The sequence below is a fragment of the Oreochromis aureus genome, linkage group 3, assembly GCF_013358895.1.
Source record: "Oreochromis aureus strain Israel breed Guangdong linkage group 3, ZZ_aureus, whole genome shotgun sequence".
Lineage (NCBI taxonomy): Eukaryota > Metazoa > Chordata > Actinopteri > Cichliformes > Cichlidae > Oreochromis > Oreochromis aureus.
Genome location: NC_052944.1, coordinates 65,433,886 through 65,722,243, shown reverse-complemented (window position 1 = coordinate 65,722,243; position 288,358 = coordinate 65,433,886). Strand labels below are relative to the sequence as shown.

Genomic DNA, 288,358 nt, shown 5'->3' with positions numbered 1-288,358 from the left:
GCACACTTAATAAATCTGTCGAATAGTAATAAGTGTGCCATTACATAGGCACACTTAACTAGAAAGCGAAAATTTCCGAAGAAATTTTAAGTGTGCCTATGCTACTGCCGGATCTGTTGTCCAAAGACATCAGGATGTATGTATTTGGAGCAAAAAACTGCTGAGTTTTAAGCAGAGAGTCATCAGCTGTTCCTGCACTCAGCTGTAAGGGCCTGTTGCTATAGTAACTCCTGTGAGTGGCAGGAGGGGATGGGACACACACACACACACACTCTGCAGTTGGGCTCAGACAGAGAGATGGGCAAACAGGAATTAAGCTCTGAAACAAATGCTTGCCAAGAGAAAACTGTAGGTCCGATCGCAATAATTCTTTCACCGTGAGTGGCAGGAACTTCCCGACTACAACATATTAAATTTTCATGCCTGTAGAGTGTATTATACTGACGTGGTGACAGTGTAAAAACACCCTTCGATGTTAGGTTTGAGCTGAAAATTGAGAGCAGTTTTAGAATGGTCGTCTATGGGGACAGAGAGGAGGAGGCTGCGCTTTGATGGCATTTGTGAGAAAACCGTAAATCTGATCTTGATAAGAAACACATTGGATGAAAGAAGACAACGATAGCTACGTTTTGATGTATAAATTATTGATGTAGGGTAAACGGTTTGGGTGGGACAGGACGAGAAAGACAAATTTTTTAAATTATTGTCCACACTCTGTTTTTTTGGCAGTTGACAGTGGGGCGAACATTCCGTGAAAATCTCAATTTTCCTAAAACTTAGAATGGCCGAGCGGTAGGCCTTCAAAGTGGCCTGGGTTGGCGCCTTTTTTCGGGCCCTTCCCAATCGAAATGAATGGGGAAAAATTGGGTCTTTTTTGGGGAATTTCGGGAAAACTGTGCGACGAATCCCTACCAAAAGTCATAGCACCCTATTCCCGATCGAGCCACACGAAACGGTGTAACATACGTGGGGGTCATCTCAAAGCTGCGGGCCGTGAAAAAGTTCATAATTTCAGGCGGAAGAAAAATAATAATAAGTTTATGAATAAGAATAATAAATCTGTCGAATAGTAATAAGTGTGCCATTACATAGGCACACTTAATAAGCAGAATAATAAATCTGTCGAATAGTAATAAGTGTGCCATTACATAGGCACAATTATTACTATTCGACAGATTTATTATTCTGCTTATTAAGTGTGCTATTACATAGGCACACTTAATAAAGAGAAACAGGAACTCAATAGTGTGGAAGCCCTTTTAGGGCATCCACACAATAAAGTAAAGATAAAGAATAAAGAGAAACAGGATCTCAAGAATAAAGAGAAACAGGAACTCAATAGTGTGGATGCCTCCAGCATCCACACAATAAAGAGAAACAGGAACTCAATAGTGTGGAAGCCCTTGAGGGCATCCACACAATAAAGAGAAACAGGAACTCAATAGTGTGGATGCGTCCAGCATCCACACAATAACAATCCACCAGATCCTCATGTGCAACAAGAGAAATTTCCTTTGGAGATGGGTCAATTTTGAAGGATCTATAGTGTTCAGTGTACCACGAGCTCAGTTTTTTTACTATAAACACCAACGAATCTGCCAAAATACACATCTGCAGGATTTCAAGCAAACTCTGGCAGACCCCCCAGTGATCCATGTACTATTAACATGCCCTTCCTGTAGTAGATGCCCGCAACAGACACACTCTGGGCAAGGCTAACTACAGCTGTGTCAGGGTACTTTTCAGCAAGACAATGTGCAATTTCACGTTTGAGAAGTTCTACTGGGACTGCCGAGACTCGTGAAACCTCAAAAGTGGCTTTGCTACAGCCTGATGAATGCATGTAATGGCCAATCATGAGCTGGTGTTTGGTTGACAAAGACAGGGTTATGTTTTTGAAGCAGTTTGTGTGTCTAGCAACTTTTTAAAAAAATGTGTGCTTTGCCTCGAATCTGATTGTCCATAATAAGGCAAGTGGACCAAAATGGCGAATTATTGAGGGATAATGAGCCAGAAAGTGATGTTTTGGCAATGGTCTTCTATCTGGGCATACTTCTTTGTACCTTTGATGGTGGTCTAAAATCTTACTCTCCAGGTATGCAACTGAGTCACTGTTATGAACAGGACACACAACAAGCTTAACAATATCCTTCAAATCTAGTAGAAGTTCCCAAGCTGGTTCATTTTCAGGTATGTGTTGTCCAATAATAAGTGGCAGAAGTCTTAGTAAACACCAATTTTCATGTGCATTGCCACCAACGGTTTTTTTACTAAGAAAATTGTGAGGCAATTTCTGATGGCGATTAGTCTGATCCCCCCCCCTTTGTAGGGAAATGACTGAACAAGTCTATTTAGATTTTCAAAAGTGATGTACTTCTTGCCTATTAGTATTCAATTCAATTTTATTTATATAGCGCCAAATCACAACAAAAGTCGCCTCAAGGTCCTCACTTTTGCACAAAAGAGCCAAATAATAATAGTATTCGAAGGCACTCAGCTATCTCAAAAGGCACAATACCTTCAAAAAGGTCATGTGCAAGATCAGGGGGGAATCCTGCAGTGACCTTGAAGAAAGACAGACTGTCTGCCAAGACACACGAGCTTTTCACACCACAACAAGCTACCCCTGTCTCACGTGCAGTTGCTATATGTACACGATGGAGCTCCTCAGTTCTCAGAGAAAAGTCACTATTTGTAGCTTTTGATTCAATCTCTGAGCGTGTAGCAGTACAAAACCTGCAAAAGTAATCTCCAGAAAAACTTTCCACAAAACCGGCCAATCCATGAGCTCCGAGGCTGTCTGCCACTACATATTGGACAGTGCCTTTAAAGTTGACCCCTAAATTGTCAATAAACACTCCCTGCTGCTCTAAAATGACAAGGTCTTGCAAAAGTGGCTCAAATATTTTTGGATAGCCAAAGGTCCTAAGGTCCTCACTTTTGCACAAGAGAGCCAAATAAATAGAAGAGAGGGATGAATGACTACCTGGTGGCAAGTTACCTAAAATCCAATAAACTGAGCAAAGTTTATGCTTTTTCCGTGATGTCCCCAATGGATTGCAAATTTTAGGGATGCACCGATACTGGTATCGGGTATCGGCGCCGATACTGTAAAATGTGTGCGTACTCGTACTCGTAAAAGTTAACCGATACCATGAACCGATACTAATGTAGCCCGGATGGGAATTTGGGAGTGGATACTCATAATTCCCATGGACTTAAACGCCACGGTAACATAAGGTGTTCACAGTTGATGTTATGTGATGTAACTCTACCCTGAATGTAATTTGCCCTGTAATATGTCACAAGGTAAATACAGGTAATTAGAGCAATCAAACTGTTATGTTAATCATAAAAGTATTATTTTATGGTATGTAACTCTGAAGGGAGTTAAAATATTTTTCAGAGTTCTCATTTTCTGGAGGCCCATGAAGGTAGCATAAAACGGGACCTGTGTATCTGTTGCAATGGAGGAGGAGAACAGAACGGCATGGAGGTTAGCTGAACCAAAGTGAGAGACTCGGCTAGTTTTACTGAGGTTAACCAGCACAAAAGAGTGTGTGACTAGAAAACTGACCGTGTGAGAGCTTCACAACAGAGTGTGGGTGAAGTGACTTTTTGTTTCAATGGTCGCACCACCGTGCTGTGTTTCCAGCTACGATCGCCGAGGCTAAAGGCTAGCCCGGACTGCTTGGCTTCGCCAAGGAGGCAGCCGCTATGGACTGTCGGAGAGCTGGACAGTGACTCGCTAACGCGCTGTAGCAGAGACAGCATCGGGTCCGCAGGGAGTGGATTTAGTGTGGGACTGGTGAACGGCGATCTACCGAGCAACGGAAATGTAAGTCAGACTTTTGTGCTCTTACTGGGGAGAAGAGGATTTTTCTCCATCGTCTGGCGTGAGCAGCAAACAGGCCTGCAACAAGTGTGAATGTGAGTGTGTGGAGCCCATGTGTGAATATTGTGTGTTTAGTGGATTTATATAACGTGTTTTGGAGTGTATATTAGTGAGTCACTTACCAAAAGGTGATAACATAAGTTGGGTTGTTTAATATAATTTGAAAGGGAATTATTTCATTTATACAGTGTATTTCATTTGGTTAAGGAATTGGAATATCATTTGAGTTTAAAAAAGGGATGTGTTGTACAGTATTTGTCTCTGCCCTTACGTTCAGTGAACGTTTCGTTTGGGTTAAAGAGTTGTCTGGGGTCGTTTCTTTACTACTGGTTAAGTTTAACTTGTGCGTGGTAGAAGTATCGGTTTTTGTACTCGGTATCGGCAAGTACTCAGATCCAAGTATCGGTATCGGATCGGTTTGAAAAAATTGGTATCGTTGCATCCCTAGCAAATTTCGAAATCATCAACATAAAGACAAATAGAGATTCTTAGTTCACCGCCTGAGAAAAACTCATTATTTTGAAAATGTAGACCATCTTTATATGATGTATACTTTTCCTTATTTACAAAAGCATTCTGATTGTGGCTAGTGACAAATTTGTTCAGTATGTTTTCTTGTTTAAATATCTGCTGTAATGATTTTAGAATAGGAATATACTGAAAGGTCCTCTTGCTTTGGGAGTCGAGAATGTATTCAATTGGATCAATTACTTCAAAATGTTTTCTGTAATACTGTCTGCGTTTGAAGGCAGTGGCAAGTGTGCCGTCCTTTTCTATGGCTTTTAACAAAGGGTTAAAAGAAACTGCCTTTGTCAGTTCTTCAATAACACGCTGGTCTAGACAAAGGTTATGATTCTTGAGTATGTCTACAATTACTTGATTTGTCAAAGGCACTGATGCACAGCTTATCAGGTAGTGCAATTCTGAAAGCAACTCGTCAATTGCTATGCTGGGAACATGAAAACAGTTTTCCAACTTAAGTAAAAGAGATGCAAAATTAAGTTCTATTACATTTGCCAAATCTTCAGTCTCACTTGTAGTTGTATCGTGATCAATATTTGCACTTATGTCCTCTTCTACAATAGTGTCTGTACTGTCATCAGCTGATGTTTGGCCTACAATAGTGTTAGCAATACCGATTTTAAAGTCTTTTAAGGTATAAGGATTGTGTTTCCTATTTCGATGAGACTTGAATGTACCATAGATATTTGTTTTGAAAGAACAACCCTCAAACATGCAATGCACAGTCTCGTCACATTTTAGATGGTTGTTAATGTGAGAAAAATACTCGTGCTCTGAAGCTATGTTGCAGCAGGAACACAAATGGCAGTTAAATGTTGCCAAACTCACAGACTTGTCTAGAGTTCTTTGGGTATGTGATCTGCTTAAGTGGCTATGTAGAGCATTCCATGTTTTGAAAACACAGACACAATCAGAATAGGCACATGGATACTGCTGTCTACTATGAACTAACCTGTAGTGTTTTAATAACAAAGCTCGTGATGACTCCACTTTTTTGCACAATTTGCACTGCCACATCAACGTATCTGGGGGAGAAGCACAAAAGACATTTTCATTACACTGTCCCTGAAAAAACTAAATAATTTGCACATTGTTAATGTTTCATATTAATCAGTTTTATTTTTAATATTGTATGCTACAACAATGAATTTATTGATCTACATCATCACTACTGCATATTGTCTAAATGTGTGTGTAATCTGACATTAAAAGTCGAGTGAGAAATCCCATGGACATTGTACAACATTAATGCAGTTCATCTTACACCAGCTTACTAAATGCTTTCTGCAAGCTACATCAAAACGTAAGCTGAAATATTAGACAGAAAATACACCCTAACCTGTCTGCTAGCGAGGAGCGTTTTTCCACTGTTGTTGGCTAAAGTGCAACGCAGTCAGGCGTCCGAGTATAAACTCGGCGCGAAAGTGCGTGCCGGACCGAATGCGCTGTCTGTACCGACGCATACCGACGCTAGCGCTACACTACATTTGGGCTGAAAACAGAGCTTTGCTATTGCAATGGAGTCCCCTCCAAAATCATTTGGAAACTCACGTGCAGCAAGTCCACGTTAGCAAACCTTTACCGGGCAAAACCCTGCCTGTACTCTTTTCTTAGTAGCACTTGCGACATTAGCACTTGTGAACATATATATGTAGACGGGCTTTACAAGAAAAATGACTTCTTACCTGATTTTTGGACAAAAATGCGGCTGAACCAGTCCACATGCCGAAGAAAAAGCAAGCTTGAGAAAGAGGGTGGTGCGCATGCGCATTGGCCCTTAGGCGGCTCTGCACGCAGCAGTATGTGCAGAGGGACAAACCTGTGAATTTACTCAACAATGTTACGTTGACACAGTTCAACGACTTTGTGTAACAACAAAAAGTAACAACATTAAATTAAATTTGCACAAACACTTTAAGAATTTTTGCAAAATCGAGTTTATTAAGAACAAACAACAAAATCTACTTTAGTAAAAGCAGAGATAGGCTGAGTTCATTTTTTTGAGTGTACATTTCTGTCTGTTCACTTTCCGAGTAAACATACCACACGTGTCTCATCTTGAAGTTTTCCACTGATGTTTTTAAGTTGGGTTAGGTTGCGACTACATACTGTTAGCTAGCAGGATGTGAGTGTGGGTTAACCTGTCAGAACAATAACCCAGATCTGTGTTTGCACCTGAACACAGCTGCTGGCTTTTGATGGGCTTTAGTGCATGCTGGAGCTCAAGAGTCTGTCAGGCTGCACTTTGAAACATGAGTCGTTTATGGATTTATGCAAAACCTCTCATATTTGACTGGTTTGGCACTTTTTAACGAGTCAGTCTCAACTGTTTGTGAAAATGTGGTTCACAGTTTTCAAAGACTGACTGTGTATAAGGAAGCAGAAACAAGAGCTAATTTGAATCTGCCGATTTACAGATTAAAAGAATAAAACTAATCGAAACGTGCTTAACTGTGTGACCAAGACTTATAAATGAAATATCTGCCCTGCCCTGTTCTGCGTTCAGACCACAAAGAAACCAAAATGGAGAAATTCAGGCGGAGTTTGTGGTTTGTTGCCGTTTCACACTCTGCTGCATTTCCTCTGTAACAACAACAGTTGACCGTTTGTGCTCACATAGGAATTCTCTGTTGCCGACACCCACAAGCAAATTCCTGAGTGTCACATTTACCCCTACAGGATCAGAGTACTCTAACACCACGTGACGTTGGTGCTAATCTGAGCAGGAATCATATTTCTTCTTGGGATCAAATAAACATTACCTCTGTATCCATGAATATTACCAACACGCCCGGCTGCTGGTTGCTCCTCGCTCTGTTTTGTGAAACAGTGATTAGTCTTACCTGACTTTTGCGCAAGTTCACCAGTAACTTCGGCAGTTTGAAACTCGATCATTATCTCAGTGTGAACTTTTTATCTTTCATTTGCAGCCTGTGACCACAGCTGAAACACTGCTGATGCAGTTGTGAACACAGACATCATGTGTTTGTGTTTATCTGCAGTTGTATGGACATAGTTTAAGACCTACTAACCCGATGAAGTGAAACGTTTTTAACTATGTCCTGATAAGTAAAACTTTAGAACTGAAAGAGAGTTTTTTTTTTTTACACCCCACACGTTTTAATGCCAGCCAGACGGATAAAGGTGACAGTCTGTACTTTGACTCCACAAAGCTGTGGTGGAGTTCACTTCGCTCTGTTTTACATGAAGATAATAAAAATAAAAACGAGCAGCGCCGAAGTTTCAGGGTTAAAGAGTGTGGTATGTAGGAGTAGGAGTTTTGCCTGATGTGTTGACTTTAATCAGTTAGAGAGCTAAATTCTCTTAACTGTCTTTGAATTTTCTTTTCTAAGTTTCTATGAGTTCATTTTGTGTTTATTTTGTGCGTCGTTGTTATTTAGTGGAGTCCCTGACAAAACCTGACAGATCCTTTTCACGATCATCGAGCCACAGTGACTTTACTTTCAGGGCGTGACTGACTGCAGAGCTGTTTCCTTATTTGTTAGAGTTAGTGTTAGGTTTGTGATCTGTAAGTTAAACCTGCCTGGTCGTTTTTCTTTTGTTCTCTGGTTTAATTATTTTACTTAGTTTGGCTGTTCCTCGGTTCGTCTTTTCTGTAAACGTGGTGCATAACCTACTGCTTCGATTAGAAAACAGGAAAGAAAAAACAGACCTACGACAGCCATTTTTTTCTGCCTACCCCCACAGCCAGGAATAAAGCATAAAGCACGCAGCAGCAAGCTGAAAACAGACGCACAGGTCATTATCCGAACATACAGTCATAAAGAAACTATGTTTACTTGATCTCAGTAAAGACACTCTTGTAAATTAGGCTTCTTAATAATTATATGCTGGCTTACAAATAACCAAGAAATGTAAGATATCTGAATATGAACTCATATTCAGATGGTTTAGAGTCAAACACCGCACATTAAAAGTTTAATACAGGCGTATCTGTACTTTGAAGCTAATCTGAGGTTCTCTAAAACCTTCAACATGGTTTCAAAGGAGAGCAGAGGATCTCTTTAACGAGAAATCGTATTTAATGAAGAGAAACGAGGCATTTCCTTTTTACTTTGTCTAATGCAGCAGCTGCTCTGTGGTACCTTGACTGACAGACACACAGGGGAAGTCCAGAGTCTCAGTACTCTTGTGACTGCGATTGTGTTTTGTGAGTGTAGATGTGATATTATTTATAGTAACATCCCCAGAATCCAAACCCATAAATGTCGGACTTTCTTCGTGCTGTAACAGAAAGCAAAGTGTATGTTCTACTTAAACGTTTCCTGTAACCCAGACAGAGTCTCCACTTCACCGAGAATAGAAGGAATAAATAAATCTAAACACCAAAATACGTATTTGTGTGTACTTTCTGTCGTTTTGTAGTACGTCTTAACACATGAACATAAATTGCGTTTAGGGTAAAAAGTCATGTGAATCCTTCCATGGTTTTAGCTCTGTGGGAAAAGTTGAAGGGGACGTGCTGCCACCTGGTGGCTGAATTTAAATAAAACCGTGTGCGTCAGCAGCATTGTTTAATCTCAATCATTGTTGACCTTAGCCATGTTTTTAGTCTTCTGAGAGCACTGAAGCTTCTCTCAGCCTCAGTACATGCATTTTATCCTCAGATTAAAATTATTATTATGTGCTTGATGTGCCTCACCTTTGGCCCAGGCTCTTCCCCTCTGACTGCACTAGGACATGCTGCTACCTGATAAAATAACACATTGATCCATGCCATATAAAAAGTGAGACTTGTCAATTCAGATTCTTTGTTAAATCTACACTAATGAATCAATTTACATCAGCAGCCTGACAATTGTCATGATAATAAATAATAATTAGTTTATAGCACCACATCATCAGTCAGTCACCTGTGACCTCGCCTCTCCACTTCTGTCTGAGCTACAACATGGCAGAGCTGCCTCTGTCACCTGATAAATAACAGCGAGACATTCCAAATACATGCAGTCACACATGTGCTTCAAATACAGTCGTGAACCACCAGGTCAACATCCAATTTCACCTGTGATTTTGTGTCACCATCTTGTGTCTTGCTCTCTGAGCTTTGTGTTGGTTCTTCTGTCACCTGACAAATAGGACATACATGACAATAAGAATAAAATGTGGAGCTGCTTCAGTGTTTCTGTCAATTTGTGCAGATCTTGACTCGTCAGTAATGTTTGTAGGATGAGTGCATTTTTAAAACAATTTGTGCAAACTGCACTACAAGGTGGAATATTTGCAAAATCATGACTATCTCATGATATATTGTCTCAAAAATTAACCCTATGAATATGTCAGTGCCATTAGGATGAAATTATTGTGTCACCAACATTTTAACGTTAGACATATAATTTTAACAGCCTCTGTAAACTAATATCCTGGCCTGCTCGAGGCTGCCGTTTTCTCTGACAGTTTCAATCAAAATTAGAAATGTTACTCTGAGACTGAGAGAACTAATAGTGCTAACTGTTGTGCAGTTAGTGTCCAAAACACGTTATTCATGGTGACACACAATTTTAGACTGATGCGGGCCAAAGCCTTGCATAGCCTGTAACGTTATCATGACGGATTCATTTTATAAGTGAACTTTAAGTGACTTACAGGTTTCTTTGAAAAATACTTTCTTATATCCAGGTTCTTCCTTTTTGCTGCCATCCTCCTCTCCTCCTTGCAGCCAGGTTTGCCGCTGCTAAAATTAAACAGAGATCCCAGAAAGGCACAGCCAATCACATTGGCCTTATTTGTCACATGAGGTAGGACTCCAGTAGAGAACGTAATTTAACTCTTTCTGCACCGCTGGGTGACTGAGACGCTGACAGATCTTTTTTTTTTTTTCTATCGGGTTTGTTTTTCTTTACTCGAAGAGATCAAATTATTGGTGGGGACAATTCAATAATTGCTGAATATTGGTGGGGACATGTCCCTTCCGTCCATGCCAAATCTACACCCTTGCCTTACAGTGTATAAAAGTATGACATGGTCATTGAGTCAGTGTCTGTTGTGAGTCTCAAGTAAGTTGCCTGTTTTTTTTAAGGTTATTTAAGGTTATTTATTTAAGGTCCAGCAGGTGTCATTATGGAGCAAAACAGCAACACTGTGTCGACACAGTATCGATACAGTTTGGGGAATGTGCTGAAACGCTTCACGGGGCCTCATCTACCTATCACTACAAACAAACAAACAAAAAAAAAACAGTTAAGATGGAACACGGGGGCTGTGAGCTTGGTACACTCTGTCAGCTGACTGTTAGCGGAGCTAGTGACATCTGAGACCACAGACTGATCAACCTCAGCCACTAAAGTCTGCATTTTACCTGTCAACACCTCTTTCTTTACTAATGCAGCCTTTAGCACTTCTTTAATATCATCTTTCAACCGCTTATCTCCAACATCAACATCATAATGCTCAGCAAGTTTCAATAGTTGATCTTTGGTACAGCTATTCAAGAGTTCCTCTGATGGAGACTGAACAAAAGCATCAACTGTAGCCATAACAGCAAAGTGTTGATCCTTGACATGCAATTGAAATCAGCACTTCCCAACTAACTGCCTAACCCCAAATCTATTGAACTTAAGCCTAGTCTTCATACAGTTACTTACAGTGGGTACTTATGCAGTAAAAACCACCAGAAAGAGAAAGGCAACTGCACAAACAGCGACCCCCTCGATTCTGGGGACGTGCTCCAGAGACAACAGCTCTAACCATGTTCACTGCAACAGAAATTTCATGAATGATTCTCAAGAGAGAAACACTCCTTCAACCTAACAGGGAAAGCACTGATTTTAACTTATGCATATTCATTAATCAATACAGCTCATGCGCTCCAAAGTCAACACCAGCACCACTAAACTTACAAACAGAACTTTATAGAAAAACATCAGTGTTAATATGACTGCCTCCACTTTAATCTTCCTAAACAATGTGGCCTCCCAAAAACAATACACAGCAAACTCAGAATATCAAATCACCACAAATAACCAAACCTATCAACAATTAACTCAACAATTGCCTACAAGGCAAGTCCTAGCCAAGACACAACTAGAAAAAGACATCTGAACAGATATAATGAAACAACACTAAAACAGTCTAGCTCTCAATCAAAATTTAGAGAGCTTACCAAACCAAGATAATTGCACAGACGAGCCCCCATTTGTCACAACCCGGCTCAAGGACGTGACAAACAAGTGGGAGCCCACACTTTTAAAAGCTGTAAGTAGTGATGGCCCGCTTGAAGCAGACGCTCTGGCGCGTGTGTCAAAAAAAATCAACACACTGATTCAGAAGCACAGTGTCGAGGCTTGATTCGTTTGGCCAGAGTCATGTGATCAGTGACGTCTGAAGCTTCACTTAGAAGTACCTGATTCAGTGGTTTATAGAAGTGAATCATTCACGGAATTTGTGGAGTGTTTTGATGGTGACAGAGAGCGAACCACTAATATTTCTACTGACAGATTTGGAGCCAGCGAGGAATAGAGGAGGTTCTGTTGTGTGGGAGTATTTTGAGTTGATTTTGGTCAATCGGGTGGGTTTTCCAGCTTTGTGTTCTTGTTGTTTGCTTCTGTTTAGAGCGTGTTTATTTTATCTGAAAACAGGAAAAACTTAAAATGTCCAAAATCTGCTTTTCATAATATAAATGTCATTAAATAACTTTAGAAAGACTTCCATTTGACTCGTAACATTTAATGTTATAAAAAGATATATTTTATTTTTTTAATTATCTTAAAATGTTAGTCTGCAAAATGTGCAGCAACTTAATTATTTTCTTTAGCTGATAGTTTGTGGGGCCCATGTAGACTGTATAACTGCATCTCTACCAGTTTTTCTGCACTCCAGCCTCTTCTGTGCCATGTGAAGGGATTTTCCTTAAGGCAGGACAAATTATCTCCACGAAAAGGAACAGACTCGGCCATTGCACAGTGGAACAAATTCTCTTCTTAAATAAAAATTAGAAAGGGCTACCCTAAAGTCATCATGTATTTAATTTACAAGTTCATAAGCATTTTCCCTTTCCAGTTCACAATCAATTCTGCCCCCAGGTCAAAAATATGTATAGGAAACTGTCCCTTATATATTATTATTTATAACTATACCCGTCCAGCGATTAATTGCGTAAGTACATGGAGGCAGGACCTCACAGCAGAAGCAAACTACATATTGTGTTGTACATTATTATATGTAAAGTGTGTGTAGTGGTATTTTTCAATTATTGTATTTAACAACATCAGGGACTCAAAAGTAAAAAAAGACCAAACCATGGGGCATGTTTAAACAAGGAGAGTTTGCTGGTCAAAATGATTTATTAAACAAATAAACAACAATCCCCCCCCGCAAAAAAAATAATAAAAAAATACACGTTCAAAGCAACACTACGGTGGTCCAATATCAGACAGAAATGTGAACTCCACTCTGCAGAGTGGGCAGTCATAATGAAGCAGTTCGTTTTAGTTCATTGTAGATTCAAGCTGCTCTTCATATTTTCGGCAACCAGATGTTACCAGAGAGGACGAAAAGCTTCGAGTAATGAACCGTTTTTCAATACAAGCTTCCATGCTTCAGAAAACTTCATTTGGCAAACACTAGCTGTAGGGTATTTTAATGAAAATAAGGTGAAGAAACTTAAAGCAAGCAAGCAAATTAACACTTTCAGATCAGCCCCCTGCTGAACACAAAGTGCATTTTTACATTTAAAATAATAATCACATTAGATAAAAACAATAAAATCAGGATCAGACTGTGTCATAAGCCAAGGAGTAAAAATGGGTTTTAAGACGCGTTTTAAGAGTAGGCAGCAAAAGGGGGCCTCTCTAATCTGCTAGGGAAGATTGTTCCACATATTAGGAGCAGCAATAGAGAAGGCCCTGTCCCCTCTGAGCTTTCTTTTGGACCTGGGTACATCCAGGAGCAGATTGTGAGCTGACCGGAGAAACCTGGGGGGTGAGTAAGGATGCAGAAGCTCAGAGAGGTAAATTGTGGCAAGACAGTTTAAACATTTAGAAACCAACATGAGAATTTTAAAATGAACTCTAAGATATACAGGCAGCCAGTGGAGTGAAGCAAGGATGGGAGTGATGTGCTCTCTTTTACAAGTTCTGGTTAAAAGTCGTGCAGCAGCATTTTGGACCAGCTGCAGACGAGAGAGAAGAAACCAACTAACTCCAAAATACAGTGCATTACAGTAATCTAAACGAGATGAAATAAGAGCATAGATTACCGTTTCAAAATGCGGCCGAGATAAAATAGGTCTCATCTTTGCCAAGCTCATTAAATGATAAAAACTGGACTTGACAGTAGCCCCAATTTGACTAATTTAAAATCACTGTCCATCTTAAAACCCAGGTTTGTAACAACAGATTTAAAATACACTGCCAGTTTAAACACAATTCAAATGATATAACAGCCATAAATCAAGCCTCAAATGAACATGATGGATGCCAGGCGAAGAGAGACCGAGAGACACATGGTTCAGTCAAGAGCCGTTTATCAATGCCCAAGAACGTGAGTACGTACTCGCGTTCTCGGTGAGTACGTACTGGCCGAGAACACACGGGAGTACGTACCTGCCGAGAAGGCGAGCACGGACTCACGATATGTACAATTGGAACACCTGCGTACGTGATGATGTCACAGGTCCGGAGTTTCTACTGCCGTCCCCTCTTAATTTAACTGTGAGTAACATGTTATGAAGCTTAACTTTCATCACAGCCAAACCGGTTTACTCAGGAACAAATAAAACACTGAAATAAACCAAACATTAACATTTAGAAGTGATCTAAGTGACTTATATATCATTTTTAACCTCAGTAGTGAAACCTCTATTAATAAAAATAGTGTACATGTACATACGTGTACGTACCTTAATAAAAACAAGCAGGTGAGATGTTAGAACGCTTTTATTTCTATTCTAGTGGACACTCAATACTATAGACAGCTGTTGAGTTTTGGACGAAATGCATTCTGGGATATATAGCTGTACCAAGTGCACACCGATGCATGCTCGATAAAATGGGCGGAGCGAGAACACATCCGGGACTTTTTCGCGTTCTCGGCAGGATGCGTACTTCGAGTTGGAACAGTACTTGGTCTCCGACTGATGACGTATCACGAGTACACGAGAACGCAAGTACGCACAAGTACGCATATTGATAAACGGCCATGGTGTCTTTATACACTGGGACTGGCCTTCTCAGGTGTGCTGCATCTATAATTGGGTCAGCTCCACCTACCTGCAAGAAACAGGCAACAAGAATGCAAGAACAAGGCCAGCCCACTGGGTGTCACAGGTGGAAAAATTCTATGATGTTTTAAACATGATTCATTTCAACAGGAGGTTGGTATAATTGGCGATCATGCTTCTTACATTTTTGGTAGATCAAAAAAACAGCAACAGCAGCAACAAGAAGCACAGCAGAAACTACCACACCAGCTATTAGTCCAACAGATCCATCCTCCTTCCCTCCATCCCCTGGGTGTCCTCCTGTCTGACCTGCAGGTGAGAAACAGGTGTGAGGTGTCAGCTGTCAGGTAGGTGGTGAGTGAAGAACAGAACAGAATCCATTTCCTCTTCAAACTGCTGTCAGACATTATCTACTGCACTCTGATCACATCACTCAGACCAGCTGCTTTCTACAAAGTCTCATCAACAACATCTTTAGAAACAAACATCAACAACCAAGAAGCAGCTTCACCTCTGATCACACACACACTCAACTCTACTCACTCACCTGGAGGATCAACATGAAGGTAGATGACGCTGATGGGGTCAACACCCAGATGAGCTCTCTTCCCGCGGCTTGTTTCTTTCTGGATGACACGACACTCGTAAGTTCCAGCATCAGCAGTCGTCACATTGTTCAGAATCAAAGACACGTCTTCATCCTTCATCTGTTTGTCCTGCAGATCCACTCGGTTCTTAAAAGATGGATGCTGGTTTTCTGGATCAAATTGCTCATCGCGGTAAAAAAGGACATATTCCGCGGGCAGGTCAGCTCTACTCCACTCAATAGCTATGATGATTTTGTTGTTGTTTGAAGCTTGACATGGCAGAGTGACGTTCTCTCCAGCTGTGATGTTCATCTGGACTGAGACATTCAAAGTTTGGTTATTCTTTTCTGCAGTCCTAATCATCATGAGCTACAAACAGACTGCCATCCGATCAAATACAGCACACACTGAATGTTGAAATTAAGCGCACTGATGTATGGTATCAGGCATGACACAACCTGAGACATACAAAGTGATTTTCAGGTCCCAGGCAGGAGGCCAGAGGATACAAAAATAAGGAAATGAGAAAAGCCGAACAAGTCCTCAGTTTAAATCTGTGGAGAATTCAGCAACATTAAAGTCTGTGTTTACTACTTTCTGTAGTATGAATGGCCATAAGGGAGGTTTTTATCAGTAGGAAAAATCAAAAATTTCTGCTTGTGCTGGTTTGTGATGAACAGCAGATCAACCAAGTTAAGAATTATAAATGGCTTCTAGTGCACATTCAGGCATGTCAGAGACTCACGGGCCAAGGCTTTGTGCTACATGCACACATTTCTCCATCTCTGGCATCCAAATAAATTTTGAAATTTACAGAAAATAAACTATATACAATGCATCACTTTATTCAGCTCCTAATTTTGGTAGGCCTACTCGACTCAAACAGTGACACATTTTTTTCAACACCTTAGGTCACATTGATTGTCCTCATCAATTTTGCAAATGAGTTCTCATTGTTCATACAAGGTGAAAATGTGTCTTACCTGGGTGCTTCTGAGCTATCGAGAAGATGAATTTGCAGTTTGTTTTTGAAAAATAACCAACAACATAAGAGGATGGAACCAGAAGAGTACAAGAGTTTGGTCACGTGTAAACTACTTTGAAACTTTCGTGAAAAAGGGAAATTCCTCCTCTGATGAAAAGTTGCTACTTACGACATTGTAAATAATAACAGCAACAGCAATTAATCAGAACTAATAAGAGTTTTTTGTCCTATTATATCTTAACTAGAATATATTAAGTCATAATTCACCAGTAGGTGGTGGTCAGAGGGCCCGGTGGCGCTAGTGTCCGGCAGCCTCGCCTCTGTCAGTGCGCCCCAGGGCAGCAATGTAGCTTGCTATCACCAGTGTGTGAATGTGTGTGTGAATGGGTGGATGACTTAACTTGTAAAGCGCTTTGGGGTCCTTAGGGACTAATAAAGCGCTATACAAATACAGGCCATTTACCATTTACCGTAAGTAGTTTATGCACATTTGTGCTGTCACAGAGTAATTCTAGCACAAATTTAAGTAGGTATGACAGTTTGCCACTTAACCTTGCCCATCAGAGTATACTTGTACCCCATATTCATGAAGCCAGGACGGCTTGCCACTTTATTTTACCTGTTAAAGCAAAGAGGGAAGTAGTGATGTGCGGATCGATACTGAAATATCGATTCCTCCGATACCAATCATTTATGTTCTAGAATCGATTCTCACATTAAAATATCAATATTTTAGTAATTTAGGGTAAATTTGTAGTTTGTCATGAACAGGAACACAGTGGAAAGAAACTATAACATTTGGATTGTCTACATTCGAAAGAACTACTTCCTCTTCCGCCTCTCATAGTCATGTGCGAAATACGGCTGTATAAATGTGTCGCAGCCCCTTGCTTGGCGTGCACACTCACAATGGCTGAGCGTAAATGGAGTCATGTGCGGACGTATTTTACCTCCACAAACAGCTGAGACGTGGTTTGTGATACATGTGGCAAAAAAGTGAGGTGTTGTGGCAGCACCACTTACCTTGTGAAACACCTCAGAGTAAATCCTATCACAGAATATGACGAGCGTATGTTGAGGCGAACTGAAGAGAAGGACAGGGACAGGTGCTGCTAGGGAGAGACAGACGTCTCTCAGAGTCCTTTAGTGCTGCAGACAGGCAAGGTGTTCAAATAGCGCACAACTTCAGTTTTTTTATTTCTATATGATGAATTCTGCATTATTAAGTGATAAGTGATCTGATGTCCTGTAATCATTATGACGCTATAATTTGAAATACAATAAATAAAATAAGTTTTTGTACATAGTATCGGTATCGGATCAGTATCGTCGATACCACCCTGAATTTTACTTGGCATTGGATCGGAAAGGAAATCAGTGGTATCGCACATCACTAGTGGGAAGTATGTTTCTGGGTGATATTCACAAAGGTAGGACGGTTCGCCACTAGATTTCGTGTTGTGCGCATGCGCAGAAACAATGGGTAGGATGGGTTGCAAGATAGGATGGAATCCCAGAACATCCGGTCTGCCGAGGGGAGGGATAATGGCGAGTTTGGATAAGGAACACTTGACATTAGAAGTTTTGGGCTCTATTTGTAACTTTTATACTGTTCAGAATAAATAACAAGTAAATTGAATACTGATCGTCAATGAATTCTATAGGGAGAATGCTAGAAACTGTGCTAGAACTGTAACCCGACCCCTTTACCAGAAGTTAGATAGATGTGCAGTTCTATCCACTCCGTAACTGAATCAAAATAGGTGAAACGAAGTGTATTTAAAAAAAAAAAAGTATAACATTTTTTTTCTTTTCCTAAATAGCCTTCTGTAAGACTAATATCGAACACCAACATCACCGATGTCTTAAGAAAATGATCCCAACTTACCTTTGAACGCAGAAACCAAACCAGGAACCAAAACCACTATCCAGGAGAGTGCAATGGGGAGCAAGGGCATCATAGCCATACTTCCTTTGCATTAGACCCGTTGATGAAGCATTAAATTCCACTTGGACATGGAGTATAAGTTGCACTTGAACAGGAAAACGGCAGGATAGCGCAGCACGCTGGGACGCATGCGCATCGCAGGGCTCCACCCCTGGCGCCCACCCCCTCGAAATGAAATTTTCCATCGCCATCAAATCAAATTCTATTGCTTTGTAGTTTGTCCTAAAGACAGACACACACACACGCGCGCAAACACTCCCTGTGTCTCTGGTATGACAAGTTCAGCTACATGCCCCTGGTACTTTTCCCTCACTCACGTGACAAAAACCTTTGCTGCGCGCTCTATCTACACACACACACAGGTTGGGCTAATGAACCAGTCAGAAAACCATGATGCTTACAATATGTGAAAAATGTGGGTGCGGGGTAACACAATGGCGCAGATGGCATGTTTCATTTCCTTCTGGATGTAATCCCTCCTCTTCCTTTATTTACAATATTGTATTTGGTTAAAATGTTCTGATTGTTCAGATATGTTATTCTCTTTAGTTGAATGATGTGTGTTGGTGAGAGTAGTTATTCCTCCATTACACCACAAGAGGGAGTATATCCTGAAATGATCACCTCTAGTGCGAGTAAACAAGCCACTCACCATAATGCAGTGTGGCTAACAAAAGCTTTGTGAGACTGTGTACAAAAAGGATCTGTCTGACTCAAATGCACAAAATTTAAGAAAAAAAAAAAAGATGTTTGATTTTGAGTGTGATGTTTCCCACACTTCAAAGCTCAGGGGGATCCACACTACTCTAAACCAATGACTTGTTTGCTTTTCTTCTTTCACCACTATATAATAATCACTAACAACTATTTACTACTAATTATATGTACTTAGTGCCTGAATTAAAAAAAAAAACAGGTGTAAGAGACAGTTAAAAATACTTCATGTTAACACCAACCCATACACTATGTTGTATAAGGTGCACCTTATACAACCTAACTGTGGTAACCTTACATAATTTAAGTTAGAAAGATGAAAAGCCACCCACACACACACACACACACACACACACACACACACACACACACACACACACACACACACACACACAAAACTCATGTAAGTTATGTTTGCATCTTGCATTAAACATTTGTATGCCCCCCATCACTTTCTGCATTTGAGTTTTGTTTGAGTCTTTAGGTACTGTTGGATTTTCAGTTTAATTTATTAAATGCATTCTTAGGTATAGATTCTCAACTCTTTAAATGTGGTCATATAAAATACTTTCAGAAGGACATGTAGCACCATCTGAAATAGTCTGATTGTTTTGTGTGCTGTTAGAAGGCAGTTTAACTTAAGCTGTTTTTATTGGGTATTATTATTTATTTATTATTATTTATTGGATATTATAACCAGCGTTAGCATCGCCCACAGTTACGTCACAGTCAGCAGATCTGGACACACCGGGCTCTTCAGCTTCTTCCTTTAACAGGTTTTTAACATGAAATTATATAGAAACAAATGGCTTTGCATTTCTCAGCCTTGATTTCACAGAAAATATTACACACGTCTTCATATATTAAATCACAACATTGCTACACTGTCTCTTCCTCACATTTAATGCTAGAATGACCGCCTTTACTTAAGAAGCGTTATATTTAACCCTTAATATCAGCTCCACTCACTGTTGGACTGCTAGCAGTACTTAGCATAATTACCATGCCTAAAGAAGTCAACAGAAGGTCTGAAACGACACATGAACCAGAGGGTTGTTCAGCTTTGTCCATTGTTATGGGTTCTCTGAGTTTAGGATGTTGGGAGCCTGTTAAGTTGTTTCCAGCTAATAAACTAAAACAAGAACAATTCAAAAACCATTTGCTAAGATAGGATAAGATAAGAAAAGATAAGCCTTAATTAGCCCCACACATAGGAAATTGTTTGGTACAAGGTACAAGTTTAAGAGCAGTAAAAGTTAAGAACAACACAATAAATTCGATAGATAAATATAATAACATATTATACAACAGGAATAAAATACTATACAATAAAGAATAAAAAACTGTGCAAAATACAATAAAATGCTCTGTTATAGTAGGAAAAATGACACTTGGTAATATTGCACACCAGGGAGACAGTTACAATTGTGTATGGGATGTGAGTGTGTGTCGGTCTGAATATGTGTGGTCATCTGCAGAGATGTGTGTCAATCTTATGTATGTTTACTTGAACTTGGCCAAGAAAGGCTTATAAATGAAACTTCCTCTCAGTTATTTGCCAGGTTTTGACTAACTCTAAAAATAAACCTTCTTTAACCAGAACTTAGACTTAAAGATTCAAAGCTGTTTGGCTTTTAAAGTTCAGTCTGCTCCTCTAAAACTCCAACTCACCATCAAAGGTGCAGAAAGGATTTACTGTGGAAGTTTTAAAAGGAGAATATCCACTTTAGATCGATGTACGGTGGCCTTGTAGTGCTAAACACACACCACGATTAAATATGATGTTTGACACAGCCGCAAAGTCTGTCTGCTGAATTTTATGAGGTCAGGTGTAACAGTGTACATAATAAAGCCCCAAGAGTGTTTTTAATATTTATTTCTGACATGTGAAAACCATTTTTAAAGAATATGTTTCAAAGTTAATTAATTCATGAGAATAAAATCTAATGTTTAATTAAAGCTTCAGTGACAAACTACAACCAACAGGTGGCAGCACATCTCTCTTCCCCTCACGAGCACAGCCACTTCACCACCATCACTACTGTTTCTGTTTTGCTCCTATTTTAAAACTCAGGGGGAAGAAACAGATGTTCATGTTCAGGGGCTTCCAGATGTTCTTCTGTGCATAGGTTTAGTTTATTTATTTATTCTGGCCGCATCCTGTTCACAGCATTATGGTGATCAGCTGAAACCAAAGAAAGTACAGCAACAATCTGATGATCTGATTCTGGGGGATCGTGCAGTTGTTTATGAGGCTGTTTTTGTCAAACAGGAAACATCCACAGCAAAGAACATTAGTGAAACAGCGCAGGAGGAGAAAATGTGCAGCTTCACCCTCTAAATTATTTCCGCTTTAACTCTGGAATGATGATGTCATGTAATTGATTAAATTTCTGACCAGTAGTGTTTGTGCTGTGCTGAGTCGATTATTTACAGGCTGTGCACAGAGGAGTCTCCTTCTGCCTCGTTTCAGTATCCTGAAGTGAAAAGTCACACTCCACCCGTCCCCACCTTATCATAAATGTTTGTCTACAAGTCACTGCAATACACGTCCCCTGAGCTCTGAGTTCTAGCTTATCTTTGCCTGCGTTCATGACAGAGTTCATGAGCTGCACTCGTGGCTTCTGACTGATTAAAACAAGGTGACTGACAGTCAGCTGTTTTTTTTATTATTATGGAAGCAAAGGGCACAGCGCGAATAGCAGACGCTGACGATTCACCACTTCCAGAATGACTTTATGATGACAGAGACAATAAATAAATACATGAAACGAGTTCATGTTGGAAAAAGGAAGATAAAAACAGATCTTAATGGATCCTTTAAAGTCTGGATGTGAGGGAGTGTTGAAGGTGGTGGAAGTCACGATCTTTTGAACAGGACAAAGTGAAACTAAGCCGTCATCTCCACAGGATGGACTCATCTGTGGCACCACGTCTGCAGCTTTCATGAAACGCTGTTTTGGTAGTTATTATCTACAGGAAATTATCCCCAAGACATAAAAACCACATGTATAAACCTGACATCAAGTGTTTTAAAAAATTGCTGACTTTGCCCAAAATAAGGTTTTAAAAAGCTTTGCTTGCTCTGGAAGTTAAAAAAAGAGTTTAATCTGGAGGGTTAATATTTACACTGTGTTGTGTTTCTGAAAACAGAGTGTACTTTTAATCATGAGAGGAAATAACCCAAATGCATCTGAAATGAGCTGCAGCCATCCCTGCAACAGCCCAAAAACAGTGCCAGTCACTGCTACAGGAAATACTTTTGTTCTTGACTGTGCTGATTCGAACTCTTTCTTCGTTTGCCAAATAGAAATCTAAACATATTTGAATGCTGGACTTCTACATTAACTAAGAAAGTCATTTTTTACAGGAAAGTATTTAGGACAAAACACAGAGAATTACAGAGTTACTCAGACTTAAATGAAGGAGGAGGAAATACACAGATGTAAACAGGCTCAAGTTAATGACATAATTTCCCAATTTTTACTTTAATCAGAGAAAAAAGGCCTCAGAGGAAATAAGACCAAACAAACAAACCCTTCACTCTGTTACATGTGATGCGTGAGGCTCTCATTTTATTTCTGTGATCAGCACAGATCAACAACAATAAATATCATGAAATTATGTCACAACAAACAAAGGTGAAATATAAAAATGGTACAGAGAAATGAACATGTTCACATGCATACATACGAATACATAGAAAATATGTATCATCTCCTAATTTGAGCCACATAACATAACAAAACATTAAAAAAAAAAACCAGAGTGAGGCTCCATTTCCCTCCACGGGCTTTCATACCGCCTTAAAATTCCTGATATGACCTCTTGTCCTGCTCACTTTCATTTATTCAGGTTTTAGTTTTGAACATCCGTCCGTCTTCTCCCACTTTCATTTTGTTCATTGCACTCTCCCCCTTTTGATCTTCAAATATCCCTTTTATTCTCTTTTTTTTGACAGTGGATATTTACAATGAACTCTGTCACAGTCAGATTGGATCCACAACATTTATACTGACAGTGGTGTGATCAGTCATGGGTAACAAAACAAAAAACAAGTGAAACATTAACATTGAGTACACTAGTCAAAGACATCAATTCTGAAAAGTTCTGAGAACGGATCGATAAAAATCAGAAACCTCTAATGTTTTCAGGGCAGCTGCTGCTTTTAGAGCTCAGAGGAAGTCCCAATGACCTCTGCAGCCTCACCACACACCTCAAACGTACAAATGACAAACAAATTAGATTTAAAACCAACCCGAACTTCACGACTGAGCAGTTTTCTGATGAGTTTCAATGCCTGAAGGCAGCACAACAGGCGATGGTGCAGATCAGGAGAAAGAGTGAGATCCTGAGGCATCAGAACAGGAAACGAGCTGAACTGTAGTGGAAGCGTCTTCGGACGCAGATTGTGTTAAAAAGTCTCTAGATTGAAAATCCTCCCTATTCACCCGATTAATGCTCATGTCAACTCCTGAAAATTAAAAACACTGAAAGATCAACTGTGTATTTTGCACAGAGGAACAAGAACAAGACGACATGACAGAAGTCTACAAACAGCAGTGCCCGAGGTGATGATCTGAACGTGAGATCAGCTGAATTTAAATCACTGATAAGGTTTCTGATATTTACAGATCCAACTCAGAACTTTCCACAACTCATATAATAACACAATAAAACCATTATGATAATGGTTTGTATGTTTTTTAAATAAATATTATTTAAAATTAGAAACACATATTAAATTACATTGATTCATTATTTTTATCTAATGGGGGCGATGGACAGAAAGCAGGAGGGTGGCTGATTGGCTGCAGTTGCCACAAACAGAAATAAATAAAATAAAGTGTTTAAGTTTTTATGTTGCACTTTTAAAGTTAATAAAGTGCTTAACTAACTGAGAGAACTTGCTAACCATGCTACTGTGGCCCCATTTTAATGCCCCGTCTAATCAGAGCTTACATAAACTGATCTACTCGTCTCCTCCACCTCTCTACCTGCTAAAAGCTCCACTACACCCACCTGCTGTCTGTTCTCACAGTAAAATCAAGCTCTGCAGAAAACTGCACAGTATAAAGTTACAGCTTAAAAGAATAAAGGAGAAGAAAAATAAACAGATTTAATGTAATTATAAAGCTTGTTGCAGCCACAGTACTGATGTAATGTTACTTTTAATGGTTGTTAGGTGAACATGACACCCGAATATGACTCGAGATCAGAGGAGCGGTGCATCGAACCCTTGTTGCTGTGAGATGAGTCCCGTCAACAGAAGCTTTGTTTATGCTGTCTGCTCGCTAAATACAAATGCTTCACACGTCGTCTCAAACATTTCAGATCAACTGTTTAACATGTCAGGTGGATGTTCATAAGAGTTGCCGTGTGTTGATGATTGCCGTTTTCTGTGAAAAAATACAGCAACACAAACACCAACAATAAGACAACTTACAACTGCAACAGTAATCATAATTAAAACATGCGTGTCCTTGTGTTCTGCAGTCGGACCTCCTGCAGAGAAAAACAAAAACAAAGCAGGTGAGAGGACTGAGCTGACAGCATTTCTTCTTTTACACTGTGAAATACACCTGGCAGTTAGCAGAGGTCATAACATCTAACAGTGACGTAACTGTCAGAAAAGTAAGTAATAAAAGTATCTGCAGGCGCTTGGATCATAAACACTGAGCACATTACTGTGCTCATGTTTCAGAAACGGACGCTTTTATTATCACTCTCAAACAGCTGCATGTGTATTAAGTTAAGCACCTTTCCAAATTAAAGCTCAAAAGCAACAGAACGAAATATAAACTTAAATATAAATATATACTTCTAAATACATTTTCCTCACAGAAAGAAGAAAAGCAGGGGCGCACCCAAAGAGCAGAGTGCAGGGTGACACCGCACCCCATGCAATCTGAAACTTTAATTAATTATTTTACACTTTTAGTTGTAAGTCTACTGATATAGATAAAACCATCGAGCAGCATAACTGAATAAAATTTCCACACATTAAAAGGATGCACATATTAATGCTGCAACAACTATGATTCAGTCATATTATACATATTTTTCTGCATTATAATTTATTCTGCCATAGGTACTCTACAACATAAAACTCAGTTCAAACAGTTCCCATGTCCAACATATGTGTCGGCCTCAGAGCCTCTGGCTATCAGCTCTTTGCCTTTTTGCCTTTCACTGCACCACCACATTCAAAACTTTGAAATCTGAGACAGTCCAGGTTAGTCCGGGGACTTCAAACAAGTAAAATGCACTCGGCTGGTATAATCACACACAGGAAAATGAGCAACAGCAGATGTCTGAATGAAAATAAAACAGGGCCAATAAACAACTATGTCAAATCACGTCAGACCACCCACACGCCACTGCAGGAAGCATCAGTATATGTCAGGTAACACAAGCAGAAAGATAAGCTTAACTGCAGACTGCAGTGATCTTTCATAAACCACGTCAAGTCCATGGAAAGTAGACCAAAAAAAAAAAAATGCAAATCCTCTGCAGTGACAAAGTTTTGGGATTTTTTCCTTATTTTTTTTCTTTTTCTTTTTTTAAATCAAATGGTGGAAAATAACAAGCATGGTCTTCTGTCTTTACCACGCATGGACAGACAATGCTTCCTTCAGAGAACATCTATGGGGGTGCAAAAAGCCAGTGTCAAAGTTCAGAGACACAAGAAGCTCTTTTGTGCTTAACCATGCAGTGAGGGCTGCACTTTGGCTGTGCATGTTCCTACATGTCAGAAGTAGAATAAGTAGTAAAGTGAACCTCTCAACTCACCAGAGTCTACTGTGAGGTTGATGGACGTCCTGGAATCATTCTGGACTCTCTGACCGCTGCTGAGATCACTGGTTCTAATCCGACACTCATATGTTCCTGTATCGTTGATGTTGACGTTCTTCAGAGTCACAGAAACATCTCCGTTTTTCATAGACGGGTCTGTCAGCTCCACTCGGCCTTTAAAACGCTCATGCTGGTAGTTTTCATATGAGCGCCCGTTTCGGTAGAAGAAGACGTATCCGTCTGTCTTAATCTCAGGTCGGCTCCACTCTAACAGGGTGATATTTACACCCCTGGGACTCCGACAGTCAAGAGTGACATCTTGTCCAAACCTCACTTTTATCTCTGGGTGACCTATATACAAAGACAAAAGGAAAAAAAGAACAAACATTGATAAGTTGTTGCGCTCCATTTCTTTATGACATATTGTGTAGAAAAACAAAAGTGTAACTCCTCCTGTAGAGTTCTTTTTTTTCAGTAGATGAGCATATCTAGAGACATCTGACAGGAACTATTTGGATCAAGGAAGTCTTACAAAAACATCAGTGGATTAATCAAAGTAATGGATTCCTGCAGCTTCCAATACAAGGCCAGGGACCAGAGAGAAATCTGCTTTTTTTCTAAATTTCCTCTTGATGATGCACTTTCACACACAGTGACAGATGTCCTTGATAGATGTAAGTCAGATGTAGGCTCCTGTCTCAGTTTCTGTCTGTATTTAAGTGAAACAAAGCCCAAAAAGTAGGTGAATGCACTGTTGTTTCAAATAACATACACATGTTAGGAGAACCAGAATACAAGTCAGCATTTTGTCCTGTTATGGGCCTACTTTTCTGTTGCTTGTTGGGGAAAGCGTCCTCCATAAATGCGCACGCGTCACCTGCTCGTGTGAATAACTCATCATTCCAGGCAATGCACAAGAAGATAAAAGAATAAAAGCAAACTCGTCTTCCTCAGTGGTTATTAACCTACCCATGTGTATTCATTTACAGAATAGAGGCTGCAAAAACAACCAACTTAAATTACAACACTCGATGTTGTTTTGTGTCTGTCTGGGCTATTTAAGATCACCTCAAGGGATCAACAGCTTTCTTGAAATCCCCTGCTGAACAGAAACGCCTTGAGTAACAAGCTCTTCTTTAAGAAAACCAGACTTTCATCATACGGTACCAAGTGTTATGGATCAGACTTTGTGGCTATTTTAAAAGAATATTTGCTTTGAAAATAGCACATTAATTTCCTCGTGCTGTTCCCAAGAATTGCTCAGCTATGTTGACTGTTACCACACGTGTAGCCAAGAACCTACAATGACACAGTCATGATAATGCCCTTGAATAACGTTCGTGTAGCCTTACAGATTTGTAAATAAGAATAAAATAAAATAGACCTTTATTCTCATTGTACATGTACATTGAAACTGTATGTGTGCCATGCCAAATGGGCAAATACAAAAAATTTAAATAGTAAGAGTGCAGGATCAAATAACAAACATGAGGAGTGTGTACAAAGCAAGAGAAAGGTCACGGATTAGCGAACTGGTTGTGAAGTCTCTTTTATGTCGTGTGGCACACTCAGTTTCCTTTACAGGAAAAAGAGGATTGGTAAAGCCTAAATTAAGTTTCCTTTTCCTTGCTTCCTTCCAACTTAATTGTTTCATTTCTACCACTGCAGAAAACAAAAGTACAATATAGTGGACCTGACAGATTACTTGCACATACGCTGATGTCACGCTTGTATTAACAAACTATAAGCCATGTCGCCAAATGCAATAACATGTGATAGAGTTGTAACACATGAGGCCATTTTCCGCAGAAATGTCTCCAATTACACCAGTGAACTTTTTATATGTTATAAAAAATTCATAGTAAATGGCCTGTATTTATATAGTGCCTTTCTGGTCCCTAAGGACCCCAAAGCGCTTTACATATCCAGTCATTCACCCATTCACACACACATTCACACACTGGTGATGGCAAGCTACGTTGTAGCCACAGCCACCCTGGGGCGCACTGACAGAGTGACATCATACCTATTACATTCCCTAGTGCACGCAACATACTGGGGAAAACAAAGTTTGGACACCACCGGGAGGCAAAAAGACTGATAACTGCATATTTCTTGTGCAGCTGATGTATCAGTAATCACCAGACATACTAAAATATTTAGGTAAATATGTTGACAATCTGACAACTTAAAACTACTGTATCGTGTTTATGCACACTGGCTGTGTGCAAGTACAAGAAGTATGTCACAAGAAAGTTTTAATCCCTCAGAGGGAGACAAAAAACCCCCCAAAAAACAAACACGGCAAGATCAGGATCATGTGGCAAGTTTTTAAATGAGATTAAATGCACATACTCAACTCTGCTGCTCTGTGTAGATCAGCAGTTTTGTTAATGTGATTTTTCCTGTCTTTTCTTTTCTTTCAGTTCCAGTAAGATAGCGGTGGGGGAACTCCAGACAAGATTAAAGACCTGGCAAATAACAATCTCTGTCTCCAGCTCCGGGGATTTTCTCCGCCTGTATACTCCTACGAGAGCACTGGGATCATCGGGCCAATTGCTCTTGGTGCAACCTAGGTTACGGCTAAAGACCAGAGGTCCTCTGGAACAATCTCCCCCAAGCTTTTCGTCCCGTTTCCGTTCCGCTGCAAACAAGCTGCTATTACCCATATGGAAAAGATATATATAAATCTTATAAAGTTTGTATCTGTCTTGTGTGAAACTTGTATGAAAAGCATACAAGAGTGAAAAAAGAAATAAGATCCCTTGAAAAATTATATAAATGAAACTTGTATGTTTTGGATACTTACTAAAACAATATATGAAAGTAATGAGAAAGTGGCCACTTTCATGAGTAAATCATATAAGTTTTTACTATTTCTTTTCCATATGGGTAATGTTTACCTTTGAACAGCTGTTAAAAAAAAACGTGCTCAAAAAGATTGTGAGTCACAGCATTTGGCAGACTGCCAGCAGTTTTTTAATCTACTCACCTTCTAATGCCGCAGTCTCAAAAGTCAGAAGAAGAAGAAGAAGAAGAATGTGAGACATTTCTGTTGAATAACTCACAACTGACCCTCCTGAAGCTGCTGGAAACTCGATTTGTGTAAATCTGGTGTCGTGCCAAGCAGTCTGAGTCAAGGGGCAGTCTGCTGCGTTCAGGGACACACCCACCTGAACTACATCAGCCGTCTCAGCGTGGTTTCAACCCTGAAGCTGCACTCAATGTTTCTCTCTCTTGTTTTTGTAGGAGAAAGCGCAAAGTGCGCACGGGAAAGTGCCTCGAGCCCACATTCACCACACCCTAAATGATCAAAAATACAAAAATGATGTTTTGTATTGTTTAATTGTTGTTGTTTTTTATTTATTATTCCACTGTAGAGGCTGTAGAAATAATATCTGCTTTCCATCTGTGTATTTTTGTAAATATCTTGTGTAATGACAATGAACCTTACTGAATCTTCAGTGTGAATCAGTAGCCAGCAGTGAGAGGATGGATGCCAGATTATCTTACCTGCCATTCAACATTTAGGCAACAAAGTTAACTTATAATGGCTCAAACAGAGCTCACTGGCTGCCCTCTATTGTTCGCCAGCGGTCACTGCAGGTTTAATTCTTACTCATAATGATCTAAACGTTTAACTAACACCGCACAAGATGAACTGGCCTGTAATAAACAGTCGTCGGCAGCAGTTTTACAACCTGAAAATTAAAAATCTGTCAAAATGATGCATTCAGGCAAGGAGGAAAAAGAGCTCACTCTCCAGGCTACAGGAATGACATCAGAGGATACCTGCTGTTTACTCTTTAAGTGTTCACTTTTAAAAGGCTTCACTCAAAATCAAGCTCTTCTACATGTGTGGTAGTAGAGAAAAAAATATGAACAGTCGGGATGTCTCGGGTTCTGGGCGTGGAGTGAAATGAACTCACCTGTTTGCTTCCTGGGATAAACCCGCCCCTCGCAATCATGTGTGCGGACGACTGTCACACGGACATCCATGAGGGAAAAGGAATGAAAAGCAAAACACTCAGTTTAAATCAGTGACTGTAGAAAACATGGAAATTGTCCATGTTCCACTGTTTAAAAATGGATAACAAAACCCTAAGAAGTGCTGAATCATTCAATAATACAGACTATTAGAATAACAGGTGTGTCGCATCGCTAACTAGCTAGCAACAAGCCCCCAACACATTGCATATGCTAGCGGCTAATCTAGCAAACAAATTAATGACAGAGTGATTTTAGATGTTTTAGAACTATAAGATGATAAGATGTGTGTCTTTTTCATAACAGTGACATGGTTGTATTTACCTTAATTGAACGAGTTGTCAGGTGCGGTAGGGTTGCCAACTCCCTGAAAAATAAATAAGGGACTAGGGCTGGGCGACCCAGTTGTCTTCACCCTTCCCAGTGTGGTGAATTTTGTAGCTCTTTTTTTGTGTGTGAAATTGTTTTTTTTAACCATTTGATTTGAATTTGATTTAAGCAGATGCATATTCTCATGGGAAACAAATGATCATTTAACCATTTATTTGTAGCTCAAAAACATTAACACAATAAAACCGGTCTCTTTCTTAAACAGAAGCCTGTCATGCTTAACATTTGAAAATATAAGTAAATCTTTCTTTAAAAGAACTCTGTCCTGCTTAACTTAAAATTATATAAATTAATAGAAAACAATAGAAAAAGTGCGCCGGCACACAGTGCAGTGCGCTTTATAGGTGTTATCGTGCACTTTTCCAGCCAGGTGTTTTCCTTTTCCCATTCCTCCCTGTACTTTTGCAGCCTTTATTTCTTTCTCTGAGGGGAACAAACATTGCTGGTCTAATGCTGGGCTTACACTGTACGATCTTTGCCCCATTTTGAGCCGATTTTTGAGTCATGCGACCGATTTGGGTCTTCATCATAGCTGGACTGGCCATCGGGCATACCGGGCACTTGCCCGGTGGGCCGCTCGTGATTTTTCGTTTTTATGGGCCGATGGGGTTTTATTTCTTATATTTTTTCAACGGTATAAATAGTGGTGTATTGGCCTGTTGGTCATGATCGACTCTGGGCTGGACCAATTACAGCCGAGGAGGTCGAACTTTGAAGTTGAGGTGAAAAGCAACGCAATTTGTCCCGATCAGCTGATTGGCTTTTCTCTCTGCGTCAGAAAGAGCAAACCAGCTGAGGTCACGTTAAACAACAGAAGCACCTTTAAACTTGATGAGCTGTTGTTAGAATTTATTTAATATTAATTTCTAGTATCAGCTGATGTTTGCTGGAGGGATGAAGGGTTGAAGGGAAGTTATGAACAGTTTCTGGGAGACAAATAACACCAGGATCCGTTTCTAAGTGGCTGACAGCTGGTAACTGTGCAGGGGCGGGTCTAGCAAAGTTTTGCCAGGGGGCCAGGTTTGATTAGCATTAACAGGGAGAGGGGGACACAAAAAATACGTTTCTTTCTTATTGTCATTTAAAATTTCTAGCTTTTAACAAATAATTATCTGAATCATACAACCAAAGTTTTCATCTGATGTCAAATGTATAGAAATCCATTATTGAACATAGTAATTTTTTTCAGGGTCCCAACATAATTTCTTCAGAAGTAAGTACTGTATATGATACCAGTATTTTCCCACATTTTTTAGATACTGTACCAGTAAAATGCCATGCTGTTTATTGATGTGGTAAATAAATAGTTTATGAAAATATCACTAAATCTGTCATTTATCATTTTTAATATTCAGTAATGATCATGTCTCACCTCTAGTCTTCTCTGTCTTAATTTCAAGTTTCCACCATATGTTGTAGATAGTTCAGGAGGTAAACCAAGCAGTCTTTGGGTTTCGGCTAAGTACTGTTTAGAATACCAGAATAGGGAGGATGGTGTAGGTTTAAGGTAAGTTCTAGATTGATACATATATACCAACAAGACAGTGTACATCACTGTCACAACGACGTTTGTTTTCATTCAAAGGCTTTATGGTTTTTCCCATAATAACTGGTGGGCCGGTCTCTAGTCAAAATGCCCGGGCTGATTTTTTGTCCCAGTCCAGCCCTGGTCTTCATCGTGCGCCGTGCATCGTGTAGTATACGCGGGGTAACGAGAAGCGATTAACACCTCACGACCAGCTCCCAAACATCAATCGCTCGTGAGGGTGTCACCGCAGCCGCTCACACTGCTCACGCGCAAACACGTAAACGTCGGCGAAAAAGACGGAGCAGCGCGGCTGTGCAGTGTGTGATCTGGACACAAGCGATGGAGGCACAACTTGTAGAACTTTGGAAAGCTCACCGAGCCTTTTCGATGTGGCCTCACAAAATCATCACGACCACAACAACCGTGAAAATAGTTGGATTTACATTACTGCTCAATCACAGCTGCCTGATCAATGTTTTTCATTAGCAATTTAGCAAAGTTGATGGTGGTGGTGGTGTGTCTGTGTGAGTGAAAGACCTTCCCTGTTGGCCATGCTTCTTGTTGTGGTCATCTGTTGTCTTCCGGTATTTTCTCCGTAAGCGACTTTTCCTCGACTAATGAGCTAAGCGGTAATCTGAATGGTCATACTCGAATTGTCATAAGTGTGCTGTCAGCTCATTGGTCACAAAGCAGGAGAGGGGCTGGAATTATGTTTTCAAACAAAGCGTTAATTCCATTAACATTTATAAACTACTTTTGATTCTCACTGTATTACGGGACAAAGTGCGTCCCTTATTAGTGTGTTATCCAGTGTGTGTGCTTCTGTGTGCATCCTCATTAGCAGCAAGATGTACTAACCACAGTAGAGTGATTTTTGTAGGCACACTTTCTACACCTGGTTCAAGGGGCTGCTGTTCCAATCCTGGAGGTGCACCTTTTGCACCTTCTTCTCATTTTGTTGGTGGGGTGTGGGTCACACTCTGGTTCAGACTACTGTATCCTGGGATCAATGGCAGAAGTGGCTGAGAATCAGAGACAAGGGTGTCTTGCAATTGTTGAGGTCACCAGCATGTGCCCCAGCTCTTCCAGGATCACTCTTCATTTGTAGGTTGTAGAGGACTCCCCCACTTCAGTGACGTTGTTTCCACGGGATAAAGGCACTGTAACCCTCTGGGCTCAAATAACCACACTATGGATGGACAAGCGACCAACCATAGTGTAAAAGAAAAATATGAGTTCAGAAAATATGAGTTTATATATTTACCGCAGAAATTTGAAGGCAGTTTCTCCAACTGAAGAGTCCAAAATCCAGATGAAGCCTAAAAGAAGTGTAATGGCTGCTCTTGCTCTTAACCTTTCCCTCCTTTTGGGGTTCTTTTTCCCACAATGCATTGCAGTAGTTGAGAAATACAGAAAAATACCTGTAAATGACTAATACGGAAAATTCCTTCACATTTATACAGTAGATTGTACTGTACTTTTACAGATTTTTTTTTTTTTTTACAGTGAAGTCCAGGTGTTTTTCTGATAACTTAAGATGTTTTCAAGTGAAGTCAAACTGCTGCAAGCCTTTAAATCTACCAGGCCCTTCAGTGTGGAGTTTGCATGTTCTGCCTGTGCCACTGTGAACTGTCTCTGGCACCAACGTTTTCTCCCAAAGGCCAAATACAGACATGATTGGTCCTGTCCAGGGTCGTGATGTTGAAATGTGAAACATCTGAAGTACCTCCTTCAGGTACTTTCTGAAGAACTGAGTCACTTAGTTGAACTGCATTCCACTAAACTGTCATCATTTCTGACACCCACTCAGAGAATGCTTCTGTGTGTCTCCAGTGGCGTTTTTTTAATGTGCGACACGGGCGGCATGTCATGGGCATCGGCAAAAAAAAAGTTGCCCCACATCATTCCAGCGACTGCACCATAGGCACCGAACAGTTTTCTATTGCTCATTTGCGAGTAGTAAATTGAGGCGCCCTCCATTTATTAGGTGCACCTGCTGCTTGTACAGGGAGGAGAGGGGAGAGACAGACAGCAGGCGGCACCAAATAACCAGCTCTGCTTGCTGCTGCTGCTGTGCAGAAGTATCACACACATTCTGTCTAAAGGGGAGGGGGGCTGGCTGCTTCCACAGGGCACATTTCATTCATAATATTGTCAACCTGAGCCCATTATGTATTAATTATTTTTACTTGGATGTCTGAAATCATAATTTGTGCACTAAGGTGTAGGTCTGTTAGTCTGTTGTGGGGTTGGGTGTTGATACTGGAGCGCAAAATTAACCCCAATGGAAGATGGACCAAAAAAGGCCAGAAAAGTTGGATAATGCCAGGTATTATGTATGACATGCATCCTGAAACAAGATACCATTTGTTAATAGGGATAGCGATAAACCTCTGTTTATGTTTGTTAGCTACTTGGCTATGATAGTAAACAGTACACATACAGTAAACACTGACACTGAGGTGTATTGTTGATTTGCCTCCTATTCTCAGTGTATGACAAATTATAATGGTTGTTTGTTAGCCATTTACTTGCACCATAACTTCAAGCATATCAAGAGCAACAGCAGAACACAAATGCAAAGTAGGAACTGAGTGACATCTGTAATTCTCTTTCTCCACAAGGAACACTAAACATTTGAAGGTGTTCATGGAGAAGTATAGAAATGGCCAGAAGGAGTTGCACTATGTCGCTCTGGATCTGGAGAAACAAAACGAAAACGTGCCTAGAAAGTGTTACCAGGCAGAGACGCGTGTGAGGTTGGAGCTGGTAGTTGTGCAAACGTGCAACTACAAGACAGATATTTCTACTAAATAAACTTCTGAAAAATTTGAACATGACACTGCTCTGATTAGAGTATTAAGACTTTGCAGACAAAACATAACATAAAGGAAACACCTTGCTCGCCTGTGAAACATCTTTCAGAGTAAACACTTCAAAATACAAATGTTTACATGGACTTTTATGGAGAGTGTAGCTGCCACCACTTACATTCACTTCATATGGGACAGATCTGAGGCGTGAAACACAACATTAGTCAGCGGTGTAATTGTGTCAGAACAGGTTTTAATGTTCAAATAAAAGTGAAATGTCACAAACTTCTCAGGCACAATTCTCATGTTTTATTGATTATATTATTTGATCTACGATCTATGTATATGATCTTATGTATATGATCTAAAAGTGTTAAAAGTGGACACTTAGTTGAATGGTAAGCGTAGAATTTGGCAAGCTCCTAAAATATATTGTAGTTATTTCACTTTTAATTATTTTTCTAAAAACATAAACACTGATCAGAAAACTACTGTCAGCACTTCTCACTTCATCTGTGGGACTTGTGGGCTTCAGGCTTTAAATGCAGTAATATGTAGACCTGCTGCTGCTGCCTCTCTCTTACTAGGTCAGTAAATATCAACAGTTATGTATATTAGCAGTGAAGTAATCCAATCCAACTTTATTTATATAGCACTTTAAAAACAACAAAGTTGACCAAAGTGCTTTCCAAATATAAACAGAGATAACAGTTAAAAACCATACATTAAGCAGACAAAGAAATAAATATAAATAACAATAAAATAAATATACAAATGAAAAAGAAGATAAAAATAAATCAGTATATATATAAAACATTAAAACATGAGTAAAATAGGCAATAAAACATACAATGAATAAAATTAACAAAATAAAAAGATTAAGAGTGACCATCAGCTTTCTAAAGCTGACTACAAGCTGACTCTGGTACTACTCCTAAAAAGCCTTTGAAAAAAGAGTGTTTTTAGAAGTGATTTAAACATTTCAAGTGTTGGGGCCAGCGTAATATGGAGGGGCGGTTTATTCCATAATTTGGGGGCCACAACAGCAAAAGCTCGGTCCCTCAAATGTTTCAGTCTAAACAAGGGGACAGCGAGGAGTGACTGGTCAGATGATCTAAGCGACCTTTGTGGAGTGTACAGGTGTAGAGGGTCTGACAGGTAAGAAGGAGCCAGGCCATTTAAAACTTTAAAAGCAAACAATAAAATTTTAAAATGAATTCTAAAATGGACAGGCAACCAGTGTAAGAGGGCAAGAACAGGGTTAATGTGCTCATGTTTGCGTAACCCTGTGAACAGGCGAGCAGCAGCATTCTGGACCATTTGCAAGCGTGATAGTGAAGCCTGATCAATACCAATATAAAGTCCATTACAATAATCAAAGCGAGTGGTCACAAATGCATGTAAGACTCTCTCAAGTCACAAAAAGAAATAAAAGATTTTACTTTAGAGAGCTGCCTCAGCTGAAAAAACTATTTCTCACCACTGTATTTATCTGTTCGTCCATTTTAAGAGCAACACAGAGATTCATATTTTACTATGTATTAATATATCACTGATGGGACATGAGGCCTGCTGAAGGCAGTCAAACTGAGGCCAGACTCAAGGTGATGAAAACCATCACTTGTTGAGCAAACTGAAGCTCTTCTGCTGCCACCTACTTGCTCCTATTATTTTGTGACTTTTTACACAGTGCATACACTCACTGGCCACAATTTTAGACACACCTGCTAGGTCTGCTATGTGAATCTCACAGAGAACATTGTGCAATGCATGAACTGTTATTTGTTCTTCATTGTTAACATGAATGTTAGAAATAAACAGCAGCTTTTTTGTGACACTCTGCTCTAAATACGGAGTATGAAATGTACACGATGATGGGATTCCTCCATCCTTTACACCAGTTTAGTGTCCTGTCAGATTCTTAGTTCAGCCAAGAGCTGCACACTCGTTTTATTGTCTGTGCCTGACCTCAGTTATTGGAGCGATTCAGTGCCACTCGACACCAGAGTAAGACCATTTTTAGAAAGTGGTTGGTGATTTTTGTTGCCTGTAGATGTTATAGCAATGTAGCTATTTAAACTATTTGTTTTGAATTTAGCAGTTACTGATTCTTTTTAATTAAAGCATAAATACTTGTTTTTGTGTAGTTTAGAGACAAATGTGGGTTCATCTACAGACACATTTGGGTTAAAATAAAGGTTATTCATAGTCATTTCTACAATAATAAACACGTTGAACCTGCAAGAGAAGAAAATATAAATTAATTACCCAAAGTTTGAGCATTTTTCACCACGATTTAAAAAACACTGAAACTCAAACCTTGACAGGACCATCACACAAACACAGAGGAGAGTGTAAATAATGATAGAAACCATGAACCTTGCAGAGGAAGCAGGTTTCACACACACCAGATTCAAACAGGATAAAGGTCAATAAAACACAACACTGGTGCAGTTATTTTTAGCAATATGCTTACAGTATATTTTATGAAGTTTAGCTGCTACTTCTGATACTACATATTTGGAATTCTGCTTCATGGCTCATCACTTACAGTAAAACTAAAGGTCACAGAGGTGATGATAGCAAATTCTCATAAATAGAAAATGTTCAAACATGTAATACTGATTTTTTTCATTATTTTTTATTGTATTCAGGTGATTATAGAAAGACTAATAAAACAAGTCTTATTGATGTACACAATTCATAGGGAGTGTTCAGATTTTCCATAAAATCTGAAATCTTTTCCTCACTAGGTGGTAAACTTTAATATTAACTTTAGCTGCTGTCCTTCTGTCAGAAATCACAGCTAACACATGTCTACACACACTGCATCCTGCCTATACTGTCACCCTTTCTTTGAATCTTTGCTTTGTATGGTTCCCTCCATGTATTTAAACTGATCTACCATCACTACCTCTTCTTCATGCATCTTCACTGTCATATCCATCTTCTGCTCTTCCACACTTGTATTCTGTCTTTCATTCCTCTTCTCTTCAGAGCATACCTCCATCTCTCTAGGCTCTCTTACATCTCCCTCCTCTAACTACAAATCACAATGTCCTCAGCAAACATCACTGCTGCCTGACTTCATCTGCCAGCCTGTCCATCACTACTGCGAACATGAAGAGGCTTAGAGTCAATTTCTGATGTAATCCCACTCTAATAGGAAACCCATCTGTCCCTCCTACTGCAAACCTTTCCGCAGTCTGTTAAGTTTACATGTCTGGAGTTCAGTCCATGTGTTTCCTGTTTTACTTTGAAAGTCTGTATTTCATGTCACTGTATCCAGTTTTTTTCTTTCCCCTATCTTGTTCTAAATTACCTATACATGTGAATGTGGTTGTGTGTCTCTGTGTTAACCTCGTGACAGATTGGCGACCTGTTCAGGGTGTACCCCACCTCTCACCCTGTGGTAACTAGTTAGGCTCCAGCCCCCCATGTCCCTGACAAGGGTAAGTGGAAGAAGATGGACTGAAGACTTAGGAGATCTTCTTAAATCTAAATATCACATATCCTGTGTCCCAACCTGTACCTGGATCTCTGAAAGCTGAGTGAGGTCAGTTTTCTGTCACAGACAGCTGGGTCAGTGCACCATGAATAATCAGGCTGGCTGTGAATCATCTCTACAAAAGTCTGTGTCGAGGACACATGCTGATGATGTTTACAACAATCTTAAGTAGTCAGATTTAGAAGTTGACAGTGAATCTCTTGTAGTTTCAGTGCTCAGCAGCTCATGTGACTGAAACCAAAACCTGTCAAGAGCCTCTGAAAGGATCAGAAAACGAGGAGGAAACTTCAGTCTGTTCAGACAGTCTGCTACTGACTATGAAATAGATTTTTTAAAGTCACTGACTTAAACACACTTTGTTATGAACAGTAAAAAAAAAGAACATTTTCAGGATTCACGACATTTACTGAAGACCCCATCCATAGTCCTCTGAGTGTAGGCATAGTGTTGGAACAACACTGCCACCATGAGGTCACAATGAAACATAGCTGCAGTAGGTCCGATCAAAAAGGAGCTTCTGCACAGTTTTTAGGTTTAAAAAGATTTAAAAAGTAAAGTTTGTTTTGAAAGCTGATCTTTTTAATGTTACTGAGAATTATTTAGGAAAAAACTTGACACACTCAGACTGATAAAATATAAAAAGATGAGTATTTCATATTTTACATTTACTAGACACTTTATTAGGTACAACATGTCTGTCTGACCCTCTTTTTCTGTGAGAACTACTCTAATCCATCATGGGACTGATCCAATAAGGTGATGGAAACATCCATCCATCCCCTTCACTTATCCTTTTCAGGGTAAGGAGGGGGGTGGACAGGTCGCCAGTCTGTCGCAGGGCTAACACACAGAGACAAACAACCATTCGCGCTCAAATTCACACATTGTTTCCAATTAACCTATCCCCACTGAGTGCATGTCTTTGGGAGGAAGCCAGAGTATCCGGGGAGAGCTGGTTATGGAAACATTCCTAAGAATTTTTTGTCAGAATTGTTAGAGTGCCCTCTAGTTGAAGATAGCTTGCTATGACACTGGCTTTAAATCAATATGATAAAAATAAATTCTCTTCACAGCATGAATAACAGACGAGCTGCAGAAATGTATTAAGCAAAAGTGTAAACACCAGCTCATTTATTTCTTTCTTTGTGTGGACAGAGAGTCGTGATGAGGATCAGAGTAAGTGTAGCTGAGATATAATGGTAAAGAACTTCCTTAAAACTATGTTTTATTTTTTGTTTTTTAATTATTATTATTTCTTATTGAATTTATGTTACACAAAGCTTCCATATGTCACTGTTGTAGTGGGACATTAATCAGCAGGACACCATTTGTGAGTCACATATGTGGGGATTCACACTCAGAGATGCGACACATTCCCCCTTTAAAGTCTTTGTTTAGACTTGGTGTATGTTGTTTTACTAAGTATTAACTCATAAGGGTAAAAGTCCCCAAAACAGTTTTGATTACTTTTAATAAGAAAAATATTGATCTAAAGAGTCAGTTATTTTCATCTGATTCTTTTTATATACCATACAGTCATATAGATCACCCATGTTTTTTGTGCTAAATAGGGATGGAACACCTGTGTTTGTTCACTGATTTTGGGTATATTGTAATTTTTAAGGTTGCAAATTGTACTTTCAGACATTTTGGAAATATTTTTTTTTTTTATGAATATGTATTGTGTAACTGATTTATCTTACTGGGAATTTGAATATTAAAACTCATTGTCCGTTTAGTTCAGTTTTGAGTATACTTCTCCTCATTGTTTCAGTGGCTGTTTAGGGAAAACACATCACTATTTTGATGTTTGTATATATTGTAAGCATGATTTGCATAGACTCAGTGGGGTGGAAGTGAGGCATGTTTGTGTCTACTTATATTGCCTTTTAGAAAACAGAGCCAGTTTATTAACCAACCAACACAATGCAGTCTATCAGTTTATATCTGCTTCATCAGTATCATGTTTGTCTGACAACATTAAAAGCTTCAAAACAAAATCTACAGAGGTCAGAATCACTGGATTATTCAGAAAAACAAAACATGCAGTTAGTTTATTGCCCAAGACAGGATTTTACAAACCTACAAAAGTAGTGAATGTGAGACAGTTGTAAACAGTCTAGCAAATGCTCGCTGCTCTCACACTGTGACTGTCACTACTGATTCTATGGCGCAAACAGGATAAAAGATGGCTGTAGCTTCAAGCTTTGGTAAGGGAAGCCTTACACCTGCTTTATTTTTAATGACCAGCGGTGGGCGATTCACAGTTTCATATAAGTCTTTGTTTGTGATTTGTGACAATGTAAATGAAAACATAAAGTTCATCTTCCACATCATGATAATTCTAAGAGGCACATATGTGGATTAAGGAGGATGAAGGAATACTTTTAAATATCATTTAACAGTTTCCTTGGTAGAAAACTGTGCAGACTGTCATGAATGTGTATTATGTAAATGCTTTTTTAAACACAGAAAACCTTCACCAAAGGCTTTGTTTCATACTTTACATAAAGCATGGTTGCTGAGGCAACAGTAAAATTAGACTGCGATGGAAGGGAGAAGTTTGAAATGACATTTGCCTTCACATTTGAAATTCAAAATAGCCTTATCGAGTACAGGATCAGCTGATGGTGTAATGGAGTGGTCGTGTCACGCAATGTGGAAACACACTTCTGCAAACACACCCTGTTCATCCCTTTTTCCTCTCTGAAAGTTAAAACCATCATTACCATTCTGCATCTTTTTATTGCAAAACCACAGTTATGTGCTTGCTCTTACGATTTAGAGTTAGAGAAACAGCCATACTACATTTTGACTCATCCTTCATCAAATCAGTGAGCACATTATTAACAGCTATCTATGACCTGGTGATTAGATTTACAAAAAGGAATTGTTAAGATAATGGGTAGAGAAATGCTAACCTATACAACTGAGATTTAAGCAGTATTTTATGAGAAAAGTGACTTACAGTAAATGAGATGGGAGAAAATTAAAGTGGCTTTAGCAGCACATTATTGAGTGCCAGTGAAGTTCTGGTTTTAGTGAGGTTTCTTAAGTAAGACTAAATGAGACTCACAAATGATGGAGTTCTGTGCCAGATGGCCTGGCCTCCACAGTCACCTGATCTACACCTAAGCAAAATGGTTTGGGATTAGATGGACCCCAGAGTGAAGATAAAGTGCCGACAAGTGCTCAGCATCTCTACGAAAGCATCTCTTTCAGGTGATTATATCATGAAGCTCATCGAGAGAATGCCAAGAGTGGGCAAAGCAGTAATCAAAGCAAAGGTTGGCTATTTTGAAGAACCTAAAATATGAAATATGTTTTGAATTCTTTCACACTTTTTTGTTTTACTACATGATTCCATATTTGTTTATTCATAATTTTGATGCCTTCAATGAGAAAATCTACAATGTAAATAGTCATGAAAATAAAGAAAAATCATGAAATGAGAAGCTGATTCCAAACTTTTGACTGGTGGTGCATGACTCGGAAAATCCTTCATTTCCTTGCAGTACAGAGGTTATATTTATATATAGAGGTTTGTATTTTTTTTCACTCCTGTTCAGCTTCTGCAATCTCTTCTAATTTCACTGATTCAATGGGAAAGACTTCTAACATCTATTTTGAGGGGCCATATTATCAAGAGGCTGTCATGGCATGGACAAATAAGAGAAATGGCTGGAAATGTAGCTGCTAAGTTAAGTTTAGGATAGGCTAAGAGTAAAAACAAGGTTTTCCCAGGTATCCCAACAGGGTATCCCAGCTGTCATCAGAAGAACAATTAACATTTTGCCCTAAATGATTTTAATTATGATTACGAAATTTGTTGGCAGTATAATTAGAAGAAAGATCAAAGTCTCCTACAAACCGAACAAACCAAACTTGTTAAGTTCAATAAAAAGGAATAAAAGTTGATTTGAGATCTCATGTTTGAATTCAGAAAGGGATTCTGAAACCAACTATTCCCCACCTCGACCTGCCCAGGTTAAAGCCATGTGTCAGTGAAACGAAAAATGTCTTGTTTCTGAGAAATTATTACATAATGTAAAACACTTAACACATGTGTTACTCCCCCAAAGTCCAAGAAATATACTAAAACGTTGATGTTTTAAGAGGCTTATATTAGAATATGTTGGAGATGCCCAGAGAGACAGTGGACTTGTTGATTGGCTCCTTTGCTATCTGGGAAAATAGTGGAGGTTTACACTATAATAGATGGGGAAGGAGCATGATACACTGAAGACCTAAAAGCCACACTGATGACCAAGTTCACCATTTCATCTAAGCTGTATTGGCAGAAGTTCTGGTTGAACACTGGCCCTCCTGGTGAGAAAACCACTGAGACGTATTACGATCTAAATGGCCTCTACGGTTGCCAGAGCAGCCCAAAATATTCAATTCTGTCTCCAGATCATCTGTACACAACATAAAAGTTCAAATTTGACCCAGAAAGTGTTTTTTTTAATCATTTTAGTTAATATCACAGTGATTATAAAACTGCATGTATGTGTTGTTTCACCAAGTCTGCAGAGGACAACTAGTGTCCTGTGCTGCAACATGTTCTGCTGTAGTAAAGAATAGAAGAGTCACACACGTTGAGCTTGTGTTAACTTCACAGCAAGAATGTTTATTCTTTACAACAGGGTCATCTGAAATCATCAAATTTCTAGAACAGTTTCTGCCGACCATTGCTGATTTGCATAAAAATGGTATGATTCAAAGTTTGAATGTATATATATATAATGAGCACTGTGAAATGTTAGCTTCTTATATATAAAAAATACAGAGAATTGACAAGTTAAAATCTGAAAAAAGTATAATATTTAATGACATCTTAATAATAAAAATGAAATAAAATTACAAAAACTTTACATTGTAAAAAACACTTAATGACAATTTCTGAACGTTGAATTTCACAATACTGCAAAATGAAATACTTGTATCAATATTTGTTGTTTAAAGTTTTATTCACAAAATGAAGAAATTGACATTTTCCTTTATTTCTCATGCTTCACTGACCAACTATAGCGGTAACACAAAAAAATAAAATAAAAACAAATAGCAGTAGATAGTCTTGGTCTTAGTGGAGGGCATCCACTGCCCTCCACTCTGTTCAGCATCACCTGAAGAGTCCTGGGACTCTCAGTAAAGATGCTCTTCACTGATTTCAGCTCGGCTTTTAATACCGTTATTCCAGACATTCTTTTAGCCAAGCTGACAAACTTGGTCCATGTGCATTGATCAAAAACTTTCATACTGACCGATCACATGTTTCTCCAGAGTCAGGGCAATTATAAAACACTACCCCCTATCCTAACCACCACCTCTTTAACATCCTGCCCTCTGGAAAAAAGTTCAGATCCATTGGGTACAAAACCAACAGACTCAAGAACAACTTCTACCTGTGGGCTGTCAGAACTCTTTATACAAATTAAGAGTGTGAGTAGACTTCTCCCATACAGTCATTCTGTTGCTACTATTGACTATATTGCTGCCATTCCCTGTGCAATATTTTGGCAGATGTGCATTTACCATCCCTATCCTTACTGACCATAGCCCTTCCACTCTTAGTTATTTATTGTATTTATTATGATGCCCTTGTGTTTTTTCTTTTTTGGTATATTATTTTCTTTACTTTTACACTTTTGTGGTCTTGCTACCTAATTTCGTTATGCAAGCAACTGTACAATGACTAGTGCTGGGCGATATGGAAAAAATATTTATCACGATATGAATTATTTTATATCACGATAACGATATATATCACGATATACCACCTGACCTGTGGTCATCTGGAAAGTATGCAGTCTTTAAACAGCGAGTGGAGAGGGTGCAGTCTTTGTTTTGAGTTACTGTAAAGCATGTCGCAAATCCGGGTGCATGTAAAGCAGCACCATGTCGCAAAACCACAAGACAGAGTTTCTTTGTGAAAAATGTCATTTTTTTATACTTTATTTTCTCTTGCATAAAGTTAAGAGTATGTAAAGTGAGAAGACAACATTAATATATTTGCACAGGCTATTTAACCCTTTAAGACCTACCATAGAACCAAGTCCACCAGAGCTTATCTTAAAATTGATTTATTTTGAGTGTCTTCATAGTTTTATTTTTGAGATACACTAATTTTTATATACTACAGGAAAAATGAAAATAAATAAATGCAAATTTGCAAAAACACAGCATTTGCATCAAAATAAACGATTTACAGCAGTGTAATTTGACTTCTAAGCATCCCAGAAACGATACAGAAGAACATAAAGTCAAACATGACTTTTAAAAACACCAACATAGGCTTTGAAGCTTAAAAAACTACATTTTCCGCGAAAATGACATCACTTCCGGTTTCGGACATGTAATGGCGGACATGCGATAGTTCGCGCTGAGTTATATTCCAACGTAGGAAGTGTTATGAACAGCTGATCGGATCGGCAAAGCCTGTTTCTGGAATATTATGTTTTTGTTGCTGGAAGTGCTTTTTATGCAATTTTTGCAAAGCTATGTGTGGAAGGAAACCGTGACCTAGGGCAAGCTAATGGAATAAGATGTAAGTACAACTCCTACCGTTTCATATGCAAAAAAAACCATTATTGCGCTACCTTACCTGGTTACAGTTCTACAGGGATTTAAAAATAGTTAGGCAAAACGGAGTTTGCCTGCTCCGACCGGTTTTAAAGGGTTAATGATATATTTTATGTAATAATTTGTAAAATTCGGGTTAGAAACGATAGAAACGATAGAAGACAAATGGCACGATAGAAACTTTTCTATCGTCCACACGATATATATCGTCATATCGCCCAGCACTAACAATGACAATAAAAAAGTTGGTCAAAACGTTATCCAAAAAGAACAAAATATTGGAATTTCCAGTATTTTGACACTATTTTGACTCCAATATTTTGAAATCTGAATCTATGAAGAACCATAGTATCATAAGTCAGAAATGATCTAATTTTAAAACCATCTCAAATTTGCATCTCTTAAAATTTTTTAGAGATCAGTACTGTACTTGCACTTTTCACTGGTGTTTCTTAACATCAGAATAAATCACATTTAAATAAATATTTTTATGGAAATGTTTCTTTTTATATTTCACAGATCAGAGAGGAAACTATGGAGGACCACAAGAGCCACGCGCATCGAAATAAAAATTTCTGTGCTTTAATAATGAATTGTAGAATAAATTCTGCAATTGTAAATTCATTTTTGAATTCCAGTTTAATAAACTGCATTTCAAAATCCTTTTTCCAATTGCATTTCAAAATCCTTTTTCCAATTGCACTTTAATAAACTGCATTTTAAAATCCTTTTTTCAGTTGCACTTTAATAAACTGCAGTTCAAAATCCTTTTTCCACCTGCAATTTAATAAACTGCAGTTCAAAATCCTTTTTCCACCTGCAATTTAATAAACTGCAGTTCAAAATCCATTTCCATGCATGAAGTCCAGGCGCTGGTTTTCCAGTGTGTGCGTCTGATGGCCCAAAGCTGACTCAGAGCCGTAACACCATCAATGGCTGCAGTATGGAACAGATGTGGGTGTGTCCTCGTCTCCCAGAGGAGTCCAAATCGTCATCAAACAGCCCTACAGACACAAAAACGTGAAAATATAAACAACCAGACTATCAGCAGTGATTTAAGTACTTTAAGACCTCTGTGAAAATCATTTACAGTATACATCACAGAATTTAAGGCCTTTATAATCACAGAGCATACAGAGACAAGTACTAAACCGAATCAATTTCAGCTTTCGTTTCTCATGATGTATATTGTATTAATAATTAAATTTCATTATCTATCTTTACCACACAGGTGTAGATACTGTAGGTTCAGTGAATGCTTACATTGCACTGATTAGAATATACTGGACATTCAAAGCTAAGATTCAGCGCACTGTGTTAGAGGCTGGGATTTGATGAATTCATCATATATACAACCTTTGATCATCGTTTATGTCCAGTTGAGAATGAATCTGTGCACTCACATATTAAATGAACTGAAATCAGTAGTGTGATCTCCAGTCTTGATATAAGGAATGAGAGAACTGACAGCTGCTCTAAGTACCATAGAGTAATGTGGTAACATCTGGACTGACGAGTTTACTGTCAGCATTGTAATCGCTAGTTTAAAGGCTGTAGGTTGCAGCCATTGCTCTAACACCGTATAAATGTAACAGGCCTCAGTGCTGGTTCTAACAGTCTGAGCTGCTTCCAGCTTTATTTGTGAAGAGCACAGCAGCTTACAAAACACGTAGCTAGCTCGTACAGCTGCGACGTAAAACTTTCATTAGCTAAGATGACCTTAAAATAACGGGGCTACGTGCGGTGATGCTAGCGTTAGCCACGTTAGCACCTTACCTTCAACAGGTGGTCAGACTGTGTAGACAGGCACTCAGTCAGAGGTTGGCTCTCCGTTTCGCTGCAGGGTCCCTTCATTCTTCACATATCCGTGTCGAGCCGAGTGTAAATCCTGACGCTGAACGGCCTTTGTACAAGCACACACGCTTTGTAGCAGGGCGAAGCTATGAGCTAGAAAAATCCAGGCTGGCAGACAGCCTGTGTCTGACCAACCAATCAGAGAGCTCCTTACATCCCACGGTGTGGCTAATTTGAATAGCCTCCAGCAAGTTGTTAATCGAAGAGCTAATCCAGCAGCTAATCCAGCAGCTAATCCTGGAGCGAACAGGAAAGGGAAATGGATTTTGAACTGCAGTTTATTAAATTGCAAGTGGAAAAAGGATTTTGAACTGCAGTTTATTAAATTGCAGGTGGAAAAAGGATTTTGAACTGCAGTTTATTAAATTGCAGGTGGAAAAAGGATTTTGAACTGCAGTTTATTAAATTGCAGGTGGAAAAAGGATTTTGAACTGCAGTTTATTAAATTGCAAGTGGAAAAAGGATTTTGAACTGCAGTTTATTAAATTGCAGGTGGAAAAAGGATTTTGAACTGCAGTTTATTAAATTGCAGGTGGAAAAAGGATTTTGAACTGCAGTTTATTAAATTGCAGGTGGAAAAAGGATTTTGAACTGCAGTTTATTAAATTGCAAGTGGAAAAAGGATTTTGAACTGCAGTTTATTAAATTGCAAGTGGAAAAAGGATTTTGAACTGCAGTTTATTAAATTGCAGGTGGAAAAAGGATTTTGAACTGCAGTTTATTAAATTGCAGGTGGAAAAAGGATTTTGAACTGCAGTTTATTAAATTGCAGGTGGAAAAAGGATTTTGAACTGCAGTTTATTAAATTGCAGGTGGAAAAAGGATTTTGAAATGCAGTTTATTAAAGTGCAATTGGAAAAAGGATTTTGAAATGCAATTGGAAAAAGGATTTTGAAATGCAGTTTATTAAATTGGAATTCAAAAATGAATTTACAATTGCAGAATTTATTCTACAATTCATTATTAAAGCACAGAAATTTTTATTTCGATGCGCGTGGCTCTTGTGGTCCTCCATAGGAAACCTCTGACTCTGCAGCTACATGAAAATAATTACCTTCACTTTGGTTTCATAACACTGTCCATCATAACATTTATTCAGCTGTAGCTGACCAGTGAGTCCTGAACACTATCGGGCAGATTATTGATCGTCTATAATCTACAGTAATTCGTCTTTTCTTCATCACACACAGTGTATCTGTTGTCAGTTGGTTCGGTATGTGTGACAGTAATTATACTGTAACAGCTGATCTCTACATGAGGATTAGTTTGTTTCAAATCTCACAGAAAAAGTTTGATCTTACAAACAGCTGAACTTGAAATGATTCTGATACTGCAACATACGAGACACTGAACTCATGAATACTGAGTAAAATCAAACTATGAACAACATGAGAGCTTTTGTTTGAAATGAGTTCACTCTGAAAAATTTCTGTGGAGAAACACCAAAAAAAAAAAAACATCTCTAAATTTTGTTTGATGTGTTTTGTTTGATAATAGGAACTCCTGGATGTTCATCATATAAGTGAGGCAGAAATATAAAGAACTTCTCAAAGAATTTGCTTTGAACTTTTACACTGAGATGAGCAGCTAACCCGGAAAGCTGAATAAATAGAGCCACTGTTTCTAATGTTGGACTGTAATATAGTAAATTGAAGTTGATATAATAGTCTAAAGATGTTTTATAATAATCAGAGAAAAGCTAAATCAAAATGAAATCTAGACATGTTTGTCATCTGACAGATTAAAATTCAGCATCCTCTGTTTCTGTGTTAGGATAATTATTGATTTTCAAAGAAAACATTGAAAAGAACAGAAGGATTCTCAAAGTTGAGCTATAAAACACTCCTTTGTTTTTGATAGAAAAGAAAACCGACAACAGCAGCAACAAGAACAAGAACAAGAACAGCAGAAAATGACAGACTGACAATCAGTCCAACAGACAGCCTCTGTGTGTCCTCCTGCCTTCTTCCTTTTTTTAACAGTTCAGTTATAAAACACCTTTCTGATGTTTTCTATAGATCAGAAAACCAACAACAACAACAAAAAGAAGAAAAACAGCAACTGGAAGACCAACTATCAGTCCAACAGGTCCATCCTCTGTGTGTCCTCCTGTCTGACCTGCAGGTGAGAAACAGGTGTGAGGTGTCAGCTGTCAGGTAGGTGATGAGTGAAGAACAGAACAGAATCCATTTCCTCTTCAAACTGCTGTCAGACATTATCTACTGCACTCTGATCACATCACTCAGACCAGCTGCTTTCTACAAAGTCTCATCAACAACATCTTTAGAAACAAACATCAACAACCAGGAAGCAGCTTCACCTCTGATCACACACACACTCAACTCTACTCACTCACCTGGAGGAACGACAACTCTCAGCGTGATGTTGCAGAGGAGCTTCAAACCATCTGTAGCTTTCTGGATGACACCACACTCGTATGTTCCAGTGTCATTAATCGTCACATTCTTCAGAATCAAAGACACGTCTCCATCCTTCATCTGTCTGTCCTGCAGATCCACCCGGTTCTTAAAAGATGGATGCTGGTTGGTGGTAACAATGACCCCTTTGTCATAAAAAAGGACACAGTTACCTTCCAAGTCTGGTTTGCTCCACTCTAAAACTCTGATGTTGTTGTTTGGAGCTCGACATGTCAGAATGACGTTCTCTCCAGGCTTAGCTGTTTGGGTCTTTGGGTCTGAAAGAGGAAACAACACAGAGCAGAGAGGTCACGAAGGTTAAAGTGCAACTTTTCATTTCTAGACCAGTGATTATTGTGATGGGCTGGATACAAAAACACTCAAAGAGAAGCATGAAACATATGAGTCCAGCACAGTAGAATTTCAGGACAGTGTCAGCTAGTGGTTATATTGTATTGATGTGTGCTCAATCATCCAGGTAAGGAAATCCCAAAAGTACATATGGGTGACAGATGAAAGAAATGAACGATGTTCTCACGACTCAATGTTTCACAAAGACTGCCTCACATGGAGCCAATAACCACTACGATCTCCTTTACGTTCAGCTACACTAACATCAGCATTAATGAGCATTATTACTCGGCATGTCGCTCTAATCAAAACACACTTAAAAACGCTCATGTTGAATCATTTGATCAGGTATTAGATGAGGTTTGAATCTGCTCTGCTGATGTGAAGCTGTCCACTGAATGCAGAAGTCACCTTCGCCAGCAGACCTACACTGAAAAAAAGGCCATGTTGGATTTACTTGATTCAATAGTGGACATCGGTTGCACACAAATGTTTTGCTTTGGCAGAAACTTAAACAATTGAGTTCAATCAACACAACTTTTTCATATTCAATAAACATGTGCATTTTGTGTTCATAAAACGCGATTGAAACATGTTTAGATGAAGTAAGTTGAGCTCTTGGAATATTTTAATCCTTCACAATTTTGTCATTTTATTTCAACACTATTCAATAACTTTTACCCCAATACTAGGTCACGTAACTACTACATGTTCTCGTCATATTATATAATGTTCAACAAAGTCTAGATCCTGGTTACCATAAAAATTGAATGGATGTACAACAACTACCATCCTCCTATCTTTATCCTGGTTGCAGGGGGGCTGGGAAATAACCCTGAAGTGCTAGGTTACAAGGCAGGGTACACCCTGGACAACTCATAAGTCTATCACAAACAACCATTTGCACTTACATTGACAGGTAATTTAGAATCACCAATTAACCTAACTCTAACAACTGCATGACTTTTAACTGTGGGAAGAAACCAGAATACCCACAGAGAAACCAGTGCAAACTAGCCAGACTGTGGATTTGAACCCAGGATCTTCTTACTGTGAAGCAACAGCACTAACCACCATGCCACCAATCCAGTCTTAACAAAAGCAGGAAAGCTATGATTTCAAGGCTTGAGGCAGAATTTTTTTTGTACGTTTTTGTCCTTGACAGGTTAAACCACAATAAATAGCAATAGCATACACGTGGTGCATGTAGTTATCTGCCTCTTATAACTCCAGTGATTTTCCTGCAGTTTGACATCTCGTGCAATCTTGTGAATTTCATGAGTTCAGCAACTAACCACTCTTACTAGATTGTATCATGTCATCTCAACAAGAACAAATGAAGTTGTTGAATTTCGTACAGATCCTTCATGATTTAATTACGTTTATAGAAACATGATATTATTGTGTTTAAATTACAAGTTAGACTTTTTTAATGTAACAACCACCCAATTTCTTCGATTTGACTGAGATGGATGCCTTCCTGAAACCACGATCCAAAAAGTACGAGACTGAAGGTTATTGACTTACTTCACTCGAACATGATATGAACAATTTAATCTAGCATCTCTGCATATCATGTAGTTTCTACACTATACACTTAACTTTAAAGCATGAGGCACTTATGTTAAATACACGCAAGATGTTTACGTAAATCCAAGAGATGGCCAATCCCTTTTTTTCAGTGTAGATCACAAACAGGAAGAGTGACCGGGGCGTTGCTGTTATCGTAAATAGTGCCGTTGCCTCTGAGGGCACACGGAAAAATCTCCGTGAAGCTCATCTGTTCTGTCGTTCACAGAAACGATAGTTACCGCAGCCACAAACGAAGAGCTGAAAACACTTCGGCACCCCCTGTCCACGTTTCAGAGTGGACAGCAGCTTTTGTGCCTAAGTTTGGCTTCAGCCTCTGACGGTAAGATGAAAACTCTTTAACTGCTGAACAGCCTTTGAAATTTTCGTTCAGCGTAACCTTAAACTCAATTGTTTTTTTTGTTTTTTTTCACAGAGTTATTATTTTAGTTCGATGTTTTGCACTGGTTTTCATTTTAATTTGGTTTCAAATGGTTAACACACTTTAACAATTTCCATACTAGTTTTCAGTGATGATTTAAATATCATTAAAATAATACTGGACTCTTTGGGAACATGAGAAGCGTAAAATTTACCATTGGACTTTTTTGTATATTCCTCCCTCTTTGGAGCTGTATGAGGCCACCTAAACACGTACGACATGAATGGAAAGCCCGGTATGTCCTCTATGACTTTGTGGGGTTGCTCACTTAAGCCAAATGTTACATCAAAATTAAGATATAGGCTGATTTTCACTTGTATTCCGCGTTTGTCCACACCGCCCCTCGCATTGTTTTTTGTTTGTTTTATGATTTTTACCTCTTATCAATGCACGACCACGTACGTGAAATTAAATGCTCCTGGTTTAAATGATAAAAACGCCACATTTAGGGCATGAAGGGGTTGATGGAGCTGGGGTGGAACAGCTGTTTTAAATGTGACAGTTTTTTTTTCTTTTTTTCTTTCTTTAAATATAACATTTGATGATGTTTTAACAATTTCTTTTTTATTAAAACGGTCTGAGTAAGTTTATAACCAGGGTATAACCTATGAGTAACCCAGGAACAGAGAAAATAGTCAGGGAGCATGTAGTATAGGGAATAGAGAATGCAGACGTTTTTAGGTTCGTTGTGAGAGTCTATCCCAGGTGTCAAGTGTGTCATTGTGTGTGGGTCAAATAAGTGACAATTGTTGTTTTGGGGAATCTTGAAACTGTACGTGTCATGTCTGTGTGTATTTTGTTTCTTTAAGTGACAGTAATGACAGAGTTCTAGTTGGCCTTTGAAACTGTCATGAGAACAGGTTCCCACAGAGACAGACACTTGGTCATCTTTGGTCATCTTTGAAAGATCATTGTAGAATCTTGAAACTGCAGATAAACAGCATTTTGTACACAGAAGTAACAGAAAACAGACAGAGGTCAGACGGTTCTTTGCTATGATATGAGATGAACGATGCTGCAGTGCTTAGCACTGTCGCTTCACAGCAAGAAAGTTCCTGAGTTAAATTTAGGCTGGCGTTTTAGAGTATGAGAAGAGTGAGCTTCCTCCCACAATACAAAGACATGTTAACTGGTGATTCTAAATTAGCCAGGGATGCAAGGTAGATAAAGCATTTAAGTGCAGAATAAACTGTGATATAAATGTAAGTGTAAAGTGAAACGTGTAGCTAAAAATTATTTGAGTGGCTTGTAAGACAAGGAACAAATTAAGTATTACATGCAAGTCCATCATCAAGTTAGAATTAGAATTTATGTATTCTGAAGTTATTGGCTTTAAACTAACTGAGTTCCCGACCCCTTTGAATGCACAGACACGACTGTTAATATTAAGTTATTATTGCTGATTACAAAAGGAAAAACACCAGGACGCAGACACCGACCACGCCCTAGAGGAGTGACAGTAAAGTTTTGCGTTTTCGTTTAGGTCCAACTTAACAATTGTTCTTATGATTAAAAGCTGTCGCAGAACCATGTAAACAAAGTTATTCGATTTTCTTAAGATGCATTTTTATTTTAATTTCATTTTTCATTCAGTTTCTCACGATAGTTTTCGGGATTCTTTTAAAAGTAATTAAAATGACATTAGGTGGATTCGCACCAGGACCTAAACATGAATCTTATGCGGGTTTTGTAACTTAATTTCATGCTATTATTTTCGTTTCCCTGAACAGTATTTTCCTCTCTCATATATGCACTGCTTCATGTCCACGTACAGGAAATGAATATTTTTTTATTTTCTAAACCGCGAAAGAGTTTTTTTTTATTTATTTGTTTTCCAATAGACGATGTTTATAAAACAAAACGGAGAAAAATCTTCATCGACGATGATATAAGCTGGATTCCATCATTAAATTATAGGTCTTTGCAAACTTGCCAAAAAATAATAATAATAAGAAGAAGAAGAGCAAATTCGTTGTATCCTTAGCTTTCCTGTTATATAATTAAGATAAATAACGACTTGAATTGATTAAAATACATTTGTTATTATTATAAAGGCCCAGCTCACCTCCAGCAGCAGAAACCGAGACAAATAAAAAGAGGACAATGGCACTTTTGATCATTTTGCTGAGAAAAAACGAAGACTGTCGAGCTTGGCCTAGTTAATCCTACGAGTCTTTCAGTCGGTCTGCGTCCAAACAGGAACTAACTAGAGAGTGCTGTCAAGCAAGGGCGTAGATTTGGTTTTGGCGTTGGTGGGGACGGATGATTCAACCACTGAACCCTGCGCTGTTTCTTTTTTTTTTTTCCTTTTTGTCTTTGCTTCTTGATAAAAAAAAAGGAGAAATATACTTGCCTACATATGCTATTCTACATGCTTTTAAACCATTTAAAATTACAATCATAGTTTTATATGTGAATTATATAATGTTAAATTACTATTAAATAAATGACTGATTTTAGACTTTAGTTTACTTCAGCCATATTCCATATAAATCAGGTATCATACAAAAATAAAAGATACAGTCATGACAATAAAAGAATATGACTTTAAGGACCTAACAACATTACTTCAGTTACAGTACACCAACATCTCTTACACATTAGCACTAAAGGAACACTGAATGACCTGCTGGTTTTTGTCCATAAAACTACTCATCTAAGATTACCACAAAGTAAAAGATCTCTCAGCAAAATTATGCAACATTTTAGGCACTATTGCCCCGATCAGCTCAGTGAGCTGGGATTTTTTATTCTAAACATGAACTACTGTTACAGCAACAGACATGGACTACTGGTGCCCCACACAACAACTCAATGTCCACTATGTGAAGGAGTCTATACTACTGTCTATACTATACTGTCCTGGTGGACATGGCAACACTTTTTTCATGGTTACATACAGTTTTAGTCTGATGTGGGCCAAAGCCTAGCACATACTTGCCAACCTTGAGACCTCAGAATTAGGGAGACATTCAAAGGGGTTTTTACAGTGTTTACTTATCGGGAAAAATAAGTTAAATGTCACCGGCCTGTTCCGGGGGTGTCCAAATTCAGAGGCTGCGTCCACCTGAGGACCCGGCCTTTGCGGTCTAAGTGGGCCGGGTCCTCCGAAAGCCGGGTAGACCGGAAATGAGCGACTGTGAAATTGGGGGGTCTAGCCTTCATAATTACGTCACCTCTGCCGTCTGCTCCTTGCTGTCTAAATAAAATATAAGCGGACGCTTGCGTAAATTCTCGACCATCCACACTTCTGTTTAATCAGTTTTCTCTTTGACATTTATTCACCTGTGTGAAAACCCCGGAGGAACCCTCCCGAGGGATTAATAAAGCAAGGGCGTCGATTTGGCATGGACGGAAGGGACGTGTCCCCACCAATATCCAGCGATTATTGAATTGTCCCCACCAATAATTTGATCTATTCGAGTAAAGAAAAACAAACCCGATAGAAAGAAAAAACGATCTGTCAACGTCTCATTCACCCAGCGGTGCAGAAAGAGTTACATTACGTTCTCTACTGGAGTCCTACCTCATGTGACAAATATGGCCAATGTGATTGGCTGAGCCTTTCAGAGAGCTCTGTTTAGTTTTAGCAGCAGCAAGCCTGCGCTGCGAGGAGGAGAGGAGGATGGCAGCAAAAAGGAAGAACCTGGATATAAGAAAGTATTTTTCAAAGAAACCTGTAAGTCACTTAAAGTCAAGTTCACTCATAAAATGTGTCCGTCATAATAACGTTACAGGCAATACCAGGCCATACATGCCAACCCTCCCGATTTTTCCGGGAGAATCCCGAATTTCAGTGCCCCTCCCGAAAATCTCCCGGAGCCACCATTCTCCCCAAATTTGAAAAACCATATCCTAGATTGGCCCAGCCAATTCCAGTTTCCAACAGTAGCTGCTACTACTGCAGCTACTTAGTATTAATATTACTCTTATTACTCTTTCTGGGTCGCGAAATAAACTTTTAACATATTTTCAGGCGAGATTGTAGTTGTGTAAACTTCAAATAACTTAAACATGTTATTGTTTGGCCTTTTTCAGTGTTTTATTTGTTCGTGTGTAAATCGGTTTGGCTCAGATTAAAGTTATTAGATTAGATTAGAATCTAATCTAATAACTTTAATCTGAGCCAAACCGATTTACACAATTCAATAATCGCTGGATATTGGTGGGGACATGTCCCTTCCGTCCATGCCAAATCGACGCCCTTGCTGTCAAGACTCAGCCAACCATGACTGATGCTGACCGTGGCCAATCAGCCTGCTGTGACTGTCACTTTTTTCTGCGATTTAATTGGTCAGAAATGAAAATTAACCAAAACTTTCTAAAAGCGCAAAGTATTCCTCATCTAGACTTTATTTACAGGTTGTCTGAAATTGAAGATTTGAGGGGAAAAACAAAAAAACTTTTTTCTTTTCTTTTTTTACATTCGCAAAGTTGTTTTAATTTCATTTGCTTACAGTCTCTGTTTCTTTCTTTTTTTTCCTGCAGAAGCAAATTAAGCTCCTAGCTGTTAGCCAAGATGCACGGAGAGAAGGATAAGGCCCAAGAAAGGGAAGGATGACCCAGATGGAGGCCGCAAACTAAACATAAACATGTAGTTTCTTCTTCTTCTTCTTAGTTTAAATTATTATTATTATTAGTTTAAATTATTATTATTAGTAGTAGTATTAGTTTAAGTTGTTGTTGTTGTTGTTGTTGTTATTATTATTATTATTATTATTATTATTGTTATATTTTAAAAGATCTTCAAATAGTAAGAGGTAAGCATCGTTTCAAATGAACTCAGAGAGAGACCAGTATCCAGAACTGTCAGTGAGATAAAGAGGTTTGCAGGAGATATTCTCTGTAAAACAAATAAACAGGAAACAGAATCGCTTTAAACAATGAGCTCAAAAGAAAAAAAAATAGCTTCTTGAGGTCAGAGGATATTTTCTGAACTGAAGTGTAGAAAAGTAATGTAATGTGCATATAACATCATTTCCTTCGGGGTTATTAAAGTATTCTGGTTCTGAGAACTATGCCGCAAGGTCTGTAAATGACAGCTGTTGGCTTCTTTCAGCTGTATGTTAAACATATAATTATTTTATTCTCTATTTCTGCATTAAATTCTCTGTACATTCGTGGGTATGTTTGCTTTTTTGTTGTTGTAATGGAGGAGATGTCTGTGTTCGAGCTTTACTGTTTTATAATCATGGAGGATACAGAGGGTAGCAGAGTAACAACGCAGTCTGTATTATTATTATGATAACTACAGCTACCTTTTGTTTTCGGGATATTTGAGGAAAAATGAGTGCTAAATAAGTTAAAATTATTTGTTTTTTTTAAGTCCAAAAAACCCAATGAGAAGGATGTGCGGCAATAGCATCTGAAGATATTATGTTAATCAAAATGAAGCATTGCGGGTTACGGATAATGAATCCAGGCTCCGATTAAAACAACAAAACAAAACAACAAAAACAAAAAAAACAAAAAAAACCCCCGAACATGTGAAAGTGGTAATAGTCTAATAGTAATTTAATATTTATATAATCATTAGCATGTAGATTAAAAATAAAACTACATTTACTTTGCATAGAAGTGTAAATTAAATGAATTGTAGAAAATGTTCTGTAGATCAACCTAATAGAAAAATGATAATGTGCCTAAAACAAATTATAAAGGACTACATGAACAGTGTTCTCACATCTTTATGTGACTTTTGATTGGTTTAATTTTTTCTGTTCCTGCAAACCTAAAAATAAATAAAAAAATAATATCATCAATAAAAAAAACAAAAATAAAATAAAACCAAACGTGAAAATCACCTCGTTGTTGTGTCTGTTTTATATTCAGCAGTGTTTTGACTTGATTTCTTCTCTGTAATGAGACGAAGTAGTTCCTGTTATTTTATTTTACGGCAACTGTGTGATCAAAATAAAGCTGAAAGTATAATGTTTTCAATAAAGCGGACTAAGAGACGTTTTACAAGCCCAGAGCAGAGGTGACCCAGTAGGCTTACTGCGAGCTAAAACTCATATTTAGTTTCAGAGCAGGGGTGAAAACTGGACATGCTTTTATATAACAGAACAGGCTTGACTGAGACGCTTTAATTAAGTATCTGAATGTCGAGGCAGCATTACTATTTACCAGAACCATAACTGAGCCATAAGGAGCTAAATTAGTCCCAAATTAGTCAAAGATATAACAGAGACTGTCGTCTGTGGCTCAGAAGGATGAACAGAAAGTGTGAGTCATTAACAAACGAGTTTAAGCTTCACAAATGTTATTTGTTGGCTTGTCCCACTTGAAAATGAAACGTGTTGGGTCTAAAATGGCCGCTCAGACTGTGTTCCTGTGAGGAAGCAGAGAAAAACAAAATGGAGGTTTGAAGCTGTTTTGTAGTCACAGGAAAAGATGAACAGTAGTTCCTTCTCTTCAGTCACGTGAGGAGGGTTGACAGAGCTCCACAGAGTTTCATCTTTTCCTTATTATGTTATTCTCAAAGTCTTTATAATGACATGTACACTCTGTATTAGAAGTGCAGTATTTAGTAGTTAGAAGCATAGTTTATGTGTTGACATCATCCCAGACACTCTAAGATTATTATTACCAGCTCTGTGTTGAGGCAGACTGATTCTTTGCAGTCTCTTTTCTGAAATCCTCATAGAATCTCTTTTTTCCTCACCTTATATTGTTTTCCATGAAGAGAAGGAAAGTTTTGGAACAATCTCACCACAGCCCAGGAATGAGAATTTTAAACAACAATCATTCTTTCTGTGCTGATTATTTTTTGTTCTTATCTTATATTTTTAGCCAGTGATTAACTGCTGCCCACAGCTACTCCACACAGATAAACATCACACTGTACTGAGAAGGTTTATAAAGTAGAAGAAGCAGTAATGTAGGTTTACTCATGTCCCCAAGTTACCCGAGAGCAAATAATCCAAAGCAGTTTCATAGAAACTGGTCATGTCAAACCAAATCTGTCAAATTTGGATGCAGACTATAAGGTGATCTCTAGACGCCACATGTACCAGTACTTCTTCCTAAAACATTTCCAATACAAACAAAGGCCACTGAAATTTAAGCATAGTTTTAAAGATAAAATAAACTTTGTAAAAGTCTGACCTCATGTGATGACCCACAGTTTAGAATTTATAAGTATAATCCGCATATATCCCTTTATGTTGTCAGTACAAGCACTGGCAGTGAGAACCAGTTTGAACATAGCTCTGTATCAATTTGACGTTCAGATCAATCTCTTGACTTTGAAGGAGAGGTCATAGGTTAAGGGGCACGTAATATTTTAAATCTTCAAAATGTGCTTTATATATGCTGACAACACATACGTACCACAGTTTTAAGAATCATAGCTTCTAAGTTATAAGTTATAAGGTTTTTCGGTGGTATAAGATTTACTGCAAATAAGCATTGTTACCACAAATAAATAATCAACTAAACACAAGTGAACTTCTTATTTGTAAAAAACCCCAAAACAAATTTAGTTATTGTTTTTCCACCTAACTTCAGTAAGTTCCCATTTCCTCACCTGTTTGTTCCTTCTCTTGTATAATCGCTGTCCTCTCTACGTCCTCCTCACTCTGCTTTTACACCAATAATCATGCACAAACATGTTGTATTCTACCAGAAAATAATAAAGCTGTAAACTCACAATAACTGTTAGACGAGCACACTGGGGAGCCACAAGTCATAACAGTATACCATGCTGCTTAGTTATGTGAAATCCTCATCAGTGAATGTGAGCTGATGACATGTCCACTATTACCTGTTTTTAAAAAAAATCTTTTTCTTTTGTTTTTGTTGAAAGAGAAATAAAACCAAGCACAAAACTTAAGACGCTACAAAAGAAAAAAAAAAGACGAAACAAAACCTGAAAATATCTAATAGGTGTAGACTTAACAACTAAACACAGAGAATGGCGCAGTCAAGATAATTAAAAATGGAGATCATGAAAAAAACCAGATAGCATGTAAACTAAAAATAAGATGGTAATTTTAATATGAAGAAACTAACCAGGAAATATCTGCTGTTAGTAAAACTAAATGTTTTTAAAGCACTTAAAGTAAGACTGTTCTGACATGTATGTTGTTCCAGACACTTCATTCATCTTCTCACTGAATGATGTAATACATTTAATCCTAAATCTGTTACTGGGCTTCCCATCCTCCAAAAACACCACTCTACCTCATCAGATATACCACATTCTAAAATCAGTCCTGATGCTGTGTTATCAGAAACGACGGTTGATAATATATATGCTGATTTGAAAATCTTTCAGTTATTGCTTTGATAAGTGTGGCCATAACACACACTCCAACACTGTAACACTGCTCTCACAGTCCTCTGGTTGCCTTAGTGTAGCATAGGTAACAGTGAGATAACACTGCCACCATGAGGTCAAACTGGAACATTACACCAGCTAACTCTCATCCACCAAACTCCTCTTAAAAGGATACACATTTGTAATCACTAAAAACATCTAAAGAGCAAAGTTTGCGACCATTTAGTCCAATTCTGTTTTTTCATATGGTGCTAAATCCCAACAAGCATTGCCTGGAGGTGCTTTATATGTATGAAGACCCTACTGTAGATATAGATATAAACAGTAATGAAGCAGGAAATAAGACATTGAGTTGATTGTCATGCTTAATGGGCATCAACCACACAGAGGAATTTAGGAGGGACATTAGCATTAGTCATTTCCATTTCATCTTAAACAAAGCATGGAGTCAAGATAAACCTGCTGATAAATTTCAAAACTCCTTTTTAAAATTTGAAGAGAAGAGTCCACACCAAGAAACCCATTTCATCATTTGTCTGTTTGTGTGGACAAAGTGTCATGATCGCGATCCCAGTGAGTGTGATGTCTTCTTTCAGGCTGAAGTCAGTAAAGACTTCAAATATATCTAGAGGTCAGGATCACTGAATTATCCAAAGTAGAATTACTGCCTAATGGTCGAGTTTACACACATACAGAAGTAGTGAAGGTGAGGCTGAAGTCACAGCACAAACAGGAGGAAAGATAGATGCAGCTTCCAGCTCTGATAAGCAAAACCTTACACCTGCATTTTTTTAAAATATACTTTTTATTTTGTAATTTTTCCAAATTTGTAGTACATACAAACAAAAATAAGAGAAAAGAATGCAAAAGAAACAAACTAAACAGAATGAAACGCACATAATCTGTGGGGTAAAGTAAAAACAAATTATACACATACAGTATGCAAACATAACTGTCGCGACCCAAACTGGGGCGACCCGACATCTGTCCAAATACTCCTCCGATAAAATAAATTACGGCACCACAAAATCCCGAGAGTTAGTCGGACACCTCCAAAGTCCCATACCCATTACAAAATCCTGTAACCAATTCCAGTCGAAACCCTCTCAATTCTCGGAGAGGGGCTCTTACAGCCGGGGTATGCCCAATGTACCGTCCTATCAATCCCGTCCCAAAACAAAACACCATCCACCCCGCCCCTTACATCCACACAAAGACAGCCAGACAGGGCCCGATGTCTGGTCCTCTCCCCAACAGGTCCAGTTCCATCCGCAGTCATAATAGATTTGAACCCAGAGTGGAAAATAGCAGGGCCCCAGTCTCCTAAGGGCCCAGCCATCCGCCAATGCCTCAAAGGGTCAAAAACCAGAAGCAGTTTGAATTCAAAAAGCCATCCCAACATAGAAGGGTCCATGCCTTATGGGGTTGAGTTGGTCTTACACGCTATCCATTTTGTCCAATGTTTTCGGAATTTGTCAGATTTCAGTATCAAAGTGTAGGCGATTTTCTCCATTATATATATTTCCTCGATTACATCGGTCCAATCTTCCAAGTTTAAGGGGTTATTTTTCAGCCAGTTTTTTGTATTTACCTTTTTGCTTGACAATTTTACACAAGTAATAGTCCTCCTTTCATACATTTTCCAATATTCCAAATTACAGTACTCATGCCTCACACGTTACGTCATACCCAAACACTTTCTTCATTGTTACCGCAAGTAAGGTTTGATATTTTTACACTTCCAAAACACATGAGAATAATTGGCATCCCAGTCCCCTTTCACACCTGCATTCTTTTTAATGACCAGCAGGGGGCGACCCACAATCAAGTAGGAGCCTTTCAGGGGTGGGCAATCCCAGTCCACGAGGACCGGTGTCCCTGCAGGTTTTAGATCTCACCCTGGGTCAACACACCTGAATCACATGATTAGTTCGTTACCAGGCCTCTGGAGAACTTCAGGACATGTTGAGGAGCTAATTTAGCCATTTAAATCAGCTGTGTTGGTTTGAGGACACATCTAAAACCTGCAGGGACACCGGCCCTCGTGGACTGGATTTACTTTGTTTTATATCTCCTCTTTGAACAAGATAGAAATTTAGGAGTAACATGGCCTGACAAACCCATCAGTGAGCTCTTAAGCGATCCACAGCCTACGGCTCTTCAATGGGGTGTCACAGGGTCCCCAGGAAAAAAAATTGTAAATGTAAAATAATAAAATAAATATTCTTCTGTAGCAATAACAAAGTATAACATAAATTATTCTTTGGCAATTACACAAGAATATCCAGTAATGTCCCTGCCTACAATTAAACACATTCACTTACTGAAAATCGGGGGCATCTGCTGTGGCAAATGGGTGCAAGGCTTTGACCACAAACTTAGTCACTGCTCGGTGACATTCGTCTATCCTGGCCTGAAAGGAGACACTAACGGTAGACTGCAGTGAGAACTGCCAGCCAGACTCTGTCTGTCTCATCATGGTCACCTAAATGCACAGTAATGGCAGGTTTTGTAATAAGGCAGATTGCGCTAACATAATATGCACTGTTAGTTGATTATTTACTTGCCGCATTAACGGGAGAGGACGTGCAAACGTTACCGCTGCTGCTGGATTGAGATTCACGAGTCCGGAGCGGAATTAAAAACACGACATTCATTTAAGGTTATCGTGTGTTTTGTGAGTAAATGCTTTTGCATATTCGTAGTGTTTCCCCCTTAAATGAAATATCTACTTTGCAAGTATTGCAAGTTGCCCGGTTGTCATCCGTTCTCGTAAAGTATAACCAAACTTTTGAGCGTTTGAGCCGTTTAGGCGCCCTGCCAGGTAAATGACGCTCCGCAACGTGGTGACGTCTTTCGGGGCGACTGGAATCGATAAGGGAATCGTTTGCAAAAATGGCAAACGATTCCAAGGAATTGAAACAGTGGGAACCGGTTCTCAACAAGAACCGGGTTTCGATACCCATCCATCCCTAGTCCTATACCCTTGTCTGCCGCACAGCTCGCCATGACAGCTTTTGACAAGTTTTTTCTTGAAAGGGTTAAAAATATTGTACGTTTAAGACTCTTGTAGAAATAAAAGGATTTCTAGTCATAGAAAAATAAGATCTGTAAATAAATATCACTTAACCTTACTTGTCGACATAAAATGTGGAAGAAGCAATACCCGCCATTTTGAACGTAATGTGCCGACACGCCCACACGAAGCCAATGGACTTTTTAATAAAATACATTCACAGTAGTGTTTAGCCATTGATATCAGTGAGACAACACTGCCACCATTAGGTGAAACGGGAAAATTACACTCACAACTGTGCAGGGACAGGATATATATCAGATCAGGACAGGGAGGTGGTTTTGTTTAAATACGACGTGAATACAAGCAGATGATGCTTTCACTAGTTTATTAAAAGAAACAGGAGGCCGATGTTATACTCTTCCTAATAAAATAGTAGTTTCCTTCCTCTGGCAGCACTGTGGAGTCCCACACTTGGGGACTTTCAATAACCCAAACAACAACACAATACATTGACACAACAACAGCAATATCTTGAAAACCAAAAAAATACAATTAAATTATTATTACTTGAATCAGTTAAGAATTCAAATGATCACTGGTGATAATGAAATGAAATTAATCTTGATGTTTTCCCATCACAGGAAAACTGACTTTTCCAGTTGTGACGGGCCAATTCAGTTTTTATATTAGTGCATTTCTGAAACTGCTGCTTGGCATGTGAGTAAAATATAACCTACTAATCCAAACTGGTGGACGTTAAGAGGTTAAATCTTAACAAAAGCAGCAACTCTCATGTAACAGCCAGTTTCACCAGTAGATTGTAGACAGACACAGACTATAAACAAGACTCGTCCATCAAGCTTGACTGAGAGGTTTAATGCAAGATTGTCTCTGAGCTTATTCAGGAGATGTGATCCAGAAGGAAGTCCAGTGTGAGGCTACGTCCACACGTACCCGGGTATTTTTGAAAACGCAGATTTTTCTATGTGTTTGCACCTTTCGTCCACACGTAAACGGCGTTTTCGGTCACTGAAAAGGGAGATTTCTAAAAACGCCTGCCAGGGTGGATATTTTCGAAAACTCCGTTTTTGCGTTTACGTGTGGACGAGAAAAACGGAGAAAACGCAGCGTCAAAGGTGTGCGCCTTTTTTGACGTCACACTGTGCGCCACGTTATTGTTTCGGTGAAATGAATTTCTACAATACTGTTACTGTTAATTGTACGCTCTGCAGTGTTTAAATGCTTACATATACACACACAGTTACTGTCCCTCCACACATACGACTCGTTCTGCTTCTACTCCCCATCTTTGTTTACTATTTCCCACCCAGGCTTCTAGACTTCTGATTGGCCAACATTTCTACACGGTTAGGAATATAGCGCCACCTGCTGCTTTGGCATGTTCCTAGCAGCGTTTTCCTTCATTTCTGCGTTTACGTGTGGACGGGATTATTTTTTAAAATGAAAACGGAAAATGTCCGTTTTCAAAAATACCCGTGTACGTAGCCTGAGTCACATGTTCACATCTGTAGTTTATCAGACACTAAAAAAATTCAGCTTTCTATTCTGATCTTAAACTACTGAGGGAGACACAATGAATGTTTCCCTGAAGAAGGAGCAGCAAATAAAACAGCTGTTTAATAAATACACGATCAAACAATTACTATCTACTAATATAACCGGGTTACTCTCCCCCGTGCTTATATCATTTAATACAGTACAAGATAATATAATATAATGAATATGAATCACTTTATTTTGATTGAGTAGCAGACAAAAAATGTAGAAGTTTCAGATCATTAAAAAAGAAAAAAAAAACAACAAAACAGGTAAATATTCACATTTTTAAGTTGCTAGTAGAGAATTTTCTTATTAAACAATTAATTAATGAAAATGAAACAATTTTCCATCCCTACATCTTTTGGTTGGTTTCCAGCTCATTAAGGAAATAAAGAAATTACAACTCTTCATACAGTCAGTACTAAAGCTTTTCTGTTCAGCTTCAGTACTCACTAAAAAGCTGCTGGTGTTGTAGGTTAATGTTTATTCTGTTGGATTTTTTTCTGTGTTAAACAGAAGCATACATTGGTTAGCCACAATCAAATTGGAAGAGATAAATTTTCCATCTGACACTTTAGTGAAACCCACAGAACCACAGAAAAAACAAACGAGAACAAAACTATTTTAGTCCTGCATAGAAACCACATCTGTGCTGTGTGAACAAGAACAAACAAACAAAAAATAAAATTGTAAATTATTGAAAATATGAAAACATTTTAATATGTATTTTCCGACTGTTTATGTTGAAAAAAGTTAAATATAGATTAAAAATACATAAAACATGAAAAAAAAAAAATCTTTTGAACACGTTGATCTGAGGTGCTGGGGGACCAGTTAGAGACCAGCAGCTGGATGTCAGTGGTTGGACTGGTGGACTACTTCAGTGAAGAGTAGACGACGTCTGGCTCTGGTTTAAAGTCTGAACACAAACACACACAGTTCAAACAACAAGATATTGTTATGTTTATTTTAATAATAAATCATTGAATAAAACCTTCCTTGTGTGTTCTCCTTTTGTCTGTGACTTTTTGATGTTCTTTACTAATAAAAAAACTATATATAGCAATGTACAACACAACCCTATTGGCAACCCTGGGCACGGATTAACTGATGGCACAACACACAGTGAATTAATCTGAGAAGGTGCATTAAAAAACTACAGTGGCTTGCAAAAGTATTCGTCCCCCTTGAACTTTCCCACATTTTGTCACATTACAGCCACAAACATGAATCAATTTTATTGGAATTCCACATGAAAGACCAATACAAAGTGGTGTACACGTGAGAAGTGGAACGAAAATCATACATGATTCCAAACATTTTTTACAAATAAATAACTGCAAAGTGGGGTGTGCGTAATTATTCAGCCCCCTTTGGTCTGAGTGCAGTCAGTTGTCCATAGACAGTGCCTGATGAGTGCTAATGACTAAATAGAGTGCACCTGTGTGTAATCTAATGTCAGTACAAATACAGCTGCTCTGTGACGGCCTCAGAGGTTGTCTAAGGCTGTGTCCTAATTCAGGGTTAGCTAACGTTGTTCATGAGACTAAAGTCATCTCACTGTGGTAATGTTAATATAATATGGACAATATTATATGTATTGTCAGAGTACATATATATATATATATATATATATATATATACACACACACACATATATATATATATATATATATATATATATATATATATATATATATATATATACACATATATGAGCTTGAACTCTGGGTCAAAGATGCAAGTAGCAGTTATTTATATTTCCTATCACCTTAAATCTTCAGTCGAAGACAAGTATCTCTGACAGTGTATATATGGATGTATTATATATAAGAGACAAACATTGTTCTTTCAATATGTTGGCATTACTAAATTTGGCTCAATGCTTACATATATGTGTAAAATGAACGAGCTGTGATAACTGTTTCTGATAGAATGAAGATCAGACTGATATATGAAATATTCCTTTATTGGGTGAGAAAATCAGACCATGTCATAACTGCTTTAAGTCATACAGAATAGATATCAGAGCCTTAAACAGGCTGACTTCTGCTAAATGGGTCAAACTGGGCAGAAAGTATACAAACACATAACATCCTTATAGAATATGATGTAACACTATAGATCAACTTAGCTCAGAATATATAAAGCATATAAACAATTACAGCAACATGATGCAACAAACACAGCAGTGCTACTAATCCAAAATACTCAAAGCTTCATAGAACTGAAACAAACATTTATTTTTAGCTCCATTCTGCTGCTGATACATACTTTAGGTTTCTGAATATTAAACTTGTTGCTGCCTTTCATAGTGTGTAACTTGAAGGCCCTGAGTACTTTCTCCCACACTGAAAACACTGGAATGATAACATTATTTGAACATTACCTAATAAGACTGATTCAGGACAGACAATTAGTTATGTTAAACTTTCCTAGCAGTCCTTCACAAACAGGGAACAGTCTGTCTATTCTCTCCATCTGTCAGCTGCTGCTGGCTCTTCCTCCTCCTCTTCCTCACACACTGCTGAGTTTGTCCTGGTGGATCATCAGGGGTGCAAAGCCTCACAGATGATGTGCAGCAGTGGGTCCCTCAGTCTGTCCTCACTCTGGACACTTGCAGTTGTCACACATGGAAATCAAATGTGTGATAAGCTGCAGGATTCAAACACAAGTGTAACTTATAAATACATGTTCATACTTTTATTCCACAATCAGAGAGAAAGAAACAGAGAGAGTGCAGGACAGACAGACAGGTGACAGTCTCAGGTGTACACACTGCTACAAAACAGCACAAGAGAAGGAGGATTTAGTGTTTGTGTTATTACGAAAAGCTAAACAAGAAGAGTTCCAGATGGTCCAGTGGACACATGTGTGACTCCTGTGATTAAAGCATCTTTCTTTCAGCTTAACGAGTGAACCGTCAGCTCGTTCAAACACACGTTAAAGTCCGTTTGGCTCGACACCACCGAACAGAGGCAGCAATATAACATAGCTAACATTAACAGTGCAGTGAATCCTGCTTGTGCCGTCATATTCAGGACTGCAAACCGAGCAGCATCACTGACTTTCAGCTTGTTGTGTTTGTGGATATATGACTGACTTTAATTATCCATAAAATCAACACATTCTCTGTAAGATTAAGGTCGACTATATATATATTTTAAAGTAAAGGCTTTAAATAAATAAAGCCAACTTGACTTGACTTGACTAAAACCAAATTACCACTTAAAGTACAAACATCACTAATGTCACATAACTTTGCCGACATGTGGCCAACAGTCATGTTTTAATGTTCTTAAACATTCGCACATAAATAAGTGACATAATATTAAGTACTTACTTTTGACAGTTCACTCTTCGGCCGCTCCCTTCTGCCGTATTTTGCGGCAAAATTATCCACACCTACCGCCGCGCTATGGATTGTGGGATATATGGGACCACGAAGCGTGCACCGGACCACGCTTGATATTTGGGGAAATCGACGGCGCATTTGGAGTATGCATTTGAAGTGCACTTTGAATTGGGACAGCCGTCGTCGCGTGGCGGTGACGTAATCACACTTAAAATGCGTACTTCAAGCGTGCATACCCTGAATTGGGACACAGTCTAAGAGAATATTGGGAGCAACAACACCATGAAGTCCAAAGAACACACCAGACAGGTCAGGGATAAAGTTATTGAGAAATTTAAAGCAGGCTTAGGCTACAAAAAGATTTCCCAAGCCTTGAACATCCCACGGAGCACTGTTCAAGCCATCATTCAGAAATGGAAGGAGTATGGCACAACTGTAAACCTACCAAGACAAGGCCGTCCACCTAAACTCACAGGCCGAACAAGGAGTGCACTGATCAGAAATGCAGCCAAGAGGCCCATGGTGACTCTGGACGAGCTGCAGAGATCTACAGCTCAGGTGGGGGAATCTGTCCATAGGACAACTATTAGTCGTGCACTGCACAAAGTTGGCCTTTATGGAAGAGTGGCAAGAAAAACGCCATTGTTAACAGAAAACCATGAGAAGTCCCGTTTGCAGTTTGCCACAAGCCATGTGGGGGACACTGCAAACATGTGGAAGAAGGTGCTCTGGTCAGATGAGACCAAAATGGAACTTTTTGGCCAAAATGCAAAACGCTATGTGTGGTGGAAAACTAACACTGCACATCACTCTGAACACACCATCCCCACTGTCAAATATGGTGGTGGCAGCATCATGCTCTGGGGGTGCTTCTCTTCAGCAGGGACAGGGAAGCTGGTCAGAGTTGATGGGAAGATGGATGGAGCCAAATACAGGGCAATCTTGGAAGAAAACCTCTTGGAGTCTGCAAAAGACTTGAGACTGGGCCGGAGGTTCACCTTCCAGCAGGACAACGACCCTAAACATAAAGCCAGGGCAACAATGGAATGGTTTAAAACTAAACATATCCATGTGTTAGAATGGCCCAGTCAAAGTCCAGATCTAAATCCAATCGAGAATCTGTGGCAAGATCTGAAAACTGCTGTTCACAAACGCTGTCCATCTAATCTGGCTGAGCTGGAGCTGTTTTGCAAAGAAGAATGGGCAAGAATTTCAGTCTGTAGATGTGCAAAGCTGGTAGAGACATACCCTAAAAGACTGGCAGCTGGAATTGCAGCAAAAGGTGGTTCTACAAAGTATTGACTCAGGGGGCTGAATAATTACGCACACCCCACTTTGCAGTTATTTATTTGTAAAAAATGTTTGGAATCATGTATGATTTTCGTTCCACTTCTCACGTGTACACCACTTTGTATTGGTCTTTCACGTGGAATTCCAATAAAATTGATTCATGTTTGTGGCTGTAATGTGACAAAATGTGGGAAAGTTCAAGGGGGACGAATACTTTTGCAAGCCACTGTAGTTTTTTAATGCACCTTCTCAGATTAATTCACTACCAGATTCAACTTGCAATTGGCTAAAATAACTTAGTCTACAGGTGAGAGGGACGTTGCTAGCTGGGAGTTTTTTCAAGTGATGTTGAAATTTCCACATTCCAACACTTCAAAAGCTTCAGGAGCTGTCCACTAAGCACAGCATCAGCACCACGGAAATACACGGATACATCCGTAGACTCGAGACAGAATTCATAATGCGTTTTCAGGACTTTCAGGTGGACCAATGTTTTCTTTTCTGATCAAACCAGAAATCTTTAATGAGCAGCTGGATTTGTCTCGCATTAACTGGCTGGACACAGAGGACATCGAAATGCAGCTGACTGAACTGAAAAGCTCGACTCTGTGGGGGTCAAAGTTTGCAGAACTACAAACGCAGCTGGAATCTACAGCTGTGCGTGTTCATGGAGCTGCATTTTCACCTGCTGGACATCACTACCTGATAAGTTTAACTGTCTTCAGAACATTGCAGAGGCCTTATTGACAGTATTTGTCTCTACATATCTGTGTGAGCAGATTTTCTCTCACATGAGTGTCCTCAGGTAGCTGTCTGAATGCTGGACACTGAGACCTGTGTCCCTGAGTGGGATACCAGAGATCACATTAACATGTGTCTCTAACACGTCATATTGGCCCAGTTTATTTTTCTTTTCGTTTATTTTCTTATCATTGTTGTGAGGAGACCATAAATAGCATTTGGATTTTCTGTTGTACAGTTCATTTGCTGTTATGGATAAAGTCTTTTTTTATTTCAGAATAGCTGATAACTATTCACTGACAGCTGCCAACATCTGCAAACAAACATAATTCTATAAAGTTGTTCTATATAGTGTGTAACTGTTAATATAGAGCGTTATTAAATTTATTGTAATGCAATCATATGTCACACTGACTTCTGAGGAAATTTTAGATGGCACTCATCATCAGAAAGGTTGCCGACCCCTGTTATAGAAAGTGTCTTGTGAAGTGAGGTCCCTGTCTCCACATGATTATGTCATTAATCAGTGGAAAGGTACATTTATATATGATCTATTCTTATGTATTTCTATTTCTTATATACATTTTAGACCTGGGAGCAGAATTCTGATGAACTGTTTTTTATTTAGGAACAGGCAGCGCGTCCTCTCTTCCTGACTCCATGTCTCTAATTATGTCACACTGGTTCGCTATCTCTCGCACAAAATTACCAAAACACACACAAATACCACCAATGATTCAATTCCTTATAAACCATTGAATCGGGTACTGAAGCAGTGACGTGCCGAATGAAGCTTCAGATGTCAGGTGACTCTGTTTGGACGAGCCATAGCTCGGCACAGTGTTTCTGAAACAGTGTGTTGACACCATAGTTGGACTGGCCATCGGGCATACCGGGCATTTGCCCGGTGGGCCGCTGGCGATTTTTTGTTTTTATGGGCCGATGGATTTTTATTTTTTTTTTTTTATTTTTTAGGAAGGGTATATATAATGAAAGGTGTTGGATTGGCCAATTGGTCATGATCGACTCTGGGCTGGACCAATTACAGCCAATACCTTCCTGGTTTTTCTTTACCCCCCAAAAAATGAATGTACAAAACTAAGGAGAATAGTGCCGGTCCGTACAAAGACAGACTCGACGAAAAGGCAAAGAAAAGATACGAGGAAAAAATCAAAGGAGTGAGAGGGTCAGACCCTTACGAGCACACAGAGTGGACAAAAGACGTTAGCGTGCTGCCCAACTTTCACCACGCTCAGATTTATAATTATACGGTTCTTGGAGTGAGTGCACACACTCATGAAGTTTTTAGTAACTTCAGGTCACTGCAACAAGCCCAGGTACAGTTTACCGATGGATGGGTACAGGACCTTGAAATGCACCGTGTATAACGAAAGACCATCGTACAAACAAAGGTAAGTTTACCAGTCTCACAAATCGTCGTCATAAATACACATTCGTTAACCGTTTATTAATATAACCTTTGAGCTCAACAGTAATTAATCAGTAGTGGAAATAATTTCTGGTACGCATTACAGAAATGTAGCAGTGACAATAATATTGTATGTTGTAATCGCACTGGACAATTAGTGATACAAAACAACTGTTTTATCCTGTGAATAAAAGAATACGTTTTTGTCAATGTACCGTGGTAATAACAGAAGCGAAACGCAATATTGTGTCAGGACAATTCACTATTTATGCACAATAAATAAAGGAGCATAGCGCGACAATTTCTGTTCAGCGCCAGACATGCTTGTAACCTATATCACCGATTATGTTAAGAAAAATGGCGTATTATCTACTACAAAACACTGACCTTTGTGGAAATGCTTGGAGCAGACTAACATGTGAGCTGGAGTGTTCTGAGACGTTATATTTGGTATATCCAGACCATCCGTGGGCTCTTACTTCGGAAACATGGCTTAAAAAATTTCTCTTCAAGGACATAATCCGATAAAAAAAAAAAAACGATCTCTTTACCCGTCGGCTTCCCGTGGCTGTCATGCGACCGGCTATTGCAGTTAATAATACAACAGCTTCTTGCCATTTTTTGTGTTTCTTTTTATCGCTGTGTAACTGAGTTCAATTGAAAGCCTGCGTGCGCTAGTACCTCTTGCCTCAAGTTCCCAGAATCCTTTGCGGTTTTACCCCGAATGATGTCACATTTTCAATCTCTATCCTGGTGGGCCGGGCTCCAGTCAAAATGCCCGGGCCGATTTTTTGTCCCAGTCCAGCCCTGGTTGACACGTGCACCAGAGCTTTACCTTCAAATGGGCTATCACTGGTGTGTCGTTTTGTACTTTGCTTTAGTTAATTATCAAAGCAAACAAAAGCTGCCTCTTTAAATTAATCTTTTCTTTGACTCCTGCGTTTGGGTCCAAACCTTGCCTGCCAGACTGCTCACTATGAAAACCTCACTGTTGCATCTTTAGTGACTTTATTGCAAGATTTAGCTGAATTTCATGCCTATCAAAATGCCCTCTGATGCTATTGACCTGTCCTCTCATCTTAACTTGACAGCTGAGTAACTATCTCGTTTGACAATATATTTCTAACATTTATTACAACAACCTGAGATTTATCTGAACTTAGTAATAGAAAACAAGAAGACTATAAATGCATTTCTTAAACTGTTGCTTGACATGTGAGTAAAATACAACCTGATATTATGACTCCACTGTCAGACACCATAAGAAGATCATTTGTAACCTTCACTAAAGCTGTTTCTGTGCTGTGATGAGCTCTTTAGCCTTACTGAAACTCTTCAAATAAGCCATTCCTCTGCAGATGATCTGCAGTTTTACAACTACTCTTTCAAGGATTTTTGAGATAAAACGAAGGTTGAAGATTGGCCTATAATTATCTAAGACATCTATTTAACAATCTTCTCTCTCTCCCTATGAATGAAGAGAGAGACATATGAATGAAAACACTTATCAATGAAAAATGTTGCTATCTGCTGAGTTAAAACTTGCATCCATGTGCACAAGCTCGGATGCAGCAGGATTTACACAACTTCAAACATAGAAGTAATGTTTTATTTTATACAGGAGCTTAGTGCAGCCAGTCAGTTCATCTGTTTTCAGGTAATCATTCTTCTGATTGCCTGCACATCAGGTGAGTGGGCTTTTGTTCCTGACATGACATCACACTGTCCAGATCCAAGAAGTGAAAAACTAATTAACAAAAGCTTTAGGACTGTCTGAGTTATTGGTGATGGGAATTACCTGTACATACACTGACCTGATTGTTAGAAATTTATAATGTTTGTTCACCACTTAAAATTGTAGATTTTTTCTTCCATGTTTGAATAAAAATGAAAGCTTTCAGTTCAGTTTCCTCTGTGCAAAATATACCTTAGTAAAAGTCCATTATTAACCTTATAGTTTGTTGCACATGTTCTGAAGATGTAGGACATGTTCTAGCCCAGAGGGGCCATGAATTGTACTTAGTGTAGTTGGACCAGTTATAACCAGTTCAACTATTTTTTTGTTCCTGTGTGTGCATGCATGTGTGTGTGGCAGCTAAGCTGTGCTGTGCATAGCCGAGAAGCTGGCATATAGTAAATGGGTAATAGATGATACCAGTTACTTTTTTTAGCATCGAGTCCACCGGGGTTCCAAGCAATCCAAGGCGACTGCAAAAAGGCTCAAGCGTTATAGAACCTGTTATTAATAAATGACATAAACGCCATAGCAAAGAGGGTCGAAGTAAATGGTAAATGGACTGATTCTTAAATAGCACTTTTCTACTCTCCTGGAGTACTCAAAGCCCTGTATACAACATGCCTCATTCACCCCATTCACACAAGTACTTCTAAACCCAAGTGTAAACTAGCCAACATTCACACTCCGATGAACGCAACTTGGGGTTAGTATCTTGCCCACGAATATGTAGCATGCAGTTGGGTCGGACCACCAACCTTCCAATCAATAGCTGATCTGCTCTACTACCTGAACCACAGCCACAGGTGACAACTGCTACTCAGTCTGTGGCTTTTTGTCAGACTCACAGATCATGACTTTGTTTTTTGTAGTCAATTCTCTCTTTGCTGGGTACCATGTACTATGACCTAATGGAAAATCATGAAAACCATAGAAAGCTCAGCCGAGCAGGTCTTAATGGAAGAGGGGCTTTGGTGAAGAGCTTTCACCACAGCTCTTTTTTTGTTTTTTGTCTCTTGCATAGTGAGATCAGAAGCTTGAGCTTAAGTGAGAACATAATTAGCTTTGCATTAAAACTAAAAGTAGCTATCATTACTCTAAAGTAAAGGTTAAAGAGCTGCTGTACCTCTGGTCCTCTTTGGTCTGATAGTTATTTGTCCATAACTGATGTCTTCAGTTCTCACTGCCGAGTAGATTACAGGTGGATCACTCTCTGTAGAATAAAAAACATAAATTACCAAAGCTACAACAACTACAGTAATGTAATAGTATTACACTTGAGCTTGACACTTGAGGGGTGCTTAGGGACTAGTAAAGCGCTATACAAATACAGGCCATTTACCATTTTTGAGCTCTGGCAAAGCATCTTTAATTCTGTTTAAGGTGACATTAAGTGATAGTTGTTGATAGCAGGAGGTTTTCACAGTTTTTTTTCCCTCCAACCTCTTAACACCTCTGCTGTGAAACAAAGAACAAAGAACTGGCTAACAAGCTAACAAGAGGGCTCAGACGACCACAAACCTGCCATCTTCTTTCAGTTCAGACTCACACATTTCACCACAAAGCACAAAGTGAACACTTCTCACAGCATAAAGACAAGTGCTGGCCAAACCAATAAACTCTGGTGGGAAGTCTCTTTAGTGTTAGACTACATGTCAAAGAAAGTAGCTGCCATAGTTTTAAATGCAGAAATCAGAATGATTTATTGTATTAAAGAACCTTTGTTCTCTTTAGTTTGTCTATTTAAACAGGATTAACAACAAATTCATGCTGCCAATAAATAATCTCTATTTACTGGCCCTATTTAAAATCTAAAACTTAAAATTGTCCGTAGCCTACTGTTGTTACCACTGTCCTGTTTGAAATGGAATGAGAGAAGCTGCTCGTTTCTGTCATATGTGCCGATATTAAACCCAAGGTACTAACTAGCTAACTGACTGGATGCCCATTAACATTATAACTCCTGTTGTGTGTGTGTGTGTGTGTGTACAGTGAGACAGCCAGGTTCATAATGGATATGAGGAAGTTTTTTTCAAAACAGGAGCCACATTCAGGTAAAAGTGTAAGAACAAATGATCCGTCAATAAAGGATAATGTTGGATCAGTGTTTCAATATTTATATCTTTTATTAGATGTTCATGTGGTTTGGTTATTTGCCTTTTGCTTGAAAGTACACTGAGAGAGGACTTTTTTATTAGTGATCTTAATAGTATTTTTTTCATATTAATGTAATTTTTCATCTAATTGAATACAATCTATTTGTGTATGATTGTCAGTCCAAAGAGGGAGAGAGGAAAGAGGGGAACATGAGGAGAAAGTACAAGGTCAGGAAGAACCAGGTAAGAAAACAGACAGGGAACAGTGACAGGCAAAATAGAAACTGTTAAACTGACGAAGGAAAAAAACCCTAATATTACTCATACAGTCTGGATGTTTTTATAATTTTTTATTAATATTTTGCACATTTGAACATTTCAAGGACTCTTCTGTTTTTGGAGTGTATTTTTTATGTATCTGTATTATATTATACATACACAATAAAAGTGAATCTCTGTCCAAAAAATGCACTCAGTTTACTTTTTACTCCATATGAGCATCATTCATCTCCCCCAGTAATTAAGGTTAGGATATGTATTTTTTAAAATTCCAATCCATTCTTCTTTTGCAGCATTTAAATAACCTTTATCAGATTTGACAGATATGACAGATATAGTATTTTTCTATTTTCTATACTATGTTATTCTGTTTATCTTTTTCTATTCTGTTGTTTTTCTCTTTTTTCATTTTATTTCATTTTTTACTGCTTGTGTACTCTGTGCCAAAATTTCCCATGTGTGGGACTAATAAAGGTTTATCGTATATCAACGTATTTATGGTTTCACGAAATTCCACAAGAATTATTAATTTAACCCTTTGTAATAAGGTAAGGTTTTACAAAAACTACAAACGAAATACAAATTACACACTAATATATGCTCATATTTATGAGGACCATAAAAACAGTCAAACCGGTTTGTTTCCCACTCAGCTGAAGCGACTCAGAGTTCAAAACAGCTTGTTTCCAAAGTCCCGCGGAGAAGGGAGAAATGACAGGCGGGCGTGTCTAAACTACTCCTTTCCTTCAACTTTGCTACCAATCCCTGCTCTTCTGTTCCACATGTCAACCAATCAGCATTCTTCACTAGCATAAAAAGTGTACGCCTTTTAGTTATTTGTTATATTGAAGGACTGTGTTCCACCTCACTCTATTCTTTTGTAAATGTATTTACCCTTTTTTTTCTGACACCGCAGAGACTGCACTTAATTTACTTGTACTTGTTACAATGACAATAAAGGTATTCTGATTCTGTATGAAAGCGGCGTGGCCATCGGTCAAGAAACAGCAGCAACATTTGTCTTTAGAAAACAGCAGCATCTTCAGACAGACTCACATCTTTTGATCCAGAGAGCAGCACACTATGGAAGCTGGAACATCTGTCTTAATCTGCGGGGTCATGTTTGCCTTTGTTCTCTCATTTACGTCTGCAGGTAAGAATTAACTGTTGAATGAATTAGATTAACTATTTTAAAAGTCAGCAGCCCTGTGTATTTATCACCAGTCGCTCACTGCGCTGACTGACTTAAACTTTCTTTTACTGTTTTGTTGTATGTATGTAAACTTGTGTCACTTTAAAAGCTGACAGGAGTGCGATGTCACATTGCAGTGATGATTACTACATTAGTTCACGGGGCAGATAGAAAGTCCTGCTTCAGACTGTGGGGACTTTAAGATCAGGACATGCCGACTACGAATAGGGCTCACAGTGTTATGTGTGAATATACACACACAACTGGGGTCGGCTCTGTGCTGGAGCAAGAGGGGACAACCCTTAAATCAAAGTTTTAGAAGTTGAGAAAGAAAATAATAGATTACCCGCAAACTGAATATGGACAATTTAATACAGTAGCTGTAAGATCCATTGAAGAAGGCACAAGTGAGATGATAGGTTTCACATCTCACAGGCTCAAACAGCACTCACCCTGCGTTAACATCCAGTTAGCATGCAAATGACCCGGTGTCAGCTTTCTCAGACAGGGCAGAGCAAAATGAAGCAGCTAATCTCTGGCTACGTCTAATCCGGATAAATTCGAAAAAGGCGTTTTCGTCTAAAAACGCTCCGCGTCCACACTGTCGTTTTTTTTTTTCCAACAATATCTTTATTGCGTTTCAAAATTACATACAGAAATTGGAGTGCTTCCACAGCAAAGGGAACATCCAGGGCAGCTAAATTATTGTACAACAGTCACTCGCCCTCCCTGGCAAATCAAACACTTATAAGATGTTAGAGAGCAACAGTAAAGTGGAAGTACAAACTATATGACCCGTAAATAATAACTTAGTCAAACAAAGGAAAAAAAAAAAAAAAAAAACAACCCCCCCCCCAAAAAAAATACATACAATAATAACAATAATAATAATAATAATAATAAGCTTCTCTATTTCCAAGGGTTGCTCAACACCAACTCGGTTACACTATTGTGCATGGTTCAAAGTTACAAACTCAAATGTATAAATCACACAGCATTAAAGATCAAGTATAAAAAACATTAATTTAGGAAACTGCAGAGGACCACCAACATTTACACCCCATCTGCCCCATCCACCATACTGCCAAGATCCATATTTCCCATATATTGCATAAAGGAACCCCAGATGTTTTGAAAAAGTGGTAGTTTCCCCTTGATAATGTAAGTGATTTTTTCCATAGGTAAAGTTGTGGACAATTCCTTAATCCAGTTAATGTATTTTGGTTTACTGGTCTTCCTCCATGAGAGTGCTATGACTCTTTTTGCCAGCAGTAAACATAGGTCCAGGGCGGTAATTACCTTTCTAGACATAAGATGTCCATCAGGATATAACCCTAAAATAAAAAGTTTAGGGTCAAGAGCTAATCGTGTACCCAATATAGTATCCAGAGCTTGTTTAATCTCTTTCCAAAACCGTTGTACTTTATTGCATTCCCAGACACAGTGGAAAAACGTCCCTTTCTCCTCACCGCACCTGAAACACAAGTCTGGGGTATCACCATTATACTTATTAAGCTTTTCTGGAGTCACATACGTCCTCATTAGCCAATTATATTGCAATACTTTGAGACGAGTACTGGTAGTTTGTGTTTGTGCTTCAGCACATGCCTCCTCCCAGTCTTCGGAGGATAAGTCCTCCTGTAAATCTTCCCTCCAAGCATTAAGTTTTCCTAAAGAAGATTCAGGGGATCCCTCTACTAACATATTATATAATTTGGAGATTATTCCTTTTCCAAAGCAATCTCTTTTCATTTCTGTTTCCAGAGTGGAAAACGGAGGGATTAACAAACACTGATTTTGAGATGATCTAATAAAGTTTCTCACTTGTAGATATTTAAACCGATGTTTGCATGGAATATCATACTTGGAAATCAACTCCTCAAATGACATCAGAATCTCACCCTCTGATCCCGCGAGATCCCCTATTGTCTTTAAGCCTTTGTCAGCCCACTTCCTAAAACCAGGGTCCGCTCTGCCTGGAGGGAAAAATTGATTACCCCATATTGGACTAAAGCGTGCGAAGGAGGTGGGTTCACCCAGGTATTTTTTAACCTGATACCAGATCATAATCATATTTCTGACTATAGGATTTTTTGTCTGTTTTTTCAACATTTTGACTTTCGCTGAGTATAGGTACTGGGGAATGGGAAGAGGTACTGAACTGTTTTCCATATTTGTCCAAGGCGGGGGGGATTTATCTGTAAAATAATACATCATAGTCCTCAATTGGGCTGCCCAATAGTACCAAAGTGGATTGGGACATTTGAGGCCTCCTCTGTCATACGGTAAGTACAAGAGTGATAAACGGAGCCTTGGTCATCTATCATTCCACAAAAAACGTACAAAAATTGTCTTCAGGTGTGAAAATAAGTTAGCAGGGGGTGACAATGGGATGTTCTGGAACAGGTACAAAAGTTTGGGCATTATGTTTAATTTGAGAACATTAATTCTCGCTATAAGTGACAAGGGCAAGGGCTTCCATCTATCTAGGGATGAGGTGATTGAGTCTACCATAGGGGTGTAGTTAACTCCAACAATATCTCTCAAACATGGCACTATCTTAATCCCCAGATAAGTAAAACAGTCTACCATTTTGAATTGGAAAGGATTTCCAGCACCCTCCCTCTCTCCTGAGTTAAGTATCATTAGTGAAGATTTTTCTTTGTTCACTTTATATCCTGATATCCGTCCGAATATGTGTAGTAGATCCAACAAGGCTGGGATAGACTCCTTCAGCATTTTCAAGAAAAGAATAACATCATCTGCAAACAAAGCAATTCTGTGTTCCTGTTGGTTTACCGATAGACCAGTTATGCTCTTATGGGACCGCACCGCAATGGCAAACGGTTCAATTGCTAAAATAAACAATAAAGGGGACAAAGGGCACCCTTGCCTACAGCCCCGTTTAATTTCAGACGGCTTAGATATAATTCCATTTGTCAGTATTTCAGCATATGGCTCATTATATAAAAGTCTAATCCACCGACAGAAATTATCCCCACAGCCAAATCTTTTTAATATTTCAAATAAATAGGGCCACTCAACTCTATCAAAGGCCTTTTCGGCATCTAATGATAGTAGAGCAGTGTCCGGTTTTCCCTCCTGACTATGAAGAATATCCAACACTCTCCTCACATTATGAAATCCCTGTCTGCCCGCAATAAACCCATTCTGATCACAGGCAATTAGATCAGGTAAAGATCTCTCCAGTCTTCGAGCCAAAATTTTGCAAAGTATCTTGAGATCCACATTAAGAAGACTTATTGGTCTCAGGTTACCACATTTATTGCACGGTTTACCAGGTTTGGGCAATAAAGTTATCAGGGCCCCTCTTAATGAAACCGGAAGGATTCCTTTTCAAATGAATCCGAAAACATGTCAAAAGAGGGACAGCAGTTTAGTTTTAAATGCCCTATAAATTTCTGTCGGCAGCCCATCTGGGCCTGGGGCTTTACCTGTTTTCAAATGGTCTATTGCTACAGATATCTCCTCCTTTGTTATAGGTGCATCAAGATCTGCGCGCATTAGTCCTGAAATGCTGGGCAACTGAAGGGTATCCAAGAAGAGATCTTGCTCTTGTCCCATGTGTGTTATGTCTGAGTTATATAACTTTTCAAAAAAAACCTTAAAAGTTTCATTAATTCCTAGAGGGTCGACAATAACCTGTCCGTCACTGTTTTCAACTGAGGCAATGTTTTTCTCATTCTGTAATTGACGGAGGCGCCAGGCTAATAATTCCCCGGGCTTTTCCCCTTGATCATAGAATGTCTGTTTAAGACGTAAAAGATGTGAGGCTGCCTTAGAAGCAGAAAGTTCATTATACTGTGTTCTTAGTAACAGAAGCTTTTGATGGACTCTTGGACAAAAACTTTGAAAATATTCTCCCTCAAGCACCTCAATCTCTGCCTCCAACTTTTTTGTTTCCTGATAAGTTTGCTTTGCTCTATAACTTGTGAAGCTAATAATCTGACCCCTTATGTAGGCCTTAAAAGCTTCCCATCTTGAGCAGGGTGATGTTTCATCCCTATTAGTATCAAAAAATATGTTTATTTGGTTATCTATGAAAGATATAAATTCTGGGTCCAGGAGCCACTTTTGTTTAAATCTCCACCTAGGGGGATCTCTCTTCAGTCTCAGATCCTCATATATTAACGAGTTTGGCGAGTGGTCAGATATTAAAATATTATCATAGTGACAGTCCTTTATTTTATAGCTCAAATTGGTAGAAACTAAGAAGTAATCAATATGCGAGTATGATTTATGTGTATGTGAATAGCAGGAGTATTTTAAGACCTTAGGGTTCATATCCCTCCAAATATCCCTCAGATCAAGTTCTTTCATAAAATGTTGAATAGTTTGCCTACTCACACTGTCGTTTTTAATCCTTTTTCAAAGAGTTGTTCATTCACACTGAAATGACGAAAAATGCTTATGTTTTGGTGATCTTTGCCCATGAGAAGTTCATAACAAATAACTCGGATATGGATGAATCTGTAAGAGTTTTTGGAAAGTGAAGCAGGAGACTGTTGTTGTAGAGTGGACTGAGGAGAAGGGAGAGTGGAGCTGTTCAGTTGCAAACAGAGTTCAGTTCTTTGGAAAACAAACAAGCTTAAAACCAGACAAAAAAAGAAGAAGAAAAAAGTTGAAATGTTTTGTTTTTGTTTTGTCTAAATCTGTTCTGTTCTACAAATTGGTTTGAGAATTGAGGCAAAAGACACGGTGATTTTTTTTTTTTTTAATTACTATGCCAACCCTTTTTCAATTTTTAAATGTTGACTTGTAAGGTCTTCTTTTATTCTTACTTTATTTTGCAAATTTTTTTGATAAATATGCCATTTAATTAGGATGGTTTTATGTTGTTGATTGTAAAGATCTGGATGGATATTTTATTTTATTCTTTATTTCTATTTTTCAGTTTTATTTTTCAAGACTAGACGAGTTTACTTTTTTAAAATAACTTTGGCCTAACCTTTTTAGTTTTGTTAACAGTAGCAATAGTCAAATACTGAATTTCCCGGAGGAAACTCCCGAGGGACTAAAAATGTTCTATCTAGTGAGAAGTGTAATTGTTGGGTTTGAATATATTTGATATAGGCCATCCGATTAAGGTAAATGTCATGTTTTTAGTTGTTATAATCTGACGAGGAATATTTTATTCCATGTTATTTTTATGTTTCAGTTAATGTGGTCAGGGGTTTGCGTGCCTCAGTGACCCTAAACGCTAGATCAGCAGAACCTTAGCCTTCAGGTGGGACACCCAAGTTGTCAGGTCTGAGGGTAGAGGCCTGACAAAGTGTAATCCAATAACATGACAAAGACAGTCATCTAGAGCACCCCACCCAACCCCCGCCCCTTTCGAGCATCCATTGCCACCATGTGCCCCCTTTACATTTCTGTCTGCCCCCTCATATATGCCTGTCTAGAAGCAGCCCAGCATACAATCCTCTGCATCGTCTTACCAGAGTCACTGTGTTTTCCGTGTTCAACAGTTTTCTCTTTAAATATTCACACTGCATTTCTGGATGAAGTTGTCCGATCAGCGATCAGCAGATCCAAATATTTGATGTCATTGTGATGGATGTGGAGTTTGTGAGGAAAATACCAGGAGGTGGAGGTTTAGCCTGGCCGCACAGCAGATCGACATGTCCGCTCCTGCTTCAGCTCTCTCCGCCGTCTAAGTCACATCCAGTCCAGATGACAATCCAAAGCGAGCTCGGTGGTTTAAAGATTTCCTCCAGAGTGTTGTAGACCCTCTAAAAGAAATTATTGTGATGGACTTATGGCAGCTTAATATGATGTCAGTTAGGTCTGGTCAACTACCCGCAGTGCAGACAGCAAGTCCACCCATAGAGAGAGCACAGTCACCATATTTGCAGATTTCGTGTAGTTGTATCCAGACCTCAAACACAAGCTCCTTATTCCTCTCCGTCTCTGTCTCCGCTCCATGTTCACTCCAAACAGCTTGTAGCTGCCTTGAAAAACACACACAGCTCCTTTGTGACCGATTAAACACAAAAACAAACATCAATCGTCGAAGAATCTGGAGACGGACGTAACTTCCCACAGCACTCATCAACGTCCAGAACAACCACGACAAAACAAAAAAGTCCAAATTTAAGTCCAAAGCTAAGCCGAGTTTCTACAGGTACTCCTTTAACGTGATCCTGGCACTATATTTAGACCTTTTGACTTATATTACCTTCATTATAATGATAAAGTGCTAAAGATCGCGTTAGACAAGCAGACGAGCATTGAAGCCTCTACAGCTCTGTGGTTTGTGTCAGAGCTGCGTCAGTGAGCGCTCAGAATTCACTTCCCTTTATTGGCTGCTGTGGAAATGAACCGTTGAAATACAACCTACAGTCTTGCATGGGCTGGTACTTCCTGAGCCCCTTTCTCCCCTATTTGAGCCCTCAAAGCACTTTCTTTCTGGATTCAAACCGCCCTCCCTACATCTTGAGCCACTGGGAACAAATTGTGTGTTTTTGCAACATTGTAGCCAAATGTTGCAAAAACACACAATTTATTCTCGTTTCTTTTTTTTAGTCTATGAAAATTGGTAAAGATGACACAGTTTGACCTAAAATGCTGTTTTTGCACCAACAACGTGATTCTCAAGGAGATGTTAGGTGAAAACTCATCATTGCGTACACGTCCTTACAAATTTTGAGAAAACTGGACAAGTAGAGGACAAAAGTAGTGTCAGTCCTTTAAAAAAAAACTATACAGCAGATAAACATTGTCTGAAATTCATCTCCATTAGAAACAGGTATAAATTCAGCAAAGGCCTGATTGGCTGTTGCTTTGAAGCTCGATTAACTCCAGCTGAAGGTGATTGGGGGGGGGGGGGTTGCTGACATCAGTGGTGAAAGGACTGGTAAAGATGGCAAAGACCGAGTGTTGTGCTCTGATGTCTGAGAAGCGCCAATCAAACTCATTCATTAACCGCCTCAGTTTTTTAGCCGAACGAGCACATGAAAAAACACCTGGAAATGAGGCTGAGATCCTCTGTCAAACAGAAAAGTGGACAATATTGTCCTGTTCCACTTGGCACTTCCATAGGTCCAATTTACGCTGGAAACATGTGATCATATCGGACATCTGTGTGATGACTTGTTTGCGTCCCTGCAACTTCTTATTCAGTTGGGCGAAATGCTCAGTTATGTCACATAAGATGGCAAAATCACACAGTCAGTTTGGATCTGACAGTTCAGACAGGGGTTTTCCTTTATTCTGCATGAAAAGAGCAATGTCCTCCCTAAGCTCAAAAAATCGTTCGAGGACTTTGCTCCTACTCAGCCACCTCACTTCTGTATGATATCGCAGATCTTCGTGCTCCAAGCCCATCTCCTATAGGAACAGCTGGAACTGGTGGTGATTCAGGCCATACACCCGAATGAAATTTACAGTTTTCATGATCGTGTTCATCACAGTTTGTCTTTTAATTCTTTGACTATTTGTTGTTTTTCTTGAAGGCTAACTTTGGCATACTTGGCTCCGTGTTTGGTGTCAAAATGCCGACGTATATTGTACTCTTTGACTACTGATACTGCCTCATGACACAAAAGACATACCGGTTTTTCTCCTTGAAGCATAAACATGTATTCAGCTTCCCATCTTTCTTGAAACAGCCTTCCGTCTGCATCAATCTTTCTCTTCCTGGACATTTTGGAATCATTTGTGGATAGCTCTTTTCACTTGTCGCATTAATTATGCATGGATATGGATGAACTGCAACCTAGTGGTGAAATACTGTCACTGCACTGGTAACACAATCGACATATTGACATATAGACCTATTATAAGACACATTAACCACTCGTGGGCCACATAAAATGATATGGCGGGCCACATCTGGCCAACGGGCCTTGAGTTTGACACATGTATAGGCTAATATTTAGACTAGATCCTGCTTGTTGTGTATTGTGTGTGTGTGTCTTCGGTTGATAATTAAATACACATTTATATCAGATTAGTGTAATGTGTGTACTCAGAGTCAGGTGTGAGTGAGTGCTGAGGTTTAGATTAACGGTCTTCGGCAAATCAGAGACACGTTCAGGAACCAAACTGGAGATATCACCTGTAAAACGTCTGCACTGACCCGAAGAGTCTCCGTGGCTTAAAATTAAGACAAAAAGTAGGACTTGCGGCGTTTTACAAGCTGAACATGGTTAACGGCATCACCCGCGCACACTTTACAGCTGTGCTGTGGATATTTCTCCGTGTGATTTTCTCCTCAGCCTCTGTGGGTAAGTAGAAACCACGTGTTTATCGGTTTATTAGCTTCTGTTCATTCTGACTGAACTTTTGAAAAAAGTCTGCTCGTTGTTGGAAACTTTTTTTTAACCCCTTAGGACAGGTTGTAATTGTTGTTGTATAGCCACCAGAAGTCCACTGAAACGGTAATAAAATTATTAAATATTTCCCCCAAATCCCTCGAGTGGATCTACACTCTCCGGTGATACATGTCCCGGCATCGGGATAGATAACCGGTCAGCCCGGTGTACTGCGGCTGTCATTACAGGCAGCCAGTTACCTCCTCGTGACACCCCTTCATAGAGGTAAGGTCTCCCTTAATAATATTAATTTCTGCACATTGGTCAGAGGGAGACACCCTTCTTCGTGGAGATGGTCTTAGCAGCAGCGACATTTGAGGAAATGTCTGTCCCTGCTGTTACTGAATTCAGTGTGCGCTATACGGTCAGCTGAGACGAGCAGTCTCTGCTTGGAGCTCATCTCAAAGCTCAGAAGTGAACAGTCCTACTTTCATCTCTTCAACCTCTCTGCTCTGTGTTGTTTCCTCTTTCAGACATAACGATCATCACAGCTGAGTCTGGACAGAACGTCAATCTGACATGTCGAGCTCCAAATAACAACACCATCTCAGTTGTGAAGTGGACCAAAACTGACCTAAAGTGTAAATATGTCTTTTTGTACCAGGATGGTCACTTTGTGTCAGATGAACAGCATCCATTTTTTAAGAACCGGGTGGATCTGCAGGACAGACAGATGAAGGATGGAGACGTGTCTTTGATTCTGAAGGATGTGACGATTAATGACACTGGAACATATGAGTGTCGTGTTGCTCAGAGAGAACCAAACCAAAAGAGATCGAATTTGAAGCTCATCAGCATCATCAACCTGGGAGTTGGTAGAGGACGTTATGGGCTGATAGCTTCTGGTTTGTTACTTTTTGGGCTCATTGTTGCTCTCGCGATCACTTCAAAACTGTCAAAGAAAAAACTGTCAAGAAATTTATCCAACCATCTTTCTTCTGATGAATCAGCTGACAGCTGTTCTGAAAACACAGCGTTATTTGGATGATGAAAACCACAGCCTCGTCCAACATAAAGTCTTACATGGACATATGTGGCTCTTTTCTACTCCATTTAAGCCCTCAAAGCACTTTCTTACTACAACCCTGACTCTCATGTGCCTTTTTCTAAGTGTTTTCAACCTGAGAGCAGGGCTGGACTGGGACAAAAAATCGATTCGGGCATTTTGACTAGAGACCGGCCCACCAGGTATTATAGGAAAAGCCATAAAGCCTTTGAATGAAAACAAACGCTGTTGTCACAGTGATGTACACTGTCTTGTTGGTATATGTATGATTTCTATACATTTTAGATCAGATGAAAACTTTGGTTGTAAGATTCAGATAATTATTTATTAAAAGTTGGACATTTTAAACGAGAATAAGAAAGAAAAGTATGTCTTTGTGCCCCTTTTTCCCTGTTCATGCCCCATCGGCCCCCCTGGCAAAACTTTGCTAGACCCGCCCCTGCACAGTTACCAGCTGTCAGCTACTTAGAAAAGGATCCTGGTGTTATTTGTCTCTCAGAAACAGATCATAACTTCCCTTCAACTCATTCATGTCACCTAAAAAGTAAACCTGTTTCTCCATCACCTGTTCAGCTCTGATGATTCACTAAGGACATCTCCTGGTTTCATCTTCATGTTTCCCTCCCACCAGATATACAAACCATCATGACCAGCAGCTTTTACAGCTGTGGCTCCAGCAAACATCAGCTGATACTAGAAATTAATATTAAATAAATTCTAACAACAGCTGATCAACTTTAAACGTGCTGCCGTTGTTTAGCGCGGCGTCTGCTGGTTTCTTCTTTCTGGTGCATAGTGAGCGATAAACAAACAAGAGAGAAAAGCCGATCAGCTGATCATTGATCAGTTTCATGATTGAAGCAGCAACAGGAGAGGGAGGGGAGAGAATGAGAGAAGAAGAGGCAGCTGCAGCGTAAAGATGCAGAATAAATCCAGCTTTGTGTCTTTTTCCATTCTAGCTGAAGTACGGGACAAACTGTGTTCATTTGAAACGGGTAATATTTTCTCTGAATACGGGACTATTCAGTTTTTTACAGGATGGTTGGCAACTCTATTAACTAACCTCTGAATAAAAAAAAGTTCACTATCAGTAACATCATAGCACCCACCCAGCTGTACAGAAACTCCGTCATGCTAGCTAGTACCCAGTACGAGTTATTGTAACTGACTGTAAAAAGTCAGCACAACAAAAAAAAATTACACCTAAACTTGGTTTATATCTGACCCAGATAGACTGCAGGTCATAACTTCTTACCTGAAGTTTAGTTCACCTGACACTCGGACCGGCGGCCGCCTCGGGTCTCTCCTCCTCCTGCCTACCCTTTCTCTCATCCTGTTGCCTCTGTGGAAGCTCCGCCATAGCCACCACCAACAACTGAGTTATTTTTACACATCATTACAAAACATTGTGACAAAAAAAAACATTGTTAGATTGTTACAAAAAAAACAAAAAACAAAAACCCAATGGGCCCATAAAAACGAACAATCATAGCTCTCACTCAGATTGATCCATCAGGGCCAACGCAGGGTTTATTATAGGACCTGAGAGATGTATCTGGACCTTCAGCTGATCTTAATCTTTTATCCTGGCTCTTGGTGCAGCCCCTCAGTTTGTCCTGAACATAAAACTAAAGCAAAGTGTTCTCGCCTCATTGTGAAACTCTGAAGAGTCACTGTTAGAGTTTTACTCTAAGTCAACATGACCGCAGTATTAGACTCAGATCAGATCAGATCAGAGTTATCTGATTGTGTCGAGGTTATTTCGTTCTTTGGAGGTATTTCAGCTGGACATCACTGACAACTTTAGACCACAGATGTGATTTCTGATGAAGTTAATCTACATTAGGACTCACTGTTCTCCTGCACACTTTATTCCTCTACACCAGTATTAACATAAATCATCATGTTTTACTTACAGAGACTTTTGTGAATTGTGTGAATGTTTTTATGATGATTGTAGCCTCCTTGTTTTTACCTTGGTTAAATGTGAATCCAGGATATAGAGTTATAACAACTAGGTAAGGGTAAATATTTATGTTGTTGTTGGGAGCAAAATTATTATATTCCAGATGTTTTGATGTAACATTTCAGATGTTTTATTATTAAAATCTTTGAGAACTGAAAAAATGTTTTGCTTCATTTAACATCTGCATAATATTTGTTTTTATGTGATGTTCCTGCTGTGTGTGTTTATAGATGTGACTGTTGATTTGACTCCTTTTAAATATCAGGACAGATTTCTACAGTGGTCCTGAGAGGCCAAACGGACTGCAACTTAAGAAAACACCAGCAATAAGAAAAACGCTGCAAAAGCACACAAAACACAACAGAAATAGGAAAAATGACAACGGAAATAGGAAAAAAAGAAAACACAAATACAAAAAAACGACAACAGAAATAGGGGAAAAAAAACACAAATAGGAAAAAACATAACGGAAGGGTTTCTGGGGAGACAATAACCCGACGGACCAGTTGCAGGAACCAAAATAAGCTCCGGACCCCACGTGACTACCAGTTGTCAGGTGACCATTTTGGCAGCAACATGAACAGCGGCACTATAAGTGGCACTGCAGAAACGTTTAAGCCACTCATATCGCTTTAATTCGCATGACATCGAGCTGTATATCAAAAAACTAAATAGGTTACATATTACCAACCCCTATAATGCTTGCGGCGTGCTTTTCAAAAGTATTTCAGCAGAAGAAGACTCCAAGTTTGTGTTCCAGAGGGTGATGGGAGTCAAAGAGGAGGTACTGGTCCGTGTGCGTGGGCTTCCGGTAAACTTCAATGTTGAGGTTGCCATTCTCTTCAATGTGCACGGCGCAGTCCAGGAAAGGCAAACAGTTGTCCTTTGTGTCTTCCCTGGTGAACTTGATGTTTTTATCCACGGCGTTAATGTGCGCAGTGAAGGATTCCACTTCTTGTGTTTTGATTTTGACCCAGGTGTCGTCTACATATCTGTACCAGTGGCTGGGTACTCTTCCTTTAAAAGAGCCAAGAGCCTTTCTTTCCACTTTCTCCATGGAGCTGTCTTCTTGTAGTCGTTTTCTGACAGTCTCCACTGCCTCCGTAGTGGGTATGCAAGTGAAGGAACACACACATGTAAAGGAAGCACTCAAAACATGCGGTTATCCTAATTGGGCGTTTATAAAGTCAGCAAAGATGCACAGAAAAGAAGATCAGACACCAGCGAGGGAGGATAAGAAAGACAGACGCGACAACATTGTCATCCCCTATGTAGCCGGTGTATCAGAGAAACTCAGGAGAGTTTTCTCCAAACACGACATCTGAGAAGGGATATTTTACTGTTATTTTATCATTACATCAGAATCATATAATAAGCATAGCATTAAAGCATTTATTGAAGCTATTGACATTACATTAGCGTTTGTATTACAGTGATTGTTATAACCTCATGTTAATCTTCTATTTACAGGTGTTGGTATAATCATATAATCTTTCATTACAGGTGTAACCATGATCATCTTTATACATATTGCCGCTTGGTGCTTATTATGGAGTTGTGCTCACGTCAGTAAGGGTTAAAAGCTACAGTCAGCGGGATGTCTGGCTGATCTATTGAGGGAAGTGACGTAGAGCGTAGAAGGCCGCACATGCCTACAAGACACTTACATCATGTTATTTTATGATCCTTTATTTAGATATATCTTTTGTTAACCTTTAAGTCGTGTGTATTGGCAATAATTACTCATTAGTTCATTTATGCATCATCATCATCATTAAGTGTTACTTCATTAGAGAATTTCTTTAGGCTGTCGGCCTTATGTTACAACTTGGATTACAGGTATTGTCATGATTCCATATTAACATTTTCTATTACAGGTGCAGTGATAATTCTTTTGTATATACATGCATTGTATTTTTGTGCTTGCTAAAGAGGGGGCTCGGTCAACTAGTGGAGGGTCGGAAACTTTGTTCGGCGCGAGGACTGAACAATCTATTGTGTTAAGGATCTTGAGCTATAGAAAGAACATGCTTACAAAACACATATATCATGTTATTCATCATTATCCTTTAGTCATTTATATTCTTTTATTAAGCTTTGAGTAGTGGCATTTGATTAGAACATTTATTCAACATATTACCTGTATGGTTTCAGTTAGGTTATTGCACACATGAAGAGTTGGCCTCTGTCCTTATAGACAGAGTGAATGCTGAGGTCGAGGCACACACGCACACACACAAGCAGTAGTTAAACTCATGTGTAGGGGAGAGTTCAAACATTTAAATAATAGTTTGCAAGGCCTTGTAGCTGTTTGATTATGCTTGCAGGAGAGACTGTTTGTTCCAGGGGATAAGCAGAGTTAGAAGATTACTGGGAAGGATCTGGCCTCGGGAAGAAGAAGATGTTCTTTTAATGTGTTAAAAGTTGTCAACATTGATTGTATTGTACCTACTTTACGCATGAGGGAGCGTTCCAATACCCTGATGTTCATAAAAACTATTGTTGTGTGGTTTTCGGTGAGAGACATGGTGCTGCCTGCGCGCAGTGTCCCATCTCCCACACGTGTGCATTAAAATCATCGTTTGACTTGACCCGGCTGGACCAGTGTTGTTATTTTGGTTTTCCTCCATGTATCCATCCCCAATATTTTGAACTCGTGACACATCCCAGTGTACTTCAGACCCAGCAACACACTCAGACAGAAACTGGTTCACCCGAAAGACAAAACTCCTAAACACAAACTTAACAATGTGATGTATGCTGTACAGTGCAGCGAGGAATGCCCAGACCTCTACATCGGAGAAACCAAACACCCACTTCACAAGTGCATGGCACAACATAGAAGAGCCATTTACGTCCACTGTGAGCGACCATCTTTGAACAGAGGCGGGGGTTTACGACACCAACTGTCTGCCATCTGTAATCCAGTTTTGAGATCCCTTCCCAGACGCCTTAACGCCCACTCACATCCTGGGCCATCTGACCTCAGGAAATCACATGATAGGGTGGGGCCAGGTTTCACAATGAGCTCACCCGAAACTCTGGCTGATTGGGACCCACGTCCACTTTCACACCTTGGCTCATGTGATTAGGTAGAGGATCATCAGGGGGTCCTTTGTCCCTCTTTGGGGGGAAACTCCCACTAGGTTTAAATCTGGGACTCTCCACCATTGACCCTTAGAACTGAAGAAGCTTCTCGGACGAGAGGTGAAACGTCTTCAACAACTCAAAGAAGTCCAGACGCTTTTCTTTCCAAGCTCCTTAGACTACGATGACCTGGATGACTGAGAACCTTCACAGACATAAATATATGTGGTGGCCCCTAGAGACAAAACACGTAAGGAACAACTCCAAAAAGCACGTACAAACTGCAAAACACATTTCTAGCGTTAGCTGAACTTCCAAAACAGAGCTACCTAGATCACTTAAATTACACAATTGAAAGCATATGTGTATTGTTTGTGTATTTATACACAAGCACTCATATATATTCAAATAATTTAAAAAAAATGTTCATTTACCTTTTACTACCACACACCAAATCCGGTCGTTGGTACTTGCTGGCTTGTGTAGCCACTAGGTAACAAAAGCTCAACACTGCGCCGAGCATCCTGGAGCACTTCTGTTGTCTTTTGTACGTGTTTTGAGTTTTCATGTGCTTCGGAGTTTGTACGTGTTTTTACGTGTTTTGGAGTTTGTACGTGTTTTGGAGTTTGTACGTGCTTCAGGGTTTGTACGTGCTTCAGAGTTCGTACGTGTTTTGAAGTTTGTACGTGCTTTGTCTCTAGGGGCCACCGTAAATATACTTTTTTATTCACTCCACATAAAATGTAATAAATAAATCATATAATACAAAAACCAACTAGTCACAGTTCAACTTTTAACTATTTAAATTTTCAGCTTAGTCCTTTTAAACAAATTTAAAATGAAACAACACAAAACACTGCAAACCACAGCACAATTAAATATAAATTAAAATATGAAAACAAAAAGTAGATGCACATTCTCTGTCATATGGGCCTGCATGAATAAACTTTCTGAATCTTTTATCATCCGCAACTTAAAATAGTTGTGGATGATCACTATACCTTTCTAATGTGAAGTTGTTGTTCCTGGCTCTCTTTCTCTCTCTCTCCCTCCCGCTCTGTTCCTGTGCTACTGCGAGTGTAACTACCGCCCCTCCCCCCTCTGCCCAGCGCAAAGCACAAGGCTCGCATGCGGAGTGAAGCGGAAAAAAAGAGCGCGAGAGGGTGAGAGAAAGAAAAAAAACCCCCACGGCTCGCGATAAGGAGCCGGCTCGCATCGTTCACGTCAAAGATCCGGCTCTAAGCCATTTCGTTTGCGACCGACACATCACTAGTTTAGATCAACTGGCGTTTAGATCAACTGGCGTTTAGATCAACTGGCGTTTTGATCAACTGGTGTTGGTCGAACAGATGTGTGGCAGAATTGCGTTTCAGGAGCTGCTACCGACAAACCAGCAAAAAAACCGCCAAATGTGTCATCCGTGACACTTGTGAGGTTATCTCAAACACGCTCCGTCAGTCTTGATGCTGTTGAACAACAAAATGTTTAAAAATGTGGCGAGTTTACCTGGTGATATCCTCATGCGCGACGCGATCGCGAAAACAGCAAACAATTAACACCACGCCGATGCTGCTCACAGGACAGCAAGAGTAAACGATCGGGAGACTCTTGTCGTCGTTATCGTTCCCCTCGCACATTTTATTTCTCCGGTTTCAGCATTTTTGCTTCACAACTAAAGCGTGCAGTTTGCTTTGTGTGCACTAACATGGACTCGAGTCAACCATCGCCACCTCTGGCCAAGTGCCACAGCCTACAGCCAGATCAACGTGTGACACACATCTGCACCACGTTTGAATTCGTTTCATGCACAATACATTTGTACCTTTCAGTTGTGTCTGTTTGTGCGTCATGCAAATAAACCTTTGAAAAGAATGAAATGATATCATGTATGTATTATCAGCCTACATTTGTACAAAATGCCAAATTATATACACAAAGTCATAAGCAGGCTAGCCGGATGACAGCAGCGCCATCATCACCATGCCCCATCACCGTGCTTAGGTGGCACGGTCAGGGGCCTCAGCAGTCAGATAAGAAACTCCAAAGAAGGAAAGAAAAATAAAGAGTAAATCCGTCTTCAGTGACAAAAACACAAGCTGTCATCCACAATTGATACTCCGACACTCCTCTGAGAGACTGTTTTCACCCGGTCGCAGCAGAGTGGTGCCCACCAGCTCCATCCAGTGACTACAGCCTACAGCGGGTCTTCCGCTAAATCCCCTCCTCCAGCATCCACAACGATGGCACTTCATAGATGCATCTTATCTAACCTATCTGTCTTATGATCACATTTTTTTTGAGTTGTATTTTTATTCTTAAATCCTACAGTGACTGTTTTACTGCTGAATATTTTAATGGCACCCAGCATGTTAAATGCTCTACAATTTTAACAACTGAGATTGTGTAGTTTTCTTCAGGGAAAGTGCCAATGTTTATTGTTTATTGTTCCCCAACCGTTTAGACACTTTCCATTGTGTTGCTGTTAATCCTAAACTACAAATTTACTAAAACATCGACATTTTAATATGTGAATCAGTTCTAGAACCTAAAAATCTCGTAGAATTGATATTTCGATATCGATCCACTCACAAACCAACAGCACCGAGGCTGCTTGGCTAAATGTCTTTGGTACAGCAGCTCTTTTCCAGTCTTACTGACCAAAGTCACACTTTTAATACTTTAATACTCTACAGTGCTTCTCCTCTCACACACTCACACCACCGCTGTGTTGCTTTCAGTTTGTGTTTTTTGTTTAACCTTCCCATAGTGTAATTATAGATAGATAGATAGATAGACAGATAGATAGATAGATAGATAGAATTTAATCTTCCTCTGTGAACTAATAATACAAAAGTGTACTAATACAGCTAAAGCCACCCAGCAGTATACTAGTCATTAAAAATAATCCCCAGATGCACAATGAAACAAAAATTACGATCAGGTCTTGTCATGGATATTTGTATGCAGCCACGTGCAGAGGGGATGTGTGGGCGGGGGGGCTTTTTCTTTCTTCTTTTTTTAAAAAATTTGTGTGCGTATGGAGTCCTGCCTGTGCCCCTCAACAATAATATTTTACTATTAATCACAGTTTCGCTAAACAAAACGATCTGGCTTGCAATAGTCACATGACTACCATTAACCAATGATCACCCTTGACGGCAGAGCACACTGATTATGAACCGGGAACGAACTCGCAAAGAGCAATCAGATTTTTTTGCTGCCTCTGCGCTGTAGGAGAAATACACAAATTAACTGAGATACACACACTGATGCAACAAAACCAGCAAGTAGGTGTACAGCATACACTGTAGTTTATAGCACACATATTTTATGACAAAATTTTACAGCAGAAGAACTATTGTATCTCTACAGTTTAAAGATTTAGTAAAACCTTCTGCCTGGACATAGTGGATACTCAAACTTAAATGATTTTTTAAAAATCATTTTATATATATATATATATATATATATATATTTTAAATTCTTATTACTTTATTTTTATAGCACTAGGAATAAATAATAAGGGACGGATTCTGGATCAGCACCATGATGCAAACTTGTGGGCATAGTATATACAGTATATACAGTATATACAGTATATACAGTATATACAGTATTCTGGAGAAGGTATAAAATGTGTGTGGGTGTTTTAATGTGTATAGATTTTTAAAAATGATTACTCATGATGTAAAACTGACTGACATGTCTCGTAAGGATGGTTCTAAAACATTTTCTATCATTAATTTATTATGGATTGGGTGCAAGAGTTTGTAAGTGTGGATAATTAAATGATACATTAATGCAAAAGCATTAATGTTCTCAGATGGACAGCAAGTGGAGAGTGACAGATGAGATGAGGAGATGAAGGAGAAAGAGAGACAAAGATTGAGCCTCGTTTATTTCCCACAGTTGTGTTGCCTTATGGTTCCAAGAGCTGTCACCAATCTTTGCATTTTGTTATTATCTCATGACACTTGTTTAATCAGCTACCATCTCTCATATGGACTTTTTACAGTCTTCGGTCTCAGATCAGCACAGCCCTGCCCTCCAGCACTATCAGCAGTACCAGCAGCAGTAACCCCTCAACAGCAACATTGTACCCATCATGTAAAACATAAGCTAGGTTTGCTTTGCATTGTCCCTACCTGATGACAGTTATATAGTATGATGCGGTCCCATATTAGATTCTTGATGAATGTGTGTTGTTGTTATTCAGCCTGGTTCTATGTGCCCCTTTTTAACTTTGAGCACCCGCCCCTTTAAACATCTCTGCACGGCCCTGTTTTTATGCATAACAAGTAATTCTACTGTAGGCGCTTTCAGAGTATTTGGAAGCTAAAGCTTTTATATTAGTATAAGAGAGAGGGTTACTTTTACTTAAACAATTATTGTGTAAACTACCATGAGGCCTCTTTTTATGTCATTCACCTGTATGTTAGCTGCACATGAGCCTAAAATTCAGTTTCTTTTCCACCAACTGTCTGCACCATCTTTATTTCTTTCTCCACTTAACCAGTTCAGTATCACTGGGAGTTAAAGGTTACTTTAACTCCCAGGACCTATGGGATAGGCTATATCCCATAGGTCATAGGGCAAATAAATATGGCGTTGGGCAAAGCTGCTAGTTTTAAAGTAAGCTTAAAACTTCCCTTTTTGCTAAAGCATATAGTTAGGGCTGGATCAGGTGAACCTGAATTGTTCCTTAGTTTTGCTGCAGTAGACGACTCCCCCAGCAGTAGATGTAGACCCCTGGGAGATTCCCATGAAGCATTAAGTGTTTCTTTTTCAGTCGCCTTTCTCACTCACTATGTGTTAATAGACCTCTCTGCATTAAATCATATCTGTTATTAATCTCTGTCTCTCTTCCACAGCATGTCTTTATCCTGTTTCCTTCTCTCACCCCAACCGGTCACAGCAGATGGCCCCTCCCCTCCCCGAGCCTGGTTCTGCCGGAGGTTTCTTCCTGTTAAAGGGGAGTTTTTCCTTCCCACTGTTGCCAAAGTGCTTCCTATTAAGGGTCATATGATTGTTGACCACAATCATATGAATGTATTATTGTAGGGTCTACCTTACGATATAAAGCGCCTTGAGTCAACTGTTGTTGCGGTTTGGTGCTGTATAAATGAAATGGAATTGAAACTGTTTCTGTTGTTTTTGCCACTGTCGTTAATGTATCTATACTTTATTAATCCCAGTGGGGAAATTATTCCTCTGCATTTAACCCATTCACTCAGTGAAGCAGCCCGGGAGCAGTGTGGTAGTGGGCGATCATTGGTTAATTGTACCGTATCAACGGTACCTTGCTCAGGGGTACCTCAGGGTAGCCTTTTGGTGGATTTGAACCCCCGACCTTATGAACACTACCTACTGATCTATGTCCCCGCTGTTATTGGTAGTACTGCTGTTATTTTTCTTACAGTTGCTAATATTTTTTTATATTTATTACAATTGTTATTAATATTACTGTTTTTATTACTAAAATAATGGAAATAATAATTGTTCCAGCTGTAGCCATGCTTCTTTTATATGTTGAAGATAACACTTGTGCATTTTCCATTACAGCTCCTCTTGCAGCCTCCTCTCCACTCATGATGCATTTTTTGAATCAAGACATCTTTCAGCATAAAACACAGACTGATTTTTGGTTCACACGGAAAAGGGCAAAGGGAACAGGGAAGCACAAAACAGGAAAAACAGGAATTAGAGACATAAGGAAATGAGCCTTTGTGGTCGCAAATTTTGAAGCCATTCTGATAACCTTCTCCCACCAACGATGTGGAGATCCAAATCCAATTAAAATCAAGACACTCAAAAAGATGCTCTGTAAAAGAGTAGAATTCTTGGAACAGAGTTTAATACACTGAATCATATGAACAGCAGGAAAAATACATACAGACATTTAGCAAGAGAATTACATAGCAGAAAGCAAGTAAAGCAAAACCCCGGGGTGTACAGCCTTAAGCACAGACAGCAGAGCAACACAGAGACGGACAGGTAGCAGCAGCAGGAGGAAAAGAGCCCCGGGGGCGTCCTCTGGTCCCCTAATATAGGGGCCAGTGTCGCCGCCCCCTGCTGCCTGGTAACTTTCCCACACGCCCAGCACAGCTGCTGGGGTCAGATAGCGGCCAGAGTTCACACCTGGCGCTGGCTGAGGGCCCGGTCCAAAGTGACACCAATAGGTTAACCCTTTGCTTTACCCTCTGACAATAGGTCACAACATGGTCAAAGGTCACACATTAGTACAGCAAATAGCATAGTTTTTGTGAATAATACTTGGCCTAACTACATCAAATATATGAGTTAAATGCATTACATAAAAATAAACACTCCAGTGTAGGTTTATAGTGTGTGTGTGTACATGACAGTGATCTCATTATGTTGTTTTCAGTATCTCTGCTACCATGTAACATTTATTGTGTGCGTGTGTGTGTGTGTGTGTGTGTTCAGGATCTCTGTTACAATGTTACTGTTTTGGTTGTGCTGCATGAAAGACGTTGAGTGTGTATTGGAGGAGGTTAGTTACCAGAGCTGGAGAGTGAGTTATTCAGGCGAACTCTCAACAGCATTAACTGCCCTGTTACTGTACCAACTTAATAAACCTCAATGAAGCAAAAATGTCTTGTGCTTAAGACTCTATATGAAAGTTAAAATATATATGTTCAGTGCACATAGATATATAGTGTATATAGTTACATAGTTATACATATCACACAAAAATCCACCACATTCCCCCCTGTGGTACCTAGAGGTACCACCTAAAAAGACCCCATAACTAAAAAAGAACAAAAATTGTGAAAACTAATGCGTGCGCTGTTTTTTTGCTAACATATTTTAAAGCAAGCTCTAAATAGAACATAAGAATTTGTATAAAGATCCCACACAGTTATTGCTCAAATGAATAAGCCCTTCCTTCCACCAAAAACCTCATAGTCATCAACATAACATTCTCCCAATATTCCATTTCTCTTAGTCAATTAATTTAAGACAAATTGATTCATCTTCATTTGCAAATCATACTACACAGTATCCTTAACAGAATACTCAAGAAACTTAAAAATCAGCCTAATTACAAGAAAATGAAAGTAAGGCATAAAACACATCAGTAGAGACACATAATACATACATGGCTTACACAACACCATAAATGGCATTAAAAATAATACAATTAAACAATTAATTCCAAGTTTTGGGTTTCATCTTGGTCAGGTGCAACTTCTATTTCTGAACAGACTTCTCAGTGTGGGCTTTGAAATGTCCTTTGGTAGCTTCAAGGTTGACATTTCTCTGCAGCAGCTTCAACCTTTACTCAACTTGTGTCCCTTTTTCAGTCCATATTTCAACTAATTTATGAGTCCGAGAAAAGTCTCTTATGGTACTTCTTGACTGCTGGATCTTGCATAGCTTCTAAGAATACTCGAGACGACTTGGTCCTATTCTTGATTAAAGTCAAGGTCGGCGATGGGTAGTAGTTGATCTTGCACATCCATCATTCGGAAGCTGGTTTGGGCACTGTATGGCTCCACTTGGGCTGTAGGCTCTGCAGCAGATTCAACGGCTGCTGGATGGGTCATGGTTCAGCTGTCTGGAGCAGCCTGTTTCACTCCGTTGTCCCCTCACACTCGTATCGCCAGCACCTGCTCCAGGACCTCTGCATCTCCGTCTGTTATCCAGATGCCATCTCCACCTGCAGAAAGATAGCTTTGCAGACTGCATTAGTTGTGTTCACAGTTACCTCTACAGGCCCTTTATGAGGACTTATCTATGGACCTTTGTGAGTATGCCATGCAATGTTAGTTGTTTTAGTCTTGTTAATTCCAACTACATGCACCTTAGTACTAAAGTTTATATTTGTACCTAGTTGACCCCTTCCTTAGCAAATTCCAATTCATTGCTTTATTTTGTTAAGCACTTTGAAATGTTTGTCCCAAATGCTGTTATAAAGAGAAAGCTATCAATTTAGGAAGTGCATATGTAACCCGGTAGAGAAAACTGCCTTTGTTATTCTTTCTTGTTTTCGCTTTATTTGTATAAATGTATTTTCATTCTTTTATTTTGAAAAGCAACATTTATTTTGAAAAAAGGAAGTGTGATCCTTCAGCAAACTTTATTTTTCCTGTTGCCGGATCACAAGGGATAAATGCCTTTTTCATTGGTTGAAGGTGGTTTTAGCCCCGTCTTCCAAAACACCAGACCATCATTTCACATGAGCTAGGTCTTTTCGCACGTGGAAGTAGATGAGACAGGCCACGGATAGCTCGTGCGGAATTTTCTATCATTTTGGTGAGTTGAGCCCATGTGTTTGAAAGAATAAAAATGTGTTAGTCTGTTGCTAAAAGTTGTTTCTTCTGTTCATACCGATTCGCGAGTGGTAATTTGCTGTTTAAAAAACGATGGAAATGCTGTTTGTGGTAGAATTTGTTTAGTATACTTGAAGGATGATTGAAAAAATCCATTATCTTGCTGTTTATACCTATTAATCACAATTTCATGGTTAAAAAGAACGAGAAATTCATTTGTTGTTTTACATGGTTAAAATAATTTCATGTACAACGAGAGATATATTCAAAGCATGCATGTAATGTATTACTGTGGTAATGTGGAAAAGACAAAGAACTGAAGCTATAGCTGTGATACGAGAGAAGAAACGGAGCTGGCTGTGTGCAATAATGTTAATATTGTTGTGCAGGCTAGGTTTTTTTCCCTTGTTCGTGTGGAAGGAACTAAGATTCTGGATTACGATGGATTCTCTCCGGATGGAGATGGCGAGCCTGAGCCCGGACTGAACTTTGCAGAGGAACTTACTCTTCTTCCTCGACGGAGACTTCGAAGTGGTAACACACAAACCACAAACGAAAGAGAAAAAGAACTAGACTAAGAATTTCTGACTTGACAAATGACCAAAGACAAAAGGACAATTGAACATTGAGCTCAGATGACTATTTTTGGGGTTATTTTTGTTTTGCCGGCTTATTCTTATTATTGTTATTGTTATTATTACCATTACTACTGTCAATGTGGAATTTGTGTCTTGCTTATTTTATTTTTGTGCAAAATAATAACTGTTGCTGCTCAAATTCCTGTCTCCAGCCATTTCATTCCGTATTCGCCTCGCTTTCTATTGTAGCCCTGCCGAACCTAGCAACTGGTCTGTAGTTTGGCTGTCCTAAACTATTTAAAATGAGTCAGTGGTTACACATAGTAAAGCTGCCACAAGTTGTTTCATTTAGCCATTCATGTGTCTGTTTTCTTGTGATCAAGACATCTAATCACAGCCAAAGCACTAGTGAGCTTTAGGGCGACTACTAGCTGGGTTATTGCCTCTTCATATTTATAAGCTGAATTTGGATAAACATTAACTCTGTTACTGGCTGCCAATTCACATTCCATCATTAACACTGTTAGCCCTCTACTTAGTGTTGCTGGCTATATGGCTGATCAAACTTCCCACACCTCTATAGCCACAGAATTGGAATTTTCAAAGCTAAGTTAGACAATGCCACATTGACCACACAGTTCTTCATGTTGGCAGTAGTTAAACCATCACTCAAAAATCATCACTTGACCCAACTGTCCTAGCCAATTATAGGCCTCCAACTTTCCTTTATGTCAAAAATCCCCACAAGAGATGCTGTAAAATAGCCACAGAGGAATGCCTTATTTAAAGAGTTTCAGTCAGGTTTCAGAGCACATCACAGTATAGAAACAGCTTTGGTGAAAGTTAAAATGATCTTCTTAAGGCCTCTGACAGTGGATTGATCTCTATGTTCGATACTTGTGAACATGTTATTCTAAGAATCCTCCCACATACACAAGACTAACCATTGAGCTTCACAAGGTTCCACCCCAAGATCTATTTCTGTTTACATAACACATGCCTCCTTCAGGTAACACCACAAAAAACACAACATACCTCTGCCGTGCTGATTACACCCTCTCTCTCATTCATCCATGAAGCCAAACAACACACACCTGTCAGTCAACCTAAAGGAATGCTCTGAATGGCATTACCTTGGTCTCCATTAACACTGTGAGGTTTCTTGGAGTAATTTTTTAAATCCCAATATGCACTAATATGTGCTTTTTCAGGACTGCTTTCTTCAATTTCTGCAAGATCTCTAAAGTCCTGTCCCAGAGTGATGCTGGAAGACAAATTGATGCATTTATTACTTCTAGGCTGTCCCACTGTAATTTGTTTTTTATCAGGATGTTGTAGACATTGTAACTCCTTAAAAAGCATCCATCTACATCAAAATGTTGCAACATGAATGCTGAAAGGGACTAGAATGACAGAGTACATTTCTCCTATTGATTTCTCTTCATAGGCTCCTTGTTAAATCTGTTTTTTTAATTCACCATCCTGCTCCTATAGTACTGTCTTTCCCCACTTGACTCTCAAACTTTAAGCTTACTAGAATATTTAAAAGTAGAATGGGAAGCCAGGCCTCCAGTTTTTAGGTCTCTCTTTTGAGTTATTATTAGTTATTAGTTATTATCAATCTCTGGCTCTCCTACACAGCATGTTTTTAGTCCTGTCTCCTCCTCCTTACTCAGCTGGTCGCAGCAGATGACCACTCCCCCTGTGCCCAGTTCTACTGGGCATTTATTCCTGTTAAAAAGGGAGTTCCTCCTCTCCAAATTTCTTGCTAAAAGGGGGTCAGATAAATAATTGTGTTTTAATGTTTTATTTTTGCAGTTTATCCTTAGATAATAATGTGCCTTTAGATGACTGGCATCATGATTTCATGCCTGTTCAACCTTGAGTTGAATAATATACAGCATGACAGCCTTTGTTCTTATAGAAAAATAGCCATTGAAAAGCTAAAACAGCTGTATTAGACTATTCATACAAATTTTCATGCATGGGTTGTTTATAGACAGTAATCATAAGAAATTCTCTAATTGGATCTTGTTACACATTTTGGTGGCAGACAATTACTTCACACCCCATTTTCCTTAATCTGAGTGATAGTAAATTGTGGACCGTAAATAATACATGTAACTGGTGTTATGTTTACAATAGACCTGGATGGCCATGAGGAACATTGAGACCTCCTGAAAAACAAACAGTTCTAGTTGCAGGGTAAAAGGTCTACTTCAACAGTTCGTAAATTTGGATTGTACCTGGTCAATAGTTGCTTACCTATAGAGGTTTAATCATGCTGACTCAACTCTGCCTCTACCCTAATCTTCTCAGTTTGCCCCATACCAATGAAATGTTCTCCTCTTTCCTTTTGGTTGCCAAGTGCCCGGTCAGACTGCATGGCCCTCCTCAGTGCTTCAAACTCTACCTCTGCACACTGTAACTAGAATAGAACTAGAATAGAGTCATTTAGTTCTGCAGTTTTTGCTAGAGTATGCATTTGAGTAATTTAAATATGTCAATCCATAGACAACTGGACCCTGCCACACACAGGAAAGATAATTTAGGCCCCATTTTTCTAAATTGAGGTTTGCTCATTTTTGTAGGGGATCAGGCTTTAGCCTCTTTCCCTCCAAAATATCTGATAATTTAGATTTTCTCCTAAATTGTTTTTTGTTTTGTTTTTTTTGGTTCATTCCTTGGGATAGTTAACAATTTAGCTCTGCTAAGCTATATGTTCCCCCCTTTTCCCAATGCAGTTAAGATTATGACAGAATCCTTCGCTGCTTTCTCCTCCACACTGCATTCATTTCTATCTTTCTTCTGTTTGAAAGGAACTACAAATTGCTCACACACTCAATTATAGCACTGTGGATGGTTTAGTGCTGCACGTTTAGAGCTAGCATCTTACTATTAGCTTCAACACATGAAGTGAGGTAGCTGCCACTGGTCTATATGTAGCCGCACTGAAAAAGATAAAAGACAGATTATTTGTCATATCTGCATACAGATTCACACATATTTGCACCCACACAGTTACATACATGTCAGGAGGATACCCAAGAGCAGTGTACCAGGGTCAGAAACAGCAGATGTTTAAATTTCTCATTTCATGTTACCAGGGATCCGGAGTTTCATCATTACCCCAACTTTTAGTAAATCCCCATGTGTATGTTTCATCCCTTCAATAATGCAATGCTCATAAGGTGATTAATAACTTCTCTAAGTTTACTTATCTGTCCCCTGCCCTACTGGGGTTCTAATGCCCTGTGTCTGTTCTAGTGTCAATGAGAGTCATGTCTACGCCCCTTATGTATTCAAATTTCCTAACCTTCAATAATATTCTAATGTAAGAGTGTTAGTAATGAATATATTTGTAATAATTTCCTATCTAATGCTTTCATGTGGCCTAGTTCATATTATATGTGTTCTTTTTCTACTGGGAGAGTAACACAAGGAGTGGAGCCCAGGGCTTTAAACTTAGTAGTTTGCTGGGAGCATTACTGATGCAGCTGCTTCATGTTGTTCACTGCAGATATCATGGATAGTTAGTACTCTGGTATCAGTCACAGTCCATGTACTGAAGATTTCTCTTGGCAGTAACTTCCTTGTTGTTACGGTGCTGCCCACATTCCTCTCAGAGTTCTCCAGGAACATCCACACAGAGAACATCCCAGATGCAGACAATGTTGGTTCTTAGAGGCCACTCAGCAGATTGATGAGTATGTCAGCTGACTAAAAGTGTGTTTTAATACACTTTTCCAGCCCTCTGCAGATACAGTCTTTCATTGGACTCGAGGAGACTCGGTTTCATGAATTGTGGATCTTCACTTGGACACTCCTCTCTGCAGTTCCTGGGCTTTCACATGTGCCAACCATTGGATGTCGTCATCCAGCTGACTCCTCCTCTCCACCCTTGTGCAGGCCTCATTAGTGACGTAGGCCTTCGCAGTGCCAGTGTTGCTCTACTCCACAGGCTCATGGCCTGGTGTCTTTCACTGGTGATCTGTGTTTCTCCCCTTCAGTTGGTGAGCTCCTTCATCTGTAAGGAGTTATTTCCCTTTTTTTTTTTTTTTTCATAGCAGGAGAGTCATTGTTTCGAGTATGTGCATACATCAGTTAGTTAGTAACTGTTTTCATTTGCTCCACCTTTTTTTCTTTTGCCTGTGAGCTCGACCTCATGTTACTCTCCATTATCTTACTCCTGGTCTTTGACTTCTCCTATTTAGCTTCCTTTCCTCTGACTCACGTCTTTCTTTGTCCCACCTATCTAATCACTCTTCACTCTTCAGCTCCTTTATCTAACTTCCTACATCTCAAACTTTCTCGTGTTTACTTCTCCTCTTCTAAGCCATAATCACTTTTGTCATGGTTTTTGTTTTTTGTTTTGTTTTTTTAGTCCAAAGGTTCAACTTTTGATTTCTCCTTATTGCATTTTAGGTTAATGTGTTTTATTTCTAATTACCAGCTTTTGCTGGAACAAAGGCTCTGTCATCCCCTTCAAACCCTGCTCCTGTGTATCTCCACCTGCATGATGCACACTGCTTATTCAGGGAGCTTTCTGTTTCCTACTGGCAGCAGAGATTTATCTATATTTGCTTTTATTTTATTTTTCTTGTAAAACTAAAACAAGATCATAGGGGCTTTATTATCATATACAAGAGTTTTTATGTTTTTCTGCTCAACTTTCCTGTAAGTGACAAGATGCAGCTGTGGGATCAACCCTGTCACTATTCAAAACCCTGATTCCTGAAACAATTACCCCCAAATTTTGTCACAATACCTATTAAACTTGACAAATTAAAAGCAATAGTAATTTTGCATATGTAAGAATTACCATATTGCATTTGCTAAACACAGCATTTTGCAAGTTATTCCTTAAATGTATAAAGTGCAATTTATTTCTTTATTTACTTTCTTGGATGGTAAAAATCACTCTGATGTTTTGGGACTCTTAAAATTTAAATACTTCCTGATTCAAGCCTGACACTCGAGGCCTCAAAGGGTTAAGGCCCTCTTATGTCACGCACCTCTGACACTCTTCTAAATGTTATTTATCTTATAGCTATAGAAGAAGGATTACACACAGTCTGACCAGCATCAAGGCGAGTGTTTTAGATACCAAAGATCCCTTTAATAATCCCTTCCCCCATACAATATCTAATCATGCTTTTATTTTATTGATCAGCATTTCTAATGATCCACAGCTGCAGGTTAACCAGCCATGCATCCCACAAATTTATTTCTGTTGTTTCTTTTCCCAGCCAAATATTCTTTTCCTTTAAATTTACACTTTTTTAATTTTTCCCTCTACAGTGCTCGAGTGTAATCACTTTTCATTCATACCTACTCTTTCTCTTACTTTACTATTACACTTAATGGCATGATTTATTACATCTTTCTAATTACTGTCTTGTTATTGTTACCATTACACTCTAATCAGCTGTCATTGTACTTAGGCTTTTTGTTTACTCACTGAATTATACCATTCTCAATTCTTTCCACTGCTTCTCTACTGTTATGTCTTATGCCCCTCTGTCATTCAGTTCTGTCTTACTTCCCTTTTCTTATTTTAATAGTTTGTTATATTTATTTTAATTTACCTGAGAACCAGTTTACTGGCCTTATCATTTTCCTCCCAGGTGTTTCTTCTAATAGTTTATTCTCAAATTTAGAGCTTCTTTCTTCCTGTTCCTCACTCTGATGGGCACTATTCTTTTTTACATTTTGTTTTTTGTTCATAGTACTCAGCATTGGATCACTTGTTTAAGCATCTTCACTGATATGGGCCTTAAACTTTACAAACAAGTTACATCTTTTTTCTTTTTTAAGCAAACAATTTTGCTTCCTGTCTCAGGTGACTCCTCTGAGCTTCACACAAGCTCACCATAACAATAACCTCTTTGAGACATGCAGTTCAGTCTTTTACTCTTCTTCTCACACTCTTGCATTTGGCTTAGATCACTTGAAAGCCTGTGCACTGGTCAAGGACACTCTTGGCAGGATGTCAGGGCCCACCCCACACACTCCACAGTCTGAGCAACTTGAGCCAGCTACACCCTGTGACGTTGTTTACGGGCCGCCTCCTGCAGCAGTGGCTGAGCTGATGTCAGCTCTCTCAGTACAACACTTTTCCTTTTTTTTCTGCTACTGTCTCCCTCTGCCACACTCAACAGGCGCTAAACTTTACTTGAAATTGTTAAGTCACAATCTCTGACTTATTAAACCACCATTTCCAACAAAACTCTTCTATTTCACTTCACTATTTTCCATCCAGTGATTTTAGCTCTTATGCTCTGGGTTTAATACATCAGTTAGTTGCATTTAAACCTGTCTACCTTCTTTTCTTTTCCCAACTACTTATTTGTGATGGCAGCATTTTAAACAGATCTCTAGCAGGTGTCTCTTTTTGTTAATTTGTTCATATCTGTCCTCATGACCACTTCACCCCACATGTCAGCCTGTTTATTCTGAACTCCACTAAGCTTCACACAATTTATTTCCAACAATCATTCATTTCACATCATATTACTCAGGTGCCTCTTGCACTCTCTGTAAGCTTTTGGGTGAGTTTATGACCTCTCGGCAGAACTCTCTACAACAGACAAAACTTCATTATTTACTATTCTTTGGTGAGTGATAACAAACCCTCAATATACATTTCACATGCAAACTCTGAGACATTATTAGATTCTTCTACAACTCCTGCATTTTACTGAGATCGATTTATGGATGCTGTTTTGACTCTCTTATCTCCGTTGTAGCCCAAACATGTTCTTTTTATTTGGTCTCTATCTCTCATTCCTTACTAAGATGTTCAGATGTTCTTAGATCATCACCACTGCCTTCTATATTTCTCCAAACACAACACAAACCTCTCTGTTTCATTTATTATTTGTTTGTGTGATTTATTTACTTTCCCTCTAATTATTTTAGGCCTGGGTTTTATCCCAGCTATGTTTTATTATTAGAATTAGTTTATAGTTCTCATTCTTACTGTTATTAGGTTGGATATGTTATAATTTAGCTCTAGGTTAGGTTATCCTTTTTTTTTTTTTTAGTCAAGCAGCTCTATTTCCAATTTATTTAACTTTTGGTCATACTTTTATTAAGCTAATAATCCAAAAAAGTGCCTGCAATCCCTATTTACTCATTATCCCTATTTTGGTAATTAATATTTTCTTTTACTCAAATTTACCCACAAATTTTCCACCTTACTTCATGTTGCTGCTTAACAAATATTATTTCTACAGATCTTTCTGTTTAAATTCCTTAAACAACAACATTATATTTCAGCAGCAGTGTCTATTTTCCTCTTTATATTCAACAACTCTTAATTTTTGCAGACTTATCTCTTTTTACTGCTCTGATGCTCCTCTCACTCCTCCACATACCGTAGGGATGATTCACAAACTGCCTGCAGACACAGCGCTCTGCAGCACAGAGAGCTCAGGTTTTTTTTAAGTCTCTCAAATCAGTCCCTCTACAACTTTTTATTCATCTGCCTACTAACTTCCCTTTTCCGTATTTATTTATCAAAACCCACCCCTTACGCGTATTCCTCTTATTTACAGCAAGAGTTATTTTAAGCAATATTTACAGCAATACATGGTTATACTCTAGACTACTACTTAGCAATATTTACAGCAGCGATTATACTTAAGGGTTAGTAACAGCTATTTACATATTTACACTTTGGCCGAAGGTGTCGCCTTTCATACAGCGACGCGCGCAGTTACCCAGCGTGTCCAGACCGGTGGACTCGAAAGCCCTCAGAATCCCACTGCGAGCCCCAAGCCCCCGCGTTACGTGCTGAGTTCTTATCTCCAAAATTCCCCCAAAGCCCGAGCAGTCCTGACTACCTAGCAATTCACTTGGGTTAACCAGGTTAACCAATTAAATGGTTAACCTAGTTAGCCTATATCACCTTATCTACTTAAATGGATAACTAGGTTTCCAGCGGTAACCACCTTGGGGGTGCCGACATATATTTCACTTTTCATCACTTTTATCACTTTTCATCACTTTTCATCACTTCAACTTTTTACTTCTGCGCAACTTACGCCTATTCTTCAGATGCACTAAAGAATAGCGGAAAAATAAACCCAAACTCCCCCAACACAGCCCTGGAGTCGTACTCCAGCACAGGGCAGAGCAGCCTCTCACACAAAAAACCCCAAATACGCACACACACACAGCGCTCACTCACACTCCCCGCGGGTCACACAAGTTACAGGAATAACACACACACATATGATGCAGTATTAAACTCCACTCCTTCAGCATCCGCAACATTATTTTTACAGTGTAACACTTTATCACTTAGAATAACAGCGACCATTTGATTAAAGTCCTTTTCAAGGTTAGGTGAAATCTACTAGGAGCCAAGGTGGAACCCCCCTTCTGCACTCAGACAACACCAACATTGAGCAGAAAAAAAAACTCTGCTTACCTTATTGTAGCGGCCGCTTGGTGTTCTCTGATGTGCAAGGCTTTAACATTCCCAAGGCTCCCAGCAATCACCTTAATTCCTTGTCCCTTCGTACGTCGCCAATTGTGGTCGCAAATTTTGAAGCCATCCTGATAACCTTCTTCCACCAACGATGTGGAGATCCAAATCCAATTAAAACCAAGACACTCAAAAAGATGCTCTGTAAAAGAGTAGAATTCTTGGAACAGAGTTTAATACGCTGAATCATATGAACAGCAGGAAAAATACATACAGACATTTAGCAAGAGAATTACATAGCAGAAAGCAAGTAAAGCAAAACCCCGGGGTGTACAGCCTTAAGCACAGACAGCAGAGCAACACAGAGACGGACAGGTAGCAGCAGCAGGAGGAAAAGAGCCCCGGGGGCGTCCTCTGGTCCCCTAATATAGGGGCCAGTGTCGCCGCCCCCTGCTGCCTGGTAACTTTCCCACACGCCCAGCACAGCTGCTGGGGTCAGATAGCGGCCAGAGTTCACACCTGGCGCTGGCTGAGGGCCCGGTCCAAAGTGACACCAATAGGTTAACCCTTTGCTTTACCCTCTGACAATAGGTCACAACATGGTCAAAGGTCACACATTAGTACAGCAAATAGCATAGTTTTTGTGAATAATACTTGGCCTAACTACATCAAATATATGAGTTAAATGCATTACATAAAAATAAACACGCCAGTGTAGGTTTATAGTGTGTGTGTGTACATGACAGTGATCTCATTATGTTGTTTTCAGTATCTCTGCTACCATGTAACATTTATTGTGTGCGTGTGTGTGTGTGTGTGTGTGTGTTCAGGATCTCTGTTACAATGTTACTGTTTTGGTTGTGCTGCATGAAAGACGTTGAGTGTGTATTGGAGGAGGTTAGTTACCAGAGCTGGAGAGTGAGTTATTCAGGCGAACTCTCAACAGCATTAACTGCCCTGTTACTGTACCAACTTAATAAACCTCAATGAAGCAAAAATGTCTTGTGCTTAAGACTCTATATGAAAGTTAAAATATATATGTTCAGTGCACATAGATATATAGTGTATATAGTTACATAGTTATACATATCACACAAAAATCCACCACACCTTCAAAATAGAACACGGTGGAATTCCCATAACACATCACTTTAAAGTTAAATTAAGTTTTATTGCAGGAAAGACAAACTAAGGTAATATTACTACAGCCACTACAGTCAGTAAATGGCAACACATCTCCTTTCTTCATATGGGCGCAGCCACCCCTCCTCACAGAGGTCCAGGAGCTTCCAGCTGTTCTTCAGCTATAGAAGAACTGTAGAAATGAATGAATGAACCGTTGCATAACAATGAAAACAAAAACAGAACAGACTTTAGAAGCTTTCATGAGTCCTGCTGACACAATCCTCTTCGACCACTGGCAAACACAGTGCCCAAATCTCTGATTACCAATTAATATTACTGATAACACCATATTTATGGAATTATCACAAACAAAAGGTTCTGACACAAGCAGAAAAGAAAAAGAAGCAAGCAACACAGCAACAATCTGCTGATCTAATCCAAGAACCACATCACTAGATCTGGCACACAGTGCAAAAACGTGTTATTGTACAGCCATTTTTTTTTTATTTTTGGTGGCTGTTTCAAACAAACAAAAATATGAACCATCCGGAGACTGAACACAAGAAAAACACTCTGCATGAGTAGGAAATGTGCAAAAAGTCTGCATTCTGTGTTGTAACACAAACCTCATTTTGGTTCTGTTTACGCAACACAAAGACCTCTGCAGGGTTCAAAAGGGTTCGTAAAATATGAAGAAAACATGAGCCTCTCTGACTTCCTGTGCCTGCTGATCTGTAAGTTTCAGCAACAGCTTTTAGTTGTTGACACAAAGAGTTCATGAGCTGCATCCGTGTCTTCTCACGGATTCAAACAGTGAACATGTGATCAGTCAGCTGCTTGCAAAGGGCACAGCATGAATAACAGGAGCTGCAGATTTCACACTTCCCCTGTGACTTTGTTATGACAGAAAAAAATGCAGCTCCTGTTAGAAAACAAATATATAGGGAATTTTCTAAAAACTGTGGATTGCAAAGAGCTGTTACTGTGCAGCTGGATTATGCAGTATGGATGTCAGGAGGAAGTTGTAGGTGGTGGAAATGATCACAAATGAGGAGGAAAATTTACCATAACCAGATATTATGACTCTACAGTAATTTGTATTTACATTTCCAAATTTGTAAAGTAGTCCGGCAAATCTGATTTGATCTGTTTTGGGGAAAACAAAGCAAAAATAAGCAGTCTTTAGGATGGACCTTAGGAACTGAAATTTAGGAATGCTTCAGTCATTGTAAAAGGATATATTTCAAACACGTTCTGTTTGCAGCATAAACCATGAACATTTATTTTTATTGAAAATAGAAATAAGCATAAATTTAGGAAATGACACGCAGACTTATAATGACTTGAAGTACAGTCTCAGATAAAGATGGGGGGGGGGGCAATAGATCTGGCACATTTCATGCCAGCGGTTCACCATATTTTCCATCGTCTTGGTATGATCTGGGTTTTGATGATTGCCTTTTTCTGTAGATATTTACAGCTACAGTAACAATAACAACAACAAGAAATAGTCCGCATGAAAGAACTGACACAAAAACAGAAGATGTATCCTTGTGTCCTCTTTCTCTAGAGTCTCCTTCTGTGAAACCTGCAGAGCAAAAAAAAGAAAAAAAAAGAAAGCAGGTGTGAAGACTAAGGTACCACGCAGACTGAAAATAGTTCTTTTTCTACACTTTGAAATATCTGTAACACTCGGTAGAGGTGATGTCAAAGCTGTTGGCGGTGGGGGGGGGATGTCAGAAAAGTGACATCACAAAGTCACAAATGTATCTCCAGCCGTTTGGTTGATAATTGCAGAGTAGCATCTCTGTGCTCATATTTCATACCACTTTTATCAGCTAAGCAGAAAAACACCATTTAGCAGCTTTAGACATGGAGTAACTTTATCAAGTGCAGTACTTTTCAAAATAAATGCATAAAACATGCAGCAGAAGTATTCAATTCAGTTTTATTTATGTAAAGATCTCAACATTTGACTCTAAGTGCTTTAAATTGTAAGGTAAAAAAATGTGGTATAAGTATCCACTAACCACAACAAGAAGTTTCTCATTGGATAAAAAATATTTAAACATCACATTCCGTCACGTTCCAGTAATGCTGTGAGGAACCTTGGAGTCATTTTTGACCAGGACATGTCCTTCAACGCACATATTAAACAAATATGTAAGACCGCTTTCTTTCATTTGTGCAACATCTCTAAAGTTAGAAATATCCTGTCTCAGAGTGACGCTGAAAAACTAGTTCATGCATTTATTACTTCCACGCTGGACTACTGTAATTCATTATTATCAGGATGTCCTAAAAACTCCCTGAAAAGCCTTCAGTTAATCCAAAATGCTGCAGCAAGAGTCCTGACAGGGACTAGAAAGAGAGAGCATATTTCTCCTGTTTTAGCTTCCCTTCATTGGCTTCCTGTTAAATCCAGAATTCAAAATCCTGCTCCTCACATACAAGGTCTTAAATAATCAGGCCCCATCTTATCTTAATGACCTTGTAGTACCATATCACCCTATTAGAGCACTTCGCTCTCGCTCTGCAGGCCTACTTGTTGTTCCTAGAGTATTTAAAAGTAGAATGGGAGGGAGAGCCTTCAGTTTTCAGGCCCCTCTTCTGTGGAACCAGCTTCCAGTTTGGATTCGGGAGACAGACACTATCTCTACTTTCAAGATTAGGCTTAAAACTTTCCTTTTTGCTAAAGCATATAGTTAGGGCTGGACCAGGTGACCCTGAATCCTCCCTTAGTTATGCTGCAATAGACGTAGGCTGCCGGGGATTCCCATGATGCATTGAGTTTTTCCTTTCCAGTCACCTTTCTCACTCAGTATGTGTTAACAGACCTCTCTGCATCGAATCATATCTGTTATTAATCTCTGTCCCTCTTCCACAGCATGTCTTTATCCTGTTTTCCTTCTCTCACCCCAACCGGTCGCAGCCCCTCCCTGAGCCTGGTTCTGCCGGAGGTTTCTTCCTGTTAAAAGGGAGTTTTTCCTTCCCACTGTGGCCAAAGTGCTTGCTCATAGGGGGTCATATGATTGTTGGGTTTTTCTCTGTTATGTATTTTTGTTGGTGTAATAGAGATCTTTCCTTATACCCTACTATGCGAATTGCCTTGAGGCGACTATTGTGATTTGGTGCTATATAAATAAAATTAAATTGAAAATGATAAAAGCAGAAAGAAAATGAGTTCACTGTTGGAGCCTGGTTTAAGCATGAAACAAGCCAACATTGTACCTCTGAGGTGTGAAGCGTGGCCTTATAAACAGCTGTGCTGTTAAAGCAGAATCCTCAACCTTTACAAACCCACCTGTGTCTGTGACTGTGAGGTTGAACTCGTTCAGGACTTTCTTGCCACTGCTCATCTTGCTGGTTGTAATCTCACACTTGTATATTCCCATATCGCTGACGCTGACATTCTTCATATTCACAGAAGCATCTCCGCCTGTCATGGACGAATCTCTCAGCTGCACTCGGCCTTTAAAGGACTCATGCTGGTAGTTCTCGTACGAGCGCTGGTCTTGGAAGAAGAACACATAACCCTGTGAGATGAACTCAGGTCTGCTCCACTCCAGCAGGGTGATACGTGCATCTCTGGGACCCCAACACTGAAGAGTGGCATCTTGTCCAGGGCTTACTTTGACCTCTGTGTTATTGGAACATGAAGAAGAGAAAAAAAACCCCATTAATAGTGTGTTATACTGCACGTTTTGGACATGCATTACGCAGAAGAACACATTGGACTCCATTTCTACCACTTATACTTCAGTAATCTCACAGATAATCACAACCAGAGACTTCTGACCACAACACTTTGGATCACAGCAAGTACTGAACAGAGGAAGTCTAAATAATTCCAGTTGAATAAAGTCGTTGATAAAGTAATGGATACCTGCAGCTCTACAAGACTCTAAACTTTTGACCAAATTGTACCAAAATGATACAGCTTGATTTTCAGGCTTATGTCTGACCCTGTGCCCTCAAACAGATGCATTACATGTATTTTTTTTTTTATTCAACAACCGATAAGAAGCATCAAAACCAGTACTTGACTCAATATTTAAGTGGCAGTTGCAAACCAAGTTCAAGAACAAAACTTTGAGCTTCCAAATGTCCCTAAAGTGCATAAAGTAATAAAAGTACTCATGTAGTGCATGCACACAATAATAATACACACAACGATTCCACAGTATTATTAATCATACGACCATCATGCAGTATCCCGTTTCTTTATCAAAGGCTGAGTCATTTCCTCCGCTGGTGCCCGGCTAATTCGTCCTGTCTCTGGAGACAACTCACCTTTCAATCCAGAAGCCAGGAAGACGTGAAGAGAGAAGAATACCACAACAGACATTTGCGCAGTTAAGCGGGAATTGGCGCGCACTGCTTGAATGCTGAAGTTTTTTTTTATTTTATAAGGGAAGGACTTTTTGTTTCACTTTGACATCCACACCCACATTCCACATATACAAGCTCGTACAGCTTAATCACCACAGTTACTTTTTATATAATAAGTCATTTTTTAAATAATGCTTTCTTACTGCTAGCCAAGAATAAATACAGGTCAGCTGATTGCACTCTAACTTCGGGCCTTAATGTTTTGTTTACTGTTTATGAGCAAGATGCACGTACAAACCGTAGTCTTTCTGCAGAGGACGGTTTGTTCAGCAGATACGACACGGTTATCAAAACAAACAGCGAAACCCCGGCCCGCCCAACTCATTTTGAACCAAAGCTGAACACTGACGCCCTCTGCTGCTGCTGATCGGCCCTTAAAGCCACATACGCAGTTTTGACTTAAGGACTAACATGTTAACTGGCACTACACAACATAAAGTATGCCAGCGTGAGGTGGTCATGGGACTATAAGTAAAGGTCGCTATTACATACGCAACTGTGACTTTGACTGTAATCCAGCTTCCTCTCCTAAAATCCGCTCCCTCTCATAAAATTAAGTTACTGCTTCTTCAAGCTCGATAAAATGTGGCGATCGACTTCCGCCCACTACCAGATACACACACAGACCAAATACAGCTCCAAGGTCATCCACAGACAGGTGTAGCATGTGTGATGTTGAAGAATGAAGGCTGTTACAGGAAGTTAGAGCAGATAGAAATGTCAGGAAGACAAAAGTGGGGATTTCTAGGTGATTTGGTGTCGGTGGCACTGCGCTGAATACAGACATAAAAAAATAAATAAAAACTCACCAATTCATTGTTTTTAGGCTCCAGGTTGCGTTCGGGGATCTTAGACAGCTGTGTGGTTTCTCTTGGGATGTAGCCGAACCTTTTTCCCTATTAAGTTGCTCGCTGCCATGGATCGCAGAGGAGTTTTGCTCAGTCGTCCTCCTCAGGACGCTTCAAAAGCCAGATGAAAAACTCCATCAAGGAGAAATAACAGTGTAACATCCACCTTAACCCTTTGATGCACACGTGGGGTCAAAAATGACCCCAGGGGTTGTTTTTCTTCAAAATCTTTATAATGAAAAGTTGTAATATATTCATATTCCAGGTATTCCTCAGAAAATATGTTTGTAACATGAGGCCATTTGCATTTTTATTTATGTTTTTCATTAATTTAAAAAGAATGCAGTTTTTGTATCACTACCCCACTCTTCCACAAGTAGTTCCTATGGAATCTTCTAGGAAACTTTCATTCTTAGCAACTCTGACTGACCCACTTACACTTCTGATGGATCAAGAATTAATTTTTACACAGTAACATACATGATTTATAGTCAGGGCTGCACATAAGTGGTCCGCAGGTGTGCATTCGCTGTCAAAATAAAAGTATTCCCGGAAATTCAGACAATACGTGCTTCTTTTGTGGTGGAGGAACACCAAAGTAATTGCTTACGGAGCTTGCTTCTTCGACATCTTTAAGAGTTCTGAACAAATGTCTGTCCTCCTCCAGAACATCTAATGTATGCAAACGCGCGTTCCAACTTCTTATCTGGTACGTGTCTTTTATTTTGAGAGCAAATGCACACCTGCGGACCATTTATGTGCAGCCCTGTTTATAGTTTCCTGTGCATTTCAAACATTGTCCTTTCTGATGTTTTTTTTTTTAATATTTAAAGTAACATGGCTGCTATGAGGCCAGCTAGGATCCCTGTGGACCTTGCCCTACAAATGGGATGAAGCTCATGGCCTTCATTTGATTGACCATTTGTGCAGGAAGTGAGAAGAACTGGGATGTACCAGTCGGTGTGTTTTTTTGGGAGTCCTCTGCATAACCCATTGTACAAGGCCACTATGTCAATTCAAAGATTTAAAGATATTCGACGTTTCTTGCACTTTGATGACAAGAGGACCAGAGCCTACCGACTGAAAACAAACCACATGGCAGCTTTCTGCTACATATGGGACCTGTTCCTGGTCAACTGCAGGCAGAAATTCATCCTCAGTGATTGTGTTACGGTGGGTGAACAACTTGTGCCTTTCAGAGGGAAGACCCAGCTTCTGCAGTATATGCAGAGCAAGCATACAAAAGTGATACAAGTGATACAAAAACTGCAATTTCTTAAAATTAATGAAAAAATAAATAAAAATGCAAAGGGCCTCATGTCACAAACATGTTTTATGAGGAATACCTTTGATCCATGACCAAAACGTGCCAGTTTTTCAGAAATCCGCGTCTGAATGAACGCCGGTGTCGGTCTGACAGCGTGGTGTGTGGGGTAAAGCACTTCAGTCACTGTTTTTGCTTCAGAGCTCCTCCTACTGGCCGTGTCGATGGAGACATTCACGCTTCATTCCGACGTCCAGCTCTCACAGCTGAATCCACTTTCCTTAGCTTTGATAAATATTTTTAGAATAGCAGATGGCACAAATGTGCCCTTGGGTCGTTTTTTTATCCCCCTCATACAAGAAACAACGCTATAGGATTTTATTATTATTATTATCATTGCTATTTTAATTAGAGGAAGCCTTTATGTGCTGATTTTTAATGGAAATAAATTCCTGAAAGAATAGAAGACAGATATAAAAATGCATCCCCCCCTCCCCCCCAAAAAAGCAAAACAGGCTGTTATTCTTTTACTTTGAGTTCGTTGCTTTAATAAAACCTCAGAATTCACATCTTAGCTTAAAGCTAAGAGGTCAAGGCAATTTCCCCCCCCTAGAACTGCTGCAGAGAATCCACGGACACCCCAAACTTTGCTACTGAGAGGAAGGAGGTGGGTCAATTGCTGAAGTGGAACAAAAAGGTCTCAGATCTATGAGGCACGATGGGACAAACACCTCTTCTGTGGCCGCTCTGTAAGTACCACATGCTCTGTTTAAAACCTCAGTATGTAATATGTATATTTAAGATATTTTAGCTCCAGTGAGTCAAAGCTACAGGTATTTGCTTTTACTTAAAAACTCTTAATAACTGAAAGAAGAATGGTGTAACGGTAAACGTGGTTACACATTACAGAAAGAAGTACAGGTGTTGTAATCCAACTGGTTTTTGCATTTAACAGGAGAAAGAGTTTCACTGTGTGAGATTATTACACTATCTTATGCTACATTATACTTCTAATCAAAGAATTGTTGAATCATTATAAAACTATAGGCCACATTATGTCAGCCAGCACGTTTTTATGTTACAGCTTGATTTCTTGAAAGAAGGAATGAAAAATAATGTAAAAAGTAAATTCATCTGTTAAGTCTTTGACTACAGACAGAATCAGAATCAGCATACTTTATTGATCCCTAGGGGAAATTATGTTGGTTACGGTGCTCCAGCAAAAACAGTTACAAAAACAGATACAAAAACAGATACAAAATACAAGAAGTAAGAAATAGCAAAATAAATATACGATATATACATACATATAAATGACTTATTGATACTGCAGGTATCTACTTAAGTTGGACAGCGTTAATCCTCCGGAGTTTCCACATGAGGCTCTGAGAGGTGCAAAGTTTTAGAATGTGTGTTTCATACATTGCGATGGATTCTGGTTCGGGTTCTTTTAGCATGTACTGCAGGTTCATAGTGCATGGTTTTCCATCAGATCAGGTTTATCAGTTTTTTTGTCTGCACTGAAAATTGCTCACACACTGTTAAAGATGTTGAAACAGACACTTCACTCTGGAACTGATGAAGCCAGAAACAGTGAGGTGTTTTTCCTAAACTTCTCACATTAAAGCAGACTTATTCTGCTTATTTCCAGCTCCATGTTACCTTTCTTGGATTATACTACTGTAGCATCAAATATTTACAGGTCATAATAATCGTTCATGTAACTGTAACATGTAACATGTGGGAAATTTATGTATTATCAGTAAAAATTTGTATTGGTTTCACAGGTTTGCAAAGTGCTTACTATACAAGATAGATTGTCTAAGACTGTTACATAATTTTGCCAAGTGAGCGGCTCTGTGATCATTAAGCTTCCAGTTTTGCAAACTAAACCAAGCAGAGGTGTTAAAGTCGTCGCAGGGTAAAGATATAGGCTGTGCTGTGGCCTCATGTTTGCTGCTGTTATTCCTAAATTTCAAATTTTGTGTCACCCTAAAACAAGAATTCTGTGTCAGTCATGTGACTTTGTCTTGCTTTGCAGAGAGCGATCCAGCTGCGAGTTATTCTTCTGTGCACAGAACAGATGACATCAGCTATGCACAGATCCCCATCAAGACAAACTGCAGACAGAGAGGTACAGCTGCTCATCTTTTGTGCTCGCTGCAACCTCCCCCCATTGAGAAAATAAAAGGTCCAACCCTTAATCAAATAAAAAAAAGTCTCAGATCTCAGCCTGCAGCAGAACATGAAGGTGACTGTAATCTCCAAAAAGCCTGAAAGGTCTACTACAAAAAAAATTAAACTGTTATGGAAAAATATTAATACACAAAGCTGCTGAAGAAGAATCATGATTCGTGTGGGAGTCAAAAAGTATATGAAGTAAATATAGAATGAAAAAAATGTGGTATTAAATTGAAAGTGGAACAGTGCTATTATAAAACCGAGAGTCGTTTCATCTGAGATCACCAAAGCTTTACAACATTTCCTGCTTGTTGTGAAATGTTAACTTCATATATCAAATACTTTTAAATGTATATTTTATATGGTAAGCTTCCCGCATGTTTTTCACATGTTTGATATATTCATGTTTGAACATGAATATCTTAAAACCTAGCCTTAAAATGTCACCAAGCTTTCTCACTGTGAAAATGAACCGGTAATTTAATTAGTCTCAGTACGACAAATATGAAAAGAACTCTAGCAGTCCTGCATCTGAGAACACACATCAGGCAGTCTGCATGATGCCTGTAGAATCTATTGCTGCAAGAACTGTAATATATATTTGAAAATGCTACACAGTTAATGTCTCTTAGTATTTTCTATTTATCTCTTTTTAAAAATGTGTTTTGGAGATGGTTCAGCAGGTTGGCGATGACATGCGATGGAATGATTCAGGAAACAGAAGCGACTTATAATTCAGCAAAGCTCTGGCAGTCAAAAATAAAATATCTGACTAATACATATTTATATATTTTCAATGTTAATTATTAGAATCCTGATATTCATTTATTTGTATTTGTATAAGACAGTTTTGTGGATGCCCTCTCTGTGATAAACAGAGCTGGTGCAGGTCTAAACTTTCTGTAATCTGCGTGTTTGTGTTCAGATCTTCCACCAGAGCCAGCGGTCGTCTACTCCTCACTGAAGCTGACACACACACCTTCACCGAAGTGTAACTAGTGACATCCAGCTGGCTGCCCGACACATCCCTGCACTCCTCTCTTTATTACATATTATTTATTGAATCATATTCTGTGTGTGTTTACAGTTATACAGCTGCACTGGACCAGTTTGAATATAGAGCTCAGGATGAAGTGGAGAGTTTATGTTTGTCTTTAATAAAACATTTTAAATACAAAGCAGTTTCTCGGTCATTGAACACACCTGTGCAACATCGGCCAATCAAAGATTCAAAACGGGACGTTGTTTTCTCACCTGAATATAGAGTCAAAACACTTCATGTATGTGCGTCTGGCAACAGCTGCAGGACATCAGCAGGCGTCTTTTAATTTTGTTCTTTAAACAGAAGAAAGTCACCTACAATAATTTTAAGGAGTGGCATCACCCTCAGGTGACTATTAAAGTCTATTCTGGCAGTTTGAAGGACGCTTTAGAATCTTTAATTTACGAGACTGCACACCTTCCCCTCACATCCCTCCCAGCAAAGATAAGAAAGGAAGGAAGAGCAAGGAAGCGAGGAAGAGACATGAGGAGAGAGGAGTCAAGGCGGGACGTCTCCTTCCTTCAAAGAATCATTTTAAATTGCTGTCAGTTAAATATGACATTTGACACAAATACTTTAGACTTAGACTTAGATCCTCCCATGCCTTATGTGGCATACAGGGTGGCAAATGAACACCACCAGCCTTGATCTTGTGCCCGGGCTTCAGCTTCTATCAACAATATGCTCGATGTCTTTAAGTCTTGATGGAATGACCTTCGCCAGGTGTTGCGGGGATGTCTTCATGGTCTTTTAACGCCCAGGGGTTGCTAGCGCATCGCTGTTCTTGGAATCTGTGCATCATCCATGCAGAGGATATGGCCGGCCAGTCGGAGTCTTTGGCATGCAACGATGTTGTGAAGTTTGACCGCGCCACTCCTTCACAGGACCTCCTCATTGGTGAAGTGGTCGATGTAGCGGATCCTCAGAATCCGGCGAAGACATCGCTGCTGAAAGACGTCGAGCTTGGTGTTGAGCAGGCTGACACCTTCCAAGTCTCGCTGGCATAAATGGTGGATGGGATCACGATCGAATTAAGCAAGTGGAGTTTGATCTTGAGGGAGATGGACGGGGAGGACCAGATCTTGTTCATCCTCCGAAATACCGCAGCCGCCTTTCCAGTGCAGCATTTGACATCCACCTCCCGGTCGCCGTCATGGGAAATCACGCTACCAAGGTAGGTGAATTTCTCCAGTTCTTCTAGCTGCTGTGTCCCGATGTAGATCCCCCGTCGTGGGTCCTTGGAGCTGACATGCATGATCTTCGACTTTTCAGAGATGATCCTCAGGCCAATCTTGCCAGCTTCTCTTCTTAGAATGGTTGTTCCTTGCTGGAGCTTCAGCTCGTCTTCCTCGAGTAGGGCAATATTGTCAGCTAAATTGAGGTTGCCAAGACGGTCTTGATCAGAACAATGGATGCCAGCTCCTATACGGGCGCCGGCTCGCCGCATGACGTAGTCGAGGGCAACGAGAAAAAGCAGAGGTGACAGGATGCAGCCCTGCCTGACGTCGGTGGTGATCTAGAAGAAGTTGGTGTGGCCATTTCCGGTCTTAACGCAACAGCATGATCGCATGTACAGGTCCTTGAAGATGTTGATGAAGATAGTAGGGACACCGTACAAGCGCAGGATCTGCCAAAGTGAATCGTGGTGGATGCTATCGAAGGCCTTCCTGAAATCGGCGAAATTTATGGCGAGTTGTTGCCGGTACTCGACGCACTGTTTGATGATGTTTCTTAAGGCGTGCTGTTCCGTGCACGATCAGCCGCTTCAGAACCCAGCTTGCTCCTCTCGTAGACGTTGGTTGAGGGCACTCCTCAGTCGTTGAAAGAGGACAATACAGAATGCCTTGCCAGGCACAGAGAGGAGGGTAATGCCTCTCCAGCTGGTGCACTCTGAGGTGTTGCCCTTCTTTGGTAGCTTGACTATGGCACCCTTCCGCCAGTCCTCCAGCACTGTGCCACTTTGCCAGGACTTGTTAAACAGGGTCTTCAATTCTTCCACCATGGCTTGGCCGCCGTATTTCAGGAGCTCTGCTGGTATTTCGTCTAAGCCGGCCGCTTTGTTGTTCTTGAGGTTGTTGATCACGATCTTCACTTCCTCGATGGTGATTCTGCTGGTGTTGACCCCAAGCTCATCTTGGGCATCCTCTGCCTTGAAATTCTACGTCGTGGCGGGCTCTGACTGGTTAAGGGTCTCTTGGAAGTGTTCGGCCCATCTTTTGTTTTGCTCTTCTTGGGCGATCAGGAGCTTCCCATTTTTGTCCTTGACCGGGACGTTTACATTGGTGCTCGATCCAGTAAGCTTGTTTACGATGCAGTATAGGGTCTTGGAGTCCGAAGTTTGAGTTTGACTTCCGCTCTGACTAGGTGGTGGTCAGACACAAATGCATTAAAATTTTTTGTTATAGCCAATCACATTTTTTTAATCAATCACCTGGAACAGCTCCCACAAACAACAGAATTTGTTTTATTTTCTGTGTATCAAATAAACTCAGAACAGCTCAGCTTTGAGGACATGCTGTGCTAAAGGTCGAACGTGGGATTACCATCATGGTGTAAACAATTTTCTTTTACTACCTTCTAGGGGTGGAGCCAAACCCGAATACGGTATTCGGAAAGGCACGAATATCGCGTTTTTTTTATGAATACTTATTTCGAACAAATACTTGTATTTCTATTCGGGAACAAGGGAAAACTTTATATCAAAAAGCTGAGTTTCCTTATTAGACCGCAGTGCATGCCTGGATGAGTGAGTGAGTGACATGTAAAAGGTGAGTGAGACAGGCTGCTCCACACAGCAACAGAGAAGGCTCGGCTGAGCGATAAAAGACTGCATCACCATTTTTGTTGAATAGATTTTTTTTTGTACCTTAACACTGTTCCAGAGGCAGTTTACAACTTTCGCGCAGGTCAGGAGATTAAACAGGGGCATACATTGGTTAGCCACAACCAAATTGGAAGAGATAAATATCCCATCTGACACTTTGGTGAAACCCACAGAACCACAGAAAAACAAACGACAACAAAACTATTTTAGTCCTGCACAGAAACCACATCTATGCTGTGTGAACAAGAACAAACAAACAAAACATAAAATTGTAAATTATTGAAAATATGAAAACATTTTAATATGTATTTTCTGACTGTTTATGTTGAAAAAAGCTAAACTTTTAAAGGTACAGTCAATATAGGTAAAGTCTAATTAAGTGATTAAAAATACATAAAACATGAAAAAAAAATATTTTGAACACATTGATCTGAGGTTCTGGGATGGACCAGTTAGAGACCAGCAGCTGGACATCAGTGGTTGGACTGGTGGACTACTTCAGTGTAGAGTAGACGACGTCTGGCTCTGGTTTAAAGTCTGAACACAAACACAAACAGTTCAAACAACAGGAAACATGAATACAAGCAGTTCAAACTTGACTGCATGAGAACCAGCTCAGCTTCAAATCACTGAGTTTCCATAATCCACACACACTTTAACTGCTTCTTAATTCATCATCCATGAAACTCACACCTTTATATCAATAAGCTTATTAACTTCATTAGATTACATTAGAAAACAAATGCTGCTTCCAGACAGACTGAAAAGTAAGACTTAAAGACATCTCAAAACTTCATCCACATTACTAGATCTGGCCCTTTTAAGTAGGACTGCCTTATGTTATGTCAATTTTAATAATAAATCATTGACGGAAACCTTTCTTGTGTGTTCTCCATGCGCTTCTGACTTTTTGATGTTTTTTACTAATAAAAAAACTATAGCAATGTACATCACAACCTTATAGAACGGGGGAAGGATTACCTGATGGCATGACAGGCAGTAAATTAATCTGAGAAGGTGCATTACAAAATAAATGGCCGGACCAGCGGTGAACATTGCAAATTAGCTCACATAGACACATTAGTTGTGCCGCTTCTTAATGATGGTATCTTAGCTAACAACCCCAACTACAATATTCAACTTGTAATTGGCTAAAATAACGTAGCCTACCGGTGAGAGGGACGTTGCTAGTTGGCAGTTTTTTCAAGGGATGTTGAAATTTCCACATTCCAACACTTCAAATGCTTCAGGAGCTGTCCGCTCAGCGCAGCATCAGCACCACGGAAATCCATGGACTCGAGACAGAATTCACAATGTGTTTTCGGGACTTTCAGGTGGACCAATGTTTTCTTTGCTGATCAAACCAGAAAGCTTTAATGAGCAGCTGGATTTGTCTCTCTTTAACTGGCTGGACACAGAGGACATCGAAATGCAACTGATTGAACTGAAAAGCTCGACTCTGTGGGGGTCAAAGTTTGTAGGAAGACGAACGCAGCTGGAATCCACAGCTGTGCGCGTTCATGGAGCTGCATTTTCACCTGCTGGACATCACTACCTGACCAGTGTAACTGTCTCCAGAACATTGCAGAGGCCTTATTGACAGTATTTGGCTCTACATATCTGTGTGAGCAGATTTTCTCTCACATGAGTGTCCTCAGGTAGCCGTCTGAATGCTGGACACTCGGAGACCTGTGTCTCTGAGTGGGAGACCAGAGATCACATTAACATGTGTCTCTAACATGTCACATTGGCCCAGTTTATTTTTCTTATCATTGTTGTGAGGAGACCATAAATAGCATTTGTATTTTCTGTTGTACAGTTCATTTGCTGTTGTGGAGTTCTTGTTATGGATAAAAGTCTTTTTTGTTTCAAAATAGCTGATAACTATTCGCTGACAGCTGCCAACATCTGCGAACAAATGGAATTCTATGAAGTTATTCTATATAGTGTGCAACTGTTAATATGGTGTTATTAAATTTATTGCTAATGCAATCATATGGCACAGTGACCTCTGAGGAAATTTTAGATGGCACTCGCCATCAGAAAGGTTGCTGACCCCTGATATAGAAGGTGTCTTGTGGTGTGAGGTCCCTGCCTCTACATGATTATGTCATTATTCAGTCGAAAGATACTTTTATATATGATATACTATAACTTTTATATATTTATAGTCTATTTCTTATGTACATTTTAGACCTGGGAGCAGAATTCTGATGAACTGTTTTTTTATTTAGGAACAGGCAGCGTGTCCTCTCTTCCTGACTCCATGTCTCTAATTATGTGACACACTGGTTTCGCTATCTCTCACACAAATACCACCAATGATTCAATTCCTTATAAACCAGTGAATCGGGTACTGAAGCAGTGACTTGCCGAATGAAGCTTCAGATGTCAGGTGACTCTGTTTGGACAAACCAAGCCTCTGCACAGTGTTTCTGAAGCAGTGTGTGGACACATGCACTGGAGCTTTACTTTCAAATGGGCTATCACTGGTGTGCAGTTTTGTTTTGTTTTTTTACTTTGTTTTAGTTAATTATCAAAGCAAACAAAAGCTGCCTCTTTAAATTAATCTTTTCTTTGACTCCTGCGTTTGGGTCCTACCCTTGCCTGCCAGACTGCTCACTATGACAACCTCGCTGTTGCATCTTTAGTGACTTTATCACAAGATTTAGCTGAATTTCATGCCTATCAAATGCCCTGTGATAATATTGACCTATCTATGGTCCATCTCTCATCTTAACTTGACAGCTGAGTAACTATCTGGTTTGAAAATATATTTCATTTAGCTGAACTTAGAAGCAGAAAACTAGAATATTATTAATGCATTTCTTAAACTGTTGCTTCACATGTGAGTAAAATACAACCTGATATTATGGGTCCTGTTAGATTTGTATTGTTGATTGTCATTTATGCTTAGAAATATCTACTCATAAATGCTTAGAGTTTTATAATCAATGTCATGTTGGTAGAGGTTTTATCCTTAGGAGTCTGTGGAGACTCAGTGTGCCTCCCAGAGGGCTCTGGCATGCACACAAAAGTTAAGGACAGGAGAGAGGTTATATCTGCTCTTACTGATATATGGTAAAGACCCCCCCCACACACACACACACACCCACACACACACACACACACACACACACACAACACTGGCAAGGGACTCTTTGTTTGTATGTAGACGTCTGTTGTTATGTTATATGTTAATCAACCTATGTATACTCATGTAACCTCAATAAAAGTATCGATCCCACCCCATTCCAAGCGATCCATAGGCGACTGCAAAAGGCTCAAGCTTTATAGAGCCTTTTATTAATAAATGACATAAATGCCATAACAAAGAGGGTCGAGGTAAATGGACTGATTCTTAAATCGCACTTTTCTACTCTCCCGGAGTACTCAAAGCCCTGTATACAAGATGCCTCACTCAACCCATTCACACCTACTCATACAAGCACCTCTAAACCCAAGTGTAAACTAACCAACATTCACACTCTGATGAACACAACTTGGGGTTAGTATCTTGCCCAAGAATATGTAGCATGCAGATGGGTCGAACCACCAACCTTCCAATCAGTAGCTGATCTGCTCTACTACCTGAGCCACAGCCACAGGTGACAACAGCTACTCAGTCTGTGGCTTTTTGTCAGACTTTGTTTTTTTGTAGTCAATTCTCTCTTTGCTGGGTACCACGTACTATGAGCTAATGGAAAATCATGAAAACCATAGAAAGCTCAGCCGAGTAGGTCTTAATGGAAAAGGGGCTTTGGTGAAGAGCTTTCAGCTCTTTTTTGTTTTTTGTCTCTTGCATAGTGAGATCAGAAGCTTGATATCCTGAGCTCAAGTGAGAACATAATTAGCTTTGCATTAAAACTAAAAGTAGCTATCATTACTCTAAAGTAAAAGTTAAAGAGCTGCTGTACCTCTGGTCCTCTTTGGTCTGATAGTTATTTGTCCATAACTGATGTCTTCAGTTCTCACTGCCGAGTAGATTACAGGTGGATCACTCTCTGTAGAATAAAAAACATAAATTACCAAAGCTACAACAACTACAGTAATGTAATAGTATTACACTTGAGCTTGACACTTGAGGGGTGCTTAGGGACTAGTAAAGTGCTATACAAATACAGGCCATTTACCATTTTTGAGCTCTGGCAAAGCATCTTTAATTCTGTTTAAGGTGACATTAAGTGATAGTTGTTGATAGCAGGAGGTTTTCACAGTTTTTTTTTCTCCAACCTCTTAACACCTCTGCTGTGAAACAAAGAACAAAGAACTGGCTAACAAGCTAACAAGAGGGCTCAGACGACCACAAACCTGCCATCTTCTTTCAGTTCAGACTCACACATTTCACCACAAAGCACAAAGTGAACACTTCTCACAGCATAAAGACAAGTGCTGGCCAAACCAATAAACTCTGGTGGGAAGTCTCTTTAGTGTTAGACTACATGTCAAAGAAAGTAGCTGCCATAGTTTTAAATGCAGAAATCAGAATGATTAATTGTATTAAAGAACCTTTGTTCTCTTTAGTTTGTCTAGTTAAACAGGATTAACAACAAATTCACGCTGCCAATAAATAATCTCAATTTTAGCTATTTGGACTCATTGCTTAGTTCTGGCACTGCCAAAAGACACAACACAACACAATATGGCCCATTTAAAGAGCAGCCTGTGTGAGTAGTTAAGGCCACATGTGACATAGAGAAAACTCCAGATATGCCAAATTTGAACAAAACTCTCTCTCTATAAGTGATTATGTGAACCTTGTCAATCCAGGTGACATTCAAGCTTCATCTCACTTTCTCTAAGATTCAAGGGAGGCTTGGTTAATATGTTCTGAAGTCAAACCCCTGGCCTGACCCCCTATACCATCTGTTATTCAGGATCCGAGCACAGATCGCACTGACATAATCAGTATACAACAGCAGGGCACAAGATGCTACCAGGCAGGGCATACATGGAACACCATAACCAAGTAGCTGTCATACTGTATAGGAACATCTGTGCTGAGTATGGTCTGGAAACCCCAAGAAAAAAATGGACACACCCCTCAGGGTGTTCAAGAATGACCAAGGCAAGGTCCCGTGGGACTTCCAGATACACACAGACAAAATGGTCTTGGCTAACCAACCAGGCATAGCAGTGGTGGACAAACAGAGGAAGACGGCCATTGCAATTGATGTACCTACATCAAGTGATAGCAAAGCGGAACATTAGAGCTCGGGAAGTGGAAGCCTGGGCATCCTCTGTATCCACTGCATATGTTCATAAGCAACCAGAGGAGTCTGCTTAGCAACAATCAATCAATCAATCTTTATTTATAAAGCACTTTTCATACAAAAAAAAAAACTGTAGCACAAAGTGCTTTACATGGTTAAAAGCAGCCCACCCCACCCTCCCACTCATTCCCCACACTCTCATTAACAGAAAGGTCATGGATACACACATCCACTCTTTACACTTAAAGAGTAAAATTGGGCTGGGTACGCATTAGCCAAGTGAGGAAACACTATCACAGGGAGCTGTCTGCACCGGGAGCCGGTCACAGACCGCAGCCTCCAGGCTGGGCACACAGCAGGAGGGAGGCAAAGAAGCCCCCCAGCCAGGCTGAGAAGACCCACAGAACCCCAGCAGCCACGGTCGATCACAGCCCCGGTGCAGAGAGCCCCCTCCGAGGAAACACTGGAGATATGACCTAATAAGAATATAAACAGGATAAAAAGATAAAATAAATAAGAGTGGGATACAATATAAATATAAGTATAAACAGAGTAAGAAGATAAAAAATGAATAAGAATACAATCAATAAATATTAGATAAAACTAAATTAATATAAATAGAATAACAGGATAGAATAAATAAGCATAAAATAAATAAACGTTAGTTAAAAGTTAAATTAAAAAGGTGGGTCTTGAGCCTGTTCTTAAAAACATGAACGTTCTCTGCGGCCCTGAGCTCCTCCGGTAGGCTGTTCCACATTCGAGGACCGAACCACTGAAAAGCTGCCTCTCCGTGAGTATGTGTCCTGACTTTAGGGACAATCAAAAGGCCAGTACCAGAGGACCTCAGGGTCCATGAGGGTTCATATGGTAAAAGCAGATCTGAAAGATAAGAAGGCCCAAGACCATTAAGACATTTAAAACCAATAAAAGAACTTTAAAATCGATCCTGAAACACACGGGGAGCCAATGCAGCGATTGTAAAACCGGTGTAATGTGGGCCCGCCTCTGGTCTTCGTCAGCACACGAGCTGCAGAGTTTTGCAAAAGTTGCAAAGGTGAAATATTCTTTTGGGGAGACCAGAGAGCAGGGCATTACAATAATCAATGCGACTGGTAATAAAAGCATGCATCAGCATCTCCGTGTTGGCCCGAAAGAGAATAGGGCGGACTCTGGCTATATTTTTTAGATGATAAAATCCAATTTTGGTTACGTGTTTAATATGTGGGATAAAACCAAGCTCAGAGTCAAAAATAACACCCAGGTTTTTCACTTGTAGTGAAGGGCATAGTGAAAATGCCTGTAATTTAGACAAGAGTTTCTCTCTGAGCCTCAGGACCGATGATTAAAACTTCAGTTTTGTCCTGGTTAAGCTGTAAAAGTTTTCTGCCATCCAAGATTTTATATCTAGAATACAGTTAAAAAGGGCATCCATTGGTCTGGTGTCATCAGGAGACACGGAGATGTACAGCTGAGGATCATCAGCGTAACTGTGGAAGTTCACTCCATGCCTCCTGATGACACCGCCAAGAGGGAGCATATACAAATTAAACAGTACAGGGCCTAAAACCGACCCTTGAGGCACACCACATGTCATTTTATGGATCTTAGAGGAGCATGTATCCATACACACCATAAAAGTTCTGTCTGAGAGATAGGAAGTGAACCAGTTGTGTACAGCACCAGAGAGGCCCACCATGTGTTTCAGTCTGTTTAAAAGTATAGCGTGGTCTACTGTATCAAAGGCTGCACTTAGATCCAGTAGCAGCAGGACTGAGAGCTTTTGGGAGTCCCAGTTACATCTAACATCATTTAAAACCTTTAGGAGAGCGGTCTCTGTGCTGTGGTTCACCCGAAATCCAGACTGAAATATTTCTAGGATCTGTTTATCATTCAGAAAATCATTAATCTGAGTAAAAACAAGTTTTTCTAAAATTTTACTTAAAAATGGTAAGTTGGATACAGGTCTGTAGTTATTAAAATCATTGCAATCCAAATTGCTCTTCTTCAGAAGGGGCCTCACCACCGCTGTTTTAAAGGCAGCAGGGAAGACACCCAACTGAAGAGAGCAATTCATCATGTATAAAAGCTCAGCTTCAAAAAATCCATAAAGTGTTTTAAAAAGTGAAGAGGGGATTGGATCTAAAAGACATGTGGTGGGTCTCACTGTGGAGAAAACTTTCTTAAGGTTCTCAGCATTAACCAGGACAAAGCTGTCCAGTGTCTCCTCAGGTACAATCGAGCCCTCAGATGTGTTTAAAATCATAACACGAGAAGATAAAATATCACATCTGATGGTGCTGATTTTTCCCCTGAAGTGGTCTGCAAACTGCTCACAGAGTGAGTCTGTGGGGGTCCTTTGGGAGCTGTTAAAATCAGGGTTAAATAAGTGATCTATGGTGGAGAAGAGGACCTTCGGATTATTTTTGTTATTACTGATTATTTTGGCGAAGTATGAGTTTCTTGAATTCCTTAGTGTATTATTGTAAATTTTTAGTTGCTCGCAAAGTATTTGATGGTTGATTTCATTTTTATTTTTCCTCCATTTCCTTTCTGCTGCCCTGCAATTTCTTTTGAGTTTTTTGACTTCTTCGTTTCTCCAGGGTGATACACGTTTTACGTTAATCTTTTTGGTGGTGAGTGGAGCAACGGAGTCAAGGCTTTTCTTCAGTTTGAGGTTAAAATGATTAAAAATAAAATCACAGGGTGCAGGTAGAATCACAGGGGGGCATTCGTCTAAAACCCTGGTAAAATCTGCAGCCACTTCAGAGGTTAGATAGCGCCTCCTCACAGTTCGCACCAAGGTCTCCCGCTGAACAAAACCGGTGATGTAAAAAAACACACAGTAGTGGTCAGAGACAGCTAAGTCAACAACAGAGGACACACTGGTGGACAGCCCATGGGTGATGACCAGGTCCAGAGTGTGTCCTCTGTTGTGAGTCGGCTGCGTGACGTGCTGGGTAAAATCCATACAATGAAGAATGTTTAAGAATTCTTTTGATGTAGGGTCAGAAGGATTATCTATGTGCAGGTTAAAATCACTGGTTAGAATTATCATGTTATACTTTGAATGTATGTTTGTTAAAAATTCTGAGAATTCCTTGATAAAAGCAGCACTGTCTTTGGGTGGTCTATAAATTGTGACAGATAAAACTGGAGGGCTGCTAAAAACAATAGCGTGGAATTCGAAAGTGGTAAAATGATCAAATAAAATTTGTTTGGTGGTGAGTGTGTTGTTGGTTAAAGATGCAGTCCCACCACCTCTCTTACCACTTCTAATAGAAAAAGAGAAATTAAAATTTGTTGGGGAGGCCTCAGTGAGAACAACTGGTGCATCCGAACTCCTGTTTTGGCTTCCCTTCATTGGCTTCCTGTTAAATCCAGAATTGAATTCAAAATCCTGCTCCTCACATACAAAGTCTTAAATAATCAGGCCCCATCTTATCTTAATGACCTTGTAGTACCATATCACCCCATTAGAGCACTTCGCTCTCGCTCTGCAGGCCTACTTGCTGTTCCTAGAGTATTTAAAAGTAGAATGGGAGGGAGAGCCTTCAGTTTTCAGGCCCCTCTTCTGTGGAACCAGCTTCCAGTTTGGATTCGGAGACAGACACTATCTCTACTTTTAAGATTAGGCTTAAAACTTTCCTTTTGCTAAAGCATATAGTTAGGGCTGGACCAGGTGACCCTGAATCCTCCCTTAGTTATGCTGCAATAGACGTAGGCTGCCGGGATTCCCATGATGCATTGAGTTTTTCCTTCCACTCACCTTTCTCACTCACTATGTGTTAATAGACCTCTCTGCATCGAATCATATCTGTTATTAATCTCTGTCTCTCTTCCACAGCATGTCTTTATCCTGTTTTCCTTCTTCACCCCAACCGGTCGCAGCAGATGGCCGCCTCCCTGAGCCTGGTTCTGCCGGAGGTTTCTTCCTGTTAAAGGGAGTTTTTCCTTCCCACTGTCGCCAAAGTGCTTGCTCATAGGGGGTCATATGATTGTTGGGTTTTTCTCTGTATTTATTATTGTGCTATCTACTGTACAATATAAAGCGCCTTGAGGCGACTTTTGTTGTGATTTGGCGCTATATAAATAAAATTGAATTGAATTGAATTGAATCCGAACCCAGCCATGTTTCAGTTAAAAATAAACAATCAAGTTTATTATCTAAAATTAAATCATTAATAATAAAAGACTTATTCAACAGAGAGCGGACATTTAAAAGTGCCATACTAATTGAGACTGGTGGATTTTTGACAGTAGAGTTCAATGAATGCTGACATTTTTGAAGAGGCCGGAGGTTATTAATGTTTTTGGAGTTACTGGATTTATGATAATTGTGTTGCTCTCTGTTTGTGATTATGACGGGTATTGTGTTGACTGTGGGAGAGAGAGGTCCGAGTCCAGAGTTTTGTGTATTACTGTTAAAAGTGGAACAAATGTAGGAGCTGGGACCAGGGGGACATCAGTCAGTGGCGGACAGATCAGCGGGTAGTGTCGGTTTGGGGTAATGACAGGGCCGTGTGCGGGAGTGCTGTATGCCAAATACCTGCAACTGACCCAGGAGGCTGAAGAGTTGGAGGAAGTCCAGCTTCAGCAGCTCAGATTGCTGTTTGGGAATGTCATTGGTGCCGATGTGGATGATGAGCCGGTTGGCCTGTGGGTGGGACGCCAGGATGTTGGGAATTCTGTCCACTATGTCGACAACGGTGGCTCCCAGGAACGACAGCGTGAGCGCCCCCCTCATCCACACGTTCCTGATGATGGAATCCCCGAGGACCAGCGTGGAGAGAGGAGATGCCACCGGGAACTGCTGGCCATCTGAGACGCCTGCGCCACGGCACCGGGGGTGTTCAAATGGAGATGCACCAGCCGGACCGCGTGAGTGACTCCCAGGTAGCCGCGCCGTGGGTCCTCTTCTCCGAGGAGCCGGGTGAAGAACAGTTCTCCTCGGGCGAAGTTTGCGCCACAGCGCCGGGCTGCCCGCCACGGCTCCGGGGGCGTAGTGGTGGAGATGGTGCAGACTTCAGCGACACAGCGGGGTGGCGAGGGCTAGCGGCCAGAGGAGGAAAGTCCACAGGATCCAGGATACTGAATTTATTCTCCAGCACTACTGCACCGGAAGGGTGAGGGTGCGAGAGACGGATCCTCCTGGCCCCTCTGCAGCCACCGCGCGTCCCAACCATGGTCCATGGCACTGGTTGGAGTGGAGTGGAGCTGACCAGAGCCTTGGGTCTGGCCCCTAGTTGAAACTAGCAGTTCTCATCCGTGGCAGAAACACCAGCGACACAAGTTTGGAGCCTGGGTTGACTGTTGGCGGGATCTTGGGACACAACAGCTGGGTGGTGCACTGTGTCGGCTAGCTCAGCGCTAGTAGCGGTGGTTTGAGCTTTGCCAAGGAGGATCGTGTCAAGATCGCGTTCAGCCCCCTGGATTTGGTATAGCGTGGATATCCTTTGTTCCAGCTCGATCACTTTTTGGCTCAGGTTGACGCAGCTTTCACAACTGGATGTTGAGGTAAGTGGTGCCATTCCGAAATCTCGTACCGGTGACAGCGTCAACAACGAAAAACTGCCACTTTAGCTTACGTTTAGCTAGTTGTGGCAGTTGCTAGTGATTAGCTAGTTTTTCTGCAGCTATGTAATGTAAACTGCTAACCAGTGTCAAAAATATCGATATCCGGAAAAAACACCCTTTTTTCCACTTTTTTCCACTTACTCGGTTCAGCGCGACTCGCAACAGTCACAAACAAAATCACAGGTTGCTTCTCCCCAAGTCTAGCACCAACAGACCTAAAAACTCCTTTGTCCCACACACCATCAAACTGTTTAACTCCTCGCTGGAGGGGAAATGAAGCTGTAGTGTTCATCACTTTGCAATAGACTGTGCAATAGCTGAAATGTGCAATTAGACCATGTGCAATAGATTTCTGGCTGATTTCTTATAAAGTGTGTGAATGGGTGGATGACTGAATGTAGTGTAAATCGCTTTGAGGTCCGTAGGGAATAAGTAAAGCGCTATACAAATACAGGCCATTTACTGTTTTATATGAATGTTATTTGGACCCAAGTGAAGAGAACGGCCCAGCACAGAGTCCGTTGGCGTGGTGTTGTTGCAGACCTATGCTCCACCAGGAGTCTACAGGAAATTGATTGATTTGATGAATGTTATTTAATTTAACTGCCATAAACAGGATGTGAAAAATGATAATAATAACAACTGTACCACATTAAAACATTTACAGCAGGTGGGATTTCTAATCATTAAGTGATGACATGTTGAATTCTGCTTCTGGGTCCAAACTACTCTAAGTTTATTGAGGCTATTGTGTTTTAACATGTTTAAATGCTTTGTATCTTGTTCTATTTAATCTGAACAAGCCCCTAAAAACAGTCAGTGATCACTCTCTGCCTCTCTCGGTTTTTATTACCACTGTTTATTTCAAAACTCAGTTTTAAAACCTTATGATGTAACTACAGCCCAGCTCATGCAGCAGTATATTAATAACTAATCATGTAATGTGGATGGATTATCTCAGTTCTTCTCCTGACTGAAGTTTGGTCCATTTACAACATCCTGCCATGCCATTGCATTTGTCTCTAACTATCGGGAACCCTCACATTAACTTTTATCAAGTAGAAAAAAAGTTAGCGTTCATCCTCCAGCTTCACTGTGCTAATGTTACGCTAACATAGCTGTGTTGCTAGTGATCATGTAGCACATCATACCAGCTAGACAAACTTCAGTAACTCTAGAAACGTCACTGCTGTTTAGTTTTCTATCTTCATTTATGTCACAAGTTAAAGCAGAGCTGTACGTTTTAATTTTTGCAGTGGCGGTTAAGCTGCAGGCTTTTAGGCTTCACAACCCTACTTCATGGTTCGTGCATGTCGAAGCTCAGCTTGCTCTTTGTGGGGTTTCAGCCGACGACACAAAATACCATCATGTGGTGGCCTTGCTGGATCCGCTGTCCACCTGCCGTGTGATGACTGTCCTGCGGGATCCCCCCATCGAGGGGAAATACACCACTCTCAAGGCACTTCTGCTGCAGTGCTACTCCTTCTCTGACTCAGAGTGGGCTTAGAAATTCCTGTCTCTGTCTCTCTCGAGCCTGGTTAATGTACTACTGTCCTAACACGCTGTCCTTGCTAGGGAAGGATAACGGCAGATTCCTCTTCATTTACCTCTTCCTCTGACAGTTGCTGAGAACCAGTGTGAGCTGGCCTCGTCAACTCCCCGCTGCTGGCCTTGAAGGATTACCGCTCAGTCGCAGAAGAAGTGGATCATAGTCTTCTGGCTACTAGGAGCTTCAGCATCCAGGCGATAGTTTTGACGGCATCTACCCCGCCCCTACTGATACTCCCGGGGGCCTTCGACTCATCGATGGTGGCTGGGGTTACGCCGTGCGACACCGCTGAAAAGGGCTGTGGTTTTACCATCAGTGTTTTGGACTGCAGCACAGTGCTGTGTGCCGCTTTGCAGTTGGCCCAGGGAAAGGAGCCTGCCAGCACTTTGTAGCGTCTGCAACCGCTGGCAAAAAGGAAAGGCTGCTCTTAGAGGAATCACTCAGGGAGACATTTTCTGGTCGACTCCGGCTCCCAGGAGAGCCCCGGGAACTCTCATGTCGTCTTTGCATACCTCCACAATGGTAAATTGTTTAATCTTAAAAAAAATTAAAAATAGGAGATTTCCTGCATACCACTAGAGAGAGCCCAAGTACCACCAGTGGTACGTGTACCACAGTTTGAGAATTAGTCATCTAATCTAAGTACCAAGAGCTGAGAGAAGAACTCAAGATGATGTAGTCATGAAAGGTAATAGTGGTCTCAGTGGAAATTGAAGCACTCCCAAACTAGGTGAGTGGCTCCTGCATATCCCAGAAACAACATCCAACATCCCTGTCCAGAAAACCGCAGTCCTAGGAAAAACAACTGTACTTTGCAGGACACTCAAGCCACCAGGCCTGTAGTAGAAGACCTGACTGTTCAGACTGTTAACTGTTTGGTAACAGTCCAAATGGTCCAGGGGAAGATGGTGTTTGTGGAACTCTAGACTCACCTGATTGTCCTTAGACACAAACTGGAGAGCAGTGGGTCAAACAGGGGGTGGGCGGGATGCAATGGGTCACCTGTGATGGCATGGTTTCCTGATACAGAACGAGCTCCACCTCCAGGTGTCGGAGAGGGCAGCCAATTATTGTTGGGGGAGTGTTAATTACTTTCTGCTCACTTTTCCTGTTCTCTGTTGTGGCCCCTGTGTACCAAACACCCAGGCAGGAGGAGAACACGCTCTCCAATGAAAAGCGGTAGTGGGCCAGTCACAGTTTCTGGTCCAGGTATTCTTCCTGAGAAGACTGAGGAAGTGCAGCCACTGCTACCTTTTTTTTTTTTTTTTAACCAGGTTATTAGGGTTGTGGGTCAGTTGAGGTTGGTGGAGATATAGGTGTCCAGAAATCTGAAGAGAGAGAGAAATCCCCTTCCCGTCCATTTATACTGAGAGGGGATTGGACCTGTCTGTACCTGTGTTTTACGGATGTTTAGTTTTAACCTCCTAGGACCTGGTGTCTACATATAGGCACATCACGTTTTGGGTTGTCTAGAGCCCAGTATGAAATTTTGTTCTTTCAAATGAGCCATATTCCTCAAAGGTTCACAATTGTTGTTTCTCATTTTGTTTTTGTACTCGGGGGGAAATGCTGCTGTGTTCAGACACCAAATAAAGAGTTTTGCACATCATTACTCAGTTGTGACTTTATAGCGTTCTGTTCAACATTATAAAGCCAATTAACAAAGAGATATTAAAAAAGCATGCCATGAAAGAGTTTGTGTCTTAGGAGATTAAGTGGACAAATTCTCTACCTCTGTCTCATTTTCATCATAGATTAACCCAATGAATGGCTGACATTGCTGGACTGGGGTCTATCACACCAGACAAGACTCCAGGTGCAGGCTGTGTAAGATGCCCCTGAGAGAATACAGCACATGACAGCAGGGTCCACACCATAACCAAGTGGCCGGCAGAACATCTTCCAGTCACAGACAAACAAAATGGTGTTGGCTAACCAACCGGACATGGTAGTGGTGGACAAACAAAAGAAGGTGGTCGTAGTAACAGATGTAGAAATACAGAGCGATGGGAACATGAAGAAAAAGGAATGGGAGAAGCAGATGTAGAAAAGTTGTATAAGAGGATCAAGCTTTATGCAGTGAATGAGACATTGGCATTGATCCAATTCAGCAGGATCTATGGGGGGACAAAGTTGATGGCTGGGTGAGTGAGTAAGTCCGAGATCCAGAGGAGGCAAGGCAGATGGTGAGGAGTGAGTCCATGAGCTTGAAGCGAAGTAAACAGTCCAAGTGTAGAGATCAGTGTCAATATGGCTCAGACTATATCGGGCTGCTTTCCCTTTATGAGAGGGAAATCTGAATTGAGGGAGCTTTCCACAAATATTTTTCAACTAGGATTTCAGAATTTCAGACTTCCAACTTATTCAGGAACTTACCATGAGACTGTGGTTTTCAACCTGTATTAGGGAGGCTGTGCCTACTCTGGGTTGGTACTGAATTACTGGATCAACTGTCTCAAAAATGTTGTTCATGACTGAGAGAAGAATACAAGATACAAGGGGGTTTGGAGAAGACTGTGGCCAAACAGCTTATTGCTGCTTTACAACAACACAGTATAACAATTTTTAGTCTCTGTTTTTATTTTATTTTATTTTTTTAAATCCACACTATTCAAACTGCTCTAATCAGAGTGTCAAACTAACTTAACCGTGCTGTATTTCTAGACCTCTACTTTACATTTGACAAAACTGAACATTAAAAAGACATCACTGAGATAAATAGAATTTAAAATGTTGTTGTGACATAAAACAATAAAGTCAGTTAAAAGGTCAACTGTGCTAATAATCCTAGACTATGTGTATTTTCTCTTTTTAGATTAACAGCCCTCTATTGAGTTATCATTATTTTTATTTTATTTTTGGTTTATTTTATTGATTCGATTATTCTGTTATGAGAAACAGGATGAGGAATGACTGCAGAGCTGTTTCTTTCTCTTCTTCGCAGGCCACAAAAACACAGTCAACCACACTCAAAGTTTCAACAAAGTGTGAAACTTTAAAGACAAACACTCACATATTTTGGAAGAAGGAAACTAATCAACTAGAAAATATTCAGCATCAAAGATGTAAAGTCTACATTTAAACTCTTTTTACTGTTAAAACAACAAACATTTTTCACTTCTGACTAACCCTCTCCTGCTCCATAATGTCCTCATCCAACTTCTTTCTCCTGAAAGTCAAACTTCTGCGACACATGTGCCAAACTGCCTGACATTACAGCTTCATTAACACCCTGATCTAGAGCGTGATCAATTTCTCTGGTTTCTTGACACCTGAGTTCCTAAAGTCCCTGAACCGAACTTCGGGACTGTGTTTGAGCTTTTATATGATGTAATTATCTGACAAATAATATGGCTGCTGTGTGGTTGATTACACTAACACACTGTCCAAGAAGTCCGTTTTACTGAGTTTATTTGAGGACTTTAATCTAGATGCTGCTGAGCACTAATTAACAGGTATCTGTATCGAAGATAAGATAAGATAACCTTTATTAGTCCCAACGTGGGAAATTTGTTTTGTCACAGCAGGAAGTGGACAGTGCAAAAGTTATATAGCAAAATTAGAATACAATAAGAATAGAATAGAAATAAGAATACTGTACACAACTGTAAAGAATAGAATAGAATAGAATAAAATAAAATAAAATACTATATACAGTAGAATGAATCTGTGTGATGCTCCCATCCAATCTGTGGATGCAGTGTGATAACTAAGCTACAATGTCATTTGTTTGCAAAGCTTCTGACATTTAAAAAATATGTATGCTTCTTTAAAGTTTCCTGTTCATCGAAATACAAAATTTGGAACCAATACCCAAAACCCCCCAGAAAGAGAAACATCACTACCTCTGATTCTTTTGCCTGGCTGTTGTTGACAATTTGCTAATTTGATGTTACTGTACTTGATAGCATCTTCTGCAACTTCTTCTTGATTTACTGAAATAAACAAAATTAATGACAAAATACTCTATTCGACGATAACTAAAAAAAAAGGAGGAGGAGAATGAATGTCTCATAAATCTAATCTCATCATATATCATAATAAATGTATAAAAACCCTGCAAAGCAAATCTATAAATCAACAAGTCTGAGTCTCACCTTCAGGTTTCCTGTGAACACATCGTCTCACCAGCAGAACCAGTAACACCAGTAGAACCACAACACAGACTGATCCAACACATGACAACACAGAGAGAACAGGAGGAGAGATGGATGTAGGTGGAGGTGTGGATGTAGGTGGAGGTGTGGTGGTGTTTTTCACTAAAATAAAGCAAACACAGTCATTAAGTTGTCGTCACATTGTGAATGTTGGAACCTGCAGAAACACAGACAGGTGAGTGTGTCACCTGTGACAGTGATCCAGCTGGATGGAGACTCTCCATGACCGCTGATGTCACACTTGTAGAGGCCTTCATCAGACCTGGAAACATGCTGGATGGTCATGTGACCTGTAGGCTGCTTCCTGATGAGGGAGCCATCTTTATAGAAAGCAGCTGGGAGGTTGGAGGGAGTGGTCTTTGTTTTACAGAGCAGAGTGACGTCATCTCCCTCCATCACAGGGAGGACAGGACTCTGCAGGATCACTGATCCACCTCAACACAGAGACAAACTACAGCATTTCATCCATTTACACACAGCTTCATCAACACTAACTCCACACACTCAGCTTACCAGTGACTGTCAGGTTAACCATGTTACTGATGGCACCCTCTCTGGACTCACACCAGTAAACTCCACTGTCCCATGGATAAACAGTGATGTTACAGGAAGAACCAGACCATCTTCCCCACCCATCTCCACACTGAGTCCTCTGTTGTTTGCTTGTGTTTCTCCTCAGAGTCCATCCAGCAGAGCTGTCGTCCTCCTCACAGCCCAGAGACACAAAGTCTCCTTTAAAGAACTGAGAGCTGCTGGGACTCACAGTCAGACGAGCTGTGAGGGTTAAAATGAAAAAATCTTTTAATTGTCAAAACGTGTGACAGAAAAAAAGAAGAAGGTTACTGACCTTGGTTTGTTGTGCTGCTCAGCAGTGAGATCAGAACTAAAGTGAAATGACACTCAGGTTGATTTGAGATGAACATAAAGAACAAAATCCAAATCCAATTTATTTATATAGCACATTTAAAAACAAAAGGTTTGCCCAAAGTGCTGCACAGAAACAAAGGGTAAAACACAAGATAAAACCAATGACACTCACATAAAACATAATAAAACACATAAAAAAACATATCAACTCACGCCAGTCTGAACGCTATGGAAAAAAAGGTGTGTTTTAAAGAGCATTTAAAAACAGGAAACACAAATGCCCGTCTAATATTTAAAGGCAGCACACTCCAAAGTTTTGGGGCCATAATTGAAAAGGCTCGTTCTCCTCTACGTTTGAGCCTTGAGTTTGGGACAACCAACAGCAGCTGATCTGATGGTCCGTGAAGGAATATGAGGCTGAAGTTAGTCAGAATGGTATGGGGGGAGCAAGACCATTAAGGCATTTATAAACCAGTGTTAGGACTTTTATTAATTCTGTCATGAACAGGAAGCCAATGAAGAGAAGACAGGATAGGTGTTACATGTTCATGCCTGTGGGTACAAGTTAAGAGGCGGGCAGTGTTACACCCTGAAAAGGGGCTGAAAAGGGGATAAGTCAATGACAACGCTCAGACACGATGCTTCTCCTTCAGCAGCTTCATTGCGAATGATTCAGAAATATAAACACACATACAAAAGTAGTAAACATCTTAATAACAATGTACAGTCTCTATTAGTTGTAAGAGAAAATATCTCACGACTGTTTCCTTTCCTTTCCTTTAAATTACAGATTAAATTGAATGTAAGAATTTACAAAAACAGCTTATGAATCAATAAACAAACTTAGATCATTAAACTTAAATGTACAGAAAATAAACAAAATATTCATATACAAATACTAATAGGCATTTGTCCCTTCACACAAAATAAACATGTTCTTTGTCCAGACCAAATGCAAAATGCACACAATGCTGTATGTTTCATACACAGTCTGGCACGATAATGCTTCATGCTAGCCACCAACAGAGCGCTTAGCTTAGCTTGCTGCTTATAGCTTATCCTAACAACACAGTTAACACAGATCATCTAAATATTCCTAGTATCCTCTTGGTACATTTGGAAACACGGTCAGTGCAGCTCAACATACATATTTGTAACATTCAAGAGCAGAATTGCTCAGTTATTACCTGAAAAGGGGATAAATCAATGACAACGCTCAGACACGATGCTTCTCCTTCAGCAGCTTCATTGCGAATGAGGCATCGTGGCCAGAGCTCCCCCTTCCGGCAACGGCAGACATAACGAATCAATCACGATCACTAAATCACATGGATTATTCCCCAGGCTCGACAAGTAGATCACAGATTGAATTTTACACAGGTTATAGTCACATTAAGGATTGTTATCCGGTTAAACAAAGTCATGAACTCTTTTAACTGTTTTGTGTTACATCACATCTCTGGGACTTGATGGGACTTCTTTTACCCTTGTTTATACATTTACATATTTGAAAGAAATTGAATAATACATTGAGTAACTTTTAACCATTATGAACTTCAACTAATAATCTATCACAGCAGCAGCATTTTGAACGAGCTGAAGACGAGCAAGAGACCCTTGGCTGACTCCAACATAAAGTGCATTACAGTAGTCGTGCTGTGTTGAAATGAAGGCATGTATTACCTTCTCCATGTCACGTCTTGACAAAACTGGCTTTGCTATTTGCCTCAGCTGGAAAAAGCTTTTTTGCTACACCGAACTAATATGTTTGTTTAATTTAAAATCTGAGTACATAATGACTTCCAGGTTTGTCACATGCTGCTTGATATAAGACCCTAGCCAACCACAATTTACGAGCAGGTTGCATGAAATATTATTAGGTCTAAATACAATCACCTCCATTTTGCTCTCATTAAAACTCAAAAAGTTCAGAGCCATCCAAGCTTTGACATCTTCAAGGCAGTTCAAAAGGATTTGGATGGAGCCTGGGCCATTTGGTGCTAAAGGCAAATAAATTTTGCAGTCATCTGTGTAGCAGTGAAAGGATATGTCGAGAGATAAGAATATTGTGGCCAACAGTGTCAAACGCTGCAGTAAGATCTAAAAGCACGAGGATCACAGAACTTCCACAATCAGTAGCTAAAAAGATAACATTAAAAACAGGTAAAAGTGCTGTTTCAGTGGAGAGTAGATGTTTAAAACCAGACTGAAAAAGTTCCATGATGCCATTAGCATTTAAAAACTTATTCAGTTGGGTAAAAACTATTCTTTCCAATGACTTTGAAAGGAATGGAAGTCTTGAAATAGCCCTTAAATAACCCAGTAAAGTCATGTGTCCACTGTCCAGCTGTGTTGATATAATGAGTGAATGATTTGATCTTTTCACTGCCTGCTGTGTTTCCTCGACTCCTGAGCAAAGATAAAGAGTCAGTTCAGACCTGCAGTTGGTCCTCGTGGTGTTTTGAACTTGAATTCAGCCTGATTTGTTTTTCATGTCTTCTCCTCCATCATCAGTTATCAGGAGAGCAGACAGTCAAAGTACAAGAATTCAAACAAACACAGAGATTCTACTTACAGAGCAGACACAGCACAGATGTTTCCTTCATCGTCCTTCTCACTCATTTCAGCTTTTTTTCATTTCTGTCACTGACACCAACTAAAGCCCGCCCTCTTCCTCTGAGCACCAGCTTTTCTATTGGTTCAAATACAGCATATATAGCATGCAATGCTCTGTTTTCATGGTGTGAATTAGATTTGTAATTTGTAATTATTTGTTGTATATCAGTTTAAAAAAACAAACCTTCCATTTGATTTTTTCTTAAATCAATTGAAATGAAAACACTGTGGCTTGAAGCTGCACATAGGAGATGTTCTAACATAATCTGAATTTATCTCACATCTATGATGTAATATTTATCTTCCCACATGGTTTACATATGGCCACTAGAGAGATGTTTGACTTTAAAAATCCTCCTGTTCTTCAAGAAATGTCTGTTTGATTCCACTTTGAATAAAGATGAAAGGGATCACATAAAGATCACTTGTATATGTGAATCATTGAAAATGAAAATATCAGACAGGAAAGATGAAGGTGAAGCTGACAGAGATGATTTTATGATCTGTTCATGAAGTGTAATCAGTCCTGTCTAAATGGGAACACCGAGTGCTGCACATTTAGTTTAATAGTGATTTTGTTTTTCTTGTTTTGAAGAAAAGTTTCAAAGGTTTCTCAGAACAAGATGTTTGAAAGTCAAAATGTTTTTGTCAACTGGAGCAAATAACACACTGAATCTGTACGTGAGGCACACAAACACCAGTTAGCTTCAAACAGCCTGAGAGGTGATCAACACGATGTATTCATGTTGGTGAGAGACGAGAACCAGGAAGATTTATTCACTGTGAAATATGATATGCTGACTTTCTTGAATTTTTATTCAGTGAAAATATTTTCAGGTTGAAGAATGAAAAACTTTGATAACCCTGCACAGTTATCAAAACATTGTCTAAAAATAAGCATCATTTAAATCTGTTCACAGCAGCTTCAAATCATGTTTCCACTCTGAGAACGATCCTCCATCTTTTTGTTTCTTGTTACAGGAACAAACTTAAATCTCAGCTTCATCTCTCAGGCAGGGAAACGGTTTCAAAGAGCATTTTTATTGTGTGTTTTTTTCCTTCACACATGTTCAGTGGTCTGTTTGGACTCATTCAGCTCAGATCAAATCTGCAGGAAAAGATCAGAAAACTTCTTTCATCTTTTACGGCCACAGAAAACAAACAATTTAAGAATTAAAGAAAATTAATAGAAAAAATTCAGGACTGATCTTTCAAAATTTATAAGAAATGAACAAGAAAAGTCACAAAAAACATTGTTAAATGTTAAACTAATGTGTGATCTGGTTTAAACTGCAGCAACAGACTGAAGATTTTCCTTCACTGTAGGAAAAGTTCAAAGTTTCACAGATCGGAGAGGAAACATCTGACTCTGCAGCTCCATGGAAATAACTTCTCTCCTTGGTTTCATAACACTGTTCATTATAACATTCATTCAGCTGTAGCTGATCAACAAGTCCTGAACACTATCGGGCAGATTATTGATCGTCTATAATCTATAGTAATTTGTCTTTTCTTTATCACATACAGTGTTTGTGTTGTCACTTGGTTCAGTCAGTGTCAGTAATTATACTGTAACAGCTGATCTGTAGATGAGGATTAATTTATACTGTTCAAACCTCACAGAACAAGTTTGATCTACAAACAGCTGAACCTGAAGATAAAACACATTCACTCTTTGTGATACTGTAAAATACGAGACACTGAACTCAAGAATAACTTAATAAATTATATAAAAAGTGATTTCTGACATAAATCAGGCAGATAATTTCTGCTTTTCAAATTTAAGAATTTAAACTCTTACACTGAGCAACTTAAATAATCACAGTCCCCGATTCCATCCCTGGGACACACAAACCCTCCACTACGAAAAGGTAGCAATTTGCGGAGGGGGTCATAGGATCATGTCATGTGACAGTGAGATTTAACAGCTCAGTTATAAAACACCTTTCTGATGTTTTCTATAGACCAGAAAACCAACAACAACAACAACAACAACAACAACAACAGAAACCATAGCAGAAACTAAGAGACCAACTATTAGTCCAACAGATCCATCCTCTGTGTCTCCTCCTGTCTGACCTGCAGGTGAGAAACAGGTGTGAGGTGTCAGCTGTCAGGTAGGTGATGAGTGAAGAACAGAACAGAATCCATTTCCTCTTCAAACTGCTGTCAGACATTATCAAGCAGTTATGCTGTTTTCTGCAGAGGATGACGATGAAACGATTCATTGTCAAATATTAGAGTGAAATCGTGGCTCCTTCTGAAGTGATGGTGTCTGTTTTCAGATCATTTGTCTTTGTGTTCAGCAGCAGAGGATTCAGAGTTCAGAAAGCTCTCAGACAATTTAGTCTTTGGTTCTGTATTAGGACGATGTGAATCCTGACTCTGTTGTTTATATCGTCTGTAGATCACAACAACAATATAAACAACAACAGCAGCAACAATAACAGCAACTGGAAGACCAACTTTCAGTCCAGCAGATCCATCCTCCTTCCCTCCTGCCTCATTGCCTCCATCCTCCTTCCCCCCATCCTCTGTGTGTCCTCCTGTCTGACCTGCAGGTGAGAAACAGGTGTGAGGTGTCAGCTGTCAGGTAGGTGATGAGTGAAGAACAGAACAGAATCCATTTCCTCTTCAAACTGCTGTCAGACATTATCTACTGCACTCTGATCACATCACTCAGACCAGCTGCTTTCTACAAAGTCTCATCAACAACATCTTTAGAAACAAACATCAACAACCAGGAAGCAGCTTCACCTCTGATCACACACACACTCAACTCTACTCACTCACCTGCAGGATCAACACTCAGGGTGATGTTGCTGATGAGCTTCAAACTGTGTCCGTCTTTCTGGACACGACACTTGTATGTTCCAGTGTCATTAATCGTCACATATTTCAGAATCACAGACACGTCTCCATCCTTCATCTGTCTGTCCTGCAGATCCGACCGGTTCTTAAAAGATGGATGCTGGTGATCTTGATCTAAGTGTCCATCTCGGTACAAAAGGACATATTCGTCTTCCTTCAGGTCAGCTCTGCTCCACTCTATAACTCCAATGTTGTTGTTTGGAGCTCGACATGTCAGAGTGACGTTCTGTCCAGACTTTGCTGTGATGGTTTCCTGGTCTGAAACAGAAAACAACACAGAGCAAAGAGGTTAAAGGTCAAAGCAGAAATGTTCACTTCTATAGCAGCAAAACAGAGTAAGAAGCTACAGGAAATGATATCAAAGAGCTCACACATCAATTCAGTTCTGTTTGATTCATTTACCATATATGTGTTTCATATTGTAAAGGTAAAGATCTAATGTGAAACATTAAAAAATATAATGTGATCAGGAAATGATCAGACAGGAGAGGGTTTATAAGAAAACACTGTTAAATGTTCAGTTTTTTTTCCATATGTTAAAACAAGATCTAGAGTGTGATTAAAGTGGTGGGTTCTTTTACATTTTGAGAGAATTGAGTCTAATAACAGATGAAATGTGTTATTAGACTCAATTTTTAGCATCTACATGGATCTGAGCTGAGCACTAAATCAGATATAAACTCGGTGGACGATAGATGATAACAAATAAGACTGGTTTCTGAGTCCGGCGTTCAAATGAATTAAAACCGTAGTGTTACAGATGAGATTTACCAGAAACAGTTAGTCCAACACAACTTATTACATACATAATAATTACTGCATAATATAAAATCAATACATAAAATTAAACAAATCTTTCAGTGGTGCTGAGGGTCTGTTGAGCAAAGCAGGGGCCTCATATATGGCGTTATTCTTGTGCCACTATTCTGAGCGCATGTAAAAAAGAATTGCAGGTGCAAGTGTTGCATTTTGAGGAGAAATTTAGTTTGAGTGAACAAAATTTATTGCTGCATGCAAAAAATGTGTTTCAGTGTTTGCTATTATCCATACACACACACACACACACACACACACACACACACACACACACACACACACACACAAGCAGCCCCTCTCGCTCAGTTTTTGTATTTGCGCTCGCTCAAGCGCAAATACAAAAATAATGCCATACTCATAAACCAGCAAACTATATACAGGCAGTGCTCAGTGGACGATACCAAACGTGGAAAGATTGTAGGGTAGTTTATTTTCATCCACGTTTAAGAAATGTTTGTTTTTTTACTGTAACTTTGTATTTAATAATGTTAACTGCATCAGAGTGTTTTATGTTTTTTTTTTCATAGAGCATTTTTAATAATCATTATTATTAATGTGAGGATATGTTATTGTTTGTTATGAACTCCTAAACATTTGGTTTCTTGTGTTTTTCACAGTTTACTTACTGAATTGAGCTCCTGCAGGTTCCACAAACACGTCCTGATAATAATTGAACATAATGTGTGAGAGAAAGCAGCCTCTCATTATAAGACACTGTGAGTCTCTGTATACTGCCTTTATGTAGCTACAGCTACAGAAGTCACAGTCATTTCTTTACACATTTTTACATTGTGTAATATGCTTTAAAATGTAGCCAATGATTCTGACTTTTTTGTACAACCATTTAAAACTCAGGGACTGATCTACAGAGGTGGCATGGAGTGGCGTGTGCCAGCCCTTAATAAAGAACATTGTCATATACAAAACTACGGTGGCACTCGGTGTGGCAAGACATTATATCAGGGTGGCACATGCCACTCCATGCCACCTCTGTAGATCTGCTCCTGGCTGTATAGCTGACTCCTGAAACTACAACACATCACACTGACACACACATTAAACTTCTTTGTCTCTGTGAGATCTGATCACAGCGCCATGTTAGGTCCACACAGACTCCACCCAGCCTCGTGTCTCCGTCACAAACACGGAAAAACTGAATCAATATGAAAATAATTCTTCAGGAAATGTTGTTAACATGTAAAGCAGACTGATGCTTTTCCTCTCTGTCCCACAGAGTGAATCTCACCTGCAGAGACAAACACGAAGAGGCCGACAAACAGCAAAGTCGAGCAGAGCGACGCAGTCACAGCAGACATTTCCGTCTTCTTCAACTCCGACGCTTCGATTGTTCTAAATGTCTCAGGATGGTTTTATTTAAATAACTGTACCTGAGTTTAAATCCTGACTACATGAGATTAAATTTAAGGTTTAAATGATCCTGAAAGTCTCTGACTGTGAGAACAGATCTGACTTTTTAGACACTCGTTCAAACTCAATAAGTCCAATTCATCGTCTCTGAAGGAAGTAACGTCAGAGTCACGTGTGTTTACGCTGCTGTAGGGTGACCATAAATAAGTGCGTCATAACTAAAGCGGTGAAATCTAAAGCAGGTCTGAGTGTTTAACAGGTTCAGTTCTTGAATGATCTCCACAGAACAACACAAACATCTCATCATCAACCATCAGCTACATACTAAAGACCATCATCAGCCAAAGGACTTCAACATGATGTCACTGTATAAAATGTATATTGTACTATGGAGGAGGCAGCATTTAGCTGTAGCCTCCATCAAACCACAGAGAACTTTGTCCACCTTTGATTGTCTTTAAGTTGTGTTGGAGCCACAGAGAGCAAATCTTTGTTCTTCATGGAGAACCAGTGAGGCTGTTTGGACTTTCCTATGAAACATCAGTGCAGGAGTCTCTCAGTACATCTGTTTACAGTGAGGACAAAGAAGCAGCACAAACACAGAAAACATACATGACTGTAATCAGAGTATGGGAGAGTAACTGAGTACACTTCCTGTTTGTGATTGAGGTGATTTTCTTCTTTATATCATGTCAGATAAAGTCTGACATCTTTTGGTTCTTCAGCTGATGAAACACATTGAATTCATTTAATTTCATGTGTTTTCACAGATGAAACCAGCCAACAGTGAATCAAATGTTTTACACTAACGTGACATGACGTTCATCTAACCAGCTGAACCAGTTAGTGGTTACAGTAACGGGTTAATCCACTAATGCTCACAGGCTTCACTCAGCCTGTCAAATTACCTAAAAACGCTGAAAGACATCATTTAAATACTTACTGCTGTTCTGAAGAATCTCTGAAACACTCAAACACTCTTCTGATCATCAGAGTGGAAAAAATAAAATGATCTACTGACAGATAAAAAACTGTGAGGTCAGTGTGTCCCATCGGTTTTTCAGTAGGTGAAAAGGAAGCTACTGAAGTTTTGTTACAAAGAAGTAAAAAGTTACTCAGATGTAAATATTTGACAAATAAAAAAAAATCAAATCATAAAAAATGTAAAAGTTTAAAATCCCAAAGTAAAGGTATGTCTGTGTCAAACAGCTGCAGACTAAACTAACCTGTATTTTCTGTCAGCTGTTTTATATCAGACATCTGTGACCTGCGTCAACATTTTCACGCCCACCTTTGTTTGTCCTCTGTTTGAGCAGCTGCAAGTCCAGACATGTGACAAACAAATACCTCAAATTCAAAGGAAAAGAAAGAAGTATAAGAATGAGAACCGTTTTCCACTAACACAGGTAGATATAAAGAGAAATTCCCACTCCACACTGCCTGTGAAATTACAGAAACTTGGTAAAATTATTACAAGGTCATGAACACTTACTGTTGATCTGAAGGATCTCTGAAACCCTCAAACACTCTTCTGATCATCAGGATGGAAAAATTATCCACTGACAAAGTCCATATACCCTGTTGTTTTTTCAATAGGTCAGAAGGAAGTTCCTCAGAATTGGTCACAGAAAACTAAAAAGTTAAACAAAAAGTAAATGGTTAAAAAACTAAAGATAAAAGAGACGTCTGAATCAAACAGCCACCAACATGTATTTCATTGTTAACCTGATTTACAAGGCAAATGTTAAACCAGTGTTCAACTATTCATTATAGTGTGAATAATGTTTGTATCCTGGTCAACTTGGCTCAGCAGTGATGTCAGTACTGCATGTTGCTCAGTACATTTGTTACTGGTTCCAGTGATCAGACTGATTCTCTCTGTTTCTACAAATAGTTTAAACAACTGGAGAAAAAGAAGCAGCTCTTTGTTATTTATGTGCAGCTTTTATTTCTAAACACATAAATGTACTGTGTCAAAGTACCATGCCTGAAACTCAGTACTTCTTGCAGAATGTTCACATTAAACTTTTGGACCATTCTGCCATATATGAGGTTTTAAAATGAAAGAGAGCCAACAGGATAGTTTTATTTTGTTTGTTTTTTGTCAAAGAGAATGTCTCAGTGCTGTGTGGTGTGGCATGGCTGAATTAGAACTGCAACCAGGGCTGGACTGGGACAAAAAATCGGGCATTTTGACTAGAGATCGGCCCACCAGGTATTACAGGAAAAGCCATAAAGCCTTTGAATGAAAACAAACGCTGTTGTGACAGTGATGACAACTATCTTGTTGGTATATATGTATGATTTCTATACATTTTACATCAGATAAAAACTTTGGTTGTAAGATTCAGATAATTATTTATTAAAGCTAGATATTTTAAATGAGATTAAGAAAGAAAAGTATTTCTTTGTGCCCCCCTTTCCCTGTTAATGCCCAGTCTGTCGCAGGGCTAACAGAGACAGACAACCATTCGCACTCACATTCCTCCGCATTCACACCTATGGGCAATTTAGACCAATCAGTTAAGCTATCCCCACAAACTGCATGACAGCTGGGATAGGCTTCAGCACCCCCATGATTCCCTGAAAAGGATAATTGGAAGCGAATGGATGGCTGGATGTTATTTATAGTCTGGGTCATAAAAAACACACTGCCATATGAGGTCAAACTGAAATATTGCAGTGGATAAATTCTTCTGCACTGATCTGTAATTAAGATTATATGTGTTCTTTGGGGTGTGGGGGACAAATATTAATATCCAGATGTTTAGAAGAATTCTGAGTGGTGTGCCTTTTGTTGAATCTGGTGAAGAAGGGAAAAAAATCGTTTTTTAAAAAATCACTTTTTAATGCTTTAACACATGTTCTTACAGTATATTCTTCTGTATGCTTAGCCAACGTGAGACAACACTGCCACCCGGAGGTCAAACTGGAACATTACATTCACAGCTGTTTAAAAAAACACTGATTGTTTCATTCATGACCACTAGAGGAAGAAAAATTACTTTAAGTACCATTTGAATACAAGCAGGTCATCAATGATGCTTTTACAGATTATTAAAATGAATATGTGGCTGAGGATCAGCTGTTCCTAATAAAATGGATGTATTTAATTTATCTTTGGATTAAGAGTACTTTCAGTTAAACGTGTGTGATAAAACAGAGTGTGAGTGTTGAAGTGTGTTTGGCTTCCTGGTCAGGCTTTCATACTTCTAAAATAAGCTGATGAATAATCTGTTTATTCCAGAGAACAGTGAGCGTAAGTATAAGCACGGCCACCAGTAAAGAGTAAAGTGTGTACAAATACACATACTTTTTTTCTACTCAGTTTAGGCTCCACAGAGAGTTTGTTTATGTCACATCATGTTCACAGTGAAGTTTAACAACCTTTTAAATATTAAACATGAGGGTTTTAAGCACAAAGTGATTGAAGATGGGGGTGTTGAGCTCATTTTGGTTAACTGTGCATAAATGGCCTGGACCAAAAAAATAATGACATAATAGGAAAGCAGCTGTTTTCATTTCATTGTCAACATGTTGGACATCTATCATGTACACAATGTTTCAATGGTACCTTTGATACAAGTAAATAAATTATCATTAAAAATCACCCGGATTCCTTTAGTGTAAAAGAAAGAACACAAACTCTCTGATAACTAAACCTGAATCGATTCATTTAAAAGTCAAAGATATAAAAAAAATACTTTAAATTTCAACAGTATTTTTCATTGATGTGCATTAATGTTTACAGTTCACAGAGGAGCTGAATATTTGCAAAACTTTTACATGTTTAATCATTCAGACACTTCCTGTTGATGCAGAAATGCTTTGAACTTCCTGATTTAAACTTCTGTGTAGCAACGATGCCATCAGCACATCAGGAACAGCTGCATAATGCATAATTGCATAAATTAATGCAACTGCATAATCTGGACATGCACACACACTTTCTTTCAATAGACTGCCTTTAACTTTGATGAAGGGAAACATTTGATGAGGCATAAATTTCAGTAATTATATGTAAAGTATTGATAACTGGAGAATCAAACAGTCTTCTCCAGAACATCCCAAAGATCATTTAAGAATAAAGGTGTGGACTCTGTGTGTGAAAACAATGAATCAAATCTCTGCAACATTTTAAACTAAAGGTTGGTGCTTAATTAATTAATTATGGATGTTGATTGAACTATTGCTGCATAACTTTTTTCCCTAAATGATTTCACATTAATAAAAGGAAATAAAAGAAAACAAGGAAGTTAATTCTTCCTGACTCAATCCAGAAAAGGAGAAGTAGACTAGAAATCATGGCCTGCAGTGTGTTTATAAATGGATTTACAGTCAGGGCTTCAGATTTTTTAACTGTTCCCAGAATTAGATGTAAATGTGCTGAAGGTGCATTCAGTGACCGTGGTCCCATTCTTGTGAACAAGCTGCATGCTGACCTGAGGTCAGTCAAATCTGTGCAAACATTCAGTAACAGACTCCAAAAATCTGCTACATTAATAAAACTGACACTGCTGTGAAAGATGGAGTTTAATGTGAAGTGCTGCAGTTTGATTACCAAAATCATTTATTGTATGTTTCTGTCCAGCAGAAACCTCTTTGTTGAGAAATTGTTTTCATGCAAACATAATTATTATTATTATTTATATGATATAATTACAGTGTGCAGGTTTAGGTTTGAGTTTAAAATGTAAATTTAGTCTGAAGAGTATTTTTTAAAATTCACTGAGTTCGTATTAAAATGCTGTGTGTGTTTTCTGTTTTTATGATGTGGTCTAACAAATTTATTAAGATCTGTATATACATACATTTTATAAAATGAGTTAATGTCAGCGCTTTAGTTTTCATCAAGCAAGTTTATACATTTCTGCAGCTTCATAGTCCTTCATCTGAGTCCTCAGTAGGAAGCTTGACTGGACGTTGCTTCTTATGTTGACAAGTTTGTTGGTGTGTCACAAAACCAACGGCAAAAAGAGCAACAACAACAACAACAACAACAACAACAACAACAGGAACAACAACCTGAAGAGATGGAGCTCCGACCCTTTCAGTACCATCCATGTTTTCATCTGCGACTCCTCTTTCCACGACTCGTTTCTCTGACACGCTTTCATGTGTTTCACCTGCAGAAAAATAGGCAGTAAGAAACTGTGAGGCACCAAAGCAGCAGTTCACCTGGAAGTTTGTGTGTCTGCAAATGATGCTATGGAGAGAACAGCTTCAGTTCCTCATCAGAAAAAAACAAACAAACATGGGAGCAGTAAAAAGAAATATTCAAATATTTAACAGCCGGCTGCTCCCCAACCACAGAAACATGATTAACACCTGTTTCAGCAGCACGCTGTGCTGGGGGAGCTGGGGGGGTTACACACTCACCAGGACAAGAGGAGAGAATTCTAACTGGATCATAAAGCTGGGAGGAAGTTTTTAGTTTACATTTGATGATATCAGACCTTTAACACCTGAGTGTGAGCTCCACAAACTCACCTGTGACTGTGAGGTGGATGAAGTGACTGATCTCAGTGTGAGCTCTTTTACTTCTCACAGGGTTCCTCACTGCTACGTGACACTCATACATCCCAGTGTCATTAAACGTGACGTTCTTCAGGATCAGAGAAACGTCTCCATCCTTCATCTCCGGGTCCCTCAGCTTCACTCGGCCATGAAAAGATGGATGTTGGTAGTTTTCATAGGAGCGTTTGTTCCTGTAGAAGTAGACGTAGCCGTCTGTGTTCAGGTCAGCTCTGCTCCACTTCAGCACTGAGATTATTTCATCTGTGGAAATCTGACACTGGAGAGTGACGTCATCTCCAAGCTTCACCTGAACATCCTGCTGAAGAGCTGAAGACATCACAATTATAAACTATTATTTTCTGGTTCAGGTTTAGAGTTAACCAGTTAAATGGATCACATGGAACTAAGCAAGGAATTAAAACATGAATAAAAATGTTATTTTTCACTCACCTGTTAACTCTGAGATTAGAGACAAAAAGAGGAAGAATTTGAAAGAAGCCATTTGGGACAGAAGGATGGAGACCACCGAGCAGCAGCAGAGCTGATTGTACTGACATGAAACAAGTTTCCTGTACAGAGTTAAAGAAATGAGTGTGGCTGAAATGAGAAGTTTCAGTAAGGAAAGGCTGACATAGCAATGTCATCATGCCGTGATTAAAACTATCACACAGAGAGGTTTCTAATCCACAGCACGTTGTTTCTCTCCTCCTCCTGAGTGACTGATTACACTGATCAACAAGCTTTTTTTTTTTTTTTTCTCAAATAAACGTAACAAAGCTTGAGACTCACTGGAACAAAATTTTGGTTTTCTGAGATGGATCCTGATCTAAAATATGAACAGTACCCCAAAGCATTAGCAAAAAAAAAAAAAAAAAAGTCATTTTCTTAAAGTCTTTACATGTTATGTGGGTCAGGTGCTGCTCCTTCTGTAGCTGCTAGATGTGCTGAAAACAAAACTTCTGTTTTAAACGGCCTCAGTTTAAATAACAGAAAGAGAAGCGACTGACTGAGATCTCAGATTTCACACAGATATGTGGACACAGAGTTTTCAGTGTCTCTCTACAGGAGGTCATCTTAGTAACTTATGATGAACCACATTACACGTAGTTTGTGCTGCAGAGAATAAACTGTTTTTGTTTGATTTTATTCTGCTGGCAATACTTTTTACAGCTGACGGAGCTCAGACCAGCTACATCTGTAGGCTGTTTGTCTCTGAGAGTACCCAGCAGCAAAAAAAGAAGCTAACAAAGATCAGCTTTATTATTGCACTGTCTTAAAAAAGAGTCTTAAAAAAAGGATTTCATGGTTAGGGCCCTGTCAGCAATACATTACTGGAATCTGGTGGTCTGTGTTTAACAAGAAACAGGTTGAAAGTCACGTATATAGAAATTTGCTGAAAGGACAGAAAATAAAGAGCTGAGTGACACCAAAATAGTCTTATTTATATCAGTGGTTCACAGTTTTTGTAAGTGCACTATCTGCTGAGACTTTGTATTGACATTAATCTCTTTCAAAAACAACAAAATGATTTTGTGAATTTCAATAAGTAACTAAAGCTGTGTCTGCAATCAGCTGTTTCCTGTTTGTCTTTTATCCTTTAAAATTTTGTTTTTGTTTTATTTCTCACACCAAGACCATCGAGGGAACATGAAGATGTTTTATTTGCACTGAAATGTGTTTCATAAATCTTTATATTTCCTTCATGGATTTGTGTTGTCACTGTAATGGTGAAGAAAGGTGATACGGGTGACCCTGAACGGTTGTTGGTGCCAGACCAGCTGTCTGTTTCAGAAACTCCTGATCTGCTGGGATTTCTCTCCTGGGTTTACAGAGAATAGTCTGACAAAGAGGAAATAGAGCAGCTGTTCTCTGAATGAAAAACTCCCGTTGATGTCAGAGGTCAGAGGAGAACAGCCAGACTGCTTCAAGCTGATATGAAGGCAACAAGGCAACGCTTGTTACAATCAGGGCATGCAGAAGAGCATTTCTGAATACACAACACATTTAAACGTATAGCAGATGGGTTACTGCAGCAGAAGATCACACTGGGTGATACTCTTTCCCTCTGAGAAATGCAAACTGAAGCTGCAATTTACACAAACTCATCAGAACTGGACATTAGAAGATTGGAAAATTTTTGGCTTCTTGGATGAGTTTTAATTTCTGCTGCAACATTCAGATTGTAGAGTTAGAATATAAACACCATGAAAGCATGGCTTCATCCTAAACTGTATAAACAGTTCAGGTTGATGTTGGTGGTGTTGGGATATTTTCTTGACACACGTTGGGCTCTGTAGTTCAAACTGAGCATTATCTAAACACCACAACGTCCCCGATTGTTGTTGCCAACCATGTCCATCCCCATTAAGACCACAGTGTAGCCATCTGCTCATGGCTGCTTCCAGGAGGATAACACACCACTTATTTCAAGCTGGTTTCTTTAACATGATGAGTTCACTGCACTCAGACGACCTCCACAGTCACCACATCTCAATCCAACAGAGCATCTTTGGGATGTTCTGGAAATCTGCAGCAACTTTGGGTATTATATCAATTTGGACCAATGAGAAATGTTTTCAGTATATTTTTGAATCCATGCCATGAAGAAATGAAGCAGTTCTGAAGGAAAAATGGGATTTCAACTTGATACTAGCAAGGAGTTCTTAATAAAGTGGGCAGTGAGTCTATATTGCATTAACTAAATGAAAAATATGATCACATATTGTGGTTGTTAAGCAGGCGGCCGCAAGTTTATATCTGTTATTGTGAAGTTTGCTCCATATCAGTGGTGCAAACAGACTGTTGCTGCACTTTAATGTCAGTAGATGGCAGCACTAGAATACGGTTTAATCACAGGGCAGTTGGATAAAAATGTAATAACTTAAATAAAAATATCAACCTAAACTATAATCTCCTTTCAGGTGATATCACACCTGTTATCCATCAAACTGTGATATTTCTGGTGTAAACCTTCCTTGTCAGCACTGACTGCTGACAGAACACCTCCAAATACAAACAATATCCATCAATACATAATAAAGTCTCATGAATTTCCACAGTGGTTTGTAAAAACTCATTGGAGATCTCAATTTCAGAAACAGTGAGCATGTCCAGTGTTTTATTTGATGATTTATGAACCATTCTGTAGATGCAGAAGAATCTCAGTGAAGCTGTTGCTGAGCTTTATTTTATTCAAGATTCGAAACTCTTTATTTGTCACCTGCATGGTTATACAGATATAACACGCAGTGAAATGTGACCTGATACGCTCCTCGACTGTGCACAAAAGACTCAGAACTTTACATACAGAGAATGAGTATATACAAAAAGGACTTTATGTGCAGCAAGTGGCTGAGTTATATAAATAAAGATAAAATAAAACAATCCTGAAATTTACAGCTTGTGTACATTGCGTGAGTGTTAAAGTCAATGTGCTGTAGTGAAGCCGGAAGGATCAGGATGATATGAGAATGTGGTAATGGTGCGTAACCTTCTGCCTAATTGTTGTACAAGCTGGAACAGTGTATTGCTGGGATGGGACGGGTCCTTCAATATCTGAGTTGCTCCAGTCCAGCATCTCCCGGTGTAAATGTCCTGTAGGGAGGGGAGAGCAGTCCTGCAGCATCGAGCTTTTTTATCCTTGACACAGCTGTTTCCATACCAGGATGTGATGTTCAGTGTGAGGATGCTCTCCAAGGTGCCTGTATAGAAAGTCCTGAAGATAACTGGAGAGACCCTGAACTTCCTCAGTTGTCGGTTGTAATACAGGCGCTACCAAGCCTTTCTGGACTGTATCTGAATGTAAGCAGACCATGTCAATTGTGAGAAGATATGAACACCGAGATACTTGAAGGACTGCACCCTCTCCACTGGAGCTCCATTGATGATAATGGGCTTGTAGTCTCTGTGCTGACACCTTCTGAAGTCCACTGTGCAGCTGTGTTGATATACTGAGTGAATGATTTGAGCTTTTCACTGCCTGCTGTGTTTCCTCGACTCCTGAGCAAAGATAAAGAGTCAGTTCAGACCTGCAGTTGGTCCTCGTGGTGTTTTGAACTTGAATTCAGCCTGATTTGTTTTTCATGTCTTCTCCTCCATCATCAGTTATCAGGAGAGCAGACAGTCAAAGTACAAGAATTCAAACAAACACAGAGATTCTACTTACAGAGCAGACACAGCACAGATGTTTCCTTCATCGTCCTTCTCACTCATTTGAGCTTTTTTCATTTCTGTCACTGACACCAAGTAAAGCCCGCCCTCTTCCTCTGAGCACCAGCTTTCTATTGGTTCAAATACAGCATATATGCAATGCTCTGTTTTCATGGTGTGAATTAAATTTGTAATTTGTAATTATTTGTTGTATATCAGTTTAAAAAAACAAACCTTCCATTTGATTTTTTTCTTAAATCAATTGAAATGAAAACACTGTGGCTCGAAGCTGCACATAGGAGATGTTCTAACATAATCTGAATTTATCTCACATCTATGATGTAATATTTATCATCCCACATGGTTTACATATGGCCACTAGATGTTTGACTTTAAAAATCCTCCTGTTCTTCAAGAAATGTCTGTTTGATTCCACTTTGAATAAAGATGAAAGGGATCACACAAAGATCACTTGTATATGTGAATCATTGAAAATGAAAATATCAGACAGCAAAGATGAAGGTGAAGCTGACAGAGATGATTTTATGATCTGTTCATGAAGTGTAATCAGTCCTGTCTAAATGGGAACACCGAGTGCTGCACGTTTAGTTTAATAGTGATTTTTTTTTTCTTGTTTTGAAGAAAAGTTTCAAAGGTTTCTCAGAACAAGATGTTTGAAAGTGAAAATGTTTTTGTCAACTGGAGCAAATAATAGACTGAATCTGTACGTGAGACACACAAACACCAGTTAGCTTCAAACAGCCTGAGAGGTGATCAACACGATGGATTCATGTTGGTGAGAGACGAGAACCAGGAAGATTTATTCTCTGTGAAATATGATATGCTGACTTTCTTGAATTTTTATTCAGTGAAAATATTTTCAGGTTGAAGAATGAAAAAGTTTGATAACCCTGCACAGTTATCAAAACATTGTCTAAAAATGAGCATCATTTAAATCTGTTCACAGCAGCTTCAAATCATGTTTCCACTCTGAGAGCGATCCTCCATCTTTTTGTTTCTTGTTACAGGAACAAACTTAAATCTCAGCTTCATCTCTCAGGCAGGGAAACGGTTTCAAAGAGCATTTTTATTGTGTGTTTTTTTCCTTCACACATGTTCAGTGGTCTGTTTGGACTCATTCAGGTCAGATAAAATCTGCAGGAAAAGGTCAGAAAACTTCTTTCATCTTTTACGGCCACAGAAAACAAAAAATTTAAGAATTAAAGAAAATTAATAGAAACAATTCAGGACTGATCTTTCAAAATTTATAAGAAATGAACAAGAAAAGTCACAAAAAACATTGTTAAATGTTAAACTAATGTGTGATCTGGTTTAAACTGCAACAACAGACTGAAGATTTTCCTTCACTGTAGGAAAAGTTCAAAGTTTCACAGATCGGAGAGGAAACATCTGACTCTGCAGCTCCATGGAAATAATTTCATAACACTGTTCATTATAACATTCATTCAGCTGGAGCTGATCAACAAGTCATGTGTCATGTGACAGTGAGATTTAACAGCTCAGTTATAAAACACCTTTCTGATGTTTTCTATAGATCAGAAAACCAACAACAACAACAACAGAAACCATAGCAGAAACTAAGAGACCAACTATTAGTCCAACAGACCCGTCCTCTGTGTCTCCTCCTTGACCTGCAGGTGAGAAACAGGTGTGAGGTGTCAGCTGTCAGGTAGGTGATGAGTGAAGAACAGAACAGAATCCATTTCCTCTTCAAACTGCTGTCAGACATTATCAAGCAGTTATGCTGTTTTCTGCAGAGGATGACGATGAAACGGTTCATTGTCAAATATTAGAGTGAAATCGTGGATCCTTCTGAAGTGATGGTGTCTGTTTTCAGATCATTTGTCTTTGTGTTCAGCAGCAGAAGATTCAGAGTTCAGGAAGCTCTCAGACATTTCAGTCTATGGTTCTGCATTAGGACGATGTGAATCCAGACTCTGTTTATATCGTCTGTAGCACACAACAACAACAACAGCAGCAGCAACAATAACCCCAACTGGAAGACCAACTTTCAGAACAGATCCATCCTCCTTCCCTCCATCCTCCGTGTCTCCTCCTGTCTGACCTGCAGGTGAGAAACAGGTGTGAGGTGTCAGCTGTCAGGTAGGTGATGAGTGAAGAACAGAACAGAATCCATTTCCTCTTCAAACTGCTGTCAGACATTATCTACTGCACTCTGATCACATCACTCAGACCAGCTGCTTTCTACAAAGTCTCATCAACAACATCTTTAGAAACAAACATCAACAACCAGGAAGCAGCTTCACCTCTGATCACACACACACTCAACTCTACTCACTCACCTGGAGGATCAACACTCAGGGTGATGTTGCAGATGAGCTTCAAACTGTCTCCGTCTTTCTGGACACAACACTTGTATGTTCCAGTGTCATTAATCGTCACATATTTCAGAATCACAGACACGTCTCCATCCTTCATCTGTCTGTCCTGCAGATCCGACCGGTTCTTAAAAGATGGATGCTGGTGATCTTGATCTAAGTGTCCATCTCGGTACAAAAGGACATATTCTTCCTTCAGGTCAGTTCTGCTCCACTCTATAACTCCAATGTTGCTGTTTGGAGCTCGACATGTCAGAGTGACGTTCTGTCCAGACTTTGCTGTGATGTTTTTCTGGTCTGAAACAGAAAACAACACAGAGCAAAGAGGTTAAAGGTCAAAGCAGAAATGTTCACTTCTATAGCAGCAAAACAGAGTAAGAAGCTACAGGAAATGATATCAAAGAGCTCACACATCAATTCAGTTCTGTTTGATTCATTTACCATATATGTGTTTCATATTGTAAGCTAAAGATCTAATGTGAAACATTAAAAAATATAATGTGATCAGTAAATGATCAGACAGGAGAGGGTTTATAAGAAAACACTGTTAAATGTTCAGTTTTTTTCCATATGTTAAAACAAGATCTAGAGTGTGATTAAAGTGGTGGGTTCTTTTACATTTTGAGAGAATTGAGTCTAATAACACATTTCATCTGTTATTAGACTCAATTTTAGCATCTACATGGATCTGAGCTGAGCACTAAATCAGATATAAACTCGGTGGACGATAGATGATAACAAATCAGACTGGTTTCTGAGTCCGGCCTTCAAATGAATTAAAACCGTAGTGTTACAGATGAGATTTACCAGAAACAGTTAGTCCAACACAACTTATTACAAATATAACAATTACTGCATAATATATAATTAATACATAAAATTAAACAAATCTTTCAGTGGTGCTGAGGGTCTGTTGAGCAAAGCAGGGGCCTCATAAACCAGCAAACTATATACAGGAAGTGCTCAGTGGACGATACCAAACGTGGAGAGATTATAGGGGTAGTTTATTTTCTTTCACGTTTAAGAAATATGTTTGTTTTTTTTACTGTAACTTTGTATTTAATAATGTTAACGACATCAGAATGTTTTATTTTTATTATTTTCATAGAGTATTTTTTATAATCCTCATTATTAATGTGAGGATATGTTATTGTTTGTTATGAACTCACAGACATTTGGTTTCTTGTGTTTTTCACAGTTTACTTACTGAATTGAGCTCCTGCAGGTTCCACAAACACGTCTTGATAATAATTGAACATAATGTGTGAGAGAAAGCAGCCTCTCATTATGAGACACTGTGAGTCTCTGTATGCTGCCTTTGTGTAGCTACAGCTACAGAAGTCAGAGTCATTTCTTTACACATTTTTACATTGTGTAATATGCTTTAAAATGTAGCCAATGATTCTGACTTTTTTTGTACAACCATTTAAAACTCAGAGGCTGATCTACAGAGGTGGCATGGAGTGACATGTGCCACCACTTAATAAAGAACATTAATAAAAAACTATGGTGGCACTCGGTGTGGCAAATTATATGGTGGCACATGCCACTCCATGCCACCTCTGTAGATCTGCCCCTGGCTGTATACTGACTCCTGAAACTCCAACACATCACACTGACACACACATTACACTTCTTTGTCTCTGTGAGATCTGGTCACACCGACATGTTAGGTCCACACAGACTCCACCCAGCCTCGTGTCTCCTTCACAAACACGGAAAAACTGAATCAATATGAAAATAATTCTTCAGGAAATGTTGTTAACATGTAAAGCAGACCGATGCTTTTCCTCTCTGTCCCACAGAGTGAATCTCACCTGCAGAGACAAACACGAAGAGGCCGACAAACAGCAAAGTCGAGCAGAGCGACGCAGTCACAGCAGACATTTCCGTCTTCTTCAACTCCGACGCTTCGATTGTTCTAAATGTCTCAGGATGGTTTTATTGAAATAACTGAACCTGAGTTTAAATCCTGACTACATGAGATTAAATTTAAGGTTTAAATGATCCTGAAAGTCTCTGACTGTGAGAACAGATCTGACTTTTTAGACACTCGTTCAAACTCAATACGTCCAATTCATCGTCTCTGCAGGAAGTCACGTTAGAGTCACGTGTGTTTACGCTGCTGTAGGGTGACCATAAATAAGTGCGTCATAACTAAAGCGGTGAAATCTAAAGCAGGTCTGAGTGTTTAACAGGTTCAGTTCTTGAATGATCTCCACAGAACAACACAAACATCTCATCATCAACCATCAGCTACATACTAAAGACCATCATCAGCCAAAGGACTTCAACATGACGTCACTGTATAAATGTATATTGTACTATGGAGGAGGCAGCATTTAGCTGTAGCCTCCATCAAACCACAGAGAACTTTGTCCACCTTTGATTGTCTTTAAGTTGTGTGGGAGCATCATTTAAAAAAAAACCCCAAAAAACACTTACTGTTCTTCTGATCATCAGGATGGAAAAATTATCCAGTGACAGAAAAGTGTGAGGCTGGTATTCCCCATCAGCATTTTCATTGGGTCAGCAGGAACCTACAGAAGTGTTTTTAGAAAAAGAAAACATGTTACACAGATATAAATATAAAATAAAAACTGTTATAACAAGTTAAAATCTGAAGGTAAAAGTATGTCTGTATCAAACAGCTGCAGACTAAACTAACCTGTATTTCCCTGTCAGCTGTTTTATATGAGAGACATCTGTGACCTGTATCAACACTTTGTTGTGTGTGTGTGTGTGTGTGTGTGTGTGTGTGTGTGTGTGTGTGTGTGAGGGTTTAAAAGAGACCTGTGGCGTCTCAAGGGCAGAGCTCTCCCGACTGTGGGACAGTGATGTTCGCTGTCTGTTTAGCTGTCCTGTGTGCAATAATTAAAAAGATTGACCACAGCTGATCGCACTGCAGGGAAAGTTCCATCACATTTTCCACTAACACAAACATATAAAGAGAAACTCCCACTCAACACTGCCTGTGAAATCAGTCAACCTGTCAGATTACTTAGAAGACTTAAAGATGTCATATTAAACACTTACTGTTGTTCTGAAGGATCTCTGAAACACTCAAACACTCTTCTGATCATCAGAGTGGAAAAAATAAAATGATCTACTGACAGATAAAAAACTGTGAGGTCAGTATGTCCCATCGGTTTTTCAGTAGGTGAAAAGGAAGCGACTGAAGTTTTGTTACAAAGAAGTAAAAAGTTACTCAGATGTAAATATTTGAGAAATAAAAAAAAATCAAATCATAAAAAATGTAAAAGTTTAAAATCCCAAAGTAAAGGTATGTCTGTATCAAACAGCTGCAGACTAAACTAACCTGTATTTTCTGTCAGCTGTTTTATATCAGACATCTGTGACCTGCATCAACATTTTCACCCCCACCTTTGTTTGTCCTGTTTGAGCAGCTGCAAGTCCAGACATGTGACAAACAAATACCTCAAATTCAAAGGAAAAGAAAGAAGTATAAGAATGAGAACCTTTTTCCACTAACACAGGTAGATATAAAGAGAAATTCCCACTCCACACTGTCTGTGAAATTATAGATACTTGGTAAAATTATTACAAGCTCATGAACACTTACTGTTGATCTGAAGGATCTCTGAAACCCTCAAACACTCTTCTGATCATCAGGATGGAAAAATTATCCACTGACAAAGTCCATACACCCTGTTGTTTTTTCAATAGGTCAGAAGGAAGTTCCTCAAAATTGGTCACAGAAAACTAAAAAGTTAAACAAAAAGTAAATGGTTAAAAAACTAAAGATAAAAGAGACCTCTGAATCAAACAGCCACCAACATGTATTTCATTGTTAACCTGATTTACAAGGCAAATGTTAAACCGGTGTTAAACTATTCATTATAGTGTTAATCATGTTTGTATCCTGGTCAACTTGGCTCAGCAGTGATGTCAGTATGTTGCTCAGTACATTTGTTACTGGTTCCAGTGATCAGACTGATTCTCTCTGTCTCTACAAATAGTTTAAACAACTGGAGAAAAAGAAGCAGCTCTTTGTTATTTATGTGCAGCTTTTATTTCTAAACACATAAATGTACTGTGTCAAAGTACCATGCCCGAAACTCAGTACTTCTTGCAGAATGTTCACATTAAACTTTTGGACCATTCTGCCATATATGAGGTTTTAAAATGAAAGAGAGCCAACAGGATAGTTTTATTTGGTTTGTTTTTTGTCAAAGAGAAGTTCTCAGTGCTGTGTGGTGTGGCATGGCTGAATTAGAACTGCAACCAGGGATGGACTGGGACAAAAAATCGGCCCAGGCATTTTGACTACAGACCAGCCCACCAGGTATTACAGGAAAAGCCATAAAGCCTTTGAATGAAAACGCTGTTGTGAAAGTGATGACAACTGTCTTGTTGGTATATGTATGATTTCTATACATTTTACGTCAGATAAAAACTTTGGTTTGAAGATTCAGATAATTATTTATTAAAGCTAGACATTTTAAATGAGATTAAGAAAGAAAAGTATTTATTTGTGCCCCCCTTTTCCTGTTAATGCCCAGTCTGTCGCAGGGCTAACAGAGACAGACAACCATTCGCACTCACATTCACTCCCGCATTCACACCTATGGGCAATTTCGACCAATCAGTTAAGCTATCCCCACAAACTGCATGACAGCTGGGATAGGCTTCAGCACCCCCCGCGACCCTGAAAAGGATCATTGGAAGCGAATGGATGGCTGGATGTTATTTATAGTCTGGGTCGTAAAAAACACACTGCCATATGAGGTCAAACTGAAATATTGCAGTGGATAAATTCTTCTGCACTGATCTGTAATTAAGATTATATGTCTTCTTTGTGGTGTGGGGGACAAATATTAATATCCAGATGTTTAGAAGAATTCTGAGTGGTGTGCCTTTTGTTGAATCTGGTGAAGAAGGGAAAAAATCGTTTTAAAAAAAAAATCCCTTTTTAATGCTTTAACACGTTCTTACAGTATACTCTTCTGTATGCTTAGCCAACGTGAGACAACACTGCCACCCGGAGGTCAAACTGGAACATTACATTCACAGCTGTTCAAAAAAAACACTGATTGTTTCATTCATGACCACCAGAGGAAGAAAAATTACTTTAAGTACCATTTTAAAGTGTGTACAAATACACAGACTTTTTTTCTACTCAGTTTTGGCTCCACAGAGGGTTTGTTTATTTCACATCATGTTCACAGTGAGGTTTAACAATCCCTTTTAAATATTAAACATTTAAAAGATTTTTAAGCACAAAGTGATTGAAGATGGGGGTGTTGAGCTCATTTTGGTTAACTGTGCATAAATGGCCTGGACCCAAAAAATAATGACACAATAAGAAAGCAGCTGTTTTCGTTTTATGGTGAACATGTTGGACAGCTATCGTATACACAATGTTTCAATGGTACCTTTGATGCAAGTAAATAAATTATCATTAAAAATCATGCAGATTCCTTTAGTGTAAAAGAAAGAACACAAACTCTCATTTTTGCACATTTACAAAACTTTTACATGTTTAATCATTCAGACAGTTCCTGTTGATGCAGAAATGCTTTGAACTTCCTGATTTAAACTTCTGTGTAGCAACGCTGCCATCAGCACATCAGGAACAGCTGTGCAATATAACATAATCTGGACATGCCCACTCTCCTTCAACCTTTCAATAGACTGCCTTTAACTTTGATGAAGGGAAACATTTGATGAGGCATAAATTTCAGTAATTATATGTAAAGTATTGATAACTGGAGAATCAAACAGTCTTCTCCAGAACATCCCAAAGATCATTTAAGTGTGGACTCTGTGTGTGAAAACAATGAATCAAATCTCTGCAACCTTTTAAACTAAAGGTTGGTGCTTAATTATGGATGTTGATTGAACTATTGCTGCATAACTTTTTTCCCTAAATGATTTCACATTAATAAAAGTAAATAAAAGAAAACAAGGAAGTTAATTCTTCCTGACTCAATCCAGAAAAGGAGAAGTAGACTAGAAATCATGGCCTGCAGTTTGTTTATAAATGGATTTACAGTCAGGGCTTCAGATTGTTTAACTGTTCCCAGTATTAGATGTAAATGTGCTGAAGGTGCATTCAGTGACCGTGGTCCCATTCTTGTGAACAAGCTGCATGCTGACCTGAGGTCAGTCAAATCTGTGCAAACATTCAGTAACAGACTCCAAAAATCTGCTACATTAATAAAACTGACACTGCTGTGAAAGATGGAGTTTAATGTGAAGTGCTGCAGTTTGATTACTAAAATCATTTATTATATGTTTCTGTCCACCAGAAATCTCTTTGTTGAGAAATTGTTTTCATGCAAACATAATTATTATTATTATTTATATGATATAATTACAGTGTACAGGTTTAGGTTTGAGTTTAAAATGTAAATTTAGTCTGAAGAGTATTTTTTAAAATTCACTGAGTTCGTATTAAAATGCTGTGTGTGTTTTCTGTTTTTATGATGTGGTCTAACAAATTTATTAAGATCTGTATATACATACATTTTATAAAAGGAGTTAATGTCAGTGCTTTAGTTTTCATCAAGAAAGTTTATACATTTCTGCAGCTTCATAGTCCTTCATCTGAGTCCTCAGTAGGAAGCTTGACTGGACGTTGCTTCTTATGTTGACAAGTTTGTTGGTGTGTCACAAAACCAACGGCAAAAAGAGCAACAACAACAACAACAACAACAACAACAACAACAACAACAGGAACAACAACCTGAAGAGATGGAGCTCCGACCCTTTCAGTACCATCCATGTTTTCATCTGCGTCTCCTCTTTCCACGACTCGTTTCTCTGACACGCTTTCATGTGTTTCACCTGCAGAAAAATAGGCAGTAAGAAACTGTGAGGCACCAAAGCAGCAGTTCACCTGGAAGTTTGTGTGTCTGCAAATGATGCTATGGAGAGAACAGCTTCAGTTCCTCATCAGAAAAAAACGAACAAACATGGGAGCAGTAAAAAGAAATATTCAAATATTTAACAGCCGGCTGCTTCCCAACCACAGAAACATGATTAACACCTGTTTCAGCAGCACGCTGTGCTGGGGGAGCTGGGGGGGGTTACACACTCACCAGGACAAGAGGAGAGAATTCTAACTGGATCATAAAGCTGGGAGGAAGTTTTTAGTTTACATTTGATGATATCAGACCTTTAACTCCTGAGTGTGAGCTCCACAAACTCACCTGTGACTGTGAGGTTGATGAAGCGACTGATCTCAGTGTGAACTCTTTTACTTCTCACAGGGTTCCTCACTGCTACGTGACACTCATAAATCCCAGTGTCATTAAACGTGACTTTCTTCAGGATCAGAGAAACGTCTCCATCCTTCATCTCCGGGTCCCTCAGCTTCACTCGACCATGAAAAGATGGATGTTGGTAGTTTTCATAGGAGCGTTTGTTCCTGTAGAAGTAGACGTAGCCGTCTGTGTTCAGGTCAGCTCTGCTCCACTTCAGCACTGAGATTATTTCATCTGTGGAAACCTGACACTGGAGAGTGACGTCATCTCCAAGCTTCACCTGAACATCCTGCTGAAAAGCTGAAGACATCACAATTATAAACTATTATTTCCTGGTTTGGGGTTTAGAGTTAACCAGTTAAATGGATCACATGGGACTAAGCAAGGAATTAAAACATGAATAAAAATGTTCATTTTGCTCACCTGTTAAGTCTGAGATTAGAGACAAAAAGAGGAAGAATTTGAAAGAAGCCATTTGGGACAGAAGGATGGAGACCACCGAGCAGCAGCAGAGCTGATTATACTTACATGAAACAAGTTTCCTGTACAGAGTTAAAGAAATGAGTGTGGCTGAAAGAAGTTCCAGTAAGGAAAGGCTGACATAGCAATGTCATCATGCCGTGATTAAAACTATCACACAGAGAGGTTTCTAATCCACAGGACGTTGTTTCTCTCCTCCTCCTGAGTGACTGATTACACTGATCAACAAGCTTTTATTTTTTTTCTCAAATAAACGTAACAAAGCTTGAGACTCACTGGAACAAAATTTTGGTTTTTGAGAATGGATCCTGATCTAAAATATGAACAGTACCCCAAAGCATTAGCAAAAAAAAAAAGAAGTAATTTTTTAAAAGTCTTTATATGTTATGTGGGTCAGGTGCTGCTCCTTCTGTAGCTGCTATATGTGCTGAAAACAAAACTTCTGTTTTAAACCTCCTCAGGTTAAATAACAGAAAGAGAAGGCGCTGACTGAGATCTCAGATTTCACACAGATATGTGGAGATCAGCTTAGTAACTTATGATGAACCACATTACACGTAGTTTGTGCTGCAGAGAATAAACTGTTTTTGTTTGATTTTATTCTGCTGGCAGTACTTTTTACAGCTCATGGAGCTCAGACCAGCTACATCTGTAGGCTGTTTGTCTCTGAGAGCACACGGCAGCAAAAAAAGAAGCTAACAAAGATCAGCTTTATTATTGCACTGTCTTAAAAAAAAGAAAAAAAAGAAAAAAGGATTTAATGGTTAGTGCCCTGTCAGCAATACATTACTGGAATCTGGTGGTCTGTGTTTAACAAGAAACAGATTGAAAGTCACGTATATAGAAATTTGCTTAAAGGACAGAAAATAAAGAGCTGAGTGACACCAAAATAGTCTTATTTATATCAGTGGTTCACAGTTTTTGTAAGTGCACTATCTGCTGAGATTGACTTTGTATTGACATTAAACTCTTTCAAAAACAACAAAATGATTTTGTGAATTTCAATAAGTAACTAAAGCTGTGTCTGCAATCAGCTGTTTCCTGTTTGTCTGTTATCCTTAAAATGTTTGTTTTTATTTCATTTCTGACACCAAGACCATCGAGGGAACATGAAGATGTTTTATTTGCACTGAAATGTGTTTCATAAATCTTTTTTTCTTCATGGATTTGTGTTCTCATTGTAATGGTGAAGAAAGGTGATACGGGTGACCCTGAACGGTTGTTGGTGCCAGACCAGCTGTCTGTTTCAGAAGCTGCTGATCTGCTGGGATTTCTCTCCTGGGTTTACAGAGAAGAGTCTGACAAAGAGGAAATAGAGCAGCTGTTCTCTGAATGAAAAACTCTATATACTCTATATATACAACTCTATATACAGGAGAAAGGCCAGACTGTCTCAAGCTGATACGAAGACAACAGTAACTTAAATAACCTCTTGTTACGATCAGGGCATGCAGAAGAGCATTTCGGAATACACAACACATTTAAATGTATAGCAGATGGGTTACTGCAGCAGAAGATCACACTGGGTGATACTCTTTCCCCCTGAGAAATGCAAACTGAAGCTGCAATTCACACAAACTCACCAAAACTGGACATTAGAAGATTGGAATTTTTTTGGCTTCTTGGATGAGTTTTAATTTCTGCTGCAACATTCAGATTGTAGAGTTAGAATCAGAGGCGGAGGCAGACATTTCAAACACCCGGGGCTTAGCCCTAAAGGGTAGTATGCATGTGGGATTGCGCGGGGGGGGGGGGGTCAACCAGACCCAGAACTGATCCAGAATTAAAACAGGACTACAACAGTTCAAAATCAGGACTACTTAGGACTTAACCAAGACAGAACTAGAATCAGAACTAGATGATAGTAGCACTAAAAATCATCATAGACCTGCACTACACTTATTTTTTAATTCTACCAAAGTCCACTATTTAGAAAAGTTTATATAATTATTTAGCCTTGTTGTGCAAACAAGCCTGCATAACTTAATGGTACGAGATACATGAGTACCTATGATACGGTGATACTTTTGGTAAACAATCATTTGACTAACATGTGTGTCTCACCTGCTCTTGTTCATCTCTGTTCTGTCCTCATTCTCCATCTCCCTCTCTGTTCCTCTCTCTCCCTCTCTGTTCCTCTCTCTCTCTCTCTGTTCCTCTCTCTCCCTCTCTGTTCCTCTCTCTCCCTCTTTGTGCTGACAATCATCAAATATATGCTGACCTCGCTCCGTGGTGTACAGGGCCGTTTACCCTCATGATTAATATTCACAATAAAAATATTAGCCGAACATCATGAAGTCTGTATGTGTTTCATAGTGTCAAACAACCTTTGTACAGTTAAAGCCAGCAGTTACTACATGAAAGAAACACCCACGTTATCTCTCTTCTGCGATTATACGCAGGTCACGCAGATTACTGAACAAAAACCCAAAGATCAGCTGTTAATCGAATTTATTTGCTCTCTCTCCTCCTTAAACATGTTTTTAATGTTAGTTATAATTCAGAATTGGCGACTGAAACACGTAGGACACATACGAACATCAGGAAATAAAACCCCGATAAATATAACCTCAGTAAAAGAAGTCAGTGTCAGCGGGAATTATTACAGCTGTGTACCGGGGCCTGCGCTTTGTCGGTGGTAACAGCTCGTTTGCTTGCGAGGCGAGCGGGTCTATCCCACGCTTTGCCATGAGACTGGGCAGACATCTCCGAAATCATCGAAACACTTTTGCAAAGAGGCTGTATCTTGACAAACCGACCAGACATATGAAGATTAAACCACTACATTCTCGGCTAAAAAAATATTAAAACTGTATTTGGTGACACACAAACAGGGTTTTTCAAAATTCAGTTCTGCCAGTTGTTGTGGGCTAAAAACAATGGCCACCAGGCCAAAGCAATGGTTTTGAGTCGATCAGCGTTAACCCCGCCCCCTGAGTTTGATGGGTGAGGCTGACAGATAAAATTAATTCAAGATGAGAGCCAGGCGCCAGGACTGCCAAAATGAAATAAATAAATATATCATGAAATAATTAATTAAATGTGTCAATAATTAATTAATTAAATGTGTCAATAATTAATTAATTACATGTGTCATAACTATTTATTTAATTAATTAATTCCAATTTTAATTAATTATTGCCACTTTTAATTCATTATTTAATGGTGTATTTAATTAATTCATTATGGCAGTCCTGGCGTTCCATACCTGTCAGTTTATCAACCTTTTTTTTTTCCAAAAAAAAAAAAACCTCTTCAAAATCTCTCAGCTGGATGAAAAATCGTTTTTGTCTTCTGTGTAAAAGTTTCATTTTGTCTCAAAAATAAAACCTCAAAATAGGCTGGTGTATAGGATATAGTTTCATTATAGTGTAGTGATGTGCTAGCGATGCTTCATAATTATCAGTCAAGGATCAGTTAGGTTTTAGTTCAGCCCTTGACTCCTGCTCATGTTGTTGATACACTTCCTGACCACTTTAAAGGAACAGGTTAACCTCTCAGGGAACAGATTTATTTTCTTTACACTAAATGAAGCACAGACATACCTCTGAGCCTGTTTGCTCTGATGTTCTCACTGCAGGTGGATATTCAAGGATAGAGGTTGGAGGTGTGGTGGTGTGTTTCTCTAAAATAAAGCAAACACAGTCATTACATTATTGTGTCCTTGAAAGCTGGTATCACCTCCTCCAAGCTGTCACCTTCCTTCCTCTAATGTCTGGACCGCCTCTTCAACTCTAAAAAAAACCCTTTTCCATTTCTCTGTTTTAAATATGGGCAGAGGTTCCAAAGGAAAGGTAGTAATTCCTGTTGTCCACTGCAAGGAACACAGAATATGTCATGAACACTGGGTCACCCAGTGATTTACTGTCATTTGTGGTTTTGGTTCTTAATTGTTTTCTGCTTATGTTACATTTATACACTCAAAAAAATGAAACGTTGACTTTAATTAAAATTATTTTGTCAACAGGTTCCACGAAATTGCATTGTGTTAGTTTAAAGCAAAAATCTTTAGTTCATCTAATTTTAAAAAACTACTTAACATTAACAAGAGATATTTAAGACTACCTAAATCAAATTATGTTGTATGAACATAAATGATATATTTACAGGTTAGATAGTTTAGATTAGTTACTTCAACACATTTCTTATTTGGGGCAGTAAAATGTTCAATTTAAGTTAGATTAATTCAAATATTATATTTTCAGCCACCTTGTGCTTTACTAATTAGTTTTACATAAATCTATTTTGTCAACAGGTTCCACACAAATGAATTAAGTACATCCAACTTATTTTTTTAAATTTTTTTTATTGCCAACACATTCAGTGAGCATTTGTGTAAACCCAGTCCAAAATAAAACACAACAGGTCATTAGGGTTAGTAACTAACAGTATGTAGACAGATGCAACATCAAGACTTTAAATTAAATGTCTGTATCTGCCAGAAATAGAAGAAAAAAACATTGAAGACCACATAACATGTTGATAAGATGACACTTGAGTTACGCACATGTGATGCTAGTAAGGTCTGTGGAGTGTTTTTTCTTTTAGTGTCTAAAATGGATAGCAAAGTTGCTATTTGCAATGATTGCTTAGGGTCAGTCCAGTAACACAACGCCAATGAAGTGCTTTCCTTTAACAATGCAAAGTGAAGTGTCCACCTCAACAGCCACAGTTAAAATAAAAATAATGTTGTAATAACAATAATAATAATAATAATAATAATAATAATGATAAATAGTCCACTGATATTAGCAATCAAAGAAAATTATATCACCATCCCAAATAAAACTTAAATAAAGCATGCCAGCATTATGGTCTAACAATAAAACAGCTTGTCAGCGTTCAGTTTTTTTGCAACAGCACAACAGTAACCATTTAACACTTGCCACACTCAACGTTTATTTTACCAGTGTTTGGGCAAGAAACTTGGGTTGTAAACATTTTAACATGGAAACAATTGTTCGTCTTTAAAAGTCCGCAAAATATACATTCATCCTGCATTCCTAACTTACCCTTATTCTTAGTATGTATTGCAATCACCTTTACAATGCACACAATGTAACACAAACAGAATATGAACATATTTCCACCTCATAACAATATACCTTGAACGCTAATATACACACCACCCTTCAACATTTCTGGTGCAGTATCATCTCTCAATTAAATCCTTTAAATCTCAATACTTTTGATTGTCTCTTACTAGCCCCCCCTCCACCCACAAGAGTAAAATCTCTCAAATTGTAGTAGTTTACAAACTTTTCAAAATTTCTCTTAAATGTAATTTTCCTTTATCTGTCATTTTCAACAAATTACCATTTTATTCCCATTCAGCCTCTGAAAAACTTCTGTCCATCTGACAGAACATTCATCATCCAAATTAAGGGTTGGCTTATTCATTCAGTTTATTCTTGAGCATCTGTACCTTGGTCAAGAGTCTGCTGACATACAGATGAAGGAAGAGCTTCTGAAGTACTTCAAAGGCCATGTTTTCCAGGTCATGCAGAACACCCTAGATGGTTATACCCACATCGGCTGGAGGAGTGCTGACATCAGCTTTTTCGATGGTGAAGACAGCAAGGGTAATTTGTTCCAGCTCCTCTGAACAGCTGTAGCTGTAGCTTAGACACAAAAAAACAAAGAAAATGGCATCCAGTTAAATAAAAAAAAAGAAAAGAAAAAAAAAGAGCCAAAGCTACCCTTTAATGAAGTAAACACAATATTAGGAACATGCACCCCAGTGCGCTACTATTTTAGACTACAGATTCAACAATAAATATAAATAGTTTGGGTATACAAGAAGATTCCCCAAAACATTTAAACAGGTTCCATGCAAATTACAACAACAACAACATTACAACATGCAACAACATTAGTTATTCAAAATTTGGTTTAATACAGATAAAAAACTAAACTAAAATTACCAACCAATTATTCTTTGAAGAGGATGGTTGGGTCTTCATTCAGGTAGAAAGGTAGTGCCCTGAGGACACACTCCCTCCCCTTTTCAATAGTTTCCTTCTGTAGAGAGTGGCAGAGATACAGGAAGAGAAAACAGAAATACTTTAGGATGACACAAACTCACATTATACGCAAAATGAATGACATATTCACTGCACAGATGGACATATACACAAGACCAACTAATCATCACATGGACATGAATAGTTAACCTGTTGGGTAGGGTTTCCACCACATTATATATGTCCATAATGGAGGTATAAACAAACTAATACATCATCTTTTTTGCATTCAAAAACTGATCTTTAACATAAAAACATTCACTTATGGTTTAATCTGAAATTGAGGGATCAGATTTTACTTATGTTTAGGTCATTTTAATTTTCCAAAGTTTTGAGTACCAAACTTTGTCTTGCTTAATATAAATGTAAGTACACTGTGCAGCTACCATACACTAGCTGTTTAAATTTGAAAGTGATCTTATTAGCCATAATATTTTGCTACCAACAGAATAACGCACATTTGTGGCTGGGGCCAAAATTTGTCTAATTTACTTCACTGCAGCGCCTCCTTTTTTCTTGAAGACTTTTATGAGCTGGTCAGTGTATTGGTCAAGTTGTGCAAAAAGCCTTGGAACAAGTGGAGCAGTAGTAATCCTCACAAATTCTGCTTCCACCTGAAAACATGTCAACAAACACAACATACGTTACTGTAAATATACATACTATATGTACACATATACATACTTTATAACTGAAACTAATGTAGAAAGACCTCATTAAAGCTATAATTTTAACACAAACATTTACACAAAATGCTAATGGAGCCATTACAGCTTTTATTGTTATTTATCAAGTTCCAAAAAATATTGATCACAGCTGATCTGAAAAGAATTTCATAACTCAGGCCCTTGAACTGCAACCTTTACAATGGTTCAGATCTGGAGAAGAAATAACAGGGGCATGGGATGCGTCACTAAAGGAAAATTAACTTATAAAATAGTTTTGTTTTTAAAAGTATAACAGTTCACATACCACATACAAGCTCAGCAGTACCACATACACCACATCAGTATAGGAGGGAGCAGGTAAAGGCCAGGATCTGAAATTTATAAAGTAAAACAAGAAATTCATTACTTAATTTCAAGAAGCAAATTATTGATTGAATTACAACTAAATAAAATACTACTCCGAAGAAAAGCAAGAGATTGACACTGCCATGTGCTAACTTTCTATAGAAGCAATTATCACCAGGTCTGTCGGCCTCCATTGTCTGTCCACTCACATGTCGTGAATAATTTTATTTAAAAAAGTAAGTGTGTGATTTAACAAACTGTAATTTATAACTATGCTGATATGTATAACTCCGCTAGGAAACATGCTGTATTTACAGACCATTTTTACATAATACAGATTACTGATAGAGCATAACAATGGTGTCACAGTGGCTTTCGCCCTCGACTTTTTGGATTTTAAATGTCACTTTATGCTATCCTATTTATGACTCTCGGATTACAGTAAAGGAATCCCAAGAAAGCAAATGAAAAAATAACCTCATGAACCCCTGTAGCTAATCCCTTAATAAAACCAAAAACAATAAAAATGTTTCTTACACAGTCCACAAAATAAGCATGTTAAGCATGTCCAGGACCCAGTAAAACTAATGTAGAACAAGCGCACGCAAACGATATAACATGTCTTATAAGACAAACGCAAAATATAACCATGCTCGACATGTAGATACTACACAACACAGTCAAAGAAAAAAGTGGTCTTACCTCTCAAAGAAACAGCAGCTTGGCGCCAAAACAACGTTTTTAAGTTAAATTTGAAGTCTTGCTCATGAGCAGGCCCAAGCCGTGAAACCTTGTTGTTCTTCGCGGTTTCATTACAACTGTTTTTGCATTACTGCCACCTAGTGGATATACAAAGTATATCGATCCTAATTGACTTAACTTAAATGTTATGCCATCAAGTAACACATTAGTATTATGTACAGTGAATAATAGACACAATTACATAGACTTGATTAGAAAAACACATGTTAACTTAACAAAAACATATATTTTAAGTAAAATGAAAATAAATAATTAATATACACTGAACAATCCACCTCATTCATTTTTTTGAATGTAGTTTCTAGTCTTTAGTTTTCCATCACTGTGCTTTCCTTCTGTTCCATGTTTCTCATTTAATTCAATTCAATTTTATTTATATAGCGCCAAATCATAACAGCATTTAGTTGCTCTTGCCTCCGTGTTCCATGTTCCCTCTCTGTCTGCCCAGTCTGTCTTAAACCTGTGTCTGTGTCTATGTATTTGTCTTACTTCCTGTTTTATTTTGATAGTCCCGCATCTTGTGCTAGTGTATTCACTTTTGCTTCCTCCCTGTCTGGTTGTGTCTGTTTAGTCCCAGCTGTGTTCCCGCCTATTCTGTTCACTATCCTGCACGTGTATTTAAGTCTTCAGTCTCCTTCACTTCATTGTCACATCCTTCACAGTAGCTGTGTGTCTGTTTCACGGTCTCCCAGTTATAAGTGTTTTAGTTGTCAGGGTCTTTATTTGCTTCTTTTAGCATTTTTTGTTTTATTTTTGTACTTTGTTTCAGTCAAGTATTAAAGCAAATAAAAGATGCCTCTTTAAGTTCATCTTTTGTCTGTCTCCTGTGTTTGGGTCCTACCCTTGTCAGCTCACCATGACAGATTTTGACAAGTTTTTTAACAAGGGTTAAAAATATTGTACATTTAAGACTCTCATATTTTGGAAATAAAAATATTTCTAGCAATAGAAAAATAATATCTGTAAATAAATATCACTTAAAACATACAGAAAATGTGGAAGAAACAATGCCTGGCATTTTGAACATAATGTGCCGACACGCCCACAGGAAGGCAATTGACTTTTTAATAAAATACTTTCACAGTAGTGCTTAACCATTGATATCAGTAAGTAATAACTTATAATAATAATAGTAATAGTAACTGCCACTATTAGGTGAAAAGGGAACATTACACTCACATCTGTGCGATATATATTAGATCATGAGAGGGAGGTGTTGTTGTTTAAATGATGCTTTCAATAGTTTATTAAAAGAAACAGGAGGCCGATGTTGTACTCTTCCTAATAAAATGCTAGTTGTCTTCCTCTGGCAGCATGTGGAATCCCACACTTGGGGACTTTCAATAACCCAAACAACAACACAATACATCGACACAACAACAGCAATATCTTGAAAAAATAAACAAACAAACAAACAAAAAAAACAAAACAAAACACACAAATAAATTATTATTACTTGAAGCCGTTAAGAATTTAAATGATCACTGATGATAATGAAATGAATGTGATGTGAGTAAAATATAACCTACTTATCCAAACTGGTGGACGTTAAGAGGTTAAAATCTTAACACTGAAGCCTGATGTAACAGCCAGTTTCACCAGTAGATGGCAGCAGACAATATACAAGACTCGTCTATCAAGCTTGACTGAGAGGGTTAATGCAAGATTGTCTCTGAGCTTGTTCAGGAGATGTGATCCAGTCTGAGTCACATGTTCAAGTTTGTAATTTATCAGACACTAAAACAGTTCAGGTTTCTGTTCTGATCTTAAACTACTGACGAAGACACTATAAATGTTTCCCTGAAGAAGGAGCAATCAATAAAACAGCTTTTCAATAAATAGATGACCAAACAATTACTATCTACTAATATAACCAGGTTACTCTCCCCCGTGCTTATATAATTTTAATACAGTCCAAGATAATATACTGAAATCACTTTATTTTGACTGAGTAGCAGACAAACAAATTAGAAGTTTCAAATCATTAAAACAACAACAACAACAAAAAGGTAAATATTCCCATTTTAAAGCTGCTAATGTAGAATTTTCTTATTAAACAATTAATTAATGAAAATGAAACAATTTTCCATCCCTGCATCTGTTGGTTGATTTCCAGCTCATTACGGAAATAAAGAAATTAAAACTCTTCATACAGTCAGTACTAAAGCTTTTCTGTTCAGCTTCAGTACTCACTAAAAAGCTGCTGGTGTTGTAGGTTAATGTTTATTCTGTTGGATTGTTTTCTGTGTTAAACAGGGGCATGCATTGGTTAGCCACAACCAAATTGGAAGAGATAAATATCCCATCTGACACTTTGGTGAAACCCACAGAACCACAGAAAAACAAATGAGAACAAAACTATTTTAGTCCTGCACAGAAACCACATCTATGCTGTGTGAACAAGAACAAACAAACAAAATGTAAAATTTAAAATTATTTAAAATATTTTAAACATTTTAATATGTATTTTCTGACTGTTTATGTTGAAAAAAGCTAAACTTTTAAAGGTACAGTCAATATAGGTAAAGTCTAATTAAGTGATTAAAAATACATAAAACATGAAAAAAAAAAATCTTTTGAACACATTGATCTGAGGTTCTGGGATGGACCAGTTAGAGACCAGCAACACTTGAGAAACGAAGAACAGCTTCATCAGGGTCATGACCCTGATGAAGGCCACAAGCCGAAACGCGTTGGTCAATTATTAAAGCTGTTCTTCGTTTCTCAAGTGTTGTTGGAGTTCCTGCTTTTTTAATTCTTTCATCTTCTCCATGCACCTTGGAAGCAGGTGAAGTTGTGCCAGGATTTTTTGCTGTGATGGACCAGTTAGAGACCAGCAGCTGGATATAAGTGGTTGGACTGGTGGACTACTTCAGTGAAGAGTAGACGACGTCTGGCTCTGGTTTAAAGTCTGAACACAAACACAAACAGTTCAAACAACAGGAAACATGATTACAAGCAGTTCAAACTTGACTGCATGAGAACCAGCTCAGCTTCAAATCACTGAGTTTCCATAATCCACACACACTTTAACTGCTTCTTAATTCATCATCCATGAAACTCACACCTTTATATCAATAAGCTTATTAACTTCATTAGATTACATTAGAAAAAAAATGCTGCTTCCAGACAGACTGAAAAGTGAGACTTAAAGACATCTCAAAACTTCATCCACATTACTAGATCTGGCCCTTTTAAGTAGGACTGCCTTATGTCAATTTTAATAATAAATCATTGACGGAAACCTTCCTTGTGTGTTCTCCATGCGCTTCTGACTTTTTGATGTTTTTTACTAATAAAAAAACTATAGCAATGTACATCACAACCTTATAGAACGGGGGAAGGATTACCTGATGGCATGACAGGCAGTAAATTAATCTGAGAAGGTGCATTACAAAATAAATGGCCGGACCAGCGGTGAACATTGCAAATTAGCTCACATAGACACATTAGTTGTGCCGCTTCTTAATGATGGTATCTTAGCTAACAACCCCAACTACAATATTCAACTTGTAATTGGCTAAAATAACGTAGCCTACCGGTGAGAGGGACGTTGCTAGTTGGCAGTTTTTTCAAGGGATGTTGAAATTTCCACATTCCAACACTTCAAATGATTCAGGAGCTGTCCGCTCAGCGCAGCATCAGCACCACGGAAATCCATAGACTCGAGACAGAATTCACAATGTGTTTTCGGGACTTTCAGGTGGACCAATGTTTTCTTTGCTGATCAAACCAGAAAGGTTTAATGAGCAGCTGGATTTGTCTCTCTTTAACTGGCTGGACACAGAGGACATCGAAATGCAACTGATTGAACTGAAAAGCTCGACTCTGTGGGGGTCAAAGTTTGTAGGAAGACGAACGCAGCTGGAATCCACAGCTGTGCGTGTTCATGGAGCTGCATTTTCACCTGCTGGACATCACTACCTGACCAGTGTAACTGTCTTCAGAACATTGCAGAGGCCTTATTGACAGTATTTGGCTCTACATATCTGTGTGAGCAGATTTTCTCTCACATGAGTGTCCTCAGGTAGCCGTCTGAATGCTGGACACTCGGAGACCTGTGTCTCTGAGTGGGAGACCAGAGATCACATTAACATGTATCTCTAACATGTCACATTGGCCCAGTTTATTTTTCTTATCATTGTTGTGAGGAGACCATAAATAGCATTTGTATTTTCTGTTGTACAGTTCATTTGCTGTTGTGGAGTTCTTGTTATGGATAAAAAGTCTTTTTTTGTTTCAAAATAGCTGATAACTATTCGCTGACAGCTGCCAACATCTGCGAACAAATGGAATTCTATGAAGTTATTCTATATAGTGTGCAACTGTTAATATGGTGTTATTAAATTTATTGCTAATGCAATCATATGGCACAGTGACCTCTGAGGAAATTTTAGATGGCACTCATCATCAGAAAGGTTGCCGACCCCTGTCTTGTGGTGTGAGGTCCCTGCCTCTACATGATTATGTCATTATTCAGTCGAAAGATACTTTTATATATGATATACTATAACTTTTATATATTTATAGTCTATTTCTTATGTACATTTTAGACCTGGGAGCAGAATTCTGATGAACTGTTTTTTTATTTAGGAACAGGCAGCGTGTCCTCTCTTCCTGAGTCCATGTCTCTAATTATGTGACACACTGGTTTCGCTATCTCTCACACAAATACCACCAATGATTCAATTCCTTATAAACCAGTGAATCGGGTACTGAAGCAGTGACTTGCCGAATGAAGCTTCAGATGTCAGGTGACTCTGTTTGGACAAACCAAGCCTCGGCACAGTGTTTCTGAAGCAGTGTGTGGACACATGCACTGGAGCTTTACTTTCAAATGGGCTATCACTGGTGTGCAGTTTTGTTTTGTTTTTTTTACTTTGTTTTAGTTAATTATCAAAGCAAACAAAAGTTGCCTCTTTAAATTAATCTTTTCTTTGACTCCTGCGTTTGGGTCCTACCCTTGCCTGCCAGACTGCTCACTATGACAACCTCGCTGTTGCATCTTTAGTGACTTTATCACAAGATTTAGCTGAATTTCATTCTTATCAAATGCCCTGTGATAATATTGACCTATCTATGGTCCATCTCTCATCTTAACTTGACAGCTGAGTAACTATCTGGTTTGAAAATATATTTCATTTAGCTGAACTTAGAAGCAGAAAACTAGAAGATTATTAATGCATTTCTTAAACTGTTGCTTCACATGTGAGTAAAATACAACCTGATATTATGGGTCCTGTTAGATTTGTATTGTTGATTGTCATTTATGCTTAGAAATATCTACTCATATATGCTTAGAGTTTTATAATCAATGTCATGTTGGTAGAGGTTTTATCCTTAGGAGTCTGTGGAAACTCAGTGTGCCTCCCAGAGGGCTCTGGCATGCACACAAAAGTTAAGGACAGGAGAGAGGTTATATCTGCTCTTACTGATATATGGTAAAGACCCCACCCACCCCCCCCACCCCCCCCCACACACACACACACACTTACACAACGCACTGGCAAGGGACTCTTTGTTTGTATATAGACGTCTGTTGTTATGTTATATGTTAATGAACCTATGTATACTCATGTAACCTCAATAAAAGTATCGATCCCACCCCATTCCAAGCGATCCAAGGCGACTGCAAAAAGGCTCAAGCTTTATAGAGCCTTTTATTAATAAATGACATAAATGCCATAACAAAGAGGGTCGAGGTAAATGGACTGATTCTTAAATCGCACTTTTCTACTCTCCCGGAGTACTCAAAGCCCTGTATACAAGATGCCTCACTCAACCCATTCACACCTACTCATACAAGCACCTCTAAACCCAAGTGTAAACTAACCAACATTCACACTCTGATGAACACAACTTGGGGTTAGTATCTTGCCCAAGAATATGTAGCATGCAGATGGGTCGAACCACCAACCTTCCAATCAATAGCTGATCTGCTCTACCACCTGAGCCACATTCACAGGTGACAACTGCTACTCAGTCTGTGGCTTTTTGTCAGACTTTGTTTTTTTGTAGTCAATTCTCTCTTTGCTGGGTACCACGTACTATGAGCTAATGGAAAATCATGAAAACCATAGAAAGCTCAGCCGAGTAGGTCTTAATGGAAAAGGGGCTTTGGTGAAGAGCTTTCAGCTCTTTTTTGTTTTTTGTCTCTTGCATAGTGAGATCAGAAGCTTGAGCTCAAGTGAGAACATAATTAGCTTTGCATTAAAACTAAAAGTAGCTATCATTACTCTAAAGTAAAAGTTAAAGAGCTGCTGTACCTCTGGTCCTCTTTGGTCTGATAGTTATTTGTCCATAACTGATGTCTTCAGTTCTCACTGCCGAGTAGATTACAGGTGGATCACTCTCTGTAGAATGAAAAACATAAATTACCAAAGCTACAACAACTACAGTAATGTAATAGTATTACACTTGAGCTCTGGCAAAGCATCTTTAATTCTGTTTAAGGTGACATTAAGTGATAGTTGTTGATAGCAGGAGGTTTTCACAGTTTTTTTTCCCTCCAACCTCTTAACACCTCTGCTGTGAAACAAAGAACAAAGAACTGGCTAACAAGCTAACAAGAGGGCTCAGACGACCACAAACCTGCCATCTTCTTTCAGTTCAGACTCACACATTTCACCACAAAGCACAAAGTGAACACTTCTCACAGCATAAAGACAAGTGCTGGCCAAACCAATAAACTCTGGTGGGAAGTCTCTTTAGTGTTAGACTACATGTCAAAGAAAGTAGCTGCCATAGTTTTAAATGCAGAAATCAGAATGATTTATTGTATTAAAGAACCTTTGTTCTGTTTAGTTTGTCTATTTAAACAGGATTAACAACAAATTCACGCTGCCAATAAATAATCTCAATTTTAGCTATTTGGAGTCATTGCTTAGTTCTGGCACTGCCAAAAGACACAACACAACACAATATGGCCCATTTAAAGAGCAGCCTGTGTGAGTAGTTAAGGCCACATGTGACATAGAGAAAACTCCAGATATGCCAAATTTGAACAAAACTCTCGCTATATAAGTGATTATGCGAACCTTGTCAATCCAGGTGACATTCAAGCTTCATCTCACTTTCTCTAAGATTCAAGGGAGGCTTGGTTAATATATTCTGAACCCCTGACCTGACCCCCTATACCATCTGTTATTTAGGATCCCAGCACAGATCACACTGACATAATCAGTATACAACAGCAGGGCACAAGATGCTAACAGGCAGGGCATACATGGAACACCATAACCAAGTAGCTGGCATACTGTATAGGAACATCTGTGCTGAGTATGGTCTGGAAACCCCAAGAAAAAAATGGACACACCCCTCAGGGTGTTCGAGAATGACCAAGGCAAGGTCCCGTGGGACTTCCAGATACACACAGACAAAATGGTGGTGGCTAACCAACTATGCATAGCAGTGGTGGACAAACAGAGGAAGACGGCCATTGGAATTGATGTACCTACATCAAGTGATAGCAAAAAGGAACATTAGAGCTCGGGAAGTGGAAGCCTGGGCATCCTCTGTATCCACTGCATAAGAGGAGTCTGCTTAGCAACAGGTTGCTTCTCCCCAAGTCTAGCACCAACAGACCTAAAAACTCCTTTGTCCCACACACCATCAAACTGTTTTACTCCTCGCTGGAGGGGAAGGTGAAGGGAAACAGGAGGACAAGGAGGGTGGGGAAATGAAGCTGTAGTGTTCATCACTTTGCAATAGACTGTGCAATAGCTGAAATGTGCAATTAGACCATGTGCAATAGATTTCTGGCTGATTTCTTATAAAGTGTGTGAAAGGGTGGATGACTGAATGTAGTGTAAATCGCTTTGAGGTCCGTAGGGAATAAGTAAAGCGCTATACAAATACAGGCCATTTACTATTTTATATGAGAGTCCGTTGGCGTGGTGTTGTTGCAGACCTATGCTCCACCAGGAGCCTACAGGAAATTGATTGATTTGATGAATGTTATTTAATTTAACTGCCATAAACAGGATGTGAAAAATGATAATAATAACAACTGTACCACATTAAAACATTTACAGCAGGTGGGATTTCCAATCATTAAGTGATGACATGTTGAATTCTGCTTCTGGGTCCAAACTACTCTAAGTTTATTGAGGCTATTGTGTTTTAACATGTTTAAATGCTTTGTGTCTTGTTCTATTTAATCTGAACAAGCCCATAAAAACAGTCAGTGATCACTCTCTGCCTCTCTCGGTTTTTATTACCACTGTTTATTTCAAAGCTCAGTTTTTAAAACCTTATGATGTAACTACAGCCCAGCCCATGCAGCAGTATATTAATAACTAATCACGTAATGTGGATGGATTATCTCAGTTCTTCTCCTGACTGAAGTTTGGTCCATTTACAACATCCTGCCATGCCATTGCATTTGTCTCTAACTATCGGGAACCCTCACATTAACTTTTATCAAGTAGAAAAAAAGTTAGCGTTCATCCTCCAGCTTCACTGTGCTAATGTTACGCTAACATAGCTGTGTTGCTAGTGATCATGTAGCACATCATACCAGCTAGACAAACTTCAGTAACTCTAGAAACGTCACTGCTGTTTAGTTTTCTATCTTCATTTATGTCGCAAGTTAAAGCAGAGCTGTATGTTTTAATTTTTGCAGTGGCGGTTAAGCTGCAGGCTTTTAGGCCACCGTATTCACAACCCTACTTCATGGTTCGTGCATGTCGAAGCTCAGCTTGCTCTTTGTGGGGTTTCAGCCGACGACACAAAATACCATCATGTGGTGGCCTTGCTGGATCTGCTGTCCACCTGCCGTGTGATGACTGTCCTGCGGGATCCCCCCATCGAGGGGAAATACACCACTCTCAAGGCACTTCTGCTGCAGTGCTACTCCTTCTCCGACTCAGAGTGGGCTTAGAAATTCCTGTCTCTGTCTCTCTCGAGCCTGGTTAATGTACTACTGTCCTAACACGCTGTCCTTGCTAGGGAAGGATAACGGCAGATTCCTCTTCATTCACCTCTTCCTCTGACAGTTGCTGAGAACCAGTGTGAGCTGGCCTCGTCAACTCCCCGCTGCTGGCCTTGAAGGATTATCGCTCAGTCGCAGAAGAAGTGGATCATAGTCTTCTGGCTACTAGGAGCTTCAGCATCCAGGCGATAGTTTTGACGGCATCTACCGCGCCCCTACTGATACTCCCCGGGGCCTTCGACTCATCGATGGTGGCTGGGGTTACGCCGTGCGACACCGCTGAAAAGGGCTGTGGTTTTACCATCAGTGTTTTGGACTGCAGCACAGTGCTGTGTGCCGCTTTGCAGTTGGCCCAGGGAAAGGAGCCTGCCAGCACTTTGTAGCGTCCGCAACCGCTGGCAAAAAGGAAAGGCTGCTCTTAGAGGAATCACTCGGGGAGACATTTTCTGGTCGCCTCCGGCTCCCAGGAGAGCCCCGGGAACTCTCGTGTCATCTTTGCATACCTCCACAATGGTAAATTGTTTAATCTTAAAAAAAAATTAAAAATAGGAGATTTCTTGCATACCACTAGAGAGAGCCCAAGTACCACCAGTGGTACGTGTACCACAGTTTGAGAATTAGTCATCTAATCTGAGTACCAAGAGCTGAGAGAAGAACTCAAGATGATGTAGTCATGAAAGGTAATAGTGGTCTCAGTGGAAATTGAAGCACTCCCAAACTAGGTGAGTGGCTCCTGCATATCCCAGAAACAACATCCAACATCTCTGTCCAGAAAAGCGCAGTCCTAGGAAAAACAACTGTACTTTGCAGGACACTCAAGCTACCAGGCCTGTAGTAGAAGACCTGACTGTTCAGACTGTTAACTGTTTGGTAACAGTCCAAATGGTCCAGGGGAAGATGGTGTTTGTGGAACTCTAGACTCACCTGATTGTCCTTAGACACAAACTGGAGAGCAGTGGGTCAAACAGGGGGTGGGCGGGATGCAATGGGTCACCTGTGATGGCCCTGGTTTCCTGATACAGAACGAGCTCCACCTCCAGGTGTCGGAGAGGGCAGCCAATTATTGTTGGGGGAGTGTTAATTACTTTCTGCTCACTTTTCCTGTTCTCTGTTGTGGCCCCTGCGTACCAAACACCCAGGCAGGAGGAGAACACGCTCTCCAATGAAAAGCGGTAGTGGGCCAGTCACAGTTTCTGGTCCAGGTATTCTTCCTGAGAAGACTGAGGAAGTGCAGCCACTGCTACCTTTTTTTTTTTTTTTTTTTTACCAGGTTATTAGGGTTGTGGGTCAGTTCAGGTTGGTGGAGATATAGGGGTCCAGAAATCTGAAGAGAGAGAGAAATCCCCTTTCCGTCCATTTATACCGAGAGGGGATTGGACTTGTCTGTGCCTGTTTTACGGATGTTCAGTTTTAACCTCCTAGGACCTGGTGTCTACATATAGGCACATCACGTTTTGGGTTGTCTAGAGCCCAGTATGAAATTTTGTTCTTTCAAATGAGCCATATTCCTCAAAGGTGCTCAATTATTGTTTCTCATTTTGTTTTTGTACTCGGGGGAAAATGCTGCTGTGTTCAGACACCAAATAAAGAGTTTTGCACATCATTACTCAGTTGTGACTTTATAGCGTTCTGTTCAACATTATAAAGCCAATTAACAAAGAGATATTAAAAATGCATGCCATGAAAGCGTTTGTGTCTTAGGAGATTAAGTGGACAAATTCTCTACCTCTGTCTCATCTTCATCAGAGATTAACCCAATGAATGGCTGACATTGCTGGACTGGGGTCTATCACACCAGACAAGACTCCAGGTGCAGGCTGTGTAAGATGCCCCTGAGAGAATACAGCACATGACAGCAGGGTCCACACCATAACCAAGTGGCCGGCAGAACATCTTCCAGACACAGACAAACAAAATGGTGTTGGCTAACCAACCGGTCATGGTAGTGGTGGACAAACAAAAGAAGATGGTCGTAGTAACAGATGTAGAAATACAGAGCAATGGGAACATGAAGAAAAAGGAATGGGAGAAGCAGATGTAGAAAAGTTGTTTAAGAGGATCAAGCTTTATGCAGTGAATGAGACATTGGCATTGATCCAATTCAGCAGGATCTATGGGGGGACAAAGTTGATGGCTGGGTGAGTGAGTAAGTCCGAGATCCAGAGGAGGCAAGGCAGATAGTGAGGAGTGAGTCCATGAGCTTTAGCGAAGTAAACAGTCCAAGTGTAGAGATCAGTGTCAGTATGGCTCAGACTATATCGGGCTGCTTTCCCTTTATGAGAGGGAAATCTGAATTGAGGGAGCTTTCCACAAATATTTTTCAACTAGGATTTCAGAATTTCAGACTTCCAACTTATTCAGGAACTTACCATGAGACTGTGGTTTTCAACCTGTATTAGGGAGGCTGTGCCTACTCTGGGTTGGTACTGAATTACTGGATCAACTGTCTCAAAAATGTTGTTCATGACTGAGAAAAGAATACAAGATACAAGGGGGTTTGGAGAAGACTGTGGCCAAACAGCTTATTGCTGCTTTACAACAACACAGTATAACAATTTTTAGTCTCTGTTTTTATTTATTTATTTTTTTAAATCCACACTATTCAAACTGCTCTAATCAGAGTGTCAAATTAACTTAACCGTGCTGTATTTCTAGACCTCTACTTTACATTTGACAAAACTGCACATTAAAAAGACATCGCTGAGATAAATAGAATTTAAAATGTTGTTGTGACATAAAACAATAAAGTCAGTTAAAAGGTCAACTGTGCTAATAATCCTAGACTATGTGTATTTTCTCTTTTTAGATTAACAGTCCTCTATTGAGTTATCATTATTTTTATTTTATTTTTGGTTTATTTTATTGATTCGATTATTCTGTTATGAGAAACAGGATGAGGAATGACTTCAGAGCTGTTAGTTTCTCTTCTTCACAGACCACAAAAACACAGTCAACAACACTCAAAGTTTCAACAAAGTGTGAAACTTTAAAGACAAACACTCACATATTTTGGAAGAAGGAAACTAATCAACTAGAAAATATTCAGCATCAAAGATGTAAAGTCTACATTTAAACTCTTTTTACTGTTAAAACAACAAACATTTTTCACTTCTGACTAACCCTCTCATGCTCCATAATGTCCTCATCCAACTTCTTTCTCCTGAAAGTCAAACTTCTACGACACATGTGCCAAATTGCCTGACATTAAAACTTCATTAACACCCTGATCTAGAGCGTCAATGTGATCAATTTCTCTGGTTTCTTGACACCTGAGTTCCTAAAGTCCCTGAACCGAACTTTGGGACTGTGTTTGAGCTTTTATATAATGTAATTATCTGACAAATAATATGGCTGCTGTGTGGTTGATTACACTAACACACTGTCCAAGAAGTCTGTTTTACTGAGTTTATTTGAGGACTTTAATCTAGATGCTGCTTATCTTATCTGTATCTAAGATAAGATAAGATAAGATAAGATAACCTAGTCCCAACGTGGGAAATTTGTTTTATCACAGCAGGAAGTGGACAGTGCAAAAGTTATATAGCAAAATTAGAATACAATAAGAATAGAATAGAAATAAGAATACTGTACACAACTGTAAAGAATAGAATAAAATAAAATAAAATAAAATACTATATACAGTAGAATGAATCTGTGTGATGCTCCCATCCAATCTGTGGATGCAGTGTGATAACTAAGCTACAATGTCAATTGTTTGCAAAGCTTCTGACATTTAAAAAATATGTATACTTCTTTAAAGTTTCCTGTTCATCGAAATACAAAATTTGGAACCAATACCCAAAACCCCCCCAAAAAGAGAAACATCACTACCTCTGATTCTTTTGCCTGGCTGTTGTTGACAATTTGCTAATTTGATGTTACTGTACTTGATGGCATCTTCTGCAACTTCTTCTTGATTTACTGAAATAAACAAAATTAATGACAAAATACTCTATTCGACGATAACTAAAAAAAAAGGAGGAGGAGAATGAATGTCTCATAAATCTAATCGCATCATATATAATAATAAATGTATAAAAACCCTGCAAAGCAAATCTATAAATCAACAAGTCTGATTTTCACCTTCAGGTTTCCTGTGAACACATCGTCTCACCAGCAGAACCAGTAACACCAGTAGAACCACAACACAGACTGATCCAACACATGACAACACAGAGAGAACAGGAGGAGAGAGTGATGTAGGTGGAGGTGTGGATGTAGGTGGAGGTGTGGTGGTGTGTTTGTCTAAAATAAAGCAAACACAGTCATTAAGTTGTCGTCACATTGTGAATGTTGAAAGCTGCAGAAACACAGACAGGTGAGTGTGTCACCTGTGACAGTGATCCAGCTGGATGGAGACTCTCCATGACCGCTGATGTCACACTTGTAGAGGCCTTCATCAGACCTGGAAACATGCTGGATGGTCATGTGACCTGTAGGCTGCTTCCTGATGAGGGAGCCATCTTTATAGAAAGCAGCTGGGAGGTTGGAGGGAGTGGTCTTTGTTTTACAGAGCAGAGTGACGTCATCTCCCTCCATCACAGGGAGGACAGGACTCTGCAGGATCACTGATCCACCTCAACACAGAGACAAACTACAGCATTTCATCCATTTACACACAGCTTCATCAACACTAACTCCACACACTCAGCTTACCAGTGACTGTCAGGTTAACCATGTTACTGATGGGACCCTCTCTGGACTCACACCAGTAAACTCCACTGTCCCATGGATAAACAGTGATGTTACAGGAAGAACCAGACCATCTTCCCCACCCATCTCCACACTGAGTCCTCTGTTGTTTGCTTGTGTTTCTCCTCAGAGTCCATCCAGCAGAGCTGTCGTCCTCCTCACAGCTCAGAGACACAAAGTCTCCTTTAAAGAACTGAGAGCTGCTGGGACTCACAGTCAGACGAGCTGTGAGGGTTAAAATGAAAAAATCTTTTAATTGTCAAAACGTGTGACAGAAAAAAAGAAGAAGAAGGTTACTGACCTTGGTTTGTTGTGCTGCTCAGCAGTGAGATCAGAACTAAAGAGAAATGACACTGAGGTTGATTTGAGATGAACATAAAGAACAAAATCCAAATCCAATTTATTTATATAGCACATTTAAAAACAAAAGGTTTGCCCAAAGTGCTGCACAGAAACAAAGGGTAAAACACAAGATAAAACCAATGACACTCACATAAAACATAATAAAACACATAAAAAAAACCATATCAACTCACGCCAGTCTGAACGCTATGGAAAAAAAGGTGTGTTTTAAAAAGCATTTTAAAAACAGGAAACACAAATGCCTGTCTAATATTTAAAGGCAGCACACTCCAAAGTTTTGTGGCCATAATTGAAAAGGCTCGTTCTCCTCTACGTTTGAGCCTTGAGTTTGGGACAACCAACAGCAGCTGATCTGATGGTCCATGAAGGAATATGAGGCTGAAGTTAGTCAGAAAGGTATGGGGGAGCAAGACCATTAAGGCATTTATAAACCAGTGTTAGGACTTTTATTAATTCTGTCATGAACAGGAAGCCAATGAAGAGAAGACAGGAGAGGTGTTACATGTTCATGCCTGTGGGTACCAGTTAAGAGGCGGGCAGCAGCATTTTGAACGAGCTGAAGACGAGCAAGAGACCCTTGGCTGACTCCAACATAAAGTGCATTACAGTAGTCGTGCTGTGTTGAAATGAAGGCATGTATTGCCTTCTCCATGTCACGTCTTGACAAAACTGGCTTTGCTATTTGCCTCAGCTGGAAAAAGCTTTTTTGCTACACCGAACTAATATGTTTGTTCAATTTAAAATCTGAGTACATAATGACTTCCAGGTTTGTCACATGCTGCTTGATATAAGACCCTAGCCAACCACAATTTACGAGCAGGTTGCATGAAATATTATTAGGTCTAAATACAATCACCTCTGTTTTGCTCTCATTAAAACTCAAAAAGTTCAGAGCCATCCAAGCTTTGACATCTTCAAGGCAGTTCAAAAGGATTTGCATGGAGCCTGGGCCATTTGGTGCTAAAGGCAAATAAATTTGGCAGTTGTCTGTGTAGCAGTGAAAGGATATGTCGTGTTTTCTGAAAATAGACCCCGAAAGGAGCAGGTATAATGAAAAAAGAAGAGGGCCAAGGATTGAGCCCTGGGGCACCTCACAAGAAAGGGGGGCTGAGGTGGACTCAAAATTTTCAACTTTAACACTAAACGTTCTGCAACTCAAATATGAGCGAAGCCAATCCAGTGCTGCACCTTTGATGCCAACCAGGTGTTCCAAACGAGAGATAAGAATATTGTGGCCAACAGTGTCAAACGCTGCAGTAAGATCTAAAAGCACAAGGATCACAGAACTTCCACAATCAGTAGCTAAAAAGATAACATTAAAAACAGGTAAAAGTGCTGTTTCAGTGGAGAGTAGATGTTTAAAACCAGACTGAAAAAGTTCCATGATGCCATTAGAATTTAAAAACTTATTCAGTTGGGTAAAAACTATTCTTTCAAATGACTTTGAAAGGAATGGAAGTCTTGAAATAGCCCTTAAATAACCCAGTAAAGTCATGTGTCCACTGTGCAGCTGTGTTGATATAATGAGTGGATGATTTGATCTTTTCACTGCCTGCTGTGTTTCCTCGACTCCTGAGCAAAGATAAAGAGTCAGTTCAGACCTGCAGTTGGTCCTCGTGGTGTTTTGAACTTGAATTCAGCCTGATTTGTTTTTCATGTCTTCTCCTCCATCATCAGTTATCAGGAGAGCAGACAGTCAAAGTACAAGAATTCAAACAAACACAGAGATTCTACTTACAGAGCAGACACAGCACAGATGTTTCCTTCATCGTCCTTCTCACTCATTTGAGCTTTTTTTCATTTCTGTCACTGACACCAAGTAAAGCCCGCCTTCTTCCTCTGAGCACCAGCTTTTCTATTGGTTCAAATACAGCATATATAGCATGCAAAGCTCTGTTTTCATGGTGTGAATTAGATTTGTAATTTGTAATTATTTGTTGTATATCAGTTTAAAAAACAAACCTTCCATTTGATTTTTTTCTTAAATCAATTGAAATGAAAACACTGTGGCTTGAAGCTGCACATAGATGTTCTAACATAATCTGAATTTATCTCACATCTATGATGTAATATTTATCATCCCACATGGTTTACATATGGCCACTAGAGGGAGATGTTTGACTTTAAAAATCCTCCTGTTCTTCAAGAAATGTCTGTTTGATTCCACTTTGAATAAAGATGAAAGGGATCACATAAAGATCACTTGTATATGTGAATCATTGAAAATGAAAATATCAGACGGCAAAGATGAAGGTGAAGCTGACAGAGATGATTTTATGATCTGTTCATGAAGTGTAATCAGTCCTGTCTAAATGGGAACACAGAGTGCTGCACGTTTAGTTTAATAGTGATTTTGTTTTTTTTGTTTTGAAGAAAAGTTTCAAAGGTTTCTCAGAACAAGATGTTTGAAAGTGAAAATGTTTTTGTCAACTGGAGCAAATAATAGACTGAATCTGTACGTGAGACACACAAACACCAGTTAGCTTCAAACAGCCTGAGAGGTGATCAACACGATGGATTCATGTTGGTGAGAGACGAGAACCAGGAAGATTTATTCTCTGTGAAATATGATATGCTGACTTTCTTGAATTTTTATTCAGTGAAAATATTTTCAGGTTGAAGAATGAAAAACTTTGATAACCCTGCACAGTTATCAAAACAATGTCTAAAAATGAGCATCATTTAAATCTGTTCCCAGCAGCTTCAAATCATGTTTCCACTCTGAGAGCGATCCTCCATCCTTTTGTTTCTTGTTACAGGAACAAACTTAAATCTCAGCTTCTTCTCTCAGGCAGGGAAACGGTTTCAAAGAGCATTTTTATTGTGTGTTTTTTTCCTTCACACATGTTCAGTGGTCTGTTTGGACTCATTCAGCTCAGATAAAATCTGCAGGAAAAGGTCAGAAAACTTCTTTCATCTTTTACGGCCACAGAAAACAAAAAATTGAAGAATTAAAGAAAATTAATAGAAACAATTCAGGACTGATCTTTCAAAATTTATAAGAGATGAACAAGAAAATTCACAAAAAACATTGTTAAATGTTAAACTAATGTGTGATCTGGTTTAAACTGCAGCAACAGACTGAAGATTTTCCTTCACTGTAGGAAAAGTTCAAAGTTTCACAGATCGGAGAGGAAACATCTGACTCTGCAGCTCCATGGAAATAATTTCTCTCCTTGGTTTCATAACACTGTTCATTATAACATTCATTCAGCTGTTACTGATCAACAAGTCCTGAACACTATCGGGCAGATTATTGATCATCTATAATCTACAGTAATTTGTCTTTTCTTTATCACATACAGTGTTTGTGTTGTCACTTGGTTCAGTCAGTGTCAGTAATTATACTGTAACAGCTGATCTGTAGATGAGGATTAATTTATACTGTTCAAACCTCTCAGAACAAGTTTGATCTACAAACAGCTGAACCTGAAGATAAAACACAATCAATGACACTGTAAAATACGAGACACTGAACTCAAGAATAACTTAATAAATTATTTAAAAAGTGATTTCTGACATAAATCAGGCAGATAATTTCTGCTTTTCAAATTTAAGAATTTAAACTTTTACACTGAGCAACTTAAATAATCACAGTCCCCGATTCCATCCCTGGGACACACAAACCCTCCACTACGAAAAGGTAGCGATTTGCGGAGGGGGTCATAGGATCAATGTCATGTGACAGTGAGATTTAACAGCTCAGTTATAAAACACCTTTCTGATGTTTTCTATAGATCAGAAAACCAACAACAACAACAACAGAAACCATAGCAGAAACTAAGAGACCAACTATTAGTCCAACAGATTCATCCTCTGTGTGTCCTCCTGCCTGACCTGCAGGTGAGAAACAGGTGTGAGGTGTCAGCTGTCAGGTAGGTGATGAGTGAAGAACAGAACAGAATCCATTTCCTCTTCAAACTGCTGTCAGACATTATCAAGCAGTTATGCTGTTTTCTGCAGAGGATGATGATGAAACGGTTCATTGTCAAATATTAGAGTGAAATCGTGGATCCTTCTGAAGTGATGGTGTCTGTTTTCAGATCATTTGTCTTTGTGTTCAGCAGCAGAAGATTCAGAGTTCAGAAAGCTCTCAGACATTTCAGTCTTTGGTTCTGCATTAGGACGATGTGACTGACTCTGTTGTTTATATCGTCTGTAGATCACAAGACCACCACCAACAACAACAATAACCCCAACTGACAGACCGACTATCAGTCCAACAAATCCATCCTTCTTCCCTCCATCCTCTGTGTGTCCTCCTGGCTGACCTGCAGGTGAGAAACAGGTGTGAGGTGTCAGCTGTCAGGTAGGTGATGAGTGAAGAACAGAACAGAATCCATTTCCTCTTCAAACTGCTGTCAGACATTATCTACTGCACTCTGATCACATCACTCAGACCAGCTGCTTTCTACAAAGTCTCATCAACAACATCTTTAGAAACAAACATCAACAACCAGGAAGCAGCTTCACCTCTGATCACACACACACTCAACTCTACTCACTCACCTGGAGGATCAACAACACTCAGGGTGATGTTGCTGATGGACTTCAAACTGTCTCCGTCTTTCTGGACACGACACTCGTATGTTCCAGTGTCATTAATCGTCACATATTTCAGAATCAAAGACACGTCTCCATCCTTCATCTGTCTGTCCTGCAGATCCACCCGGTTCTTAAAAGATGGATGCTGTTCATCTGGATCAAAGTGTCCATCTCGGTACAAAAGGACATATTCGTCTTCCTTCAGGTCAGCTTTCTTCCACTCTATAACTCCAATGTTGTTGTTTGGAGCTCGACATGTCAGAGTGACGTTCTGTCCAGACTTTGCTGTGATGTTTTTCTGGTCTGAAACAGAAAACAACACAGAGCAAAGAGGTTAAAGGTCAAAGCAGAAATGTTCACTTCTATAGCAGCAAAACAGAGTGAGAAGCTACAGGAAATGATATCAAAGAGCTCACACATCAATTCAGTTCTGTTTGATTCATTTACCATATATGTGTTTCATATTGTAAGCTAAAGATCTAATGTGAAACATTAAAAAATATAATGTGATCAGTAAATGATCAGACAGGAGAGGGTTTATAAGAAAACACTGTTAAATGTTCAGTTTTTTTCCATATGTTAAAACAAGATCTAGAGTGTGATTAAAGTGGTGGGTTCTTTTACATTTTGAGAGAATTGAGTATAATAACAGATGAAATGTGTTATTAGACTCAATTTTTAGCATCTACATGGATCTGAGCTGAGCACTAAATCAGATATAAACTCGGCGGACGATAGATGATAACAAATCAGACTGGTTTCTGAGTCCGGCCTTCAAATGAATTAAAACCGTAGTGTTACAGATGAGATTTACCAGAAACAGTTAGTCCAACACAACTTATTACATACATAATAATTACTGCATAATATAAAATCAATACATAAAATTAAACAAATCTTTCAGTGGTGCTGAGGGTCTGTTGAGCAAAGCAGGGGCCTCATATATGGCGTTATTCTTGTGCCACTATTCTGAGCGCATGTAAAAAAAAATTTGAGCGCACGTAAAAAAGAATTGCAGGTGCAAGTGTTGCATTTTGAGGAGAAATTTAGTTTGAGCAAAGAAAAGCTGAATTTGAGTGAACAAAATTCTGCTGCATGCAAAAAATGTGTTTCAGTGTTTGCTATTATCCATCCATACACACACACACACACACACACACACACACACACACACACATACACACACACACACACACACCAGCAGCCCCTCTCGCTCAGTTTTTGTATTTGCGCTCGCTCAAGCGCAAATACAAAAATAACGCCATACTCATAAACCAGCAAACTATATACAGGAAGTGCTCAGTGGACGATACCAAACGTGGAAAGATTGTAGGGTAGTTTATTTTCATTCACCTTTAAGAAATGTTTGTTTTTTTTACTGTAACTTTGTATTTAATAATGTTAACTGCATCAGAGTGTTTTATGGTTTGTTTGTTTTTTCATAGAGCATTTTTAATAATGTCCTCACATTATTAATGTGAGGATATGTTATTGTTTGTTATGAACTCCTAAACATTTGGTTTCTTGTGTTTTTCACAGTTTACTTACTGAATTGAGCTCCTGCAGGTTCCACAAACACGTCTTGATAATAAGTGAACATAATGTGTGAGAGAAAGCAGCCTCTCATTATAAGACACTGTGAGTCTCTGTATGCTGCCTTTGTGTAGCTACAGCTAAGTCAGAGTCATTTCTTTACACATTTTTACATTGTGTAATATGCTTTAAAATGTAGCCAATGATTCTGACTTTTTTGTACAACCATTTAAAACTCAGGGGCTGATCTACAGAGGTGGCATGGAGTGGCATGTGCCATCCCTTAATAAAGAACATTGTCATATACAAAACTATGGTGGCACTCGGTGTGGCAAGACATTATATCAGGGTGGCACTCCATGCCACCTCTGTAGATCTGCTCATGGCTGTATACTGACTCCTGAACCTACAACACATCACACTGACACACACATTACGCTTCTTTGTCTCTGTGCGCTCTGGTCACACCGACATGTTACATCCACACAGACTCCACCCAGCCTCGTGTCTCCGTCACAAACACGGAAAAACTGAATCAATATGAAAATAACTCTTCAGGAAATGTTGTTAACATGTAAAGCAGACTGATGCTTTTCCTCTCTGTCCCACAGAGTGAATCTCACCTGCAGAGACAAACACGAAGAGGCCGACAAACAGCAAAGTCGAGCAGAGCGACGCAGTCACAGCAGACATTTCCGTCTTCTTCAACTCCGACGCTTCGATTGTTCTAAATGTCTCAGGATGGTTTTATTGAAATAACTGAACCTAAGTTTAAATCCTGACTACATGAGATTAAATTTAAGGTTTAAATGATCCTGAAAGTCTCTGACTGTGAGAACAGATCTGACTTTTTAGACACTCGTTCAAACTGAATACGTCCAAGTCATCGTCTCTGCAGGAAGTCACGTTAGAGTCACGTGTGTTTACGCTGCTGTAGGGTGACCATAAATAAGTGCATCATAACTAAAGCGGTGAAATCTAAAGCAGGTCTGAGTGTTTAACAGGTTCAGTTCTTGAACGATCTCCACAGAACAACACAAACATCTCATCATCAACCATCAGCTACATACTAAAGACCATCATCAGCCAAAGGACTTCAACATGACGTCACTGTATAAAATGTATATTGTACTATGGAGGAGGCAGCATTTAGCTGTAGCCTCCATCAAACCACAGAGAACTTTGTCCACCTTTGATTGTCTTTAAGTTGTGTTGGAGCCACAGAGAGCAAATCTTTGTTCTTTATGAAGAACCAGTGAGGCTGTTTGGACTTTCCTATGAAACATCAGTGATGAAAGACATCATTAAAAAAACCCACTTACTGTTCTTCTGATCATCAGGATGGAAAAATTATCCAGTGACAGAAAAGTGTGAGGCTGGTATTCCCCATCAGCATTTTCATTGGGTCAGCAGGAACCTACAGAAGTGTTTTTAGAAAAAGAAAACATGTTACACAGATATAAATATAAAAAGAAACTGTTATAACAAGTTAAAATCTGAAGGTAAAGATCTGTCTGTATCAAACAGCTGCAGACTAAACTAACCTGTATTTCCCTGTCAGCTGTTTTAAATGAGAGACATCTGTGGCCTGTGTCAACACTTTGTTGTGTGTGTGTGTGTGTGTGTGTGTGTGTGTGTGTGTGTGTGAGGGTTTAAAAGAGACCTGAGGCGTCTCAAGGGCAGAGCTCTCCCGACTGTGGGACAGTGATGTTCGCTGTCTGTTTAGCTGTCCTGTGTGCAATAATTAAAAGATTGGCCACAGCTGATCGCACTGCAGAGAAAATTCCATCACATTTTCCACTAACACAAAGATATAAAGAGAAACTCCCACTCAACACTGCCTGTGAAATCAGTCAACCTGTCAGATTACTTAGAAGACTTAAAGACATCATTTAAACACTTACTGTTGTTCTGAAGGATCTCTGAAACACTCAAACACTCTTCTGATCATCAGAGTGGAAAAATAAAATAATCTACTGACAGATAAAAAACTGTGAGGTCAGTATGTCCCATCGGTTTTCAGTAGGTGAAAAGGAAGCTACTGAAGTTTTGTTACAAACAAGTGAAAAGTTACTCAGATGTAAATATTTGAGAAATAAAAAAAATCAAATCATAAAAAATGTAAAAGTTTAAAACTAGTAAAGGTATGTCTGTATCAAACAGCTGCAGACTAAACTAACCTGTATTTTCTGTCAGCTGTTTTATATCAGACATCTGAGTCAACACTTTCACGCCCACCTTTGTTTGTCCTGTTTGAGCAGCTGCAAGTCCAGACAAGTGACAAACAAATACCTCAAATTCAAAGGAAAAGAAAGAAGTATAAGAATGAGAACCTTTTCCACTAACACAGGTAGATATAAAGAGAAATTCCCACTCCACACTGTCTGTGAAATTACAGAAACTTGTTAAAATTATTACAAGCTCATGAACACTTACTGTTGATCTGAAGGATCTCTGAAACCCTCAAACACTCTTCTGATCATCAGGATGGAAAAATTATCCACTGACAAAGTCCATACACCCTGTTGTTTTTCAATAGGTCAGAAGGAAGTTCCTCAGAATTGGTCACAGAAAACTAAAAGTTAAACAAAAAGTAAATGGTTAAAAACTAAAGATAAAAGAGACCTCTGAATCAAACAGCCACCAACATGTATTTCATTGTTAACCTGATTTACAAGGCAAATGTTAAACCGGTGTTAAACTATTCATTATAGTGTTAATCGTGTTTGTATCCTGGTCAACTTGGCTCAGCAGTGATGTCAGTATGTTGCTCAGTACATTTGTTACTGGTTCCAGTGATCAGACTGATTCTCTCTGTCTCTACAAATAGTTTAAACAACTGGAGAAAAAGAAGCAGCGCTTTGTTATTTATGTGCAGCTTTTATTTCTAAACACATAAATGTACTGTGTCAAAGTACCATGCCTGAAACTCAGTACTTCTTGCAGAATGTTCACATTAAACTTTTGGACCATTCTGCCATATATGAGGTTTTAAAATGAAAGAGAGCCAACAGGATAGTTTTATTTTGTTTGTTTTTTGTCAAAGAGAAGTGTCTCAGTGCTGTGTGGTGTGGGATGGCTGAATTAGAACTGCAACCAGGGCTGGACTGGGACAAAAAATCGGCCCAGGCATTTTGACTACAGACCAGCCCACCAGGTATTACAGGAAAAGCCATAAAGCCTTTGAATGAAAACAAACGCTGCTGTGACAGTGATGACAACTGTCTTGTTGGTATATGTATGATTTCTATACATTTTACGTCAGATAAAAACTTTGGTTTGAAGATTCAGATAATTATTTATTAAAGCTAGATATTTTAAATGAGATTAAGAAAGAAAAGTATTTATTTGTGCCCCCCTTTCCCTGTTAATGCCCAGTCTGTCGCAGGGCTAACAGAGACAGACAACCATTCGCACTCACATTCACTCCCGCATTCACACCTATGGGCAATTTAGACCAATCAGTTAAGCTATCCCCACAAACTGCATGACAGCTGGGATAGGCTTCAGCACCCCCCGCGACCCTGAAAAGGATAATTGGAAGCGAATGGATGGCTGGATGTTATTTATAGTCTGGGTCGTAAAAAACACACTGCCATATGAGGTCAAACTGAAATATTGCAGTGGATAAATTCTTCTGCACTGATCTGTAATTAAGATTATATGTCTTCTTTGTGGTGTGGGGGACAAATATTAATATCCAAATGTTTAGAAGAATTCTGAGTGGTGTGCCTTTTGTTGAATCTGGGGAAGAAGGGAAAAAATCGTTTTTTAAAAAATCACTTTTTAATGTTTAAACACATGTTCTTACAGTATATTCTTCTGTATGCTTAGCCAACGTGAGACAACACTGCCACCCGGAGGTCAAACTGGAACATTACATTAACAGCTGTTCAAAAAAACACTGATTGTTTCATTCATGACCACCAGAGGAAGAAAAATTACTTTAAGTACCATTTTAAAGTGTGTACAAATACACATACTTTTTTTCTACTCAGTTTAGGCTCCACAGAGGGTTTGTTTATTTCACATCATGTTCACAGTGAGGTTTAACAATCCCTTTTAAATATTAAACATTTAAAAGATTTTTAAGCACAAAGTGATTGAAGATGGGGGTGTTGAGCTCATTTTGGTTAACTGTGCATAAATGGCCTGGACCCAAAAAATAATGACATAAAAGCAGCTGCTTTCATTTCATTGTCAACATGTTGGACATCTATCATGTACACAATGTTTCAATGGTACCTTTGATACAAGTAAATAAATTATCATTAAAAATCACCCGGATTCCTTTAGTGTAAAAGAAAGAACACAAACTCTCTGATAACTAAACCTGAATCGATTCATTTAAAAGTCAAAGATATTAAAAAAATACTTTAAATTTCAACAGTATTTTTCATTGATGTGCATTAATGTTTACAGTTCACAGAGGAGCTGCATATTTGCAAAACATTTACATGTTTAATCATTCAGACAGTTCCTGTTGATGCAGAAATGCTTTGAACTTCCTGATTTAAACTTCTGTGTAGTAACGCTGCCATCAGCACATCAGGAACAGCTGCATAATGCATAATTGCATAAATTAATGCAACTGGATAATCTGGACATGCACACTTTCCTTCAACCTTTCAATACACTGCCTTTGACTTTGATGAAGGGAAACATTTGATGAGGCATAAATTTCAGTAATTATATGTAAAGTATTGATAACTGGAGAATCAAACAGCTGCAGTCTTCTCCAGAACATCCCAAAGATGATATAAGAATAAAGGTGTCGACTCTGTGTGTGAAAACAATGAATCAAATCTCTGCAACCTTTTAAACTAAAGGTTGGTGCTTAATTATGGATGTTGATTGAACTATTGCTGCATAACTTTTTTTTCCCTAAATGATTTCACATTAATAAAAGTAAATAAAAGAAAACAAAGAAGTTAATTCTTCCTGACTCAATCCACAAAGGAGAAGTAGACTAGAAATCATGGCCTGCAGTGTGTTTATAAATGGATTTACAGTCAGGGCTTCGGATTTTTTAACTGTTCCCAGTATTAGATGTAAATGTGCTGAAGGTGCATTCAGTGACCGTGGTCCCATTCTTGTGAACAAGCTGCATGCTGACCTGAGGTCAGTCAAATCTGTGCAAACATTCAGAAACAGACTCCAAAAATCTGCTACATTAATGTAAAGAGTAAATATTTGAACAAGACATTCTTCAGGCGAAATAAAGACACTCAAAACAGTTTGGATGGTAACAACGTGCGCACGCTGGGTGAGATCTCGAGGAGATCCCACCCCAAGCGCAGGCAGAGATTTTATTTATAGTCACATAGTGGCTTCAACTGTTTAAGGAGGAGACAAAGATTTGCCTCTGAGAAACAGGTTCGTTCCAGTTTAGCTGGGTGTGTGTGTTCTGTAGATAATCACTAAATATCACATATATGCAGCTTTCTGTGTGTGTGTGTGTGTGTCTGTCTGTGTGTGTGATTCTGAAGAACAGGCCCCTCTTGGTATTTGGGAGTGTAGATAAGAACGTCCTGCTCTCCCCTTCCTGGGAGTGAAACGGCTCGTAGAGAGCCAGGTGCAGAGGAAATGTACTGGGTAAATCATATCTGAGAACACTATGCTTTTGTCTTTACTTCAGCTTCACTTCTAGTGAAACAGTAAAATCATAAAATACGATTAAATGGAAAGAATAAATGGGTAAACAACTATTAACACTGAAATTAAAGATAAACTTTCAATAACGTACAAATGGAAGTGGGAGTAATACTTAAAACATTTGAAAATCTCTTAACATATCCCTCCTGTTGTTAATTTGTTTTACACATTTTAACTTTTCTCCTATATATATATATACATAGCAACTCACTAACACTGTATCAGTCTATGGCCACTTGTAAAACATTTTTAGCCAGGACATCATTAATTAGTGGGTTTTGTGAATATGTTATATCCAAATGTCTATCTCATTATCATCTTCTTCATTCTGTGGTAGGGTGATGTAAGCATTAATTGAAGCAGTTACCATTTTTGACACCATGTTCTTCAAACAAGGTATGACGCATGAAGTGGAAAAACACAATAACAATAGTAGAACACCAACTAAAACAAGTCCTTTAAACAGCAGGGATTTCCAAGAGCTGCTTAACAACCACGTGAGCCAGTCTTCTGTATTTGTGACGTAGTCTTGTTGTTGTGCATCCCTGAGTTGTCTAAGTATGCTCAGAGCATCAGTCAAGCAGAAAGCATCTCCCAATTTACTATATTAGAAATAGAATTTTCCCTCATACAATAAATTACTTGTGCTGCATCAGTCATGTTGGATGAGTGTACATTATCTGGAATGTATGTGCAGCATGTGTTGTTAAAGAGTATACAGAGTCCTCCTTTTTCAGCCAGAATCATGTCCAGTGCGACTCGGTGTTGCATCACAGTTATGCGCAGGGCATCAATCTCTTCATTTTGTTGATTGTTGATTTTGCACGAGGCATTCAGGAACAGTCCAAAGCTTAAATTCCTCTGGCACATCACTGCCATAGATGGGGTCATATGGTTGCACTGCGGAGACGTCTCGTCGTCGTCTTGTAGTCTGAGAGCTATTTACAGCTGACATCCTGAAGGTGTGATCTGAAATGAAGATTAGGGCACAGGTGCCCGTCCATCCGGGTGGCAGTATGAAGTAGGCACGTTGTCCACACACCCAAGCTGTCCCCTGGACCCAGTATGTGCCACGCTTAAAAGTCATAGCTGCATCGGCATTGTCCTTCCAGACTATACTGCAGTTCTTGGTTTGACCAAGTTTTGTCCTTCCGTATGAGAAGTCGAAACATATCGGGTGACGTTCTTCACTCTGCAAGAAAGCTGGAAATGTCATTATTCTTTTGTTTGACACGTTCACCCAGTGTGCTTCGTCACACGTCCAGTTTGTAGCTGTTAGGTTATTCACGTCGTAGGTCAACAGTGAAAACGCTGGGGCTCTCACTATAAACATGTCTCTATGTGAACAAGTTCCATTTACGACTTTCATGTGAATGCACATGCTCGTTTCAAGTGACGGAACCTTCCCATAAATAATTGCATGGACAGAAGTTGCAGGCATGTGTGAGCAAACAAAGTAGTTCTTTTCTGTCGTGCGGTTGTATACATATCTGTACCACGCGTTGTTCATCCAGGGATGATTGTGGTCCTGCGTCATCTTGTCCAGGTGTGAGTTGTCATGTGTCCAAGCTTTCTTTGTTCGTTCCCTCGGATCCATCTTCAGTGGGATGAGACATCCTGCCACTAGGACTGTCAGAGTTAGTGAGATTAAGAGCGACTTCATGTTTACCTGGCTTACCTCACGTCTCAGGGGACTTAGGCAAGAAGAAAAAGTGCGGGATATACCCAATCGGCACTTCCTTCACCTGACGAATCACCCGAGGGTAAGGAAGTCAGTGTCCGGTTAGTCTATGCTCTCGCTTACTCCTTTACAGTGGCTTTGATGGATCCAGGATGGTCTTTCTGCTATTTTGCAGGCTGTTGGTGTGGTCAGGAGTACTTGGTAGGGTCCTTCCCAACGGGGTGAGCTCCCATTTTTTTTCCTCTGGAGCACCCTTATCAGGATCCAATCACCTGCCTTTAACCTGCAAGATACTGGAGAAGAGTCACACAGCAGTTTGTTGTTCAACACAGTTTCTGTATTTTCTAGCAACCTTTCCATCCACTCTGCTAGAGTAGTCTCTCTAGCTGATTTGTTTTACTGGTTCACTCAGTATTAGTAGTGGGAAAAAGTCTTCCATGTCTTCCATATTTCAAATGGTGTTAGTTTCTGTGAGTTTTGTGTTAATCTCATCCACATTTTCACTAGACCTTTACATTCAGCCCATAGTCTCCCTGTTTCTTCTCTGTTTTATCGTGCCGTTAGTTCTTTCCACTAGTCCGGCACTTTGAGGGTGGTAAGCACAGTGGTGTTTGATACTGAATCCTAGTGCTTCAGAGACCTTGCTGATTACTTCATTAACAAAATGTGTCCCATTGTCTGATCTTATCAGAGTGGGGATGCCATATGTTGGAACAAAATGGCTGCATAGGCATTTTGCTACAGAAATTGCATCTGCCTTTTTCACAGGATAAATTTCTGGCCATTTTGAGAACACGTCTATAATCACTAGAGCGTATTTTTGAACCTTGGCTTCATTTGGCTCAATAAAATCCATGTGAATGGTATGAAAAGGATGAGGTGGTGTGGGAAAGTTACCTCTTCTTGGTCTGAGGTTTCCCTGTGCATTATGTTTTTGGCAAATCATGCATGTTCTGACAAATTCTTTTGCTGAATTTTTGAAATTTTGAGTAAAGAAATGTTTAGAGATTATATCTACCATCTCCCTCCGGTTGACACATGAGTGGAACCGTGTGTCACTAATGCTGCTTTTGCGGCTTGATCTGCTGAAAAAACATACTGACTGTCTGTGTGTCTCTCTGTCTGTCTGCGTCCTTGACACAGTCAGCTCCTTTTATGGGCATGTAGTTCCTGTTACACATACCACAGGCACACATATTTCTTGTTTCTCCAGACTAACCAAACTCTTTGTTGAACTTTCCATATAGCGACAATAAGTGTCCAACATTTGAGAGTTGTCTCACATGTGTCAGGTAAGACAAATTGGCTTAGATTTAAAATTGAAATCACTGCATGGGGCACTTTGATGATTAAAGTGTGTCCTAAAACAATGTCAGCTGACTTTTTACTGCCTCTGCTGCAGCTACACCGGCTGGCACACATGTGGGCAGGCCTGACGCAACAGAGTCTAATTTACAGAAGTAAAATGCAAGCAGACGTTGTTTTTCTCCAAATGCCTGTGTTAAAACAGCTTTCACGTAACCTGCACTTCCATCTACATGCAAGTAGAAAGGCTATTTCCAAGTTACTGAATGCTTCTTCTTCCTTTTTTCTCTGTAGATACAGCACTACATATTTTCTTAAGGCATTTTGGACAATTTCTATTTCGTTTTAAAATAATTCATATATCTCATACATGTTACATATGTCAAACTTCTAAATTGGGAAAAACTTTGCATTGCTTACAGCTGTAGCTCACAGCTCTAAAACTAGGCATCAGTAAATCATGTGCCTAATCATTTCGTGTCACTGTGATCCACAAGTATGATCACAAATTTGTTTTTCAAACCAACAAAACAAACAAACAAAAACAAAAACAAGTTGCTGATGGCATGAACGCTTTACACACGAGTTGGGACACAAAAAGAAAAAGAACTGCTGTCAAAAACAAAGCAGAAGTGTGAGGAAAAAACTGAGCTCACAGACTGCTGCATGTGTGAGCTTTTAATATCATGCAGCTTCTGTTCTGAAAAACAAAAAAAAATTAATACAAAATAAAGAGTGTGTAACTTGCTCATTAGCTTGGTAGTATAGGTTTGCTCTTCATCTTAACAAAATCTCATCTAGGATGACAGGTTTACAAGCGGGTCAAGTGTCTCTATGCACTTAATTAGTTTACATATTTTCTTTATTTCCTTCATCTCCTATATCATTGTACTGAGTTTGAGCAAACCTTAAGCTTGAATCAGACTACTTTTATCAATCATCCACCTCACATCATAACTGAATAACATGCTTCTTCTTATTAACATCATGTCATTATTAATTTATTATTAATATTCTTATCTCTTAATTATTTTCTCTTATTTCTATATAACATCAATAGTATATTACAAATATACAATAGTTTATTATTTTATATCTTATTTATATTTTATTTGTGTCCACCAAGGGCTGAGGGTGAGCTGCAGTCTCACCCTTTCCCAAGCTGGAGACATTTTCCTTTTCACACACTTTCCTTGGCTGAACAATGACACAACCTTAATATACCTTATGCATCTCTCTATTTCATTTAATATGTGTTTGTGTGAGTTATCTGGTTTCATGCATTCTATCCATTCTAGGCACGGTCGTCCTGCCAACTATATTTCATTGTTAATACCAGTTTACAGGTTGTTATCCATTGTAAATTGCTTATAATTTATTTCGATTTATTGTATTTGGAAACACCTTGTTTTGCTTTTATTTATTAATACTGCCAACATACACTCTGTGTGACCTTCACTGATATTAGAGTCGGGGAGGTTATTAAGGCAGCCTTCTACCCTGGTCTAGACCCAGGCGGCCTTAATTTTTATGCGTTGAAGCGCAACCTTTGACCCCTTCTCACCAGTACATCGGTCAACACAGAAAACAGTAAGAGTGGTGCAGAAACCTATTGTTTCTATTCAAAAGGTCACTCACTCCTCAACAACACATAAACTTCACACGCGGTACTATAATCCTATTTTAATTGACACGTTCTTTATTTACCATTCACTCTTAGAGTGAGATCCCTGACTTCCAGCCTTTTAATTGCGGAACGAGTCTCCCAGGGGACTGCCAGTTCCGTGTTACAGGCGAGTCTTAATACCCGACTTCCAGACCTTAAAGGACGAGTCTTTTCCCGACTTCCAGTCCTTAAAGGACGAGTCTCTTAAGAACCGTGTCAACCTAAAAACCGATTTTAGCCGCAATGTGTTCTTGAGTGTTTATATTCACCTGGTTCGGATGAAAATGCCGGTCAGAGAGAATCCTCCTCGCTCCCTGGGATCGTGGACCTCTTGCTAAAAACGCTGGCCAACGGCGAATTCACGTAGTTGGTCTTTACTGTTTCACTAGAAACAGGCTGTCGCGACAGACTTTGCAGCGTGGGTCCACGAATCCAGGAAACGACGAGGTCACTCTGTTGGAGCACAAGATTAGTTAAAATTCAATGTCCAAATCCGGCTCGAAGGACCAAATAAATGTAAAGAGTAAATATTTGAACAAGACATTCTTCAGGCGAAATAAAGACACTCAAAACAGTTTGGATGGTAACAACGTGCGCACGCTGGGTGAGATCTCGAGGAGATCCCACCCCAAGCGCAGGCAGAGATTTTATTTATAGTCACATAGTGGCTTCAACTGTTTAAGGAGGAGACAAAGATTTGTCTCTGAGAAACAGGTTTGTTCCAGTTTAGCTGGGTGTGTGTGTTCTGTAGATAATCACTAAATATCACATATATGCCGCTTTCTGTGTGTGTGTGTGTGTGTGTGTGTGTGTGTGTGTCTGTCTGTGTGTGTGATTCTGAAGAATGGGCCCCTCTTGGTATTTGGGAGTGTAGATAAGAACGTCCTGCTCTCCCCTTCCTGGGAGTGAAACGGCTCGTAGAGAGCCAGGTGCAGAGGAGATGTACTGGGTAAATCATATCTGAGAACACTATGCTTTTGTCTTTACTTCAGCTTCACTTCTGGTGAAACAGTAAAATCATAAAATACGATTAAATGGAAAGAATAAATGGGTAAACAACTATTAACACTGAAATTAAAGATAAACTTTCAATAACGTACAAATGGAAGTGGGAGTAATACTTAAAACATTTGAAAATCTCTTAACAATTAATAAAACTGACACTGCTGTGAAAGATGGAGTTTAATGTGAAGTGCTGCAGTTTGATTACTAAAATAATTTATTGTATGTTTCTGTCCAGCAGAAACCTCTTTGTTGAGAAATTGTTTTCATGCGAACATAATTATTATTATTATTTATATGATATAATTACAGTGTGCAGGTTTAGGTTTGAGTTTAAAATGTAAATTTACTCTGAAGAGTATTTTTTAAAATTCACTGAAAACAAAGAGTTCGTATTAAAATGCTGTGTGTGGTTTCTGTTTTTATGATGTGGTCTAACAAATTTATTAAGATCTGTATATACATACATTTTATAAAAGGAGTTAATGTCAGTGCTTTAGTTTTCATCAAGCAAGTTTATACATTTCTGCAGCTTCATAGTCCTTCATCTGAGTCCTCAGTAGGAAGCTTGACTGGACGTTGCTTCTTATGTTGACAAGTTTGTTGGTGTGTCACAAAACCAACGGCAAAAAGAGCAACAACAACAACAGGAACAACAACCTGAAGAGATGGAGCGCCGACCCTTTCAGTATCATCCATATTTTCATCTGCGTCTCCTCTTTCCAAGACTCGTTTCTCTGACACGCTTTCATGTGTTTCACCTGCAGAAAAATAGGCAGTAAGAAACTGTGAGGCACCAAAGCAGCAGTTCACCTGGAAGTTTGTTTGTCTGTGTCACACAGTGGAAATTTGCGTTTATCTTGTATATTGTTTTATTTAGATTTTTAGTGTTTATTTATGAGTGTCATTTTATTTGCATGGTTTTTAGTGTTTTACATGACATGGTTTTAATCCACTGTGGACTGGCTGCACATGGGACAAATTAGCTGATAGGGACCACCTGCTGAGGCCTGGGTTGTGTCTAGAGGTGGCCTATCAGCTGTGTAAAGACCTTTTAAAAGCAGGCTAGCTGAGCACTGAAGGAGAGAGACCCCAGACTGGATGGTGAATGCTAGATGGCCAGCGTGACACGGTGACAGTAGGAGACAACGCGTGTGATTGGCAGCAGGGCAGAGGTTTACCTCTGCCTGCATTTGTGAGTAGGGTCTCTACTGTTGTTTACTGGGTACAGCTGGGTTGAGAGAGGGACGCCATGGCCATGAGCCAGGGCCGCTTCTGGGACCATTGTTCTGGCCCTATTTGTTTTTTTTCAGGACACCGACGCAAGGGGAGCTGTGGCGGTGGTCGCATGATGGATTCGGGTGCAGAACCCAAGCCGAGCTGGGAAGTGTTGGGCCCGTGGAAGGACAAGAAGATGGGAGGCTCTTCCTTGCCTGCCGGAGACGGGGCTAACGTGGACTCTGCTCTAAGGAAGGAATTCCTGGCCTGCTGATGGACCCATAATGAACATGTGGCATGGTTATAGCAGGGGTTTTTAGTGAATGTAGAAGATGATAGTTTTACTGGTTTTAGAATTGTGTTATTTAGTTTTAGTAGACTGACAACATTTTATTGCTTACATTTTAGGGGTGTTTTTATTTGTGCTCCCTGGCCTATTAATAAACTGTTTCTGATCAGACCTACTTCATCTCTGTGCCCGTGGTATCTGACTTGCTTGCTCCCCCTTGTATTTTAAAGAATCTTTCTTTTTAGCACGACATTCTGGCACGACTGCTTTAATGTCTCCGTTTGTTGCATGTTACATCTGCAAATGACGCTATGGAGGGAACGGCTTCAGATACTCATCAGAAAAAAACAAAAACATGGGAGCAGTAAAAAGAAATATTCAAATATTCAACAGCCGGCTGCTCCCCAACCACAGAAACATGATTAACACCTGTGTCAGCAGCACGCTGTGCTGGGGGAGCTGTGGGAGTTACACACTCACCAGGACAAGAGGAGAGAATTCTAACTGGATCGTAAAGCTGGGAGGAAGTTTTTAGTTTACATTTGATGATATCAGACCTTTAACTCCTGAGTACAAGCTCCACAAACTCACCTGTGACTGTGAGGTTGATGAAGTGACTGATCTCAGTGTGAACTCTTTTACTTCTCCCAGGGTTCCTCACTGCTACGTGACACTCATACATCCCAGTGTCATTAAACGTGACCTTCTTCAGGATCAGAGAAACGTCTCCATCCTTCATCTCCGGGTCCTTCAGCTTCACTCGGCCATGAAAAGATGGATGTTGGTAGTTTTCATAGGAGCGTTTGTTCCTGTAGAAGTAGACGTAGCCGTCTGTGTTCAGGTCAGCTCTGCTCCACTTCAGCACTGAGATTATTTCTTCTGTGGAAATCTGACACTGGAGAGTGACGTCCTCTCCAAGCTTCACCTGAACATCCTGCTGAAGAGCTGAAGACATCACAATTATAAACTATTATTTCCTGGTTCAGGTTTAGAGTTAACCAGTTAAATGGATCACATGGGACTAAGCAAGGAATTAAAACATGAATAAAAATGTTCATTTCACTCACCTGTTAACTCTGAGATTAGAGACAAAAAGAGGAAGAATTTGAAAGAAGCCATTTGGGACAGGAGGATGGAAACCACCGAGCAGCAGCAGAGCTGATTGTACTGACATGAAACAAGTTTCCTGTACAGAGTTAAAGAAATGAGTGTGGCTGAAATGAGAAGTTCCAGAAAGGAAAGGCTGACATAGCAATGTCATCATGCCGTGATTAAAATCATCACACAGAGAGGTTTCTAAAAAAACTACAGCCCATTGCTTCTCTCCTCCTCCTGATTGACCGATTACACTGATCAACAAGCTTTTATTTTTTTCTCTCAAATAAATGGAACAAAGCTTGAGACTCACTGGAACAACATTTTGGTTTTCTGAGAATGGATCCTGATCTAAAATATGAACAGTACCCCGAAGCATTAGCAAAAAGAAAAAAGAAAAAAAAAAAAGAGTAATTTACATGTTATGTGGGTCAGGTGCTGCTCCTTCTGTTGCTGCCAGGTGTGCTGAAAACAAAACTTCTGTTTTAAACCTCCTCAGGTTAAATAACAGAAAGAGAAGCCGCTGACTGAGACAGATATGTGGACACAGAGTTTTCAGTGTCTCTTTACAGCAGGTCAGCTTAGTAACTTATGCTGAACCACATTACATGTAGCTTGTGCTGAAGACAATAAACTGTTTTTGTTTGATTTTATTCTGCTGGCAATACTTTTTACAGCTCACGGAGCTCAGACCAGCTACATCTGCGGGCTGTTTGTCTCTGAGAGCACCTGGCAGCAACAAAGGAAGCTCAGCTTTATTGTTGCACTCTTTAAAAAAAGGATTTAATGGTTAGTGCCCTGTCAGCAGTTCATTACTTGAATCTGGTGGTCTGTGTTTAACAAGAAACAGATTGAAAGTCACGTATAAAGAAATTTGCTGAAAGGTCAAAAAATAAAGAGCTGAGTGACACCAAAATAGTCTTAGTTATGTCAGTAAGTGCTCCAACTGCTGAGACTTTGTATTGACATTAAACTCTTTCAAAAACAACAAAATGATTTTGTGAATTTCAATAAGTAACTAAAGCTGTGTCTGCAATCAGCTGTTTCCTGTTTGTCTTTTATCCTTAAAATGTTTGTTTTTATTTCATTTCTCACACCAAGACCATCGAGGGAACATGAAGATGTTTTATTTGCACTGAAATGTGTTTCATAAATCTTTTTTCCTTCATGGATTTGTGTTCTCATTGTAATGGTGAAGAAAGGTGATACGAGTGACCCTGAACAGTTGTTGGTGCCAGACCAGCTGTCTGAGTGTTTCAGAAGCTGCTGATCTGCTGGGATTTCTTTCCTGGGTTTACAGAGAAGAGTCTGACAAAGAGGAAATAGAGCAGCTGTTCTCTGAATGAAAAACTCCCGTTGATGTCAGAAGTCAGAGGAGAACAGCCAGACTGCTTCAAGCTGATACGAAGGCAACGGGGCAGTTGGATAAGAATGTAATAACTCAAATAAAAATATCAACCTAAACTATAATCTCCTTTCAGGTGACATCACATATTATTTCTGGTGTAAACCTTCCTTGTCAGCACTGACTGCTGACAGAACACCTCCAAATACAAACAATATTCATCGATACACTTAATAAAGTCTCATGAGTTTCCACAGTGGTTTGTAAAAACTCATTGGAGATCTCAATTTCAGAAACAGTGAGCATGTCCAGTGTTTTATTTGATGATTTATGAACCATTCTGTAGATGCAGAAGAATCTCAGTGAAGCTGTTGCTGAGCTTTATTTTATTCAAGATTCAAGACTCTTTATTTGTCACCTGCATGGTTATACAGATATAACACGCAGTGAAATGTGACCTGATACGCTCTTCGACTGTGCACAAAAGAGTCAGAACTTTATATACAGAGAATGAGTATATACAAAAAGGACTTTATGTGCAGCAAGTGGCTGAGTTATATAAATAAAAATAAAATAAAACAATCCTGAAATTTACAGCTTGTGTACATTGCGTGGATGTTAAAGTCAATGAGCGTAACCTTATGCCTGATTGTTGCACAAGCTGGAACAGTTTATTGCCTGGATGGGACGGGTCCTTCAATATCTGAGTTGCTCCAGTCCAGCATCTCCTGGTGTAAATGTCCTGTAGGGAGGGGAGAGCAGTCCTGCAGCATCGAGCTTTTTCATCCTTGACACAGCTGTTTCCATACCAGGATGTGATGTTCTGTGTGAGGATGCTCTCCAAGGTGCCTGTATAAGTCCTGAGGATCACTGGAGAGACCCTGAACTTCCTCAGTTGTTGGTTGTAATACAGGCGCTCCCAAGCCTTTCTTGACTGTATCTGAATGTAAGCAGATCATGTCAGTTGTGAGGAGATATGAACACCGAGATACTTGAAGGACTGCACCCTCTCCACTGGAGCTCCATTGATGATAATGGGCTTGTAGTCTCTGTGCTGACACCTTCTGAAGTCCACCACCAGCTCCTTGGTCGTTCAGCTCGAGGTGGTTGTCCTGGCAACATGATGCAAGATTCTTCTCTTCCTCCATGTAGGCCGCCTCATCGTTGTTGGAGATGGCGCCTAACGCCACTGTGTCGTCAGCAAACTTAACATGGCGTTGGAGCCGTGGGTGGCCACAGTCTGAAGTGTAGAGGGAGTAGAGCAGTGGCGAGAGGACACACCGCTGTGGCGCTCCTGTGTTGATGATGATGCATCTACCCACCCTCACCACCTGAGTTCTGCCAGTGAGGAAGTCACAGACTGGCTGTTGAGTCCCAGATCCCTGAACTTTGTGAACAGTCTGCTGGGCTCTATTTTTTTAAACGCTGAACTGTAGTCAAGTCTCACATAGTTACCTTGCTTCTTGTCCACGTAGCTGAGGGTGGTGTGCAGGCGTTTAGTCCTGTCCATAAAGTTAAATATGATAAATATGATAAAGTCTGTAATGTTTGATAAGCAGGTGACTCTCAGGTCTACTTTTCTGAAGTTTTTTAAAAACTTTCTTTACTTATTAACTTTCTGAAAATGATCGTCTGTGTCTCCAGATTCGCTCAGACTTGTTTTGAGACAGATGTCACCATCATCATCATCATCATCATATTTATGTAGATGTTCCTTATAACTCCAGAGAGAACAGCAGACATGCACAGTAACTAAGATACCTGTGTACAGCTGCTTCTGTTCCTGCTGCTTTTTAATCTGTTTTACTCTGAAAGTCTTGGAAAAGATTTTTCTTTTAAACAGAAAAAAATGTCTTTGGAGAAAGTTGTTTAGGTTTTATATTTTCCAGTTTTTTTTCTAAAAGAAAATAATAATAATTCTCCATTTGAACTTTCTGGCCTCAGTGGTTGTGTGAGGTTTCCTTCATGAGGAGAACAAACAGAATATAAACCAGTGTGTTTACAGTGAATGTGTCAGGTCTGAGCTGCTGTGTGGACCAGTTAGAGAGCAACAGCTGGATTCCAGTGGTTGGACTGGTGGACGACTTCAGTGAGGAGTAGATGACATTTGGCTCTGGTAGAAACTCTACACACACAAGGCAAGGCAAGGCAAGTTTATTTATATAGCACAATTCAACAACAAGGTGATTCAAAGTGCTTTACAGAGACATTAAAAACAAAAACAAATAAAAAGCATGATTTAAATTTGATTAAGACAAGCAAACAAACAAACAAACAAACAAACAAAACAGTATATAAAATCAAATATCAAAACAGTAGATAAAATCAGAACAGTAGATAAAATCAGTAGTTAAAAAGTCTGCGTAGCTATGATAGTTTATTTTGTTGTTCTTTATAATCTGTGCCAGTGGGAGCATGTAAATGTTAAACAGAAGGGGTCCCAAGATGGAACCTTGGGGAACTCCACATGTGATACTTGTCTGCTCAGATGTGAAGTTACCTATTGATACAAAGTATTTCCTGTTTTCTAAGTATGTTTTGAACCAGTTTAGTACAGTTCCTGAAAGACCTGCCCAGTTCTCCAGTCGTTTGAGTAATATGTTGTGGTCAGCTGTATCAAATGCTGCACTGAGATCCAGTAAAACTAAGACTGACATTCTTCCACTGTCTGTGTTCAGACATATGTCATTAAACACTTTGGTCAGAGCGGTTTCAGTGCTGTGGTTCTGTCTAAAACCTGACTGGAAGGCATCATAGCAGTTATTCTGTTTTAAGAAGTAATTGAGCTGTTGAGAAACTGCTTTTTCAATAATCTTACTTAAAAATGGGAGATTTGAGATCGGCCTGTAGTTATTCATTTGTGTCTTGTCAAGATTGTCCTTTTTCAGTATAGGTTTTATTACAGCAGTTTTTAGTGGTTCTGGAAACACACCTGATATTAAAGAAAAGTTGACGATCTGTAAGAGGTCTGACTCCAAAGTCTTTGAGACCTTTTTGAAAAAACTTGTTGGCAGGACATCTAAACAGCAAGAGGAGGAGTTCAGTTGACCTAAGATGTCCTCCAGGTCTTTGCTGTTAATAGGGTGAAACTGTTTGATGGTGTTTAAACAGTTTTTCGGTGGACACAGTACATTTCCTGGATCAGCTGTTGATGTATTAATTGCTTGTCTAATCTTTTGGATTTTTTCTGTGAAGAATTTGGCAAAGTCATTGCAGGCCATGGCCGAATGAAGTTCAGCTGCCACTGACACAGGAGGGTTTGTTAGCCTGTCAACTGTAGAAAATAAGACCCGAGCGTTATGACTGTTTTTGGTGATGATGTCAGAGAAGTAGGACCTCCTTGCACTCCTCAGTTGTAAGTTATAATTGTGAAGTTATACACAAACACACAGGAGGAGAATATAAGCACAAAGCAGAGCCTCTCTGTTCTCTTTATATACAGCAAAGCATGAGGACATGTCAGTGAACGCATCACAGTTACAATATAACAGCATCTTTTGTTTAATAAACATTTGGACAGTAGGGGGCAGTTGTCTTTTTGACGGTGTGGAGGTATGTAATAACGACAGGAGAGGTCTCAATGTCTCACTCCAACTTTATTAACTGACCCTCTCAAAGAACTTCACATACAGTAAGCGCCAAAATCTCCACCCCAGCACTTCCCTTCAACTTGGGTGTGAGTGGAGCCACCTGGTGGTCCGCCACACATACCCCCCCCTGAACACACAGTTAGGTCTCCATTCAGTCCAGGACCCTGGGCCTAAGCAAACGGCCCGAACGACTGAACCTGGGAGGGAGAGAACAGGCAGAGGAAGGTCCATCCCGTGAACGAGGCTGGTGAAGGCGAGCAGGAAAGGCAGGAGGAGGCTCAAACGGCGGTGGTCGGGGGGTAGTCCTGGGGGGAAAACCAGAGCCTGTTAATGCCGTCGAAGGAGGGCGGCCACGGCGAGGGGCCTGGGCCGGCACTACATGACTGTCCGGAAGAACATGTGCAGGTTTAAGTCTGTCAACACACACAGTCTCCCTACGACCCCCAAAATCCAAAACAAAATGTTTCTGGCCTGGTTCGATAACCCTGAATGGGCCGTCATACAGCGGCCGCAGCGGTGTCCTGTGGGCATCGTGCCTGACAAAAACAAACTTAGCAGTCTCTAAAGTCTTTGGAACAAAAGTGTCAGGCAGGCAATGGTGCACCGGACCAGGAACCCGAAGCGAGTGCAAAAGCGGGTCGAGAGATAGCACCGAGGGATCGAAGCAGGGGGGAGGGTTCTCGGGCAAGAATTCTCCAGGCACGCGGAGGGGCCGACCAAACACTAGCTCAGCTGGGGAAGCGCCGAGATCCTCCTTAACCGCAGAGCGCAGCCCAAGCAAAACCCACGGGAGGCGGTCAACCCAATTGCCATCCTTTAAGGAGGCGCGAAAAGCAGCCTTAAGGGACCGGTGGAACCGTTCACACATCCCATTAGCTTGTGGGTTGTATGCAGTTGTGCGGTGGACCGTGGCCCCCAGGCCATCAGCCATGGACGACCAAAGCTCGGAAATGAACTGGGGGCCTCTGTCTGAGGTAATGTCCGCGGGGGGACCGAAACGCGAGACCCAAGTTGACAAAAACGCCTTGGCCACCACTGCTGCGGTAGTGGATGCCAGGGGGACCGCCTCCGGCCACCTGGTGGTGCGGTCAACAATAGTCAAAAGGTGCGTAAAACCTTGTGACTGCGGCAGAGGACCCACCAGATCGACATGCACATGATCGAAACGTTTGCCGGGTATGAAGAACTGCTCCAGGGGCGCCTTGGTGTGTTTATGAACCTTCGCACGCTGGCAAGGAATGCACGCCGCCGCCCATTCCTTAACCGATTTGCGAAGGCCCGGCCAAACAAATTTAGAGCTGACCAGTTTAACAGAGGCCCGGACCCCCGGATGAGAGAGAGCATGTACCGAGTCAAAAACTTGACGACGCCAGGAAACGGGAACCACCGGGAGAGGGCGGCCGGTGGAAACGTCACAGACCAGGAGGGGACCGCCGTCCTGCACGGGTCTGTCCTCCAGTATGAGGCCCGTCTGCGTGGATTTAAGCGCGAGGATGTCTGGGTCACTGCTCTGATCGGCAGCCATGGCGGAGTAGTCCATGCCGAGAAAGACAGGAGAAACCAGCGCACGGGACAAACAGTCAGCCACATGATTGGATTTACCAGCCACATGCTGAATGTCCGTGGTAAACTCAGAAATAGCTGCCAACTGGCGCTGCTGGCGTGCACTCCATGGATCAGAAACCTTGGACATAGCAAACGTCAAGGGTTTGTGGTCCACGTATGCGGTAAAGTGACGACCCTCAAGAAAAAAAACGGAAATGACGAGTCGCCAGATGGAGAGCCAGTAGCTCCCTGTCAAAAACGCTGTAATTGCGTTCGCTGTCACGCAGCGTACGGCTGAAAAAGGCGAGCGGTTGCCAGACACCCGAGATTCGCTGTTCCAGCACCGCACCCACCCACCGCTATGTCCGACGCATCGGTGGTCAACGCAATCGGCGCCGACGGGGATGGGTGGGCCAGAAGGGCAGCATTAGCTAACGCCGACTTAGCATCAGAAAACGCTTGGATGCCTTCCGGAAACCAGTCAACGGAGTCATTAGCCTTCTTACCGTTTAACGCCCCTTAAAGGGGCTTCAGCATATGCGCCGCTCTGGGGAGAAAACGGTTGTAAAAATTCACCATCCCCAAAAATTCTTGCAGTGCCTTAACATTCGTGGGACGCGGAAAATCTGAAACAGCTCGTACTTTGTCAGGCAACGGAACCGCGCCCTCGGTGGAAATACGGTGCCCGAGGAAGTCGAGAACCGGCAACCCAAACTGGCATTTAGACGGATTAATGATCAGTCCACGCTCCGCCAAACGCCGAAAAACCTGACGCAGATGTAACATGTGTTGCTCCTCTGAGCCGCTGGCCACCAGTATATCATCAAGATATACAAAAACAAAGGGCAGCCCGCGCAAGACCGAGTCCATCAACCGCTGGAAGGTTTGGGCGGCACCTTTCAGGCCAAAAGGCATGCGCAGAAACTCGAAAAGGCCGAAAGGTGTAATGACGGCGGCTTTAGGGACATCCTCCGCGCACACGGGAACCTGGTGATATCCCCGTACCAAATCAATCTTCGAAAAAACCGAGGTCCCCGCAAGATGGGCGGAAAAATCTTGGATGTGGGGAATGGGATAACGATCGTTCTCTGTGACATTATTGAGATGGCGGAAATCCCCACAAGGTCGCCACCGACCGTCAGATTTGGGCACCATGTGTAACGGGGAAGCCCAGGCACTATTCGAACGCTGCACGATGCCCAGGCGCTCCATGGTGGCAAACTCTTCCCGAGCGACAGCCAGTTTGGCAGGGTCGAGGCGGCGCGCGCGCGCGAACACCGGGGGCCCTACTGTAGTTATGCAATGCTCCACCCCGTGCTCCGTCACAGTGCTCGAGAAAGTGGGGAGAGTGAGTGAGGGAAACTCAGAAAGCAAACACTGAAAAGCGTCACCCGAAGCTACTGAGTTAGCATGCACCATGGGTTGAGCACCCTGAGTCAAACAGGGTAATGAGGAAAATGACACAGCATCAATTAAATGTCTGTTAGCAACGTCAACCAGCAGTCCGTGAGCACAAAGAAAATCAGCGCCTATTATAGGCACAGAGCTAGCAGCAACAACAAAGTTCCACTGAAAGTCACGGTCATGAAAGCAAACAGTCACCAACCTTTCACCGAAGGTTTTGATGGGGGAGCCATTAGCCGCAGTTAGTGATGGCCCGCAGCCCTCAGCTAGCCTGTCCGAGCCAGCCGGAGGAAGAAGGCTCTTCTGTGAGCCGGAGTCCACCAGGAAACGCCTCCCCGAGCGTGAGTCCTCTATGAACAGCAGCCGTTCCTTGTTGCCAGCGGTCGCGGCTGCTACAGAGCGCTGGCGTGCCCGTTTCCCTGGGTCTGGAAACTGCAAGGCGGGAGACAGCGCCGTGCCTTCGCGCCAAAACACTGGTGATAAAAACAAAGCCCTTTTCCGCGGTGCAGCCGTGCAGCCATTCTAGCCACCGTGGACGAGTCGGAGGGCCCATGGAGCATCGGTGAGGGGGCGGGGGAAACCGCTGGTGAGTCCGGGACAATCGCCTGGATGCCGAAACTCCTGGTAGCCAGGAGGATGCGATCCGCCTCTTCCGCAAGGGAGCGGTAATCCTTTGTGGCCAATAGCGGGGAGTTGGCAAGGCCAGCGTGCACCGGAGCCGGCAGCTGTCGGAGAAAGAGGTGGGTGAAGAGAAATCCACCGTCATCCGCGCCCAGTAAGGACAGCATGCTCTCCATGAGCTCGAGAGCGGTGCCGTCGCCCAGGCCCGTGAGGGAAAGGAGTTTCTCGGCCCGCTCAGCATCAGAGAGGGAGTAACACCGCAGCAGCAGCGCCTTGAGGGCGGTGTACTTGGCTTGGGCTGGGGGGTCCCGGAGGAGAGTCATCACACGGCGGGTTGACAGCGGGTCAAGTGAGGCCACCACATGGTGGTATTTAGTATCGTCGGCTGAAACTCCACGAAGAGCAAACTGAGCTTCGACATGGACGAACCATGAAAGAGGGTCGTGAAGCCAAAAATCCGGCAATTTAAGCACCACAGCAAACGCAGCCATTGGCGGAGGTGGAAGTCCGGCGGCAGCCGATGCTTCCAGGCCGGAGCTGGTCTCGTCGTCGAGCCTTAGCATGTTCGCCACAGGGGTCAACAATGTGGAGGTATGTAATAACGACAGGAGAGGTCTCAATGTCTCACTCCAACTTTATTAACTGACCCTCTCAAAGAACTTCACATACAGTAAGCGCCAAAATCTCCACCCCAGCACTTCCCTTCAACTTGGGTGTGAGTGGAGCCACCTGGTGGTCCGCCACAATGGACTACATTTACACAGGAAGGCATTTATTCACTTGTGTTACTGTTTTTGACCTTGTTATCTACGATAATCAATATTAACCATGTTAAATTAGTCTTAATAACTAATGTAGAAACAGGTATGAGGGCAAAATGTTTTGTCTGTTTAAACAATAAAGAAGAAAAAGTGGCAAAAAGCACCCAGCAGAAGTGGCTTACTGAAAAGTTGTGATTACAGTGATTACAAGCTTTGTAGTTCAATCAACCTTTCCTATCTCCACTTCTCTGATTCACACATGCTCCCAGTTAAAGGTTTACCAGTGTGAAGTAAGTTTTTATCTAGTAAAGAGCTGTGATGGAGCTTTGTTAGTTTAGGTTAGCATGATGGCTGGAAACAGGGCGAGCAGCTTGCTTGTTTCTGTCCACAGTCAAAGATAAAGAGCAGCTGAACCTGGGCCTCCTTGTTCTGATGGTTGTTTGTCCATAACTGACGTCTTCAGTTCTCACTGCTGAGTAGATCACAGCTGAATCACACTCTGAGAATAAAACACATTAAATTACTGCAGGTACATCAACTGACCTTGTTTAATACAGTACAATTCACAATTAAATTATTATCTGTCATGATGCACTATGAAGAGATCAAGTGATAATCTTTATTATAACTGTAGCAGTGTTTCAGTGTTCTTAACACCTCAACTGTGAAACAGCTTTGAGAATAGAGAAGTGGGGGTGTTTCTGTGAAAAAGAAAAGTGGACGACCACAAAGCTGCCACCTGCTTTCAGTGCAGACTGACTCTGTTTACCACAGAGCACAAAGTAAACACCTTCTCACAGCATGAAAACTATTACTGGCCAAACCAGTCCAGACTGTGGTGAGAGGTGTCACCAGCTTCAGACTACAGTTAAACTAGAATCATGTGGTCAACATGTCATCATGTCACAGAAACTAACAAATTATTAACTTTCTAGAAGTCATAAATGAAGTATAGATACTGAGATACACTTGTTTTAAAATGTTGAAGTCACATAAGGATAAGAAAAGTCAAAGGATAAATACAGAGGAAAACGGTGAATGATACTGGAACAGAAGTTCTGAATATCATTAAGATTCACTTTAAATGAGATGATGGTCTGTGGGGAGAGTTTAGAGAAATGCTTTTCCAGATGATGTCTCCATGTTTCTCCCTCTTTTTAAAAAAAAAAAGATCAGTCCTGTGTTGAAACACCTGCAGCTGAAGTGTTTCTTTCTATCAGAAACAGGATGCTGGACGACTGCAGAGCTGTTAGCTTCAGTTAACCACAGACCACAAACACACAGTCCAGCTCACAGTGAACAACACTGTGTGAAAGACACATGATTATATCTGAGTAAGTTTGCACATTTTAGATAAGACAAATAAATTCATAATCAAATCAAATCACTTTTATTGTCATTGTCATAATAAAAGTATGAAGTGAAATATGTGATTTTAGGTTTTAATTCAATCAAATCACGACTGTGTATTTTGACTGTAACACTAATCCACATTTTTACACTTCCGATCACATGCTCCATAATGTCCTCATAACCCATCAGATCATCAATGATGTTGATCTCTGTATATATATATGATTCTACATTCATACTAAAGTGAGTCTAGTCATTGTCCGGGTGAGTGCTGGGTTCTTTCACAGTGCCGGCGTTCCCCTTTGGGTGGAGCCACCATCACACTGACAGGCTGCACCTGAGTATAATCTGAACTGCCGGCTTCTTAAGACCAATTCAATTCAATTCAATTCAATTTTATTTATATAGCGCCAAATCACAACAAAAGTCGCCTCAAGGCGCTTTATATTGTACAATAGATCGCACAATAATAAATACAGAGAAAACCCCAACAATCATATCATATGACCCCCTATGAGCAAGCACTTTGGCGACAGTGGGAAGGAAAAACTCCCTTTAACAGGAAGAAACCTCCGGCAGAACCAGGCTCAGGGAGGCGGCCATCTGCTGCGACGGTTGGGGTGAAGAAGGAAAACAGGATGAAAGACATGCTGTGGAAGAGAGACAGAAATTAATAACAGATATGATTCGATGCAGAGAGGTCTATTAACACATAGTGAGTGGCTGGAAAGGAAAAACTCAATGCATCATGGGAATCCCGGCAGCCTCACGTCTCTTGCAGCATAACTAAGGGAGGATTCAGGGTCACCTGGTCCAGCCCTAACTATATGCTTTAGCAAAAGGAAAGTTTTAAGCCTAATCTTGAAAGTAGAGATAGTGTCTGTCTCCCGAATCCAAACTGGAAGCTGGTTCCACAGAAGAGGGGCCTGAAAACTGAAGGCTCTCCTCCCATTCTACTTTTAAATACTCTAGGAACAACAAGTAGGCCTGCAGAGCGAGAGCGAAGTGCTCTAATAGGGTGATATGGTACCACAAGGTCATTAAGATAAGATGGGGCCTGATTATTTAAGACCTTGTATGTGAGGAGCAGGATTTTGAATTCAATTCTGGATTTAACAGGAAGCCAATGAAGGGAAGCCAAAACAGGAGAAATATGTTCTCTCTTCCTAGTCCCTGTCAGTACTCTTGCTGCAGCATTTTGGATTAGCTGAAGACTTTTCAGGGAGTTTTAGGACATCCTGATAATAAAGAATTACAGTAGTCCAGCCTGGAAGTAATAAATGCATGAACTAGTTTTTCAGCATCACTCTGAGACAGGATATTTCTAATTTTAGAGATGTTGCGCAAATGGAAGAAAGCAGTCTTACATATTTGTTTAATATGTGCGTTAAAGGACATGTCCTGGTCAAAAATGACTCCAAGGTTCCTCACAGTGTTACTGGAGGCCAAGGTAATGCCATCCAGAGTAAGAATCTGGTTAGATACCATATTTCTAAGATTTTCAGGGCCGAGTACAATAACCTCAGTTTTATCTGAATTAAGAAGCAGAAAGTTAGCGGCCATCCAGGTCTTTATGTCTTTAAGACATTCCTGCAGTTTAACTAATCGGTGTGTGTTATCTGGCTTCATGGACAGATAGAGCTGCGTGTCATCTGCATAGCAGTGAAAATTTATGCTATGTCTTCTAATGATGCTGCCTAGGGAAGCATGTATAATGTAAATAGAATTGGTCCTAGCACTGAACCCTGTGGAACACCATAATTGACCTTAGTGTGTGAAGAGGACTCTCCATTTACTTGAACAAATTGGAGTCTATTAGATAGATATGATACAAACCACTGCAGCGCAGTACCTGTAATACCTACAGCATGTTCTAATCGCTCTAATAGGATATTATGATCAACAGTATCAAACGCAGCACTAAGGTCTAGCAGGACAAGCACAGAGATGAGTCCACTGTCAGAGGCCATAAGAAGATCATTTGTAACCTTCACTAAAGCTGTTTCTGTGCTGTGATGAGCTCTGAAACCTGACTGAAACTCTTCAAATAAGCCATTCCTCTGCAGATGATCTGTTAGCTGTTTGACAACTACTCTTTCAAGGATTTTTGATATAAAAGGAAGGTTGGAGATTGGCCTGTAATTAGCTAAGACAGCTGGGTCTAGAGATGGCTTTTTGAGTAAAGGTTTAACTACAGCCAGCTTGAAGGCCTGTGGTACATAGCCGATTATTAGAGATAGGTTGATCATACTTAAGATCGAAGAATTAATTAATGGCAGGACTTCTTTGAGCAGTTTTGTAGGAATGGGGTCTAAAAGACACGTTGATGGTTTGGAGGAATTAATTATTGAAGTTAACTCAGAAAGATCAATTGGAGAAAAAGAGTCTAACTTGACATTGATGGTACTAAAAGTAGCTGTAGACGATATTACATCTGTGGGATGATTATTGGTAATTTTTCTCTAATGATAAAAATTTTATTTCTGAAGAAGTTCATGAAGTCATTACTAGTTAACGTTAAAGGGATTGTTGGCTCAGTAGAGCTCTGACTTTTGTCAGCCTGGCTACAGTGCTGAAGAGAAACCTGGGGTTGTTCTTATTTTCTTCAATCAGTGACGAATAGTAAGATGTTCTGGCTTTATGGAGGGCTTTCTTATAAAGCAGCAAACTATTTCTCCAGGCTAAATGATGATCCTCTAAATTTGTGACACGCCATTTCCTCTCCAGCTTACGGGTTATCTGCTTTAGGCTACGTGTTTGAGAATTATACCACGGAGTCAGGGACTTTGGATTTGAGGCCTTAGTTTTCACAGGAGCTACAGTATCCAGAGTCGCATGCGTAGTGAGAAGGTAAAATTATTAACAAGATAATCAACCTCTGTTGGAGTAGCGTTCAGATAGCTGCTCTGCTCTATGTTGGTACAGGGCATTGAAGATGATAACAGTGGGTGGATTATATTCTTAAACTTAGTTACAGCACTTTCAGAAAGACATCTACTTTGATAAAGTCTACTCTCCATTGCTGTGTAATCAATTATTGTAAATGTAAATGTTATCAGGAAATGATCAGACAGCAGAGGGTTTTCAGGAAACACTGTTAAATGTTCAGTTTCTATGCCATATGTTAAAACAAGATCTAGAGTGTGATTAAAGTGGTGGGTGGGTTCTTTTACATTTTGAGAGAAGCCAATTGAGTCTAATAACAGATTAAATGCGATGTTGAGGCTGTCATTTTTAGCATCTACATGGATGTTAAAATCACCCACAATAATTATTTTATCTGAGCTGAGCACTAAATCAGATAAAAGTCTGAGAAATCAGAGAGAAACTCTGTGTAAGGCCCAGGTGGACGATAGATGATAACAAGTAAGACTGGTTTCTGAGTTTTACAGCTGGGGTGGACAAGGCTAAGCATCAGGCTTTCAAATGAATTAAAAGTCTGTCTTGGTCTTTCGTTAATTAATAGGCTGGTGTGAAAAATTGCTGCCACACCGCCCCCTCGGCCTGTGCTTCGAGGTTTCTGGTAGTTAGAATGACTCAGGGGTGTTGATTCATTTAAACTAACATAATCATCCTGCTGCAACCAGGTTTCTGTAAGGCAGAGTAAATCGATTTGTTGATCAATTATTAAGTCATGTACTAACAGAGACTTGGAGGAGAGAGACCTAATATTTAATAATCCACATTTCATTGTTTTACTCTTTGGTTCAGATGTGGATTCTGTATTGTTCTTTCTTTGTGATTTTCTATGTTTAAGTTGTTTGTTGCTGGTTTTTGGTTTGTTTTTTGTCATTTTGGGAGCTGACACAGTCTCAATGGAGATGGGTTTTTGGGGGGGTAGCAGGAGGAGAGAAGCTGCAGAGAGGCGTGTAAGACTGCAACTCTGCAGTTGTGAACCAGCGCTCACAATCAAACTTCGTCAGATCGTCTGCAAACCTTCGTCAGTCTAGGCTGCCACAGTTATTGCTTCTTGTTATAGTTTTTCGTGTATTTGACCTTTGTGCTTCTGCTCGCTGGAGACCTCTGGTTGTTGCTGAGTCACTGCAATAACCTGCCTGGGTTCAATCGCTGGTCAGCTCAGTTTCCCACTCACGCTCACCTGCCTGCCTCCCTGCCCTCCCTGTACACCTTGGATTGGCATCTGTAACTTCCAGCTAACACCTGTTTCCCTCGTTTTCAGTGACTCACACCTTTGCTGAAAGTCTGCTATATTGATATGTTGATGACAGTGATAATCTGAACTTCTCCAGCATCTTGATCTGATAAATAAACCCAAATAAAATAATAAAATAAATTGAAAAGCTGTCAATAAATTGTTTATTTTTACACTGAACCACGACTCTGTCTTAAGTTTCAAACTAGATATTCTCTTGATGAAATTCCCAGGGTGGCGTTGTTGGGTTTTCCATTTAATTTTAAAACTTTTTGAGCTCCCTGTTTCCATGGTGCCATTTTAGTGTTTGAATTTAAAATCATTGGTTCATTACTATTTTCCTCATTATTCCCACCCTCCTCAAGCAGGAGAAGAGAGGGAGAAACTAATATTATGATATTTTAAATCTTTTCAAAGATATATTATGTGAGGATATATTTACAAATATCCTCACATAATGAAAAATATTATGAAAACACTGAACTACCTTCACTTTGTCTGATTGGCTGTTGCTGAAAGGTTGATATGTTGATGACACTGCACATGATGTCAGTGATGATGTCATCTTCTCCAACATCTTGATCTGATTAAAATGAACCAAATTAAACAATAATGTGAATTAAATATCTAAAACAAAGATTAATTCTAGGAACATTTTTACTGTGATCATAGTGAATGTGAACTTTATTCTAATAAACAAACTCAGACATGAAAAGATCAGGAAGTCTGAGTCTCACCTTCAGGTTTCCTGTGAACACATCGTCTCACCAGCAGAACCACAACACAGACTGATCCAACACATGACAAGACAGAGAGAACAAGAGGAGGTGTGGATGTAGGTGGAGGTGTGGTGGTGTGTTTGTCTAAAATAAAGCAAACACAGTCATTAAGTTGTCGTCACATTGTGAATGTTGAAACCCGCAGAAACACAGACAGGTGAGTGTGTCACCTGTGACAGTGATCCAGCTGGATGGAGACTCTCCATGACCGCTGATGTCACACTTGTAGAGGCCTTCATCAGACCTGGAAACATGCTGGATGGTCATGTGACCTGTAGGCTGCTTCCTGATGAGGGAGCCATCTTTATAGAAAGCAGCTGTGAGGTTGGAGGGAGTGGTCTTTGTTTTACAGAGCAGAGTGACGTCATCTCCCTCCATCACAGGGAGGACAGGACTCTGCAGGATCACTGATCCACCTCAACACAGAGACAAACTACAGCATTTCATCCATTTACACACAGCTTCATCAACACTAACTCCACACACTCAGCTTACCAGTGACTGTCAGGTTAACCATGTTACTGATGGGACCCTCTCTGGACTCACACCAGTAAACTCCACTGTCCAATGGATAAACAGTGATGTTACAGGAAGAACCAGACCATCTTCCCCACCCATCTCCACACTGAGTCCTCTGTTGTTTGCTTGTGTTTCTCCTCAGAGTCCATCCAGCAGAGCTGTCGTCCTCCTCACAGCTCAGAGACACAAAGTCTCCTTTAAAGAACTGAGAGCTGCTGGGACTCACAGTCAGATGAGCTGTGAGGGTTAAAATGAAAAAATCTTTTAATTGTCAAAACGTGTGACAGAAAAAAAGAAGAAGAAGGTTACTGACCTTGATTTGTTGTGCGGCTCAGCAGTGAGATCAGAACTAAAGTGAAAAGACACTCAGGTTGATTTGAGATGAACATAAAGAACAAAATCCAAATCCAATTTATTTATATAGCATATTTAAAAACAAAAGGTTTGCCCAAAGTGCTGCACAGAAACAAAGGGTAAAACACAAGATAAAACCAATGACACATAAAACATAATAAAACAAATAAAAAAACATATCAACTCACGCCAGTCTGAATGCTATAGAAAAAAAGTTGTGTTTTAAAAAGCATTTTAAAAACAGGAAACACAAATGCCCGTCTAATATTTAAAGGCAGCACACTCCAAAGTTTTGGGGCCATAATTGAAAAGGCTCGTTCTCCTCTACATTTGAGCCTTGAGTTTGGGACAACCAACAGCAGCTGATCTGATGGTCCATGAAGGAATATGAGGCTGAAGTTAGTCAGAAAGGTATGGGGGAGCAAGACCATTAAGGCATTTATAAACCAGTGTTAGGACTTTTATTAATTCTGTCATGAACAGGAAGCCAATGAAGAGAAGACAGGATAGGTGTTACATGTTCGTGCCTGTGGGTACCAGTTAAGATGTGGGCAGCAGCATTTTGAATGAGCTGAAGACGAGCAAGAGACCCTTGGCTGACTCCAACATAAAGTGCATTACAGTAGTCGTGCTGTGTTGAAATGAAGGCATGTATTACCTTCTCCATGTCACGTCTTGACAAAACTGGCTTTGCTATTTGCCTCAGCTGGAAAAAGCTTTTTTGCTACACCGCTGAAAAAGTTCCATGATGCCATTAGCATTTAAAAACTTATTCAGTTGGGTAAAAACTATTCTTTCCAATGACTTTGAAAGGAATGGAAGTCTTGAAATAGCCCTTAAATAACCCAGTAAATTCATGTGTTCACTGTCCAGCTGTGTTGATATAATGAGTGAATGATTTGATCTTTTCACTGCCTGCTGTGTTTCCTCGACTCCTGAGCAAAGATAAAGAGTCAGTTCAGACCTGCAGTTGGTCCTCGTGGTGTTTTGAACTTGAATTCAGCCTGATTTGTTTTTCATGTCTTCTCCTCCATCATCAGTTATCAGGAGAGCAGACAGTCAAAGTACAAGAATTCAAACAAACACAGAGATTCTACTTACAGAGCAGACACAGCACAGATGTTTCCTTCATCGTCCTTCTCACTCATTTCAGCTTCTTTTCATTTCTGTCACTGACACCAAGTAAAGCCCGCCCTCTTCCTCTGAGCACCAGCTTTTCTATTGGTTCAAATACAGCATATATAGCATGCAACGCTCTGTTTTCATGGTGTGAATTAGATTTGTAATTTTTAATTATTTGTTGTATATCAGTTTAAAAAAACAAACCTTCCATTTGATTTTTTTCTTAAATCAATTGAAATGAAAACACTGTGGCTCGAAGCTGCACATAGGAGATGTTCTAACATAATCTGAATTTATCTCACATCTATGATGTAATATTTATCATCCCACATGGTTTACATATGGCCACTAGAGGGAGATGTTTGACTTTAAAAATCCTCCTGTTCTTCAAGAAATGTCTGTTTGATTCCACTTTGAATAAAGATGAAAGGGATCACACAAAGATCACTTGTATATGTGAATCATTGAAAAGGAAAATATCAGACAGGAAAGATGAAGGTGAAGCTGACAGAGATGATTTTATGATCTGTTCATGAAGTGTAATCAGTTCTGTCTAAATGGGAACACAGAGTGCTGCACATTTAGTTTAATAGTGATTTTGTTTTTCTTGTTTTGAAGAAAAGTTTCAAAGGTTTCTCAGAACAAGATGTTTGAAAGTGAAAATGTTTTTGTCAACTGGAGCAAATAATAGACTGAATCTGTACGTGAGACACACAAACACCAGTTAGCTTCAAACAGCCTGAGAGGTGATCAACACGATGGATTCATGTTGGTGAGAGACGAGAACCAGGAAGATTTATTCTCTGTGAAATATGATATGCTGACTTTCTTGAATTTTTATTCAGTGAAAATATTTTCAGGTTGAAGAATGAAAAACTTTGATAACCCTGCACAGTTATCAAAACATTGTCTAAAAATGAGCATCATTTAAATCTGTTCCCAGCAGCTTCAAATCATGTTTCCACTCTGAGAGCGATCCTCCATCTTTTTGTTTCTTGTTACAGGAAGAAACTTAAATCTCAGCTTCATCTCTCAGGCAGGGAAACGGTTTCAAAGAGCATTTTTATTGTGCGTTTTTTTCCTTCACACATGTTCAGTGGTCTGTTTGGACTCATTCAGGTCAGATAAAATCTGCAGGAAAAGGTCAGAAAACTTCTTTCATCTTTTACGGCCACAGAAAACAAAAAAATTTAAGAATTAAAGAAAATTAATAGAAAAAATTCAGGACTGATCTTTCAAAATTTATAAGAAATGAACAAGAAAAGTCACAAAAAACATTGTTAAATGTTAAACTAATGCGTGATTTGGTTTAAACTGCAACAACAGACTGAAGATTTTCCTTCACTGTAGGAAAAGTTCAAAGTTTCACAGATCGGAGAGGAAACATCTGACTCTGCAGCTCCATGGAAATAATTTCTCTCCTTGGTTTCATAACACTGTTCATTATAACATTCATTCAGCTGTTACTGATCAACAAGTCCTGAACACTATCGGGCAGATTATTGATCGTCTATAATCTACAGTAATTTGTCTTTTCTTTATCACATACAGTGTTTGTGTTGTCACTTGGTTCAGTCAGTGTCAGTAATTATACTGTAACAGCTGATCTGTAGATGAGGATTAATTTATACTGTTCAAACCTCTCAGAACAAGTTTGATCTACAAACAGCTGAACCTGAAGATAAAACACAATCAATGACACTGTAAAATACGAGACACTGAACTCAAGAATAACTTAATAAATTATATAAAAAGTGATTTCTGGCACAAATCAGGCAGATAATTTCTGCTTTTCAAATTTAAGAATTTAAACTCTCACAGTGAGCAACTTAAATAATCACAGTCCCCGATTCCATCCCTGGGACACACAAACCCTCCACTCCGAAAAGGTAGCAATTTGCGGAGGGGGTCATAGGATCATGTCATGTGACAGTGAGATTTAACAGCTCAGTTATAAAACACCTTTCTGATGTTTTCTATAGATCAGAAAACCAACAACAACAACAACAGAAACCATAGCAGAAACTAAGAGACCAACTATTAGTCCAACAGACCCGTCCTCTGTGTCTCCTCCTTGACCTGCAGGTGAGAAACAGGTGTGAGGTGTCAGCTGTCAGGTAGGTGATGAGTGAAGAACAGAACAGAATCCATTTCCTCTTCAAACTGCTGTCAGACATTATCAAGCAGTTATGCTGTTTTCTGCAGAGGATGACGATGAAACGGTTCATTGTCAAATATTAGAGTGAAATCGTGGATCCTTCTGAAGTGATGGTGTCTGTTTTCAGATCATTTGTCTTTGTGTTCAGCAGCAGAAGATTCAGAGTTCAGAAAGCTCTCAGACATTTCAGTCTTTGGTTCTGCATTAGGACGATGTGACTGACTCTGTTGTTTATATCGTCTGTAGATCACAAGACCACCACCAACAACAACAATAACCCCAACTGACAGACCGACTATCAGTCCAACAAATCCATCCTCCTTCCCTCCATCCTCTGTGTGTCCTCCTGGCTGACCTGCAGGTGAGAAACAGGTGTGAGGTGTCAGCTGTCAGGTAGGTGATGAGTGAAGAACAGAACAGAATCCATTTCCTCTTCAAACTGCTGTCAGACATTATCTACTGCACTCTGATCACATCACTCAGACCAGCTGCTTTCTACAAAGTCTCATCAACAACATCTTTAGAAACAAACATCAACAACCAGGAAGCAGCTTCACCTCTGATCACACACACACTCAACTCTACTCACTCACCTGGAGGAACAACAACACTCAGGGTGATGTTGCTGATGGACTTCAAACTGTCTCCGTCTTTCTGGACACGACACTCGTATGTTCCAGTGTCATTAATCGTCACATATTTCAGAATCAGAGACATGTCTCCATCCTTCATCTGTCTGTCCTGCAGATCCACCCGGTTCTTAAAAGATGGATGCTGGTGATCTGGATCAAAGTGTCCATCTCGGTACAAAAGGACATATTCTTCCTTCAGGTCAGCTTTCTTCCACTCTATAACTCCAATGTTGTTGTTTGGAGCTCGACATGTCAGAGTGACGTTCTGTCCAGACTTTGCTGTGATGTTTTTCTGGTCTGAAACAGAAAACAACACAGAGCAAAGAGGTTAAAGGTCAAAGCAGAAATGTTCACTTCTATAGCAGCAAAACAGAGTGAGAAGCTACAGGAAATGATATCAAAGAGCTCACACATCAATTCAGTTCTGTTTGATTCATTTACCATATATGTGTTTCATATTGTATAAGCTAAAGATCTAATGTGAAACATTAAGAATTATAATGTGATCAGTAAATGATCAGACAGGAGAGGGTTTATAAGAAAACACTGGTAAATATTCAGTTTTTTTCCACATGTTAAAACAAGATCTAGAGTGTGATTAAAGTGGTGGGTTCTTTTACATTTTGAGAGAATTGAGTCTAATAACAGATGAAATGTGTTATTAGACTCAATTTTTAGCATCTACATGGATCTGAGCTGAGCACTAAATCAGATATAAACTCGGCGGACGATAGATGATAACAAATCAGACTGGTTTCTGAGTCCGGCCTTCAAATGAATTAAAACCGTAGCGTTACAGATGAGATTTACCAGAAACAGTTAGTCCAACACAACTTATTACATACATAATAATTACTGCATAATATAAAATCAATACATAAAGTTAAATCTTTCAGTGGTGCTGAGGGTCTGTTGAGCAAAGCAGGGGCCTCATATATGGCGTTATTCTTGTGCCACTATTCTGAGCGCATGTAAAAAAAATTTGAGCGCACGTAAAAAAGAATTGCAGGTGCAAGTGTTGCATTTTGAGGAGAAATTTAGTTTGAGCGAAGAAAAGCTGAATTTGAGTGAACAAAATTCATTGCTGCATGCAAAAAATGTGTTTCAGTGTTTGCTATTATCCATCCATACACACACACACACACACACACACAACAGCAGCCCCTCTCGCTCAGTTTTTGTATTTGCGCTCGCTCAAGCGCAAATACAAAAATAACGCCATACTCATAAACCAGCAAACTATATACAGGAAGTGCTCAGTGGACGATACCAAACGTGGGAAGATTGTAGGGTAGTTTATTTTCATCCACGTTTAAGAAATGTTTTTTTTTTTTACTGTAACTTTGTATTTAATAATGTTAACTGCATCAGAGTGGTTTTTTTTTTTTTTTCATAGAGCATTTTTAATAATCATCATTATTAATGTGAGGATATGTTATTGTTTGTTATGAACAGAGATGGGCAGTAACGCATTACTTGTAACGCGTTACTGTAATCTGATTATTTTTTTCAAGTAACGAGTAATGTAAGGGATTACTATTGCAAAAACGGTAATTAGATTACCGTTACTTTCACGTAGGAACGCTGCGTTACTGCGTTACTAAAACCGTGATTTTTTGCGAGAACGTCTCATGACAGTGACGTAAGCGAGTGCGTTCGTGACAACAGCTGTCTGCAGATCATAATATATCGAAAAGGGACAGAGTGTAGCATGCAGCGTTTAAAGCGTGGAAGTACTGACCTTATTTTGAGTTTGATTCCATAAAAAGTGACAAAACATTAGTGTCCGTTGTGCGTGGGAAGAAAACTTCTTTTTACAGCGAAAAAACCCCTAAACTTCCAAGCAAGCACCGAGTGTGCTACGACGTAATGTGAAATTCACAGAGAAACTCGCGGATTCTTCCACTGACCGCTGCAGCACACCTGCACCAGGGTAAACCTCCGCCTACCCCAGTCCTGCTTTACAGGTGAAAATAGAGCAACAGGACCGCTAGTCTTTGATTTTATTTATTTTCTGCTGTGTTTTACTTGCATCTATTTGAAAGAGTGAGTGTAAACACAAAAAAATATTTTATTTTATGTGCTGGAATGTGCAGAAAATAGGTTTAAATGTTAAACAAATTTCTTCCAGTCAGAGAATGTTGCATATAATTAAGTTTTTGCTTGATGCATAAAGTTAAAAGATTAAAACTAATAAAACAAGTTTTAAAAAGAGACATTTCCATTTGATTACATTTTGTATGATGGATTATGCAGAAAAAGTAGAATTGGGCTGAAAGATCTATCGCTTTATCACCTATTCAGGTTGTAAATTGTGTTTTTAAAAAGTAACTAAGTAACTAAGTAACTAAGTAATTAATTACTTTTGAAAATAAGTAATCAGTAAAGTAACGGAATTACTTTTTGGGGGAAGTAATCAGTAATTAGTAACTGATTACTTTTTTCAAGTAACTTGACCAACACTGGTTATGAACTCCTAAACATTTGGTTTCTTGTGTTTTTCACAGTTTACTTACTGAATTGAGCTCCTGCAGGTTCCACAAACACGTCTTGATAATAAGTGAACATAATGTGTGAGAGAAAGCAGCCTCTCATTACAAGACACTGTGAGTCTCTGTATGCTGCCTTTATGTAGCTACAGCTAAGTCACAGTCATTTCTTTACACATTTTTACATTGTGTAATGTGCTTTAAAATGTAGCCAATGATTCTGACTTTTTTGTACAACCATTTAAAACTCAGGGACTGATCTACAGAGGTGGCATGGAGTGGCATGTGCCATCCCTTAATAAAGAACATTGTCATATACAAAACTATGGTGGCACTCGGTGTGGCAAGACATTATATCAGGGTGGCACATGCCACTCCATGCCACCTCTGTAGATCTGCTCATGGCTGTATACTGACTCCTGACACTACAACACATCACACTGACACACACATTACACTTCTGTCTCTGTGAGATCTGATCACGCTGCCATGTTAGGTCCACACAGGCTCCACCCAGCCTCGTGTCTCCGTCACAAATACGGAAAAACTGAATCAATATGAAAATAACTCTTCAGGAAATGTTGTTAACATGTAAAGCAGACTGATGCTTTTCCTCTCTGTCCCACAGAGTGAATCTCACCTGCAGAGACAAACACGAAGAGGCCGACAAACAGCAAAGTCGAGCAGAGCGACGCAGTCACAGCAGACATTTCCGTGTTCTTCAACTCCGACGCTTCGATTGTTCTAAATGTCTCAGGATGGTTTTATTGAAATAACTGAACCTGAGTTTAAATCCTGACTACATGAGATTAAATTTAAGGTTTAAATGATCCTGAAAGTCTCTGACTGTGAGAACAGATCTGACTTTTTAGACACTCGCTCAAACTGAATACGCCCAAGTCATCGTCTCTGCAGGAAGTCACGTTAGAGTCACGTGTGTTTACGCTGCTGTAGGGTGACCATAAATAAGTGCATCATAACTAAAGCGGTGAAATCTAAAGCAGGTCTGAGTGTTTAACAGGTTCAGTTCTTGAACGATCTCCACAGAACAACACAAACATCTCATCATCAACCATCAGCTACATACTAAAGACCATCATCAGCCAAAGGACTTCAACATGACGTCACTGTATAAAATGTATATTGTACTATGGAGGAGGCAGCATTTAGCTGTAGCCTCCATCAAACCACAGAGAACTTTGTCCACCTTTGATTGTCTTTAAGTTGTGTTGGAGCCACAGAGAGCAAATCTTTGTTCTTTATGAAGAACCAGTGAGGCTGTTTGGACTTTCCTATGAAACATCAGTGATGAAAGACATCATTAAAAAAACCCACTTACTGTTCTTCTGATCATCAGGATGGAAAAATTATCCAGTGACAGAAAAGTGTGAGGCTGGTATTCCCCATCAGCATTTTCATTGGGTGAGCAGGAACCTACAGAAGTGTTTTTAGAAAAAGAAAACATGTTACACAGATATAAATATAAAATAAAAACTGTTATAACAAGTTAAAATCTGAAGGTAAAGGTCTGTCTGTATCAAACAGCTGCAGACTAAACTAACCTGTATTTCCCTGTCAGCTGTTTTAAATGAGAGACATCTGTGGCCTGTGTCAACACTTTGTTGTGTGTGTGTGTGTGTGTGTGTGTGTGTGTGTGTGTGTGTGTGAGAGAGGGTTTAAAAGAGACCTGAGGCGTCTCAAGGGCAGAGCTCTCCCGACTGTGGGACAGTGATGTTCGCTGTCTGTTTAGCTGTCCTGTGTGCAATAATTAAAAAGATTGGCCACAGCTGATCGCACTGCAGAGAAAATTCCATCACATTTTCCACTAACACAAACATATAAAGAGAAACTCCCACTCAACACTGCCTGTGAAATCAGTCAACCTGTCAGATTACTTAGAAGACTTAAAGACATCATTTAAACACTTACTGTTGTTCTGAAGGATCTCTGAAACACTCAAACACTCTTCTGATCATCAGAGTGGAAAAAATAAAATGATCTACTGACAGATAAAAACCTGTGAGGTCAGTATGTCCCATCGGTTTTTCAGTAGGTGAAAAGGAAGCTACTGAAGTTTTGTTACAAACAAGTGAAAAGTTACTCAGATGTAAATATTTGAGAAATAAAAAAAATCAAATCATAAAAAATGTAAAAGTTTAAAATCCCAAAGTAAAGGTATGTCTGTATCAAACAGCTGCAGACTAAACTAACCTGTATTTTCTGTCAGCTGTTTTATATCAGACATCTGAGTCAACACTTTCACGCCCACCTTTGTTTGTCCTGTTTGAGCAGCTGCAAGTCCAGACAAGTGACAAACAAATACCTCAAATTCAAAGGAAAAGAAAGAAGTATAAGAATGAGAACCTTTTTCCACTAACACAGGTAGATATAAAGAGAAATTCCCACTCCACACTGTCTGTGAAATTACAGAAACTTGGTAAAATTATTACAAGCTCATGAACACTTACTGTTGATCTGAAGGATCTCTGAAACCCTCAAACACTCTTCTGATCATCAGGATGGAAAAATTATCCACTGACAAAGTCCATACACCCTGTTGTTTTTTCAATAGGTCAGAAGGAAGTTCCTCAAAATTGGTCACAGAAAACTAAAAAGTTAAACAAAAAGTAAATGGTTAAAAAACTAAAGATAAAAGAGACCTCTGAATCAAACAGCCACCAACATGTATTTCATTGTTAACCTGATTTACAAGGCAAATGTTAAACCGGTGTTAAACTATTCATTATAGTGTTAATCGTGTTTGTATCCTGGTCAACTTGGCTCAGCAGTGATGTCAGTACTGCATGTTGCTCAGTACATTTGTTACTGGTTCCAGTGATCAGACTGATTCTCTCTGTCTCTACAAATAGTTTAAACAACTGGAGAAAAAGAAGCAGCTCTTTGTTATTTAGGTGCAGCTTTTATTTCTAAACACATAAATGTACTGTGTCAAAGTACCATGCCTGAAACCTTTCACATTAAACCTTTGGACCTGCCATATATGAGGTTTCAAAATGAAAGAGAGCCAACAGGATAGTTTTATTTTGTTTGTTTTTTGTCAAAGAGAAGTGTCTCAGTGCTGTGTGGTGTGGGATGGCTGAATTAGAACTGTAACCAGGGCTGGACTGGGACAAAAAATCGGCCCAGGCATTTTGACTACAGACCAGCCCACCAGGTATTACAGGAAAAGCCATAAAGCCTTTGAATGAAAACAAACGCTGTTGTGACAGTGATGACAACTATCTTGTTGACATGTATGATTTCTATACATTTTACGTCAGATAAAAACTTTGGTTGTAAGATTCAGATAATTATTTATTAAAGCTAGATATTTTAAATGAGATTAAGAAAGAAAAGTATTTATTTGTGCCCCCCTTTCCCTGTTAATGCCCAGTCTGTCGCAGGGCTAACAGAGACAGACAACCATTCGCACTCACATTCACTCCCGCATTCATACCTATGGGCAATTTAGACCAATCAGTTAAGCTATCCCCACAAACTGCTTGACAGCTGGGATAGGCTTCAGCACCCCCCGCGACCCTGAAAAGGATAATTGGAAGCGAATGGATGGCTGGATGTTATTAATAGTCTGGGTCGTAAAAAACACACTGCCATATGAGGTCAAACTGAAATATTGCAGTGGATAAATTCTTCTGCACTGATCTGTAATTAAGATTATATGTGTTCTTTGTGGTGTGGGGGACAAATATTAATATCCAAATGTTTAGAAGAATTCTGAGTGATGTGCCTTTTGTTGAATCTGGTGAAGAAGGGAAAAAAATCGTTTTTTAAAAAATCACTTTTTAATGTTTAAACACATGTTCTTATAGTATATTCTTCTGTATGCTTAGCCAACGTGAGACAACACTGCCACCCGGAGGTTGTTAAGGTTCAATGTTGAGAGAGGAATCCATAAATAACCACAGATCCAGGCGTGTGCAATTTAGACGGCATTTTAATGAACACATGTGTGAGTTCAACAACCCAATCAGTGTTGAACTGTCTTTACCATATTCAGACAACTGTTTTATAGGGTTAAGATAGTACAGCCCCCTTTTCTGTTACTAGGCAGATTTAAACAAAGCATACGTCACTCCAAAACCACAATGACTTTTAACATAGAACATCATCTTCGTGTCGACGGCTGATGCTTCCTGTCTCCATCCTGCCCAGGCTTATCTTCCTGGACATCAGGTGCACTTCCTGTACAAAATGTCACTCATACAGGCACAACCCCGCAGTTAGACTCATTTAGGTAAGAGTTTATATCTGTGTGTGTGTGCACGTGCGGGGGCGCGTGCATGCTGTGTACTGCGTACGTGTCATGACCTCTCACTATTTGTGTCTGTATGTATATGTCTCGCCCTTAAATGCTCTCACATCTCGCCCGTTACACTTCTGACCTTTCACCAGAACAGAGGCTCATCCTTACATATATTAACCTAACTGGAACTATATATGTAATCTACTGAATAAACACCCTACTCTTTGGCTTGCGCTCACTCTGCTTTCGGTTTCACTTCTGCAAAAGCCTGCAACTTCAAAGACATATAACTTCCTGTCTTCTTTCGGCACAGAGTGTATTTTCCTGTCTCTGCCCTCTACACAGAAACACTGAGATCATAGAAGCATTAAAAACATTTAAATTATAGATTCAACTCAACCGTTTAAAGTGGTTCTTCTTGGACCTGTAATAAAGGCTAATATGATACCAATATATTTGAACATCTGAATGCATCTAGGAAAGCAACATCACTATTAACACTGAAATGTTAATGATGATTATAAAAATAGCAGCAAATAATAGCAGGAAAATATTTCTATTCCCCACAAACTGGAACATTACATTCACAGCTGTTCAAAAAAACACTGATTGTTTCATTCATGACCACCAGAGGAAGAAAAATTACTTTAAGTACCATTTGAATACAAACAGGTCATCAATGATGCTTTTACAGATTATTAAAATGAATATGTGGCTGAGGATCAGCTGTTCCTAATAAAATGGATGTATTTAATTTATCTTTGGATTAAGAGTACTTTCAGTTAAACGTGTGTGATAAAACAGAGTGTGAGTGTTGAAGTGTGTTTGGCTTCCTGGTCAGGCTTTCATACTTCTAAAATAAGCTGATGAATAATCTGTTTATTCCAGAGAACAGTGAGCGTAAGTATAAGCACGGCCACCAGTAAAGAGTAAAGTGTGTACAAATACACATACTTTTTTTCTACTCAGTTTAGGCTCCACAGAGGGTTTGTTTATTTCACATCATGTTCACAGTGAAGTTTAACAACCTTTTAAATATTAAACATGAGGGTTTTAAGCACAAAGTGATTGAAGATGGGGGTGTTGAGCTCATTTTGGTTAACTGTGCATAAATGGCCTGGATCAAAAAAATAATGACATAATAAGAAAGCAGCTGTTTTCATTTCATTGTCAACATGTTGGACATCTATCATGTACACAATGTTTCAATGGTACCTTTGATACAAGTAAATAAATTATCATTAAAAATCACCCGGATTCCTTTAGTGTAAAAGAAAGAACACAAACTCTCTGATAACTAAACCTGAATCGATTCATTTAAAAGTCAAAGATATTAAAAACATACTTTAAATTTCAACAGTATTTTTCATTGATGTGCATTAATGTTTACAGTTCACAGAGGAGCTGAATATTTGCAAAACTTTTACATGTTTAATCATTCAGACAGTTCCTGTTGATGCAGAAATGCTTTGAACTTCCTGATTTAAACTTTTGCAACGCTGCCATCAGCACATCAGGAACAGCTGTGCAATATAACATAATCTGGACATGCACACTCTCCTTCAACCTTTCAATAGACTGCCTTTAACTTTGATGAAGGGAAACATTTGATGAGGCATAAATTTCAGTAATTATAGGTAAAGTATTGATAACTGGAGAATCAAACAGCTGCAGTCTTCTCCAGAACATCCCAAAGATGATTTAAGAATAAAGGTGTGGACTCTGTGTGTGAAAACAATGAATCAAATCTCTGCAACCTTTTAAACTAAGGTTGGTGCTTAATTATGGATGTTGATTGAACTATTGCTGCATAACTTTTTTCCCTAAATGATTTCACATTAATAAAAGTAAATAAAAGAAAACAAGGAAGTTAATTCTTCCTGACTCAATCCAGAAAGGAGAAGTAGACTGGAAATCATGGCCTGCAGTTTGTTTATAAATGGATTTACAGTCAGGGCTTCAGATTGTTTAACTGTTCCCAGTATTAGATGTAAATGTGCTGAAGGTGCATTCAGTGACCGTGGTCCCATTCTTGTGAACAAGCTGCATGCTGACCTGAGGTCAGTCAAATCTGTGCAAACATTCAGAAACAGACTCCAAAAATCTGCTACATTAATAAAACTGACACTGCTGTGAAAGATGGAGTTTAATGTGAAGTGCTGCAGTTTGATTACTAAAATCATTTATTGTATGTTTCTGTCCAGCAGAAACCTCTTTGTTGAGAAATTGTTTTCATGCGAACATAATTATTATTATTATTTATATGATATAATTACAGTGTGCAGGTTTAGGTTTGAGTTTAAAATGTAAATTTAGTCTGAAGAGTATTTTTTTTGAGAATTCACTGAGTCCGTATTAAAATGTTGTGTGTGTTTTCTGTTTTTATGATGTGGTCTAACAAATTTATTAAGATCTGTATATACATACATTTTATAAAGTGAGTTAATGTCAGCGCTTTAGTTTTCATCAAGAAAGTTTATACATTTCTGCAGCTTCATAGTCCTTCATCTGAGTCCTCAGTAGGAAGCTTGACTGGACGTTGCTTCTTATGTTGACAAGTGTGTTGGTGTGTCACAAAACCAACGGCAAAAAGAGCAACAACAACAACAACAACAACAGGAACAACAACCTGAACAGATGGAGCTCCGACCCTTTCAGTACCATCCATGTTTTCATCTGCGTCTCCTCTTTCTATGACTCGTTTCTCTGACACGCTTTCATGTGTTTCACCTGCAGAAAAATAGGCAGTAAGAAACTGTGAGGCACCAAAGCAGCAGTTCACCTGGAAGTTTGTGTCTGTGTCACACAGTGGAAATTTGTGTTTATCTTGTATATTGTTTTATTTAGATTTTTAGTGTTTATTTATGAGTGTCGTTTTATTTGCATGGTTTTATTCTGTTTCTATTGCATGGTTTTTAGTGTTTTACATGACATGGTTTTAATCCACTGTGGACTGGCTACACATGGGACAAATTAGCTGATAGGGACCACCTGCTGAGGCATGGGTGTGTCCAGAGGTGGCCTATCAGCTGTGTAAAGACCTTTTAAAAGCAGGCTAGCTGAGCACTGAAGGAGAGAGACCCCAGACTGGAAGGTGAATGCTAGATGGCCAGCGTGACACGGTGACCCAGTCCTGACCTCATGGAACGGCAACAGTAGGAGACAACGCGTGTGATTGGCAGCAGGGCAGAGGTTTGTAGGGTCTCTACTGTTGTTTACTGGGTACAGCTGGGTTGGAGAGGGTCGCCATGGCCATGAGCCAGGGCCGCTTCTGGGACCATTGTTCTGGCCCCTATTTGTTTTTTTCAGGACACCGACGCAAGGGGAGCTGTGGCGGTGGTCGCATGATGGATTCGGGTGCAGAACCCAAGCTGAGCTGGGATGTGTTGGGCCTGTGGAAGGACAAGAAGATGGGAGGCTCTTCCTTGCCTGCCGGAGACGGGGCTGGTGTGGACTCCGCTCTAAGGAAGGAATTCCTGGCCTGCTGATGGACCCATAATGAACATGTGGCATGATTATAGCAGGGGGGTTTTTAGTGAATGTAGAAGATGATAGTTTTACTGGTTTTAGAATTGTGTTATTTAGTTTTAGTAGACTGACAACATTTTATTACTTACATTTTAGGGGTGTTTTTATTTGTGCTCCCTGGCCTATTAATAAACTGTTTCTGATCAGACCTGCTTCATCTCTGTGCCCGTGGTATCTGACTTGCTTGCTCCCCCTTGTATTTTAAAGAATCTTTCTTTTTAGCACGACATTCTGGCACGACTGCTTTAATGTCTGCGTTTGTTGCATGTTACATCTGCAAATGACGCTATGGAGAGAACGGCTTCAGATACTCATCAGAAAAAAACAAAAACGTGGGAGCAGTAAAAAGAAATATTTAAATATTTAACAGCCGGCTGCTCCCCAACCACAGAAACATGATTAACACCTGTGTCAGCAGCATGCTGTGCAGAGGGAGCTGTGGGAGTTACACACTCACCAAGACAAGAGGAGATAATTCTAACTGGATCATAAAGCTGGGAGGAAGTTTTTAGTTTACATTTGATGATATCAGACCTTGAACTCCTGAGTGTGAGCTCCACAAACTCACCTGTGACTGTGAGGTGGATGAAGTGACTGATCTCAGTGTGAACTCTTTTACTTCTCACAGCCTTCCTCACTGCTATGTGACACTCATAAATCCCAGTGTCATTAAACGTGACTTTCTTCAGGATCAGAGAAACATCTCCATCCTTCATCTCCGGGTCCCTCAGCTTCACTCGGCCATGAAAAGATGGATGTTGGTAGTTTTCATAGGAGCGTTTGTTCCTGTAGAAGTAGACGTAGCCGTCTGTGTTCAGGTCAGCTCTGCTCCACTTCAGCACTGAGATTATTTCATCTGTGGAAATCTGACACTGGAGAGTGACGTCATCTCCAAGCTTCACCTGAACATCCTGCTGAAGAGCTGAAGACAACACAATTATAAATTATTTCCTGGTTCGGGTTTAGAGTTAACCAGTTAAATGGATCACATGGGACTAAGCAAGGAATTAAAACATGAATAAAAATGTTCTGTGTGGCTCACCTGTTAAGTCTGAGATTAGAGACAAAAAGAGGAAGAATTTGAAAGAAGCCATTTGGGACAGGAGGATGGAGACCACCGAGCAGCAGCAGAGCTGATTGTACTGACATGAAACAAGTTTCCTGTACAGAGTTAAAGAAATGAGTGTGGCTGAAATGAGAAGTTCCAGTAAGGGAAGGCTGACATAGCAATGTCATCATGCCGTAATTAAAACCATCACACAGAGAGGTTTCTAAAAAAACTACAGCACGTTGTTTCTCTCCTCCTCCTGAGTGACTGATTACACTGATCAACAAGCTTTTATTTTTTTTTCTCAAATAAACATAAAGCTTGAGAAGCACTGGAACAAAATGTTTTTTGAGAATGGATCCTGATCTAAAATATGAACAGTACCCCGAAGCATTAGCAAAAAAACAGTATTTTTTTTAAAGTCTTTATATGTTATGTGGGTCAGGTGCTGCTCCTTCTGTAGCTGCTAGATGTGCTGAAAACAAAACTTCTGTTTTAAACCTCCTCAGGTTAAATAACAGAAAGAGAAGGCGCTGAGTGAGATCTCAGATTTCACACAGATATGAAGAGATCAGCTTAGTAACTTATGATGAACCACATTACATGTAGTTTGTGATTCAGAAAATAAACTGTTTTTGTTTGATTTTATTCTGCTGGCAATACTTTTTACAGCTCATGGAGCTCAGACCAGCTACATCTGTAGGCTGTTTGTCTCTGAGAGCACACGGCAGCAACAAAGGAAGTTCAGCTTTATTGTTGCACTGTCTTAAAAAAGAGTCTTAAAAAAGGATTTAATGGTTAGGGCCCTGTCAGCAATACATTGCTGGAATCTGGTGGTCTGTGTTTAACAAGAAACAGATTGAAAGTCACGTATATAGAAATTTGCTGAAAGGACAAAAAATAAAGAGCTGAGTGACACTAACATAGTCTTAGTTATGTCAGTGTTTCAGTCTTTGTAAAGGCTCCATCTGCTGAGACTTTGTATTGACATTAAACCCTTTCAAAAACAACAAAATGATTTTGTGAATTTCAATAAGTAACTAAAGCTGTGTCTGCAATCAGCTGTTTCCTGTTTGTCTGTTATCCTTAAAATGTTTGTTTTTATTTCATTTCTCACACCAAGACCATCGGGGGAACATGAAGATGTTTTATTTGCACTGAAATGTGTTTCATAAATCTTTTTTTCTTCATGGATTTGTGTTGTCATTGTAATGGTGAAGAAAGGTGATACGAGTGACCTTGAACGGTTGATGGTGCCAGACCAGCTGTCTGAGTGTTTCAGAAGCTGCTGATCTGCTGGGATTTCTCTCCTGGGTTTACAGAGAAGAGTCTGACAAAGAGGAAATAGAGCAGCTGTTCTCTGAATGAAAAACTCCCGTTGATGTCAGAGGTCAGAGGAGAACAGCCAGACTGCCTCAAGCTGATACGAAGGCAACGGGGCAGTTGGATAAGAATGTAATAACTCAAATAAAAATATCAACCTAAACTATAATCTCCTTTCAGGTGACATCACATATTATTTCTGGTGTAAACCTTCCTTGTCAGCACTTACTGCTGACAGAAAACCTCCAAATACAAACAATATTCATCGATACACTTAATAAAGTCTCATGAGTTTCCACAGTGGTTTGTAAAAACTCATTGGAGATCTCAATTTCAGAAACACTGAGCATGTCCAGTGTTTTATTTGATGATTTATGAACCATTCTGTAGATGCAGGAGAATCTCAGTGAAGCTGTTGCTGAGCTGTATTTTATTCAAGATTCAAGACTCTTTATTTGTCACCTGCATGGTTATACAGATATAACACGCAGTGAAATGTGACCTGATACGCTCCTCGACTGGGCACAAAAGAGACAGAACTTTATATACAGAGAATGAGTATATACAAAGAGGACTTTATGTGCAGCAAGTGGCTGAGTTATATAAATAAAAATAAAATAAAACAATCCTGAAATTTACAGCTTGTGTACATTGTGTGGGTGTTAAAGTCAATGTGCGTAACCTTCTGCCTGATTGTTGCACAAGCTGGAACAGTTTATTGCCTGGATGGGACGGGTCCTTCAATATCTGAGTTGCTCCAGTCCAGCATATTCCGGTGTAAATGTCCTGTAGGGAGGGGAGAGCAGTCCTGTAGCATCGAGCTTTTTTATCCTTGACACAGCTGTTCCCAAACCAGGACGTGATGTTCTGTGTGAGGATGCTCTCCAAGGTGCCTGTATAGAAAGTCCTGAGGATCACTGGAGAGACCCTGAACTTCCTCAGTTGTCGGAGGTAATACAGGCGCTGCCAAGGCTTTCTGGACTGTATCTGAATGTGGGCAGACCATGTCAGTTGTGAGGAGATATGAACACCGAGATACTTGAAGGACTGCAGCCTCTCCACTGGAGCTCCATTGATGATAATGGGCTTGTAGTCTCTGTGCTGACACCTTCTGAAGTCCACCACCAGCTCCTTGGTCGTTCAGCTGGAGGTGGTTGTCCTGGCAACACGATGCAAGATTCTTCTCTTCCTCCATGTAGGCCGCCTCATCGTTGTTGGAGATGGCGCCTAACGCCACTGTGTCGTCAGCAAACTTAACAATGGCGTTGGAGCCGTGGGTGGCCACAGTCTGAAGTGTAGAGGGAGTAGAGCAGTGGCGAGAGGACACACCCCTGTGGCGCTCCTGTGTTGATGATGATGCATCTACCCACCCTCACCACCTGAGTTCTGCCAGTGAGGAAGTCCAACACCCACGCACACAGACGGCTGTTGAGTCCCAGATCCCTGAACTTTGTGAACAGTCTGCTGGGCTCTATTTTTTTAAACGCTGAACTGTAGTCAAGTCTCACATAGTTACCTTGCTTCTTGTCCACGTAGCTGAGGGTGGTGTGCAGGCATTTAGTCCTGTCCATAAAGTTTAATATGATAAATATGATAAAGTCTGTAATGTTTGATAAGCAGGTGACTCTCAGGTCTACTTTTCTGAAGTTTTTTAAAAACTTTCTTTACTTATTAACTTTCTGAAAATGATCGTCTGTGTCTCCAGATTCGCTCAGACTTGTTTTGAGACAGATGTCACCATCATCATCATCATCATCATCATCATCACCACCACCATCATCATCATCATCACCACCACCACCACCACCACCACCATCATCATCATCATCATCATCATCATCATCTTTATGTAGATGTTCCTTATAACTCCAGAGAGAACAGCAGACATGCACAGTAACTAAGATACCTGTGTACAGCTGCTTCTGTTCCTGCTGCTTTTTAACCTGCTTTTACTCTGAAAGTCTTTGTAAAGATTTTTTTTAAAACAGAAAATAAAATGTCTTTGGAGAAAGTTGTTTAGGTTTTATATTTTCCAGCTTTTTTCTAAAAGAAAATAATCATAATTCTCCATTTGAACTTTCTGCCCTCAGTGGTTGTGTGAGGTTTCCTTCATGAGGAGAACAAACAGAATATAAACCAGTGTGTTTACAGTGAATGTGTCAGGTCTGAGCTGCTGTGTGGACCAGTTAGAGAGCAGCAGCTGGATTCCAGTGGTTGGACTGGTGGACGACTTCAGTGAGGAGTCGATGACATTTGGCTCTGGTAGAAACTCTGCACACACAAACACACAGGAGGAGAATATAAGCACAAAGCAGAGCCTCTCTGTTCTCTTTATATACAGCAAAGCATGAGGATATGTCAGTGAACGCATCACAGTTACAATATAACAGCATCTTTTGTTTAATAAACATTTGGACAGTAGGGGGCAGTTGTCTTTTTGACGGACTACATTTACACAGGAAGGCATTTATTCACTTGTGTTACTGGAAAAGTTTTTGACCTTGAATCTACGATAATCAATATTAACCATGTTAAATTAGTCTTAATAACTAATGTTGAAACAGGTATGAGGGCAAAATGTTTTGTCTGTTTAATGTTTCATCTCCACGTCTCTGGTTCACACATGCTCCCAGTTAAAGGTTTACCAGTGTGAAGTCAGTTTTTATCTAGTAAAGAGCTGTGTTGGAGCTTTGTTAGCTTAGGTTAGCTTCATGGCTGGAAACAGGGTGAGCAGCTTGCTTGTTTCTGTCTACAGTCAAAGATAAAGAGCAGCTGTACCTGGGCCTCCTTGCTCTGATGGTTGTTTGTTCATAACTGACGTCTTCAGTTCTCACTGCTGAGTAGATCACAGCTGAATCACACTCTGAGAATAAAACACATTCAATTACTGCAGGTACATCAACTGACCTTGTTTAATACAGTACAATTCACAATTAAATTATTATCTGTCATGATGCACTATGAAGAGATTAAGTGATAATCTTTATTGTAACTGTAGCAGTGTTTCAGTGTTCTTAACACCTCAACTGTGAAACAGCTTTGGCAATAAAGAAGTGGGGGTGTTTCTGTGGAAAAGAAAAGTGGACGACCACAAAGCTGCCACCTGCTTTCAGTGCAGACCGACTCTGTTTACCACAGAGCACAAAGTAAACACCTTCCCACAGCATAAACACATGATTGGCCAAACCAGTCCAGGCTGTGGTGAGAGGTGTCACCAGCTTCAGACTACAGTTAAACTAGAATCATGTGGTCAACATGTCATCATGGCACAGAAACTAACAAATTATTAACTTTCTAGAAGTCATAAATGAAGTATAGATACTGAGATACACTTGTTTTAAAATGTTGAAGTCACATAAGGATAAGAAAAAGTCAAAGGATAAATATAGAGGAAAACGGTGAATGATACTGGAACAGAAGTTCTGAATATCATTAAGATTCACTTTAAATGAGATGATGGTCTGTGTGGAGAGTTTAGAGAAATGCTTTTCCAGATGATGTCTCCATGTTTCTCCCTCTTTTTTAAAAAAATGATCAGTCCTGTGTTGAAACACCTGCAGCTGAAGTGTTTTCTTTCTATCAGAAACAGGATGCTGGACGACTGCAGAGCTGTTAGCTTCAGTTAACCACAGACCACAAACACACAGTCCAGCTCACAGTGAACAACACTGTGTGAAAGACACATGATTATATCTGAGTAAGTTTGCACATTTTAGGTAAGACAAATAAATTCATAATAAAAGTATGAAGTGAAATATGTGATTTCAGGTTTTAATTCAATCAAATCACGACTGTGTATTTTGACTGTAACACTAATCCACATTTTTACACTACTGATCACATGCTCCATAATGTCCTCATAACCCATCAGATCATCAATGATGTTGATCTATATATATATGATTCTACATTCATACTAAAGTGAGTCTAGTCATTGTCCGGGTGAGTGCTGGGTTCTTTCACAGTGCCGGCGTTCCCCCTTTGGGTGGAGCCACCACATCACACTGACAGGCTGCACCTGATTATAATCTGAACTGCAAGCTTCTTAAGACCAGCGCTCACAATCAAACTTCGTCAGATCGTCTGCAAACCTTCGTCAGTCTAGGCCGCCACAGTAATTGCTTCTTGTTATAGTTTTTCGTGTATTTGACCTTTGTGCTTCTGCTCGCTGGAGAAACTCTGGTTGTTGCTGAGTCACTGCAATAACCTGCCTGGGTTCAATCGCTGGTCAGCTCAGTTTCCCACTCATCCTCACCTGCCTGCCTCCCTGCCCTCCCTGTACACCTTGGATTGGCATCTGTAACTTCCAGCTAACACCTGTTTCCCTCGTTTTTAGTGACTCACACCTTTGCTGAAAGTCTGCTATATTGATATGTTGATGACAGTGATCATCTGAACTTCTCCAGCATCTTGATCTGATAAATAAACCCAAATAAAATAATAAAATAAATTAAATAGCTGTCAATAAATTGTTTATTTTTACACTGAACCACGACTCTGTCTTAAGAATCAAACTAGATATTCTCTTGATGAAATTCCCAGGGTGACGTTTTGGGTTTTCCATTTAATTTTAAAACTTTTGAGCTCCCTGTTTCCATGGTGCCATTTTAGTGTTTGAATTTAAAATCATTGGTTCATTACAATTTTCCTCATTATCCCCACCCTCCTCAAGCAGGAGAAGAGAGGGAGAAACTAATATTATGATATTTTAAATCTTTTCAAAGATGCATTATGTGAGGATATATTTACAAATATCCTCACATAATGAAAAATATTATGAAAACATTAAACTACCTTCACTTTGTCTGACTGGCTGTTGCTGACAGTTTGATATGTTGATGACACTGCACATGATGTCAGTGATGATGTCATCTTCCCCAACATCTTGATCTGATTAAAATGAACCAAATTAAACAATAATATAAATTAAATATCTAAAACAAAGAATAATTCTAGGAAAATTGTTACTGTGATCATAATAAATGTGAACTTTAGTCTAATAAAGAAACTCAGACATGAAAAATTAGGAAGTCTGAGTCTCACCTTCAGGTTTCCTGTGAACACATCGTCTCACCAGCAGAACCAGTAACACCAGTAGAACCACAACACACACTGATCCAACACATGACAACACAGAGAGAACAAGAGGAGAGGTGGATGTAGTTGGAGGTGTGGTGGTGTGTTTGTCTGAAATAAAGCAATCACAGTCATTAAGTTGTCGTCACATTGTGAATGTTGAAACCTGCAGAAACACAGACAGGTGAGTGTGTCACCTGTGACAGTGATCCAGCTGGATGGAGACTCTCCATGACCGCTGATGTCACACTTGTAGAGGCCTTCATCAGACCTGGAAACATGCTGGATGGTCATGTGACCTGTAGGCTGCTTCCTGATGAGGGAGCCATCTTTATAGAAAGCAGCTGGGAGGTTGGAGGGAGTGGTCTTTGTTTTACAGAGCAGAGTGACGTCATCTCCCTCCATCACAGGGAGGACAGGACTCTGCAGGATCACTGATCCACCTCAACACAGAGACAAACTACAGCATTTCATCCATTTACACACAGCTTCATCAACACTAACTCCACACACTCAGCTTACCAGTGACTGTCAGGTTAACCATGTTACTGATGGGACCCTCTCTGGACTCACACCAGTAAACTCCACTGTCCCATGGATAAACAGTGATGTTACAGGAAGAACCAGACCATCTTCCCCACCCATCTCCACACTGAGTGATCTTATTTTTGGTCCTCAGAGTCCATCCAGCAGAGCTGTCGTCCTCCTCACAGCTCAGAGACACAAAGTCTCCTTTAAAGAACTGAGAGCTGCTGGGACTCACAGTCAGACGAGCTGTGGGGGTTAAAATGAAAAAAAAAATCTTTTAATTGTCAAAACGTGTGACAGAAAAAAACTGTGACAGAAGAAGGTTACTGACCTTGGTTTGTTGTGCTGCTCAGCAGTAAGATCAGAACTAAAGAGAAATGACACTCAGGTTAATTTGAGATGAACAGAAAGAACAAAATTCAAATCCAATTTATTTATATAGCACATTTAAAAACAAAAAGTTTGCCCAAAGTGCTGTACAGAAACACAAGATAAAACCAATGACACTCACATGAAACATAATAAAACACATAAAAAAAACATATCAACTCACGCCAGTCTGAACGCTATGGGAAAAAAAGTGTGTTTTCAAAAGCATTTTAAAAACAGGAAACAAAAATGCCTGTCTAATATTTAAAGGCAGCGCACTCCAAAGATTTGTGGCCATAATTGAAAAGGCTCGTTCTCCTCTACGTTTGAGCCTTGATATTGGGACAAGCAGCTGATCTGAGGGTCCGTGAAGGAATATAAGGCTGAAGTAACTCAGAAAGGTATGGGGGAGCAAGACCATTAAGGCATTTATAAACCAGTGTTAGGACTTTGAAATTAATTCTGTCATGAACAGGAAGCCAGTGAAGAGAAGACAGGATAGGTGTTACATGTTCATGCCTGTGGGTACCAGTTAAGAGGCGGGCAGCAGCATTTTGAACGAGCTGAAGACGAGCAAGAGACCCTTGGCTGACTCCAACATAAAGTGCATTACAATAGTCGTGCTGTGTTGAAATGAAGGCATGTATTACCTTCTCCATGTCACGTCTTGACAAAACTGGCTTCAGCTTTGCTATTTGCCTCAGCTGGAGAAAAGCTGTTTTGCTACACCGAACTAATATGTTTGTTTAATTTAAAATCTGAGTACATAATGACTTCCAGGTTTGTCACATGCTGCTTGATATAAGACCCTAGCCAACCACAATTTACGAGCAGGTTGCATGAAATATTATTAGGTCTAAATACAATCACCTCTGTTTTGCTCTCATTGAAACTCAAAACGTTCAGAGCCATCCAAGCTTTGACATCTTCAAGGCAGTTCAAAAGTATTTGGATGGAGCCTGGGCCATTTGGTGCTAAAGGCAAATAAATTTGGCAGTCGTCTGTGTAGCAGTGAAAGGATATGTCGTGTTTTCTGAAAATAGACCCCGAAAGGAGCAGGTATAATGAAAAAAGAAGAGGGCCAAGGATTGAGCCCTGGGGCACCGACAAGAAAGGGGGACTGAGGTGGACTCAAAAGTTTCAACTTCAACACTAAATGTTCTGCAACTCAAATATGAGCGAAGCCAATCCAGTGCTGCACCTTTGATGCTAACCAGGTGTTCCAAACGAGAGATAAGAATATTGTGGCCAACAGTGTCAAACGCTGCAGTAAGATCTAAAAGCACAAGGATCACAGAACTTCCACAATCAGTAGCTAAAAAGATAACATTAAAAACAGGTAAAAGTGCTGTTTCAGTGGAGAGTAGATGTTTAAAACCAGACTGAAAAAGTTCCATGATGCCATTAGCATCTAAAAACTTATTCAGTTGGGTAAAAACTATTCTTTCAAATGACTTTGAAAGGAATGGAAGTCTTGAAATAGGTCTAAAATTTGAGCAAACTAAAGGTTCAAAGCCAGGTTTCTTTTAATAAAGGGCTTATAATTGCATGTTAAAAAACCATCAGGAACCACAACTCCACACAAACAACTGACAAACACACAAACTCATCTTTAATTAATCAGTTTCAGTTCAGTGTCAGTAACATGTTTCAATGAAGTTTGGTGCACACATAAAAATGGTGTAAAACTTAAATATATATTGTGCCCAATGAAAGCTCTACTGACAAACAAATATACATTTTCCAGTCTTCATGCTCTACTACTGCTGTTTTTATTATAAGAGTAGCTAATAAAATGTCCATTATGATTATTTGCACTATGACTATATGTCTACTATGAATACCCATTAAATTTAAATAACACAGTAAAGTCATGTGTCCACTGTGCAGCTGTGTTGATATAATGAGTGAATGATTTGAGCTTTTCACTGCCTGCTGTGTTTCCTCGACTCCTGAGCAAAGATAAAGAGTCAGTTCAGACCTGCAGTTGGTCCTCGTGGTGTTTTGAACTTGAATTCAGCCTGATTTGTTTTTCATGTCTTCTCCTCCATCATCAGTTATCAGGAGAGCAGACAGTCAAAGTACAAGAATTCAAACAAACACAGAGATTCTACTTACAGAGCAGACACAGCACAGATGTTTCCTTCATCGTCCTTCTCACTCATTTCAGCTTTTTTTCATTTCTGTCACTGACACCAAGTAAAGCCCGCCCTCTTTCTCTGAGCACCAGCTTTCTATTGGTCCAAAGACAGTATCATGCAATGCTCTGTTTTAATGACGTGAATCAAATTTCTAATTTGTAATTATTTCTTGTATATCAGTTTAAAAAAACAAACCTTCCATTTTTTTTCTGAAATCAATTTAAATGAAAACACTGTGGCTTAAAGCTGCCACACAAACACAGGAGATCATGAGTGTACATAAAAAACAAAAACACATATACGTGTTGTAACATAATCTGAATATAGGGCTTTGGAGTTGACGTCACGCCGCAGTGCATTGTGGGATTGTGGCGCCATGTCAGAAGGCAACAAATCAAAACAAACACACTGTGTTGGAAGCGTTACCATGCTTAAAATCAGCGCAACAGACAAAGGGCTGTATCGCGACCGATTGCGCCCAGACGCCAAGAGACGGTACTTGGAAAAATCAGCCTGCATCGGTAATGTGGACCCGTATGAAATAAGGCAGTGGAGCGGAAACCCAGACAGCCTACCGCCGTTGTCCTATCCCGATATTTTCGGTACCTTGTCTGTGGAGTCAGCGCATACACGGCGAATCATTTTCGTAATTATAAATTCCTGGAGGCGCACATCTAATTCACAAACAGTTGGGTACAAGATTTGGCCGTTTTTAAGCCTCCACGTTGTGAGTACGTTGACCATATGACCAAGATACAGGCAGAGGTTGCACATAACATTGACGTCTCCTCAGCAGCTGCCCCCAAAATTGCTCTAGATCAGGGGTCGGCAACCCTAGGCACGCGTGCCACCGTTGGCACGCGAAGGGTTAACTGATGGCACGCACGACCATAGCTGGACTGGACATCGGGCATAGCCTACCGGACATTTGCTCGGTGGCCCGATGATTTTTTTTTTTTTTTTTTTTTTTTGTGGATTGGCCAGACGGTGGTCGGTCTGTAAAAATAACTCAGTTGTTTGGTGTTGGCCATGGCGTAGCTTCCACAGATTCAGTAAAATTAACAAGTGGTGGAGGCCAGCAGGTGGATGAGGGAAGGGGAGGCAGGAGGAGGAGAGACCCGAGGCAGCCGCCGGTCGGAGCGTCAGGTGAACTAAACTTCAGGTAAGAAGTTATGACCTGCAGTCTATCTGGGTCAGATATAAACCAAGTTTAGGTGTAGTTTATTTTCGTTGTGCTGACTTTTTACAGTCAGTTACAATAACTCGTACTGCGTGCTAGCTAGCATGACGGAGTTTATATACTGCTGGGCGGGTGCTATGATTTTATTGATAGTGAACTTTATTTTATTCATAAGGTTAGTTAGTAGAGTTGCCAACCGTCCCGTACAAACGGAATCGTCCCGCATTCAGAGAAAATATTACGCGTTTTGTGTTGAGCTGAGAAGGAACACAGTTTGTCCCGTACTTCAGCCAGGATGGAAAAAGACACAAAGCTGGAGTTATTCTGTGTCTTTGCTGCACAGCTGCCTCTTCTCTCATTCTCTCCCCTCTCTCTCCTGTTGCTACTTCAATCATGAAACTGATCAATGATCAGCTGATCAGCTTTTCTCTCTTGTTTGTTTATCGCCCACTTTGCGCCAGAAAGAGGAAACCAGCGGATGTCGCACTAAACAACAGCAGCACGTCTAAGCTTGGTCAGCTGTTGTTAGAATTTATTTAATATTAATTTCTAGTATCAGCTGATGTTTGCTGGAGCCACAGCTGTAAAAGCTGCCGGTCATGATATTGGTTTGGTTATCTGGTGAGAGGGAAACATGAAGATGAAACCAGAAGATGTCCTTACTGAATCATCAGAGCTGAACAGGTGATGTAGAAACAGGTTTACCTTTTAGGTCACATGAATGAGTTGAAGGGAAGTTATGAACTGTTTCTGAGAGACAAATAACACCAGGATCCTTTTCTATGTAGCTGACAGCTGGTAACTGTGCAGGGGCGGATCTAGCAAAGTGTTGCCAGGGGGCCAGGTAGGGCATTAACAGGGAAAGGGGGGCACAAAGAAATACTTTCTTATTCTCATTTAAAATGTCTAGCTGTTATTAAATAATTATCTGAAGCTTACAACCAAAGTTTTTATCTGACGTAAAATGTATAGAAATCATACATTTACCAACAAGACAGAGTACATCACTGTCACAACAGCGTTTGTTTTCATTCAAAGGCTTTATGGCTTTAATATCTGGGGGGCCGGTCTTTAGTCAAAATGCATCCATAGACTCGAGACACAATGCATTTTTGGGACTTTCAGGTGTATGGACCAATGTTTTATTTTCTGATCAAACCAGAAATCTTTAATGAGCAGCTGGATTTGTCTCGCATTAACTGGCTGAGTTAATGCCAGTTAATGCGACATCGAAGCAGCTAGAATCCACAGCTGTGCGTGTTCATGGAGCTGCATTTTCACCTGCTGGACATCACTACCTGACAAGTTTAACTGTCTTCAGAACATTGCAGAGGCCTTATTGACAGTATTTGGCTCTACATATCTGTGTGAGCAGATTTTCTCTCACATGAGTGTCCTCAGGTAGCCGTCTGAATGTTGGACACTCGGAGACCTGTGTCTCTGAGTGGGAGACCAGAGATCACATTAACATGTGTATCTCTGTATTAACAAACATGCCATATTGGCCCAGTTTATTTTTCTTATCATTGTTGTGAGGAGACCATAAATAGCATTTGTATTTTCTGTATTTGCTGTAATGGAGTTCTTGTTATGAATAAAAAGTGTCTTTTTTTTGTTTCAAAATAGCTGATAACTATTCGCTGATAGCTGCCAACATTTGCAAACAAATATAATTCTATAAAGTGGTTCTATATAGTGTGTAACTGTTCATATAGAGCGTTATTAAATTTATTGCTAATGCAATCATATGGCACACTGACTTCTGAGGAAATTTTAAATGGCACTCGTCATCAGAAAGGTTGCCTACCCCTGCTCTAGATGAACGATTCACGATTGATGCCAGCTGTGCGTTGCCATGTAAATAGTTTGCATTTCATGTGTACCTGCACATGTACTTGCTAAGTACATGTGAACAGATCTTGAATAAAAAAAATAAACATACTTTTCATTTCTGTTTTATTGAAACCACTTTACAGAAAGTACAATTATTTACAATGAACTGTACATGCAACACAGCAGTTTTATGAATATTCAACAAGAGCAAGTTTCATTTGGCCCTGGTTTGACAACCACACTGGGGCACATATTCACCAAAACACAGCACACCTTAACATTCTTATCAAGCAGTGTTGTGTCGTCATCCTCACATGATATGATGTCAGATCTTCATCTATTACTTCTGCACGGGGCACACCTTCATACTCTGCAGCTGCATAATGAAAGCATGTATGATAAAATTAGTGCATACACATAAGGTAAATATACACCAGTATTCCAGGTGCGTGATTCATCTGAAAGTTATGTGCAGATTAGCGTACAATGAGTGCAATTTTGTATGTTTTTGGGGCGGGGGTTACCTCCGATGGGTGCTCTTTTTCGCTTTCGTTGCACTCGCCTTGCGTGCCGGTCCGAGTCTGACCGCTGCAATCCAAGCCTGACGTCTTCGTTTAGTAATATCGGATACATGAGATCCCTCCCATTGCCTCCAGGAGGGGAAACGATGAAAAGAGAGCCCATTTCCAGCTTCTTGCCTTCCCTATCGTGTGATCTACCGTTGCAACCAACAACACAGTACGTACGAACCTTCGTTTGGCCTACTGTCATGGCGGGAGGGGGCGTGGCCCCCCTCCCGTGACATCACGCTCCAAAGCCCTCACATCTATGATATTACATTTATCTTCCCACATGGTTTACATATGTCTACTAGAGGGAGATGTTTGACTTTAAAAATTTTCCTGTTCTTCAAGAAATGTCTCTTGTTTTATTGCACTTTGAATAAAGATGAAAGGGATCACATAAAGATCCCTTGTATATGTGAATGTATCATTAAAAGTTAAAAGATCACACAGCAAAGATAAAGGTGAAGCTGATAGAGACAGATGATTTCATGATCTGTTATAACACTGAATGCTGCACATTTAGTTTAATAGTGAATTTTTTCTTTTTTTGAAGAAAAAGTTTCAAAGGTTTCTCAGAACAAGATGTTTGAAAGTGAAAATGTTTTTGTCAACTGGAGCAAATAATAGACTTAATCTGTACGTGAGACACACAAACAGCAGTTAGCTTCAAACAGCCTGAGAGGTGATCAGCACGATGTATTCATGTTGGTGAGAGACGAGAACCAGGAAGATTTATTCACTGTGAAATATGATATGCTGACTTTCTTGAATTTTTATTCAGTGAAAATATTTTCAGGTTGAAAAATGAAAAACTTTATTGGACGTTCAAACAATGTCTGAAAATGAGCATCATTTAAATCTGTTCACAGGAGCTTCAAATCATGTTTCCACTCTGACAGCAATCCACCATCTTTTTGTTTCCTGTTACAGGAACAAATTTAAATCTCAGCTTCTCTCAGGCAGGGAAAAAGATTCACAGAGCATTTTTATTGTGTATGTTTTTCCTTCACACATGTTCGGTAGTCTGTTTGGACTCATTCAGCTCAGATAAAATCTGAAGCAAAAGGTCAGAAAACTTCTTTCATCTCTTACGGCCACAGAAAACAAACAATTAAAGAATTAAAGAAAATGAATGGAAAACATTCAAGACTGATCTTTCAAAATTTATTAGAAATGAACAAGAAAAGTCACAAAAAATGAAAAACATTTCTCACTAATGTGTGATCTGGTTTAAACTGCAGCAACAGACTGATTTTCCTTCACTGTAGGAAAAGTTCAAAGTTTCACAGATCGGAGAGGAAACATCTGACTCTGCAGCTCCATGGAAATAATTTCTCTCCTTGTTTTCATAACACTGTTCATTATAACATTCATTCAGCTGTAGCTGATCAACAAGTCCTGAACACTATCGGGCAGATTATTGATCGTCTATAATCTACAGTAATTCGTTTTTTCTTTATCACATACAGTGTTTGTGTTGTCACTTGGTTCAGTCAGTGTCAGTAATTATACTGTAACAGCTGATCTGTAGATGAGGATTAATTTATACTGTTCAAACCTCACAGAACAAGTTTGATCTCACAAACAGCTGAACCTGAAGATAAAACACAATCAATGATACTGTAAAATACGAGACACTGAACTCAAGAATAACTTAATAAATTATATAAAAAGTGATTTCTGACATAAATCAGGCAGATAATTTGTGCTTTTGAAATTTAAGAATTTAAACTCTTACACTGAGCAACTTAAATAATCACTGATACCAGTATAATATAGCACAGTGAAATCACGAGTGAGGTAACAGTCTAAACATGTCTGATGATGATCAGAAATATGAAATCAAATCAAAACTCTGGATGTGATAGATCTTTATCTTTATCTGATGGGAGCTCAGCATCATCAGTCTCTGTGTCCTAAGACGTTGATTTTCAAAGATGACACTGAGAATTTGTAACAGGGATTGTTTTAACATCTCAGTTATAAAACACCTTTCTGGTGTTTTCTATAGATCAGAAAGGCAACAACAACAAAAAGAAGAAGAAAAATGGCAACTGGAAGACCAACTTTCAGTCCAACAGATCCATCCTCCTTCCCTCCATCCTCTGTGTCTCCTCCTGGCTGACCTGCAGGTGAGAAACAGGTGTGAGGTGTCAGCTGTCAGGTAGGTGATGAGTGAAGAACAGAACAGAATCCATTTCCTCTTCAAACTGCTGTCAGACATTATCTACTGCACTCTGATCACATCACTCAGACCAGCTGCTTTCTACAAAGTCTCATCAACAACATCTTTAGAAACAAACATCAACAACCAGGAAGCAGCTTCACCTCTGATCACACACACACTCAACTCTACTCACTCACCTGGAGGATCAACAACATGAAGGTAGATGATGCTGATGAGCTTCAAACTGTCTCTGTCTTTCTGGACACGACACTCGTATGTTCCAGTATCAGCAGTCGTCACATTCTTCAGAATCACAGACACGTCTCCATCCTTCATCTTTCTGTCCTGCAGATCCACCCGGTTTTTAAAATATGGATGCTGGTGATCTGGATCAAAGTGTCCATCTCGGTACAAAAGGACATATACTTCTTCCTTCAGGTCAGCTCTGCTCCACTCTATAACTCCAATGTTGTTGTTTGGAGCTCGACATGTCAGAGTGACGTTCTGTCCAGCTGTGATGTTTTTCTGGTCTGAAAGAGGAAACAACACAGAGCAAAGAGGTTAAAGGTCAAAGCAGAAATGTTCACTTCTATAGCAGCAAAACAGAGTAAGAAGCTACAGGGATGATCAATGATATCAAAGAGCTCACACATCAATTCAGTTCTGTTTGATTCATTTACCATGTACGTGTTTCATATTGTATAAGCTAAAGATCTAATTTGAAACATTAACAGCTACTTCGATGTTATATGTATGATTTCTATACATTTTATGTCAGATAAAAACTTTGGTTGTAAGCTTCAGATAATTATTTAATAACAGCCAGACATTTTAAATGAGAATAAGAAAGTATTTCTTTGTGCCCCCCTTTCCCTGTTAATGCCCTACCTGGCCCCCTGGCAAAACTTTGCTAGACCCGCCCCTGTGAGTGAGTGAGTTTCGGCTAAGTACTGTTTAGAATACCAGAATAGGGAGGATGGTGTAGGTTTAGATATATTAGATTGATACATATGTACCAACAAGACAGTGTACATCACTGTCACAACGACGTTTGTTTTTAATGGCCTGCATTTGTATAAATTCAAATTCAAATTCAAATTCAAATTTTATTTGTCACACACACACAACCATACACAGTATGACATAGGGGTGAAATGCTTGTAGCTGTACAATGCCCGACCATTAAATGACAGAAAAAAGTTTTACAGTATTTACAATTTACAGGTTACTACAAAATTTACAAATTAACTTAGAAATTTACAGTAAAAAATGTGCAAATAGCAGAAAGAGATTATAAAGATTATAAATTATAGGAAATGTGTGGTGGTGCGTGAGTTAATGTGATGTGTGGGAGAGTCCAGTCCTACACCTGGTTCAGGGCCCGAATAGCCTGGGGGAAGAAGCTCCTCCTCATTCTCTCTGTTTTGGCCTTAAGGGAGCGGAAGCGCTTCCCAGACCTCAACAGTGAGAAAAGTCCATTGTTGGGATGGGAGAGGTCCATCATAATCTTCCTAGCTTTGGACTTGCACCGCTTGGTGTAGATGGACAGCAGGTCAGGGAGCTCTTTTATAGCGCTTTTACTCAGTCCCTAAGGACCCCAAAGCGCTTTACACTACATTCAGTCATTCACCCATTCACACTCACATTCACACACTGGCAATGGCAAGCTACATTGTAGCCACAGCTGCCCTGGGGCGCACTGACAGAGGCGAGGCTGCCGGACACTGGCGCCACCGGGCCCTCTGACCACCACCAGTAGGAAAACATGGGGTTAGTATCTTGCCCAAGGACATTTGGCATGCAGCCAGGAGGCAGCCTGGGATCGAACCACCGACCTTCTGATTAGTGGCTGACCTGCTGACCTGCTGACCTGCAGAGGCTTTATGGTTTTTCCTATAATACCTGGTGGGCCGGTCGCTAGTCAAAATGCCCGGGCTGATTTTTTTGTCCCAGTCCAGCCCTGTGTACAACCATTGGAGATGTGAGCAGGACAGACGGAACAATTGACGGAAAAAGTGTGGACTTCATACCAGTTTTTAAATTGTGTTGATAGGTCACGTAAAACCAGAGTTATGATAAAAATGTATGCAATGTTTGTTTTTTCCTGAATACTATCGTTGTTTATATTTACTGCGGGAAGAAACGTTTTATAAGAAAAAAGGCTCGAAAGCGCTCTCCACCTGTGAGCAATAACAAAACCAAATACACCACCCCCCTTTCCTATAGGTCGAAAAAAGTACCATGTCGACCAATCAAAAAATGATATGGCAAGTTGTTAAGAAACGGGGGGAAGTTTTAGGAGTGACGGCGGTGTTTTGAGATGTGAGAGATTTGAGACGTTTAGCGCAACTCTTGTGTAGTTAGTGTGTAGTTAGTGTGTAGTGTAGTCAATAGTTTTGTTGTGTGTGTCAGAACAATGAGGCGACTGCTGAATGTTACAGGTGTTACAGGAGTGATACATCTCCTGTTGTCAGGCCTGCAGGTATCAGGCTGTTGTTCTCCTTTATCTCATAGTGGACAGAAATTATTTTTTGGAGTGGCACAAATAATTTGTGTGGCATCAAATTTGATGCAGAACAGCTGATTGTTCTGTAAATATTTTGAAACTTTATTTAAAAACGCCTTGGCTGCATTAAAAAAAATAACTGCAAAAAACTTTGTTGTTTGCCAAACTGAGTTACTTTTTGAAGAAGTAACTATATAATTAATTGCCCAGCATTGGTCATTATATTCTGTATTTTGTAGACAGAGAGTTACAGGACTCTCTCCCAGACCACAGACTCATAATACAAGTCAGAGCTGTATAAGAAAAAAAGGAAAAAAGAATAAAGTTGTGTTTTCAAAATTGGAGTTCAAGTTATTTTTACTTCCAATAGTGTTAACATACTGCACAGGTCAATGACTACATTTTTGTTTTACATTTTCATTGTAAGTGGGCTAAAGCAGTTAATTAAAAGTAGTCTAACATAAATGTAAATGCTGTAATTTGATTATTTTAATAAACCATGTAACTTGGATGGATTCAATGCTGGCGTGACCACAGTGCACACGTCTGATGTCGCTCACAGTGGTCCAAGAGATCGCTCAGGGAGTTTGTGTGTTCACTCAGATACATGGAAAATTAGAGGGAACATTGCTACCAGCGTCTGGCCAAACCACCACCTTTCATTGTTTATACCGTTACAAAGGGGAAAAAAAGTCACCGGGCCACCGAGTAAATGCCCGATGGCCAGTCCAGCCTTGGTCGTGCCATCAGTTAACCCTTCGCGTGCCAACTGTGGCACGCGTGCCTAGGGTTGCCGACCCCTGATCTAGAGTGTGATTAAAGGGGTGGGCGGATTCTTTTACATTTTGAGAGAAGCCAATTGAGTCTAATAACAGATGAAATGTGTTGAGCCTGTCATTTTTAGCATCTACATGGATCTGAGCTGAGCACTAAATCAGATACAAACTCTGAGTAAGGCCCAGGTGGATTATAGGGCTAGTTTATTTTCATTCACATTTAAGAAAGATGTTTGTTTTTTTACTGTAACTTTGTATTTGATGATGTTAACTGCATCAGAATGTTTTATTTGTATTATTTTCATAGAGTATTTTTTATAATCGTCATTATTAATGTGAGGAGGTGTTACGTGTAAAGATGTTACTGGTTGGTCTGAACAGACATTTGGTTTCTTGTGTTTTTCACAGTTTACTTAATGAATTGAGTTCCTGCAGGTTCCACAAACACGTCTTGATAATAATTGAACATAATGTGTGAGAGAAAGCAGCCTCTCATTATAAGACACTGTGAGTCTCTGTATGCTGCCTTTATGTAGCTACAGCTACAGAAGTCAGAGTCATTTCTTTACACATTTTTACATTGTGTAATGTGCTTTAAAGTGTAGCCAATGATTCTGACTTTTTTGTACAACCATTTAAAACTCAGAGGCTGATCAACAGAGGTGGCATGGAGTGGCGTGTGCCATCCCTTAATAAAGAACATTAATAACAAACTATGGTGGCACTCGGTGTGGCAAATTATATGGTGACACATGCCACTCCATGCCACCTCTGTAGATCTGCTCCTGGCTGTATACTGACTCCTGACACTACAACACATCACACTGACACACACATGTTACACTTCTTTGTCTCTGTGAGATCTGATCACTCCGACATGTTACATCCACACAGACTCCACCCAGCCTCATGTCTCCTTCACAAACACGGAAAAACTGAATCAATATGAAAATAATTCTTCAGGAAATGTTGTTAACATGTAAAGCAGACTGATGCTTTTCCTCTCTGTCCCACAGAGTGAATCTCACCTGCAGAGACAAACACGAAGAGGCCGACAAACAGCAAAGTCGAGCAGAGCGACGCAGTCACAGCAGACATTTCCGTCTTCTTCAACTCCGACGCTTCGATTGTTCTAAATGTCTCAGGATGGTTTTATTGAAATAACTGAACCTGAGTTTAAATCCTGACTACATGAGATTAAATTTAAGGTTTAAATGATCCTGAAAGTCTCTGACTGTGAGAACAGATCTGACTTTTTAGACACTCGTTCAAACTCAATACGTCCAGGTCATCGTCTCTGAAGGAAGTAACGTTAGAGTCACGTGTGTTTACGCTGCTGTAGGGTGACCATAAATAAGTGCGTCATAACTAAAGCGGTGAAATCTAAAGCAGGTCTGAGTGTTTAACAGGTTCAGTTCTTGAATGATCTCCACAGAACAACACAAACATCTCATCATCAACCATCAGCTACATACTAAAGACCATCATCAGCCAAAGGACTTCAACATGACGTCACTGTATAAAATGTATATTGTACTATGGAGGAGGCAGCATTTAGCTGTAGCCTCCATCAAACCACAGAGAACTTTGTCCACCTTTGATTGTCTTTAAGTTGTGTTGGAGCATCATTTAAAAAAAACACTTACTGTTCTTCTGATCATCAGGATGGAAAAATTATCCAGTGACAGAAAAGTGTGAGGCTGGTATTCCCCATCAGCATTTTCATTGGGTCAGCAGGAACCTACAGAAGTGTTTTTAGAAAAAGGAAACATGTTACACAGATATAAATATAAAATAAAAACTGTTATAACAAGTTAAAATCTGAAGGTATCAAAACAGCTGCAGACTAAACTAACCTGTATTTCCCTGTCAGCTGTTTTATATGAGACACATCTGTGACCTGTATCAACACTTTGTTGTGTGTGTGTGTGTGTGTGTGTGTGTGTGTGTGTGTGTGTGTGTGTGTGTGTGTGTGTGTGTGTGTGGGTTTAAAAGAGACCTGAGGCGTCTCAAGGGCAGAGCTCTCCCGACTGTGGGACAGTGATGTTCTCTGTCTGTTTAGCTGTCCTGCGTGCAATAATTAAAAAGATTGGCCACAGCTGATCGCGCTGCAGAGAAAATTCCATCACATTTTCCACTAACACAAACATATAAAGAGAAACTCCCACTCAACACTGCCTGTGAAATCAGTCAACCTGTCAGATTACTTAGAAGACTTAAAGACGTCATTTTAAACACTTACTGTTGTTCTGAAGGATCTCTGAAACACTCAAACACTCTTCTGATCATCAGAGTGGAAAAAATAAAATGATCTACTGACAGATAAAAAACTGTGAGGTCAGTATGTCCCATCGGTTTTTCAGTAGGTGAAAAGGAAGCAACTGAAGTTTTGTTACAAACAAGTGAAAAGTTACTCAGATGTAAATATTTGACAAATAAAAAAAAATCAAATCATAAAAAATGTAAAAGTTTAAAATCCTAAAGTAAAGGTATGTCTGTGTCAAACAGCTGCAGACTAAACTAACCTGTATTTTCTGTCAGCTGTTTTATATCAGACATCTGTGACCTGCGTCAACATTTTCACGACCACCTTTGTTTGTCCTCTGTTTGAGCAGCTGCAAGTCCAGACATGTGACAAACAAATACCTCAAATTCAAAGGAAAAGAAAGAAGTATAAGAATGAGAACCTTTTTCCACTAACACAGGTAGAGATAAAGAGAAATTCCCACTCCACACTGTCTGTGAAATTACAGAAAGTTGTTAAAATTATTACAAGCTCATGAACACTTACTGTTGTTCTGAAGGATCTCTGAAACCCTCAAACACTCTTCTGATCATCAGGATGGAAAAATTATCCACTGACAAAGTTCATATACCCTGTTGTTTTTTCAATAGGTCAGAAGGAAGTTCCTCAAAATTGGTCACAGAAAACTAAAAAGTTAAACAAAAAGTAAATGGTTAAAAAACTAAAGATAAAAGAGACCTCTGAATCAAACAGCCACCAACATGTATTTCCTTGTTAACCTGATTTACAAGGCAAATGTTAAACCGGTGTTAGACTATTCATTATAGTGTGAATCATGTTTGTATCCTGGTCAACTTGGCTCAGCAGTGATGTCAGTACTGCATGTTGCTCAGTACATTTGTTACTGGTTCCAGCGATCAGACTGATTCTCTCTGTCTCTACAAATAGTTTAAACAACTGGAGAAAAAGAAGCAGCTCTGTGTTATTTATGTGCAGCTTTTATTTCTAAACACATAAATGTACTGTGTCAAAGTACCATGCCTGAAACCTTTCACATTAAACCTTTGGACCATTCTGCCATATATGGGGTTTTAAAATGAAAGAAAGCCAACAGGATAGTTTTATTTCGTTTGTTTTTTGTGTGGCATGGCTGAATTAGAACTGCAACCAGGGCTGGACTGGGACAAAAAATCAGCCAGGGCATTTTGACTAGAGACCAGCCCACCAGGTATTACAGGAAAAGCCATAAAGCCTTTGAATGAAAACAAACGCTGTTGTGACAGTGATGACAACTGTCTTGTTGGTATATGTATGATTTCTATACATTTTACGTCAGATAAAAACTTTGGTTTGAAGATTCAGATAATTATTTATTAAAGCCAGATATTTTAAATGAGATTAAGAAAGAAAAGTATTTATTTGTGCCCCCCTTTCCCTGTTAATGCCCAGTCTGTCGCAGGGCTAACAGAGACAGACAACCATTCGCACTCACATTCACTCCCGCATTCACACCTATGGGCAATTTAGACCAATCAGTTAAGCTATCCCCACAAACTGCATGACAGCTGGGATAGGCTTCAGCACCTCCCGCGACCCTGAAAAGGATAATTGGAAGCGAATGGACGGCTGGATGTTATTTATAGTCTGGGTCGTAAAAAACACACTGCCATATGAGGTCAAACTGAAATATTGCAGTGGATAAATTCTTCTGCACTGATCTGTAATTAAGATTATATGTGTTCTTTGGGGTGTGGGGGACAAATATTAATATCCAGATGTTTAGAAGAATTCTGAGTGGTGTGCCTTTTGTTGAATCTGGTGAAGAAGGGAAAAAAATCGTTTTTAAAAAAATCACTTTTTAATGCTTTAACACATGTTCTTACAGTATATTCTTCTGTATGCTTAGCCAACGTGAGACAACACTGCCACCCGGAGGTCAAACTGGAACATTACATTCACAGCTGTTCAAAAAACACTGATTGTTTCATTCATGACCACTAGAGGAAGAAAAATTACTTTAAGTACCATTTGAATACAAGCAGGTCATCAATGATGCTTTTACAGATTATTAAAATGAATATGTGGCTGAGGATCAGCTGTTCCTAATAAAATGGATGTATTTAATTTATCTTTGGATTAAGAGTACTTTCAGTTAAACGTGTGTGATAAAACAGAGTGTGAGTGTTGAAGTGTGTTTGGCTTCCTGGTGAGGCTTTCATACTTCTAAAATAAGCTGATGAATAATCTGTTTATTCCAGAGAACAGTGAGCGTAAGTATAAGCACGGCCACCAGTAAAGAGTAAAGTGTGTGCAAATACACACATACTTTTTTTCTACTCAGTTTTGGCTCCACAGAGGGTTTGTTTATGTCACATCATGTTCACAGTGAAGTTTAACAACCTTTTAAATATTAAACATGAGGGTTTTAAGCACAAAGTGATTGAAGATGGGGGTGTTGAGCTCATTTTGGTTAACTGTGCATAAATGGCCTGGACCAAAAAAATAATGACATAATAAGAAAGCAGCTGTTTTCATTTCATTGTCAACATGTTGGACATCTATCATGTACACAATGTTTCAATGGTACCTTTGATACAAGTAAATAAATTATCATTAAAAATCACCCGGATTCCTTTAGTGTAAAAGAAAGAACACAAACTCTCTGATAACTAAACCTGAATCGATTCATTTAAAAGTCAAAGATATTAAAAAAAATACTTTAAATTTCAACAGTATTTTTCATTGATGTGCATTAATGTTTACAGTTCACAGAGGAGCTGAATATTTGCAAAACTTTTACATGTTTAATCATTCAGACAGTTCCTGTTGATGCAGAAATGCTTTGAACTTCCTGATTTAAACTTTTGCAACGCTGCCATCAGCACATCAGGAACAGCTGTGCAATATAACATAATCTGGACATGCACACTCTCCTTCAACCTTTCAATAGACTGCCTTTAACTTTGATGAAGGGAAACATTTGATGAGGCATACATTTCAGTAATTATATGTAAAGTATTGATAACTGGAGAATCAAACAGCTGCAGTCTTCTCCAGAACATCCCAAAGATGATTTAAGAATAAAGGTGTGGACTCTGTGTGTGAAAACAATGAATCAAATCTCTGCAACCTTTTAAACTAAAGGTTGGTGCTTAATTATGGATGTTGATTGAACTGTTGCTGCATAACTTTTTTCCCTAAATGATTTCACATTAATAAAAGTAAATAAAAGAAAACAAGGAAGTTAATTCTTCCTGACTCAATCCAGAAAAGGAGAAGTAGACTGGAAATCATGGCCTGCAGTGTGTTTATAAATGGATTTACAGTCAGGGCTTCGTATTGTTTAACTGTTCCCAGTATTAGATGTAAATGTGCTGATGGTGCATTCAGTGACCGTGGTCCCATTCTTGTGAACAAGCTGCATGCTGACCTGAGGTCAGTCAAATCTGTGCAAACATTCAGAAACAGACTCCAAAAATCTGCTACATTAATAAAACTGACACTGCTGTGAAAGATGGAGTTTAATGTGAAGTGCTGCAGTTTGATTACTAAAATCATTTATTGTATGTTTCTGTCCAGCAGAAACCTCTTTGTTGAGAAATTGTTTTCATGCGAACATAATTATTATTATTATTTATATGATATAATTACAGTGTGCAGGTTTAGGTTTGAGTTTAAAATGTAAATTTAGTCTGAAGAGTATTTTTTTTGAGAATTCACTGAGTCCGTATTAAAATGTTGTGTGTGTTTTCTGTTTTTATGATGTGGTCTAACAAATTTATTAAGATCTGTATATACATACATTTTATAAAATGAGTTAATGTCAGCGCTTTAGTTTTCATCAAGAAAGTTTATACATTTCTGCAGCTTCATAGTCCTTCATCTGAGTCCTCAGTAGGAAGCTTGACTGGACGTTGCTTCTTATGTTGACAAGTTTGTTGGTGTGTCACAAAACCAACGGCAAAAAGACCAACAACAACAACAACAACAGGAACAACAACCTGAAGAGATGGAGCTCCGACCCTTTCAGTATCATCCATGTTTTCATCTGCGTCTCCTCTTTCTATGACTCGTTTCTCTGACACGCTTTCATGTGTTTCACCTGCAGAAAAATAGGCAATAAGAAACTGTGAGGCACCAAAGCAGCAGTTCACCTGGAAGTTTGTGTGTCTGCAAATGACACTATGGAGAGAACAGCTTCAGTTCCTCATCAGAAAAAAACGAACAAACACGTGGGAGCAGTAAAAAGAAATATTCAAATATTTAACAGCCGGCTGCTCCCCAACCACAGAAACATGATTAACATCTGTGTCAGCAGCATGCTGTGCAGAGGGAGCTGTGGGAGTTACACACTCACCAGGACAAGAGGAGAGAATTCTAACTGGATCATAAAGCTGGGAGGAAGTTTTTAGATTACATTTGATGATATCAGACCTTTAACACCTGAGTGTGAGCTCCACAAACTCACCTGTGACTGTGAGGTGGATGAAGTGACTGATCTCAGTGTGAGCTCTTTTACTTCTCACAGGGTTCCTCACTGCTATGTGACACTCATAAATCCCAGTGTCATTAAACGTGACGTTCTTCAGGATCAGAGAAACGTCTCCGTCCTTCATCTCCGGGTCCCTCAGCTTCACTCGGCCATGAAAAGATGGATGTTGGTAGTTTTCATAGGAACGTTCGTTCCTGTAGAAGTAGACGTAGCCGTCTGTGTTCAGGTCAGCTCTGCTCCACTTCAGCACTGAGATTATTTCATCTGTGGAAATCTGACACTGGAGAGTGACGTCATCTCCAAGCTTCACCTGAACATCCTGCTGAAGAGCTGAAGACAACACAATTATAAATTATTTCCTGGTTCGGGTTTAGAGTTAACCAGTTAAATGGATCACATGGGACTAAGCAAGGAATTAAAACATGAATAAAAATGTTATTTTTCACTCACCTGTTAAGTCTGAGATTAGAGACAAAAAGAGGAAGAATTTGAAAGAAGCCATTTGGGACAGGAGGATGGAGACCACCGAGCAGCAGCAGAGCTGATTATACTTACATGAAACAAGTTTCCTGTGCAGAGTTAAAGAAGTGAGTGTGGCTGAAATGAGAAGTTCCAGAGAGGGAAGGCTGACATAGCAATGTCATCATGCCGTGATTAAAACCATCACACAGAGAGGTTTCTAATCCACAGCACGTTGTTTCTCTCCTCCTCCTGATTGACTGATTACACTGATCAACAAGCTTTTATTTTTTTTTCTCAAATAAACGTAACAAAGCTTGAGACTCACTGGAACAAAATTTTTGGTTTTCTGAGATGGATCCTGATCTAAAATATGAACAGTACCCCGAAGCATTAGCAAAAAAAAAAAAAAAAGTCATTTTCTTAAAGTCTTTACATGTTATGTGGGTCAGGTGCTGCTCCTTCTGTAGCTGCTATATGTGCTGAAAACAAAACTTCTGTTTTAAACGGCCTCAGTTTAAATAACAGAAAGAGAAGGCGCTGAGTGAGATCTCAGATTTCACAGAGATATGTGGACACAGAGTTTTCAGTGTCTCTCTACAGGAGGTCATCTTAGTAACTTATGCTGAACCACATTACACGTAGTTTGTGCTGCAGAGAATAAAATGTTTTTGTTTGATTTTATTCTGCTGGCAATACTTTTTACAGCTCACGGAGCTCAGACCAGCTACATCTGTAGGCTGTTTGTCTCTGAGAGCACACGGCAGCAAAAAAAGAAGCTAACAAAGTTCAGCTTTATTATTGCACTGTCTTAAAAAAGAGTCTTAAAAAAAAGGATTTCATGGTTAGGGCCCTGTCAGCAATACATTACTGGAATCTGGTGGTCTGTGTTTAACAAGAAACAGGTTGAAAGTCACGTATATAGAAATTTGCTGAAAGGACAGAAAATAAAGAGCTGAGTGACACTAACATAGTCTTAGTTATATCAGTGGTTCACAGTTTTTGTAAGTGCTCTATCTGCTGAGATTGACTTTGTATTGACATTAATCTCTTTCAAAAACAACAACATGATTTTGTGAATTTCAATAAGTAACTAAAGTTGTGTCTGCAATCAGCTGTTTCCTGTTTGTCTTTTATGCTTTAAAATTTTGTTTTTGTTTTATTTCTCACACCAAGACCATCGAGGGAACATGAAGATCTTTTATTTGCACTGAAATGTGTTTCATAAATCTTTATATTTCCTTCATGGATTTGTGTTGTCATTGTAATGGTGAAGAAAGGTGATACGAGTGACCCTGAACGGTTGTTGGTGCCAGACCAGCTGTCTGAGTGTTTCAGAAGCTGCTGATCTGCTGGGATTTCTCTCCTGGGTTTACAGAGAAGAGTCTGACAAAGAGGAAATAGAGCAGCTGTTCTCTGAATGAAAAACTCCCGTTGATGTCAGAGGTCAGAGGAGAACAGCCAGACTGCTTCAAGCTGATATAAAGGCAACAAGGCAACGCTTGTTACAATCAGGGCATGCAGAAGAGCATTTCTGAATACACAACACATTTAAACGTATAGCAGATGGGTTACTGCAGCAGAAGATCACACTAGGTGATACTCTTTCCCCCTGAGAAATGCAAACTGAAGCTGCAATTCACACAAACTCATCAAAACTGGACATTAGAAGATTGGAAAATTTTTGGCTTCTTGGATGAGTTTTAATTTCTGCTGCAACATTCAGATTGTAGAGTTAGAATATAAACACCATGAAAGCATGGCTTCATCCTAAACTGTATAAACAGTTCAGGTTGATGTTGGTGGTGTTGGGATATTTTCTTGACACACGTTGGGCTCTGTAGTACAAACTGAGCATCATTTAAACACCACAGCGTCCCCGATTGTTGTTGCCAACCATGTCCATCCCCATTAAGACCACAGTGTAGCCATCTGCTCATGGCTGCTTCCAGGAGGATAACACACCACTGATTTCAAGCTGGTTTCTTTAACATGATGAGTTCACTGCACTCAGACGACCTCCACAGTCACCACATCTCAAACCAACAGAGCATCTTTGGGATGTTCTGGAAATTTGCAGCAACTTTGGGTATTGTATCAATTTGGACCAATGAGAAATGTTTTCAGTATATTTTTGAATCCATGCCATGAAGAAATGAAGCAGTTCTGAATGAAAAATGGGATTTCAACTTGATACTAGAAAGGAGTTCTTAATAAAGTGGGCAGTGAGTCTATATTGCATTAACTAAATGAAAAATATGACCACATATTGTGGTGGTTAAGCAGGCAGCCGCAAGTTTATATCTGTTATTGTGAAGTTTGCTCCATATCAGTGGTGCAAACAGACTGTTGCTGCACTTTAATGTCAGTAGATGGCAGCACTAGAATACGGTTTAATCACAGGGCAGTTGGATAAAAATGTAATAACTTAAATAAAAATATCAACCTAAACTATAATCTCCTTTCACGTGACATCACACCTGTTATCCATCAAACTGTGATATTTCTGGTGTAAACCTTCCTTGTCAGCACTGACTGCTGACAGAACACCTCCAAATACAAACAATATCCATCGATACATAATAAAGTCTCATGAGTTTCCACAGTGGTTTGTAAAAACTCATTGGAGATCTCAATTTCAGAAACACTGAGCATGTCCAGTGTTTTATTTGATGATTTATGAACCATTCTGTAGATGCAGAAGAATCTCAGTGAAGCTGTTGCTGAGCTTTATTTTATTCAAGATTCAAAACTCTTTATTTGTCACCTGCATGGTTATACAGATATAACACGCAGTGAAATGTGACCTGATACGCTCTTCGACTGTGCACAAAAGAGTCAGAACTTTACATACAGAGAATGAGTATATACAAAGAGGACTTTATGTGCAGCAAGTGGCTGAGTTATATAAATAAAGATAAAATAAAACAATCCTGAAATTTACAGCTTGTGTACATTGCGTGGGTGTTAAAGTCAATGTGCTGTAGTGAAGCCGGAAGGATCAGGATGATATGAGAATGTGGTAATGGTGCGTAACCTTCTGCCTAATTGTTGTACAAGCTGGAACAGTTTATTGCTGGGATGGGACGGGTCCTTCAATATCTGAGTTGCTCTAGTCCAGCATATCCCGGTGTAAATGTCCTGTAGGGAGGGGAGGGCAGTCCTGCAGCATCGAGCTTTTTTATCCTTGACACAGCTGTTTCCATACCAGGATGTGATGTTCTGTGTGAGGATGCTCTCCAAGGTGCCTGTATAGAAAGTCCTGAGGATCAAGTTTCAAGTTTCAACATACAGAATACAGAATAAAGATTACCACAAAGCAAGAAAGCACGAGACAAGGCTAATCAAAAGGTATTGGCTGAAGCATTTGCTTATTACGCCAACCCTTTTAACAACTGGCAAGACCCTGAACTTCCTCAGTTGTCGGAGGTAATACAGGCGCTGCCAAGGCTTTCTGGACTGTATCTGAATGTGGGCAGACCATGTCAGTTGTGAGGAGATATGAACACCGAGATACTTGTAGGACTGCAGCCTCTCCACTGGAGCTCCATTGATGATAATGGGCTTATAGTCTCTGTGCTGACACCTTCTGAAGTCCACCACCAGCTCCTTGGTCTTGCCGACGTTCTTGCCTTGCCGACGTTCAGCTGGAGGTGGTTGTCCTGGCAACACGATGCAAGATTCTTCTCTTCCTCCATGTAGGCCGCCTCATCGTTGTTGGAGATGGCGCCTAACGCCACTGTGTCGTCAGCAAACTTAACAATGGCGTTGGAGCCGTGGGTGGCCACAGTCTGAAGTGTAGAGGGAGTAGAGCAGTGGCGAGAGGACACACCCCTGTGGCGCTCCTGTGTTGATGATGATGCATCTACCCACCCTCACCACCTGAGTTCTGCCAGTGAGGAAGTCCAACACCCACGCACACAGACGGCTGTTGAGTCCCAGATCCCTGAACTTTGTGAACAGTCTGCTGGGCTCTATTTTTTTAAACGCTGAACTGTAGTCAAGTCTCACATAGTTACCTTGCTTCTTGTCCACGTAGCTGAGGGTGGTGTGCAGGCATTTAGTCCTGTCCATAAAGTTTAATATGATAAATATGATCAAGTCTGTAATGTTTGATAAGCAGGTGACTCTCAGGTCTACTTTTCTGAAGTTTTTTAAAAACTTTCTTTACTTATTAACTTTCTGAAAATGATCGTCTGTGTCTCCAGATTCGCTCAGACTTGTTTTGAGACAGATGTCATCATCATCATCATCATCATCATCATCATCATCACCATCATCATCATCATCTTTATGTAGATGTTCCTTATAACTCCAGAGAGAACAGCAGACATGCACAGTAACTAAGATACCTGTGTGCAGCTGCTTCTGTTCCTGCTGCTTTTTAATCTGTTTAACTCTGAAAGTCTTGGTAAAGATTTTTTTTTTAAACAGAAAAAAATGTCTTTGGAGAAAGTTGTTTAGGTTTTATATTTTCCAGCTTTTTTCTAAAAGAAAATATGAATGACTCTCCATTTGAACTTTCTGCCCTCAGTGGTTGTGTGAGGTTTCCTTCGTGAGGAGAACAAACAGAATATAAACCAGTGTGCTTACAGTGAATGTGTCAGGTCTGAGCTCCTGTGTGGACCAGTTAGAGAGCAGCAGCTGGATTCCAGTGGTCTGGTAGAAACTCTGCACACACGAACACACAGGAGGAGAATATAAGCACAAAGCAGAGCCTCTCTGTTCTCTTTATATACAGCAAAGCATGAGGACATGTCAGTGAACGCATCACGATTACAATATAACAGCATCTTTTGTTTAATAAACATTTGGACAGTAGGGGGCAGTTGTCTTTTTGACGGACTACATTTACACAGGAAGGCATTTATTCACTTGTGTTACTGGAAAAGTTTTTTGACCTTGAATCTACGATAACCAATATTAACCATGTTAAATTAGTCTTAATAACTAATGTTGAAACAGGTATGAGGGCAAAATGTTTTGTCTGTTTAAACAATAAAGAGGAAAAAGTGGCAAAAAGCACTGAGCAGCAGTGGCTTACTGAAAAGTTGTGATTACAGTGATTACAAGCTTTGTAGTTCAGTCAACCTTTCCTATCTCCACGTCTCTGGTTCACACACGCTCCCAGTTAAAGGTTTACCAGTGTGAAGTGAGTTTTTATCTAGTAAAGAGCTGTGATGGAGTTTTGTTAGCTTAGGTTAGCTTCATGGCTGGAAACAGGGTGAGCAGCTTGCTTGTCTCTGTCTACAGTCAAAGATAAAGAGCAGCTGTACCTGGGCCTCCTTGTTCTGATGGTTGTTTGTTCATAACTGACGTCTTCAGTTCTCACTGCTGAGTAGATCACAGCTGAATCACACTCTGAGAATAAAACACATTAAATTACTGCAGGTACATCAACTGACCTTGTTTAATACAGTACAATTCACAATTAAATTATTATCTGTCATGATGCACTATGAAGAGATTAAGTGATAATCTTTATAAACCACAGCAGCTTTTCAGTGTTCTTAACACCTGAACTGTGAAACAGCTTTGAGAATAGAGAAGTGGGGGTGTTTCTGTGAAAAAGAAAAGTGGACGACCACAAAGTTGCCACCTGCTTTCAGTGCAGACCGACTCTGTTTACCACAGAGCACAAAGTAAACACCTTCTCACAGCATAAACACATGATTGGCCAAACCAGTCCAGGCTGTGGTGAGAGGTGTCACCAGCTTCAGACTACAGTTAAACTAGAATCATGTGGTCAACATGTCATCATGGCACAGAAACTAACAAATTATTAACTTTCTAGAAGTCATAAATGAAGTGTAGATACTGAGATACACTTGTTTTAAAATGTTGAAGTCACATAAGGATCAGAAAAAGTCAAAGGATAAATATAGAGGAAAACAGTGAATGATACTGGAACAGAGTTCTGAATATCATTAAGATTCACTTTAAATGAGATGATGGTCTGTGGGGAGAGTTTAGAGAAATGCTTTTCCAGATGATGTCTCCATGTTTCTCCCTCTTTTTAAAAAAAATGAACAGTCCTGTGTTGAAACACCTGCAGCTGAAGTGTTTTCTTTCTATCAGAAACAGGATGCTGGACGACTGCAGAGCTGTTAGCTTCAGTTAACCACAGACCACAAACACACAGTCCAGCTCACAGTGAACAACACTGTGTGAAAGACACATGATTATATCTGAGTAAGTTTGCACATTTTAGATAAGACAAATAAATTCATAATAAAAGTATGAAGTGAAATATGTGATTTCAGGTTTTAATTCAATCAAATCACGACTGTGTATTTTGACTGTAACACTAATCCACATTTTTACACTTCCGATCACATGCTCCATAATGTCCTCATAACCCATCAGATCATCAATGATGTTGATCTATATATATATGATTCTACATTCATACTAAAGTGAGTCTAGTCATTGTCCGGGTGAGTGCTGGGTTCTTTCACAGTGCCGGCGTTCCCCCTTTGGGTGGAGCCACCATCACACTGACAGGCTGCACCTGATTATAATCTGAACTGCAAGCTTCTTAAGACCAGCGCTCACAATCAAACTTCGTCAGATCGTCTGCAAACTTTCGTCAGTCTAGGCCGCCACAGTAATTGCTTCTTGTTATAGTTTTTTCGTGTATTTGACCTTTGTGCTTCTGCTCGCTGGAGACCTCTGGTTGTTGCTGAGTCACTGCAATAACCTGCCCGGGTTCAATTGCTGGTCAGCTCAGTTTCCCACTCCTGCTCACCTACCTGCCTGCCTCCCTGCCCTCCCTGTACACCTTGGATTGGCATCTGTAACTTCCAGCTAACACCTGTTTCCCTCGTTTTTAGTGACTCACACCTTTGCTGAAAGTCTGCTATATTGATATGTTGATGACAGTGATCATCTGAACTTCTCCAGCATCTTGATCTGATAAATAAACCCAAATAAAATAATAAAATAAATTAAATAGCTGTCAATAAATTGTTTATTTTTACACTGAACCACGACTCTGTCTTAAGAATCAAACTAGATATTCTCTTGATGAAATTCCCAGGGTGACGTTTTTGGGTTTTCCATTTAATTTTAAAACTTTTTGAGCTCCCTGTTTCCATGGTGCCATTTTAGTGTTTGAATTTAAAATCATTGGTTCATTACAATTTTCCTCATTATCCCCACCCTCCTCAAGCAGGAGGAGAGAGGGAGAAACTAATATTATGATATTTTAAATCTTTTCAAAGATACATTATGTGAGGATATATTTACAAATATCCTCACATAATGAAAAATATTATGAAAACACTGAACTACCTTCACTTTGTCTGATTGGTTGTTGCTGACGGTTTGATATGTTGATGACACTGCACATGATGTCAGTGATGATGTCATCTTCTCCAACATCTTGATCTGATTAAAATGAACCAAATTAAACAATAATACAAATTAAATATCTAAAACAGAGATTAATTCTAGGAAAGTTGTTACTGTGATCATAGTGAATGTAAAATTTATTCTAATAAACAAACTCAGACATGAAAGATCAGGAAGTCTGAGTCTCACCTTCAGGTTTCCTGTGAACACATCGTCTCACCAGCAGAACCAATAACACCAGTAGAACCACAACACAGACTGATCCAACACATGACAACACAGAGAGAACAAGAGGAGAGGTGGATGTAGGTGGAGGAGTGGATGTAGGTGGAGGTGTGGTGGTGTGTTCCCCTAAAATAAAGCAAACACAGTCATTAAGTTGTCGTCACATTGTGAATGTTGAAAGCTGCAGAAACACAGACAGGTGAGTGTGTCACCTGTGACAGTGATCCAGCTGGATGGAGACTCTCCATGACCGCTGATGTCACACTTGTAGAGGCCTTCATCAGACCTGGAAACATGCTGGATGGTCATGTGACCTGTAGGCTGCTTCCTGATGAGGGAGCCATCTTTATAGAAAGCAGCTGGGAGGTTGGAGGGAGTGGTCTTTGTTTTACAGAGCAGAGTGACGTCATCTCCCTCCATCACAGGGAGGACAGGACTCTGCAGGATCACTGATCCACCTCAACACAGAGACAAACTACAGCATTTCATCCATTTACACACAGCTTCATCAACACTAACTCCACACACTCAGCTTACCAGTGACTGTCAGGTTAACCATGTTACTGATGGGACCCTCTCTGGACTCACACCAGTAAACTCCACTGTCCAATGGATAAACAGTGATGTTACAGGAAGAACCAGACCATCTTCCCCACCCATCTCCACACTGAGTGATCTTATTTTTGGTCCTCAGAGTCCATCCAGCAGAGCTGTCGTCCTCCTCACAGCTGAGAGACACAAAGTCTCCTTTAAGGAACTGAGAGCTGCTGGGACTCACAGTCAGACGAGCTGTGAGAGTTAAAATGAAAAAATCTTTTAATTGTCAAAACATGTGACAGAAAAAAAGAAGAAGAAGGTTACTGACCTTGGTTTGTTGTGCAGCTCAGCAGTGAGATCAGAACTAAAGTGAAATGACACTCAGGTTAATTTGAGATGAACATAAAGAACAAAATCCAAATCCAATTTATTTTTAAAGCACATTTAAAAACAAAAGGTTTGCCCAAAGTGCTGTACAGAAACAAAGGGTAAAACACAAGATAAAACCAATGACACTCACATAAAACATAATAAAACACATAAAAAAAACCCCATATCAACTCATGCCGGTCTGAACGCTATGGAAAAAAAGGTGTGTTTTAAAGAGCATTTAAAAACAGGAAACACAAATGCCTGTCTAATATTTAAAGGCAGCGCACTCCAAAGTTTTGGGGCCATAATTGAAAAGGCTCGTTCTCCTCTACGTTTGAGCCTTGAGTTTGGGACAACCAGCAGCAGCTGATCTGAGGGTCCGTGAAGGAATATAAGGCTGAAGTTAGTCAGAATGGTATGGGGGAGCAAGACCATTAAGGCATTTATAAACCAGTGTTAGGACTTTTATTCATTCTGTCATGAACAGGAAGCCAATGAAGAGAAGACAGGATAGGTGTTACATGTTCATGCCTGTGGGTACCAGTTAAGAGGCGGGCAGCAGCATTTTGAACGAGCTGAAGACGAGCAAGAGACCCTTGGCTGACTCCAACATGAAGTGCATTACAGTAGTCGTGCTGTGTTGAAATGAAGGCATGTATTACCTTCTCCATGTCACGTCTTGACAAAACTGGCTTTGCTATTTGCCTCAGCTGGAAAAAAGCTTTTTTGCTACGCCGAACTAATATGTTTGTTTAATTTAAAATCTGAGTACATAATGACTCCCAAGTTTGTCACATGCTGCTTGATATAAGACCCTAGCCAACCACAATTTACGAGCAGGTTGCATGAAATATTATTAGGTCTAAATACAATCACCTCTGTTTTGCTCTCATTAAAACTCAAAAAGTTCAGAGCCATCCAAGCTTTGACATCTTCAAGGCAGTTCAAAAGGATTTGGATGGAGCCTGGCCCATTTGGTGCTAAAGGCAAATAAATTTGGCAGTCGTCTGTGTAGCAGTGAAAGGATATGTCGTGTTTTCTGAAAATAGACCCCGAAAGGAGCAGGTATAATGAAAAAAGAAGAGGGCCAAGGATTGAGCCCTGGGGCACCGACAAGAAAGGGGGGCTGAGGTGGACTCAAAAGTTTCAACTTCAACACTAAACGTTCTGCCACTCAAATATGAGCGAAGCCAATCCAGTGCTGCACCTTTGATGCCAACCAGATGTTCCAAACGAGAGATAAGAATATTGTGGCCAACAGTGTCAAACGCTGCAGTAAGATCTAAAAGCACAAGGATCACAGAACTTCCACAATCAGTAGCTAAAAAGATAACATTAAAAACAGGTAAAAGTGCTGTTTCAGTGGAGAGTAGATGTTTAAAACCAGACTGAAAAAGTTCCATGATGCCATTAGCATTTAAAAACTTATTCAGTTGGGTAAAAACTATTCTTTCAAATGACTTTGAAAGGAATGGAAGTCTTGAATTAAATAACCCAGTAAAGTCATGTGTCCACTGTCCAGCTGTGTTGATATAATGAGTGAATGATTTGATCTTTTCACTGCCTGCTGTGTTTCCTCGACTCCTGAGCGAAGATAAAGAGTCAGTTCAGACCTGCAGTTGGTCCTCGTGGTGTTTTGAACTTGAATTCAGCCTGATTTGTTTTTCATGTCTTCTCCTCCATCATCAGTTATCAGGAGAGCAGACAGTCAAAGTACAAGAATTCAAACAAACACAGAGATTCTACTTACAGAGCAGACACAGCACAGATGTTTCCTTCATCGTCCTTCTCACTCATTTGAGCTTTTTTTTCATTTCTGTCACTGACACCAAGTAAAGCCCGCCCTCTTCCTCTGAGCACCAGCTTTCTATTGGTTCAAATACAGCATATATAGCATGCAAAGCTCTGTTTTCATGGTGTGAATTAGATTTGTAATTTGTAATTATTTGTTGTATATCAGTTTAAAAAAACAAACCTTCCATTTGATTTTTTCTTAAATCAACTGAAATGAAAACACTGTGGCTTGAAGCTGCACATAGGAGATGTTCTAACATAATCTGAATTTATCTCACATCTATGATGTAATATTTATCATCTCACATGGTTTACATATGGCCACTAGAGAGATGTTTGACTTTAAAAATCCTCCTGTTCTTCAAGAAATGTCTGTTTGATTCCACTTTGAATAAAGATGAAAGGGATCACACAAAGATCACTTGTATATGTGAATCATTGAAAATGAAAAGATCAGACAGCAAAGATGAAGGTGAAGCTGACAGAGATGATTTTATGATCTGTTCATGAAGTGTAACCAGTCCTGTCTAAATGGGAACACAGAGTGCTGCACATTTAGTTTAATAGTGAAATTTTTTTTAAGAAAAAGTTTCAAAGGTTTCTCAGAACAAGATGTTTGAAAGTGAAAATGTTTTTGTCAACTGGAGCAAATAATAGACTGAATCTGTACGTGAGACACACAAACACCAGTTAGCTTCAAACAGGTGAGGTGATCAACACGATCAGCACGATTTCTTGTTACAGGAACAAACTTAAATCTCAGCTTCATCTCTCAGGCAGGGAAACGGTTTCAAAGAGCATTTTTATTGTGTGTTTTTTTCCTTCACACATGTTCAGTGGTCTGTTTGGACTCATTCAGCTCAGATCAAATCTGCAGGAAAAGGTCAGAAAACTTCTTTCATCTTTTACGGCCACAGAAAACAAAAAATTGAAGAATGAAAGAAAATTAATAGAAAAAATTCAGGACTGATCTTTCAAAATTTATAAGAAATGAACAAGAAAAGTCACAAAAAACATTGTTAAATGTTACACTAATGCGTGATCTGGTTTAAACTGCAGTAACTGTCACGGTTTGCGGGTGCAAGCCGTGTGGAAATAACTTAGGACCAGGCAGCGGCAGCTCAAGTGCAGGTGAGAATTTATTAACAATGGACACACAAACAACGAGGCACTGGGAACAAGGAACTGGAACCTAAACTGGGTTAAACTAACAAAACAAACCAGAAACGAAGATGCAGGGAGGTCCGAGGAAACACACATGGAGAGACGCAGGGAGACCGAAGGGAAACAACACAGGCGAACCAGCCACGAGGACGAGGTAACACACACTATAAATACACACGCCAGGAATCAGGGGAAGGGAAACAGGAGGGGAACACACCTGGAAGACATCACAACTGATGAGGCAGGGGAAAACGTAAACAGAACACACTGACATAAGACACAGACCTTCACAATAAAACAGGAACTACACATACAAGGACACACACGGGCCGAACAGAGTAAACACTAAACAGAGAAAGAACAGAACCAAAAATCACACTAAATAGAAAAACACAAAACGCTGGGTCAAACGGACCCAGGATCATGACAGTAACAGAGTGAAGATTTTCCTTCACTGTAGGAAAAGTTCAAAGTTTCACAGATCGGAGAGGAAACATCTGACTCTGCAGCTACATGGAAATAATTTCTCTCCTTGGTTTCATAACACTGTTTATTATAACATTCATTCAGCTGTAGCTGATCAACAAGTCCTGAACACTATCGGGCAGATTATTGATCGTCTATAATCTACAGTAATTTGTCTTTTCTTTATCACATACAGTGTTTGTGTTGTCACTTGGTTCAGTCAGTGTCAGTAATTATACTGTAACAGCTGATCTGTAGATGAGGATTAATTTATACTGTTCAAACCTCACAGAACAAGTTTGATCTACAAACAGCTGAACCTGAAGATAAAACACAATCAATGATACTGTAAAATACGAGACACTGAACTCAAGAATAACTTAATAAATTATATAAAAAGTGATTTCTGGCATAAATCAGGCAGATAATTTCTGCTTTTCAAATTTAAGAATTTAAACTCTTACACTGAGCAACTTAAATAATCACAGTCCCCGATTCCATCCCTGGGACACACAAACCCTCCACTACGAAAAGGTAGCAATTTGCGGAGGGGGTCATAGGATCATGTCATATGACAGTGAGATTTAACAGCTCAGTTATAAAACACCTTTCTGATGTTTTCTATAGATCAGAAAACCAACAACAACAACAACAACAACAACAGAAACCATAGCAGAAACTAAGAGACCAACTTTCAGTCCAACAGATCCAGCCTCTATGTCTCTCTCTCTCTCACAGTGACTCTTCAGCTTCACAAAAGGCGAGAACAGTTTGCTTTCATTTTATATTCAAGACAAACTGAGGAGCTGCAACAACCAGGATCAAGGATAAAGACAAATTCCAAAATGTCATTCATTCAATAATCACAGTTAAAGATTATTCAGTAAAGATGCACCAGAGTTCTGTGCAATTCGGTCTGTGGAGGAGGTAGAGTGGGTGTTGTGCAAATTGAAATGTTGGTGGTTTGATTCCTGGACTCTGGAGTGTCAGATACAGAAGCCTGATTTGCCCTGATTCATCGATCTGAGTGTGAGAGTGTGTGAGGCTACATAAGTAACAGTCCATGTAAGACTTAATGTTGAATGAGGCTGCTGTTTGCATCATCTCAGTGACACTATGGTTTCAGAACAGCTGGCAGCTGGTTCATCAGAAGGAAGATCCTTGGATAATGTTCTTCTTTGCAGTTTTGCAACAACAACAAGAGCAGCAATGAATACAGGAAGTAACAAAATAGAAGCTATCAGCCCATAACGTCCTCTACTGACTCCATCCTCCTTCCCTCCTGCCTCCTTCCCTCCATCCTCTGTGTCTCCTCCTGTCTGACCTGCAGGTGAGAAACAGGTGTGAGGTGTCAGCTGTCAGGTAGGTGATGAGTGAAGAACAGAACAGAATCCATTTCCTCTTCAAACTGCTGTCAGACATTATCTACTGCACTCTGATCACATCACTCAGACCAGCTGCTTTCTACAAAGTCTCATCAACAACATCTTTAGAAACAAACATCAACAACCAGGAAGCAGCTTCACCTCTGATCACACACACACTCAGCTCTACTCACTCACCTGGAGGATCAACACTCAGGGTGATGTTGCTGATGTGCTTCAAACTGTCTCCGTCTTTCTGGACACGACACTCATATGTTCCAGTATCATTAATCGTCACATATTTCAGAATCAAAGACACGTCTCCATCCTTCATCTTTTTGTCCTGCAGATCCACCCGGTTCATAAAAGATGGATGCTGGTGATCTGGATCTAAGTGTCCATCTCGGTACAAAAGGACATATTCTTCCTTCAGGTCAGCTCTGCTCCACTCTATAACTCCAATGTTGTTGTTTGGAGCTCGACATGTCAGAGTGACGTTCTGTCCAGACTTTGCTGTGATGTTTTCCTGGTCTGAAACAGAAAACAACACAGAGCAAAGAGGTTAAAGGTCAAAGCAGAAATGTTCACTTCTATAGCAGCAAAACAGAGTAAGAAGCTACAGGAAATGATATCAAAGAGCTCACACATCAATTCAGTTCTGTTTGATTCATTTTCCATGTAAGTGTTTCATATTGTAAGCTAAAGATCTAATGTGAAACATTAAAAAATATAATGTGATCAGTAAATGATCAGACAGGAGAGGGTTTATAAGAAAACACTGTTAAATGTTCAGTTTTTTTCCATATGTTAAAACAAGATCTAGAGTGTGATTAAAGTGGTGGGTTCTTTTACATTTTGAGAGAATTGAGTCTAATAACAGATGAAATGTGTTATTAGAATCAATTTTTAGCATCTACATGGATCTCAGCAGAGTACTAAATCAGATATAAACTCGGTGGACGATAGATGATAACAAATAAGACTGGTTTCTGAGTCCGGCCTTCAAATGAATTAAAACCGTAGTGTTACAGATGAGATTTACCAGAAACAGTTAGTCCAACACAGCTTATTACATACATAATAATTACTGCATAATATAAAATCAATACATAAAATTAAACTATTATAAATAGAAAAACACAAAACGCTGGGTCAAACGGACCCAGGATCATGACACTTTGTCTCTGTGAGATCTGATCACAGCGCCATGTTAGGTCCACACAGACTCCACCCAGCCTCGTGTCTCCGTCACAAACACGGAAAAACTGAATCAATATGAAAATAATTCTTCAGGAAATGTTGTTAACATGTAAAGCAGACTGATGCTTTTCCTCTCTGTCCCACAGAGTGAATCTCACCTGCAGAGACAAACACGAAGAGGCCGACAAACAGCAAAGTCGAGCAGAGCGACGCAGTCACAGCAGACATTTCCGTCTTCTTCAACTCCGACGCTTCGATTGTTCTAAATGTCTCAGGATGGTTTTATTGAAATAACTGAACCTGAGTTTAAATCCTGACTACATGAGATTAAATTTAAGGTTTAAATGATCCTGAAAGTCTCTGACTGTGAGAACAGATCTGACTTTTTAGACACTTATTAAAATCCAAAAGTCAACGTGTCATATGTATGTCGCGTTAGAGTGACGTTCAGTAGGTTGGACTGGAGGACGATCTTAAATAAGTGCGTCATAACCAAAGCGGTGAAATCTAAAGCAGGTCTGAGTGTTTAACAGGTTCAGTTCTTGAATGATCTCCACAGAACAACACAAACATCTCATCATCAACCATCAGCTACATACTAAAGACCATCATCAGCCAAAGGACTTCAACATGACGTCACTGTATAAAATGTATATTGTACTATGGAGGAGGCAGCATTTAGCTGTAGCCTCCATCAAACCACAGAGAACTTTGTCCACCTTTGATTGTCTTTAAGTTGTGTTGGAGCCACAGAGAGCAAATCTTTGTTCTTTATGGAGAACCAGTGAGGCTGTTTGGACTTTCCTATGAAACATCAGTGCAGGAGTCTCTCAGTACATCTGTTTACAGTGAGGACGAAGAAGCAGCACAAACACAGAAAACATACATGACTGTAATCAGAGTACAGGAGAGTAACTGAGTACACTTCCTGTTTGTGATTGACGTGATTTTCTTCTTTATATTGTGTCAGATAAAGTCTGACAGCTTTTGGTTCTTCAGATGATAAAATACATTGAATTCATTTAATTCGATGTGTTTTTACAGAATAAACCAGGCAACAGTGAAGCAAATGTTTTACACTAACATGACATGACGTTCATCTAACCAGCTGAACCAGTTAGTGGTTACAGTAACGGGTTAATCCACTAACGCTCACAGAGTTGAGTCAGCCTGTCAGATTACCTAAAAAACTGAAAGACGTCTTTTTAAACACTTACTGTTTTTCTGAAGGATCTCTGAAACACTCAAACACTCTTCTGATCATCAGAGTGGAAAAAATAAAATTATCTACTGACAGCTGAAAAACTGTGAGGTCAGTGTGTCCCATCGGTTTTTCAGTAGGTGAAAAGGAAGCGACTGAAGTTTTGTTACAAAGAAGTGAAAAGTTACTCAGATGTAAATATTTGAGAAATAAAAAAATCAAATCATAAAAAATGTAAAAGTTTAAAATCCCAAAGTAAAGGTATGTCTGTGTCAACGAGCTGCAGACTAAACTAACCTGTATTTCCCTGTCAGCTGTTTTATATCAGACATCTGTGACCTGCGTCAACATTTTCACGCCCACCTTTGTTTGTCCTGTTTGAGCAGCTGCAAGTCCAGACATGTGACAAACAAATACCTCAAATTCAAAGGAAAAGAAAGAAGTATAAGAATGAGAACCGTTTTCCACTAACACAGGTAGATATAAAGAGAAATTCCCACTCCACACTGTCTGTGAAATTACAGAAACTTGGTAAAATTATTACAAGCTCATGAACACTTACTGTTGATCTGAAGGATGTTTGAAACCCTCAAACACTCTTCTGATCATCAGGATGGAAAAATTAAAATTATCCAGTGAAAGATGTTTTTTAAACTGTGTTAGGTCCAAGTGCCCTGTTGTTGTTATTTGTGAGGTCAAGAGGAACTTCCTTAAAATTTTTCCTCACAATCAAAAAAGTTAAAAAAAAAATAAAAATCTAAAAGTAAAGAGACCTCTGAATCAAGCAGCCACCAACAAGAAAATGCACCTGTATTTCCTTGTTAACCTGTTTTACAAGACAAATCTGTGTCAGCAGCATCACCATAGCAACCACATTCTCCTTCTTCTTATTGGCTGTTAGCTCATGTGTTTGACGAATCACAGTGAAAGCTCTTTCAGTGATCTTAGTTTGACCCAAACAAAAGAACTGGAAACGACAATCATACACAGTCCAGCAGCTGCTGTCAGCACATATTAATGATGATGATGATTTTTACTGTCAGGGCTCACAGACGCTCAGCAGTGAAGGTTTTAGTTGATATGGCTTTCAAACGTCAAAGCTGTGTGTTCAGCAGAACTGTGTGGGTGGCAAAGAGGCGTGTGTGTGTCTCTGTCAGTATTCTGGACAAACTGGCTCAGCAGTGAGTGTCAGCACATGTTGCTCAGTACAGTTTCGTTTCTTATCTGTTGTTTCTGTTCATGAACTGTCTGATTAAGTGATTTGATTCTAATCTCAGTGTAGCAAAAAGTCAAAGTCAAATTTGTTTAAATGGCACATTTAAAACAACAGGTGTTATTCTTATTATCTTATCCCAGTCCATTGTTTTTCTTCATTTTTGCTGCTGTAACTTGTGTGGGACTAATAAAGCTTATCTTATCTTACATGTGAGCTTTTAATGAAACCACAAAAGAGTTCAATGAGAAGATTCATTTTTACCAGTTCTCAGGAGGATGTGTGAATTAAGGAAATGGAAAAAAGACCATTCTGACCAGGTGGAGACCAGCAAAAAATATAAACAATAAACAATAAACAATACAAGGTATGTGGTTATCCGATGTTCCTCAGCAACAGCAACACAATTTTTTTAAAGTGAAATAAATAAACTTAACTTACTTTAAAAATAAATTTAATTAAGGTGTGTGGAGGAAGTAGCAGAGAGTTATTTTACAGTAGGGGAGACCGGGGATAGTTGTAACGTGGGTCAGTTGTAACACTTCCAATTTCTCCAATCAGGGCTAAGTTTCAAATGATGTGATTCATCCTGTGCATGCCCGATTCAGTTCTGCTATCACATGTGAAAAATCAGCACATTTTGTCAAACACAGACAATTTAACACGAAAAAAAGTAATTTGTATGCCAAAAAGTAAGTTTTTCTACTTTATTTCAATTTCTAATAGCATTATCTGCTTTGCAGTTAAACTCATCAAACTTAAATTATGTTATTTGTATGTCTATGGGGATATATTCTGTGTAGGTCTTTAGTGCTAATGTTTTAGCCGTTGGCTGTAATCTTAGCTAGTTCATGGCTATAGGAGTCTGGGTCAGTTGTAACAGCAACAGTCTGGGTTAGTTGTAACAATAATGCAGATGTTACAACTTACCACACTATTACTTTAACTTATATTAACAAGTTGGGGCAACGACATCAGCAGAGAGAGGTTCACTGGTCACCTTTGTATATGCGGTTAATGCCATTGGCAACACAATTCCTCCACCGTTTGTGTTCCCACTGTAACCCATGTGAAATACAGGGCTGCAAAATCCCTTTTTGTTATTTAAGGCTATAGCCTGTTATTGTCACAAGGGGGTGCTGTGATGCAGTCTTGTGTTCTGACGACCTTGCGTCTAGTGCGCAGGAAGCATTACTTGTCTCTTCCTGTGAGATCTTCTCTCTGATGGCGGTCAAGTGCGTGTCGGAGCGCATGGAAAATAATATTTTGGCCCCGAACTCTGACCACAAAGGGAAAACATCTGTCAAGTTATTTGTGTTGGAAAATCCCGGTGAGTCACGCGCTTTTGTTAGCTACCTGTTAAGTTAGATAATGTATTTCACTAGCCGATTCAGCTCAGAAACCTTTGAACAAAAACCAATCGGGAGCTATGAGAATCTGGTGTGTTGTTTTGCTTCTCTTGTTGTTCTTTACAGTGTGTTTATAAGTGTTGAATGCTTTGAGCTAACAATGTTTTACTGGCGATGCTAGCTGCTAATAGCTGTTAGCCACCCCACCGCCCGAAGCCATATTCCGATCGGGGAGGTATTCAGATAGAAGCACTAGCTCTGTATATATTAGAATGGTTATGTCTTAATAGATATGAGCATATTACAAGTTTAATAGTATTTGCATTGTGAATTAAGTCACATTTGCTTGTAAGCCTTAAGGATCAATGTCACTTTCATTGCTATGTCTGTTTATGTTACTGTTTAAGCTGCTGATGTTCTTTATTGTGATATAATTTTGATAAAATAGTTGATACTGGTACAAACAAGTTACTGTAACTCTTGTAACTTGGTCAAGCTAAAGGGATTGCCATTTGTTATTAATACATTTGGAAAAGAAGTTAATGAGCTCATGTTTAAAAACACAAGATGGGAAAGAAATTGATTGTTCTGCACTGTTTGTGTAGATTGGTTTTTTTGACTACTAGAAGGATTCTGGAGAACCACTGACGGCGAAAACAGCCCAAATGAGATCCTGGATGATCGTGAAATGGTGTGGCCAGCCATGCGATCGGATTGTGGAACTTGCCTGAGAAACTGATTCAAGCAACCCTGGATTTCAGATAAGCCCTATGCACTACTTTTCCTACTCGGATAATAGGGTCTGCACACTGACAATTCCCCTACAGTACACCTGTTTGGGTTTCAACGACTTTAAAGGACAATTCAGACTGGACAATTCAAACTTCACAAGAGGAACACTTTAATCTGTTTTGTTCATTCCAAAGAGCTCTGATACAATTCAGTATAAGTCTTCCATTTAAGTGTCTTTATTTTATTTTATTTTGTTCTGTTTCACATCTATTCACCTTAAAAATGCACTATTAGTGTGCAATTTGGTTTATTGTGTTGTACATGTTCACGAATGGTACTGAGGCAATAAAGGTCCCAGTTATTCACTTCCAAGCCAACTCCTTTTGTGAGTCTCCAAAACAAAACCTCCTTCTGAACCTAGTAAGATGTCTAGGGTCTCTATTTGAAGTGAAAGTGTACTGGTCCTGAGTAGAGGCGCTACACCACACATACATGATGCAGACCACTTTGGCAGAGATGGACCAGTAGGAAGTATTGGTAGTGGAAATAAATCAGGATGGGTGCAAGAAACAGATTTCCTCATCTTTCTGAAGCACTTTGCAAACCACACCAAGGTAAGCCATGATAAAAAGTAATGGAATTGCGATGCTGGTGCACAACTACATTTTTTCAGCTTCACTGTTATGTTCAAAAGTTGGTGCAAGAGTTGTAGGTTATAATGCCCACTGAGCCAATGAGGCCAAACTCAAGGAAGACCAACCAAAATTAATGAAATATTCAGTTGCATAAAATTCCATAATTTGTCTTTTTTGGGGGGTTGGAATATGTTCAAAAGCTAGATTACTGCATTCTGTCACACACACACACACAGCTACATAAATGGCTCTAAGTGCATTCATGTGTTGAATAAAAAAGATTACATGTTAATGTTTTTGTCAGTACCCTTATTTCATTGTGTTACATTTCACCCCAGGATATGTTACAACTAACCCAGACTATGGGGTTAATTGTAACATTTCACTCTTTGTGTTTGAGACCATACCATCCAATGGGTAATTGTGCTGCAGAGAAAATAGCTGCACTATTTAATAGCAGAGACATGTAAATACTTTGCATTACATTTTGAATCCACTACCTTAAAAGAGCTCCAATTTACAGACAGAAATGTCAAAAATGTTACAACTATCCCCGGTCTCCCCTACTAAAATAGTTTTGTTTTTTTTTAATTAAAAAATTACTCTCATTTATCATCATCATGTACAGGGGTTTAGACTTTAGTTCTTAGGGTTTGGATTCTGTGCTCCCTCTGTTTAGTGTCTGCCCGTGTGTTTCCTCGGTTCTCCGTCTGTACCGTGTCTTTAAATCCAGTCTGTTTTATGTCTTGTTTTACTCTGAAGGTCCGTGTCTGATGTCAGTGTGTTCCGTGCACCCTCCCTGTCTCATTGTGTTAATTACGTTCAGCCGTGTCTCCCTCCTGTCTGCTATTTCCTCGTTTCCTTCTGTGGCTATTTGTGCTCGTCCCTGGTCTGTCTGAGTTCCTCCGTGCTGTGTTACGTCCCTGAGTTTCTCCAACCGTGTCTTCTTGCAGATTCAGGTTTCAGTTCAGTTTTATTAGTTTTCCCAGTTTTGAGTCTTTCTTAGTTCTGTTTCTTGCCGCTATCGCTTTTGGTCTTATGTCACCCTCCTGCAATAAAGCTCACTCACATCTGCCTGCGTTTTGGGTCCTTATCTGTCCTTCACACGGCTTGCCCAGCAAACCGTGACAGTGGGCGGAGCCATCTTTCACTTTTATCAAGAATGCCTTGTTAACGCGCTGCACTCAGGACTGAGACCAACTGTGATGACATGGCCAGAGCAGATAGACTCAAACAAACAGAGACACAGAAACAGTTCATTTCTTATTTAAAAAAAAAAAAAAAAGAAAAAAGACGAAAACAAAAAAAGCACATAAGGAATGTGTGATGTGTGTGTTTCCTTCATCTGGACCGAGATCTCTGAGAGATGTTTCAAGCATATTTTTGAATATATGACATGAAGAACTGAGGCAATTTTGAAGGTGGTCTAACTAGATGCTGCGGAGATGTACCTAAAGTGGCCAAAAGGGTCCATAAGCATAGACGTGAACACATATTTGTGATTATATATTTTGTGAAAACATGTGTGACAGAGTTGGGTTTTGTTTTTGTTTTTTTAAAGAAAAAGAAATAACTGAGCCTGTATGATGTCAGAAAATGAGTAGATTGGACCAGGTTGGTGTCTGGATGTGTCCACTTGGAATTAGCAGATGTAAACTAATCTGTAAAAAGAATTTAAAGAAGACAATTTGTGAAGTTTCCTCCATATCAGATACGAAAAGGCTGCTGCACATTCACAAAGTGAAGATTTTAAACTTTCAGTTTGAGACCCTGTTGTTGCTCTTTAATGTCAGTAGATGGCAGCACCGGAGCACCAGAGCAGAGGTTTAATCCCAGAAAGGTTGTACACCTAAGATTCATTTTCTCGTTTAATAAGCTTCTAAAAAAATGAAACTTAAAAAGCCTAACGTCACACCTGTTACTGATGATGCTATTATATTTCTGGTAGCAGGATTCACTTCTGGTGGAACCCCCCAGCAGCGCTGCCTGCTGACAGGACACCTCCACATATAAACAATATCAATGAATACACTTTTTATATTCTCACGAATTTAAGTCCATGGAGGTTTGTAGTGTAGCCCATCCTGCATTAAAATCTGTGGGTCAGTGAAGAGAAACACTGAGCATGCGCAGTGGGCCACATATTCTAGAAACAGAAGCACTGTTGAATCGTCTGTGAAGGTTCTCAGTCATCCAGGTCATCGTAGTCAAAGGAGTTTGCAAAGAAAAGCGTCTGGACTTCTTTAAGTTGCTTGAAGACGTTTCACCTCTCATCCGAGAAGCTTCTTCAGTTCTAAGGTCAAATGGCCGAGAGTCCCAGATTTAAACCCAGTGGGAGTATCCCCCCAAGGAGGGACAAAGGACCCCCTGGTGATCCTCTAATCACATGCGCCAAGGTGTGAAAGCGGGTGTGGGACCTAATCACCACGGAAGCAGTGGAGACTGTCAGAAAACGACTACAAGAAGACAGCTCCTTGGAAGACAGGACCAACTTCACACCCGATCAGATTTGCACACTGTTAGACCTCTGCCTTACCACAACATACTTCAAATACAACGAAGGCTTCTACAGACAAAAACATGGCTGTGCCATGGGCTCCCCCGTGTCACCTATTGTAGCCAACCTTTACATGGAGGAAGTGGAAAGAAAGGCTCTTGGCTCTTTTAAAGGGAGAGTACCCAGCCACTGGTACAGATATGTAGACGACACCTGGGTCAAAATCAAGACACAAGAAGTGGAATCCTTCACTGCGCACATTAACGCCGTGGATAAAAACATCAAGTTCACCAGGGAAGACACAGAGGATAACTGTTTGCCTTTCCTGGACTGCGCTGTGCACATTGAAGAGAATGGCAACCTCAACATGAAGTTGGTCCTGTCTTCCAAGGCGCTGTCTTCGACTACAAGAAGAACGACAAGAAAAACGACTACAAGAAGACAAGATTGAAGAGAATGGCAACCTCAACATCGAAGTTTACCGGAAGCCCACACACACGGACCAGTACCTCCTCTTTGACTCCCATCACCCTCTGGAACACAAACTTGGAGTAATTAGGACCCTACACCACCGGGCAGAACTTGTTCCCTCTAAGCCTGAAGGGAAAAAGAAGGAACACACACATGTAAAGGAAGCACTGAAAACATGCGGTTATCCGAACTGGGCGTTCATAAAGTCAGCTAAGAGGCACAGAAAAGAAGATCAGACACCAGCGAGGGAGGATAAGAAAGACAGACGCAACAACATTGTCATCCCCTATGTAGCCGGTGTATCAGAGAAACTCAGGAGAGTTTTCTCCAAGCACGACATCCCAGTGTACTTCAGACCCAGCAACACACTCAGACACAAACTGGTTCACCCGAAAGACAAAACTCCAAAACACAGACTGAACAACGTGGTGTATGCTGTACAGTGCAGCGAGGAATGCCCAGACCTCTACATTGGAGAGACCAAACAGCCACT

General features: G+C 39.6%; 9 protein-coding genes and 5 long non-coding RNA genes across 28 annotated transcripts in view; 1 reads left to right on the top strand and 13 right to left on the bottom strand.

Moving 5' to 3' along the window:
* The window catches only part of LOC120437078, a 91,022-nt gene extending 84,789 nt beyond the window's left edge, over window positions 1–6,233 (bottom strand). The window contains exons 1-2 of one of the 3 annotated variants that reach the window (XR_005610812.1): window positions 6,103–6,232; window positions 5,370–5,442 (exon numbers count right to left, since the gene is read on the bottom strand). Coding sequence is in view for 1 of the 3 variants with exons in the window: in XM_039607811.1 (XP_039463745.1) it covers window positions 5,370–5,442; window positions 6,103–6,188 (159 nt within the window). In the remaining 2 variants the exon portion in view is untranslated. Of the gene's footprint in view, window positions 1–5,369; window positions 5,443–5,756; window positions 5,885–6,102 lie in introns of those variants that run through there. The other 2 variants (XR_005610814.1, XM_039607811.1) reach the window with 2 other exon arrangements.
* A 15,983-nt stretch (window positions 6,234–22,216) lies between these two features.
* Window positions 22,217–28,857, bottom strand: LOC120437216 (myelin-oligodendrocyte glycoprotein-like). Of its 4 annotated transcripts, XR_005610930.1 has the most exons (4): window positions 28,619–28,767; window positions 25,624–25,977; window positions 23,090–24,336; window positions 22,217–22,845 (listed from the first exon to the last, which is right to left on the bottom strand). XR_005610930.1 is itself a non-coding variant. In XM_039607844.1 (3 exons), the coding sequence occupies exons 1-3, from the start codon at window positions 28,674–28,676 to the stop codon at window positions 24,175–24,177; spliced, it is 468 nt and encodes a 155-aa protein (XP_039463778.1). In that variant the 5' UTR covers window positions 28,677–28,767; the 3' UTR covers window positions 22,219–24,174. The 4 variants fall into 4 exon arrangements, 2 of the variants coding, with proteins under 2 accessions (XP_039463778.1, XP_039463777.1); XR_005610946.1 differs by lacking the exon at window positions 28,619–28,767 and adding an exon at window positions 28,800–28,857 and having other exon boundaries at window positions 22,219–24,336; XM_039607844.1 differs by having other exon boundaries at window positions 22,219–24,230.
* A 68,199-nt stretch (window positions 28,858–97,056) lies between these two features.
* Window positions 97,057–107,808, bottom strand: LOC120437320. The gene is made up of 2 exons (XR_005611017.1): window positions 107,752–107,808; window positions 97,057–98,123 (listed from the first exon to the last, which is right to left on the bottom strand). It is a non-coding gene; the product is annotated as an uncharacterized LOC120437320 (long non-coding RNA).
* An 8,090-nt stretch (window positions 107,809–115,898) lies between these two features.
* Window positions 115,899–121,805, top strand: LOC120437343. Its single transcript, XR_005611042.1, has 2 exons — window positions 115,899–117,511; window positions 118,484–121,805. It is a non-coding gene; the product is annotated as an uncharacterized LOC120437343 (long non-coding RNA).
* LOC120437337 lies at window positions 121,439–122,758 on the bottom strand. The gene is made up of 2 exons (XR_005611039.1): window positions 122,595–122,758; window positions 121,439–121,961 (listed from the first exon to the last, which is right to left on the bottom strand). It is a non-coding gene; the product is annotated as an uncharacterized LOC120437337 (long non-coding RNA).
* An 11,162-nt stretch (window positions 122,759–133,920) lies between these two features.
* LOC120434123 lies at window positions 133,921–152,549 on the bottom strand. The gene is made up of 9 exons (XM_039601654.1): window positions 152,426–152,549; window positions 151,949–152,302; window positions 151,484–151,584; window positions 147,951–148,090; window positions 147,750–147,805; window positions 144,197–144,532; window positions 136,140–136,237; window positions 135,540–135,601; window positions 133,921–134,167 (listed from the first exon to the last, which is right to left on the bottom strand). Exons 1-9 carry the CDS (start codon window positions 152,475–152,477, stop codon window positions 133,921–133,923), a joined length of 1,446 nt encoding a protein of 481 aa, XP_039457588.1. The 5' UTR covers window positions 152,478–152,549.
* Window positions 152,550–156,966: 4,417 nt separating this feature from the next.
* LOC120437095 lies at window positions 156,967–176,772 on the bottom strand. Of its 4 annotated transcripts, XR_005610837.1 has the most exons (13): window positions 173,932–176,772; window positions 173,189–173,255; window positions 172,675–172,830; window positions 172,122–172,214; window positions 171,619–171,814; window positions 169,739–169,818; window positions 165,660–166,013; window positions 165,194–165,294; window positions 162,068–162,207; window positions 161,521–161,922; window positions 160,930–161,024; window positions 158,449–158,781; window positions 156,967–158,210 (listed from the first exon to the last, which is right to left on the bottom strand). XR_005610837.1 is itself a non-coding variant. In XM_039607817.1 (8 exons), exons 1-6 carry the CDS (start codon window positions 166,186–166,188, stop codon window positions 161,006–161,008), a joined length of 720 nt encoding a protein of 239 aa, XP_039463751.1. In that variant the 5' UTR covers window positions 166,189–167,934; the 3' UTR covers window positions 156,967–158,210; window positions 158,449–158,781; window positions 160,930–161,005. The 4 variants fall into 4 exon arrangements, 3 of the variants coding, with proteins under 3 accessions (XP_039463751.1, XP_039463752.1, XP_039463755.1); XM_039607817.1 differs by lacking the exons at window positions 169,739–169,818; window positions 171,619–171,814; window positions 172,122–172,214; ... (1 more) ...; window positions 173,189–173,255; window positions 173,932–176,772 and adding an exon at window positions 166,137–167,934 and having other exon boundaries at window positions 161,869–161,922; XM_039607818.1 differs by lacking the exons at window positions 160,930–161,024; window positions 169,739–169,818; window positions 171,619–171,814; ... (2 more) ...; window positions 173,189–173,255; window positions 173,932–176,772 and adding an exon at window positions 166,137–167,933.
* Window positions 176,773–176,843: 71 nt separating this feature from the next.
* LOC120437305 lies at window positions 176,844–187,318 on the bottom strand. 3 transcript variants are annotated; one of them, XR_005611007.1, is made up of 4 exons: window positions 187,007–187,042; window positions 186,755–186,844; window positions 180,258–180,344; window positions 176,844–176,902 (listed from the first exon to the last, which is right to left on the bottom strand). It is a non-coding gene; the product is annotated as an uncharacterized LOC120437305 (long non-coding RNA). The 3 variants fall into 3 exon arrangements; XR_005611002.1 differs by lacking the exons at window positions 186,755–186,844; window positions 187,007–187,042 and adding an exon at window positions 187,255–187,318; XR_005611014.1 differs by lacking the exon at window positions 186,755–186,844 and having other exon boundaries at window positions 187,007–187,064.
* A 3,226-nt stretch (window positions 187,319–190,544) lies between these two features.
* On the bottom strand, window positions 190,545–194,971 carry LOC120437154 (selection and upkeep of intraepithelial T-cells protein 7-like). Its single transcript, XM_039607839.1, has 3 exons — window positions 194,680–194,971; window positions 192,488–192,826; window positions 190,545–192,249 (listed from the first exon to the last, which is right to left on the bottom strand). Exons 1-3 carry the CDS (start codon window positions 194,747–194,749, stop codon window positions 192,023–192,025), a joined length of 636 nt encoding a protein of 211 aa, XP_039463773.1. The 5' UTR covers window positions 194,750–194,971; the 3' UTR covers window positions 190,545–192,022.
* A 9,675-nt stretch (window positions 194,972–204,646) lies between these two features.
* Window positions 204,647–208,921, bottom strand: LOC120437169 (myelin-oligodendrocyte glycoprotein-like). Its single transcript, XM_039607840.1, has 3 exons — window positions 207,940–208,921; window positions 207,464–207,817; window positions 204,647–206,126 (listed from the first exon to the last, which is right to left on the bottom strand). Exons 1-3 carry the CDS (start codon window positions 207,989–207,991, stop codon window positions 205,900–205,902), a joined length of 633 nt encoding a protein of 210 aa, XP_039463774.1. The 5' UTR covers window positions 207,992–208,921; the 3' UTR covers window positions 204,647–205,899.
* Window positions 208,922–226,331: 17,410 nt separating this feature from the next.
* Window positions 226,332–231,665, bottom strand: LOC120437185 (coxsackievirus and adenovirus receptor homolog). The gene is made up of 3 exons (XM_039607842.1): window positions 231,433–231,665; window positions 228,265–228,600; window positions 226,332–228,026 (listed from the first exon to the last, which is right to left on the bottom strand). Exons 1-3 carry the CDS (start codon window positions 231,500–231,502, stop codon window positions 227,800–227,802), a joined length of 633 nt encoding a protein of 210 aa, XP_039463776.1. The 5' UTR covers window positions 231,503–231,665; the 3' UTR covers window positions 226,332–227,799.
* A 5,182-nt stretch (window positions 231,666–236,847) lies between these two features.
* Window positions 236,848–239,755, bottom strand: LOC120437121 (myelin-oligodendrocyte glycoprotein-like). The gene is made up of 3 exons (XM_039607832.1): window positions 239,627–239,755; window positions 239,153–239,506; window positions 236,848–237,786 (listed from the first exon to the last, which is right to left on the bottom strand). Exons 1-3 carry the CDS (start codon window positions 239,676–239,678, stop codon window positions 237,551–237,553), a joined length of 642 nt encoding a protein of 213 aa, XP_039463766.1. The 5' UTR covers window positions 239,679–239,755; the 3' UTR covers window positions 236,848–237,550.
* Window positions 239,756–253,790: 14,035 nt separating this feature from the next.
* Window positions 253,791–265,413, bottom strand: LOC120437123 (myelin-oligodendrocyte glycoprotein-like). 4 transcript variants are annotated; one of them, XM_039607837.1, is made up of 6 exons: window positions 265,285–265,413; window positions 264,811–265,164; window positions 264,344–264,444; window positions 260,889–261,028; window positions 260,340–260,743; window positions 255,326–255,345 (listed from the first exon to the last, which is right to left on the bottom strand). In XM_039607837.1, exons 1-4 carry the CDS (start codon window positions 265,334–265,336, stop codon window positions 260,966–260,968), a joined length of 570 nt encoding a protein of 189 aa, XP_039463771.1. In that variant the 5' UTR covers window positions 265,337–265,413; the 3' UTR covers window positions 255,326–255,345; window positions 260,340–260,743; window positions 260,889–260,965. The 4 variants fall into 4 exon arrangements, 3 of the variants coding, with proteins under 3 accessions (XP_039463772.1, XP_039463771.1, XP_039463768.1); XR_005610858.1 differs by lacking the exons at window positions 260,340–260,743; window positions 260,889–261,028; window positions 264,344–264,444; window positions 264,811–265,164; window positions 265,285–265,413 and adding exons at window positions 253,791–254,774; window positions 259,744–259,838; window positions 260,097–260,146 and having other exon boundaries at window positions 255,013–255,345; XM_039607838.1 differs by lacking the exons at window positions 260,340–260,743; window positions 260,889–261,028; window positions 264,344–264,444; window positions 264,811–265,164; window positions 265,285–265,413 and adding exons at window positions 253,791–254,774; window positions 259,126–259,712 and having other exon boundaries at window positions 255,013–255,345.
* Window positions 265,414–276,695: 11,282 nt separating this feature from the next.
* LOC120437326 lies at window positions 276,696–281,781 on the bottom strand. Of its 2 annotated transcripts, none has more exons than XR_005611025.1 (3): window positions 281,531–281,781; window positions 278,766–279,098; window positions 276,696–278,527 (listed from the first exon to the last, which is right to left on the bottom strand). It is a non-coding gene; the product is annotated as an uncharacterized LOC120437326 (long non-coding RNA). The 2 variants fall into 2 exon arrangements; XR_005611029.1 differs by lacking the exon at window positions 281,531–281,781 and adding an exon at window positions 280,985–281,242.
* Between the last annotated feature and the right edge of the window lie 6,577 nt (window positions 281,782–288,358).

Bases quoted from the DNA above. Each gene is read 5' to 3' on its own strand.
- LOC120437095 (XM_039607817.1), bottom strand. From the start codon at position 166,188: ATGGCTTCTTTCAAATTCTTCCTCTTTTTGTCTCTAATCTCAGACTTA. The intron at 165,295-165,659 runs GTGAGTTTGTGG...ATTTTTCTGCAG, and splicing joins CATCAACCTCACAGTCACAG to GTGAAACACATGAAAGCGTG. The intron at 162,208-165,193 runs GTTGTTGTTCCT...TTAACTTTTTAG, and splicing joins TCGGAGCTCCATCTCTTCAG to TTTTCTGTGACCAATTTTGA.
- LOC120434123 (XM_039601654.1), bottom strand. From the start codon at position 152,477: ATGGCTTCTTTCAAATTCTTCCTCTTTTTGTCTCTAATCTCAGAGTTA. The intron at 136,238-144,196 runs GTGAGTGAGTAG...TTCTTCTCTCAG, and splicing joins CCTGAGTGTTGATCCTGCAG to TCATGAACAACATTTTTGAG. The intron at 134,168-135,539 runs GTCAGCCATTCA...CCTTTTTGCCAG, and splicing joins ATAGACCCCAGTCCAGCAAT to CGGTTGCAGACGCTACAAAG.
- LOC120437154 (XM_039607839.1), bottom strand. From the start codon at position 194,749: ATGTCTGCTGTGACTGCGTCGCTCTGCTCGACTTTGCTGTTTGTCGGC. The intron at 192,827-194,679 runs GTGAGATTCACT...TTTCTGTTTCAG, and splicing joins CTTCGTGTTTGTCTCTGCAG to ACCAGAAAAACATCACAGCA. The intron at 192,250-192,487 runs GTGAGTGAGTAG...TCTCACCTGCAG, and splicing joins GAGTGTTGTTGATCCTCCAG to GTCAGCCAGGAGGACACACA.
- LOC120437185 (XM_039607842.1), bottom strand. From the start codon at position 231,502: ATGTCTGCTGTGACTGCGTCGCTCTGCTCGACTTTGCTGTTTGTCGGC. The intron at 228,601-231,432 runs GTGAGATTCACT...TTTCTGTTTCAG, and splicing joins CTTCGTGTTTGTCTCTGCAG to ACCAGAAAAACATCACAGCA. The intron at 228,027-228,264 runs GTGAGTGAGTAG...TCTCACCTGCAG, and splicing joins GAGTGTTGTTGTTCCTCCAG to GTCAGCCAGGAGGACACACA.
- LOC120437216 (XM_039607843.1), bottom strand. From the start codon at position 28,676: ATGTCTCACATTCTTCTTCTTCTTCTTCTTCTGACTTTTGAGACTGCG. The intron at 25,978-28,618 runs GTGAGTAGATTA...CTTTGTATATAG, and splicing joins TGAGACTGCGGCATTAGAAG to GTCACCCAGAGATAAAAGTG. The intron at 24,337-25,623 runs GTGAGTTGAGAG...TTTTCTCTGCAG, and splicing joins CAACCTCACAGTAGACTCTG to GAGGTCCGACTGCAGAACAC.
- LOC120437123 (XM_039607834.1), bottom strand. From the start codon at position 265,336: ATGGCTTCTTTCAAATTCTTCCTCTTTTTGTCTCTAATCTCAGACTTA. The intron at 265,165-265,284 runs GTGAGTGAAAAA...TGTTGTCTTCAG, and splicing joins TCTAATCTCAGACTTAACAG to CTCTTCAGCAGGATGTTCAG. The intron at 264,445-264,810 runs GTGAGTTTGTGG...ATTTTTCTGCAG, and splicing joins CATCCACCTCACAGTCACAG to GTGAAACACATGAAAGCGTG.
- LOC120437121 (XM_039607832.1), bottom strand. From the start codon at position 239,678: ATGGCTTCTTTCAAATTCTTCCTCTTTTTGTCTCTAATCTCAGACTTA. The intron at 239,507-239,626 runs GTGAGCCACACA...TGTTGTCTTCAG, and splicing joins TCTAATCTCAGACTTAACAG to CTCTTCAGCAGGATGTTCAG. The intron at 237,787-239,152 runs GTGAGTTTGTGG...ATTTTTCTGCAG, and splicing joins CATCCACCTCACAGTCACAG to GTGAAACACATGAAAGCGTG.
- LOC120437169 (XM_039607840.1), bottom strand. From the start codon at position 207,991: ATGGCTTCTTTCAAATTCTTCCTCTTTTTGTCTCTAATCTCAGAGTTA. The intron at 207,818-207,939 runs GTGAGTGAAATG...TGATGTCTTCAG, and splicing joins TCTAATCTCAGAGTTAACAG to CTCTTCAGCAGGATGTTCAG. The intron at 206,127-207,463 runs GTGAGTTTGTGG...ATTTTTCTGCAG, and splicing joins CATCAACCTCACAGTCACAG to GTGAAACACATGAAAGCGTG.